Source organism: Oncorhynchus clarkii, chromosome 16, assembly GCF_045791955.1.
Source record: "Oncorhynchus clarkii lewisi isolate Uvic-CL-2024 chromosome 16, UVic_Ocla_1.0, whole genome shotgun sequence".
Lineage (NCBI taxonomy): Eukaryota > Metazoa > Chordata > Actinopteri > Salmoniformes > Salmonidae > Oncorhynchus > Oncorhynchus clarkii.
Window position 1 is genome coordinate 26776500 of NC_092162.1, and position 272508 is coordinate 27049007.

At 42.1% G+C, this 272508-nt stretch overlaps 6 protein-coding genes across 19 annotated transcripts; 1 reads left to right on the top strand and 5 right to left on the bottom strand.

Moving 5' to 3' along the window:
- Positions 1-15487: 15487 nt before the first annotated feature.
- On the bottom strand, positions 15488-25908 carry LOC139368283 (proline-rich transmembrane protein 2). Its single transcript, XM_071107014.1, has 5 exons — positions 25719-25908; positions 24549-24839; positions 23848-24152; positions 21016-21145; positions 15488-18909 (listed from the first exon to the last, which is right to left on the bottom strand). Exons 2-5 carry the CDS (start codon positions 24787-24789, stop codon positions 18893-18895), a joined length of 693 nt encoding a protein of 230 aa, XP_070963115.1. The 5' UTR covers positions 24790-24839; positions 25719-25908; the 3' UTR covers positions 15488-18892.
- A 21-nt stretch (positions 25909-25929) lies between these two features.
- Positions 25930-67405, bottom strand: LOC139368282 (kinesin family member 22). Its single transcript, XM_071107013.1, has 13 exons — positions 67031-67405; positions 66635-66830; positions 66308-66435; positions 65594-65748; positions 65039-65248; positions 56449-56845; positions 54069-54186; positions 48843-48942; positions 36768-36969; positions 35879-35970; positions 35404-35604; positions 29023-29082; positions 25930-26680 (listed from the first exon to the last, which is right to left on the bottom strand). Exons 2-13 carry the CDS (start codon positions 66826-66828, stop codon positions 26651-26653), a joined length of 1887 nt encoding a protein of 628 aa, XP_070963114.1. The 5' UTR covers positions 66829-66830; positions 67031-67405; the 3' UTR covers positions 25930-26650.
- A 25-nt stretch (positions 67406-67430) lies between these two features.
- Positions 67431-96787, top strand: LOC139368286 (PAXIP1 associated glutamate-rich protein 1). 5 transcript variants are annotated; one of them, XM_071107024.1, is made up of 5 exons: positions 67431-68744; positions 70222-70408; positions 89169-89499; positions 94340-94428; positions 96160-96787. In XM_071107024.1, the coding sequence occupies exons 1-5, from the start codon at positions 68742-68744 to the stop codon at positions 96405-96407; spliced, it is 858 nt and encodes a 285-aa protein (XP_070963125.1). In that variant the 5' UTR covers positions 67431-68741; the 3' UTR covers positions 96408-96787. The 5 variants fall into 5 exon arrangements, with proteins under 5 accessions (XP_070963125.1, XP_070963127.1, XP_070963124.1 ...); XM_071107026.1 differs by having other exon boundaries at positions 70227-70408; XM_071107023.1 differs by having other exon boundaries at positions 67431-67601.
- On the bottom strand, positions 96574-143259 carry LOC139368287 (TLC domain containing 3Bb). Of its 4 annotated transcripts, none has more exons than XM_071107027.1 (7): positions 142906-143259; positions 116733-116924; positions 113501-113584; positions 107670-107892; positions 107100-107195; positions 100888-100997; positions 96574-98394 (listed from the first exon to the last, which is right to left on the bottom strand). In XM_071107027.1, the coding sequence occupies exons 2-7, from the start codon at positions 116855-116857 to the stop codon at positions 98139-98141; spliced, it is 894 nt and encodes a 297-aa protein (XP_070963128.1). In that variant the 5' UTR covers positions 116858-116924; positions 142906-143259; the 3' UTR covers positions 96574-98138. The 4 variants fall into 4 exon arrangements, with proteins under 4 accessions (XP_070963128.1, XP_070963129.1, XP_070963131.1 ...); XM_071107028.1 differs by having other exon boundaries at positions 98080-98394; positions 143085-143141; XM_071107030.1 differs by lacking the exon at positions 142906-143259 and adding an exon at positions 142765-142856 and having other exon boundaries at positions 98080-98394.
- A 40025-nt stretch (positions 143260-183284) lies between these two features.
- LOC139368276 (MYC-associated zinc finger protein b (purine-binding transcription factor)) lies at positions 183285-194790 on the bottom strand. Of its 3 annotated transcripts, none has more exons than XM_071107004.1 (7): positions 193895-194790; positions 193439-193589; positions 192645-193042; positions 192087-192334; positions 188221-188284; positions 187731-187902; positions 183285-185708 (listed from the first exon to the last, which is right to left on the bottom strand). In XM_071107004.1, exons 1-7 carry the CDS (start codon positions 193925-193927, stop codon positions 185362-185364), a joined length of 1413 nt encoding a protein of 470 aa, XP_070963105.1. In that variant the 5' UTR covers positions 193928-194790; the 3' UTR covers positions 183285-185361. The 3 variants fall into 3 exon arrangements, with proteins under 3 accessions (XP_070963105.1, XP_070963104.1, XP_070963106.1); XM_071107003.1 differs by having other exon boundaries at positions 183296-185708; positions 188212-188284; positions 193895-194776; XM_071107005.1 differs by having other exon boundaries at positions 183296-185708; positions 188212-188284; positions 192936-193042; positions 193895-194772.
- A 4328-nt stretch (positions 194791-199118) lies between these two features.
- LOC139368284 (TAO kinase 2b) lies at positions 199119-252008 on the bottom strand. 5 transcript variants are annotated; one of them, XM_071107019.1, is made up of 21 exons: positions 251594-251994; positions 241670-241820; positions 238031-238171; positions 237341-237412; positions 237103-237204; positions 236626-236671; positions 236249-236345; positions 235617-235730; positions 232991-233082; positions 227602-227695; positions 227205-227286; positions 226556-226723; positions 224413-224619; positions 222439-222644; positions 220776-220953; positions 220188-220316; positions 215914-216117; positions 215126-215365; positions 207823-208035; positions 206038-206220; positions 199119-200024 (listed from the first exon to the last, which is right to left on the bottom strand). In XM_071107019.1, the coding sequence occupies exons 2-21, from the start codon at positions 241670-241672 to the stop codon at positions 199119-199121; spliced, it is 3477 nt and encodes a 1158-aa protein (XP_070963120.1). In that variant the 5' UTR covers positions 241673-241820; positions 251594-251994. The 5 variants fall into 5 exon arrangements, with proteins under 5 accessions (XP_070963120.1, XP_070963117.1, XP_070963116.1 ...); XM_071107016.1 differs by lacking the exons at positions 199119-200024; positions 206038-206220; positions 207823-208035 and having other exon boundaries at positions 211716-215365; positions 251937-252008; XM_071107015.1 differs by lacking the exons at positions 199119-200024; positions 206038-206220; positions 207823-208035 and having other exon boundaries at positions 211716-215365.
- Positions 252009-272508: the final 20500 nt, after the last annotated feature.

A 272508-nucleotide genomic window follows, 5' to 3' on the forward strand; every position in this document is an offset into this window, starting at 1 on the left:
TCTGTGCTGTTCCATATTTTCTCGAGTCACGTTGGGATGACTACCCTTGTAAAATAAATATGTACTTTGTTCAAATAAAGCATTGTGGAAAGGTTTTTCTGCTTTTTTGTTGTTTTTTGGACGGTCTAGGGCTGTGGCGGTCATGACATTTTGGCAGCCGGTAACTGTCATGCAATTGACCATTAATTGTAGAATAAAAAACATGAGCTGGTGCACACCCAGCAAAATGTGTTCGTGTGGAGGTGCTGACTAACGGCGAAGAAACTATCAAAATTAAGAGAGTCGCACACCCCACACATAAATTCCCAGTAATTTATTGGGTATTATGCCAAAACGTTGGTATATGGAGTGTGCAACTTTCTCTATTTTGATAGTTTATAATTGACCGTTAATTAACATAAACATGTTTAGCATCTCCAGGCTTCCACACATAGAATACAAGCCACTGATGCAGACCTTTGGAACATCTACATTTTAAATATGGCCTATATCATCACAATAAATCCATTATTTATTTTAGGCAGGTCTAAATAAACATAACATGAAGAAAATTCAGCCTATTTCAGAACAACAGAATAATACCATATTCCGAGTCATCCTTTTGTTTGGCCCTGATCTGGCTATGCCATATGGATGTGGGCTAAAATAGTCAATTTAGCAGATAGGATTTTGCTTATAATTCTCGTTGCATTATTTTTATTTTATAGTAAGAATAATACATTTTAACATTGCTGAGTAAAATAGAAAGGAGGTTTCTCCTAAACGATTTCCAAAGGAGTGCGGACATGTGGCTATTCTGTGTTGAGTGGTAAACAAAGGGATCATTTGAAACAGGTCCTCTTATATGCTTAATTTAGAGTTATTTATGCAAGTTGAGTTGTGATACAAACCTTAGGCTATACACTGAGCGTAGAAAACATTATGAACACCTGCTCTTTCCATGAAGTAGACTGACCAGGTGAAACTGTTGGTTAAGGGCTTGTAAGTAAGTATTTCACAGTAAGGTCTACACTTGTATTCGGTGCATGTGACAAATAAAGTTTGATTTGATTAGCTTTTATTTTGAAAGCTATGATCCCTTATTGATATCACTTGTTAAATCCACTTCAATCAGTGTAGATGAAGGGGAGGAGATAAGTTAAGGGAGGATTTTTAAGACTGCAGACAATTGAGACAGGGATTGTGTATGTGTGCCATTCAGAGGATGATTGGGCAAGACAAAAGATATGTACCTTTGAACAAGGTATGGTAGTAAGTGCCAGGTGCACCGGTTTGTTAGGAACTACAATGCTGCGCTCAACAGTTTCCCGTGTGTATGAAGAATGGTCCACCACCCAAAGGACATCCAGCCAACTTAACACAACTGTGGGAAGCATTGGAGTTAACATGGGCCAGCATCCCTGTGGAATGCTTTCAACACCTTGTAGAGTCCGTGCCCTGATGAATTGATGCTGTTCTGAGGGCAAAAGGGGTGGTTCAACTCGATATTAGGAAAGTGTTCTTAATGTTTCACGTACTCAGTGTATGTTTTGATTTCTAACACATTCTAAGGCTGGATGATGCGACTCTCGTGATGATTTGAAAAAAGTTGCATGAAAGGCAAAAGGCTCTGCTCTGTTTCTTGCGCAGGTGGGACACACTTCGTCAGTCTCTAATTATCAATTTGACAAGCACTTAATAATATTCTCACCCATTAGACTATTCTCAATTTAATCTGGTCTGTAATGCTTAGCTTAAAATGTAACAATAGTTGTCACAGAGTGATAAAAGGAGGGAGTGTGATGGAAGTTTCTCTGTGTGTATCAGATCGTATGTTTAGCACAATGCTGCTTTTCTTTAACCAACTGTGAGTGACTGATTGATTGTACATGTGATACATGTGTTTGAAGGTAAAATAGAGACATAAGTGTACAAGAATGTAAAGTATGATTTGCACATGTGAAATATGAGTTGCACCTGTATAATCAGTTTTGTAGTTGCAAACATGTAACTTCTTTTGAGAATCAGTGCAACAACACTTGCAAGCAGGTGATGTGACGCGTGAATAAATACCAACACCACTTGCAAACATGTAACATGATGTAACATGTAATCTTCTTCTTTGAATCAAAACTAAATTTGCCGATGTCAAATCTGTGCGCTCTGAGTTTTGTCACTAATTGTGCTTTTAAGAGCTGCTCTGCAGGAAAGCAGCAGAGACAACATTACAGCTCTGGTGGGCAGGGTTTTCTCTTCAGATCAATCAGGTGAGGTGTGGTCATTCTGGAACGTGCTTTCACGTTTCACAAGGTTCCGATCTGGAAGCAAGTTTGTTAAAATTACTAGCTAAATGATATTCACAGAATTTGAAAGCTATAGCAAAGGGATGGCGAGGAAGAATTAAAACGAGTATTTGGACGTTCCCTTTCAGTCCTTATATACTGCTACACAGACAAGTTATATACGCATGATTTACATGATTCATGATTCATTATTAGCGTTGGTTCCTGCATGTGACTGATTGACACCTCACAAGGCTTCTTCTCTCAAAGCTGAGACCTTTAAACTGAGATACTTGATGATGTACAGTACAATGATGTACTGCCACATTGCTTATCAGTGATAGTGTGGATTCCTCCCATGTACAATCAATCAGTCACTCACAGTTGGTTAAAGAAAAGCAGCATTGTGCTAAACATACGATCTGATACACACAGAGAAACTTCCATCACACTCCCTCCTTGTATCACTCTGTGACAACTATTGTTACATTTTAAGCTAAGCGTTAGTTGAAACGTTTCTATTACAAGTAAAACCCGACACTTTATCCTTTCAAACCCTTCATTCTGGGTTGTACAATCTAACTAGTAACTGATCCTTATTCTATAGCCCTTACACTTGTAAAACCATTGCAATAGAATGGTTTAACTCGAGACCTTAATTTCATAGTGTTACACACATGCTTTCTTACACAATCTCATTCATGTAAATTATATCATCATGAGCAGCACCTTCATTGAGTTCCTTGTAGTCCTCATTATCTTCATTATTCTCATTAGCAAATGGCATTTATTTTAGGCCAATCAAATGAACAGTCTCTCCTGCAGTTGCAGAAGTGAACATAGTTGCTGAGACCTGCGAGACAAAAGAAGAGCACAGAGCTTTACAACACAAAATCAATGTTATAACACACAAGGACAAATACTCCCAACGTTGCTCATTTTGCAAGGTTCACAGACTATGATTCAAACATAGCTGACAGTCAAGCTGTCACCTCCCACTCGGTATCTTCATTGCCAGAGTAGCTTCTAGCGGTTTCTGATAATGACATTTCAGCTGAAGCTTTTAACTCTCTCTACTTCCTTCGGGTAAGAGAGTGACAGTAAAACACTTGAAAAGAAAAAGAAAACACAAAATATAAAGTATTAGTAATGCATTAAGCTATGCATAATCATATATGGCAAGAAACGAAGTTTGATAACCTGACGATTCCCACTCTCCCTTCGCCTGACTCTTTACCTTTGGGATACTGTTCTGCTGGGATCCACAAAAATGAAGGCTCTTAAAAACCCCTACTCATGCTTTTACCCAGGCTTCCCTGTCAGGCTACAGGTGTGTGAGAGGTGTTCCCACGCCATATCACTCTCACTTTGCCCTCTATTTGCGTGCTATGTGCAGTCAGCTAGTATAATTAATGTTTTCCCCCTCCTGAGTCTAGGATGTACAATGAATCTCTGTGTCTAGGCAGGTGGTGTTATCGTCCCAGCCCAAGTCCAGAACCTTTATATTCCTCCACACATCTCCCGGTCTTCTTATCAGTCAGGAGAAACCTTCAGATTAGGAAGTGCACATTCTTGCAGCCTGCCACTAGTTTCAGAGACAGGACCCCTTTGTACTACACAAATACATTTGCACATAAATCATTCCATTTAACCCATAACACATTAATTACTACTTCTAGACCAATTATATAGTTATAAACATCATATTATGTGCTCAAGTCAATTAGTCTGTTTCCAACAATCCCTCATGTGGAACAATGATCACTCAAATGTCCGTGCCACCTAGAAAACGTATGGACTTAAACAGGGAAGAGAGAGAATACATGTATACACAATAATTTCACACCATCCTTGATGAGAATGAGATTGGGACAAGAACCACAAAGCCCCTACTATCAATGTCCCAAATATGGTTAGCCAAAGCTACAATCTAGTGGGTTTTCTGATAACCTCCCTCTCAGAAGACACAAAAATATAAGGTTTCCCTGAGAGGAACCCTCCCTAAACTCACTGGATTCCACAAATATTTAAACTTGAGTGATAGTCCTTAGTGCTTCACGTTGAGTCTGTCATGCTCAATTTGGGTTGGATAATTTTTTAATAGTTCAAATTATGACTCTGAAAGGCAAGAAGGAGAGACAGAATGCTGCCCTTAAACTGTAAGGAGAGCACTAAGTAAGGGGAGGCTCCACTGCTCATCCTGCAGGTGGTTTCTGAAGACCTTCAACTTAGCACACACCGATAAAGGCAGAATGTACATTTACATACGGGAAACAAATATACAGTATGTACTGCTAACATTGACATACTGTATATACATCTTATATTTCCAGCATTAACTTTTCTCATCACGGCCCCCATTTGTCCCTGTCTTACACTTGTCACATGTGCCGAATACAACAGGTGGAATGCCGTAAAATGCTTACTTAACCAACAATGCAGTTCAAGAAATAGAGTTAAGAATGTACTAACTAAAGTAACTAAAGTAAAAAATAAAATAAAAGTAACAAGGCTATATACAGGGGGTACTGGTACCAAGTCAATGTGTGGGAGAACAGGTTGGTCGAGGTAATTTGTACATGTAGGTAGGGGTAAAGTGACTATGCATAGATAATAAATAGCGAGTAGCAGCAGTGTAAAAACAGGGGGGGGGGGGGGTGTCAATGTAAATAGTCCAGGTGGCAATTGTATTAATTGTTCAGCAGACTTATCATTTGGGGGTAGAAGCTGTTAAAGAGTGGTCTAAGACACAAGGAGATACTGGTTCGAGTCCGGGCTCTATCGCAGATGGCCGTGACCGGGAGACCCATGAGGCGGCACACAATTGGCACAGCGTACTCCGGGTTAGGGGAGGGTTTGGCCGACAGGGATGTTCTTGTCCCATCGCGCACTAGCAACTCCTGTGGTGCACGCTGACACAGTCGCCAGGTGTACAGTTTTTCCTCGAACACATTGGTGTGGCTGGCTTCCGGGTTAAGCATTGTGTCAAAGAAGCATTGCGGCTTGGCTGGGTTGTGTTTCAGATGATGCACAGCTCTCGATCTTCGTCTCTCCCAAGTCCGTACAGGAGTTGCAGCGATGGGACAAGACTGTAAAAACGACCAATTGGATACCACGAAATTGGGGGAAAAAAGTGATATAAATAACGGAACCTTTTGGACCTAGATTTGGCGCTCTGGTACCACTTGCCAGGCGGTAGCAGAGAGAACAGTCTATGACTTAGGTGACTGGAATCTTTGACAATTTTTTGGGCCTTCCTCTTACATGCCTATATATAGGTCCTGGATGGCAGGAAGCTTAGCCCCAGTGATGTACCGGGCCATACGCATTACCCTCTGTAGTGCCTTACGGTCGGAGGCCGAGCATTTGCCATACCATGTGGTGATGCAACCGGTCAGGATTCTCTCGATGATGCAGCTGTAGAACTTTTTGACGATCTGGGGATCCATGCCGTGGGGCGACACACAATTGGCCTAGCATCGTCCGGGTTAGGGAGGGTTTGGCCGGTAGGGATATCCTTGTCTCATTGCGCACTAGCGACTCCTGTGGCACGCTAACCAAGGTCGCCAGGTGCACAGTGTTTCCTCCGACACATTGGTGGGGCTGGCTTCCGGGTTGGATGCACGCTGTGTTAAGAAGCAGTGCGGCTTTGTTGGGTTGTGTTGCGGAGGACGCAATTCCCGATTCTCTCCTGAGCCTGTACAGGAGTTGTAGCAATGAGACAAGATGATAATTACTAACAATTGGATACCACGAAATTGGGGAGGAAAGGGGGCATTTTTTAAAATATTAAAATAAATAAATACAAAAAAAACTGTTTTTGCATTGTCAATGTGTGTAGTAGATTGATGAGAAAAACAACAATTTAATACATTTTAGAAGAAAAGAAGGCTGTAACGTAATAAAATGTGGAAAAGGTCAAGGGGTGTGAATACTTTCCGAACACACTGTAGGTTATCATGATTAAAATGGTGTAGAACTTCAATAGATTGAGATATTTAGCGAAATAGACAGACATGTCCCTTTCACAGTTCTACTCCTCTGATGGCATGGCAGACAGGCGGCACCCTCCTGAAAATGAACTGCTCAGCCCAGCAAAGGATCTTTTGAGAGCTACCAGATAAGAAATACATTTAAAAAATGAATTTTGTGTGTCCAGTGTCTGTGTTTATATGTTAAGGGGGTGTTACTTTGGCAGATAATGTTAACCATCTAAAAAAAAAAGTGTATTTTTAATGAATTTACTAAATGTATGGTGTTTTTGGTTTATGCGTAGTCTTAGTGTTATTGTTATGCTATAAATGGTTATTTTATGGTTATAAGTGATAAAATGAACAAGCAAATATTTTATATTTAGCAATTCTGAGTAATTATTACTTCAGTAAGGATATACTCTTTATTCAGTGACCTGAGGTATAGAACCCCAAATGTACTGCAATTGGTAAATAAATTCAATAGGTGGCAGCATAAGACCACGAATGTCAGAAGATTCATTTTCTGCCTGGATACACAACTCCCCCCATAGGAATAGTCAAGTTTTTATTTCACATGCACAAGTACAATGAAATGCCTTTCTTGCAAACTCAAAACCCAACAATGCAATACTCAATAACAATGTAATACTAGAAAAAAAACTACAATAAATATGAAGAACACAAATAAGTAAGAATACTATATACAGGGTTAGTTCCAATACCATATTTACAATGTGCAGGAATGCGGGAGTGATGGAGGTAGATATGTATAGGGGTAATGTGACTAGGCATCAGGATATAAGATAAACAGAGTATCAGCAGCTTGTATGTATGTGAATGGGTGGGTGTGTGTGTGTGTGTGTGTGTGTGTGTGTGTGTGTGTAGAGTCAGTATAAATGTATGTGCATATATGTGAGTGAGCAGATGATGGAGTGTGTGTGTCTGTGTGTGAGTGCAGGGCCCTGTGAGTGTGCATACTGACAAAAATAAGGTCAATGAGGATACAAGATTAAAATTCAGATAGTCCGTGTAGTTATTTATCAGTCTTATTGCTTGAGGATAGATGTTCAAGAGCCTGTTGGTGCCAGATTTGATGCACCAGTACCGCTTGCCATGCGGAAGCAGACAGAATAGTCTATGGCTTGGGTGGTTCGAGTCTAACTATTTTCTGTGCCTTCCTAACACACCTCCCAATATATAGATGTCCTGGATGACAGGGAGCAATGCCCCAGTGATGTACTGGGCTGTCCCCACCACCCTCTGTAGCGCCATGCGATCGAGGGCGGTGCTATTGCCATACCAGGCAGTGATGCAGACAGTCAAAACGCTTTCAATGGTACAGCTGTAGAACCTTTCGAGGATTTGAGTGCCCATGCCTAACTTTTTCAACCCCCTGAGGGAGAAGAGGCGTTCCCGCGCCTCCTTCATGGCTATGCTCATGTGTTTGGACCATTTAAAAAGTCTACTGATTTGGACAAAGAGGAATTTGAAGCTCTCGACCTGCTCCACTGTGGCCCCGTGAATGGACTGTATTCCCTGCCACATACGGCGATCGTCGGATGTAGCAGGGTAGTGGTAGTATGATTCGACCTTATTGCTACATTGTCCTTTTGCTTGTTTGATGACTCTGCGGAGGTCATAGCGGGACTTCTTGTACTTATTCCTGTCCTCAGCCGTATCCTCAGGGTTGTCTATGATAGGTCTGTGTGAGGTAGCCCTGTCCTTTAGTTTAAAGCAAACCTCTGTATTAATCCAGGGCTTTTGATTGGGGAAGCAGCGAAACCTCACCGTGGGGATAACGATAACTCCCGTGTGTGCTTTTTTTTGTCCCTTTTCGCACTGCTAACGCAAGACGAAGGACTGAAAAAGTATTTGAACAGTAGTGGAAATTCATAGAATTAACAGTGGGAGTTAATATAATGATGATTTATGTTTATTATTACCTGTTTTCATGCTCAAGACTAGAAATTATACTTGATTAATATTTCAATACGATTATCAATAATCCTAAAGATTAATTCAGTCACCTCTAGCCAATCAGATGCATGCATTTGAGGTGCCCCGGGTCAATCAGCTATTGGCAACACACTAGCTGACAGCCCCCCTTTGCCAACATACCCCGGCAAGTACTCTCTTGAGATTATTTCTTTAAATACAAAACTGTTTATGGATTAAGCAAGTTTTCAGAATGTAATGTATTGTTAATCTGTGACCTCCCGTGTAAACGTCATTTCTAATAACATTTAAAAAGTTTGAACAGGTTTGATGCAAAAGCGAGCTACAGTGCCTTGCGAAAGTATTCGGCCCCCTTGAACTTTGCGACCTTTTTCCACATTTCAGGCTTCAAACATAAAGATATAAAACTGTATTTTTTTGTGAAGAATCAACAACAAGTGGTGCACAATCATGAAGTGGAACGACATTTATTGGATATTTCAAACTTTTTTAACAAATCAAAAACTGAAAAATTGGGCGTGCAAAATTATTCAGCCCCTTTACTTTCAGTGCAGCAAACTCTCTCCAGAAGTTCAGTGAGGATCTCTGAATGATCCAATGTTGACCTAAATGACTAATGATGATAAATACAATCCACCTGTGTGTAATCAAGTCTCCGTATAAATGCACCTGCACTGTGATAGTCTCAGAGGTCCGTTAAAAGCGCAGAGAGCATCATGAAGAACAAGGAACACACCAGGCAGGTCCGAGATACTGTTGTGAAGAGGTTTAAAGCCGGATTTGGATATAAAAAGATTTCCCAAGCTTTAAACATCCCAAGGAGCACTGTGCAAGCGATAATATTGAAATGGAAGGAGTATCAGATCACTGCAAATCTACAAAGACCTGGCCTTCCCTCTAAACTTTCAGCTCATACAAGGAGAAGACTGATCAGAGATGCAGCCAAAAGGCCCATGATCACTCTGGATGAACTGCAGAGATCTACAGCTGAAGTGGGAGACTCTGTCCATAGGACAACAATCAGTCGTATATTGCACAAATCTGGCCTTTATGGAAGAGTGGCAAGAAGAAAGCCATTTCTTAAAGATATCCATAAAAAGTGTTGTTTAAAGTTTGCCACAAGCCACCTAGGAGACACACCAAACATGTGGAAGAAGGTGCTCTGGTCAGATGAAACCAAAATTGAACTTTTTGGCAACAATGCAAAACGTTATGTTTGGCGTAAAAGCAACACAGCTGAACACACCATCCCCACTGTCAAACATGGTGGTGGCAGCATCATGGTTTGGGCCTGCTTTTCTTCAGCAGGGACAGGGAAGATGGTTAAAATTGATGGGAAGATGGATGGAGCCAAATACAGGACCATTCTGGAAGAAAACCTGATGGAGTCTGCAAAAGACCTGAGACTGGGACGGAGATGTGTCTTCCAACAAGACAATGATCCAAAACATAAAGCAAAATCTACAATGGAATGGTTCAAAAATAAACATATCCAGGTGTTAGAATGGCCAAGTCAAAGTCCAGACCTGAATCCAATCGAGAATCTGTGGAAAGAACTGAAAACTGCTGTTCACAAATGCTCTCCATCCAACCTCAATGAGCTCGAGCTGTTTTGCAAGGAGGAATGGGAAAAAATTTCAGTCTCTCGATGTGCAAAACTGATAGAGACATACCCCAAGCGACTTACAGCTGTAATCGCAGCAAAAGGTGGCGCTACAAAGTATTAACTTAAGGGGGCTGAATAATTTTGCACGCCCAATTTTTCAGTTTTTGATTTGTTAAAAAAGTTTGAAATATCCAATAAATGTCATTCCACTTCATGATTGTGTCCCACTTGTTGTTGATTCTTCACAAAAAAATACAGTTTTATATCTTTATGTTTGAAGCCTGAAATGTGGCAAAAGGTCGCAAAGTTCAAGGGGGCCGAATACTTTCGCAAGGCACTGTAGGTAATGGCAGCAGGCACTCTTGTCCTTTCTATTCCAAGGCTTTACTCACACTGTCATATGAGATATTAAGATGCCTCAACTTCAACAAGATCCATACTAGGGTTGAGGTTAGCTCATCTGACTAGTAATTATTCAGGAGGGATTCAATAGGTCTAAACGCTATAGTTTTTTGGGGTTTTGCTCTCCCTAAAGCAACACAGGCCTAATACGGTGCATATGTACAGTTGAAGTCAAAGGTTACATACACCTTAGCCAAATACATTTCAACTCAGTTTTTCACAATTCCTGACATTTAGTCCTAGTAAAAATTCCCTGCCTTAGGTCAGTTAGGATCACCACTTTGTTTTAAGAATGTGAAATGTCAGAATAATAGTAGAGAAAATGATTTATGTATTTCAGCTTTTATTTCATTCATCAAACATTTTGGGTATCCTTCCAGAAGCTTCCCACAATAAGTTGAGTGAATTTGGACCTTTTTCTAGCAAATCAAATCAAAGTTTATTTGTCACGTGCGCCGAATACAACAGGTGTAGGAGACCTTACAGTGAAATGCTTACTAGGCTCTAACCAGTGCAAAAAAAGGTGTTAGGTGAACAATAGGTAAGTAAAGAAATAAAACAACAGTAAAAAGACAGGCTATATACAGTAGCGAGGCTATAAAAGTAGCGAGGCTACATAGACACCGGTTAGTCAGGCTGATTGAGGTAGTATGTACATGTAGTTATGGTTCAAGTGACTATGCATATATGAACAAAGAGTAGCAGTAGTGTAAAAGAGGGGTTGGCGGGTGGTGGGTGGCGGGACACAATGCAGATAGCCCGGTTAGCCAACGTGCGGGAGCACTGGTTAGTCGGCCCAATTGAGGTAGTATGTACATGAATGTATAGTTAAAGAGACTATGCATATATAATAAACAGAGAGTAGTAGCAGTGTAAAAAGAGGGTTTGGGGGGGGGGCACAATGCAAGTAGTCCGGGTAGCCATTTGATTACCTGTTCAGAAGTCTTATGGCTTGGGGGTAAAAACTGTTGAGAAGCCTTTTAGTCCTAGACTTGCCACTTCGGTACCGCTTGCGGTAGTAGAGAGAGCAGTCTATGACTGGGGTGGCTGGGGTCTTTGACAATTTTTTGGGACTTCCTCTGACACCGCCTAGTGTAGAGGTCCTGGATGGCAGAGGTCGAGCAATTGCCGTACCAGGCTGTAACGCAACCAGTCAGGATGCTCTCGATGTTACAGCTGTAGAACCTTTTGAGGATCTCAGGACCAATGCCAAATCTTTTTCGTTTCCTGAGGGGGAATAGGGTTTGTCACAGCTGTCTTGGTGTGTTTGGACCATTCTAGTTTGTTGTTGATGTGGACACCGAGGAACTTGAAGCTCTCAACCTGCTCAACTACAGCCCTGTCGATGAGAATGGGGGCATGCTCGGTACTCCTTCTCCTGTAGTCCACAATCATCTCCTTAGCCTTGGCTACGTTGAGGGATAGGTTGTTATTGTGGCAATACATCCTCGTTAAGGCCAAGAGGAGACAGTGTGTTCAGCCTGTAGATTCAGAAAGATTCCCTTTGAAGAAGTTTCCTCTCAATGTCCTCTCCCCTGTGTGACATCTTGACCATTTATATTCCAATGTATCACAGAGAGCTAATAGGATGTCCAGCTTCTACAAAATGAGAAGCGACCAGATTTGTTGTCTCACCTGTCCGTATATTGCTGCGGTGCTCACTGATCTGTGTCTTAAGGCTTCTATGGGTTTTACCCATGTAAGACAGACCACAAGGACATTTCAACATGTAAATAATATTGGTGGGAATGCAGGTAATCAGTTCCTTGATCTTAAATCTTTGTCCTGTGTGTGTGTGTGTGTGTGTGTGGGGGGGGGGGGGGGGGTGTAAATGATTTGCATTTGTAGGTAAAGCTGCGTTGAGCACATTGGCCACATTTGTAATTACCCTCCTGGAAGTATTTTCAAAACCATACATTGGGGATATTTAAAAATGGGTTTCAATTGTGGGTCAGAATCAATAATGTACCAGTGTTTCCTGATAATGTCCTTAAATGTCTTCCCCAATGGTGAGTATTGGGTAAAGCATGATGGGACATGTTCTGCTTATTCTTTTAGGCTTTCCAACTGTGTTAGTCCTTCAAAACGATGATTGGCATGTTTTACCCAATTGTCTTTGTACCCCCTTTCCTTAAATCTTTGTGTGAGGTCCGCGGTCTGTTTCTGATAAGAAGCATCAGAGCTGCATATTCTTCTGATACGACTGAATGGACTTATAGGGAGACTTTTAAAAAGTGGACGTGGATGAAAGCTGTCACCTCTAAGTAGGGTATTTCTGTCTGTAGGTTTCCTATAGAGATCTTTAGAGGGAGGGTTCGTCCTTAATAACCATCACATCAAGAAAACTGATTTGTGATAAGTCATAGTTAATGATGAAGTGAATGTGTTCATTCAGAGTTTAGATAAGCATGGAATTCCAAAAGTTGTTCCTGGGTGCCTGTATAGATCATGAAAATGTCATCCAAATATCTCCGAATTAGGAGAAGAAAGGGATTAAGGCCTGGATTCATCACCACCTATTTCCGAATATTTCTCATCCATTTTCACCTAATGATGCTGACACATTGTTGTTTGAAGCTTTACTTTCATATCAACGAGTGGTCAGTAGTTTTGGTCAGGAGTTGTGTTCAGTAGATATGTGGTCAGTACTTGTCAGTATTTGTGGTCAGTAGTTGCAGTCATTACTTGTGGTCAGTAGTTGTTTGGTTGTGGTCAGTAGTGGTAGCCAGGGGTTATGGTCTGTTGGTGTGTAGTTGTGCTCAATAGTTGTGTGGTCAGTAGTGTGGTTGGGGTCAGTAGTTTTGGTCAGCAGTTGTCCGCTTGTGGTCAGTAGTTCCGGTCAGTTGTTGCATGGTTGTGGTCAGCAGTTATGGTCAGGAGTTTTTTGCAGTAATGTGGTTATGGGAAGTAATTGTAGTCAGCAGTTGTGGTCAGTAGTTGTATGGTTCAGTAGTTGTGGTCAGAAGTAATGTGGTTGTGGTCAGTAGGTTAGGTCATTAATTGTGGCCGCATTCCAACAGACGATGGGAGACAAACTCACCGTTCAGCAGGACAATTAACTAAAACACAATTTCAAATATACAGTGCATTCAGAAAGTATTCAGACCTGTTGACGGTTTCCACCTATTATTATGTTATAGCCTTATTCTAGAATGGATTAAATTAGATTTTCCCTCATCAATCTACACACACAACACTTCATAATGACTGGTTTTTAGAAATGTTTGCAAATGTATTACAAATTTAAAAAAATGAAATATGACATTTACATAAGTATTCCGACCCTTTACTCAGTGCTTTGTTGAAGCACCTTTGGCAGCGATTACAGCCTCGAGTCTTCTTGGGTATGACGCTACAAGCTTGGCACACCTGTAATTGGGCAGTTTCTCTTATTGTTCTCTGCAGATCCTCTCAAGCTCTGTTAGGTTGGATGGGGAGCGTCGCTGCACAGCTATTTTCTGGTCTCGCTAGAGATGTTTGATCGGATTCAAATCCGGGCTCTGGCTGGGCCACTCAAGGACATTCAGAGACTTGTCCCGAAGCCAAGACAACGCAAGAATGGCTATGTGCTTAGGGTCGTTGTCCTGTTGGAAGGTGAGCGGTCGCCCTAGTCTGAGGTCCTGAGCGCTCTGGACCAGGTTTTCATCAAGGATCTCTCTGTACTTTGCGCCATTCTTCTTTCCCTCGATCCTGACTCGTCTCCCAGTCTCTCCCGCTGAAAAATATCCCCACAGCATGATGCGGTCACCACCATGCTTCATCACAGGGATGGTGCCAGGTTTCCTCCAGATGTGATGCTTGGCATTCAGGCCAGAGTTCAATCTTGGTTTCAACAGACCAGAGAATCTTGTTTTTCATGGTCAGAGTCCTTTAGATGCCTTTTGTCAAACTCCAAGTGGGCTGTCATGTGCTTTTTACTGAAGAGTGGCTTCCGCCGGGCCACTCTACCATAAAGGCCTGATTGGTGGAGTGCTGCAGAGATGGTTGTCCTTCTGGAAAGTTCTCCCATTTCCTCAGAGGAATTATGGAGTTCTGTCAGTGACCATTGGGTTCTTGGTCACCTCACTGACAAAGGCCCTTCTCCCCCGATTGTGCAGTTTGGCCGGGCGGCCAGCTCGGTGGTTCCAAACTTCTTTCATTTAAGAATGATGGAGGCCACTGTGTTCTTGGAGACCTTCAAGGATGCAGACATTTTTGGAGCCCTTCCACAAAATCTGTGCCTCGACACAATCCTGTCTCGGAGCTCTACAGACAATTCCTTCGACCTCATGGCCTGGTTTTTGCTCTGACAGCTGTGGCACAAGTGTGTGCCTTTCTAAATCATGTCCATTCACTTGAATTTACCACAGGTGGACTGTCAAGGATGATCAATGGAAACAGGATGCATCTGAGCTCAATTTCACATCTCATAGCAAAGGGTTTGAATACTTAAGTAAATAAGTTGTTCATTTTTAATACATTTGCAAAAATGTCTAAAACCTGTTTTCGCTTTTTTATTATGGGGTACCGTGTGTAGATTGATTAAATAAAAACTTTTCCTCATCAATTTTAGAATACGACTAACAAAATGTGGAAAAAGTCCAGGTGTCTGAATACTTCCATTTTGTTCAGTGTTTTCATCTTCAGTGATGAGTTGAGGATTAAAGTTGTTGTTGCACTAATGCTCCTGCAAGCAAATGGCAGCTGTGCACTGCACTGTCCCTTCCCTGGCTCCTACACTCTAAATGGACTTTAAGACCAGTCTTTCTCCCGCTGAGGTACAGAGCATGCAGTTGTTAAGACTGACCGAATCTGGATATATAGGTCTGAATCCATCCATTGATTGTAGTCAATAAGGACAAAAGAAGAGCATTTAGATGAAAATGCATTCAAAGCTTTAACCCATACGAGTCAGCATTCCCAAGGTGAGCAATACTCAGAAATGTTGCTGGAATACATATGACGTCCATAATAAATTACACAGATTCAACCTCAATATCCACACATCAATGTCAAAACAAGATAAAAATGATCGATCTCACTAACTTTTACCAAGACAGGTTTTGATTCTTGGTGCTAATCGTCAAAGATATTCTACCTGCTCATTAGAACCATCAGTGGTTTTTGCCTGTAGGCCCCCCCAAATGTCTTGCTCTTCCTTCTCCCCCTCTTCACTCAAATGCCTGACAACACTAAGCACTCTTCATCCCCAAAGCTGACATACTCTAACTGTGTGACATGCATGCACTCCCACACAACAGTTTTCCCTCTTTCATTTCAAGTCATGCTGTGATAGACTAACAGACCAATTTTCATGCAATGTGTCTTTATTAAGAATGTGCCTTGGAAGGATACAAGTATCTCTAGTGCCAGGTTTTCTTATCCATGTGATTTTGGTTGTACTTCTGTAAAATTGTCATACATCAATGAAAATCAACAACATGCCAATATCCACATAGATTATAGTATCCAATGGTAATACAAAGACTAATAAAGACTAACAAAGACTAGCAGACTACCTCTCCTGTCCACATTACAAGAGCTATAATTTTAACTCATAACTATGAAGACGCCACAATATATACGTTACCTTATCTGCAGAATAATATCAACTCTTGATTACAATTAATTTTAACATCTAAACACTAACAGAGGGGAAAAATGCCTAATATATTAAATCATACAGAAAATTTGCATTAGGGTAGGAATTGCTGTTGATGGACTTTGAGGTCAAGGCATAGTAGTATCTAAATTAAAGGTAGACTCAGAGGCATGACAGATGCATTAAGTAAACAGCGTAGTGGGTCAATTTCTGCAACAACTAAGAGCGTTGAAGTGTGAGGCTCAACTTCTCTTCCGTGCACATGTGCATATACTGTGTGTGACCGTGTGAGTGCCTTGCATCTCGCTCATCAATATTTGCGATGCTGCTCATGGCAATGTCATTTCATCTACCTTTAACTTAAAGTTCCAATTTTAAATAATTACCCATCAAAAGTGTTGGGCAACAGAAGTTGTGGGAATGAAAGGTAGATACTAACCATAAATTTTGCTTGGATTCTAGGGTAGATACATTGTAAAAAACATTATTATAATTTTTTTTATCCATCAATTTATTCACTTAATTGCGGCTTTGATGATTGAAAATTGAGTCAACATTTTAAATGCGGGGTAAAACATTTTATTTTAGCCACCGCTAAGCAAAACACTATAAGAGTAACAGGGGCATAATTTGCATGTTTGAATTTTGTGGACAAATCACTTCAAGGAACTTCAAACACGTTACCATCCACAGTTATGAGAGTAAAGTCATACTGTGTATCGATATAAAAATCACTTCAGCTGTGACGGAAACATGACGTGTCGGTCCAATTTGATGAATACCGACAGAATTCTTTTCGTTCGACGTGGTGGGATCTTTTTGTGTCGGTAAAATTAAATATGCAGTGTTAACACTAGGCGCAAATATTGATATAATAACCATCATATCAAAGTAAACTTGGAGTCACGTGATGATATGGTGTGTGGTGCTCCCACTACAACTCGGGGAAACCATGCAGTTTATTAGGCTATAGATTAAATAAATTATGATGAACTTCACAGGGTGGTGAACGTTCACGGTGATGAGACTCGGTGATGACACTCCTTCCCAATAAATAGAGGGTCTTATTCAGACGACATGATGATCGATGCTTGACTGCCGTTAGAAAAATAAAATATTATTGCTCTTAACCGTAATAATCTCATGTAGACTTGTCTATTTGTACTGTATCTGAGATCTGTTGGCTAGAGCGCACGTACCAGAACCAGAGTAGGCACATTAGCTATTAAAAGCAACAGTTTGTGACAAAACTTTTGGTCGAGTTAAAAAAATGCAATGGAAACACATTGAATTAAGATTTAAAAATCAAATTGCGTGCACTACATCGTCACGCACTGGTTTGTATCCGCAGCAATTCAGTTTGGTGGAAACACACCACTGGTGGAAAAATATTCACATTTTCTGTATGCAGATTATGAAAAATCTGTCACCAAATGGATGGAAACCTGGCTACTGACTTCATTTGAGGTGATTTGGCCACACCATTTTTACCATCAACAATTCCCCCTTTTGCTTCCATTGTTTTCTAGTTAGCTGTGGCGATTTAAACAAATCTGAACCCTGCACATAAATGCCTGGATCAATCGACAACACAATTAAGTGAATAAACCAATGAAAATGTCAAGTGAACTGAACCTTCCCTTTAAAGTCCACCACTAGATACTCAGCATGGGGATCAGATACCCACTTGATTAAATCGGAAAGATTACAGATTATATTCTCTGGGTCCCCATACACTCGATACCCAGGGCTCTTACCGTATTTCCAGTATCACCAAAGTGAAGACTGGCAATTCAATTTATTGTGACCAGCCATAACAGTGCAGTGACTATGTAATTTGGTATATGCATATGGACACACACACCACGGCCATCTATCATGGATAGCTCTTTACTTCAAAAGCATAAGATGATGAAACTTGTGGTTTAAAATCTAAAACATTATCAAAAAAGTACAAGAAGTAAAGTTTCACCGATTCACGGTGGCAGAACTTTTAACAATTCATGGATGCTGTAAATAACCTGCTATGATTTGTTTTGAGGTTTTTCCACTTCTCTGGTCAGCAATGCTCTCATTCATTAACAGTCTAAAGGCCCATCCTCAGTGTGGAAAATGGATATAAAGTCACTGAATTACATATCATTTTGTGTTCCTGCCACCCATTTTGTATCCATTTCACATTATTTCCAGGTCCTAAGCCAAACACATATATATTGCGGTCACCAAAAGCTTTAAAGCACAATGACAACTTTATTTTTTTGGCACAATTGTGTCCTTTACTTTGACTTTGCTTCGTGCCCAAGAAATGTTGATCCATTCCATCTTCTCAGCAGTTGTGTGTTGGTGAGCGTCGTTCCCGCCTGCCCTCGCACTTAAATTACAAAATGGCTAACAGTAGCCTGAAAGACAGGAAGGATATGCACTGACTGAAACTAGAATCTAAGCCTATTCAGAAATGAAAGGGGTATTCTTCCTCTGAAATTAATTTATTCTTTGAGTTTCTATTGCACGGCAAATCCCTCAAGCACCTTCATGTACCGATGGGATTTTATGCCAAGCTGAATTTCTGATGTGTCCTTTCGTCAGGGGAATGAAGGATGGACTAAGCAGACATTTTGTTGTCCTCCAATGATTGTAGGTAATCAAGCTCTGAAACAATCCTCCCAGTTTCTCTCACATGGATCACACCTCCTTTAAACAATCTATTCTGTTGTTGTTGTTGTCAACCTTTCTCACCACATCTCATTTTTTGGTCGGTCTCTCTGATCATGGCCAGTGGTTGAGGTAATGGCACCTTGTCAAGGACAGTGTTCAGTGTTGGGCAGAATACAAAGTAAGGGATTATTCCGATCGTCTGTTTCTCCACTGCAAGATCCATCATTGGAGAAGCCCAGAGCAGTTCGGAGCGGAAGCATCTTGCATATCGTTTTTTCATTCACAAAGGATTACGTAATATCAATTATAGAAAGGTATGTAATATCAGGTGTATAATATTCATAGCATGTCCAGTTAATGACTACACTGTAAGAGACGGTAAAAAGGAACAGTCAGCTAGATGGGTCCTGTTTCCGGATATCCAACTGTTAGATCCTGTTTCACGGCAAGACGATACTCAGGATTTCACATTTACTAAAAAAAGAAGAAAAAAAAGAAAAAAGAAGGAACACATCAGCAGTTAGTAAAGCAATTTTTCATTCTGCCAGCTCAATATGGAAGTAGAAGCAAACAGAGCTACAGAGAACAGTTACATAACGTGTCAAAAAGGGCCGGTCCAGTTGTGTGTACAACATGATGGTTTTAGCTCCAGTCGCTGCTCAGTGAGTTAATTAGGACATCTCTTTGGCTTAAGACCCGATGGGATGGAAATTTTTCACATTCGAAAACAGCCAAAGTGCTGTTGTTAAGCATTTGATTGAACTTAAGTGAACTAAACAATCCCACATGGGTAATTTATTTTGAGTGATTGACCCAGCTTATGGCTGTGTGAGTATTTTTTGGAGTGAGCCAGTGGACACACACAAAAGTCCTGGGCCCAGTTTCCCAAACGCATCTTAAGGCTAAGTATATTGTTAAAACCTTTGCAGGAGCAAAATCTCTGAGCTGTTTCCCAAAACCATCATTATCAAAGTTGCACTTACATTTTAGTTAATTAGCAGACGCTCTTATCCACAGCGATTTACAGGAGCAATTAGGATCAAGGGCCTTGCTCAAAGGCACATACAGATTTTTCACCTAGTCGGCTTGGGATTCCAAGCAGCGACCTTTCGGTTACTGGACCAACACTCTTAAGCGCTAGGCGCATCACTTGAAAACGCTTGTTATTTAACCGACTGCCTCAGACTGTTAAGTGAGTCGTTAGATGCTCTTTTGCATCACTTTATTCACAGAAGTTCTCCACTAAACATAGAACCAAGCTTTTTATTTGGTCTCTCAGTGACCACTGATAACTTCAAAACAAAGTTGACTACAAATACAAGGTTGCCAATGTCTTTGTAATTGTTACAAGCAAAGGATAAAGATATGTTTCAAATGAAAACCGAGATGACTGCATTAAAAAATAAATACAGTATAGGCTTCATAGGTCTATAAATGACATTTTTTGTTGAAATCAATTTCATGTTCAGTCACCTGAGTTCTATTTAGCTAAATGTAGGCTACACTGTCATTTTTGCCTGTAACGTGTACGCAATGATGTGCCAAATCTGTGATTTTGTGCATTATAGGTTCGGCTAAGAATTAGAATAAGCCACCTCAATATTTGCAACCTTATAGGTGATAACATCTCTCTAGGAGCTGATCCATCATAAATATGGTGAAATAATTCTAAATGTTAAGGTAAAATTCAAATGGAAAAAGCTGATGGGAGAGCAGTGCTGACTTTTCTTTTTTTTTTAGATAAGTAAAAACAACGACACACTTAGCGTGGAGTTTTGGGAAGCATGTTACATCTTCGGAAGTTGTCGGAAACAATGTGTCGTTAACACCCGTAAGCCTAAGTTCCATTGCTATAGGGAAACTGGGCCCTGTTTGATTCCTCTAAAACGCAGCCTTCCTTGCTCCCTGTAGTTCAGGGCTGTCAAACTCATTCCATGGAGGGCAGTGTCTGCTCATTTTTGTTATTACCTTTTCATTTGCCTCCAATGAAGACCTAGACAACCACATGAGGGGAGTTCCTAACTAATTAGTACAACGGAGGGGTGAAAATCCAAAAACACTTGGCCCTTCATGTAATGAGTTTGAGACCTGTGCTGTAAATGACCAATGATCTTTAAGTGATTGGATGATTAGATAAGTGAAATCAAAGTGATCACCCTAATGTTTTTGGGAAGGATATCAAACCCTCAGAAGTCCCATAGGCCCCTGAGCTTAAGTCCATGCATTAGCTCTGGGAGCTAACAAGTCTCAGGCATGGTTACTCATCACACAAGCGTAATTAACAGAACCCTTTTTGGTACACTTTCACTAATCCAAATCAGACATCAGGGAAGGAAGGAGGATTGCATTTCAAGTCCTCGAAGAGTGCCGGCCATGGGATTTGTTGGAAAGGCTTTGGGACTTCTGGTAGGATTCAGAAATTAAGAGAGTAGGGCCCGTATTCATAGTCTTGAGTAGGAGTGTTGATCTAGGATCAGTTTTGTTTTAAAGATCAAAGACAAAACTGATTCTCGATCAGCACTCCTACTCTAACTCTTTATAAATACAAGCAAACAGAGGTTGGCCAACTGTGATACTCACTCGCCAGGTTTACAATGCAGGCAATGATGATGACTGTCCCTCCTATCAGTGAAACTGTAGAGAGCATCCTGGCGAGACGACCCAATCGTCGAGCTCCATCCAGGTTGCCCTGCTCCAGACTGTTCTTGGACTAGGAAAGGAGGAAGGAAGCAGTTTGTTAGGTATGGACTGCTTAAAGGCCCAGTGCGTCAAAAATATGATTTTACCGTGTTTTATAAACACTACATGCCCAAAAGTATGTAGACACCTGCTCGTCAAACATCTCCTTCCATTATCAAGGGCATTAATATGGAGTTGAACTGACGTGTTGGAAAGGTGGCATCCTATGACGTTGCCACGTTGAAAGTCACTGAGCTCTTCACTAAGGCCATTCTACTGCCAATGTTTGTGTGCATGGCTGTGTGCTCGACTTTATACACCCATCAGCAACAGGTGTGGCTGAAATAGACAAATCCACTAATTTGAAGGGGTGTCCACATACTGTTGAATATACAGTGTATTCAGACCCCTCGACTTTTTCCACAGTTTTGTTACGTTACAGCCTTATTCTAAAATTATTAATTTGTTTTTTCCTTCATTAATTAATCATTAATGAATTAATCAACACAAAATACCCCATAATGACAAAGCAAAAACTGGTAAAAAAAAAAAAAATATCACATTTACATAAGTATTTCAGACCCTTTACTCAGTACCTTGTTGAAGTACCTTTGGCAGTGATAACAGCCTTGATTCTTCTTGGGTATGACGCTACAAGCTTGGCACACCTGTATTTGGGAAGTTTCTCCCATTCTTCTCTGCAGATCCTCTCAAGCTCTGTCGGTTTTTTTCAGGTCTCTCCAGAGTTGTTCAATCTGGTTCAAGTCCGGGCTCTGGCTGGGCCACTCAAGGACATTCAGAGACTTGTCCAGAAGCCATTCCTTCGTTGGCTTGGCTGTGGGCTTACGGTCATTGTCCTGTTGGAAGGTGAACCTTAGGACGGCAGACTGGGACAGAGAGCTCTGGAGGAGGTTTTCATCAAGGATCTCTCTGTACTTTGCTCCGTTCATCTTTCCCTCAATCCTGACTAGTTTCCAAGTCCATGCCTCTGAAAAACATCCACACCGCATGATGCTGCCACCACCATGCTTCGCCGTAGGGTGCCAGGTTTCCTCCGGATGTGACGCTTGGCATTCAGGCCAAAGAGTTCAATATTGGTGTCATCGGACCAGATAATCTGGTTTCTCATTGAGTCCTTTAGGTGCATTTTGGCTCCAAGTGGGCTGTCATGTGCCTGTTTTTTACTGAGGAGAGGCTTCCGTCTGGCAACTCTACCATAAAGGCACAATTGGTGGAGTCCTGCAGAGATGGTTGTCCTTCTGGAAGGTTCTCACATCTCCACAGAGGAACTCTGGAGCTCTGTCAGAGTGAGCATCGGGTTCTTGGTCACCTCCCTTAACATGGCCCTTCTCCACCGATTGCTCAGTTTGTCCTTGTGGCCAGCTCTAGGAAGAGTCTCGGTGGTTCAAAACATCTTCCATTTAAGAATGATGGAGGCCACTGTGTTCTTGGGGACCTTCAGTGCAGCAGACATGTTTTGGTACCCTTCCCCAGATGTGTGCCTTAACACAATCCTGTCTCGGAGCACTACAGACAGTTACTTCAACCTCACGGCTTGGTTTTGCGATGACATGCACTGTCAACTGTGGGACCTTATGTAGACAGGTGTGTGCCTTTCCAAAATATGTCAAATCAATTGAATTTACCACAGACTGCAATCATGTTGCAGAAACATCAAGGATGATCAATGGAAACAGGATGCACCCGAGGTCAACTTCAAGTCTCATAGCAAAGGGTCTGAATACTAATGTAAATAAGGTATGTTCTTTTATTTTTAAAACGTTCGCAAAAAAATGATAAAAACCTGTTTTCGCATGATGAGGATTTGTTATCCATTTTAGAACAAGGCTGTAATGTGACAAAATGTGGGGAAGGGGTCTGAATACTTTCCGAAGGCACTGTATAGTGTATATTTACACACTTTGAGGTTGGAATAATACTGTGAAATTGTGACAATTATGATAATGCCCTTTTAGTTTAAGAGCCGTTTGAAAAGACGACCTGAAATTTCATCCTGTTTTGGTGGGATGGAGTTTTGGCTTTCCAAGGTGACCATGCTGTTAATTAGTTAATAGACCAATAAGAACAATTATTTCAAACCTCTGCCAATAACAGCTATTTTTTCAGCTTTCACCTGCCCACTCAGACCACTCCCAGATAGTTCTAGTAAACAACTCACCTTTTGCTAAGAAGCTATTTTTGTTTCATTTGACCAGAAAGGTACTTAATTGTTACCCAGAAATGGTTTAATAGAGATAAAAACAGACTAACACTAACAGCACAAGGTATTCTGAAGCCAGACACAAAGCTGGTAGCTTGGTCCCAGTCTGTTTGTGCGCTCTTGCCAACTCCTATGGTTATGAACTGGCATGACAATGACCATAGAGGTTGGCTATACATCACAAACAGATCTGGGACCAGGCTACAAAGCTGGTGCTAACCGTCAATAACACCACAGCAGTCTAAGATGAATAGAAGTAGTTTCTGATACAAAGATACAGAACTTTCTGATGAATATGAAACCACAAGCATAAAGGCAAAGGTCTTCAAAGCTGTACTAAAAATAGTATTTAGCAAACATTGCAGATCATTTCACAATAAAATGTGACAGAAAGAGGAACACAGTTGTCTAGCAGTAGTCCTGCAGTTCAATCCCCAGTCTTGCCACTCCCTTACTGTGCTATATCCTTCTCTCCATCTACATTTCTAACCTGTCAAAAGAAAGAGGCTTACCATAACAGAGTAGACAAACCCCACAATGTTGATTGGCCAGACCGGGCAGAAGCAAGCCAGCACAGCCAGTATTAGGTAGTCTTTAGGCTTGGCTCTGTCAATGGGTGGGTTGGTGGCGATGCTGGAGTGGCGTGAGATGGAGGGCCGTGGGGAGAAGGCGGTGTAGCCGATGGAACCGGCACGACTCCCCTTCCGGGTCTTGTTGTTGTGGGGGTGGTGGGAGTAAGAAATGGACTGCTGCCTTCTGGGAGGTGAGGAGATGACTGAGGAGGTGGTGTCAGCAGGGGCTGGGTGAATACCATTACCTAGAGAGGGGGGGGATGTGGATGAAAAGCATCAGTAAATGATTGAACTAGTGTCCCCTGAGCACTAGTAGACCAGAATCGTATATTAAATGGATTTGACATGCCCCGAACTAACCGTCCAAGCAAGCGTATGCTGTACAACTGTCCTGGATTCCGTGGGCATACACTTAACTTAAATGAGTCCGAGCTTAGAAAGCTTGGGCTGTGTGGTCTAGTGGTTAGTGCTGCAAACCCTGGCACAAAATACCAGTCGGCATGGGGTCAAATCCAACCCAGTGCCCTTCTGACTTGCAACTCTGCTTACTTTCCTATCTACTCTCCACTATCCTATGCACCAATAAAATACGTAAGGAGCGGGACTGCGCCACTGCATAAAAATGTTTTATCATGTCTTACTGTTCTCCATTTTCTCATTGATCACAATGACCAGTTCCCCTGCCGTGGCTTGGCTCAGGCAGGGCCCAAAGCTGGTGGTGGTGCTATGGATCTCTTGTTCCTCCATCTCTGGTGGGGACGTGACAGTCACAGCGATGATGGGAGCTGGGCTTAACAATGATGCATCTTGGTCCAATAGGGACGGCTGTTCCTCGCCTGGCCAAATGACAGGGGCTGGGTTCATGTTTGTGTTCAGAGCCATGTTGATAACAAAGGAGTGTGCTTGTGGGCTTCTGCTTACCTTCGATACACCTGGGGGATAGACAAAGGGGTTGAACAATGACAAAACAAAACCTGCTTACCAACTATTATTTACACTCCGTTCAGAGCAATTTGCTATTATACTTATTGAATCTGTACTCACTGGCATATGAGCGCACATTATAATCTTAACCTCCTTTAGTATTCCGGGGGACTTAGGGTCTGATGAGAAATTCTGACCAGTTTTTTTTCTCCAATGCTCTGCTTATGTAATAGTAAATATAACAGGAAAGGCTAAGAGGCCAAACAGCTATTTTAAACACTGATCTGGACCTTTGCCGCTCAGGGGAGAATTAATTTTAAAAAATAAACAAATGTAAAAATGTATAATAAAATGTTGTCATCAATTAATTATTCAATACAAAGATATAAAAAAAGACAAAAGGTCTATGTGCAGGTGTACACAGAACTGCTAGTATTTATTGACGTGTTCATAACCACTTACTGAGCACAATGGGGCATATGATTACAGGCTATTTAGCACAGAACAATGGGACAAAAAAAAAAGGTAACATGGACAAAGCCACATGGAAGAGTGAAGACGTATAGAAGGAGAGTGAAAGGGGAGGGGGATTATACAGCAACAATTATGGGCTAGAGCATTGAATACAAATAACCTATTTGAAGGAATAGGAAAATTATAACAAGCAAACGTTTACCAAAAGGGCAATGACTGTGGCAACAACAAAAAAACGATGCACATGCAGCAACGTAGTCTTGCATTGAAAACATAAAAAAACGGGATACGACATAAGTACCCAGATTCTCAATTCAAAGCCGTTATCACGGCCTATTGGCATTCTACACAAACCATTTTATTGAGGATAATGGCATAAGCAAATTGACGACGGTAAAAAATTACAAACTCACCTTTTATCCAACGGATTCTTCAAAATACCCGAAAAGACCCGTGATTTTGCATGATAGTATTTTCATAAGCGAACCCAATTGCATTCCGCGATGTATTTATTATTCGTTACAGCCTTCAGTATGTTTGCATGCGCAACTCTGAAGAATGTTCCCCAAATACGCGCATCTCTTTTGTAATTTTCTGGAAGACGTGTACAGTACTGAATTACGTGATGTAGAGCCCTTTCGAAATGCTGCGCTTCGGGGGTGGGGAGGGTGCAGAGAATGTGGATCAGATAAGAGGGGGAAAGCGTGAAATGAATAAACCCAGCCTACGTGCAGTGGGAGGGATGGATTGATAGCGCAGCACCCAACAGAAACGCATCCTTTGTCGAGTGCCTAATTTCCCAATGCCACATTTACGCGATAAAATTATTGCCAACAGTTTACTTATTAAACGCATTCCCACATTAAGGTATGTGCAATAATTAGGGTTATCAAAATAGAGATACCCTTCCACGTGTTCTGCTATTGTCATATTTCACCAATGGTAATATTATTTTGAACAGTGTTGTTGGCTATACATTTGTACAAACAAGCCACATCCTTGAACAACAACACATACCATTAATACCATTAAGACATTTATTGAACGGCAATATTGCGCCATCGGCTGGAATAGCGCAAATACTACAAAAACATCTCGAAATAAAACAAGGACAGATATCGCATTTTCGTGAAATATAATAAAAAGTCATACTAGTACACGCTTGCAGACCACCACTTATAAGAGGTGTATATACACACAGACATATGACGTCATACAGTTCTAAATGCAGAGTCAGAGAGTGGTAAATAATCAGAGAACATTCTTCAAAAACATAGAAAAATTAAAATAAAAAAGGCTAAATATTGGAAGGACAGGAAGAGTAGACAAAGACCCGATAGCAGAATCACGTCCCCATCATGCTGAGAATGTTGGCCTGTGAATGAAAAGAGAAAACAGTCACGCACCATAAAAGTCTTGTTTAAAGCTTTATTCTTTAAAATGGACCAAGAGGATACCCGAAGCCTAATGGCCAAACGATAGTTAGCGCCTGGGTTGAATTCATTACTGTAATTGTACACTGTAGCAAAACGCTTAGCTGTAGAAAACGTAAACAAGCATTCAGGTAGTCCCTCCCGTTTTGCCACTTTGTTTCGGTTTTATTCCAAGTGAATACAACCATGGAAATATCTTACACCTGAGTCATTCACGTCTGCTACAACAGTGTTTTAAGGTGTTCCACAAATACTCCAGAGAACATTGGGTTTTCAATGCATCCGGTTATCAATACAATTCGTGGCTTAAAAATCCATCAAAAGGATATCCCGGCTAACAAACGCTCCCACAACTTTAGAGAACGTTCCCTTGAGTCTCAATAGGTCATTACCTAATGTTTTCAAAGGAACGTTCCAGTGCTGTGCAAAGACCATTCCCTAAATATCAAAACAGAACCTACCCAGAACATGGTTACCATGTTCTCAGAATATTCAGTATTAATGGTCTAGACATGTTTCAAGAATATTCCATTGTACAGTTTGAGGGTTAGGAGAATATTTCATCAACATCACACCAAACAAACAGAACATGTTCTCTGAATATACGATATTAGTGCTCTGGACACGTTTCATTGGAAAATAATTTTTAGTTCCCAGTTTGTTCTGGGGACCTACCTAAAGACCTTTATAGGCCATCACCGAATGGTCCCAAAGAAATGTTATCCCCCTCCAAAAAGGACTTGTTTCTTTACACACCACACCTTGTTACTGCTGCCAAGCTCATTAGGGCCCTGATTGGTGAACCACAGATCCATTTACAGCTCTTTGTCTGTTGGCAAGGTTATGGACACCCAAACAGTGCTTTTAACAAAATGTTTTCAACTTACACACTTGACATACATGATTCCATTCTGCACGTTCATTTAAACAGTAATTATTATTCAACATGTCCTCACCTGAGATTTGAACTCACAACCTCTTGGTTCACAGCATTCCGATCTTCCTGCTATGCCACTATGTCTGTGTCTAGTTGTTTAATGTTGGTGGTGCATATTCCTCAGTTTTAATGTTACTCCTTAATCACTATGATAAATACAATCGTTTTTATTGAGTGTACTTTCAGAGATGAGATTTACTTTGAATTGCAAAGTGTACCAATACAGGTGAAATCAGTTACTGACAGACACGATGGCATAGCAGAAAAATACTGATTTTAGAAATTACTAATGTTACGTTCCCCACTACTACAACAACAAAAAATACAGTAATTTAAAATACTGTAGAATTTCATGAATTCCTATAGAGAACTGCTCCTACTGGGGAGAGCCAATCTGTCAGACTGTTGGCTTCAATGCCTCGCAAAGGCCAATACATAGCATCAGCAACCCAGGGTTTATAGACATCATTGTGTTGAAAGCACTGTGTGTGTGTGTGGGCGTCCCTAACCTTGCCAACAGACAGAGCTGTAAATGGATCACTGGTTTACCAATCAGGGCCTTGATGGGCTCGGCAACAGTACAAAAAAGGGGTAATATGTAATGAAACAATTTTTCTATTGGAACCATCAGGCGACATCCTAAAAACTTCTTTAGGGACGTCCCTGGAAGAATCCGCAAACTAGACAAAACCCTCCATGGTGCAATGACAGACTGCCCTATGTTTTAAACGTCCTAGGACACAGGAATGTTACTGTAACGTTGCAATAAAATGTGTCTAGAAAATGTCTCTCTCCTTTTAGGAGAAAATGACAACCATTTTCTGTTTATGTTTGGTATGATGATGTTGGAATACTCTAACCCTCACCAAAACATGCCGAATAGGTTCTCAGAAGGTTTTTGCTAATATAGATTGAATGTTCCCTTAACGGAAACCTGAATACTCAAACATTTAGGGTAACATTACAAAACGGTCTCCGCCCCTAGAATTGTTAGCCGAGATAGCAGTGAAGCTCGGCAAAGAGATCCTTGATGAAAATCTGCTCCACAGCACTCAGGACCTCAGACTGGGGTTCACAATACAGTTCTCACCATTTCTCTTATTTACTGAAGAGTGACTGGAGCATAAACCATGTTCATACCCTGACACTATCAGTAAGACTTCCTGTTCAAGTGTTGGGGCATGTTTTTTTAAAGCGTTACATTTTCTTGCCAACATCTATACAATTTAGCAATGTTACATTTTCAAACGGAATGATTGTGCTGGTGTTTTTTCAGATTACGATACCACAATGAAAGAGTATTGAGATACCCAGATAAATTCTATGGAATCTGCTTGTCAGTCATACCTTAATGAAGGAGGAGAGTCTTTTGGCTGTGATTCCCTCGATATTGGTTAGATCCTCCAGCTGGAATAAAGAGTGATATTGGCATTAGAATCAGAATGAATGAAACTCAACTTAAAATTGTATTTACAGAGCATTTGGAAACCATGTAGACCCCTTGACTTTCTCCAAATTTTGTTACGTTACTGCCTTATTCTAATATTTTCCTCAATCTACACACAATACCCCATTATGAAGCAAAAACAGGTTTTCAAAATGTTAGCAAAGTTAATAAAAATGAATAACAGAAATGTTATTTACATAAAAATAAAACCCTTAGCTATAACACTCGAAATTGAGCTCAGGTGCACCCGATTTCCATTGATAATCCTTGAGACGATTCTACAACTTGGAGTCCACCTGTGATAAATTAAATTGATTGGACATGATTTGGAAAGGCACACACCTGTCTATATAAGGCCCCACAGCTGACAGTGCATGTCTGAGCAAAAACCAAGCACGAGGTCAAATGAATTGTCCGTAGAGCTCCGAGAGAGGATTGTGTCGAGGCACAGATCTGGGGAAAGGTACCAAAAAATGTCTGCAGCATTGAAGGTCCAAGAACACAGTGGCCTCCATTCTTAAAAATGGGAGAAGTTTGAAACCACCAAGAATCTTCCTAGAGCTGGCCGCTTGGCCAAACTGAGCAATCAGGGGGAGAAGGGCTTTGGTCAGTGAGGTTACCAAGAACCCAATGCTCACTGACAGAGCTCCAGAGTTCCTCTGTGGAGATGGGAGAGCCTTACAGAAGGACAACCATCTCTGCAGCACGCCACCAAATCAGGCCTTTATGGTAAACTGGCCAGACGGAAGCAACTCCTCAGTAAGAGGCACATGAGTTTGCCAAAAGGCACCTAAAGGACTCTGCCCACGAGAAACAAGATTCTCTGGTCTGATGAAACCAAGATTGAACTCTTTGGCCTGAAAGCCAAGAGTCACGTCTGAAGGAAACCTGGCACCATCCCAACGGTGAAACATGGTGGCAGCATCATGCTGTGGGGATGTTTTTCAGCAGCAGGGACTGGGAGAGTAGTCAGGATCGAGGGAAAGAAGAATGGATCAAAGTACAATGAGATTCTTGATGAAAATCTGCTCCACAGTGCTCAGGACCTCAGACTGGGGCGAAGGTTTACCCTCCAACAGGACATTGACCCTAAGCACACAGCCAAGACAACGCAGGAGTGGCTTCGGGACAAGTCTCTGAATGTCCTTGAGTGGCCCAGCCAGAGCCCGGACTTGAACCCATTCTAACATCTCTGGAGAGACCTGAAAATGGCTGTGTTGCGACGCTCCCCATCCAACTTGACAGAGCTTGAGAGAATCTGCAGAGAATGGGAGAAACTCCTCAAATACAGGTGAGCCAAGCTTGTAGCATCATACCCAATAACACTCAAGGATGTAAATCGCTGCCAACGGTGCTTCAACAAAAGCACAGAGTAAAGGGTCTGAATACTTATGTAAATGTGATAGTTACAGATTTTTCATAAATTTGCACACAAATCCCCAAAGCATTTTTTTTTTACTACGTCATTATGGGTTATTGTGCGTAGATTGATGAGAGAAAAAACACAATTGAATACAGTTTTGAACAAGGCTGTAGCGTAACAAAATGCGGAAAAGTCAAGGGGTCTGAATACTCTCCGAATGCACTATGCTTGTGTATTTACAGCTCTGGAAAAATTAAGAGACCACTGCAAAATTATCAGTTTCTCTTGTTGTACAATTTATAGGTATGTGTTTCGATAAAACGAAAAAGGTTTATTTTATTCTATAAACTATTTACAAAATTTCTCCCAAATTCCAAATATTGTCATTTAGAGCATTTATTTAAAAAGATGCAGTGTTGTCAAACCTCGAATAATGCAAAGAAAATAAGTTAATATTAATTTTTAAACACAATACTTATGTTTTAACTTAGGAAGAGTTCAGAAATCAATATATTTGGTGGAATAACCCTGATTTTCAATCACAGCTTTCATGCGTCTTGGCATGCTCTCCACCAGTCTAACATTGATGTTGGGTGACTATGCCACATCTGGCGCAAAAACTCAAGCAGCTCGGCTTTGTTTGATCGCTTGTGACCATCAATCTTCCTCTTGATCACATTCCAGAGGTTTTCAATGGGGTTCAGGTCTGGGGATTGGGCTGGCCATGACAGGGTCTTGATCTGGTTGTCCTCCATCCACACCTTGATTGACCTGGCTGTGTGGCATGGAGTATTGTCCTGCTGGAAAAAACAATCCTTTGAGTTGTCAAAGCAGAAGGAAGCAAGTTTTCTTCCAGGACAACCTTGTTTGTGGCTTGATTCATGAGTCCTTCACAATATAAAAATCTGACAGATTCCAGCATTACTGATGCACCCCCAGATCACCACCGACTCTCCACCAAATTTCACAGTGGGTGCGAGAGAACCATCAAGCGCTATGGTGAAACTGACTCATGAGGAGCGCCACAGGAAAGGAAGACCCAGAATTACCTCTGCTGCAAGAGTATAAGATCAGAGTTACCAACCTCAAATTGCAACCCAAATAAATGCTTCATGGTTAAAGTAACAGACATATCTCAACATCAACTGTTCAAAGGAGACTGTGTGAATGAGGCCTTCATGGTTGAATTGCTGCAAGGAAACCAATAAGAAGAGACTTGCTTGGGCCAAGAAACACAAGCAATGGACATTAGACCGGTGGAAATCTGTCCTTTTGGTCTGAGTCCAAATTTGACATGTTTGGTTCCTCACGCTGTGTCTTTGACGCAGAGTAGGTGAACGGATCTTTGCATGTGTGGTTACCACCGTGAAGCATGAAGGAAGATGACGGTGTGGGGGAGCTTTGCTGGTGACATAAGGCACCCTTAACCAGCATGGCTAGCACAGCATTCTGCAGCAATACGCCATCCCATCTGGTTTGCGCTTCATTGGACTATCATTTGATTTTCAACAGGACAATGACCCAAAACACACCTCCAGGCTGTGTAAAGGTTATTTGACCAAGAAGGAGAGTAATGGAGTGATGCATCAGATGACCTGGCTCCACAATCACCCGACCTAAACCCATTTGAGATGGTTTGGGATGAGTGAAGGGAAAGCAGCCAACAAGTGCTCAGCATATACGGGAACTCCTTCAAGCCTGTTGGAAAAGCATTCCAGGTGAAGCTGGTTGAGAGAATGCCAAGTGTGCGCAAAGCTGTCATGAAGGTAAAGGGTGGCTACTTTGAAGGATCCAAAAATATATTTAGATTTGTTTAACAGCTTTTTGGTTACTACATAATGCTGTGTTTTATTATTATTTATTTTTTCACCTTTATTTAACTAGGTAGGCCAGTTGAGAACAAGTTCTCATTTACAACTGCGACCTGACCAAGATTGAGCAAAGCAATGCGACAAACAACAGTTACACATGGGATGAACACAATAAAAAAGTATATATACAGTGTGTGCAAATGTAAGATTACGGAGGTAAGGCAAATAAATAGGCCATACTGGCGAAATAATTACAATTTAGCAATTAAAACACTGGAGTGATTGATGTGCAGAAGATGAATGTGCAAGTAGAGACATGGGTGCAAAAAAATAAATAACAGTATGGGTGAGGTAGTTGGATGGGCTATGTACAGGTGCAATAATCGGTAAGCTGCTCTGACAGCTGATGCTTAAAGTTAGTGAGGGAGATATGAGTCTCCAGCTTCTGTGATTTTTGCAATTCGTTCCAGTCATTGCCAGCAGGGACTGGAAGGAAAGGCGGCCAAAGGAGGAGTTGGCTTTGGGGGTGACCAGTGAAATATACCTGCTGGAGCGAATGCTACGGGTGGGTGCTGCTATGGTGACCAGTGAGCTGAGATAAGGAGGGGCTTTACCTAGCAAAGACTTAGATGACCTGGAGCCAGTGGGTTTGGAGACAAATATGAAGAGAGGGCCAGCCACCGAGAGCAAACAGGTCGCAGTGGTGGGTAGTATATGGGGCTTGGTGACAAAATGGATGGCAGTGTGATAGACTGCATCCAATTTGTTGAGTAGAGTGTTGGAGGCTATTTTGTAAATGACATCGCCGAAGTCAAGGATCGGTAGGATAGTCAGTTTTACGAGGGTATGTTTGGCAGCATGCGTAAAGGATGTTTTGTTACGAAATAGGAAGCCGATTCTAGATTTAATTTTGGATTGGAGATGCTTGGAAGGAGAGTTAACAGTCTAACCAGATCCCTAGATATTTGTACTTGTCCACGTAAGTCAGAACCACCCAGAGTAGTGATGCTAGACGGGCGGGAGGGTGCGGGCAGTGATCGGTTGAAGAGCATGCATTTCGTTTTACTTGCATTTAAGAGCAGTTGGAGGCCACGGAAGGAGTGTTATGGCATTGAAGCTCATCTGGAGTTTGTTAGCACAATGTCCAAAGAAGGGCCAGAAGTATACAGAATGGTGTCGTCTGCGTAGAGGTGGATCAGAGAATCACCAGCAGCAAGAGAGACATCATTGATGTATACAGAGAAAAGAGTCGGCCCGAGAATTGAACCCTGTGGCACCCCCATAAAGACTGCCAGAGGTCTAGACAACAGGCCCTCCGATTTGACACACTGAACTCTGTCAGAGAAGTAGTTGGTGAACCAGGCGATGCAGTAATTTGAGAAACCAAGGCTGCTGAGTCTGCCGATAAGAATGTGGTGATTGACAGAGTCGAAAGCCTTGGCCAGGTCGATGAATACGGCTGCACAGTACTATCTTTTATCGATGGTGGTTATGATATCGTTTAGGATCTTGAGCGTGACTGAGGTGCACCCATGACCGGCTCGGAAACCAGATTGCATAGCGGAGAAGGTACGGCTGGATTCAAAATGGTCGGTGATTTGTTTGTTTACTTGGCTTTCGAAGACTTTAGAAAAGGCAGGGTAGGATAGATATAGGTCTACAACAGTTCGGGTCTAGTGTGTCTCCCCTTTGAAGAGGGGGATGGCCGCGGCAGCTTTACAATCTTTAGGGATTTCGGATGATACGAAAGAGATTAAACAGGCTAGTAATAGGAGTTGCAACAATTGCGGCGGATCATTTTAGAAAGAGAGGGTCCAGATATTCTAGCCCAGCTGATTTGTAGGGGTCCAGATTTTGCAGCTCTTTCAGAACATCAGCTATCTGGATTTGGGTGAAGGAGAAATGGGGGAGGCTTGGGCAAGTTGCTGTGGGGGTGCAGAGCTGTTGACCGGGGTAGGGGTAGACTGGTAGAAAGCATGGCCAGCCATAGAAAAATGCTTAATGAAATTCTCCATTATCAAGTGTAACTTCACCTCATGTGCGCAGCACACAGAGACTCACCAGTAGATATAAAACACAATAGACTCACCAGCTACCGCTTTCTCCCGTTGTGCTATTTACAATCAAACACGTGACTCGCACAACTATTCTGGGGAACTATGTATGGTATGCTTCATAATGTAAAATTATGTGACAGATGAAATAAAATAATCTGCTTTATCGCCTAAGGGATTGCACAAGTTGACTGCAGGTATTAACTTAAAAGGATCTACAAATATTCAAATTTATTGAAAAACTTAAAATAAATAGTTTGACGGTATTGAAAAACTATCCCGTAGTTTTTTCCAAATACCCCGGTACACGGTATACTGCCCAAGCCTAGTGACAGTAACCAAAGGATAATCAAAAACCTGTGTGTACACCCAAAAGATGATACAATGCTTATCTAGGGGCAACACAACATTGTAAATCAGGTAAAACAAACAGCTTGTGACGGCAAGTAAGCTCGACATTCACAAAACTCCTTTGGTTGCCGTCTGTCATTTTATGTTTTATTACACTTATACCTATATAAAACCTAGGACTCACATACCATGCAATGCCCCTTGTAACTAACTATTGTCTAGCCTGGTTCCTCTCTAGGTTTCTTCCTAGGTTTTGGCCTTTCTAGGAAGTTTTTCCTAGCCACCGTGCTTCTACACCTGCATTGTTTGCTGTTTGGGGTTTTAGGCTGGGTTTCTGTATAGCACTTTGAGATATCAGCTGATGTACGAAGGGCTATATAAATACATTTGATTTGATTTGATCTGTTTATGTTGTGTTTGAACCGTCTGTGATGCTGTGCTGCCACTGGTATTTGATGTTCTTACTTTTTACAGTGTAACCGGGTGGCATGAAAGGACGGCGCTTCAAATAAAATGCCTCGTTATCATTCTGATGAAGGCTTAGATGACAAGATGGCTGAAACATTGGTCTCAAAGTATTTGTTTTACTTCAAGAGCGAAAGCTCCGTCCGTTTCCCCCCACTATCAACATTACATTTTTTTTTTTTTAAAGAAATGGGCTAGCTGTAAACGCTGAAACTTAATATGGGCCCAAACACAGACCTGGGTGAAGGAGCCTTGAATCTCCCTCCAGCCCAGAATGAGCTTGGCCTTCTTGTCCCCAATCTGCTGCAGGCCCTTCAGGTCTTTGAGGGACCCGGAGTTGAGCACCTGCAGGATCTTGTGTCGGGACTGGTCCAGCACTGACTTGTCCAAATGAGACTCCCAGCCGGTGTCCTTCACATTCTCTTTTCCCTCTTGGACCTGAGAGCGAGAGAAGGTGGACGGCAGAAACAGACATACATCAGAATTGTCTTATTTTTGCCTGCTTACTACAGTGCACACCAACACGGGACAAAGGGTTCAGAACAACTGTTTAATATTGCATGTTATGTGGATTTGTTCCAATAGCCACACTATAATTACCACTTAGCATCAATCAATGTATTGGGTGTGCATGCTAAGTGGTAGGTTAGTGGGGTTATTGTAATGAAGCCAGTTTCATTTGACATCGTCAAACAACAATGCCGTTGCTGACCTCACTCTGCTCCAGATTCTTCTGTTTCTTCATGAGGCAGACAGTTGGCCTTTTGACCACCGGACACTGCTGGAGAGGTTGTAGCTGGGACACTTAGGGAAAAAGAGATGTCACACACACACACACAACATAGATTCCTTTCAATACTACATACAGGAAAAGCATAGACCCTGGCTATTTACAGAGCAGCAAATTAGACCAAGGTGCTGAAGTCGCTACAGATTGTATTAGTCATCATTATTTGACTGGTTTGGGCAGATTAATAGGCAGACTGCATGGTCATATCAAGTTCCAGATCTAATCAATAGCCTTACTGTTTTACAAGACATTGCGCAAAACAATGTCAAATGTTGACAATTAAAGGGATAGTTCAGATTTTTTTAGGATTGGGTGAAATGTGTCTTGAGTTGTCGACATACCAGTAGTGACGGCATCCACAAAAATGATCTCTACAAAACTTTGTTTGAGGTTACTTTGAGGCGATGTTATAGCATGAAATGCAGACAGCGCATTTTGAAAACCAGGTTTTTTTTTTTAATGGGGATGCTAACCATTAGCCAGTGATGCCAGGAGTAAATAATGCATTATGGTATATTATCACTATGGGCATAAAAAGATTAAGGTAAAATTAATTTAAGCCAATCATAAACATAATATATAAAACATACCTTTAAAATTGGCAGGGTCATGTTCATTAGGCACTAAACAGAAGAAAACTGACTAAAATAGGGAGGGACTACCTGAAATTAATGAGATGCTATTTCTCAGGATCCGTTGAGAAACATTTGTAGCTGTTTTCCATTGCGTGCCCTTATGAACACAACCCAGATGTGTTAGAGAGGTTCCTGGGGTAAACGCTCTGGATTAGTGGGTGGGTGGGCTCACTGACCTTGTAGGGGCGACACAACAGCCTGCTGTTTTTTGGGTTTGGCTGCCGCGGACTGTTTTCTGTGTAGTGGGGGTAGATACATCCTGAAGAGGGGCGAGTCTCCCGATGACCCATTGTCCGAGCTGTTGCGAGTGGCACCATTTCCTGTCACTTTGAGCACTTTGGCTTTGCTCTCAAACTCCCTTTGCTTCTCTTTCAACTCCTGCACAGACAGCAATTCATCAGTGAAGAGTTTTGTAGCCATATAATTACAAATGAGAACTAATAGAACCTCTATGATTGTGGGACAATGCACATTAAATCAACATTTCTGTAAATGTGCCAGATTTAGTCCAGCCAGCTAATCTTCCTATTTACTCTTTAAAGGTGATTCATTATTTAGAATTAGGGATGAGCATTTGAAATTATTTCACCATTTGAATATCATGACACTTTTGGACGTCGCTTTTGACCATTCCTTTGGATTCCTCATGTCTAACTATTGTTAAAAAAAAGTTTGGACCAAAAAGGATAGGTTTGGTACTAATATTTATTGAATATTATAAGAATTTGAAGCATTTGAGGTAGATATGTACATGAAGGCAGGGTAGTGACTAGACATCAGGATAGATAATACTAAGAGTAAAATAAAGAACAGAGTAGCAGCAGCATATGATGCATGTAAAAGTGTGAGTGTTTGTGTTGTCGGTATGTGGGTTTTGTGTCAATGTAGTGTGTGTATATAGTGTCACCCCCCCTCCCAAAATTTGCCTCTGGCAGGCGTTTCAGGTCACTCACGACCGAAATCTCCTGCCACCTGAAAAAAAAAAAGTTTCTTCTCGGGGCTGTGGCCTTCACCAACGGGCCCAGAGAGACGAATGGAGTATGCTGCACACCGCATCAAGCCATCTATGAACTGTACACAAAATAACTGGACTATACTGCATTGGCACTCTGTTAATCTCTCTGCATTTAGATACAGTGCCTTCAGAAAGTAGTCACACCCCTTGACTTTTTACAAATGTTGTTGTGTTACAGCCTGAATCCTTAAATGGATTATACTGAGATTGTCACTAGCCTACACACAAGACATCATAATGTCAAAGTGGAGTTATGTTTTTGGAATTTTTACAAATTGATTCAACATTTAAAGCTGAAATGTCTAAGTATTCAACCCCTTTGTTATGGCAAGCCTAAATAAGTTCAGGAGTAAACGTCTGATTAACAAGTCACAAAAATTTGCATGGACACAGTGTGTGCAATATATAATGTTTAATTAAGATGATTTTTCAACGTCTGTACCCCACACATACAATTATCTGTAAGGTCCCTCAGTCGAGCAGTGAATTGAACCAAAGACAAGGGAGGTTTTCCAATGCCTCGCAAAGAGCGGCACATTTTTGGTAGATGGGTAAAAAAAAAAAAAACAGACACTGAATATCTCTTTGAGCATGGTGAAGTTATTTAATCGCACTTTGGATGATGTATCAATACACCCAGTCAGTTGCCGGAGAGGACGGAAACAGCTAAGGAATTTCCCCATGAGGCCAATGGGGAGTAAATCAGTTACAGAGTTTAATGGCTGTGATAGGAGAAAGCTGAGGATGGATCAACATCATTGTTGTTTGTCCACAATACTAACCTAAAAGACAGAGTGAAAATGAAGACTGTACAGAATAAAAATATTCCAAAACAATATTGTGCAAAGCTCTTAGAGACTTATCCAGAAAGACTTACAACTGTAATCACTTCCAAGGGTAATTTTAACATGTATTGACTAAGGGGTGTGAATACTTATGTAAATTAGATTTCTGCATTTCATTTTCCCTTTAATGTAGGCAAACTCATGATAAGCTGTAGACCACACGATCTACAAAGAGATTTCCCATTTATATCATTCGTAGCCGTCTATTTACCACCACAAACCGATGCTGGCACGAAGACCGCACTCAAAGAGCTGTAGAAGGCCATAAACAAGAAAATTCTCACCAAGAAGCGGCGCTCCTAGTGGCCGGGGACTTTAATGCAGGCAAAGCCATTTTACTGTGTGCAACCAAATTCTAGACCACCTTTACTCCACACAGAGATGCATAAACAACGCCCTCTCGCCCTCCATTTGGCAAATCTGACCATAATTAATACAGCAGCAAGTACCAGTGACTCGCTCAATATGGAAGTGGTCAGATGATACGGATGCTACAGGACTGTTTTGCAAGCACAATATGTTCTGGGATTCATCCAATGGCATTGAGTATAACACCTCAGTCACCGGCTTTATCAATAAGTGCATTGACGACGTCATTCCCACAGTGACCGTACGTATATTTCCTAACCAGAAACCATGGATTACAGGTTGAGCTTAAGGCAAGAGCTGCCCCTTTCAAGGAGCGGGACAGTTATCTGGCCAATTATAAGAAATACCACTATACCCTCAGTTGAACCATCAAACAGGCAACGCGTCAATACAGGACCAAGATTGAATCCTACTACACCGGCTCTGACGCTCGTCGGATGTGGCAGGGTTTGACAATTATTATGAACTACAAAGGGAAACCCAGCCGCAAGCCTACCAGGTGAACTAAAATGCTTGTATTGCTTGCTTCGAGGCAAGCAACCCGTAAGAAAGCAGGAGAGCACCAGCTGTTCCGCACGACTGTGTGATCACACTCTCCATAGCAAATGTGATCATGACCTTTAAATAGGTCAATGTCTATACTTAGTCGTTTTTCTGAACATGTTTTCAAACCTTCCATAAATCACTAATGCCGGCCCCCATTGATAAAGGGCCGCAGTGGGGTGCTCACATAGCAGTCATAGAGGTCTGGATGCCCCCTAAGTGCATTTAAAACCGTTTTGAAAATCTGGGCCTGGTAACCCAAAAATAATACCAGGTGCCCGGAAAACATAGTGCAATTTCTGAGATGTCTATACTTAGTCGTTTTTCTGTTTTTTTTCCTTCAAACCTTCCATAAATCACTCAGGCCGGCCCCCATTGTTAAAGGGCCGTAGTAGGGTGCTCCCATAGCGGGCATGGAGATCTGGAACCCCGTTAAATGCATTTAAAACCGTTTTGAAAATCTGGACCTGGTAACCCCAAAATAATACCAGGTGCCCGGAAAACATTTCTGAGATGTGTGGACTTAGTAGATGAGGTGCTTAGTGCTGCAGAGTTGAGGCGGTTTGTCCAGCTAAGTGCTCAAGCTATTCCTTCGGTTCTCAGCAGACTGGAGGTCCGAGCAACCTGCCATGACAGACGGAGGTTTGCGGCTCTCATCACCAGCAGGTTGGCCGTATTTAATGGCACTAGACGAGCCCCAGTGACGATGTTTAGTGAGAGGGATTTTCTGGAAGTAACCCAGGAAAGTGGGGTTTTTCAGCTCTGTGTTTCAAGTCACAAAACTAATTATAGCTTCGGGGAGTGCAGGATTGTGATGTCGGAGGAGGAATACACTTGGCTTAAACGATTCCATAAGATCAGGCCTCATCTGAGTGGAATCTGCTCAGACACAAAAGCATTCTTTTTCACCTCCTGCGGCAAAACATACATGAATATGGGTCAGGATGTGTGCAACATATTTGCCGATTTTGTATATTGGAAGTAAAGTGACTTTAGGTACAATTCGACAAAGTGTTGCAACAATGAACCTCAATCAAGAATTGGTTACAGACCATGGATCCGTTGCCAGCCATATGTGCCATTTCCTTGAAACACAGTCAACATTCACACAGCCGCAAGGCCAGAAGGATTACCAGGACGTGTACTCAAACACCAACATGTTTCAAACAGACCACCATAGTCCCTGTGCCCTACGTCAGTAGCCATGAAGTGCTTTGAAAGGCTGGTCATGGCTCACGCCAACACCATCATGCCTGAAACCCTAGACCCACTCCAATACGCATACCGCCTCAACAGATCCATAGATGACAATCTCAATCGCTCCCCACGTGGACAAAAGGAACACCTATTTGAGAATGCTGTTCATTGACTACAGCTCAGCGTTCAACACCATAGTGCCCACAAATCACTAAGCAAAGGACCCTGGGACTAAACACCTCCCTCTGCAACTGGATCCTGGACTTCCTGACAGGCCGCCCCCAGGTGGTAAGGGTAGGCAACAACACATCTGCCACGCTGATTTTCAAAACTGGCTCCTTGACAGCTTATACCCCTAAGCCAATAGACTGCTGAACAACTAATCAAATGGCCACTGACTATTTACATTACCCCTCCCCCCTGTGCTTTTACACTGCCACTGTGTATTATCTATGCATAATCACTTTACCCCCATCTACATGTACAAATTACCTCGACTAACCTGTACCCCCACACATTGACATGGTACCCCCTGTATATAGCCTCATTATTGTTATGTACCCCCTGTATATAGCCTCATTATTGTTATGTACATGTGTTACTTTTTATATTAGTTTATTTAGTAAATATTTAATTAACTTTATTTCTTTAACTGCATTGTTGGTTAAGGGCTTGTAAGTAAGCATTTCACGGTACGGATGTATTCGGCGCATGTGACAAATATCATTTGATTTGATCTAGACATGACCCCATCACCGACCGAAGTTGCAGCTCTGGCAACCATTGTACCCTTTCCAAATAGCCAAATAGCTTATTTTTGAATTACTTGTAATCTTGACACTTTTTATTAGTTTCAATAGGCCTCAGGTGTTGTTGGATGGTTGCTTTGACAGTCGCCGAGGCTTGATTTGTCTTTTAAACCTCTCTGCGCACGGAACCCGCTAGCGGGCTGAAATTCCACAACATATGGTGATTGCTACATAAATAAGCATATTAAATATTCATGAAAATACAAGTGTCTCACATGTATGGAAGGCCTAGAATCTTGCTAATCCAACTGCGTTGTCAGATTTAAAAAAGGATTTACTGCGAAAGAATACGATTTGATTATCTGAGCATAGAGCCCCATAAAAAAAATGTTTTTAACCAGCACAGGCGTAACATAATCACAAACTGCATTCACATAAATCGTTTACCTTTGACGATCTTCGTCTGTTTGCAATTCCAATGCTCATTGTTACACAATGAATTATCTTTTGTTTGATAAAATCAATTTTATAGCCTAACACGAAACATTTTGTGAACCGCTTGTGTTGTGAATTCCGTCTCATTCCATTTGACGACACATTCCAGGTAAATAACCCACACAGAACGTGACTTTTCCAGTCATGTTTGGTTTCACTGCAATCAACTGGTTTGTTTGTAACACAATCAAACCTGATGGGCCATTTCGCGGGACGTATTGACTGAAAGAAACCGATTTGAAGACAACAAGTCATGACATCATTGTGCACCAATGATTTGCTCGCTGTTTCGTTGATTGACTGTCTTTTAACCCAATGACCGTCTTGAAATCTAGCTGGGTAGATAGCCAATGAGCTGAGCTAAACGGCAAGAGCTAAACGGCAATGCCATGTTTGTGTTGCAAGATCAACCCATGTAGTAAGCTCCAGCATAAAGTGAGTCATTCTCTATTGACGTTTCATACCGGAAGGAGAAACCCATATTACGCACTGCATTGTTTGGTGAACGCGCAGATTCAGCTGTTTATATATCAATCATTATGGCGACTAAGTCAGGGAAAGCTAAATCTAAGTCTAGATATACAGATGTACACACAATTTTAGAATAAATTGATTGGGAAGGTGAGAGATTGTTGTAGGACGCTTCATTTAGCGATTGTGGAGGAATATTTTTTGAACGGGAGAGGACATCGTTTTGGACTGGTAAGTTCTTATCATGCTAATGCCTTAGTTTGAAATTAATAATATAAAATATTTTGTGATTTTTTTTAATTTTAGAAGCAATATATAAACATGTAATGTCATGAAATGTGAGATGCGTGTGTCTGCCGCCCCACCCCAACCCACATGAAATAGCCTATTTGAGGCTGTTGAGGAGAGGGCAGGACCACATCAATGGCCAAAGTGAAATGGAGACAGTAGATACAGCTGGTCTGTTGTAATATAATAAAGACAGTAGATCTATCTGGTCTGTCATAATATAATAGAGACAGTAGATCTAGCTGAAATGTCATAATATAAAAGAAACAGTAGATCTAGCAGGTAATAATAATATATTCAACCTTCAACTCTCTCTATATATCTGTTTATTATACCTGTTGATACAGGGCTCATATGTGAAACTATTCTAACAGAACATTCTTTCACAGTGACACCGACTCCGAATGGGAGTCTTATCCGGTGTCCTGTGTGAATTTAAGTATGCTCTCTCTAATTCTCTCTTTCTCCCTCTCGGAGGACCTGAGCCCTAGGACCATGCGTCAGGACTACCTGGCATGATGACTCCTTGCTGTCCCCAGTCCACCTGGCCTTGCCGCTGTTCCAGTTTCAACTGTTCTGCCTGCGACTATGGAACCCTAAACTGTTCATTTTTACTCTTGAGGTGCTGTCCTGTTGCACCCTCTACAACCACTGTGATCTCCACCCGGCACAGCCAGAAGAGGACTGGCCACCCCTCATAGCCTGGTTCCTCGCTAGGTTTTTGCCTTTCTAGAGAGTTTTTCCTAGCCACTGTGCTTCTATACCTGCATTGCTTGCTGTTTAGGGTTTTAGGCTGGGGCTATATAAATAGATGTGATAGAGGACTGAGGGTCTTCCAAATATTGAAAGTGTGTAAATAGTTACCCATGGGGGGGGGGGGGGGGGGTTAGAATACCATTTTGGTATTTTGTATATAGTTATTTGTTTCAAAATACCTTCACCAATTTGGCCACTTGGGTACATTTGGACTACTTGTGTGGGACACCTGGGTGACTTCATGATAAATGTCATGTAGCACACTCATTTTGGAAGTTATCATTCTGGAACTTTGCACAAGTACTGTTGCCCTCATCATCCTATCTGAATGTTTGTTTTATCTTGTTCATTTTAAAGATGATACAAGAAGAAAAAACATATGTTTTTTTTCATTGTTTTATCTAAACCAGATCTATTGTGTTATATTCTCCTACATTCAATTCACATGTACACAAACTTCAGAGTGTTTTCTTTCAAATGGTACCAAGAATATGCATATCCTTGGTTCTGTGCCTGAGCTACAAGCTGTTAGATTTGGGTATGTCTTCAGGTGGAAATTGCAAAAAGTAGGGGGGAGCTGTAAGATTAACATTGAAAACACTTTCAGATGCAGCAGGTTTAGCTACTTATCTAGCTATCATTGCTAACGTTAGCGCCAAAGATACAGGCTGAGAGATCAGGATTCCTTAATAATTTTCCTTTAAATTTCAATCAATGTTGTGTTCTTCTAATAGGCATGCATGCTGTTTGTACTGTTGTTTAAGACAGTGGCAAAGATGAAACTTGGCTGTTATTGTTGCAAACACTATCATTTTGGATGTAGCGTGCTAACTAGATACAGTAACACTTATTGTTAGCCTAGCTAGTTACAATCAAGAATTATTTGAAGTTAGATGCCATTGCATTTGATGACAACATGAATATAAATATAGCATGAATTCATGCAAGCATTATAATATATTTACAACCCAAAATAATTGTGAAATGCCCTCATAACTTATGACATAAGCAACATATTTCGACTAAACTTCACATGGGCTTGCTAGCCAGTTAGCTAAGCAAAAGCCGCTTTCAAGTGCTAGTCAGAAGTAGGAAACTCAGAAATGTCCGACTTGCTAATTGGTTAAACTCAACACGTTTATAACTACAACCAAATACCAAGTTGAGTTTCCTAGTTCCGACTAGCAACATGCCTGCAGCCTAACTAGGCAGAGCATTGAATCACGGGAGACTAAAAACACCTTACGGACATATTCAATCAATCCCTATCCCAGTCTGCTGTCCCCACATGCTTCAAGATTGCTTCTGTTCCCAAGAAAGCTATGGTGGCTAAGGTAACTGAACTAAATGACTATCGCTCCGTAGCACTCACGTCCGTCATCATGAAGTGCTTTGCGAGACTAGTCAAGGATCATATCAACTCCACCCTACCCGTCACCCTAGACCAACGTCAATTTGCTTACCACCCCAATAGGTCCAGAGACAATGCAATCGCCATCACACTGCCCTATCCCATCTGGACAAGAGAAATACCTATGTAAGAATGCTGTTCATTGACCACAGCTCAACATGCAACACCAAAGTACCCTCCAAACTCATCATTAAGCTTGAGACCCCGGGTCTCGGCCCTGCCCTGTGCAACTGGGTCCTGGACTTCCTGACGGGCCACAAGGTGGTGAGGGTAGGAAACAACACCACCTCCACTCCGCTGATCCTTAAAACTGGGGCACCACAAGGGTGCGTTCTCACTCCCGTCCTGTACTCCCTGTTCACCCACGACTGTGTGGCCATGCAAGCCTCAAACTCAATCGTCACCTTTGCAGACGACACCACAGTGGTAGGCTTGATTACCAACAACGAGACAGCCTACAGGGAGGAGGTGAGGGCCCTCGGAGTGTGGTGTCAGGAAAATAACCTCTCACTCAACTTCAACAAAACAAAGGAGATGATCGTGGACTTCAGGAAACAGCAGAGGGAGCACCCCCCTCAGCGGGACAGTAGTGGAGAAGGTGGAAAGTTTTAAGTTCCTCGGTGTACATATCACCAACAAACTGAAATGGTCCACGCACAGACAGTGTGATGAAGGTGCAACAGCGCCTCTTCAACCTCAGGAGGTTGAAAAAAAAATGTGGCTTGTCAGCAAAAACCCTTACTAACTGCCTGGTATGGCAACTGCACCGCCCATCTCCAGAAGCTTTATTCTAAAATAACCACTAACAACAAAGCAAAAACACTGAAATTTTAGCAAATGCACACACACTACCGTTCTAATGTTCGTCACTTAGAAATGTCCTTGTGTTTGAAAGAAAAGCATAAAATAACATCAAATTGATCAAAAATATAGTGTAGACAGTATTAATGTTGGAAATAACTATTGCAGCTGTTTTTTTAATTGAATATCTACTTAGGCATACAGAGGCCCATTATCAGCAACCATCACTCCTGTGTTCCAATGGCACGTTGTGTTAGCTAATCCAAGTTTATCATTTTAAAAGTCTAATTGATCCTTAGAAAACCCTTTTGCAATTATGTTAGCACAGCTGAAAACTGTTGTCCTGATTAAAGAAGCAATAAAAAAACTGGCCTTCTTTAGGCTAGTTGAGTATCTGTGGAATCAGCATTTGTGGGTTTGATTACAGGCTTACATGGCCAGAAACAAAGACCTTTCTGCTGCAACTAGTCAGTCTATTCTTGTTCTGAGAAATTAAGGCTATTCCATGTGAGAAATTGCCAAGAAACTGAAGATCTCATACAACGCTGTGTACCGATAATACGCCTATGTAGATATTCCCCAGCCGTTTCCAGCTACAATAGTCATTTAAAATGCCTCCACTGTTTTTCTGATCAATTTTATGTTATTTTAATGGACAAACAAATGTGATTTTCTTTCAAAAACAAGGACATTTCTAAGTGACCCCAAACTTTGGATTGGTAGTGTATATAAATACAACTGATATCACATATAATTTAGTATTCAGACCCTTTACTCAGTACTTTGTTGAAGCACCTTTGGCAGTGATTACAGCCTTGATTCTTCTTGGGTATGACGCTACAAGCTGGGCACACCTGTAATTGGGGAGTATCTCCCATTCTTCTCTGCAGATCCTCTCAGCTCTGTCAGGTGGATGGGGAGCATCGATGCACAGCTATTTTCAGGTCTCTGCAGAGATGTTCGATCTGGTTCAAGTCCGGGCTCTGGCTGGGCCACTCAAGGACATTCAGAGACTTGTCCAGAAGCCACTCCTACGTTGGCTTGGCTGTGGGCTCACGGTCATTGTCCTGTTGGAAGGTGAATCTTTGCCCCAGTCTGAGGGCCTGAGTGCTCTGGAGCAGGTTTTCATCAAGGATCTCTGCTCCGTTCATCTTTCCCTCGATCCTGACTCGTCTCCCAGTCCGTGCCATTGAAAAACATCCATACAGCACGATGCTGACACCACCACTATGCTTCACCGTAGGGGTGGTGCCATGTTTACTCCAGATGTGACGCTTGGCATTCAGGCCAAAGAGTTCAATCTTGGTTTCATCAGACCAGAGAATCTTATTTCCCATAGTCAAGAGTCCTTTACGTGCCTTTTGTCAAACTCCAAGCGGGCTGTCATGTGCCTCTTACTGAGAAGGGCCTTCAGTCTGGCCACTCTACCATAAAGGACTGACTACCTCCTTCTGGAAGGTTCTCCAATCTCAACAGAGGAACTCCGGAGCTCTGTCAGTGACCATCGGATTCTTGATCACCTCCCAGACCAAGGCCATCCTACCCCGATTGCTCAGTTTGGCCAGTGGTCTGCTCTAGGAAGAGTCTTGGTGGTTCAAAACTTCAGCCATTTAAGAACGATGGAGGCCACTGTTCTTCGGGACCTTCAATGCTGCAGAAATGTTGCGGTACCTTTCCCCAGATCTGTGCCTTGACACAATCCTGTTTCGGAGCTCTACGGACAATTCCTTCGACCTCGTGGCTTGGTTTTTGCTCTGACATGCACTGTCAACTGTGGGGACGATATATAGACAGGTGGGTGTCTTTCCAAATCATGTCCAATCAATTCAAATTTACCACAGGTTGACTCCAAGCAAGTAGAAACATCAAGGATGATCAATGGAAACCGGATGTACCAGGGCTCAATTTCGAGTCTCATAGCAAAGGATCTGAATACTTAAGGTATTTTATTTATTTATAAATTAGCAAAAACCTGTTTTCGCTTTGTCATTATGGGGTATTGTGTATAGATTGATTAAATATTTTTCCTCAATTTTAGAATAAGGCTGAAACGTAACAAAATGTGGGAAAAGTCAAGGGTTCCGAATGCACTGTATACCAACAGCATAATAACTGGTTTTAAAGTGGTGGAATTGTCCTTTAATGATAAGGTGTGCAAGGTAGTTGGTTTTTCCACAAGCCTTTTTCAAATGGCAAATTAATGAAACCGTAAACACATTGGTTAGCTAGCACACTGAATAACTAAATTCTACTGTGCAATTGACCTGTTAATTGTTTACTCCTCTGTGTAACTTGTTCTCAACTAGCCTACCTGGTTAAATAAAGGTGAAATAAAAAAATAAAATGTTTCCAGCTATTATGTGTCTAAACTTAAAAACACTTCCTCGAGTTGAACTGATTTTCAGCTGATGTTTTTTGTTCAAGAAGAAAAAAGTAGACTAATGATTCTGATAAATACGCTCTTGGCCTTATTCCAAAACTGCAGCATGCACCTAGGAACACATACAATGGGGTCCGAAATTATTGACACACTTGAGAAAGAGCAAAAATAATTCAAATACATAGCTATAGTATGCTCCAAAAATTTGGGAAATATTATTTTATACTAAAACGATTGCTCAGAAAAAGAGATTGTTTAACAATAACCTTTTTTTCCACTAAAAAAGGCAGGTGTCAATTTGACACCCCTTTTTTCAATACCTCACTTTGTGAGGATAATGGCACAGAGCCTTAAAAAAATAAAAATGTATTTAGAGAACATATTGGGAAGGATCTCCTTACAGAAGAATCCTTCCACATCCTTGATATCCTTCGTCTGCGCTTATGGACGACCCTCTTCAATTCAACCACAGCTTTTCAATGGATTTCAAGTTCGGAGACATGTTGATTTTTGAGGCCAATTAATTAATTAATTGTGTGGATTTTGATGTGTGCTTGGGGTTATTCAGGCAGCTACAAAGCAGATTCCATCTGCCCCACTGTTCAGTTTACCTGCACCGGGCCATCAGCAACTTAAAGTCAACCCCTGCATGGTATGTCCTTGTATGTAACAATGTCACACAGATAATTTAACACGGACAAAGCTTTTTCATTGTTAAAATAGGCATACACCCCCCCCCCCAAAGTGAACACTCACACAAGTGACCTAATACTAACGTCCATCCAGATATTAAAATAACCGCACCCATCGCTAGCAAGAATGCAAATATTCAGTATCTCATGACAGATCTGTCTTATTAACTAGGAAATCAGCTTGTACACTATTCTGAGTGTGCGTGTACACTCTGTGATTAAGGGTGCATGCTTTTTACCTGGATCTCTCTGTGCATGTTGAGTCTTTCCTTTGCTGGGGTGCCCATCAACAGCTTCTCCAGAGCCATCAGCCGGTTCAATACAGACGGGTCTGTGGGGCTGAGAAAGAGACGAGAGAGAGAGAGCGAGAGATAAGCAGGGGAAAGGGACAAAGAGAAATGTGACTACGCTCAGATAGGAGGGAGCTTCCAAAGTTGCTCAGCAAGGAGACAAAAAAAAAAAAAAAAAAGAGACAGAGCCCATGCCTAGTAGTAGAATGAACTGTTATGAGTACAGTAATACACAAAAGGCATAGAAAAGACAGATTTGTCTCTTTCTATAAGGGTCGCCAACAGGCACAGCAGTCAGTGGTGTTTGTTACAGGGAGAGAATTCCTTTCAGCACTAGCTACCAAATCCTGACCTACTGCACTGAGGCCAAAACCTGTTAAGATGCAGTCAGAGAGACGATATAGATAGATTTACAGTCATGTAGAAAGTACACCACCTGGAAAGTTTTTATTTTTTTATTATTATTGATTATTTTTTATTTATTTTTATTTTATTTATTTATTTTACATATTTTGACACATGGATAGTTGAGCTAAATTCCAACCACATTCATTGATAAAAAGTGACCCAATTTAACAAAACAAAAAAGTTAAAATAAACCAAAATGCAATTTTTTTTAAAGTTAGTACACCATCACATAAAATGGCTAAAATATGAAATCAGGTGCATCAAAATGTGGAAATGATTAGAAAATCAGATTAAGTTTAGAGGGTCCAGTCTTCCATAAAGACCAGAAACGTGGTCTGGTTTGGTCTCACCACACACCCATATGGTTAACATCATGCCAATCCGAGGCCCTCAGAATAAAGATTATTAATGCCCATGAGTTTAGGAGGGGCGAAAAATCAATTTCCAAGCAGTTCAAAGTACATCATTCCACTGTCTGATCATCTACAACCGGAGAAAACTCCAGACCACTGGCAATCTACCTAGGACAGGTCGTCCCGCCAAATTCTGCCCAAGAGCTGACCGAAAGATGATCATAGAAGTCTCTAAGAACTCCAGGGTAACATCAAGGGATCTAGAAACCTCTCTTGCCACTAATCAACGTCAAAGCAAATGAGTCAACTGTCAGAAAGAGACTGCACAAACTTGGCCTACAAGGGAGGCCAGGAAGAAGTCTCTGCTCTCAAAAAATAATATCAAGAAATGACTGACATTTGCCAGACAACACCTAGGTTAAGAGCAAAACTACTGGAACAATGTACTCTGGACAGATGAGTCAAAAGGTGGAGTTGTTTGGCCTCAATGCCAGATGACATGTTTGGCGAGAAAACGAAACGTGGCCTTTTGAAGAGAAGAACATCATACTAACCGTAAACCATGGAGGCGGTGGCATTACGGTTTGGGGATGCTTTGCTGCCTCAGTGATTGCAAGTTAGCTAGGCCCTGAGTCAACCATGAATCCCATATTGTACAATTGAGGAGAAATGTGAGGCCATCTGTCAAAAAGCTGAAGCCTGAAGCTGAACCAAAACATGGCTCATGCAACAACAGGACAATGATCCAAAACACACAAACAAAGCTACAACAGAATGGCTCAAAAAGAAGAAATGGTGGGTTAAAGCCCAGATTTCAATCCCGCCAATGCTGTTGGGAGGAGGGGGGGCTTTAAGTGGGCCGTGCATGCAAAAAAGCCCACAAACATGACACATTTGAAGCAGTACTGTAGAGAAGAGCAGGCAAAGATTCCTCCCAGTCGATGTGAGAGACTAATAGACAGTTACAAGAAACAGCTACATTAAGTTATTTCATCCAACGGGGCTACACCAGCTATCGAAGCTAGGGGTGTACTTATTTTGTCCACATTTCTGTAGATTGCAATATTTTATTCATGACCAAAGTAAATCTTTCAGTGTACATTTGTTAAATTAGGTTACCTTTATCTGTCAATAGTGTTGAAGTGAAGATTACATATCCATCTGTCCAAATATGTACCAAAAAAAAGACAACTTTCCAAGGGGGTACTTACTCACAGTCACTACCATGAGAGATTAGTTAGTCAGGTGGAAAAGTATGCACACTAACAATTCAATATTAAACTGATTATGGCAGTAGGTAGATTATGCAATAGTCCTGTAAAAACCGTACTGTGCTCATCTTAAAACAACGTAAGGTCAAATCGACGTAAGCATACGGCGATGAAAATACCTGGTTTTCTAAGATTTCTTTCGAATTATTAGGACATGTAAACATCTTAAAATCGGCATTCCAGCAGTGTATTTGATCTGCGCATGTGTGCTAGCACCAGCCGAGCGAATCTCTTTAGCGCGAGGGAAGTGTGTTCAGAAAACAACTGAATGTATGCGTCTTGAGTAATTTGTACATACAAATTATAAGTTAAGAATTCAAAATCAAATATGCTTCCCAAAAATAACATGTTTGCTATGGTAGAACATTTATTTTAATTGACCATTTTCTGTATTTATCAGACTGCCTGATTTCAGATGTGTCCATGTAAACAGGTAAACATCTTACAAAGCATGCAAATGTTTTAAATTGAACAAATCTGACTATGCACATAATCATTCATCTTGCAAAGCATGCAAATGTTTTAAATTGAACAACTATGGCAAATCTGACTATGCACATAATCATTCATCTTGCAAAGCATGCAAATGTTTTAAATTGAACAACTATGGCAAATCTGACTATGCACATAATCATATTATGAAATCCAATTGTTTTAGTAGCTACTATCTTGTCTCATCGCTACAACGGGCTCAGGAGAGACGAAGGTTGAAAGTCAAGCGTCCCCCGAAACACAACCCAACCAAGCCGCACTGCTTCTTAACATAGCGCGCATCAAACGCGCTATGTTAAAGACCGCGCACCTGGCAACCTTGTTTAGCGTGCCCTGCGCCCAGCCCACCACAGGAGTCGCTGGTGCGATGCCAAGCCCCCCCCCTAACCCGGACGACGCTAGGCCAATTGTGCGTCACCCCACGGACCTCCCGGTCGCGGCCGGTTACGACAGAGCCTGGGCGCGAACCCAGGGTCTCTGGTGGAACAGCTGGCGCTGCAGTACAGCTGTACTTTTAAAACCATTTAACCTTTATTTAACTAGGCAAGTCAGTTAACCTGTTGGATCTCTGGGGGCGCTATTTCATTTTTGGATAAAAAACGTTCCCGTTTTAAGCGCGATATTTTGTCACGAAAAGATGCTCGACTATGCATATTCTTGACCGTTTTGGAAAGAAAACACTCTGAAGTTTCAGAATCTGCAAAGATTTTGTCTGTAAGTGCCCCAGAACTCATTCTACAGGCGAAACCAAGATGATGCATCACCCAGGAATTAGCAGAATTTCTGAAGCTCTGTTTTCCATTGTCTCCTTATATGGCTGTGATTGCGCAAGGAATGAGCCTACACTTTCTGTCGTTCGCCCAAGGTCTTAGCAGCATTGTGACGTATTTGTAGGCATATCATTGGAAGATTGACCATAAGAGACTACATTTTCCAAGTGTCCGCCTGGTGTCCTGCGTCGAATTCGGTGCGCAATTGCCAGCTGCTTCCACTTTACCATTTGATTCAGGGGAGAAAGCATGTGTCCAAGAACGATGTATCAATGAAGAGATATGTGAAAAACACCTTGATGATTGATTCTAAACAGCGTTTGCCATGTTTTCAGTCGATATTATGGAGTTAATTTGGAAAAAAGTTCGCGTTTTGAGGACTGAATTTTCGGTTTTTTTTTGGTAGCCAAATGTGATGTATAAAACGGAGCTATTTCTAATACACAAAGAATCTTTTTGGAAAAACTGAGCATCTGCTATCCAACTGAGAGTATCCTCATTGAAAACATCAGAAGTTCTTCAAAGGTAAATGATTTTATTTGAAGGCTTTTATGTTTTTGTTGAAATGTTGCGTGCTGGATGCTAACGCTAATGCTAACGCTAAATCCTTTGTTTGCTAGCTACTGTTACACAAATTATTGTTTTCCTATGGTTGAGAAGCATATTTTGAAAATCTGAGATGACAGTTTTGTTTACAAAAGGCTAAGCTTGCGAGATGGCATATTTATTTCATTTCATTTGCGATTTTCATGAATAGTTAACGTTGCGTTATGGTAATGAGCTTGAGTCTGTATTCCTGATACCGGATCCGGTATGGGGAGTTCCAAGAGGTTAAGAACAAATTCTTATTTTCAATGACGGCCTAGGAACAGTGGGTTAACTGCCTGTTCAGGGGCAGAACGACAGATGTCAGTTTGGGGATTTGAACTTGCAACCTTCCGGTTACTAGTCCAACACTCTAACCACTAGGCTACCCTGCCGCCCCAACTTGAAGCATGGAGGTGGGGGTGTGATGGTGCTTTGCTGGTGACACGGTCTGTGATTCATTTTAAATTCAAGGCACACTTAACCAGCATGGCTACCAAAACATTCTGCAGCAATACACCATCCCAACTAGTTTGCACTTAGCGTGACTATCATTTGTTTGTCAACAGTACAATGACCCAACACACCTCCAGGCTGTGTAAGGGCTATTTGACCAAGGAGAGTGGAGTGCTGCATCAGATGACCTGGCCTCCACAATCACCTGACCTCAACCCAAATGAGATGTTTTGGGATGAGTTGGACCGCAGAGTAAAGACAAAGCAGCCAACAAGTGCTCAGCATATGTGGGAACTCAAGTCAAGACTGTTGGAAAAGCATTCCTCATTAAGCTGGTTGAGATAATACCAAGAGTGTGCAAAGCTGTCATCAAGGCAAATGGTGGCTACTTTAAACAAATCTGAAATATATTTTGATTTAACACTTTTTTTGTTATTCTACAATGTAGAAAATAGTAAAAATAAAGAAAAACCCTGGAATGAGTAGATGTGTCAACTTTTGACTGGTACTGTATGTATGTATAACACATTGATTAAACACTGGAATTACTTAAAGGCAAAGGAACATAACGATTACATATTAGGTATGGTGAACTGGGTCAGGTGTGTAAATTAAGGATGCAGTGATGTGGACATTGAGCCAATATTGATCATTCCTTGGCCATAATGACTAACACTGACAACAACATGTTTTTCTGTAATTCTCGGCTAATACGGAAATGAAGACTAATTGATTGTGAAACCCTATTTGCACAGTTAAGGTTGGTGTAGTTTGTTGGTATAGTTAATTTTTTTATGTAGGGAAGATATAGATTGTGTTGAATAGGGAAGGGCCTCCAACCTGTGTAGCTGTGCTGGGGGTGTAGAATCCTCCTGGCCGGTCTTCTTCACGTCTTTTAGCTTCTTTTTCTGGGGCTCACCGGACCGCCCAGCCTCCTGCTCCTCCCTGGACCTCTTCACTGCAGCACAGAGGGGGAGGGGGATATCAATGATATTACATAGCAAAATTAATGTTGCAAAATCCTGGAGCCTCATAAATAACCACTACGTAAATTTGTCACCAAGACTGGGCATGCAAAAAAATTTAGTTAAATGTTTCCCGTTTTAAAAATCAGACCCGTTGTAAAAACTTGCGCGTTAACGAGATTATAACTCGCCCATAAATTATACTTTTATAGTGACGACAATGCCCTTATTTGCTGTATATTTTGGACCTACAGGAATTAGAGTCAGTATCTAAAGGAAATAGTGAACTTGGAACTTAGGAGCACGTAAAACGTCAGCCATCCCCTCCGGCGCCATTCTACCAATGTCTTTGGGAGGTGTTTCTGAAAGACCAACAATTGCAAATTGTTGTGGACTTGTAAACAGACCATTTGAACGCAATAATGGTTTGCAGTAACTTTTTATGGAACCTAAATATGCTGCACTGCCCGCAAATTCTGAAATAGTGTATAGACACTATCTGAGTATACTACAGTAGACCTACTTACAGTGACAGCCGACACTTCAATGCAAAATAAACTGTTCACCTGTTAAATTTTACGGTGTGTTATAAACCACACTGCCTGTCAGATGAATATAGAAAAAACTAGAAATAATAGCCTATCTAATAGGCCCAATTAAATGATATGTGGAAGGTTGTTGTATGGCTACTTCGGAAATATAAACTCAACCGTCTCAACATAACCAGAAATGGTGAGGAATTTATTCTGCAATGGTTGATATACATTGGCAAGAAAAAGTATGTGAACCCTTTGGAATTACCTGGCTTTCTGCATAAATTGGTCATAAAATGTTATCTGATCTTCATCTAAGTCCCAACAATAGACAAACACAAAAATCTAATAACAAACAATTATACCTTATGTTTTCATTGAACACACCGTGTAAACATTCACAGTGCAGGGTGGGAAAAGTATGTGAACCCTTGGATTTAATAACTGGTTGACCCTCCTTTGGCAGCAATAACCTCAACCAAACGTTTTCTGTAGTTGCGGATCAGACCTGCACAACGGTCACGAGGAATTTTGGACCATTCCTCTTTACAAAATTGTTTCCGTTCAGCAATATTCTTGGAATGTCTGGTGTGAACTGCTCGAGGTCATGTTACAGCATCTCAATCGGGTTGAGGTCAGGCCAACCCAGAAGGCGCATTTTCTTCTATGTTTTGGGTTGTTGTCCTGTTGTATCACCCAACTTCTGTTGAGCTTCAATTGGCGGACAGAAACATTTTGCAGAAGAATATAAGGCTGAACTTGGGAATTAATTTTTCAGTCGATGATAGCAAGCTGTCCAAGACCTGAGGCAGCAAACAGCCCAAACCATGATGCTCCCTCCACCATACTGTACAGTTGGGATGATTTTTTGATGAGTTCTGTGCTTTTTTTCTCCGCACATAGTGTTGTGTTCCTTCCAAACACTCAAATGTAGTTTTATCTGTCCTCAGAATATTTCGCCAGTAGCGCTTTTGTGAACTTCCGACGTGCAGCAATGTTTTTTTGTAGCTTCCTCCGTGGTGTTCTCCCATGAACACCAACTCTTGTTTAGTGTTTTACGTATCGTAGACTCGTCAGAGATGTTCGCATGTTTGAGATCTGTGTAAGTCTTTAGCTGATTCGTCTTAACCTCATTCAGCATTTTGCGCTGTGCTCTTGTAGCCATCTTTGCAGGACAGCCACTCCTAGGGAGAGAAGCAACCGTGCTGAACTTTGTCCATTTATAGACAATTTGTCTTACCGTGAACTGATGAACATCAAGGCTTTTAGAGATACTTTTGTAACCCTTTCCTGCTTTATGCAAGTCAACAAATCTTAATCTTGGGTCTTCTGAGATGTATTTTGTTAGAGGCATGGTTCACATCAGGCAATGCTTCTTGTGAATAGCAGACTCACATTGTGAGTTTTTTATATTGCATTATATTTTATAACCAACATCAACAACCTCATCTCATTGATTGGACTCCAGGTTAGCTGACTCCAATTAGCTTTTGGAGAAGTCAATAGCCTAGATATTCACCATTTGTTCCTAACCTACACTGTGAATGTTTAAATTATTTATTCAAAATAGGAAAAAAGGGGCGAGTCATTTTGGCACCACAAGGTTCTTGTCAAAACTAGAATCCATCAAAATATATAATTGTGCTGTGCAATATTACTTGCTGCCTGCAATGAACGGGCCCATAATATAAATACCTCTGAATTTCATCGGCCCTTTCTCACCTTGTACAGATGGCACGGTCACCGTCTCCCGTATGAAGGGCTTGTTGACGATCTGCTTGGACTTGGCGGCAAAGTTGAGTGCTGTGAAGGTTTCAAAGTAGTATGTGTACTCGGGTGCGATGTTGGTAATCATGACCGAGTGGGACGAGCCGCCCAGCGAGTCCTGCAGAAGCCTCGTCAGCTTGCTGTCACGGTAGGGCACACGCCCGCCGCCGCCCGCGTTGAGCGAGTCCACCACCTTGCTGAGGGTGAAGAGGGAGAGGTTGATGGCACCGCTCTCCTTTAGGCGGATGCCCTCGTTGCCCGTACGCCGGTTGTCCTCCGAGCCAGCCAGGTCCACGAGGTAGAGCTTGCCTGTCTGCTGCCGGTGCGGGGGGTTGCGCTGTGTACGCACCACCTGGAGAGAGGCAGAAGAAATTATTAACTTGTATTTATTCAGGGAAGCTCAATTGAGACCAGATGTCTCATTTTCAATTGTGCCCTGAGGACATAAAATAAAATATAAAACTACAAGATACAATACGAAGTACACTAGATCAATCACAGCAATCAAACAAGTTATCAAAAGTCAATCAAAACAATTGCACACCTCATGAACTCATTTGTCAGAGTTTTAAACTGAGCAAATCCAAACATAATGCATTTTGTAAGCGATTCCAAAAATGTGGAGTGTTAAAACTAAAAGTGGATTTACCTAGTTCGGTAGAGACCCAAGGAACCTCAAGAGTTACCAAACCTGTTCACAGGGTTGCTTATGTCATGTTTTTATACTTTAAGAACTAAGTAAGGTAAGTGGGAAGCTTGTATAGTTTGGCAAACTAAAAAGGTAGTAATGAAGTGATCTACGGGTCTTTAATGACAACAAGCCAACTATCTGGCAACAGCTCTGGAGGACATTCCTGCAGTCAGCATGCCAATGGCACACTCCCTCAAACTTGAGACATCTGTGGCATGACAAAACTGCACATTTTAGAGTGGCCTATTATGGTCTCCAGCACAAGGTGCACCTGTGTAATGATCATAATGTTTAATCAGCCTCTTGATATGCCACACCCATCAGGTGGATGGGCCATCTTGGCAAAGGAGAAATTCTCACTAACAGGGATGTAAGGAAACTCGTGCACAACATTTGAAATAAGCTTTTTGTGCACATGGAACATTTCTCGGATCTGTTATTTCAGTGCCTTTAAGACCAACACTTTACATGTTGAGTTTATTATTTTGTTCAGTGTAGTTACTCCTTAACACTAACCTAATTGACAAAGTGAAAAGAAAGAACCCTGTACAGAATAAAAAATATTCCAAAACATGCAATAAGGCACTAAAGTAAAACTTCAAATAATGTGTCAAAGAAATGAAGTTCATGTCCTGAATATGAAGAGTTATGTTTGGGGCAAATCCAACACATCACTAAGTACCGCTCCTCATATGGGTATGCTTGTCATCAGCAAGGACTAGGGAGGTTTTTTTTAGGATAGAAAGAAACTGAATATAGCTAAGCACAGCCAATATCCTAGAGGAAAACCTGGTTCAGTCTGCTTTCCAACAGACATTTGGAAACAAACTCACCTTTCAGCAGGACAATATCCTAAAACACAAGGCCAAATACGCACTGGAATGGCTTACCAAGACGACATTGAATGTTCCTGGGTAGCATAGTTACAGTTTTGACATAAAATTGACAAGACTTGAAAATTGCTGTCTAGCAATGATCACCAACCAACTTGACAGAGCTTGAAAAACGTTTAAAATAAAATTATTGTATAATCCAGGTGTGCAAAGTGCTTAGAGGGTTACCTAGAAAGACTCACAGCTGTAATCGCTACCAAATGTGATTCTAACACTCAGGGGTTTGAAAACTTATATAATCAAGATAGTGTTTTCTTTTTCATACATAAAAAAAAAAAAAAAAGAAACAATGTTAAAATGTTACATTTTTCTTCCATTTTGACATGAGTATTTTGTGTAGATCATGGAAAAAAAAGCTAATTAAATCCCACTTTGTAATAAAATGCGGAATAAGTCAAGGGGTGTGAATACTTTCTGAAGGCACTAAGTTTTAAACCAACTTTTTGTAAGGTAACAAAGTCAGATCACAGCTCTAACATAGCCTGGTCAACAGTTTGGGCAATGGCAATAGCATAGATAAGTGTCATCAATATTATAAACAGATAGACAAATATTATTCATATAAATAGTGAAGAGAACACGTCGCAATACCAATCCCAGCGTTACACCTTTTGTAATATACCTGAAACTAGACTTCGGTTTACACCATCAGAAATCACATAATGTGTCTTATCTGACAGACAGGCTTCAGTTTGAGAACTGATCTAGGGCTATTTCAGTCAGCCTTTGAATGAGAATGTAATGGTCAAGAGTGTCAAATACCTTGGAAATGTCTATAAATAAGGCAGCACAATGGTTTTCATGATCTAAGCAATTTAACACATCTAGAACAAGCGTAGCAGCTGAAACGGTACCATGACCAGGTCTAAAACCAGACTGGTGCACATTTAGAATAGGACGAGAAAAAAAAAAAAAAAAAAAAACATTAGCTGAGAGTTGGGCAGGGATTCTAAAACTTTGGAAAGCCAAGATAAATACGGTTCATTTATCTAAGTCAGAAGGATCACCTCCTTTGTGTAGGGGAGGACATGTTCAGCTTTCCAGATCGTAGGAACAACACCAGAAACAACTCTCAAGTTAAAGATATAGGTTAACGATTCTGCAATAAGTGGGGCAGAGAGGTGCATGGCACATATATGATGTACTAAAATGGTTGAAATAAAAATAGTGAATGTGTATGTGTATAAAATAGTGAATGTGTATATTTATTTAGTCACTTTCGAGGTGAATAAAGGACTCCCTCTACTGGAATTAGAAGAATTTCCAGAAACTATTCTTTGAAATAGATGGCCTATCATTTTTCTTAGTTTTATTTTATACGACGCATGCTTATCTGCTACCTGACCCCGACACCAAACATTGGGTTAGGGACGGGTAGGGCCTGTTTCTGCATCAATAGGTATCGCTAACATTTTGAAGCTGAGCCATTTGCTTGATTTGCTGCGCAGTACAGTGATATCTGACTAAGATCATAACATGGTGTCAGAAGTGCTTCAACCTCGTCAAATACAACACAGGAGAGATTATTTCTCAGAAAATATGGTTCCTTGAGTTTTGTCAGAGTTTAGAGTGACGAAAGGTGCCAACTGCTCTCGAATGTCTCATCATTGAGCAGAGCAGCCCAAGCAGAGCTATGGATACTCACAGAAACAGAGCCGCCATGAGCAGAGTGTGACTGACAGAGAGGAACAGCTAATGGATTTACCAACAAAGTTATTTCGTATTTCGGGCAGGGCCTTAAATTTGGCAGAAGCAATTGGGCCTGGGTAGGTAGGTCCTGAACATTGCGGGCATGGGTAGGGCTTAAAATGAATGTCCATGCAGGGCTCTGATTTGCAACAATGTTAGAGAAGTGAAACAATTTTAGGGCCTGATCCGAGTCAGAGATCGATGGCAATGCCCCAGTCACACAACCCCAGATCAGACATGAAATTATGCTCATTAAAATCCCTAAAATGTCTTTGTAATAATGCATGGATGGTATTTAGGTTGCTTAACATCTCTTATGCAGGTAATGGGACACTGGTCACTGAGCTCATTAGCAAAAATTATATGGATGTAAGGACTCACCAACACGCATCGATCCCCGATTCTTCAGCCAGAAAATCTATTTAAACATCACCATTAACATATTCACTCATTTTGCTTATATTACTTTCCATCCTCCTAAAATAAGCTACAGTTGACAACAATTGCGTTCTCTCATTCAGTGTCAAATTAAGCATGCAACTGTGTTGACAGTCATTGATCTACAAGTAATTTTACATAGCGAACAACCCCAGGGAATATCAGTAGCCTGCCTAATCAGACCGCGCACTGCGCCCAACGCGAAGTAGGCAGCCTGTTCCTGATCTTGCACGTCTGTGGCACCTTTAACATTCAAATGCTAAAATGGTTTCCGTGACATCAGGCTTTATTAGTTGAGTGACAACCTACAGTACCAGTCAAAAGTTTGGACTCATTCAAGGGTTTTTCTATATTTTTTTACTATTTTCTACACTGTAGAATAATAGTGAAGACATCAAAATTATGAAATAACACAGATGGAATCATGTAGTAAACAAAAAGTGTTAAACAGATCAAAATATATTATATATATATATATATATATATATATTTGAGATTCTTCAAAGTAGCTACCCTTTGCAAACATTTTTTTTTTAAGTTTTACTTTGTCATTATGAGGTATTGTGTTTAGGTTTATGAGGGAAAAAAACAATGTAATGAAATTTAGAATAAGGCTGTAACGAAATGTGAAGAAAGTCAAGCGGTCTGAATACTTTCCGAATGCACTGTATCTCGATTATTTTTTCTTCTTCCCCGAAATAAAAAAGACAATTAAAATAGGTGTTTTCTTCGTTAAAATGAAGAAATAAATAATGCCACTTGTCTTTCTGTATCAATTAAGCCTATATGTGCAAAATAAACAAATGAACACCATTACTTGCCAGGCTGTCATTGAACATAAGATTTTTTAAATATGAAAACATGCCTCATGTATCCCTGAAAATGTGCAAAATAAAACATATACTACATTTCTGTCAAACAAAAGAATATTCTACTTTGCTCCTATAGGTTTCTGGAGAGGAACTCAAGCCTGTCGACCGACTCTGGCTTGAGGCATGCCCTATGGCATGTTACAATGTTTCCACCTGTGCTGAAGACCCTATCTGAAGGGGCACTTGTAGCAGGAATGCATAGGTACTTCTTTTTGCAAGATCGCTCAGTCTTGGGAAGTTGGCCTTATGAAGCTTCCACCACTCAAGCGAGTCCGTGTCTGGGTCTGTGTCAGAGGACATCAATTAGCTTGACAGCTCAGTTTTGATGGTGTCATCCTCTGACTGGGAGGCAGACATTATGGTCTTCTTGAAGATGCAAGTATTTTCTTGCTCTTCTTAGCCACAGGTTCAGCTTCTAGGCGCACATGCAGAGCTGTGGCAGGCTGAGGTGTGCTCTTCTCAGCTAGCAGAGACTGGAGCTCCAAAACAGCTCTTTGTTTGATGCCCTCAACCTTGTCGTCTGCTATGTATTTTCTCCTGGACCGGGGATCCGGTTCTGCTTCTACACCTGCATTGCTTGCTGTTTGGGGTTTTAGGCTCGGTTTCTGTACAGCACTTTGACATCAGCTGATGCAAGAAGGGCTTTATAACTACATTTGATTGATTGAATGAAGACATATCCAGGTGGTCATCTGTGGCAGGGTCATCGTACTTGTCATTTAGATACTCCAGTGTGGTGCTCTTGGTTTGCTTTGCGAGACTGTTCTCACCCTCCTCTGGCTGCAGGTGGTGTTGAACAGATGCAGCACAGGTTTACCAGACAGCACATCAGTGAATTCTTGTAGTGGGCTTATGGCTTTGTTCACTGACTCCAAAACGTTGATATACTGCCAGCTGGGCACCAGGTGCCTGCTTTTCTTCTCGGAGCCCATGACCCGTGCTATGGCCTTCTCCTGCTCCAGGACTCGTTCAATCATCTTCTGTCTTGAACCCCACCTGGTTAGGACTCTGAGTTGCTAGATTGAGCACAGCCTGTACCAAAACCATATCTCTGCTATTTTTGACGCTGATGACAACCTTTTTGCATACCCCGATGGCACGGTCAATCCGAGGGTCTTTCAAACCATTCTCTGTATATTTTTTTTTTAAGAAACAAAAATAATATTTAGAATGGCAACATTTTTAGTAATGTAACAAATACAGCATTCCCACCCATCGTGATGTAACAGGTTTTGATAGGCCTTATTTCTATTTGACAAAAAACATATTGGCAAAAACTTTTCACCCTGTATAGTACTACTACTACATTGTTTGGGAATGTTTGACCATTGTAGCTGTTTGCACAGGCCTATGTGTTCACATATTTAATTGTTTTGATTGAAAAGATATCAAATCAATTACATTTAGTCCATATTGTTGTTATTTTTTAAACATGCCTGTGGTTAATTTTCTATTGGATTGGTAGAATTACAACAAGCTACAAAGGTAAATTATTATTATAATTAAAAATAATAATAATTCTACAGCTGGTCTGAAGATTCATTTTTTGAATGCATTTTCATTATCCAATGTCACACTTAACGATAGCGAGGGGGAGCCTGTGTTCAAAGCACTGCAGACGGGTCCACTTGTTCAAGCGCAATGCTTTTATCATGCACACCGTTTGTCTTCGCTCAGCTTCCATGCCAGTGTGTCTTCGAGACCCGGGGCTATTATTTCACCCGTATGGTCATCGGGGAAGTATGATGTCTAGAGGCACACATTTAGCAATGTCCATTCTTCATCTATATACTGGACTGTCAAGCTTAGATATGGCTCCAACGTTCTGCTCGACCATAGAGCGGCTGTGGTGGAAAAGTATGACACATTACACCACTGCGAAAGAGTCACAGAGAAGCTGGCTAAAGTAGTACTTTAAATCATTTTTACTTAAGTACTATGTACTTTACTATTTATATTTTCTGACAACTTTTACTTCACTACATTCCTAAAGAAAACAAATGTACTTTTTTTTCTTCCCCCTGACAATCAAAAGCAGGGCAGGAAAATGGTCACATTCACACACTTATCAAGAAAGCATTCTGGACATCTCTACTTACTAAACACACGTGCTTCATTTGTAAATTACTTTTACTCAAGTATGATAAATTGAGTACTTTATCCCCACCACTGCTCTTTCGCAGGTAGCAATGTATAACCGTGGCAATGCTTCTTCCGCAAAATACTTGCGGCTTGGTAGCTGATATTTGGGGTCAATTGTGTTTAGCAGCTTTTTGAAGCCAGCCTTTTCCACTGTATAGATGGGGATCATATATTTTGCTATGTGATAAATCTCCTTCCACCTCAAACTCTTGTTATATGGAATGACATTTGAAAATTCTGTGGCTATGGTATATTGTCTTTTACCAGACGTTTTGGGAGTGGGACAACTGGAAGCATCAGCATTGTGTAGTTGCACATATTCCTCCCATTCCACTGAGTGGTTCTGTCTCAGGTGCTGGAAGAGGTTATTTGTGCTGCCACATCAGGTGGCAATTGTCTTGAGACACACTTTGCACAGGACATTGATTTGCTGAACATCGGACCTCAAACCCAAACCACTTCCATATGACAGAACAAACATTGCTACCCTTGGGAATGATTTCATTCTCACGAGAGGCTGAGCTGGCTACCTCATTGTCCATTTTGATAGAACGTCTGCCGCTACACTTCATGGGCATGGTTACAACTTGGGAAAGGTTGTCCAGGATTGTTGTTTGTGTGCTGTGACGCCGTTGGTTCATGGTTCGGTTCACTATGGGCTGACAGACGGCGAGATGCTGCATTTGCCAGCGTTATAATGTAACCCCTTGTAAAAACAACAAAACCTATATTCTTGTGATAGTCATTTGGCATATCGCACAAAAACAAATTTGAATTAATCAAATTAAATCGATATATCGCCCAGCCCTAGTTTCATGTGACAGAGGAAAATATTAGTTTGAAATTAAGTCAGAAAGAGAGGAGATGCATCAACTAGCATGGGTTATTAATATGAGCTATATGAATTATAAACATACGTTTCAAAATGCTGAGCACCTCCGCTCAGATTCAAAGTGGTTGACGTGTTGAGAGCAAAAGGTACTCTCCTTCACCCTCCGGTTTTGTGACCATTTGATCTGAACGAACTGTGTCTCGAGTATACCGACAGAATCAAGCCTTTAGACATTCATGTTAATTATCTTTCATTATATTTGTCAAATTTATGTAATTCTTAAAGTTTGACTACATTTTCTGGCGCCTTCATGTCAGCATCGGTTTGTACATGAGACTGTAGCCAATATGCACGTAGACTACATGGAAAAACAGATTTGAATATTATTCCAATGTTTGTCTCTCTGATCCAATTCTGATTGGAGTAATTGTTTGATTGGTGATCAATTTTTTTTTGTTACTTGTTCTGGACAAGATGAGACAGGCGTTAAGGCTGAGCCGTGATGCACTCTTGAAAATTGCGTTTTATTGGAATAAAATTAAGCTACCGGAGGCAACTCTCATCTGGCTATAGGCTACCTGCTGAACAGGGCCAACAATAGATTTTATTTTGATTCTTCAGGTTCACCGTCAGCAATAGTTTTGCTTTAGGCTAAACAATCAGTGTATATTGTCATCTTGAAAAATAGAGGGTGAAATTGATCATTTCAATTTTGAAAACAATACATTTCGTGCTCCATCTATGGCTCTGCTACAGAGATATCTAAATCTGTGTTCAGACTGCTAAATATGAGTTGCCTTATTCACTAGCCACACGGACGGTGCTATTAAAGACAGAGGTCTTTACCTCTCCGAGATTGTCCCAACAGGCATAGCAGCAGGAACCAGAGGGATGCTTTATGTAAATCTATCCATGTCATGTTATGCATCTAATACTAAGTCATTCATGGGAAATATATAAACCTATGGGAGTCAGAGTGTGTAGAAACCTTGATGAGTAGAATGGCGTGGCTGCGGCTGGAGCGCTGGTTGAGCTTGGTGGAGGCCGTGGTGCGGTTGAGGCTGGCAGGGATGAAATGAGAGTGGAAGTTGGAGAAGGAGGAGAGGGGCGTGTGGGTCAGGCCCGGGATGAAGATGTTCCTGTCCTTGTTCTCTCGGATGGGCAGATCCTGAGCACTGGGGGACAACAGGTCCAGCACCTGGAACAGGGAAGGAGGCAGGGACCGACCATGAGATGTAAAAACACTGCCAAAAAAAGTCTCAATACAATAAAACCAAATCATTGATTCAACATTCGTTTCACTTTCTATTCTTTGTGTCCACCTCATTCTCAAAAATGCATTGGAGGAGAGGATCTAAGGTCCCTCCCCTCTGACTTTCTCCCCTGATTTGTTTTGAGGAGGCGAGGAATGAAAAATTGATTAAGGACATATTTGCAAACACATGAAAGCACTCACAATGCATCACAATAAATACCAGCAACAATTATAACCAAACAAAACAGCTAAGCATATTTCATAAAACATCAGACCACCCAGTCCTACCTTCTCGTTGTATATTTCCAGGTAGGACATGCCGATGCTGTAGTCCCAGCCTTCGTGCTCCCTCTCCTTGGCTTTCACCAGGTTGAAGACACCTCGGACCGCCCGTGGGATCACCCCTGGCTGTTCTTGACTGCCCAGCATAGTGTGGGTCTTCCCTGGGTGAGGAGATAGAGGAGCAGGCGGTTGGTGCTGGCTGGTGGATAATGGAGTTTTCTAGCATGCTTCCAGATATAAAAAACTGCTGCTAACCACTCTTGTTGAGCCATTTACTGATAATGCAAATTAGGGCAGTGGGTTTCAAGCCGTGATCCGCGGGCAGTACAGAATGCATTAATTATTTAAAATATATTTTCCCAATTTGTAATAAGATGCCTTTAATATGTTATGTTCACTGCTAAAACGGACCCGAAATTTGACCCGTTTTTTTTTTGCAACTTATGACTGATTTGGTGGTCCCTGTAAAGGCTGGGAACCGTTGCATTAGGGTATACTCAAAGCTGCACATACGCACAGCGCTGATAAGCAGCTCTAGAAACATCAATGATATAAATAAGATGGAAGAGCAAAAGAATGCAGTGGAAGGACGTATAGGGCCAATCTTATGAGCGTGAAAGTACTGATGCTTAACCTGAACTCAGTCCGTGGCAGTAACTCATTGACAATACCTTGTATCGCCCTCAAAGGAATACATAAAAGGAGAGCCCTTTGACATACCAGCTCCTGTTGGGCCGTAGGCAAAGACGCTGGCGTTCTGTCCTTTCAGTAGGTGGGGCAGAATGGGCTTCACTGAGGAGAGGAACACCTCCTGTTGAGTTGTCTCCTCACCGTGGAAGACATCAAACCTGAAACCCACCACAGAATTTTAAGGGACACAGTCTGTTGCCTGTGGTATTATGTGCCACACACTAAAGGAAGCAAGTGATCTGGTCACCAAACACACCGTCTTCTATGTTCAACCACATTTGTTTTAATCAAGTATTAAAATAAAACTGGCATGTGATGACTAAAGGTTGATATTGTATCAGGCAAAAAGCCACTGACTGGTATTGCAGAGTCTCTGTGGCGTTCCTCCAGTTGATTATCTCCAGGGTCTTCGTATCCAGTCTTCTTACGCAGGCCCCCTCACCCTTCTGGTCCTGCATGTGCATGTAAGGCCGTAGGCGCACCGCAACCCGAACCCTGGCTGTCTGTTTGGTTCCTCTCGCAACGTCCTCAGCCACGCGCTGGGCCGCCATGTCTATGAAACAAGAAATTACCTTTACTTAGCTAGAAACTGACAATGAGAGTCCAATAAACACGGGTTAGCCAGCTAATGTTAGCTAGCAAACAAGCTCGAAACACATAGGGTGGCAGGCAGACCGCTGGATCTTTGTTGTTAGATGTCGTTAGCCAGTTCAGTTGTCGAGAATCTAAAGCGAATAAAACACTCAACCTTACCGAAAGTTTTCTCCTGTTCACTATAAAATGTGGTTTGTATAAAAAAAAGTTCAAGATGTTTGCTAAAGTAAATGATGCCAGAATTTGTTGATAAAAAAAAGAAAGACTTAAACGATCGTAAAATGGCCTTTCGCCCAATATTTTCAAACGATAAAGCACAGGGGCCGTAACCAAACTGAGCCAATCGGCACTCTTGGTCGTATGACCTATGACGTACACTTCCTCCACCACTTCCTCATTCCAAAAATTAAATTGTCAAAATCACGCAAATGTTGAAATTTACAAGTAAGCAATATAATATAAATTTGTTCGATTTGAATATTGTTACACGAAATCATGAAGCTTGGAAATTGATAATTATTTCTGGGTGCATATGGGTTCCCTACGCCCCGCCCCCGCTGTCTGTGTCTCGTTTCTCCAGAAAATGGCGCTGTGTTTACGTCTGTGTGTCTCCCATCTGCTTAGTTTTGAATGTTTAGACTTTTGATGCATTTATCAATTACTAACTGGTAGGATAATTTGCGTTGTCTACCCGATCTATCTGCGAAAACAACCTGACAATTGGATTAAGGTAGCAAACGCAATATCTTGCAATAGTTTCTTACAGTGACAATTGCAATGCATGTTTCTGCTCACTAACATATAGTTAGTTAGCTGACTAAACTCCACTCCATGGTGAAGGAAGTTCATGATGAACTCCACCAAAGGAGTGAAGCAGAGACCAGGCTTTGTGGAATTCAGCTCCGACCACACCGATTCGCCCAAGGTCAATGCTTTAAACGTGTTTAATTCTGAAACGCTTAATTTACATATATTTGTCCACAGTGTAGTTGCATGGTTTTGTTTGTTTGCTGAGATTCAAACTTTATCAATTTGCTCATTACTGTTGATCTAAGATGGCAACTCATCGCATGTGCCAGTTGAATCTCAACAAGGAAACCAGCCTGTGGTTGTATTTGATTAACGTTTATTGAAAAAGTATGGATTTCAGCAAACAAAAAAAGGCAGGCAACTACAGAGGACACACAAGTACAAGGTACATGTTTCGTAATTCAATTATTTTGAAGTATTGACCTTAGGCAAATCGATTGTAGTCGGACTTGAATTCCACAAATCCTGGTCTCTGCTCCACTCCTTTGGTGGAGTTCATCAGAAACGTCTTCACCATGGAGTGGAGTTTAGTCAGCTAGCATATAGCTAGCTGACTTTAATAACATGTAATGTGTAGCTAGGCTAAAAGTAGGCAAAAAACATATTTTCACGATTTCACTATCATCCAAATCTATCAATAATATCATGTTTTTTGGCTTATTCAGTCGTTTTTACCTGATTTAAGTAGAATTCTGTCCAAATGAATAATCAATATGTTGAAATACATTGATATGTTGAAGACCAAGACATAAAAAAAATACTCTCTATACACATGTCAGATGTGTGTTCAGCTTACTTGTATTTTGCTAAATTAGTACATTTAAAACTGCCCATTCACTAATATTTGCCAAGCGGTCACTCCAGACTGAAATTGATGAGCTTGTTTTACTGTAACTAATAGTGCACACGCAAATTAATCAACCACATCGATATTGTATTGAAATCAATGGAACTTGGAAAATACCCGTGGCAACATGTCCCGTTTAAACTCTTCTAAGAGACAAACCTCAAACTTCGGTATTCTACATATACGAGTCCATAAGTATTCAACCTCTTTGTTATGGTAAGCCTAAATACGTTCAGGAGTAAAAATGTGCTCAACAAATCATAATAAGTTGCATGGACTCACTCTGTGTGCAATAGTGTTTAACATGATTTTTTTAATGGGTACCTCATGTCAGTACCCTACACATACAAGTATCTGTAAGGTCCCTCAGTTGAGCAGTGAATTTTAAAAACAGATTCGACCACCATTAATTACACTTTGGATTGGTTTATCAAAACACCCAGTCATTAAAGATACAGGCGTCCTTCCTAACTTAGTTGCAAAAGAGGAAGGAAACCACTCAGGGATTTCACCATGAGGCCAACGGTGACTTTAAATTGTAATGACTGGGTGTTTGGATACACCAATCCAAAGTGTAATTAAGAACTTCACCATGCTCAAAGGGATATTCAGCTTTTTTTATTTACATTTTTTTTATTTTACAGAGTTTAATTAATGACTGTGATAGGAGAACTGAGAATGGATCAACAGCATTGTAGTTACTTCACAATATTAACCTAAATTATATTGTGAAAAGAAGGAAGCTTGTATAGAATAAAAATATTCCAAAACATGCATCCTGTTTGAGACAAGTAATCGTAGCAAGTAATACTATGTGGCAAAGCAATTAACTTTTTTGTCCTGAATACAAAGTGTTATGTTTGGGGCATATACAACACATTACTGAGTACTGCTCTCCATATTTTCATGCACGGTGGTGGCTGCATCATGTTATGGGTATGCTTGTAATCATTATGGGTGTTCAGGATTTTTTTTTAAATGTAAAAAATGTAATGGAGCTAAGCACGGGAGAAAACCTGGTTCAGTCTGCTTTCCACCAGACAGTGGGAGATTCAAAACATTTTTTTTAGCAGAACAATAACCTTAAACACAAGGCCAAATCTAAGCTGGAGTTTCTTACCAATAAGACAGTGAATGTTCCTGAGTGGCCGAGTTACAGTTTTTACTTAAATCTACGGCAACCTGAAAATGGTTGTCTAGCAATGATCAACAATCAATTTGACAGAGCTTGAAGAATTTTGGGCAAAAAATAATGGGCAAATGTTGCACAATCCAGGTGTGGAGACTTACCCAGAAAGACTCACTGCTGTAATCGCTGTCAAAGATGCCTTTTTTGTTGTTGAAATAAGTCAAGGGGTATGAATACCTTCTGAAGGCACTGTATATTTAGTCTTGTCCGCATCAAGGATTAGTTTTAAACCAACATTTTGTAAGGTAACATGTATTACCTTAGCCATGGAGACAGTTTTAAAAGAGTTCATCAACAGAATATAACAGGCTAAATGTTCAGCGTCCATGTAATAGCCAGGCTTTTTTTCTGACCCGAAATTTCTCCATAAGCTGTGTTGAAAGACACATTCTCAACATAGATCATGTTTTTTTATATGCATGTCTTCTGTACTAGGAGTGGGTTTGTAGTAAACATTACTGTTACTGGTGCTAACATGTAACTCAACGCAAACTCTCTCTCTAGCATAGTAGCAACAACAAGATGATGCAGGCTGCAGAGGCTACAACAGACTCCTCACTGAGAGAGGGAATAGAGGTGCTCGGAGTGGGGGACACTGAGAAAACCACTGGTAGGGAAGAGGAAGATGACAAAGACGGGACAGATGTGGCAGCTGCAAAAGCAGAGGAGACCAAATCAGAGGATGCAAAAGGTAGGCCCCTCTGTGGTAATGCTAACTACACTTACAACTTTATGGGAAGAAAGAAGCCTCTACCTAGCTAGCTGCTTTAAGTCCTAAGTGTCCTCAATGGGCTCTATTTTCAGCTAGCGTTAAGCCAGCGCAATTGTGAAACGCACGCTTGTTTGCAATTTCGACCTGTTAAAGCCTGCGTTCTTCTATATTCAAACCCTAGCACCAAGATTGGTAATTTACCTGTCTTATATGAGCTCGCTTGTGCTGTGGTGGGAGGGGTGTCAATAGCTGAGGTGTGTTCTTAAAAAGGTGCGCCAAAGTTTTCAGTATGTGCTGGTGTGGCTATTTAAGACTAACCGAAAGCTGGTCTTAGCAGTAACAAGGTTTGTGAGGACAGGATTTTGACAACGAAAGTCCAGCCTATCCAGCCGTGGTGCACAGTGCCCATATGCACATGGAACAAGAGAGGTGTGCTTTTTGTGGCCGTAAACCTCGTATTTAGAAACATATATATATTTTTTTATAGCCTCCTCAGTGAAGGCAGTTTTTTTTGTCATGCCCAATGCATTCCCCAGGTAGTCAAGACTATCAATAAAAGGTTTGGCTCGTGAGACCGCTTTGAAATAAATCTTAATCACCAAGGCTTTATTAAAAGATGAATTGTGGTAGCAGCAAAACAGTGAGCGGACATCCCCTTTTTATCTACTTAGGCTATTACATTATTTTATCCAGCTCCTTTTATTATTTTGGATGTGCATAAAAACCCTTCGGTAGGCTATATGCCCATCATGGAACGAGAGTTGAGATAATCCGGTGACACTCGTATTTAGAAACATTTAAGTTATTTTCCTGTAACAATTGCTTGTGTCTGGTGTTTTTCTTATCCTGGCCATGCATTAGCCAAGTAGTCTATCCATAAGAGGTTTTTAAATGGTCTACATGTGAGGCTTTTGCCAACATGCTTTTGCATTATTCACAATTCACATAGACCTACCTTCAATGCTTACTCCATTTAGCTTGAATACCTCCCCATATTTCCAAAGAGCGCCTCTTGTCCAGCTACCAAAGACGCGGTCCTCCAAACGTAGGCTGTTAACATTTTTCAGTCCATTAACGCCATATGAATGGCAGGCCTAGGATATATCTTGCTTATTGAGAATGTGCCTCACACATAGAATTCCATCTAGTGTTTTTTTTATTTGAGAAGTGCGATGCGTGAAGGCCTACACTCGTTAAAGCCAGTTACAATGTTGACTGTCAACACTCCAAACATATTGCGCAAACGCCAGATTTTTTGTTGTTGTAAACTGTCGCTTATGTTATTTAATCCCTTACACTCGTGGGAATTGGCCTATATAGATAAGGCTAAATTGAGATCTTTCTTTCAGAAGAAATATGGAAATGCATAACCATGGTAGCAAATAAAAGGGAACAGTTTGGAGATTATGTGACAGTTATTAGACTAAAGGTGAGGACACAACAGTTCACCTGACAGAAGACTGAATCCGAACATTACACTACATTTACTGTACTTTTCACCTCATTTTGTTGATAACAAAATCTGAAAATACTCTATATACATTCAGTAGCATAACGAGCAAATTTGGAGTAGGTGCAACAAGGTTTTGAGTGTGTACAGTTTAGTAATTTGAATGCACTTTTATGAATCAAAGAAGTGTCTTCAACTATAAGGCCCTTTTTTTCAGCTCTCCTAGCTGTGCGGTTGAGGAAGTATTAGAAAGCACACTTGTAGACGTTTTGTTTGGAACACAACCCTGCATCTCCGCCTTTACACAATGTACTGTTGTTGTTTACGCAATCCAAAAGCGGTCCATTATCTGGGTCAGGTGGGTATAATTTGAAAGCTTGTTCTATTAACAACATGACTAGCTAAATTATAAAATACGATATTACAGTGTTAGGCTTTCATTAGGTAATTCAGAGAAGCAAATTGTAGTTTTGGTGAGAGTAGAATGGAGTCATGAGTGCATTCAGATGCATATTCCACGGCAAATTGTCTTCACAATACAACAAATATAACCTAATTCTGTTCAGGACAACCCAGGATATAGCGCCATGACATCTTTGTACATCAAGCATAGTGATCATAAACGTTGACACTGTATATTACATTCGTATTATGATTATGGAAATGTGAAGTGCACATTTGGACTCACGGATGTTTGGCTTGCATGTATGACATCAAAGCCGTATGTGTTATAATCCTCAACGTCTCATCCTTCAAAATACACAGAGTCCTCGTAATTTACAGCATTTCCCTCACTCAGACAACAAAAACATTTGTTAAAGTTGCCCAGTTAGCAGGAGGGAGGGGGAAACCTCTTGTCTCGCGCAGTGCTTAAGTTCAGAGCAGCTGTCAGTAAAAACCAATACAGAGCTGTGAAGCGGAGAACCTGTACAGCCACTGCGTTCCAATTTAGGCGCTTATGAGTGTCTATATCTGCCATTTTCAACCCGTGTATACTGGTATGAATGTAAAGGGCTACTAATCTGTAGTGTCAATCCACAATGAACTAGGACGAGAATATTCCATGCCCTCAGCCGAATTGAGGACCGTCAATAACCTACAGAACGTATTGACGCAAAGACCGTCAATAACCTAAAGAACTTCAGACAAACGCATGCATGGTCAAGCCCTCGTCACAACTACAACTTGTTTATTTACCAAAACCCAGCATTTTGCGCCACTGCCCGCAATTGCGCTCATAATAATTGCTTGTGAAAATAGCAAAAATATTTCTCTCACCCCTGGACCCCACTCCCGAGTGGCGCAGCGGTCTAAGGCACTGCATTTCAGTGTTAGAGGTGTCACTAAAGACCCTGGTTCGACCCAAGGCTGTATCACAACCGGCCGTGATCGGGAGTCCCGTAGGGCGGCGCACAATTGGCCCAGTGTCGTCCAGATTAAGGGAGGGTTTGGCCGGGGTTTGAGGATTTGAGGATTTTCTTAAATGGCCACAGATGCTAAAATCTAAGATCATTAACCCTTTGAAAATAATTTACACAAGTGACATGATTAATAATTTTGCTCACAATGTAATTTCCCCTCATTTAAATTGAGTAACACCTATGACACTTTGTATTTAGAGACACCAAATTATCAATGGAATCCTCAAATTTGACATACAGCCTAGCGTTGTCCGGGTTTGGCCGGGGTAGGCTGTCATTGTAAATAAGAATTTGTTCCTAAGTAACTGACTTGCCCAGTTAAATGAAGGTTACACACACTGACCAAAAAGTTATTTTGTTCGCATTTACGTATGTCCCCATTACCAGTAAAACATAATGAAAACCTATTTCTTTCACTTACTTGCTGTGCTATTTCATTGTTCAGTCGTTTCATTCTCAACCAGGATTTATATGGAACACCGTTTGGGTCTTTGCGTGTCAAATACGTTTGTTGACCAATCAGGACCTGAATATGACTGCATGACGTCACATAATTTAACTCGTTCATTATATTTTTACGTAGTTATTACACTATCACTCTTATATCATATGTCACAAAGATTCATCAATATGTATGCTATGATGCTGGTAAAGGTGTCTCGCGCAGCTACAGTGCTAGTCATTTAAAAAAAAAAAAAAAGCTATCTAGCTCATGGATGCAAACAATGTTCTTCCCCAAAAAGATAGCAAAACGACAATCTGTTTCAGTAACTATATAGCTAGGTGTCATCAATCTCGCTAGCCAGATGAAGCTAGCTGGCTGCTTTATAACGTTAGCTTTGGACAACAAGGTTAAGTAGCTCGCTAGCTATTTATTTTCATGAACTGTTCAATTTCAATAGGTGAACAACAAGTGGCAACCTAGCTAATACTTACTCAGAAGGATTCCTAAATCATTGCTAAGAATAAATGAAAATGACTGCAGTTTCTACTGGTCATTGTTTTCAAGCTGGTTGTATTGGTGCTAGCTAGGTATCAAACTAAAGCTAGCTACCCCAGAAGTTGCGGTCGAACAAATTATGCTTTATTACCAACGCGGTTTTGTAAACACATCGTTCGTGGCCGGTGTTTGCTGACTTTTTTTTGCACAGCTTTGAGTGCTACTATCTTTTTTACACGCAAAGACCCAAACGGTGTTCAATACTATGTATGTCGTGAAGCTAATAGCAGTGATGCTATTACTGTTTAACTCCGGTATGGCAACATCTGAAATATAGCGCACTTGGTAGTGTGTACCGGTGCTCGACCAGTCGGCGAAAGCCAACATCACCCACGACAGAGAACGGTTGATTGTCAAGGGCAATGAATTCCATTATCTTGGCTTTAATGGATTTCGCCTTTGAGTTGTCTCGCTGAAAATGTGTTACTCTTTCAAATGACTGCTTGACTGCTCAATCCACACAGCAGACATTGTGGGCTAGTTTAGGAATGCTGTGTTACGCAAAATTGTACATGGATTCATTACATCATGTACCTTCGTTATATAGGTATGCACGTCAGCTTTGACATCAGTTTTGCACATCGTGCGTTAAACTAGGCATCGGCCGATACCGATATATTCACCGATATATCATGCATCCCTACTATGTATAGCTTCATAAGACTAAAATGACCAACCACCCAGCTTTGGAGTAGTTGAAAGTCTGTTTTTGAGAGGACCTGGCTACTGTGGGAGACTTCAAGTAATTGTGCTAAGCTAACTATGTGCTAACATCTCCAGACTACACGCTGAGACAGAAATGAGTTCATCTGACTGAGAAAAACAACCTAAATCTCGCAGTATCCCTTTAACCCATATCAGTGTCTGGAATAATATTCACCATTATTTCTGCCATGAGTCACTTATAAGTCATTATTTTTAACACACTATTTTGACAATACCTGCGCAAATGCTCATTTGCAATCGATGATGAAAAACGTGCTCACCAATTACTGCGGTCACGTTTTCAAGATCTGATCTGTCTTTTTTCTCCCCATCTTATCCCCTTACAGCTTTTGCCACCCAGAATTGTTCAAATGAAAAAAGTTCAACGTGTCAAATAATTATCCGAAGTGATGATGACACAGCCCGATATTTAAATTTGAGTTAGGTCTGAAGATGACTCTGGCTTAGCTGTACAATGCTACAAATATTACATACATATAACAATTGTCCCATAGGATTAGAATTAGTAGAACGGACATTCCCATCCAAAACACTGTTGGTTTGTGTGAACAGCAAGTAGACCCTTTTTCACAGACGATCTATGTCTGGCCCGTTACACCCGTTACAGTGCAAATCAAATCAAATCAAATGTATTTATATAGCACTTCGTACATCAGCTGATATCTCAAAGTGCTGTACAGAAACCCAGCCTAAAACCCCAAACAGCAAGCAATGCAGGTGTAGAAGCACGGTGGCTAGGAAAAACTCCCTAGAAAGGCCAAAACCTAGAGAGGAACCAGGCTATGTGGGGTGGCCAGTCCTCTTCTGGCTGTGCCGGGTGGAGATTATAACAGAACATGGCCAAGATGTTCAAATGTTCATAAATGACCAGCATGGTCGAATAATAATAAGGCAGAACAGTTGAAACTGGAGCAGCAGCACAGTCAGGTGGACTGGGGACAGCAAGGAGTCATCATGTCAGGTATTCCTGGGTGTACCAGATATTATTCATACCCAAGAAGACTCGAAGGCTATAATTGCTGCCAAAGGTGCTTCAACAAAGTTCTGAGTAAAGGGTCTGAATACTTATGGAAATGTGATGTTTTAGTTTATTATTTCATGAAGCTCACGACAAACAGTTCTTGTGCTGCCGTTGCTTCCAGAGGCATATTGGAATTCGGTAGTGAGTTGCAAACGAGGACAGACGATTTTACTCACTTCAGCACTCGGCGGTCCCGTTCTGTGAGCTTGTGTGTCCTACCACTTCGTGGCTGAGCTGTTGTTGCTCCAAGATGTTTCCACTTCACAATAACAGCACCTAAAGGTGACCGGGGCAGCGCTAGCGCTTACTTTTTTTGCCTTTCACACTGTTGTATGTGCCTAACAATGTTTGTACCATGTTTGTGCTGCTACCATGTTGTTGTGTTGCTGCCATGTTGTGTTCTCTTAGGTCTCTCTTTATCCAGTGTTGTGGTGTCTCTCTTGTCGTGATGTTTTTTTTCTAATCCCCGTCTCAGCAGGAGGCCTTTTGCCTCTTGGTATGCTGTAAATAAGAATTTGTTTTTAATTGGCTTGCCTAGTTAAATAAAGTTGAAATAAAAATATTAGCACCCAGGCCAGGAGCTAGTACTTGATGCACAGCCTTTGGCCAAGATAACTACTGACAAATGCTTCTTGTAGCCGTCAATGAGATTGCTGCACTTTTCTACTGGCAATTTGTCCCACTCTTCAGCTGTGTTTGAGGGGTGCTTAATCTCTCTGGTACAAGTGGGATGCTAGCATCCCACCTCAACAACAGCTAGTGAAATTGCAGGGCGCCAAATTCAAAACAACAGATATCCCATAATTAAAATTCCTCAAACATTCAAGTATTATCCACCATTTTAAAGATAAACTTCTTGTAAATCCAACCACAGTGTCCGATTTCAAAAAGGCTTTACTGCGAAAGCACACCATGCGATTATGTTAGGTCAGCACCTAATCACAGAAAACCATATAGCCATTTTTCCAGCCAAAGAGAGGTGTCACAAAAAGCAAAAATAGAGATCAAATGAATAACTAACCTTTGATGATCTTCATCAGATGGCACTCATAGGACTTCATGTTACACAATACATGTATGTTTTGTTCAATAAAGTTCATATTTATATCCAAAAATTTCAGTTTAAAGTGGCGCGTTATGGTCTGAAATGCATTGTCTCAAACAAACACACGGTGAAAGTGCAGAGAGCCACATCAAATTACAGAAATACTCATAAACATTGATAAACGATAAACGAAGTGTTAAACATTCAAATAAAGATAAACTTCTCCTTAATGCAACCGCTGTGTCAGATTTCAAAAAGGCTTTACGGAGAAAATACACTTTGCGATTATGTTAGGTCTGCACCTAGCCACAGAAACCCATACAGCCATTTTCCAGCCAAGGAGAGTATCACAAAAGTCAGAAATAGCATTAAAAATAATCACTTACCTTTGATGATCTTCATCTGGTGGCACTCCCAGGTCTCCATGTTAGACAATAAATGTTTGTTTTGTTCGATAATGTCCCTCTTTATGACCAAATACCTCCTTTTTGTTTGCGTGTTTTGTCCAGTAATCCGAATGCTTAAGGCGTGTGCACTAAGTCCAGACGAAAAGTCCAAAAAAGTACAATAAAAAAGTTAGTAGAAACATGCCAAACGATGTTTAAAATCACTCCTCTGGTTGTTTTTGAAATCAATAATATTTCAACCGGACAAAAGCTTCGTCAATAGGAAAGGCGCTTTCCCGATCAGGCACTTTCCCGATCAGGCGCATGGCTGATGATTGAAAGTGCTGTATCTCCCTCATTTTTCATAGTTAAAGCCTGAAACAATGCCTAAAGACTGGCCACATGTAGAAGAAGCCATAGAGATTGTGAACTGGGTCCTAAGTCTTTGTATGGTGGATAGGCTTTCAATAGAAAAACAGTCTTTCAAAATAATAGTACTTCCTGGTTGGATTTTCCCCGGGTTTTCGCCTGACATATCAGTTCTGTTATACTCACAGACATTATTTTAACAGTTTTGGAAACTTTAGAGTGTTTTCTATCCAAATCTACTACTATGTGCATATCCTATCTTCTGGGCCTGAGTAGCAGGCAGTTTAATTTGGGCACGCTTTTCATCCAAATTCCGAATGCTGCCCCCTACCCTAGTGATGTTAAGCAATAATGCCCGAGGAGGTGTGGTATTTGGCCAAAATACCACGGCTAAGGGCTGTTTTTAGGCACGATACAACAAAGTGTCTGGACACAGCCCTTAGCCGTGGTATATTAGCCATATATCACAAACCCCAGAGGTGCCTTACTGCTATTATAAACTGGTTACCAACTTAATTAGAGCAGTAAAAATAAATGTTGTGGTATACGGTCTGATATACCATGGCTGTCAGCCAATCAGGATTCAGGGCTCGAACCACCCAGTTTATAATTTAGTTTACAGTCTAGACCAACTGCTACCATAGGTTTTCTAATGGATTCAGATCTGTGCTCATTGGCAGCCAGTCCAGCATTCTTTCCTTAACCCTTCCCAGATGCTTTTTGATGTGTGTTTGGGGTTGTACTGATGAAAGACCCACAACCTTCGACAGAGACCAAGGTTTTGGACACTGGACTCCAAAACACTTTGCATATTCAAGGCCCTCCGCACCAGAGGTCGCAAAGAAACCCCACTGCATTATCGAACCTCCGCCATGTTTGATTCTTCGAATGCTTAATTAGGTCGTCAGAAAATCTAGCGCTGATCTGCATTGAACTAATTTAGTTTAATCTGCCCACAGAACAATATAGCAGGATTTAGGCATGTTTAGGTGGGTTTTCTTGTCATTCTTTCAGATGTTTACCTACAACCAAGCTCAGGTGATGGCTTAAATTTATTGTAGCCTAGGTCTAATACACTGAACAAAAATATTAATGCAACATGCAACAATTTCAAAGATTTTACTGAGATACAGTTCATATTTTTTTGTTTTTATTTAACTAGGCAATTCAGTTAAGAACAAATTCGTATTTACAATGACGGCCTACCAAATGGCCTCCTGCGGGGATGGGGGCTGGGATTAAACATTTAAAATAAAATAACAAAATACCAAAGACGACAACATAGTGTGGCAGCAACACATGCCAACACAGCATGGTAGCAACACCGCAGCACAAAACATTATTGGGCATTATTGGGCACAGACAACAGCACAAAGCGCAAGATGGTAGAGACAACAATACAACACGCAAACTGTCAAATCAAATTTTATTGGTCACATACACATGGTTAGCAGATGTTAATGCGAGTGTAGTGAAATGCGTGTGCTTCTAGTTCAGACAGTGCAGTAATATCTAACAAATTCACAACGACTACCTTATACACACAATGTAAGGGGATGGAGTAAGAATATGTACATGGATGCACAATGGCATAGGCAAGGTGCAATAGATAGTATAAAATAGTATCTACATATGAGATGAGTAATTTAGGATATGTAAACTAGAGGTCGACCGATTTAATCAGGGCCGATTTTCAAGTTTTCATAACAATCGGAAATCGGTCATTTTGGACGCGATTTTGCTGATTTTTATATATCTTTTTTTACACCTTTATTTAACTAGGCAAGTCAGTTAAGAACACATTCTTATTTTCATTGACGGCCTAGGAACGGTGGGTTAACTGCCTTGTTCAGGGGCAGAACTACAGATTTGTACCTTGTCAGCTCAGGGATTCAATCTTGCAACCTTACGGTTAACTAGTCCAACGCTCTAACCACCTGCCTCACGAGGAGCCCGCCTGTTTTGCGAATGCAGTAAGAAGCCAAGGTAAGTTGCTAGCTAGCATTAAACTTAATCAATCATAATCACTAGTTATAACTACACATGGTTGATGATATTACTAGTTTATCTAGCGTGTCCTGCGTTGCATATAATCGATGCAGTGCGCATTCGCGAAAAAGGACTGTCGTTGCTCTAACGTGTACCTAACCATAAACACCAATGCCTTTCTTAAAATCAATACACAGAAGTATATATTTTTCAACCTGCATATTTAGCTAAAATAAATCCAGGTTAGTAGGCAATATTAACCAGGTGAAATTGTGTCACTTCTCTTGCGTTCATTGCACGCAGAGTCAGGGTATATGCAACAGTTTGGGCCACCTGGCTCATTGCGAACTAATTTGCCAGAATTTTACGTAATTATGACATAACATTGAAGGTTGTGCAATGTAACAGGATATTTCGACTGATGGATGCCACCATTTAGATAACATACGGAACGGTTCCGTATTTCACTGAAGGAATAAACGTCTTATTTTCGAGATAATAGTTTCCGGATTTGACCATATTAATGACCTAAGGCTCGTATTTTTGTGTGTTATTATTTTATAATTAAGTCTATGATTTGATAGAGCAGTCTGACTGAGCGATGGCAGGCATCAGCAGGCTCATAAGCATTCATTCAAACAGCACTTTCGTGCGTTTTGCCAGCAGCGCTGCTGTTTATGACTTCAAGCCCATCAACTCCCGAGATTAGGCTGGTGTAACGATGTGATGTGAAATGGCTAGCTAGTTAGCGGCGTGCGCGGTAATAGCGTTTCAAACGTTACTCGCTCTGAGACTTGGAGTAGTTGTTCCCCTTGCTCTGCATGGGTAACGCTGCTTCGAGGGTGGCTGTTGTCGTTGTGTTCCTGGTTTGAGCCCAGATAGGAGAGAGGAGTAGTACGGAAGCTATACTGTTACACTGGCAATACTAAAGTGCCTATAAGAACATCCAAAGGTATATGAAAATCAAATGGTATAGAGAGAAATAGTCCTATAATAACTACAACCTAAAACTTCTTACCTGGGAATATTGAAGACTCATGTTAAAAGGAGCCACCAGCTTTCATATGTTCTCATGTTCTGAGCAAGGAACTTAAACGTTAGCTTTCTTACATGGCACATATTGCACTCATAGAGAATTCTCTTGGGAGATAATGCGGTCAGCATTTGATTGTAAGGAATTCTAGGTCAGGTGAACAAAAGGATTTGAGTTCCTGTATGTTATGATTATACCATGAGTCGATAATCATGAGGTATACACCCCCGCCCTTCTTCTTACCAGAGACATGTTTGTTTCTGTCGGTGCGACATTTGAAGAAACCTGGTGGCTCTACCGAGTGAGCCATGTTTCTGTGAAACAGAGAATGTTACCTTCTCTGAAGTCTCTCTGGAAAGCAACTCGTGCCCTAATTTTGTCCACCTTGTTGTCTAGAGACTGGACATTGGCGAATAATATGCTCAGAAGCGTTGGATGGTGTGCTCGCTTTCTAAGTCTGACCAGGAGGTCACTCCGTCTACCTACTCTGCGATGAAGTTGTTTTGGTTCGACCTCTGGGATTAGATCTAAATCGAATCAAAGTTTGTCACGTGCACCGAATACAACATGTGTAGTAGACCTTACAGTGAAATGCTTACTAACAGATTCTAACCAATAGTGCAAAAAAGGTATTAGGTGAACAATACGGTGGTAAAGAACACACCCTTTCCACTTCGGGAAAGTTCTATTACTGCTCGTAATGTTGGTAAGTTGACGTTGTTCTTACATCCAATAGTTCTTCCCGGCTGTATGTAATAACACTTCAGATTTTCTGGGCTAACAATGTAAGAAATAATAAATGAAAGAACAAATTACTGCATTGTTTCCTAAGGACGTGAAGCGAGGCGACCATCTCTGTTGGCGCCATCTTAATGTCATGTCAGTAAGAGAGTCCATGAGTCAGTCTTTGAATGAAGAGATTGAGATACAACTATCCAGTTTGAGTGTTTGTTGCAGCTAGCGACTGGAACCAGCGACCCAGGGATTTGTGTGCTTTGGGGACCTTTAACAGAATGTGACTGGCAGAGCAGGTGTTAAATGTGGAGGACGAGGGCTGCAGTAAGAGGGTTTTATAAATAAGCATCAACCAATGGGTCTTGCGACAGTTATACAGAGATGACTAGTTTACAGAGGAGTGCAGTGATGTGTCCTATAAGGAGCATTGGTAGCAAATCTGATGGCCGAATGGTAATGAATATCTAGCCGCTCGAGAGCACCATTACCTGCTGATCTATAAATTACGTCTCCGTAATCTAGCAGGGGTAGGATGGTCATCTGAATCAGGGTTAGTTTGGCTGCTGGGGTGACAGAGGAGCGATTACGATAGAGGAAACCAAGTCTAGATTTAACTTTAAATCAAATCAAATTTTATTTGTCACATACACATGGTTAGCAGATGTTAATGCGAGTGTAGCGAAATGCTTGTGCTTCTAGTTCCGACAATGCAGTAATAACCAACAAGTAAACTAACTAACAATTCCAAAACTACTGTCTTATACACAGTGTAAGGGGATAAAGAATATGTACATAAAGATATATGGATGAGTGATGGTACAGAGCAGCATAGGCAAGATACAGTAGATGGTATCGAGTACAGTATATACATATGAGATGAGTATGTAAACAAAGTGGCATAGTTAAAGTGGCTAGTGATACATGTATTACATAAGGATGCAGTAGATGATATAGAGTACAGTATATACGTATACATATGAGATGAATAATGTAGGGTATGTAAACATTATATTAGGTAGCATTGTTTAAAGTGGCTAGTGATATATTTTACATCATTTCCCATCAATTCCCATTATTAAAGTGGCTGGAGTTGAGTCAGTGTGTTGGCAGCAGCCATTCAATGTTAGTGATGGCTGTTTAACAGTCTGATGGCCTTGAGATAGAAGCTGTTTTTCAGTCTCTCGGTCCCAGCTTTGATGCACCTGTACTGACCTCGCCTTCTGGATGATAGCGGGGTGAACAGGCAGTGGCTCGGGTGGTTGTTGTCCTTGATGATCTTTATGGCCTTCCTGTAACATCGGGTGGTGTAGGTGTCCTGGAGGGCAGGTAGTTTGCCCCCGGTGATGCGTTGTGCAGACCTCACTACCCTCTCTCCGCCTTACGGTTGTGGGCGGAGCAGTTGCCGTACCAGGCGGTGATACAGCCCGCCAGGATGCTCTCGATTGTGCATCTGTAGAAGTTTGTGAGTGCTTTTGGTGACAAGCCAAATTTCTTCAGCCTCCTGAGGTTGAAGAGGCGCTGCTGCGCCTTCTTCACGATGCTGTCTGTGTGAGTGGACCAATTCAGTTTGTCTGTGATGTGTATGCCGAGAAACTTAAAACTTACTACCCTCTCCACTACTGTTCCATCGATGTGGATAGGGGGGTGTTCCCTCTGCTGTTTCCTGAAGTCCACAATCATCTCCTTAGTTTTGTTGACGTTGAGTGTGAGGTTATTTTCCTGACACCACACTCCGAGGGCCCTCACCTCCTCCCTGTAGGCCGTCTCGTCGTTGTTGGTAATCAAGCCTACCACTGTTGTGTCGTCCGCAAACTTGATGATTGAGTTGGAGGCGTGCGTGGCCACGCAGTCGTGGGTGAACAGGGAGTACAGGAGAGGGCTCAGAACGCACCCTTGTGGGGCCCCAGTGTTGAGGATCAGCGGGGTGGAGATGTTGTTGCCTACCCTCACCACCTGGGGGCGGCCCGTCAGGAAGTCCAGTACCCAGTTGAACAGGGCGGGGTCGAGACCCAGGGTCTCGAGCTTGATGACGAGCTTGGAGGGTACTATGGTGTTGAATGCCGAGCTGTAGTCGATGAACAGCATTCTCACATACAGTGCCTTGCGAAAGTATTCAGCCCCCTTGAACTTTGCGACCTTTTGCCACATTTCAGGCTTCAAACATAAAGATATAAAACTGTATTTTTTTGTGAAGAATCAACAACAAGTGGGACACAATCATGAAGTGGAACGACATTTATTGGATATTTCAAACTTTTTTAACAAATCAAAAACTGAAAAATTGGGCGTGCAAAATTATTCAGCCCCTTTACTTTCAGTGCAGCAAACTCTCTCCAGAAGTTCAGTGAGGATCTCTGAATGATCCAATGTTGACCTAAATGACTAATGATGATAAATACAATCCACCTGTGTGTAATCAAGTCTCCGTCGTTTAGCTCAGTTACCTTAGCTTTCTTGGGAACAGGAACAATGGTGGCCCTCTTGAAGCATGTGGGAACAGAAGACTGGGATAGGGATTGATTGAATATGTCCGTAAACACACCGGCCAGCTGGTCTGCGCATGCTCTGAGGGCGCGGCTGGGGATGCCGTCTGGGCCTGCAGCCTTGCGAGGGTTAACACGTTTAAATGTTTTACTCACCTCGGCTGCAGTGAAGGAGAGTCCGCATGTTTTCGTTGCAGGCCGTGTCAGTGGCACTGTATTGTCCTCAAAGCGGGCAAAAAAGTTATTTAGTCTGCCTGGGAGCAAGACATCCTGGTCCGTGACTGGGCTGGTTTTCTTCTTGTAGTCCGTGATTGACTGTAGACCCTGCCACATACCTCTTGTGTCTGAGCCGTTGAATTGAGATTCTACTTTGTCTCTATACTGACGCTTAGCTTGTTTGATAGCCTTGCGGAGGGAATAGCTGCACTGTTTGTATTCGGCCATATTACCAGTCACCTTGCCCTGATTAAAAGCAGTGGTTCGCGCTTTCAGTTTCACGCGAATGCTGCCATCAATCCACGGTTTCTGGTTAGGGAATGTTTTAATCGTTGCTATGGGAACGACATCTTCAACGCACATTCTAATGAACTCGCACACCGAATCAGCGTATTCGTCAATGTTGTTATCTGACGCAATACGAAACATATCCCAGTCCACGTGATGGAAGCAGTCTTGGAGTGTGGAATCAGCTTGGTCGGACCAGCGTTGGACAGACCTCAGCGTGGGAGCTTCTTGTTTTAGTTTCTGTCTGTAGGCAGGGATCAGCAAAATGGAGTCATGGTCAGCTTTTCCGAAAGGAGGGCGGGGCAGGGCCTTATATGCGTCGCGGAAGTTAGAATAACAATGATCCAAGGTTTTTCCAGCCCTGGTTGCGCAATCGATATGCTGATACAATTTAGGGAGTCTTGTTTAGCCTGCAGCTTTGATATGTGCTGAGAGAAGGACAGTGTAGCCATACTTTCAAGTTCTAATCACACCTGTGGGGAGAGAGGCATTGTTCTTACCAAACCACAACCTTGCTCTGAACATCTCCAAAACAAAGGTCAAGGGCAGAGAAAGCTTGTTGGACACAAAGCTTTGTTGTAGAGCGTTTAACACAACATCCGGGGAGGGGCCAGCTTAGTATAAGACTGTATCATCTGCATATAAATGGATGAGAGAGCTTCCTACTGCCTGAGCTATGTTGGTAATGTAAATTGAGAAGAGCGTGGGGCTTAGGATCGAGCCTTGGGATACCACCTTGGTGACAGGCAGTGGCTGATGTTCTGACTTTATACACGGCACTCTGAGGTAGTTAGCAAACCAGACCCAAGATCCCAATACTCCTTAAATGGCCCACAAAAATAGAATGGTCTACCGTATCAAAAGCTTTGGTCAAGTCAATAAAAATAGTAGCACAACTTTGCTTAGAATTATGGGCAATGCTGACCTCATTGAGGACCTTTAAGGTTGCAGTGATACATACATAACCTGAGCGGAAACCAGATTGCATACCAGAGAGAATAATATAGACATCAAGAAAGCCAGTCAGTTGATTATTGACAAGTTTTTCCAACACTTTTGATAAACAGGGCAAAACAGAAATGGGCCTATAACAGTTAGGATCAGCTTGATCTCCCCCTTTAAATAAAGGACGCACCATGGCTGCCATCCAAGCAATGGGAACTTCCCCAGAGAGGAGAGACAGGTTAAAAAGGGCAGAGATAGGTTTTTCGATTATAGGGGCAGCAACCTTAAAGAACAAAGGGTCTAAACCATCTGACCAATGTTTTTTTGGGGTCAAGTTTAAGGAACTCCTTTAGCATCTCGGACTCAGTGACCGCCTGCAGGGAGAAACTTTGTAGTAGGGCAGGGGGAAAAGAGAGAGAAGCATCAGGGCTAGTCGCATTAGAAGGGGTGGGAGATGAGGAAATGTTGGACGGGCAAGGAGGCATGGCTGAGTCAAATAGGAATCATGATTAAAAAGCACAGCCATGTGCTTCTTGTCAGTAACAACCACATCAACTTTAAGGGACATGGGCAGCTGTGAGGAGGAGGGTTTATTCTCCAGATCTTTAACTGTTTTCCAGAACGTGTTGTGGTTTGACCCACAGAGAGAGAACTGCTCCTTAAAGTAACTAACTTTGGCCTTCCAGATAGCCTGAGTGCACTTATTTCTCATTTGCCTGAACGAGAGCCAGTCAGCCTGAGTATGCGTGTGCCGAGCCTTTCGCCAAATGAAATTCTTGATGTGAAGTAACTCTGCAAGATCACGATCGAACCAGGGGGTGAACCTGTTTTTAATTCTCATTTTTATTATGGGGGCGGTTAACAATATCACTGAAAATATATTTTTTAAAGAAGGTCCAAGTGTCTTCGACAGAGGGAATCAAACTGATTCTATACCAATTTACAGAGGCCAGGTTATGAAGGAAGGCTGGCTCATTAAAAGTTATTTAGCAAGCGTCTATGACACATCGTTTCACTGAGCAGCCATTACGAACACAGGCTGTAAAACAATGATCACTAAGTCCATTACAGAAAACACCAGACTGATACCTATCAGGATTATTTAACATTGATAACATTGAGGAGAGTAGCCTTTTCTGGGTGTTTGGAGTCATGCTTTGTTTGGAGTCATGCTCGCCCCAACAGTGCACGTGTGCTGGAGGCGAGCGAAAGCTCGGGAGAGAGGGGGGAATGTGGTAGGGGTACCTGTGCAGACCGTAAACAGATCGCCAGGTGGAATCCAAACAGCAGTGCAGCAGGCAACGGGAGTCGGTGTCACACCCACTTGGGATGGTCTTTTAACAGCAGGAAGAAGCTTCAAGGCTTCTGGATTTGGGTGGGGTAACCTGCCATTTGTTGGGCTCAAAGGCTTCCACCTCTCACTTCACACCTCAGTACTAATTGAAGTTGTATCTGGTCTGTCTCAGTTCCAGGTTGGATGGTGTTCTTGGTAGTGTTAATCCTTCCAGGTAATTTTGTCCAAAATTAGGTTGTAGGTTTCGAGTTTTGATCTAGAGTGAAGGTTATGCTGTGGAGAGTAGCATCCTGTATATGTCTTTGCCGAAAAATTCAAGTTTATCTTACTCGAAATCTATCTTTTTGCAAAAAACGTCTTGAAAAATGTTAGCTCACATGCATGCAGCTGTCTCTCTCTCTTTTCCGTAAGGCAATCAGTCAATTGAAATGAATTAATTCGGTTCTAAATCTATGAATTTCACATGACTGGGAATCCAGATATGCATCTTTTGATCACAGATACCAGATCAGAAAACCAGTCAGTATATGGTGTGACCACCATTTGCCTCATGCAGCGCAACACATCTCCTTCGCAAAAAGTTGATCAGGCTGTTGATTGTGGCCTGTTGAATGTTATCCCACTCTTCAATGGCTTGGCGAAGTTGATGGATATTGGCGGGAACTGGAACATGCTGTCGTACACGTAGATCCAGAGCATCCCAAACATGCGCAAATGGTTGACATGCCTGGTGATTATGCAGGCCATGGAAGAACTGGGACATTTTCCGCTGCTAGGAATTGTGTACAGATTCTTGCGACATGGGGCCGTGCATTATCATGCTGCAACATGAGGTGATGGCGACAGATGAATGGCACAACAGTGGGCCTCAGGATTTCGTCACGGTATCTCTGTGCATTCAAATTGTCATTGATAAAATGCAATTGGGTTCGTTGTTCGTAGCTTATGCCTGCCCATACCATAACCCCACCACCTCCATGGGGTTCACCTACACGTCTGCCATCTGCCTGGTACAGTTGAAACCGTGATTAATATGTGAGGAGCACACTTCTTCAGTGTGCCAGTGGCCATCAAAAGGTGAGCATTTGCCCATTGAAGTCGGTTACGACACTGAACTGCTGTCAGGTCAAGAGCCTGGTGAGGACGACGAGCGTGCAGATGAGCTTCCCTGAGACGGTCTCTGACAGTCTGTGCAGAAATTCTTTGGTTGTGCAAACCCACAGATCATCAGCTGTCCGAGTGGCTGGTCTCAGACGATTCCCCAGGTGAAGAAGCTGGATTTGGAGGTCCTGGACTGGCGTGGTTACACGTGGTCTGCGGTTGTGAGGCCGGTTTGACGTACAACCAAATTCTCTAAAACAACGGCTTACGGTAGAGAAATTAACATAACATTCTCTGGCAACAGCTCTGGTGGACATTCCTGCAGCCATCATACCAGTTGCATACTCTCTCAACCTGAGACATCGCTTGCATTGTGTTGTGTGAGAAAACTGCACATTATAGAATTACCCTTTGTCCCCCGCACAAGGTGCACCTGTGTAATGATCATGCCGTTAAATCAGCTTATTGATATGCCACACCTGTCAGGTGGATGGATTGTCTTGGTAAAGGATAAGTACTCACTAACAGGGATGTTGAGGCTCCCGAGTGGCGCAGCGGTCTAAGGCACTGCATCTCAATGCTAGAGGTGTCACTACAGACTCGATTCCAGGCTATATCACAACCGGCCTTGATTGGGAGTCCCATAGGGCAGCGTACAATTGGCCCAGCATCGTCCGGGTTAGAGTTTGGCTGGGGTAGGCCGTCATTGTAAATAAGAATTTGTTCTTAACTGACTTGCTTAGTGAAATAAAAGGTTACATAGAATTACAGAGAAGCTTTTTGTGGGTACGGAACATTTTGGGGATCTTTTTACATGTTGCGTTTTCTATTTAGGGCCTATGCAACCATACAAATTATGGATTAATAGTAATTAACTTCTAATTTACACATCTGTCTTTACTGTTCCCTTGCCAAATTCACGCATCGCCACTGGCCTCTCGCCCACCCCACCGAATACCCGATTCGAAAAATAACTAAGTGGGAAAGGTGTCATAAACAATGTGCTCGTATTTAGTTTTTCCGTCAACATTTTTGGGATAGAAAAAGGGCCTTAGATTTATAGTTATTTCATTTATACTTGGGATATTGTTTTGTAACAGGAAAGGTAAAAATAATAGCTGGAGGGCGTCCTTGGATGAGTTTTTCATGGTTGCAAATACCACCGCAATTCAATAATGACACACTAACTTACTAACACACATGCATGCTTCTGTCCGATTCATCTGTTTTTTTCCAGATGGAGACAAAAGTGGAGATGCGATGGAAGGAGAGGGGCAGAAGGGGGAGATGGAAGCAGACAGCAAGCTGGAGGGAGGCGATCGAAAGCAGGTGGAGCGAGAGTGGGAAATCACCTATAGCGATGATGAAATCGAGGACCCCAAAAACTGGATGCCCCCTCCCGACGAAATCAAAAGACTGTATGAGCTCCTTTCAAAAGGGGAGAAGTTGGAACTGAACTTTGTGCCCCTTCCTCGAAGACCACCTACACCTGAGAGGACCCCCTCGCCCGAGAGGGATGATGAGGACGAGGCGACAAAAGAGAGGGAGAGGGAGGATAGAGAGCGCAAGTGAGTTGTGTATTAATTTATATCTAAGGTTGGTTATGTTTCCTTCTAGCTCTGGTCCAGGAGGACTACGGTAAGCAGAGTTGTGTTCATTGTGGTACGCAATGGAAAACCAAAATTATAGTTTCTTATTGAACAAGTCTAGGGGCTCTATTTTCAAACACACTTTTAGTTTGCAATTGCGTCATGTAAAAACTGGCGCACTGGCATTTTATTAAAATATCACGAGCAGCAAAACAGTCAACGGTAAGCAGTTTTTCATGGTTCCCCTTTTTTATTTATATTGGACATTATTTTTGTCCAGCTTCTGTGAAGTTTGACTTATTGTTTTTCGTTGACAATTTTGTAAAAAAAAAATGCATCTTCCACTTTCTTTTGTTGAATCTCGGGAATTACGATCAATGTCCAAAGTTCTGAATCCGCTTGTAAGTTATTTGCCTGTTTGTTTTTTAAACTTTCACGTTGAAAAGTCACTACTGGCCAATTCAATGGCGATGGTAGGCTATTGCTACAATGCCTTCAGAAAGTATTCACACCTTTTTAACTTTTTACAACATTTTTTTTTATTTTTTTGAATTTTTACCCCTTTTTCTCCCCAATTTCGTGGTATCCAATTGTTGTAGTAGCTACTATCTTGTCTCATTGCTACAACTCCCGTACGGGCTCGGGAGAGACAAAGGCTGAATTTCATGCGTCCTCCGATACACAACCCAACCAGCCGTACTGCTTCTTAACACAGCGCGCATCCAACCCGGAAGCCAGCCGCACCAATGTGTCGGAGGCTACACCGTGCACCTGGCAACCTTGGTTAGTGCGCACTGCGCCCGGCCCGCCACAGGAGTCGCTGGTGCTCGATGAGACAAGGAGATCTTGTCAAAACAATTTGAAATAGGATAAAATGTATTACCCCATGATGTCAAAGTTGAATTATGTTCTTCCAAAATGTTCCCAATTAATTACAAATGATAAGCTGAATTGTCTTGAGTCAATAAGTATTCAAACCCTTTTATGGCAAGCCTAAATAAGTTCAGGCGTAAAAACGTGCAAGTCACATAATTAGGTTTTTACATGATTTTTGAATGACTACCCTAGTCGAGCAGTGAATTTCAAAAACAGATTCAACCAAAGCAGACAGTAAGTATCCCTTTGAGCATGGTGAAGTTATTAATTACACTTTGGATGCTGTATCAATACACCCAGTCACTACAAAGATACAGATATCCTTCCTAACTTAGTGGCCGGAGAGTAAAGAAAGGGATTTCACCATGAGGCCAATGGTGACTTTAAAACAGGAGTTTAATGGCTGTGATGGGAAAAACTGAGGATGGATCAACAACAGGTTCAGTTACTCCACAATAGTAACCTTATTGACAGAGTGAAAACAAGGAAACCTGCACAAAACACACATTCCACAACATGCAACCTATTTGCAACAAGGCACTAAAGTAATACTACAATTTTTTTGTAAAACAAACATTCTGTCCTGAAGTGTTATGTTTGGGGAAAATCCAATACAACACATTTCTGAGTACCACTCCATATTTTCAAGCATAGCTGCAATATGTTATGGGTATGCTTGTAATATTTTTTTAGGATAAAAAAGAAAAGGAATGGATCTGAGCACAGGCAAAATTCTAGCGGAAAACCTGGTTCATTCTGCTTTCCACCAGACACTGGAAGATTAGTTCACCTTTCACTTACCAATAAGACAGTGAATGTTTGAGTGGCCGAGTTACAATTCTGACTTAAATCTATGGCAAGACCTGAAAATGGTTGTCTAGCAATAATCAACAACCAATGTGACAGAGCTGGGAGAATTTTGAAAAGATGAATGGCACAATCCAGGTGTGGAACGCTCTTACAGACTTACCCAGAAAGACTCCCAGCTGTAATCACTGCCAAAGATGCTTCTACAAAGTATTGACTCTAGAGTGTGAATACTTATGTAACTACATTTCTAAAAACAGGGTATTGTGTATAGATGGGTGCACCTTTATTTATTTAATACATTTTGAATTCAGGCTGTAACAACAAAATGTGGAATAAGTCAAGGGGTATGAATACTTTCTGAAGGCACTGAGTGTATTTCCATATTTAAGCCATGCGATTACTTAGAACGGGTGGGTGCCACAAAATCTCAACTCATCATGAGGGGCCACAGTGGCTTGCAGGTCTGCGTACCCACATCCACAGGCGTTCTCAGAGATTTGCTGGTTACAGTCACTTTGAAAACAAGAGTCAGTCCGTCTTTTGTTGGCCCTTAAGAAAGGCTGCACCAATAGAATGCAATTGTGTGGGCCCAATACGTTTTTTGGGGGAAAAAAATAGTGAAACTATTACTGTATATCATTTTCTGAAAATACAATGCAAAAATATTACATAACTCTTAATCTACAATTTATGTTCATAACGCTGGGCAACATGGGCCTGGGAGACTCACATGGATATTGGTATCCACAGTACTCCACCAATTATAAACCTTTCAACTCAATACTTCTTGTTTTCCCCATAAACATTTTTTTTGTACATAAATGCACTTAGAATTGTAGAATTGAAGAAAATTTGCTTAAAACCTCTCTAGGGTACGTGGGACGGTAGCAACACACCTGACCAACATCCAGTGAAATTGCAGAGCGCCGATTATAAAAATTCAGAAAACATACAAGTGTTATACATAGGTTTAAAGATTAACTTCTTGTGAATCCAACCACGGTGTCAGATTTCAAAAAGTCTTTACGGCGAATGCATACCATGCGATTATTTGAGAACATCACCCAGCAGACAATTCATTACAAACAGTAATCAGCCAAGTAGAAGAGTTGCACAAGTCAGAAATAGAGATCAAATTAATCACTTACCTTTGATGATCTTCATATGGTTGCACTCAGGAGACATTAATTTACTCAATAAATGTTTGTTTTGTTCGATAAATCTCTCTTTATATCCAAAAACCTCAGTTTTGTTCGCACATTTTCTTCAGTAATCCACAGGCTCAAACGCAGTCACAACAGGCAGACAAAAAAAATCCAAATTGTATCCGTAAAGTTCATAGAAACATGTCAAACGATGCTTATATTGAATCCGCTGGTTGTTTTTAGCCTAAATAATCGATAATATTTCAACCGGACAATAACGTCGTCAATATAAAAGATAAACAAGAAAGGTGCACTCTCAGGATTGCGCATGAGAAAGCTCTGTGACACTTTAGGGTCCAGTCAGACTGGTCTTACTCCCTCATTTTTTAGACTACAAGCCTGAAACAATTTCTAAAGACTGTTGACATCTAGTGGAAGGCATAGGAACTGCAATTTGAGTCCTAAGTCAATGGATACTGTAATGGCATTGAATAGAAAACTACAAAAAATTTAAATTCTACTTCCTGGATGGATTTTTCTCAGGTTTTTGACTGCCAAATCAGTTCTGTTATACTAACCGTTTTGGAAACTTTAGAGTGTTTTCTATCCATATATGCATATCCTAGCTTCTGGGCCTGAGTAGCAGGCAGTTTACTTTGGGCCCGCTTTTTATCCGGAGGTGAAAATAGTGCCCCCTACCCTAGAGAAGTTTTAAACTGCAAAAATGGCTCTTCGATGCCAAGAGGCGGGCCTTTAAAATGTGTCTTCCCAGGGCCCTTGACTTGGTCCGGCCTTGCATTGCCGAGGTCATAGAAAAACTCCTTGAAGGCTATTTTTCATCTCACCCCAGTTGTGTTCTGATTTATGAGGGGGTCCCTGATGAATGTGCTATCACTAAAAGGCTCTCTGGCTGGTCCCAAAAAGTTTGGTTTGTGCAGTTAGAGTAAACTCTTAACCAAATGCATTATACCAGTGGCCAGAGCAAGATTTGGTTGGGTGGCACCCCCACCTCACGGGCAAAACATTTTACTGGGTCCGTCATGACGGCAAAGATTTATTTTTTAAAAATCAAATCAAAAAAACTATTTTAAAAGTACATTTATTGCAAGTCTGCACATTTTTCAACAGGGCGTAGAGAAAACTTTGCCATGGGGCCTAGAGAATTTTACCATTTTAAAGCAAATTTCCTGGCATTTTACACATTTTACCAGGACTTATGCCATGTTAATATGCTATCTGAGTGAGTGACTGTGTATTCACACTCAACACTCAACAGTAAGTTGAGACCCCGACTGAGTTGACTGGTCAGGGGCCCCGTTTTGGAAATTGAGGGCCGCCAGTTGCCATCCCTGACTCAGAACAATGCGGAGTGTAAACATGTTCAACATATTTAGGAAATATGGGATAGGCCTACATTATATTTTGTTTCTGTAGGCCAGCGTTTTTTCTGGAGACCCTGAGGGGGTGCACGTTTTGGTTTTTGCCCTAGTATTACACAGTTGATTATTTGAATTGGCTGTGTAGTGCTAGGGCAAAAACCACAACGTGCACCCCTTGGGGTCCCCAGGACCAAGTTTGGAAACACTGCTGTAGGGCATTTTAAGAAAATAGGCTATAAATGGACTAACATTCGAATTGGATTTGCTGACAATGCAATACATAAAATACACAACTTGAAGCAACCACACATTTAGCCATGAAGCAAGTTCTGATTGGCCAGTGAGAGGGTCAAGCCTGACAAACCTACAACTTGTTTATTTGTCAAAGCCTAGCCATTTCACACCATAGCCAGCTGCTGTGCCCATAATTCAGGTTGTGAAAATTGCAAAAATATTTGACACACCCCCAAAAAAACTATAGTGCTACCACCAGTGCTAAGATTCACCATTGGGTTAGGTTTGTTGAAATAGAGGCCTAGGGACTCCACCTGTTTTTTATAAAGATAAACTATGGCAGTATGGATGACTAGTATTTTCTTTCTTTGTCAGGGCCCCATCTCCCACAGAGTTTGATTTTGATGAAGAACAGATACAACAAACTCCAAAAAATGCTTTCATCAACCGACGCAGGACACCAGGTATGACTCGCTGCTCATGACTTTCACTTACCTCATTCTTTGTTTTGGAAGATACCTTTCATTCCACAGTATCTCTCATGCAACTTAGGGTCTATAAGCACTTGCCTATTGCCTAATATCGAGTCATATTCACAGTGATTTGATGAGATTCAATTAGACTGAACCGGAGTGCAGCTAAAACTGGTGCTGGGGCATAATTATCAAGAAGGTGGCATGATGCATTGTTCATAAAAATATGTACACTACTTGTCGTACATCTCATTCAAAAATCATGGGCATTAATATGGATGTTAGGCTTGTGTGCAGCTGCTCAGCCATGGAAACCCATTTCATGAAGCTCGAACAGTTCTTGTGCTGATGTTGCTTTCAGAGGCCGTTTGGAACTCGGAAGTGAGTGTTGCAACCGAGGACAGATGATTTTACGCCCTTCAGCGGTCCCATTCTGTGAGCTTGTGTGGCCTACCACTTTGCGGCTGAGCCGTTGTTACTCCTAGACGTTTACAGTTCACAATAACGGCACTTAGTTGACCAGGGTAGAAATTTGACGAACTGACTTGTTGGCATCCTATGACGGTGCCACGTTGAAAGTCACTGAGCTCGTCAGTTAAGGCCATACTACTGCCAATGTTTACCTAAGGAGATTGTATGGCTATGTGCTCGATTTTATACACCTGTCAGTAACGGGTGTGGCCGAAAATAGCCGAATCCACTCATTTTGAAGGGGTCTCCACATACACTATATATACAAAAGTATCTTGCATAAAATGTATGCACTAATTTTCAAACTAGTGTTCTTCAAAACACAGAATACTAACGCTGTTCTCCACATGCTGGACATTTGACTTTGTTGAGCCAATTTCGCCGTCTGCTTCAGTGGGGTACCCGGCTCATGCCCGGAGGGCAGCCTGGTTATTAGTGCTTTTTTAAGTCGGTTAGATTATGAAAGAATTATCACAGGTTTACGATTATTTACATTAAATGGACTATGCATTATGTGGGTTGAATCCTGTAACATAGAATAAATTAATAAAAGTCCCATGATAGTAGTGACTGCCCATTACTGCCACTTGTTAACCATCATTTGTTCACATTTAAATCTGTTTTAGTGTATTACATTTGTTTTATTTCATTCCAAGTCATCTCATCTCGATAGAGGTTCTGCCTGTGCCCTAACAAAATCACAATTTTGTAGTTCTTAAAATTAAATAAGGCGTACTTTTGACTGCTGAATACCACATATCAATCACTTAGATCATGTATTTTCTGGTAGATACCTCAAAGCAAAAGCTGCTCTTTATCACCTCACGATTGCGCATTCTTCGCTCTTCTGTAGCAGGTGTGAAAGAAACACAGATCAGACAAGTTGATGCGCAACGGAGTAGTTAAGGACCACATTTTATGAGTTAAACTATTTAGAATATTGGCCTGTTGGAAATTACAACATTGCACAGTTCAAGCTGGATCTGATTCATCTCTAGAGAAACTTGTGTGACATGAAATTCAAATAATTGACCCGATGTAGGTCAGTTACTTGTTTAATTTGTTTTTTTAATTACCACATTTTTAGTTACTCGCTCAGCACTACTGGTTAGCAAACAAATACGATCACTTTTTCAACCCGGGAGTAACTCCACCCACCAGGTGAACTAAAACAAATACCCTCAATGGTTAACTGCTGTCAACCACTACCCTCATTCTGGGGTTTATTCATGCATTGTCCTCTTTTCGCAGGGTCCTCGGCTCGGTCCTCTGTCAAACGGGAGGCTAGGTTGGACAAGGTACTGTCAGACATGAAACGCCACCGCAAAATTGAGGAACACATTCTCCGGACTGGACGAGACCTCTTCAAGAGCGAGAAGAGCAGCCGGGCTGGGCCCGAGGAGGCACTCTCTCCCAACAGTCAAAAAGAGCGAGAAAAGGAGAGGGAGAGAGACAGCGACCCCAGCAAAATCTTCTCGCCAAGACAAAGGCGATACTGAGACAGGGGGAAAAACTGCAGGCCAAGAGCTTCGACGCCTGATTTTTTTTTAATGCCATTACCGATTTTGTATGCTTGTGCGTTTTGTATCCTTGTAATAAACATTACTCTTTTTTTGTTTTTATATATATAAATCAGTGTCTTGATATAACACCCAGACAAGTTCAGAACAGAGGAGTATATTTTAGCTATGAGTTAACAATATAGCCTTCACATAAGGCTCAGAAGTTTATACGGTACATTAATACGTATGCATAAATATGCATTCAATTCAAAACCACAAATAAATAAAATAAGCATATACAATAAATCAGTTGAAATGCATTTTTCCCCCAATGGTAAGAACCACTAACCAATAAACATATAGAACAAATGTATAGTTTATCGCCGTCTAGACGTTATTGTCCCATCTTTCTTGCATCCAAGGTTACTGGACTGTTTGTTTTCCTAGTATAGTTATGTTTTCTGAGTGAATAGGGCTCCTGAAACCAGTGGCTCAATTAAATTTGCTCAGTACAAATAAGAAACTGAAGAAGTGGAAACAGACTCCTAAAGCAGTTTCAAGAGCTTTAGAAAGGTCAACCTATACTAAATGCTACCAAGACAGTGTATTGATTATATTCTGGTCGATTTATGCAATTCACTAATTACAGCAGTGATAATAAAACACGTTTTTGATTTCTTATTAAATATTCTTGGGCAAAATACTTGTGTAACGTCAGCCAATGAATGACAATATGTGGAATAAATAGGGCTGTTTTTTTGTTGTTGCACTGGCACTAACTCATTTACCTAATATGCTTCAATACCACTCAGTCAAAAGTTAAGGACCCACGTAGGGCATAGAAACCCAAAGGCCCACAAAATTGGCCATTTATTTTGTTCCTCAAAATTACATTCTCTACACTGAATAAAATAACACTGTTGCAAGGCGGCAGAGTTTAACTGCCAACAGGCGAAATGATTCATGCATTTGCTACCTGAACTACTGGAGATCAAAATGGATCAAAAATAAAAACACAGAATGGGAGATCAGAAACAGAACTACAATCCAAATCAACGTGAAGGTAAGAACACTTGTCACATTTTCAATCCAAGGAAAAAAATAAATATTCCACATAAAAATAAATAAAATGTAGTACACACACAAACAATTGAGATAAGGCAGCATAATAGTCTTATGAGGTTACCTCCCTTCCACCCTGGTCACATTTGTTAAGAGTACAAAGGATACAGATAAATACTAACAAGTCAAAATACTGCTTGGCGAGGTCGTTTCTTGTTACTAAGCCGAATTAGGCCTTTCTATCTAAAGCAATGTACTAAACATACCAGTATAATACATTCCTAACTCCTGTGCTAACTTACCTCCTAGGCAGACAGGATTTCATTTGATCTACACGAGGACACTCTCCACCTCTCACTTGCTAAACTTCTTTCAGGCTAATCTCTCTCCATTCTCAACGTGCATCAGGGGGAACAATAGCTTCTGATGCCTATGTTGTGTGCTGTTCAAATGTGCAAACGCTCCCTTCAATTCCTTTATTCGCACAAGCAGAATATCAGTATTGAGTATAGATTCTGGCAACAAAGACAGTACCATTTGAAGCATTTCTTTTTTTACTCTTGCAAAACTCATTGTTCAAAGTCTCACTACCTTTCTTTCCCTTTCAACTTCACCCACCGGTACATTATCCCCACCTTCCTTACCTCTCACCCTCCCGCCCACTTCTCAATGAGAGTCTGACTTTTGTTCTGTGGCATGAGTGCTGTACCCATTGGCGGGCTGGGACGGCGCCTGTCCGTCCAAGTCATCCTTGGCAGTGACCGGGGGCCTGCGGGAGCGGGAAGAGCCAGTGAAGAGTCGCAGGGCCCCTCGGCAAATGAGGGAGAACCAGTAGACCTGGGGGGCCATGAGCATAGCTGCGCCCAGGTTAACTTGCCAGGGCACGTTGAAAGGAACCATGTGGAGGGGAATGGACGCGTACCTGGATGGGGAGAATTATAAAGAGAATGGGCACATGGGGGATTTAGAGTGGCCACATACAGTTGAAGTCGGAAGTTCACATACACTGATGGTGGAGTCATTAAAACTCGTTTTTCAACCACTCCACAAATGTCTTGTTAACAAACTAAAGTTTTGGTAAGTCGGTTAGGACATCTACTTTGTGCATGACACAAGTCATTTTTCCAAGAATTGTTTACAGACAGATTAATTCACTGTATCACAATTCCAGTGGGTCATCATCTAGAAAATGATGTCATGGCTTTAGAAGCTTCTGATAGGCTAATTTACATCATTTGAGTCAATTGGAGGTGTACCTGTGGATGTATTTCAAGGCCTACCTTCAAACTCAGTCCCTCTTTGATTGACATCATGGGAAAATCAAAAGAAATCAGCCAAGACCTCAGAAAAAAAATGGTTGTAGTTCAGAAGTTTACATACACTCAATTAGTATTTGGTAGCATTGCCTTAAAAATGTTTAACTTGGGTCAAACGTTTCAGGTAGCCTTCCACAAGCTCCCACAATAAATTGGGTGAATTTTGGCCCATTCCTCCTGACAGAGCTGGTGTAACTGAGTCAGGTTTGTAGGCCTCCTTGCTCGCACACTCTTTTTCAGTTCTTCCCACAATTTTTCTATGGGATTGAGGTCAGGGCTTTGTGATGGCCACTCCAATACCTTGACTTTGTTGTCCTTAAGCCATTTGCCACAACTTTGAAAGTATGCTAGGGCTCATTGTCCATTTGGAAGACCCATTGTTGCTGCAATATATCCACATAATTTTCCGCCCTCATGATGCCATCTATTTTGTGAAGTGCACCAGTCCCTCCTGCAGCAAAGCACCCTCACAACATGATGCTGCCACCCCAATGCTTCACGTTTGGGATGGTGTTCTTCAGCTTGCAAGCCTCCCCCTTTTTCCTCCAAACATAACCATGATCATTATGGCCAAACAGTTCTATTTTTGTTTCATCAGACCAGAGGACATTTCTCCAAAAAGTACGATCTTTGTCCCCATGTGCAGTTGCAAACCCTAATCTGGCTTCTTTTATGGCGGTTTTGGAGCAGTGGCTTCTTCCTTGCTGAGCGGCCTTACAGCTTATGTCGATATAGGGCTCATTTTACTGTGGGGATATAGATACTTTTGTACCCATTTACTCCAGCATCTTCAAAGGTTCTTTAATGTTGGTCTGGGATTGATTTGCACTTTTCGCACCAAAGTACGTTCAGAACGTGTCTCCTTCCTGAGCGGTATGACGGCTGCGTGGTCCCATGGTGTTTATACCTTCAGGCGTTTGGAAATTGCTCCCAAGGATGAACCAGACTTGGAGGTCTACAATTTATTTTCTGAGGTCTTGGCTGATTTCTTTTCATTTTCCCATGATGTCAAGCAAAGAGGGACTGAGTTTGAAAGTAGGCCTGGAAATACATCCACAGTTACACCTCTAATTGACTCAAATGATGTCAATTAGCCTATCAGAAGCTTCTAAAGCCATTACCTATTTTTCTGAAATTTTCCAAGCTGTTTAAAGGCAAAGTCAACTTAATGTATGTAAACTTCTGACCCACTGGAATTGTGATACAGTGAATTATATAAGTGACATAATCTGTCTGTAAACAATTGTTGGAAAAATGACTTGTGTCATGCACAAAGAAGATGTCCTAACCGACTTGCCAAAACTGTAGTTTGTTAACAAGAAATTTGTGGAGTGGTTGAAAAACGAGTTTTAATGACTCCAACCTAACTGTATGTAAACCTCCGACTTATGTAAACTGTAGAACTAACAAAAGGGGGGCGGAGGCATTAAAGGGATTGTTCACCCATATTTCATAATTCTATATTTATCAGTTTACCTTAAATGGCTCAATTTGACATAAGTTAGTTGCCTGACGACTCATCCTGAATTTAATTTTCCTGCTATATCAAATCGCTCTATACATCAGTCTGAACCAATTCTAGATGTCTTTTGTGCTGAGGCCAAAATTACATGATTCATGTAGGCCGTCTCTGGCCCAACCCATCGGTATCTGGGACCAATTAGAACGGTTTGAATGTGTCTGCATTCGAGAAGTCATTGGGGAGACCCACAAAGAAACATTAGTGGGCGTGGCGTTTGGCCAGAGTGATATGGATGGGTAGCCAGGCTATTAAATGAGATCCACACATGCTATGCTCCCATTGATGTCAATAAATGATTAATGCAAAAGCCAGAGTTCTTTGCGCTTATCTCAACTCTGAATCTGGCCTTAAATGTACATGGAGTCCAAATGAGAAAATGTTGAAAGTATTATGAAATGTAGATGAACTATCCCTTGACAGCCACCCATTACAATGATGCTCTCTTCACAAGCCCCCGAACCCTGATACAAGAGTTAAGAAAAATAAGAGATGTGACCAAATCCCCATGCACATCAGTCCTTTAAGCTCAGCTTGAAAGCAGAGCGTGATAGAGAGTAAGGGACAGACAGAGACATACCTGCCATACGCGTAGTAGAGGAAAGGGAAGAGGAGGACTCGACAGGTGAAAAAAGTGACCAGCATAGTAGCCCCATTCACTTTGTGCAGGAGAGTGTGTTGCTGTTTGTACTGAGAGGAAAAAGAGGGAGAGAGAGAAAGAGGAGAGAAAAAAGGAGAAAGCGCAAGCAGTACAGATTGGTGAAAGCCGAAAAATAGTTAATAGGCCTATTGCTCTACTTTGCAAGGACACCAAAAAGTGGAAAATGGAGGACAAAGTATACTTGTCCTGCTTCAAGCCAAAGGCGGGCTTGTATAGAATACAGTGCCTTAAGGTGTGGGAGAAAAACATGTCATTATACACAGTATATTCTGCAAAAACATCTGTTTCCACCAGCTTGCTAGACTTCTTCTCTGCGCCAGCAAGCTAAGCATTTGATCGACAGCTAGAGCAACTTTTACAAGACAACAACATTGAGAAGGTTATGATAACAGTTCAACATTTGAGAACCTCAACATTTTAATTGCACATCTAGAAGTATAATTTGTATCTATCAAATGTATAACACCACACCAAACTGTACTGTGTAGTTTACTTTAAATGATTCCCTTTGCACAGAGGTTATAAGAAGCATCTGGCACCAACTCTACACAACACACTGTAGGGAAGGAAGGGGAGGGCAGGGGTGGTGTGTGATGTAAAGGGAGGAGGGGGTTGGACAGGCAAATATTGTATCCGCGGTTAAATCCAGTAGAATACAGGGGGCTATATTCAAAGGCTAACAGGTGAACCTCCGCCCCAGTGAGGTCCTGAGTGTTCTGGAGCATTTTTTTGTCAAGGATCTCTGTACTTTGCTCCGTTCATCTTTCCCTTGATCCTGACTAGTCTCCCAGTCCCTGCCGCTGAAAAACATCCCCACAGCATGATGCTGCCACCACCATGCTTCACCGTAGGGATGGTGCCAGGTTTCCTCCAGACGTGACGCTTGGCATTCAGGCCAAAGAGTTCAATCTTGGTTTCATCAGACCAGAGAATCTTGTTTCTCATGGCAAACTCCAAGTGGCCTGTCATGTGCATTTAACTGAGGAGTGGCTTCCGTCTGGCTAATCTACCATAAAGGCCTGATTGGTGGAGTGCTGCAGAGATGGTTGTCCTTCTGTAAGGTTCTCCCATCTCCACAGAGGAACTCTGGAGCTCTGTCAGAGTGAGCATCGGGTTCTTGGTCACCTCCCTGACCAAGGCTCTTCTCCCCCGATTGCTCAGTTTGGCCGGGCGGCCAGCTCTAGTAAGAGTTGTGGTTCCAAACTTCTTCCATTTAAGAATGATGGAGGCCACTGTGTTCTTGCGGACCTTCAATGCTGCAGAAATGTTTTGGTACCCTTCCCAAAGTCTGTGCCTCGACACAATCATGTCTCGGAGCTTCACTAGAATACAGTATATACAGGTCATGGCCAAAAGTTTTGAGAATGACACAAATATTAATTTTCACAAAGTCTGCTGCCTCAGTTTATATGATGGCAATTTGTATATACTCATGAATGTTATGAAGAGGGATCAGATGAATTGCAATTAATTGCAAAGTCCCTCTTTGCCATGCAAATGAACTGAATCCCCAAAAAACATTTCCACAACATTTCAGCACCGCCACAAAAGGACCAGCTGATATCATGTCAGTGATTCTCTCGTTAACACAGGTGTGAGTGTTGACGAGGACAAGGCTGGAGATCACTCCGTCATGCTGATTGAGTTTGAATAACAGACTGGAAGCTTCAAAAGGAGGGTGGTGCTTGGAATCACTGTTCTTCCTCTGTCAACCATGGTTACCTGTACGGAAACACATGCCGTCATCATTGCTTTGCACAAAAAGGGCTTCACAGGCAAGGATATTGCTGCCAGTAAGATTGCACCTAAATCAACCATTTATCGGATCATCAAGAACTTCTAGGAGAGTGGTTCAATTATTGTGAAGAAGGCTTCAGGTCGCCCAAGAAAGTCCAGCAAGCGCCAGGACCGTCTCCTAAAATTGATTCAGCTGCGGGATCGGGGCACCACCAGTACAGAGCTGGCTCAGGAATGGCAGAAGGCAGGTGTGCATCTGCACGCACAGTGAGGCGAAGACTTTTGGAGGATGGCCTGGTGTCAAGAAGGGCAGCAAAGAAGCCACTTCTCTCCAGGAAAAACATCAGGGACAGACTGATATTCTGCAAAAAGTACAGGGATTGGACTGCTGAGGACTGGGGTAAAGTCATTTTCTCTGATATATCCCCTTTCCGATTGTTTGGGGCATCCGGAAAAAAGCTTGTCCGGAGAAGACAAGGTGAGCGCTACCATCAGTCCTGTGTCATGCCAACAATAAAGCATCCTGAGACCATTCATGTGTGGGGTTGCTTCTCAGCCAAGGGAGTGGGCTCACTCACAATTTTGCCTAAGAACACAGCCATGAATAAAGAATGGTACCAACACAACCTCTGAGAGAAACTTCTCCCAAACATCCAGGAACAGTTTGGTGACGAACAATGCCTTTTCCAGCATGATGGAGAACCTTGCCATAAGGCAAAAGTGATAACTAAGTAGCTCTGGGAACAAAACATCGATATTTTGGGTCCATGGTCAGGAAACTCCCCAGACCTTAATCCCATTGAGAACTTGTGGTCAATCCTCAAGAGGCGGGTGGACAAACAAAAAAAACTAAATTCTGACAAACTCCAAGCATGGGCTGCCATCAGTCAGCATGTGGCCCAGAAGTTAATTGACAGCATGCCAGGTTGGACTGCAGAGGTCTTGAAAAAGAAGGGTCAACACTGCAAATATTGACTCTTTGCATCAACTTCATGTAATTGTCAGTAAAAGCCTTTGACACTTATGAAATGCTTGTAATTATACTTCAGTATTCCATAGGAACATCTAACAAAAATAACTAAAGACATTGAAGCAGTAAACTTTGTGAAAATAAATATTTGTCATTCTCCAAACTTTTGTCCACGACTGTACGTATGAAAGGTAAAACAGTATGTAAACATTATTAAAATGACGAGTGCTCCATGTCTATGTACATAGGGCAGCAGCCTCTAAGGTTCAGGGCAGGGTACTGGGTGGAGGCCGGCTAGTGATAGCTATTTAACAGTCTGATGGCCTTAAGATATAAGCTGTTTTTCAGTCTCTCGGTCCCAGCTTTGAAGCAGCTGTAATGACCTCTGCTTCTGAATGAGAGGGGTGAACAGGCCGTGGCTTGGGTGGCTGAGGTCCTTCATGATCTTCTTGGCCTTCCTGTGACACCGGGTGCTGTAGATGTCCTGGAGGGCAGGCAGTGTGCCCCTGGTGATGCGTTGGGCAGACCGTACCACCCTTTGGAAAGCCCTGCGGTTGCGGACGGTGCAGAAATCCTTCAGCCTCCTCAGTGTGGGCGGACCCTATCAGAATGTCAGTGATATGTACGGCGAGGATCTGTCGATGTGGATGGGGGCGTGCACCCTCTGCTGTCTCCTGAAGTCAACAACCAGTTCCTTTGTTTTGTTGAGGGAGAGGTTATTTTCCTGGCACCACTCCGCCAGGGCCGTCACCTCCATCCTGTAAGCTGCCTCATTGTTGATGGTAATCAGGCCTACCACTGTTGTGTCGTCTGCAAACTCAATGATTCAGTTGGAGGCGTGCGTGTGCACCCTTGTGTGGCCCCTGTGTTGAGGATCAGTGTAGTGGAGGTGTTGTTGCCTACTGGGAAGGCCCGTCAGGAAGCCCCCAAGGCTCAAGCTTAATGATGAGCTTGGAGGGTACTATGGTGTTGAAGGCTGAGCTGTAGTGAATGAACAGCATTCTTATTTAGGTATTCTTCTTGTCAAGATGGGATAAGGCAGTGTGCAGTGCAATGGCATCATCCGTGGATCTATTGGGGGAGTATGCAAATTGCCGTGGGTCTAGGTTGTCGGGTAATGTGGAGCTGATAAGATCCTTAACTAGCTTCTCAAAGCACTTCATGATGGCAGAAGTGAGTGCTACGGGGCGATTGTCATTTAGTTCAGTTACCTTCACTTTCTTGGGTACAGGAACAATGGTGGACATCTTGAAGCAAGTGGGGACAGCAGACTGGGATAAGAAGAGATTGAATATATCCGTAAACACTCCAGCCAGCTGGTCTGCGCATGCTCAGCCGGCAGCCTTGCGAGGGTTAACAGGCTTAAATATCTTATTCATGTCGGCCATGGAGAACGAGAGCTCACAGTCCTCGGGAGCGGCCCGCGCCAGTGGCACTGTATTATCCTCAAAGCGGGCAAAGAAAGTGTTTAGCTTGTCCGGGAGCAAGACGTCGGTGTCCGTGACGTGGTTGGTTTTCCCTTTGTTAACCATGATTGTTGGAAATCCCTGGAATTGTGACTCCATTTTGTCTCTGTGCTGTCATGTTGACTGTTTGATTGATTTACAGAGGGCATAACAGGACTGTTTGTATTCAACCATATTCCCAGTCACCTTGACGTGGTTAAATGCAGTGATTCACACTTTCAGGTTTGCGCAAAGGCTGCAAACTATCCATAGTTTTTGGTTTTAATATTCACGTTGGGAACAACATCCCCTATACACTTCCTGATGTACTCAGTCACCATGTCAACCCGGAACATATCGCAGTCTGCGTCACCTAAACAATCTTGAAGCATGGATTCCAATTGGGCAGACCAGCATTGAATAGACACTAGGTCTATTCACTTCCTGTTTGAGTTTCTGCCTATAGTTAGGGAAGAGCAGAATGGAGTTGTGATCTGATTTGCCGAATTGGGGCGGAAGGGAGAGTAACAATGGTTGAGAGTTTTTGAAGCGCGAGTATTGCAGGCTATGTGTTAAGAGAACTTCGGTAGGTTTTTACTCAGATTTGCTTTGTTAAAGTCCCCAGCTACAATAAATGCAGCCTCAGGATATGCGGTTTCCAGTTTGCACAAGTCCAGTGTAGTTCCTTGAGAGCCGCCGTTGTATCGGCTTGAGGGGGAATTTAAACAGCTGAGACAATGACCGAAAATAATTATCTCAGGATGTAATGCGGTCGGCATTTAATTGTGAGGTATTCAGTATTCTAAGTCAGGTGAACAAAACTACTTGAGTTCCTGTACGTTACCACAATCATACCATGAGTAGTTAATCATGAAACATACACCTCCACCTTTCTTCTTCCCGGAGAGCTGGCTGTATGGGTGGGGACAGTATATCAGGTGAGATATGATTCCGTGAAACAAAGTATGTTACAGTCCCTGATGTATCTCTGGAAGGAGATCCTTGCCCTGAGCTTGTCTACTTTATTGTCTTGGGACAACATTAGTGAGCAATACACTCAGAAGCGGTGGATGGAGTGCACACCTACTGAGTTGGACTAAAAGTTCACTCCGAATACCTCTTCTCTGACGGCGGTGTCTTGGAGCAGCCACTGGGATAAGTTCATCCTTGGGGGGGGTACGAAAAAAGGATCCAGTTCAGGAAAGTCGTATTTCTCTTCGAAATGCTGGTGAGTTATTGCCGCTCTGATATCCAAAAGTAATTTCTGTATGTAATAACACAAAAAACATTCTGGGCTAATAATGTGAGAAATAACAAAAAATAAATAAAACTGCAAAGTTGCTTACGAGTTAGAAACAGTGCGGCCATGTCTATCGGCGCCATCTTTACACTTTAGCGTAAATTAGACCAACCTATGCCTGCACCTCCAAAAATTCATCTACTAGCACTTCACTCAATGCGCACAGCTCCCTTGTCAGGCAGTGTCACTGCACGAGGTGGGATATAGGATTCATATATATTTGTGCAATTAGCAGCTATGAAACAAAACAGCAGAAATACTTTTAAAACTGCTACTGCGGCATTTTTCTGCTATAAAACGCAACTCGCACGTGCTCATACTTTTGACTATTTTATCAAGCCTTAAAAATACTTATTTAACCTATCTCCCTTTCATTTACACCGATTGAAGTGGATTTAACAAGTGACATCAATAAAGGATCATAGCTTTCACCTGGATTCACCTGGTCAGCTTATGTCATGAAAAGAGCAGGTGTTAATTTGTTGTATACTCAGTGTATACTGCTGTAATTAAGGTGATCATATTACAGATGTGCTGTTATACACCACACACACACACACGTGATGAGCCACATGCCAGGAACCAACAGTCCAATTAAAAGTCTGAGAAATTGAAACACGGGTGGGACACCTAGAGATGTGTGCAATTCAAAAACACAATAATTCAAAAACTGAAGTACCTGGATGAGGATTTTTCCCAAACAGACCCACGGAGTGCTGACTTCTGCCAAGAACATGACGCCTTGGAAGTAATCCCCCTTGCCCTGTCGCCAGAACTGGGGGAAAGAGGAAGAAGACAGTTCATTGAAAGTCATGTTTTATCATCATGAATAAGCCTTCAACAAACCTTTTCACCAGTGTAAAGTAAGCCTTGTCCATAGGGCAGGAGCCTTTATCCTGTTTTTGTAGCATGATGCAGCTTGATGTACAAGTACACCCCCAAGACAGGAGGCTAGTCCGTCACAGGGCCTTACCCCCAATACATCTGTATTCCTAATGCTCAGTACCAAGCAGAGGCATCAAGACGGTTTTTGGAGTCTTTGGTTGGACTCGACTGTGGATCAAACAGCCAACTTCCCAATATCCGGACGGACACTCAAACCACACGGCCACAAAGATTTGCCTGTGTACCCTACCAAATACCAGCAAATATCTTTAATAATGACACACACAAGATACTTCCAATAAACACTCACTCGCTCACACGTCATTCTCCCAGCATTTGAATGTAGTCATTGGGCGACAGTTACCACAGAGACGGGGAAACACACGGTGACCATGACGACGTGGTGGAGTACCATGAGGAATTCGCGCCGCAGGTAGCTGGTCAGGGCCGCACCCAGGGGTTTGGCGCCGCTGTCCCCTTCATGACCCTTGATGCGCAGCTTGTACCAGTAGCACATGAACATGGCGTAGATGTCGTACACAAAGTAGGGCACGGCAAAGAGGATGTAGGCGCTGGTGAGCCAATGCCTGATACAAAGAAGAAGAAAATGAGGTAGAAAAAGGGGGTTACGGTAAGGTAACTTAGTTGAACAGTGGGCATTCAATAAGCAAGGCTACAATATTTGGATTTGATGCATTCGTCTTTTGAAAAGGTTTTACAAAAAGGAATATAGTTTGGGGATGGAGACTAGGGAGTGGTGGTATGGTTTACAGCAAGGGTTTTCTGGGTGGGGAAGGACCAATGGGAGGGTTTCCGTGTGGGTCCTGCTTTTTGTTACATATCCATGGGCTCAATAACACTAAAGACAACAATTATATCATTAACATTCCTTTCAGAAAAATAATGGCAACACTAGCCATTCTCTCCTGGAATGTGAAAGGCCTAAGTTGTCCTATCAAACATTCCATCTTTCTCAATATCCTAGCAAGAAACGATATTGATATAACAATGCTCCAAGAAACACACCTGCTCCAAAAGTGCGCACAGAGAATTTTGTACATTTGTACAAACTGGCTTATTTTTCTTCAGCCCCAAACAAAACAAAAGGTGTAATCAATGATACAAAATAAACTCAAAATCACCATATTGGGTAAAGGCAAAGACCAGGAAGGCAGAATCACTTAAATATCCATAATGGAAAGAAATTTGCATTTTTTAATGTGTATACTCCAAATTCATATGATCCTACGTTTTTTGATTCTCTAAATAGCATATTGTTAGGATTAACTGAATTCCAACGGGTTAACGGGACAGACATGAATGCAATTTTGGATGTGGGACAAAATCTACAGCGTCTTCAGAAGGAATTCACATCCCTTGACTATCCATTTTTTGTTGGATTTAATTGCCATTTTTTTAACGATCTAAACAAAATACTCTGTCAATGTAAAAAATTATCTAAATGGAAAATAAAACACTAATATATCTTGATTAGATAAGTATTCAACATGTTACAATCACCTTTGGCAGCGATTACAGCTGTGAGTCTTTTTGGGTAAGTCTAAGAGCTTTGCACACCTGCTTTGTACCGTATTTGCCCATTATTCTTTTAAAACATTATTTAAGCTCTGTCAAGTTGGTTGTTGATCATTGCTAGGCAGCCATTTTCAAGACTTGCCATAGATTTTCAAGGCAATTTAAGTCAAAACAGTAACTAGGCATCTCAGGAACATTGTCGTCTTGGTAAGAAAATGCACTATATATATTTGGCCTTGTGTTTTAGGTTATTGACCTACTAAAATATTAATTCGTCTCCCAGTGTTTGTTGGAAAGCAGACAACCAGGTTCCTCAAGGATTTTGCATATTCTGTTTCTTTTTATCATAAAAAAAACTCCCTAGTCCTTGTCGAGGAAAAACATACCCATAACATGATGCAGCCACCACCATGCTTGATAATATGAAGAGTGGTACGTTGTGTTTGCCCCAAACATAACGCTTTGTATTCAGGACAAAAAGTTCCTTTCTTATCACATTTTTTGCAGTATTACTTTACAGGATGCATGTTTAGGAATATTTGTCTTCTGTACAGGCTTCATTCTTTTCACTCAGTCATGTATGTTAGTACTGTGGAGTAACTATAATTTACAAAAATATCAAAAACGCATCATGCAACAATTTTAATGACTTTACTCAGTTAAAGTTCATATGAGGAATGAATTTTAATGAATTAATTAGGTCCTAATCTATGGATTTCACATGACTGGGACTACAGATATGCATCTGTTGGTCACAGACACCTTAAAAGAAATGGGCCTGAAATTGCCATCGATAAAATGCAATTGTGTTCGTTGTTCGTCTTCCAACACCATAACCCCACCGCCACCATGGGGCACTCTGTTCACAACATTGACATCAGCAAACTGCTCGCCCACATAACGCAATACACGTGGTCTTCGGTTGTGAGGCCGGTTGGACGTACTGCCACATTTTTAAAAATGATGTTGGAGGTGGCTTATGGTAGAGAAATGAACATTCAATTCTCTGGCAACAGCTCTGGTGGACATTCCTACAGCCAGCATGCCAATTTCATACTCTCTCAAAACTTGAGACATCTGTGGCATTGTGTTGTGTGACAAAACTGTACATTTTAGAGTGGCATTTTATTGTCCCATGCACAAGATGTACCTGTGTAATGATCATGCTGTTTAATCAGCTTCTTGATATGCCACACTTGTCCTGTGGCATATCTTAACAAAGGAGAAATGCTCACTAACAGGGATGTAAACAAATGTGTGCACATTTGAGAGAAATAAGCTTTTTGTGCATATGGAACATTTCTGGGATATTTAATTTCAGCTCATTTATCATGGGACCAACACTTTACATGCTGCGTTCATATTTTTGTTCAGTGTACAATGTTGTTCATCTATCCTCAGTGATCTCTTATCACAGCCATTAAACTTAAATGAAAAAAATATTTATAATAATAAAAATTAATTAATTAAAAATAAAATCGCCATTGGCCTCATGGTGAAATCCCTGAGTGGTTTCGTTCCTCTTCGGCAACTCAGGAAGGGCGCCCATATCTTTGTATTGACAGTGTATTGATACACCATCCAAAGTGTAATTAATAACTGCAACCATGCTCAAAGAGATATTCAATGTCTGCTTTTAATTTTTACCCATCTACCAATAGGTGTCCTTCTTTGCAAACCATTGGAAAACCTCCCTGGTCTTAGTGGTTGAATCTGTGCTTGAAATTCACTGCACGACTGAGGGACCTTACAGATAATTGTATGTGTGGGGTACAGAGATGGGGTAGTTATTTTAAAAATCATGTTAAACACTATTATTGCACAAAAAGGTGAGTCCATGCAACTTATATACATTTGTACTACTGAACTTATTTAGGCTTGCCATAACAAAAGTGTTGAATACCTACTGAGTAAAGACATTTAAGCTTTTCATTTAATTAATTATTTTGTAAACATTTCTAAAAACATAATTCCACTTTGACATTTGTATTGTGTGTAGATTAGTGACACAAAATCTCAATTGAATCAATTTTAAACAAAAGGCTGTAAAAAAAAAGTTAAAAGGTGTGAATACTTTCTAAAGGCACTGTAATAAGACCAACTAGTAGCCACATGCAGCCAATGCTCTCCAACATATACTCTGATTACAGCCAGCCTCATTGATGCCTGGCGAGCACATAGTCCAAAAGCAAACGAGTAGACTTTCTACTCAAACAGGCATAAAACATTCTCCCGAATCGACTTCATACTTATCTGCAACTCTATTTTCTAAAATTAAGAAAGACATTCAACATATGAGCTTGTCTGATCACCATGCCTACTACTACCAATTTCACATTTCAGAATATCCTAAAAGAGCCACAAGATGGCGTTTCAATGTTTCATTACTACAAAATCCTACATTCTGTGATCAATTTGAAATTGAACTAAATTAATTCATAATGCTCAATAAAAAGTCTGTCAATGAACCCCGGATTCTATGGGATGACACCAAGTTTTTATTTTATTTTTTATAACGCAACTTCATTTGCATCGGAGTTGAATAAATCACAATTAAATAAGATATCAGAATTGGAAATGTTGATAACTGCGTTGGAGCGTTCTCAACAAACACTTTTTTCAGACCAGGTATCTATTACTCTTTCCAAAGTCAAGACAGAACTTAATTTATTGATAAGACAGAGAGCAGCATTTGCCATCCACTTAGTTAGGTTCAACCATTACTTCCATGGTAATCGTCCCAGTCGTTTACTGGCCAACAAGCTTCGCAGTAATGATCAATTAGCTAAAATAGCAACTATTGAATCTGAAATTGGGGAATTACTATCAGAACCCAAATGAATCAAAGATTCTCCCAGCTTTATAAAGAACTGTACACATCTAATTGTAAATACACACCAAGCCAGACTAAGTCCTTTCTAAAAGAATTAAGAACTCTTCTCTCAACAGAAAAAGCTGCATTGCTAGGAACCCAAAATCGCTGTCAATGAACTCAAAAGGGCATTGCATAGCATGAAAAAAAGGCAAATCACCTGGATGGGATTCCCCCTGAGTTCTATTTACATTTTTAATTTTTATCGGTAAGGATGCTACTCTGTGTTCTCACTATCACTCCTTGGCACGTTTTATCTCGATGCAGAAAATGCTTTTGATAGACTAGAATAGTCATATCTCTGGTCGGTCTTGAACAGCAGGATCTGGGTTACCGAAATTTCCTGCCCAAACCCACTCTCTTTTCCCAGGATAAATAACTGCGAGAAACCGGTAAATTATAAAAAAATATTTATATGAACAGCATGACGTGAAATGGAACTTCAGTTACATGTAATATCTAAATCTGTCTTATCTAAGGGCCACAGCCTACTCTCTGCAAGATCAATCATCAATGCTCAGGTTGGGAACAGACAGCGCATTTCAGTATAGAGTGCAGTTCACAATGCATGTAGGCCTTTCATCTCATCATGGTAACTTTTTTATTGTGAAAGGTGAGACTACATTTGCTGCAGCATAGCCTATGTATTAGTAATATAAGGACTGAATGCATGTTTCATTTACACAAAAGGGCACAACAAAGCCTATTCCCCCTCAGGAGACTGAAAAGATTTGGCATAGGTCATCAAAAAGTTCTACATCTGCAACACTGCCTGGTATGGTCTTGGTCCAAAAGGCTTCTTAACAGCTTCTACCTCCAAGCAATAAGACTCCTGAACAGCTAATCAAATGGCTACCCAGACTATTTGTATTGCACCCCCCTCTTTTACGCTGCTGCTACTCTGTTTATTATCTATGCATAGTCACTTTAACTCTGCCTGTATGTACATATTACCTCGACTAACCGGTGCCCCCCCCCGTACATTGACTCTGGACCGGTACCCCCTGTATAGCCTCACTATTGTTATTTTACTGCTGCTCTTTAATTACTTGTTACTTTTATTTTTTACTTATCTATTTTTTACTTAACACTTAGTTTTCTTAAACCTGCATTGTTGGTTAAAAGGGCTTGTAAGTAAGGCTTTCACTGTAAGGTCTACCTACACCTGTTGTATTCGGCACATGTAACAAATAAAATTTGATTTGATTTCCATCTGGCTTTCAGGGGTCACCTTACTTTTTCATTGTAAAGAGGATTTTTTTTAAATTCCCCAATATTTATCACACAACATTTTAGGACTACATACAGCAGCTTTTTAAAGGAGTCTGCTTTGTGTCTTCTTTTTTGCCATGACAAATCAAGTATCGGGACAACCCTTCTCCCAAGGCACAAAAAAACACTGACAAATTATGATTCTGAAGTTAACAATTCACTTAAAATATTTATAGTATGGCCTGATGTAAAATATCGCTCAAGGCTGAATGAGCCTAAAAAGTTTTTTATTTTCTCTTCACTCTATGCTGTAGTTAACTGTTTTTTTTGGGGGGGGGGGGGGGGGTTATGAGTCAGATATCTTCTGTCTCTTTCTGGGGCGTGTTCATTAGGACAAGAAACTGAAAATGTTTTACAACGGAAAACAAAAATAAGAATTTCTTATTGAACAACTGTGTCTGTTTTCTTCCATTTTAGTGCCTCAAACATGCCCCTGGTCTGTTTTACAAATTTTACTGACTGAGCCTTACTGTAACAACATTTGTCAGAAGGACGAGGTGAATTTCTACACTTACTGATCCTCAATGATGTCATCACAGGAAGAGGCAATGATGTAACCAGCAGAGGAGGCCATGATCGCCTGAACAGAGGACACCAACCTGAGAAAGGCCCGCAGGAGAAATTAAACATTAACATAGTTTATAACATCAGACTACAATTGCTAAATGTCTGGTAAAACATAAAATATTGTGAAATCCAATTTTTACTAAAATGTCATCCTTCGTCATTATCAGAATTAACCAAAAGTCATCATAAAACAGAATTAGTGTTGATTTATTTTGAGTGGTAACCAATGGCTCCATCTCAATTAGTCTTTCAGCGATTCCTCACATCCTATCTCCTCGCTTCCTTCTCAAATGTATATTGAAAAAGAAAGTCCAAGGTCAATCCCCTCAGACCTTCTTCTCCAATGCGTTTTGAGAAGGCAAAGAGAGAGAACGGAAATAATTGAGGAAAGATGAACTGAGGAAGAGCATGCATATACAGTTGAAGTCAGAAGTTTACATACACTTATGTTGGCGTCATTAAAACTAGTTTTTCAACCACTCCACAAATTTCTTGTTAACAAACTATAGTTTGGCAAGTCGGTTAGGACATCTTCTTTGTGCATGACATTTTTCCAACAATTATTTACAGACAGATTATTTCACTTATAATTCACTGTATCACAATTCCAGTGGGTCAGAAGTTTACATACACTAAGTTGACTGTGCCTTTAAACTGATTGGGAAATTTCAGAAAAATATGTAATGGCTTTAGAATCTTCTGATAGGCTAATTGACATAATTTGTGTCAATTGGAGGTTTACCTGTGGATGTATTTCCAGGCCTACCTTCAAACTCAGTGCCTCTGCTTGAAATCATGGCAAAAACAACAAAAAAATCAGCCAAGAAATTGTAGACCCCACCCCACAAGTCTGGTTCATCCTTGGGAGCAATTTCCAAACACCTGAAGGAAACACGTTCATCTGTACAAACAATAGTACGCAAGTATAAACACCATTGGACCACACAGCAGTCATACCGCTCAGGAAGGAGACGCGTTCTGAATCCTAGAGATGAACGTACTTTGGTGCGAAAATTGCAAATCAGTCCCACACAACAGCAAAGGACCTTGTGATGATGCTGGACGAAACAGGTACAAAAGTATCTATATCCACAGTAAAACGAGTCATATATCGACCTAACCTGAAAGGTTGCTCAGCAAGGAAGAAGCCACTGCTCCTAAACCGCCATAAAAAAAGCCAGACTACGGTTTGCAACTGCATATGGGGACAAAGACCGTACTGTTTGGAGAAATGTCCTCTGGTCTGATGAAACAAAAAAAGAACTGTTTGCCCATAATGACCATCGTTATGTTTGGAGGAAAAAGGGGGAGGCTTGCAAGTCGAAGAACACCATCTCAAACGTGAAGCACGGGGGTGGCAGCATCATGTTGTGGGGTGCTTTGCTGCAGGAGGGACTGGTGCACTTCACAAAATAGATGGCATCACGAGGGCGGAAAATTATGTGGATATATTGAAGCAACATCTCAAGACATCAGTTAAAGCTTGGTCGCAAATGGGTCTTCCAAATGGACAATGACCCCAAACATACTTCCAAAGTTGTGGCAAATGGCTGAAGAACAACAAAGTCAAGGTATTATCACAAAGCCCTGACCTCAATCCCATAGACAATTTGTGGGCAGAACTGAAAAAGCGTGTGCGAGCAAGGAGGCCTACAAACCTGACTCAGTTACACCAGCTCTGTCAGGAAGAATGGGCCAAAATTCACCCAACTTATTGTGGGAAGCTTGTGGAAGGCTACCCAAGTTAAACAATTTAAAGGCAATGCTACCAAATACTAATTGAGTGTATGTAAACTTCTGACTCATTGGGAATGTGATGAAAGAAATAAAAGCTTAGATAAATCATTCTCTCTACTATTATTCTTATGTTTCACACTCTTAAAATAAAGTGGTGATCCTAACTGACCTAAGACAGGGAATTTTTAGTAGGATTAAATGTCAGGAATTGTGAAAAACTGAGTGTAAATGTATTTGGCTAAGGTGTATGTAAACGTCCGACTCAACTGTACATAGTACCAGTCAAAGGTTTGGACACACGTACTCATTCAAGGAGTAATTCTTTATTTTTACTATTTTCTATGGAATCATGTAGTAACCAAAAAAGTGTTGAACAAATCAAAATGTATTTCATATTTGAGATTCTTCAAAAGGAAGCACCCTTTGCCTTGATAACAGCTTTGCACACGCTTGGCATTCTCTCAACCAGCTTCATGAGGTAATCACCTGGAATGCATTTCAATTAGCAGGTGTGCCTTGTTAAAAGTTCATTTGTGGAATTTCTTTCCTTGTTAATGCGTTCGAGCCAATCAGTTGTGTTGTGACAAGGTAGGGGTGGTATACAAAAGATAGCCCTATTTGGTAAAAGACAAAGTCCATATTATGGCAAGAACAGCTCAAATAAGCAAACAGAAATGACAGTCCATCATTACTTAAAGACACGAAGGTCAGTCAATGCAAAAAATTAATAACTTTCAAGTTTCTTCAAATGCAGTCGCAAAAAACATCAAGCACTATGATGAAACTGGCTCTCATGAGGACCACCACAGGAAAGGAAGACCCAGAATTACCTCTGCGGCAGAGGATAAATTCATTAGCGTTAACTGCCCCTCAGATTGCAGACCAAATAAATGCTTCACAGAGTTCAAGTAACAGACACATCTCAACATCAACTGTTCAGAGGAGACTGGTCGAATTGCTGCAACAAAACCACTACTAAAGGAAACCAATAAGAAGAAGAGACTTGCTTTGGCCAAGCAATGGACATTAGAACGATGGAAATCTGTCCTCTGGTCTGTTGAGTCCAAATTAGATTTTTTGTTCCAACCGCCGTGTCTTTGTGAGACGCAGAGTAGGTGAATCGAGGATCTCCGCATGTGTGGTTCCCACTGTGAAGCATGGAGGAGGAGGTGTGATGGTGTGGTGGTGCTTTGCTGGTGACACTGTTGGTTATTTTTTAGAATTCAAGGCACACTTAACCAGCTACTTCGAAGAATTTTAAATATATTTTGATTTGGTTAACCGTTTTTGTTACTTAAATGATTCCATGTGTTATTTCATGGTTTTGATGTCTTCACTATTATTCTACAATGTAGAAAATAGTACAAATAAAGAAAAACCCTTGAATGAGTAGGTGTGTCTAAACTTTTAACTGGTACTGTATATGATCCCCACATCTCTCACCTGGCTGACACTATGACCGCATCCCCTTCGCTCCACCTCAGTGCAGGGATGTGCTTGAGGCATTGCTTGGAGAGCACAAACAAGCCTGGGAAGAAGACAGACCCGGCAGCCAGGATGGTCAACATGGTCCAACGTGTTTGTCTTGTTGGCAAAGTTCAGCAGGTAGTCTGGTCTTTGAGATCTTTCTTCCCTCTGAAATTGGAAGCACAGAGATAAACAATTTCAAAACAAGCAGGCAACTATAGCACTAATAAAAGTTGTTTCCTTTCTTTTATCATGTGTCGCCAAAGGGACACAGCATATTAAGTGGGAAAGGGGCATTGGGACAAAAATAGCACCAGCACAGAGTGGAGAAGAGGGCATTTGTTAAATTTACAAAGGTGCAGAGAGGGTTAGTGCGTGTGGATGATTGTGGTGATGCTGAGGGCTTGGTGTGGTGGCTGGTGAGTGATTTTCATAGATGAGGAAGCCCATTGTGCTAACATGACAGGGTGGACATCTAAGGTCATTATGAACCTCATCACTACTAGGGCTGTGGCAGTCACGAAAATTTGTCAGCCAGTGATTGTCAAGCCTGTAACTGGTCGGTCTCACGGTAATTGACCGTTAATTAACATAAAACAAATTTAGCATCTCCTGGCCTACAAGCCATTTGGAAAAGTCTAATAAATCCATGTAATATAGCCTACACCTTCACAATAAATCCATTATTTTAGACAGGTCTAAAGATGCATGATATGAAGAAAATGTCTACTTCAGAAGAAAAGGATAGCATACTCTGAGTTGTCCTTATGTTAGGACCTGATGTGGCTAAGCCACATGGCTGTGGGCTACGCTAGTTAATTTAGCAGACAAGATTTGCTTATAATTCCGTGCCATTATTTTATAGTATGAAGAATACAATTGAACAAAGCTGAATAAAATATAAATATTTTCTTCAAACGATGAGGGAGTGCGCACATGCGGCTATTCTGTGTTGAGTGGTTTATAAAGAAATAGATACTCCTATATGCTTAATTTAGAGTTATTAACTTTAGTTGTGATACAAATGTTGGGCTATATGTTTTGATTTTTAATACATTGTAAGGTTGCATGATGCGACTGATGATTTTTAAAAAGTCACTTGAAAGGCATGAGTTCTGCTTTGTTTTTTTACGCAGTCTGTACACACTCCAATAGTCTCTCATTCACAATTTGACAAGCCCTTTATAATGCCTCGAATTTCACGGCAGCATCCTCTTTGTGGCAGTAATGCAACCGAAAGAAATCTTTGCCTTTTGTGGCCCGGAGTGCTGCGTTGTCCCCTTCTCCCTGAGTGTGCTGCGCAATCAGATGGCACTCAGTCACGCGATCGGGTCTTTATCACAGGCTACAAGTGAAGACGGACACATCAGGGAAGCAACTGCACGCGTCCTTATCCAATTCCCAAGGTGCATAATGAAGATATTGGAAGAACTGTCCATATTTACATTGTCAGCCAACAAGATGAGCAGGCCTAACGAACAGCAAAAGCACTAGCCTATGTCAATCTACTATCCCCCATTGTACAAAAGTCGACCTACTCTAATCTGTGGGAGAAATAAATATTCCAAACATAGTCTGGGACAGTTGTGGGATGCGATAGATCCCAAATGAATATAACCACCAGCATCTAAAAAAACAGTTGTATGCAATGTTGCTGACGCAACAGATCAGAATGTTTACTTTAAAATGTTGATAAACTATTAGAATATTTCTTCACATTATAAGCACAGCAATATGCACATGGTAGTAGGCTATAAGCACAAATGTTCCATTCGCGGGAATACACCATTATCAAAAGTGACCGCAAATGTGATTATGCATGTAATGCTTTTATTATAAAAGGTCCCCTTTTTATGTTGAAAAGGATCTTCCCCAAATGTGCTTAATTTTAACAAGTTATTTGGCCACTTTATTTGTGACACAAACCTTATTAAAACGTAGGCCTATGAGCTAGGCTACATGAAGTGTGCGACTACCATTCAAAAAAGTTGCAAAAAAATACATTGTTTCTTATGCTGGGCATCATTCACAAGTGACAATATATAATTCACAAGTGATAGGCTAATATTGTCACCAATCATACTATTCTTGACTTAATCTCATCTTTACATATACAAAATAATATATGTGTGACATTTGTTTTGATTTAGAATGGACCATTATCACGCATCTGTATCGAAACAGGGGCAGCGGAAAAAAATACATGTGCACTTAAATAGCGAATGGAGGACGCTTTTCCCCGTGGTTTATTTTTATGCAAGCCAGGTAGGCTATACTCCTGTTGTAAATATAATCAATGTGCTTAATATTAGGAAAGTTGAGAAATAAAAATAGTAGGCCTAGCCTATAGAAAGCTGATGGGATCCTCGTCTTTTTATTAGTGGCCATCACTCTGTTCTCACGCAATTGCATAGCCTAAAGAAATGTTGTGCAACATGAGCTCATGAAGTGTTTGATTTGATTTTTGAATACATTTGCATTTTTGTCAGAGTGATTAGAGGGACAATAGAGTGCTGAGTACCAGGCAGTTAGCAAGTTTGGTAGGCTACTAAGTGACCATCAGCAGCATCAGAGCTTGTAGAAGCCTAATTAGAGTGACTAAACGGTCATGTGGAATTTGACTGCCTTCATGACTCGTGACCGCCGGTGTGGCAGTAATACGGTCACCGAATGGTTGGTTACTTAAGACATAAACGAAAGGAGGTTGGGTAGTTGGGGAGGACGGATAGGCGTATAGGTAACGTCTAACAACCCAAAGTTTGCGTTTTCGAATCATGTCAGGGACAACTTAAGCATTTTAACTAATTAGCAACTTTGCAACTACTTGCAGTGGCTGCTCTTTCACTGTAAATGTATATCATTAATATGTTATTGACATGTAAATCTGTCATAAAAATCAGGAATTTCCTCAATAAACACAAATATGAGCGTTTCTGCATCTCATCGGTAGAAAAGGGCCATCTACATTTCCTGGTTGTAAGTAGGGATGCACGATATATCGGTGAACATATCGGAATCGGACGATATTAGCTAAAAAATGGCAACATCGGTATCGGCCCGATGTCTAGTTTAACGCTGATGTTAAAAACCGAAGTCAAAGCTACCGCACATACCTATATAATGTATATATACACATGATGTAATGACGCCAAGTAAAATTTTGCGCTACACGTGCAACACAGCATTCCTAACCTAGCCCACAATGTCTGCTGTGTGGATCGAGCAGTCAAGCAGTCATTTGATAGAGTAACAACATTTCAGCGAGACAACTCAAAGGCGAAATCCATTAAAGCCAAGAAAATGGAATTCATTGCCATTAATCAACCATTCTCTGTCGTGGGTGATGTTGACTATCGCCGACTGGTCGAGCACCGGTACACACCAAGTGCGCTATTTTTCAGATGTTGCCCTACCAGAGTTACACAGTAATAGCATCCCTGCTATTAGCTTCACAACATACATACTATGGAACGCCATTTGGGTCTTTGCGTGTCAGAAAAGATACAGTAGCACTGTCAAAGCTGTACAAAAAAGTCGGCAAACACCGGCCACAAACGATGCGTTTACAATGACGCGTTGGTAATAAAGAACAATTTGTTCGACCGCAACTTCTGGGGTAGCTAGCTGTAGCTTGGTACCTAGCTAGCACCAATACAACCAGCCTGAAAACAATGACCAATAGGAACTGCAGTCATTTTCATTATTCTTAGCAATGATTTAGGAATCCTTGTGAGTATTAGCTAGATTGCCACTTGTTCGCCTATTGAAATTCAACTTCAGTTCATGAAAATAAATAGCTAGCCAGATACTTAACCCTCTTGTCCAAAGCTAACGCCCTGCCCTATGGGACTCCCAATCACGGCCGGATGTGATACAGCCTGGATTCAAACCAGGGACTGTAGTGACGCTTGCACTGAGATGCAGTGCCTTAGACTGCAGCGTCCTAGTGTGTGTGTTTTAACTATTTAACTGTACTAGAATGTTTAAACGTCTGCTAAAATGTTTAATATCGGTATACTTTTGGGGGGCAAGGAAAATATTGGATATCGGTATGGCCAAAAATGTCATATCGGTGCATCACTAGTTGTAAGCAAAACCACAATATCCAGAATTCATAGCGATTTCAGTACACGGTACCGCCTCTGTCGAGGTGGATCGGTTTGAGAGTGGGTGTTAACAGGTAGCTAATGTTACTCACTGGACCAGCCACTCGTTCCTAAAACATAAGCTTGCGAAAAACTATAACTATATAATAACTATTTTGTGTCAACAACTGTAAAGTTTAGTCATTGTGTACCCGGATCTGCAAACTTCAAGCAAGCACAGGAGCTGAAGTAACATTTAATCGGTTACTTTAATAAGAAGACAAGCAGAGGTAACGTTGCTAACTTAGCTAGCGAACTAAATTAGTGTATCTAAACTAAAGAAAGTATAATGTAATGTAAATTAGCCAGCTGCTATCTGGCCATGTGATCTGTAACTTTGCAAAGTAACTTTATCTATGTTAAGTTAGCCAGCTAACAGTGAGATACTAAGGTAACTAAACTAACACAGAGGCTAATCCTCTGCATATCTACAGAGTCCAATCCCATCAACATGTGCAGCGGCATCAACATCAAGCTCAGCACCAGGAACTAGTTTAAGTCACATTTGCTAAATCTTTCCATAACTCTAATTTACACATCTCCATCTGGCTTTCAGGGGGTCACTTTTTTATTTATTGCAGCTGCAGAGTTTTAAAACAGCCTATCACTCAAATAGCGTTGCTTTAAATCCATCTTAAATCAATCCACTGGCAAGCACTGTCGCAGTCACTATCCATCAATTCCTTTCAAATTGCATCCAAAATAGATACTCCTGTTTAAGATTGATACAGTGGGGCAAAAAAGTATTTAGTCAGCCACCAATTGTGCAAGTTCTCCCACTTAAAAAGATGAGAGAGGCCTGTAATTTTCATCATAGGTACACTTCAACTATGACAATGTGATTTTCTGGATTTTTTTTATTTATTTTGTCTGTCATAGTTGAAGTGTACCTATGATGAAAATTACAGGCCTCTCTCATCTTTTTAAGTGGGAGAACTTGCACAATTGGTGGCTGACTAAATACTTTTTTGCCCCACTGTATATGTATAGATGTCCTAACCTACCTCTTCCAGGTAATACATTCAATTGGCCTTATATTTAGCTAATGAATAATGGGTTATGCATAATAAGCTTCTAACTTAAGCACCACCTGTGCTGCTCTTGCTTCCCTCCTTAAAAAACGCATCTTATCTCTTGGAGTCCCAGGAAAAGCTATACTAGAACAGTTTGCTGGATTTTGGGGCATTTCCTACAAGGCCAGCACCAAGGAGTCAAGCTGCCAGTTGAGGACTATTAACATAAGTATTGAGACCCTTTGCTATGAGATTTGAAATTGAGCTCAGGTGCATCCTGTTTCCATTGATCATCCTTGAAATGTTTCTACAACTTTATTGGAGTCCACCTGTGGTAAATTCAATTGGTTGAACATGATTTGGAAACGCACACACCTGTCTATATAAAGGTCCCACATTTGACAGTGCATGTCAGAACAAAAACCAAGCAATGAGGTCGAAGGAATTATCCATAGAGATCCAGGACAGGCATGTGTCGAGGCACAGATCTGGGGAAGGGTACCAAAAAATGTCTGCAGCATTAAAGGTCCCCAAGAACAGAGGCCATTCTTAAATGGAAACATTTCGGAAACACCAAGACTTGACCAGGTGGCCAGCACTAGGAACTGAGCAATGGGGGGAGAAAGGCCTTGGTCAGGGAGGTGACCAAGAACCCGATGGTCACTCTGACAGAGCTCCAGAGTTCCTCTGTGGAGATGGGAGAACATTCCAGAAGGACAACCATCTCTGCAACACTTCACCAAATCAGGCCTTTATGGTAGAGTGGCCAGACGGAAGCCACTCCTAAATAAAAAGGCACAGTACAGCCCACTTGGAGTTTGCCAAAAGGCACCTAAAGACTCTCAGACCATGAGAAAAAAGATTCTGGTCTGATGAAACCAAGATTGAACTCTTTGGCCTGAGGAAACCTGGTACCATTCCTACGGTGAAGCATAGTGGTGGCAGCAAATTGCGGGAAAGCCTTTTTGAAATCTGACATGTTGGCTGGATTCACAACAAATGTAGCTTCAATTTGTTATCTTGCATGTGTGATTTCATGAAAGTTTGATTTTTTATAGTAATTTATTTGAATTTGGCGCTCTGCATTTTCACTGGCTTTTGGCCAGGTGGGACGCTAGCGTCCCACATATCCCAGAGTTAACATCAAGAGCAATGGTGACATCATTGGGGACCTTTAAGGTTGCAGTGACACATCCATAACCTGAGCGGAAACCAGATTGCATAGCCGAGAGAATACTATTGACATCAAGAAAGCCAGTCAGATGATTATTGACAAGTTTTTCCAACACTTTTGATAAACGGGAAAAATAGAAATAGACCTATAACAGTTAGGATCAGCTTGATCTCCCCCTTAAATAAAGGACACACCATGGCTGCCTTCCAAGCAATGGGAACCTCCCCAGAAAGGAAAGAGAGGTTAAAAAGGTTGGAGACCAGGTTGCTGCCCCTATCATCGCCATGCCTAAGGAAGAAAGGGTCTAAACCATCTGACCCAGATGTTTTTTGGGGGTCAAGTTTAAGGAGCTCCTTTACCACCCTCAGACTCACTGACTGCCTGCAGGGAGAAACGTTGTAGTGGGCAGGGGAAAAAGAGGGAGAACCATCTGGGATAGTCCCATTAGAATGGGTGGGAGATGAGGAAATGTTGGACGGGCAAGGAGGCATGGCTGAGTCAAATAGGAATCCTGAATTAATGAAGTGGTGATTAAAGAGCACAGCCATGTGCTTCTTGTCAGTAACAACCACATCATCAACTTTAACATGGGCAGCTGTGAGGAGGGTTTATTCTCTAGGTCTTTAATCCATTTTCTAGAACTTCTTGGGGTTAGGCCCACAGAGAGAGAACTGCTCCTTTAAGTAACTAACTTTGGCCTTCCGGATAGCCTGAGTGCACTTATTTCTCATTTGCCTGAACCATTGCCAGTCAGCCTGAGTATGCGTGTGCGGAGCCATTCGTCAAATGCAACTCTTGAGGTGGAGTTACTCTGCAAAATCATGGTTGAACCAGGGGCTGAACCTGTTTTTAATTCTCATTTTCTTTATGGGGGTGTGTTTGTTAACAATACCACTGAAAATATCAAAAAAGAAGATCCAAGCTGAGGCCAGGTCATGAAGGAAGGCTTGCTCATTAAAGTTTTTTTAGCAAGCGTCTATGACAGGTCGTTTCACTGAGCAGCCATTACAAACACAGGCTGTAAAACAGTGATCAGTAAGGCCATTACAGAAAACACCAGACTGATACCTATCAGGATTATTTGTGAGGATAACATCGAAGAGAGAATCCTTTTCTGGGTGTTTGGAGTCATACCTTGTGGGATTTGTAATAATCTGAGAAAGATTTAGGGAGTCCCGTTGCTTTAATAGTTGGTCAGGCGGTTTAAGCATGTCCCAGTTTCGGTCACCAAGCAGGACAAATTCAGACTTAGTATAAAGGGCCAGGAGAGAGCTTAGGGCAGGTAGGGTACAGGCCGGTGCTGATTGAGGACGATAGTACCCAGCAACAGTCAACAAACAGCTATTTCAAAGTTTAATGCTTAAAACCAGCGAATCAAATTGTTTGGGGACAGACTTGGTGGAGACAACCAAGCACTGAAAGTGATCCTTGTTAAAGATTGCCACGCCCCTACCTTTGGAAGATCTGTCTTGCCAAAAAAGGTTAAAACCAGAAAGGTTAACATCAATATTCAAAACATTCTTTCCTAACCACGTCTCAGTAATGACCAACACATCTGGATTGGAGCTGTGAGCCCACACTTTCAATTAATCAATTTTAGGTAATAAGCTTCTAATTTTAATGTGCAGAAAACCTAGGCTTTACAAGAGCAGAAGTCAATGAAACAGATATCAGAGCACAAGTCAGAATAGGGGGTAGCAACAGTAGATGGGCCAAGGTGTACATGCACATTTCCAGATATAATCAACAGTAATACAAATCAGGGCACGGCAGAGAACAGGGAGAGCTCTGCAGTGCTGATTTATGACATTGAATGTGCATCAGATGGCAACAAGATCATATTGTACAGCAATTTCATCATGTAACATGAATACAAAGCCGGCGAGAGGTGGTTAGAATAGGATGGGAGGCCAAAAGTCTGTGTAACCAATAGAGTCAGAGTCCCGAGTGTGGGAACAAACAGTCTGTCCCACGGTTTGGTAAAGAAAGTTTGTAGTCAACAAAGTATGCAGGAGTCATGAGGCAAATAGCAAAATGCACAAGAAAGTGTGTGAGTGCTGGAGGAGAGCGAAAGCTCGGGAGAGAGGGGTGAGTGTGGTGGGGGTACCTGTACCAGACAGGGGGAGACAACCAGGGCAGACGGTGAACAGATCGCCAGGTGGAATCCAAGCAGCAGTGCAGCAGGCAACGGGAGTAGGTGTCACACCCACTTGGGAAAAACTTTTATTTCTGGAGGCAGATTTCTTGTAGAAAATGCCAGTGAATGCTCTTTGGACAGCAGGAGCATTGAATTTGTATCTGGTCTGTCCTTGCAAGCCTGGGAGCCTTAACTCAGCATTCAGTCGCCATAAATAAAGTATATCATTGTAATGTACTTTATTTTACATTTTTCTTCTTGGTTTTCAAAATAGCATCAGACCAAACACTACCCACTCAGTGCCAGGTTGGATGGTGTCCTCAGATCTCTACTGTTTGTTTGCTAGAGTACCCTCCGTATAGCTTAAAAAATAAAACCTTTAAAGCAGTAATCTCTCCAGTTAATTTTGGTCAAAATTAGGTTGTAGGTTTTGATCTGAAGGCCATGCTGTGGAGGGTAGCATCCTGCATATGTACTTGCAGAAAAAATCTAAGTTTATCTAACTCCAAATCTATCCTTTTGAAAAAACATGTTGAAAAATGTGAAAGCTCAAATGCAGCTGTCTCTCTCCCTGAGGGGGGCGTGTCAGGTTGCGGATCCATCGATACAAAGGACCTCGTCCTTAAGTGGGCAAGGGAACATGGCGATATCACTTTCCAAGGCCACAAGATCAAGTTCTACCAGGATTTCAGTTCTAGCCTGGCGAAGAAACGGGTCACATTCAACGATACCAAGTCCACTCTGTACAAGAAAGGAATCAGCTTTGGGCTGACTTATCCTGCCCGTCTCCATGTCACCTTTAACGACAAAGTCAATTTTTTCCAAAACTCATGAAGAAGCTGAGTTCTTCTACCGACAGTGCATACATTGAATCCCTGGATTGGGATGATTTCTCACCTGCCTGTATTATGTGAGTAACGTTTGTTCTAGTGACACTAGGCTACATTCATCTATGGCCATCTATTGATCCGTTTCTCGTGAAACAATTCTATGCTAAAGCTTGATGGTGCAGTAGGTATGTTTGACATACTATGCTGTCTCTGCTCTTTGTAAACTTTAATTTGATCTTGTTTAGTTTCTTAAATCAAAGACAATCGCTGTTAAAAGCGCATCATTTTGATTTCTTTCTTTTTACTAAGGCTTGAACTTGCTGCTCCACTTAAGGCAATCTATAGCCTACATTGCAGTTTGGCAGCCTTTAGGTCATTTCGGATACTAATGTTACTCGCTGGTTAGACACCGATCCTGTCTACCAATATGTGTATGTATGTATGTATGTATGTATGTATGTATGTGTGTATGTATGTATATATATATATATATATTTCATTGGGGGTCTGCTTTTTGTGATTTTTTGTATGGACATTCTATACTACTGTGGTTTACGTTGGCCTAATTGGTGTTGTTGGTCACTGATGGTTCTCAGTTACATTCACTTTATCTTGGACTCAACGACGACTCTTCTCTTCCAATTTTACTCGTTTAATTGTTGCACTAGCTGAAGAGTTTAGACCCATGGTTTGTTTGCTTAATTGTACATATCCAAAATGCTAGTTGTCTGTATACCATCATTTAATTGTTTCCCCCTAAGGACGTTTGTAACAATTTACCAATACAGGGGCTGACCCTTTTTCATAGTCTACTAGTTAATTTCAAATGGATCTCATTACTCAGACCTGTGGCAACACCCAGTGGACTACATTCATATTATAGCCAGTGAAATGCCACCGATTGCTGTTAACATCTTTCAATAACTGACGCTTAAGGTTATACTCTTTGTTTAAAGTGTGACCGAAACCCAAATTGTGTACTTGCCTACTGCCATATTAAATGTTTTAATTTCAAGGTTGTATGTAACTTCTTTCCTAGGTCGGTTTGACCTCACATCACGTTTAGGATAATCAACGAACGCTGAGTAAGAGAATTCCTGCTGCTCGTCTTGTTCATAATGACGAGATTAGGATTAGAATTATTTTCCTTTTTCTTTAAATGGTTTTATACCATCACTTGTATTTTATTTTTGTGTATGTTGGGGGTAGTGGGGCAAAGATTATTGTGCTCTGCTTCTCTAGAGGATTTTTTTTTTTCATGCTGCTCCTCTCTCAATCTCTCTTTTAAGGATTCATGTCTAGTTCAACAACAAGTCAGGATGGTATTTTGAGGCTTCCAGTTAGACTGGTGACATGGAACATTTGCGGTTGTGGGGGGAAAGTTAAGTGCTTCTGAGCACTGAAGAGCCTGAATAATGATATTGCATTTCTTCAAGAAACGCACCTACATATTAACGACCATACTAGATTGCATAAAGCATGGGTTGGACAGGTTTTTAATTCTAATTTGAACGGCAAAGCCAGGGTAATAGCAATAGTGATTTCACCCTCACAGATCATTTCAGATTCTGGAGGATGTTATACCACAGTTAGTGGCACCCTCTTCCAAACCCCTGTAGTACTTGCCAATGTTTACACCCCTAACTGGGATGACACTAGATTTATGACACCTCATTTAGCCTCTCTCCCTAATCTTGACACCCACCGCCTCATCTTCGGCAGTGACCTTAACTCTGTTACTGAACCAAGACTAGACCAGTCTAATCCCAGAACACTTACTCCTTTCGGGATGGCAAAAGCTCTTTCTACATTCATGACCCAAATGGGTTGTGTTGATCCATGGCGCTTCCTCCACCCGGTCTCAAAATACTTCTACTTTTCTCATGTTCATCAAGCCTACTCGTGAATAGACTACTTTTTTTTATAGTTAGAGCCCTTCTCCCCTCAGTTAAAATGACAGAATATTCTGTTCTAGTAATTTTGGACCATTCCCCCACATTCTGGATTTAGCTCTTACTTACGAACGCAAAAAAACTGTTGAATTGGAGATTTAACATGGCCCTATTGTCCAACAAAAAATTATGACTTTATTTCAACCAACATAGATGTATTCATTCAAACAAATAAAAATGACAACACCTCCCCCTCTCTTCTTTGGGAGACTTTCAAAATGGTATTATAGGGAAATAATTTCTTACAATGCTCATTATTTCAAACAAAGAAAACTGAAACGTCAAGAACTGGTGGACTCAATCCTGGCAATAGACCGCCAATATTCACCTTCTCCATCCCCTGAATTATACACAGAGGCTGAAACTTCAAACTCAACTTAATCTGCTTTCCACTGATAAAGCAGAGTTTCTGTTGCAATGAACAAAGGGGGCGAACTACGAATATGGTGACAAGGCCAGCCGCCTTTTGGCACACCAGCTTAAAACGCCAGTCAGCATCTCATCTCATAGGTATATGACTCTTCCCGTGATATTACAAGTGATCCCTCTAATATTACTTCAACTTGTGTCATTTTTCTAACCTCAACAAATCCGAACCCCCATCAGATAATACGGCTATGGACAACTTTTTAGATATCTTGGATATTCCATCCATTGATATGAACATGAATAAAGTTCTGGATAACCCTCTGCATCTAGATATCTAGATAGGGGTGGCAGGTAGCCTAGTGGTTAGAGCGTTGGCCTAGCAACTGAAAAGTTGCAAGATCAAATCCCTGAGCTGACAAGGTAAAAATCTGTCGTTCTGCCCCTGAACAAGGCAGATTGAAAATAAGGCCGTCATTGAAAATAAGAATTTCTTCTTAACTGACTTGCCTAATTAAATAAAGGAAAAATACAAATGAGATAAAAGGTTCTAAAGTCGATTTTTATTTAAAAAAACTCATATAAACTAGTCCCATTACTATTAGATATGTTCACCGACTCGTTTTCACAAGGCTCTCTCCCCTCTGATGCAAACTCAAGCCTCCATCTCACATATACTCAAGAAAGATAAAGATCTAGCAGAATGTGGTGGATATCGGCCCATTTCACTTTTGAATGCTGATGTTAAACTATTAGTTAAGGTTCTATCATGCCGGTTGGAGCCCTGCCTTCAGGATGTCATATCTGATGATCAAACAGGTTTTTAACATTATACTCTCTCCTTCTGTCTCTCAAGACCCCGAAATTGTTGTTTCTCTTTATGCATAGAAGGCTTTCAACCAGATGGAGTAGGATTATTTATATAAGATTTTGGCAAGATTTAGGTCCAATTTCATCTCATGAATGTGTCTGCTCTATTCTGCTCTTATGGCTAGCGTACGCACCAACTCTCAACATTCAAAATACTTCCCCCTCTCCAGAGGGACTAGTCAAGGGTGTCCTATGTCCCCGCTCCTTTTTGCACTTAGAACCACTTTCCTTGACCTTACAATTATCATCATCATTCACTGGAATCCACCGAGCTGGTGAAAAACAAAGTGTTGATGTATGCAGATGATCTACTATTATCACTAATCCTTTGAACTCTGTCAATAATATACTGCATATTTTAGACACATTTGGATCATTCTCAGGTTACAAATTGAACGTTCAGAGAAGTGAACGTTTTCCGATCAACCCCACTGCCAAGCAAATTCCCCATTGAGCCCTGCCTTTCCGTCTGTTTCCCTCTGGTTTTTCCTATTTAGGTGTGAATATAACAACATTTCTGGCTATCCTACATAAAAACGAACTTTGCAAATCTAGTCACGCAAGTTAAAGCGGCCTTCTAACGTTGGGATATTCTGCCTCTCTCCTTAGCTGGCAGAATCTAATCTGTTAAACTTTCTTTTTTTTTTTTACCTAGGATTCTATACCTTTTTCAATGTCTTCTGATCTTTCTGCCGAAATACTTTTTTACCAAGTTGGATAAGCTCAGTCATTTTATCTGCGCTGGCAAATCACCTAGGAGACATAAAGCAATACTTCAAAGAAGGAGACAAGATGGAGGATTGGTACTTCCAAATTCTGGTGTAATGCTCCAAGTACCAACTGGTGCTCATTAGAAGCACACTCCTGCCAATCATGCTCCCTTTCTGCTCTTACTTGTGCCCCACTGTCCTTGTGTCCTTCAAAGTATACTGGAAACCCCATTGTGCACTCTATGAAGATCTGGAGACAATTTTAGACTGTCTGCCCCTTCTCTTCCAAGCCCTGTTTGTAACAACCACCTATTTTTTTGCCTCCAAACTTGACCAGGCTTTTGTTTTGTGGTGAGAAAGAGGTTTGGTATGTTTCAAATATGTATTTTTAGATGGGAAGTTAGCAAGTTTGAATATCGTAGCTAAATGTAATCTGTCTAATTCTAATCTTTCCACTATTTTCAAGCCCATAACTTTGTTTGCTCTCATTTTCCCACCTTTCCTCAACTGCCTCCCAAGATGTTGCGAGAAGAGATTTTGTCCCTCTCGTGGATTCGGCAAGGTCTGATTTCGGGATTATATGACATTATGCTTTCCTCTGAACCCTCTCCAATAAACAAAATCAAGGCAGGTCAAGTTCACTACCCCAGTCTTACACAAGACTGGCGGGAGGAGGCCTTTCTTAGGGTTAACTCCACATCCTCATGTGCTCGGTTAAGTTTAAATTCAGTTCAAACTCTTGCACAGAATTCACTACACCAAAGAAAAACGTAGTAAATTCCTCCCAGACACAAATGAGACGTGATAGATGTCCATTCACTCTGGCAAACCACACCCATATGTTTTATTCATGTTCTAAGCTGTCTGAGTATTTATTCTCCTTTTTTAACACTCTCAAAAATTCTAGATATTGACCTACAGCCTTGTCCTTTTATAGCTATATTTGGAGTTCTATCTTGTAGCCTCATCTCACTAAAAGTAAAGCAGACGTTGTAGAGTTTGCTTCCCTCATAGCCCGCTGGCAGATCTTGCTTAATTGGAAATCCTCCAAACCTCCCACTGCATCATCCTGGTTGAAAGATTGAATATATTTTCTATACTTCAAAAAAATGTAATAAAACAGAGGTTGTACTGATAACTTTTTATTGAGATGGCAGCCTTTAATTTCCTTTTTTGAAAAGTTGCTTTCTATTGATCCGGATGAACAATTTTGGTCAACAGGGTATATGAGAGGGTGCGGGAGGGAAGGCATACTATGCTGTGATCTTTATTTATTTTTGTGTATGTATATGTGGGTATGTATATTTACATTATTATTATTTTCAATTGTATGTTTTAATTTATTTTAGCATGTATGCTGCTTTTGTTAAGGGGAGGGAGGTGTTTCAATAAGTATAAGGGGATAAAATTATGCATCTGTTCAATTTGTATTTCTTGATATGTCCAATAAAAATACATAAATCAAATAGATTTGAATTTTGATTATGTGCGCATATACTGTAGTTGTTTTAACGGAATAGCCTGCGTCTTTTCAGCTCAGATTTACCCACTAGGCTATGACATACGACGCAGCATAGGAATAGCCTATAGGCCTAGTGTTTTTGTTTTTTTAAATCCATATTTCTTTATGTATTCATTCGGATTCACAGTGCCGACTGTGAATCAGAATTAGTTAGGGAACATAGATAATTAAGATGTCTTATCTGCATAATATGTTTATATGATATGCTTGTTATTAGAATGTATCCCTTCAGACTCCAATGTTGGCAGTTGCACTTCCTCCTTCAGCTGGGCCTCAAGTCAACTGGGCCCAGAGAGGGGAGAAGTCAGGCTTGTCTTTCACATGTCTCTGGTGCTATGCAGAATATCAGAAGGAGAAGAGGACAGGAGGGAACATTGTCTTCATATGTGAATGGGTCTTTACCTATTGTAAACCACGTGAAGGGGTGGCGTGATTAATGGGGAACCAACTACTTGTCTCCACAATGTCTGTGCGCCAGTCACTCCCTCCTTTGGCCTTGGGGGAGATAAGATCTGAGAAAAAATGTGTGGGGTCGTGTCCGGAACCATTGTATGTCATCTCTGATGTTGCACCTATCCTGGGGTAGTGTATGACCTAGAGGCTCACTCCCCTCAGTGAGATTGTCCAGTCATGTGGTCAAGAAGGGGTTTTACTTGAGATGGAAGTATCTGGAGTTGACAATTGATTTATGCCATAGAATTAATTGGTGTTTCTGTGCTATGAAGTACCAGGAACGAGATCGGATCGTCTTAGGGGCCAGACTAAACTATAAGAACAGTCTTCATAGCAAATGGCTGGGGGATACTCCTTTCTCATATATCAAGTTTCACCTTGTGACCAATTCCATACATCTGTTGTTTGTCATAAAGAATAAAAGGGTGTATCTTTTTTATAAAATATATTTGTATTCTTTGTATGTCAGAGCTACTCGCCACAACACTTGGAAGTGTTGAGCCAACCAGCCTCATCATTAGAGAAGCAATTGCTCTATGCTTTCCTTATTAATACGTTTTGAATAAAGTGATATCCTGATTGGTGATTGACCTTGTCTCTTCTCATTATTGATTAGAATTTCCACCACAGGACGAAACACAGGTCCCGTAACGAATGGTTCAGGACAAATACATGTACTGTTACAGCCCTAGTAGACACTGTCCTTCGCTCCCACCTACCCTCACTGTCATTAACAGAACTGCGGGAAAACAATGCCCGACAGGCAGGGGCGAAAGACACTGTCTAGTACCGGTTGCCCCCGCTAGCACAGTAGGCAGGGGGCTGGGGCGCCATCGTGTGCTAGCTAACTAACTAGTTAGTGATACCTTGTGCTAGCACACAGTGTCACCCCGCCTCCCGCGTACTGGAGAAAACCATGCCCGACAGGCAATACCGAATGACACTGTTGACTGGTCGTCCCCGCCACCTGCTTGCGCAGCAGGCGTGAGGCTGACACTGTGTAGTAGTTAGCGACACCGTATGCTTGCTAGTTAGCTAAATCACAATGTAGCTCCCGCCTACTGTGTATCAGTCCTCATTAGGACTAGCTGTCCTGCTCTCGCCGTCGTTAACAGAACAGAGGGAAAACAGTGCCCGACAGGCGGGGTGAAGGACATGGTCTACCGGAGCACGGCTAGCTAGCTCTCATTGTCGCCCCGTCCCTTCTTCTGTGGGGTTTATCGGCAGCTGGCATCCAACGCTATTGTGCACTAGTGCCACCCACTAGTGCCACCTACTGTACTGTACCCAGCCAGTCCTAACTTGAAAATGGACCAATAGAAGTATAAAGAGGGGTTCCTGCAGATGCAGTTATGCCCCAAATTGGGGGCCGATATTGCACCTTTCTCGGTCAAACTCGTCGTCAACTTCTCAAAAGCGCAGATATGGAGCAAGAAATTGTACATTATTAAAGAAATTGTATATTATTAGCCCACCGGATCCATTATTTATTTTCTCTGGAAACGGAGGTCCACAACATAAGGACCGAGGTAAAGTTGGTTTTATATTCACACATTTGGACATTCAACAGACATTCGCCAAAAGCCATTTGCAAATGTAAAAATCAATAACTAATTAACCGTTTGTCACAGAAACATCAAACTAGGTATGATTTATTCTATAAATGTCTAGTATACTTTTACAACCCTTGCTTTGAGTAAATATTCCAGTTCTGATTTGATAGAAATACATGAAATGCCATTTAAAGCTATATAAATCAGTAACGTTTTCACTGATTATGACAGAAAAATCAAACTAGGTATGATTTATTCTATAAATGTCAAGCATACTTTTACAACCTGGTTTGAGTAAAAATTCCAGTTGACTTGATAGAAAAACATAATTTCTATAAAATGCCATTTAAAGCCATATAAATGAATAACGTTTTCACTGACTGACAATCATCAAACTAAGTATGATTTATTTTATGTCTAGTATACTTTTACAACGTTTGCTTTGAGTAGAAATTCCGGTCTTAATTTGATAGAAATACATAAAATCTCAAATATTGCATTTAATAATTATGTGATTGTAGCAGAAAAAAGGGAAACTATGCATTTATTTGCAATAACTTTAAAGAAATGTTAATTTCAAGTGCAATTTGTTCTATATGAAGTTGTACAATGTTTACAATCCTAAATTGTATGCCAAATCGCGTCAGAACATTCAACAACCTCTGACTCCACTTCGTCAGAATTCTGAAGGAGGAAATCAACAAGCTCAGCATCGTTCTGCTCAAAGCCCAGGTCACCTTCTCCATACTCATTGATCTCAGATCCCAACTTTGCTGCTCTCCTGTTCACCTCATATCCTCTACTGCAGGTTTGGTAGTGGATAGTGTCTCCACTGGATGGTTGAGTCTGGCCTCTCCAGGCACCACCAGCGCTGGTACCCCCTGCTCACTTTGAGATGGCTCCTCCAGAATTTCCCTCTCCTCTTTCCCTGTGTAGAATATGAACTGCCTGGTACTGCTCTGCTCCACATTCAATTGGGATTGACCTTGACTAACCTGGGGGTCATTCAAACCATTTGTTTTGCTAGCACAGCCTGGAATATGTTCCGAGATTCTTCCGATGGCATTGAGGAGTACACCACATCAGTCACTGGCTTCATCAATAAGTGCATCAAGGACGTCGTCCCCACAGTGACTGTATGTACATACCCCAACCGGAAGCCATGGATTACTGGCAACATTCGCAGTGAGCTAAAGGGAGGAGCTGCCTCTTTCAAGTATTGGGACTCTAACCCGGAAGCTTATAATATATCCCACTATGCCCTCTGACGAACCATCAAACAGGCAAAGCTTCAATACAGGACTAAGATCGAATCGTACAACACCAGTTCCGGATGTGGCAGGGCTTTTGAAAACTATTACAGACTACAAAAGGAAACACACAAGAGCTGCCCAGTGACACAAGCCTACCAGACGAGCTAAATAACTTCTATGCTCGCTTTGAGGCAAGTAACACTGAAACATGTATGAGAGCATCAACTGTTCTGGATGACTGTGTGATCACGCTCTCCGCAACCGATGTGAGTAAGACCATTAAAACAGGTCAACATTCACAAGGCCGCTGGGCCAGACGGATTACCAGGACGTGTACTCTGAGCATGCGCTGACCAACTGGCAAGTGTCTTCACTGACATTTTCAACCTCTCCATGTCTGAGTCTGTAATACCAACATGTTTCAAGCAGACCACCATAGTCCCTGTGCCCAAGATCACGGCGGTAACCTGCCTAAATGACTACCGACCCAAGGCACTCACATCTGTGGTCATGAAATGCTTTGAAAGGCTGGTCATGGCTCACAAACACCATTATCCCAGAAATCCTAGACTAGAGGTTTACCGATTAATCGGAATGGCCGATTAATTAGGCCCAATTTCAAGTGTTCATAACAATCGGAAAGCTGCCTTTTTGGACGATTTTATTATTATTATTATTTTTTTACACCTTTATTTAACTAGGCAAGTCAGTTAAGAACACATTCTTATTTTCAATGACGGCCTAGGAACAGTGGGTTAACTGCCTTGTTCAGGGGCAGAACAACAGATTTTTACCTTGTCAGCTCTGGGATTCAATCTTGCAACCTTACAGTTAACTAGTCCAACGATCTAACCACCTTTCATTGCAGGCTGCCTACCACCACCTTTCATCCACTGAGCGGTGGTAGGCAGCCTTTCATTGCACTCCACGAGGAGCCTGCCTGTTACGCAAATGCAGTAAGAAGCCAAGGTAAGTTGCTAGCTAGCATTAAACGTATCTTAAGAGCAATGCAACGCAGGGGGATGATTTAACAAAATCGCATTTGCGAAAAAAGCACAATCGTTGCACATCTGTACCTTACCATAAACACCAATGCCTTTCTTAAAATCAATACACAGAAGTATATATTTTTAAACCTGCATATTTAGCTAAAAGAAATCCAGGTTAGCAGGCAATATTAACCAGGTGAAATTGTGTCACTTCTCTTGCGTTCATTGCACGGAGAGTCAATGCAACAGTTTGGGCCGCCTAATCTGCCTGAATTTTACGTAATTATGACATAACATTGAAGGTTGTACAATGTAACAGGAATATTTAGACTTAGGGATGCCACCCGTTAGATAAAATACCGAACGGTTCCGTATCTCACTGAAAGAATAAACGTTTTGTTTTCGAAATGATAGTTTCCGGATTCGACCATATTAAAGACCAAAGGCTCGTATTTCTTATATTTTTTTTTTTTGAATTTTACCCCTTTTTCTCCCCAATTTCGTAGTATCCAATTGTTGTAGTAGCTACTATCTTGTCCCAGGACTCTGACTACAACTCGGGAGAGACGAAGGTTGAAAGTCATGCGTCCTCCGATACACAACCAACCAAGCCGCTGCTTCTTTAACACAGCGCACATCCAACCCGGAAGCCAGCCGCACCAATGCGCAGGAGGAAACACCGTGCACCTGGCCACCTTGGCTAGCGTACACTGCGCCCAGCCCGCCACAGGAGTCGCTGGTGCGCGATGAGACAAGGACACCCCTACCGACCAAGCCCTCCCTAACCCGGGCGACGCTAGGCCAATTGTGCGTCGCCCCACGGACCTCCCGGTCACGACAGAGCCTGGGCGCGAACCCAGGACTCTGATGGCACAGCTGGCGCTGCAGTACAGCGCCCTTAACCACTGCGCCACCCGGGAGGCCAAAGGCTCGTATTTCTGTGTGTTATGTTATATTTGATAGAGCAGTCTGACTGATCGGTGGTAGGCAGCAGCAGGCTCGTAATCATTCATTCAAACAGCACTTTCGTGCGTTTTGCCAGCAACTCTTCCTTGTGCTTCAAGCATTGCGCTGTTTATGACTTCAAGCCTATCAAGCCTAATAGCGTTTCAATCGTCACTCGCTCTGAGACCTGAAGTAGTTGTTCCCCTTGCTCTGCATGGGTAACGATGCTTCGAGGGTGGCTGTTGTCGATGTCTTCCTGGTTCGAGCCCAGGTAGGGGCGAGGAGAGGGACGGAAGCTACACAGGCAATACTAAAGTGCCTATAAGAACATCCAAAAGGTATATGAAATACAAAAGGTATAGAGAGAAATAGTCCTAAAAATACTATATTAACTACAACCTAAAACCTCTTACCTTGGAATATTGAAGTCTCATGTTAAAAGGAACCACCAACGTTCATATGTTCTCATGTTCTGAGCAAGGAACTTAAACGTTGGCACATATTGCACTTTTACTTTCTTCTCCAACACTTTGTTTTTGCATTATTTAAATCAAATTGAACATGGTAAATTATTTAATTGAGGCTAAATTGATTGTTATTTATGTATTAAGTTAAAATAAGTGTTCATTCAGTATTGTTATAATTGTCATTATTACAAATACTTTTTTTTTTTTTTAAGTAAAGTCAGCCGATTAATCGGTATCGGCTTTTTTGGTACACCAATAATCGGTATCAGTGTTGAAAAATCATAATCGGTCGACCTCTACCCTAGACCCACTCCAATTTGCATACCACACCAGCACTCCACACTGCCCTTTCCCACCTGGACAAAAGGAACACCTATGTGAGAATGCTATTCATTGACTACAGCTCAGCGTTCAACACCATAGTGCCCTCAAACCTCATCACTAAGCTAAGGACCCTGTTACTAAACAGCTCCCTCTGCAACTGGATCCTAGACTTCCTGATGGGCCACCCCCAGGTGTTAAAGGAGATGGAGATGATTGTGGACTACAGGAAAAAGGAGGACGAGCACGACCCCATTCTCATCAACGGGGCTGTAGTGGAGCAGGTTGAGAGCTTGAAGTTCCGTGGCATCCACATCAACATAGTCCAAGCACACCAAGACAGTCATGAAGAAGGCATGACAAAGTCTATTCCCCCTCAGGAGACTGAAAAGATTTGGCATGGGTCCTCAGATCCTCAAAATATTTTACAGCTGCACCATCAAGAGCATTCTGACAGGTTGCGTCAATGCCTGGTATGGCAACAGCTCGGCCTCCGACCGCAAGGCACTACAGAGGGTAGTGCGTACGGCCCAGTACATCACCGGGGCCAAGCTTCCTGCAATCCAGGACCAATATACCAGGTGGTGTCAGAGGAAAGCCCTAAAAATTGTCAAAGACTCCAGCCACCCTAGTCATAGACTGTTCTCTCTGCTACCGCACGGCAAGCGGTACAGGAGCGCAAAGTCTAGGTCCAAGAGGCTTCTAAACAGCTTCTACCCCCAAGCCATAAGACTCATGGACAGCTAATCAAATGGCTACCCAGACTATTTGCAACCTGCTGCTCTTTAATTATGTTCTTCTTATCTCTTACTTTTTTCTTAATTTAGATTTTTTAGGTATTTTCTTAAAACTGCATCGTTGGTTAAGGGCTTATAAGTAAACATTTCACTGTTGTATTCAGTGCATGTGACAAATTAAATTTTGTTTGCATTTTTTTGTGCAACGGTTCCAAATTTTAAGTAGTTTCAAGGCACAACAGTCATTTATTTATAAGTATCTAATTTAACAGCAAAGAGAAACCTTCCAATCATTTTCTATTTTGGCTTTGTTGAAGTCCTTCTTTGTCATCCCCATACAAGCCAATGGTACCATCTCCTGAGGTAATAAATTAAACTGTTCCAACGCTTACAGCCAAATGTTTAATACACCGGGAATTCCCAGAACACATTCTGGAAGGTCTATAGATAGTGGTCACTTTATTAGGTACAACCCCCTTTGCATCTGGAACAGCGGGAATTCAAAACTGTTGATGAAACTAGGAAAAGGAGATAGACTGTTCAAGTTTTTAAGTCCAGTTGGAGTTTATTAGTCAGTACAAGTTTTGGAACTTTTGAGTTACAAAAGACCATCACAGACGGTGTTGTCATTTTACACATTCTTAAGTTCAAACAAACATTAAAAAAATACCTGAATACATCTCTGCATGCTTCAGTGTCTAGCAAGCCAAGACCATGGGACTTGGTGTATGTAGAAGCAATTTATTTTTGTGAATAGGGTGGTGAACCTAATAAAGTGGCAACTAAGTGTAGATATCACAAACAACTCCTTTTGAGCAGTGTCTGTTATACGATGATCAATGGGTAGAATGGTAAATCTGATCCCCAAGGTCCTCATAAACTCACTTGGATATATAGAGTTGGAGGTAAAGAAATAAAATATGAAACTAGGACATTAAAACACTGGCAGAATTATTTCATCCACATAAAATGTATTTTAAAGTATAAATACCCTTCTAAGACCACCGTCTTTCTGGACATTTTAAAAAGGTTTGCAAATAGGTCTTTCTGCAAGGAATGTGAATTGAAAGGGATATGGTAATACCTACAGTTGACATCAGAAGTTTACATACACTTAGGTTGGAGTCATTAAAACTCGTTTTTCAACCACTACACAAATGTCTTGTTAAAAAACTATAGTTCTGGCAAGTGGGTTACGACATCTACTTTGAGCATGACACAAGTCATTTTTCCAACAATTGTTTACAGACAAATTATTTCACTGTATCACAATTCCAGTGGGTCAGACGTTTACATACACTAAGTTGACTGTGCCTTTAAACAGCGTGGAAAATTCCCGAAAGTGTTGTCATAGCTATAGAAGCTTCTGATAGGCTAACTGACATAATTTGAGTCAATTGGAGGTGTACCTGTGGATGTATTTCCAGGCCTACCTTCAAACTCAGTGCCTCTTTGCTTGACACCATGGGTAAATCAAAAGAAATCAGCCAAGACCTCAGAAAATAAATTGTAAACCTCCACAAGTCTGGATCATCCTTGGGCGCAATTTCCAAACGCCTGAAGGTATCACGTTCATCCGTACAAACAATAGTACGCAAGTATAAACACCATGGGACCACGCAGCCATCATACCGCTCAGGAAAGAGACGTGTTCTGTCTCCTAGAGATGAACGTACTTTGGTGCGAAAAGTGCAAAACAATCCCAGAACAGCAGCAAAGGACCTTGTGAAGATGCTGGAGGAAACAGGTACAAAATGTATCTATAGCCACAGTAAAACCAGTCCTATAATCGACATAAGCTGTAAGGCCGCTCAGCAAGGAAGAAGCCACTGCTCCAAAAACCACCATAAAAAAGCCAGACTACGGTTTGCAACTGCACATGGGGACAAAGATCTGACTTTTTGGAGAAATGTCCTCTGGTCTGATGAAACAAAAATAGAACCGTTTTCCCATAATGACCATTGTTATGGTTGTAGGAAAAAGGGGGAGGCTTGCAAGCTGAAGAACACCATCCCAAACGTGAAGCACAGGGGTGGCAGCATCATGTTGTGGGGGTGCTTTGCTGCAGGAGGGACTGGTGCACTTCACAATATAGATGGCTTCATGGGGGAGGAAAATTATGTGGATATATTGAAGCAACATGCCAAGACATTAATCAGGAAGTTAAAACTTGGTCGCAAATGGGTCTTCCAAATGGACAATGACCCCAAGCATACTTACCAAGTTGTGGCAAAATGGCTTAAGGACAACAAAGTCATGGTATTAGAGTGGCCATCACAAAGCCCTGACCTCAATCCCATAGAAAATGTGTGGGCAGAACTGAAAAAGCATGTGCAAGCAAGGAGGCCTACAAACCTGACTCAGTTACACCAGCTCTGTCAGGAGGAATGGGCCAAAATTCACCCTATTTATGTGGGAAGCTTGTGGAAGGCTACCCGAAACGCTTGACCCAAGTTAAACCATTTAAAGGCAATGCTACCAAATACTAATTGAGTGTATGTAAACTTCTGACCCACTGGGAATGTGATGAAAGAAATAAAAGCTGAAATACATAAATCATTCTCTCTACTATTATTCTGACATTTTACATTCTTAAAATGAAGTGGTAATCCTAACTGACCTAAAACAGGGAATTTGAAATGGGATTAAATGTCAGGAATTGTGAATAACTGAGTTTAAATGTATTTGGTTAAGGTGTATGTAAACCTCTGACTTCAACTGAATGTAGGTGATGTAGTTTCTCCACTGGTATAATGTGTGGTAGTTGCACACCTCCCTGCTGAATCATGTAGAGGTGATTTGGGCCAGTTGATTTTTTTTCCCATTATCTTTTGTGAAAAATAATTTTCATGTAGGCTTTGTGCTAGCAGTTTGAGAAAGAGAGCAAATAGCATAGGGACAGACTGGTTGAAGTCCTCATTTCTAAATGGTTAGGGCCAGTAGATTACAGAGGGGTTCACATACAGTTCAGAAGCAGTCATAATGTATACGTTTAGCCCAAAAACAAAGCATGTACTGTCCACTTCTTAAAATAGTGCTTTTTTTGTTATCCACCCTTTGGTATCTTGCAATACCATGCTAACTTATATTACACACACACACACACACACACACACACACACACACACACACACACACACACACACACACACACACACACACACACACACACACACACACACACAGTATATACGTACACTACTATTCTAAAGTTTGGGGTCACTTAGAAACATCCTTGTTTTTAAAATTAAAGCAATTTTTTGGTCCATTAAAATGTCATTGGAACAAAGGAATGATGGTTGCTGGAAATGGGCCTCGGTACGCCTACGTAGACATACCATTAAAAATCAGCCGTTTCCAGCTACAATAGTCATTTACAACATTAACAATGTCTACACTGTATTTCCAAACAATTTTATGTTATTTTAATGGACAAAAAAAATGCTGTTCTTTCAAAAACAAGGACATTTCTAAGTGAGCCCAAACTTTTGAAAGGTAGTGTGCTATGGTTCACTCTTAGTTTTCCTTATCTCCACTGTGGAAAGTCCATCTTGGTCCTCTTGATCCATCCACCTGTCTTCTTTGTTTGTCAGGCCTGACCCCTTCATCCCGTAGTTTTTTCCTGTAATCTAATTTAATATGACTGAAGATGCAGAATTTTATGCCAGCCCCCTTCTAAAAGGATATAACAGACTCGTTAGAACTTTTGACCACACGCCATCCATCAAATCAAACTGGAATTTTTACTCGAAACAAACGTTGTAAAAGTATGCTAGACATTTATAGAATAAACCATATCTAGTTTTATGTTTCTGTGACAATCAATGAATTAGTTATTAATTTTAAATGGCTTTTGATGAATGTCTGATGAATTTCCGAATGTGTGAATAGAAAACCAACTTTACCTCGTCGCAAATCATACGAATAGCTGAGACCATGTTGGGCAACGCTAGCTAGCTGGTTGGCTAAAGACGAGACTCGGTGCATTGTAAATACGCAATGCGCTATCTTTCCATATCGAAATAAATGCATATAAGACTAATTGTATGCTAGCTGACCAGTTATTTAGATAACTAGTAATATTTTGCTTATTGCACAAGTTTGAGCTTACAAAGAAATGTAATACTTCTAAAACATGACCAGCCTGCTGTAGCATCAGTGGACTTGTTCACACAGGCTAACGTTAGTTACAGCTACCTAGCTAATGAACAGTCATTGATTATTTTTTTTCAAGTGACATCTTTGGCAGTGACGTTCAATCACAAATGACAAAATCAGGCAGTGAGCTAACGTCTTACAGCCGGCTAGATAACGTATGCAAAGTTAACGTTATTTCAACGACTATATACACATTCTGTATAGAACACGTATAAAACCAAGGCTACAAATTGAATCGCAATAGTACAAAAAAAATAGCTAGCTAGAAAGCTAATATTTAGCAGCTAGCTAACATTGACCAGTTAGCAACATTACTAGCTAGCTAAGCCAAAACACCACGAACATTTGAAAACCAAGACAAGTAGTTAGCTAGCATGACATGGGTAGGTAGATAACGTTAATTCTTATAGTACCATTAGACCGCTCACGTTAGTTCACTCCTGTTCTGGCCTAGCCAAAAAGGCCCAGTAGCGGTAGCTAGCTAGCCACTAGGCTAACACAAACATGCTAGCTTGTTAAATCGAAATGAATGGAACGAAGTTAGGGAGATTTACATAGATATTTTGCAGTCGGGTCAGCGGCCTGTCGAAACTCGTGTCCTGGAAAAAGCGATTAGCGAAGTCCCGGGGGTGCCCGCTTGGATGATCCACATGTTCAAACTGTTAGTATTTGACCCCAAATATATTTTACAATAAAAGTGCTGTGCAAGGGCTTCCAAAATTCCGATAGTTACCCCTTCCAAAATATTTAGACCAGCCAGTGATTGTGCCCGGCGACGCTCTAGCACCTCAGCTGGACAACATGACGGTTTGCAACTGTAAAAAAAAAAAGTCTAATTGACTCCAGATGTTGAGTACTAGCACATGGCTTTAAGATAACACCAAACCGCCTCTCCTAGATTTGCAGATAGCCAAGTCTAGATAAATGTGGTCTGGCAGCAACAGTGCTCAGGGGCGGATTGGCCTTCTAGCAATTCTGGCAAATGCCAGATGGGCTGGACCTTTTTTGTTGACATACAAAATGTTTTTATATTTAATTTGTATTTATTTAACTAGGCAAGTTAGTTAAGAACAAATTCTTATTTACAATGACGGCCTACCCCGGCCAAACCCTAGCAACGCTGGGCCAATTGTGCGTTGCCCTATGGGACTACCAATCGTGGACAGTTATGATTAGAGGTCGACTGATTAATCGGAATGGCCGATTAATTAGGGCCGATTTCAAGTTTTCATAACAATCGGAAATCGGTATTTTTGGTCGCCGATTTCCGATTAAAAATTATTATTTTTAAAATTGTATGCCTTTTATTTAACTAGGCAAGTCAGTTAGGAACACATTCTTATTTTCAATGACTGCCTAGGATAGGAACTGTGGGTTAACTGCCTTGTTCAGGGGCAGAACGACAGATTTTCACCTTGTCAGCTCAGGGGTTCCAATCTTGCAACCGCACAGTTAACTAGTCCAACGCTCTAACCATTGCACTACACGAGTAGCCTGCCTGTTACGCGAATGTAGTTGAAGCCAAGGTAAATTGCTAGCTAGCATTAAACTTATCTTACAAAAACAATCAATCATAATCACTAGTTATAACTACTGATCCAGTTTAGCAGGCAATATTAACCAGGTGAAATTGTGTCATTTCTCTTGCGTTCATTGCACGCAGAGTCAGGGTATATGCAACAGTTTGGGCTGCCTGGCTCATTGTGAACTTATTTGCCAGAATTTTACGTAATTATGACATACATTGAAGGTTGTGCAATGTAACAAGAATATTTAGACTTAGGGCTGCCGAACGGTTCCGTATTTCACAGAAATAATAAACGTTTTGTTATCAAAATGATAGTTTCCGGATTCAATAATATTAATGACCAAAGGCTCGTATTTCTGTGTGTTATTATGTTATAATTAAGTCTGATTTGATAGAGCAGTCTGACTGAGCAGCAGCAGGCCCGTAATCATTCATTCAAACAGCACTTTTGTGCGTTTTGCCAGCAGCTCTTCGCAAGCACAGCGCTGTTTATGACTTCAAGCCTATCAGCCTAATGGCTGGTGTAACCAACGTGAAATTGCTAGCTAGTTAGCTGGGTGTGCGGTAATACTGTTTCGAACATCACTCGCTTTTAGATTTGGAGTAGTTATTCCCCTGGCGCTGCAAGGGCCGCGGCTTTTGTGGAGCGATGGGTAACGATGCTTTGAGTGTGGCTGTTGTCGATGTCTCCCTGGTTCGAGCCCAGGTAGGGGCGAGGAGAGGGACGGAAGCTATACTGTTACACTGGCAATACTATAGTGCCTATAAGAACATCCAATAGTCAAAGGTATATGAAATACAAATGGTATAGAGAGAAATAGTCCTATAAATACTATATAAACTACAACCTAAAACCTCTTACCTTGGAATATTGAAGTCTCATGTTAAAAGGAACCACCAACTTTCATATGTTCTCATGTTCTGAGCAAGGAACTTAAACGTTAGCTTTTTTACATGGCACATATTTTACATGGCACACATTTTTACATGGCACATATTACTTTCTTCTCCAACACTTTGTTTTTGCATTATTTAAACCATATTGAACATGTTTCATTATTTATTTGAGGCTAAATTTTTATTTTAGAATTTTGCGCAATTTCTGTTAAACTAATCTATAATGAGCCTTGGGCTGGTCAGTGGGCAATGGCCTGTTTTTTCTGATAGGCTGAGCTGAGGTCACACAAACATTCAAAGTCAAACGCTGCATCAGCAAAGAGACCTGCTCCGACCGTCATCAGTTAGACAGTCAAGATCATGGATCGTAAAAAATGGAAAGGGTGGATATAAACATAGAAAGAGCACATTCTACATTGTCACCTCACTCAAAACGTCCTATTTTTTGGGGCAGCTAAAACCATGATTTGGTAAAACAGTGAAGTGCATTATCATGATTCTTGTAATGAAAGTTTCTGTCCCTGTCCCTGCCCTTGCTGGAGCCTGCTGCTGTGATGAGCGAGCCACTCTCCTCTCCCCCATGTGCTCAACAGAAAAATGTGTTCTGATTGTATAACATTTCAAAATGCAATTGCGGACAATTCTGGAGTCCTATTTTGACAGTAAAATACAGCAACTATAATTAATTGTCAACCCACAATGTATGACAATCAGTGGATTAGGTTGCACATCAAAATATCTTGAATCTTTCATTCCTGCTTGGACGTGTTAGATGAAACAACTTATTTCTTGAATAGCTAGGTAGTCTATTTATCATACTTTCATGATTTGGGTCCGACCAAATCATGATGTGGGTGCAACCAAATCATGGGCTGGTGCTACCAACTATCAAAGTTAGTGGCACTAGTGACACCAGGGGGAAATGTTAGTCTAAAGCCCTGTAATAGTAAGAAGGCTCTACGCATGTGTTATTTTACACACTACTAGCTGCTACTCATATTCCCCCTCCTTTCACATTTATTTCTTAGCTCACCCTATTCTGAACCATGATGATGTAGCATATCTCTGCCTCATATTTCTGAACAGCTGAAATAAACAATTGACGGTGATTTGAACTTACATTTCAACATACTGTGCCGAGCCCTTGACTTTTTCCACATTTTGTTACGTTGAAGCCTTATTCTAAAATTGATTAAATTAATAAAAATCCTCAGCAATCTACACGCAATAGCCCATAATGACAAAGCGAAAACAGCTTTTTAGAATGTTTGCAATTTCTAAAAAAGAGAAATACCTTATTTCCAGAAGTATTCAGACCCTTTGCTACGAGAATGGAAATGTAGCTCAGGTGCATCCTGTTTCCATTGATCATCCTTGAGATGTTTCTACAACTTGATTGGAGTCCACCTGTGGTCAATCCAATTGATTGGACATGATTTGAAAAGGCGCACACCTGTCTATATAAGGTCCCACAGTTGACAGTGCATGTCTGAGCAAAAACCAAGCGATGAGGTCAAAGGAATTGTCCGCAGAGCTCAGAGACAGGATTGTGTTGAGTCACAGATCTGGGGAAGGGTACCAAAACATTTCTGCAGCATTGAAGGTCCCCAAGAACACACTAGCCTCCATCATTCTTAAATGGAATAAGTTTGGAACCACCAAGACCAAACTTAGCAATCGGGGGAGAAGCACCTTGGTCAGGGAGGTGACAAAGAACCCGATGGTCACTCTGACAGAGCTCCAGAGTTCCTCTGTGGAGATGGGAGAAACTTCCAGAATGACAACCATCTCTGAAGCACTCCACCAATCAGGCCTTCATGGTAGAGTGACCAGACGCAAACAACTCCTCAGTAAAAGGCACAAGACAGCCTGCATGGAGTTTGCCAAAATGCACATAAACACTCTCAGACCATGAGAAACAAGATTATCTGGTCTAATGAAACCAAGATTGAAATGCTCACTAACAGGGATGTAAGCAAACTTGCGCAAAAATGTGAAATAAATATTTTTTTTGTGCATATGTAACATTTCTAGGCTCTTATTTCAGCTCATGAAATATGGAACCAACCCAACATGTTGCGTTAATATTTTTGCTCGCTGTATTATAAAGGCTATACAACCTCCTCTCTCTGTTGTGACCGATATTGTACAGTAGTTGCACAAGCAGGACACAGTCCCTACACATTGCATTGGAGCAAAAATAATCCGCATTTTGTTTGATTATTAAATTCTTTTTTTTGCATTTTGTGTGATGATGTAAGCTAATCGTACCCACTTGCCAGAGTTTCTGAAAAAATAACTACTATTTTGAGTGCCTGTCCGCTTCCTGCTTAGACAATGATTGCGGTGATCATGAAAAAACAACATTAAATTGCAAGTCTGTGTCTTGCTTGTGTTTAATATACTGAAAAGATAGCTGCATGTAACTCCCCACTTGAGTTTTGCATCGGGGAAATTTTTTATTTGATTTTATTTAACCTTTAATTTAACTAGGCAAGTCAGTTAAGAACAAATTCTTATTCACTATGACGGCCTACCAAAAGGCAAAAGGCCTCCTGTCGGGGACAGGGGCTGGGATTTAAAAAAATAAAATAAACAAAAATATAGGACAAAACACACATCACGACAAGAGAGACAACACTACATAAAGATAAATCTAAGACAACATAGCAAGGCAACAACACATAACAACACAGCATGGTAGCAACACAACATAACAACAACATGGTAGCAACACAACATGGTAGCGGCACAAAATATGGTACACACATTATTGGGCACAGACAGCACAAAGGGCAAGAAAGTAGAGACAACAATACATCACGCAAAGCAGCCACAACTGTCAGTAAGAGTATCCATAATTTAGTCTTTGAATGAAGAGATTGAGATAACTGTCCAGTTCGAGTGTTTGTTGCAGCTCATTCCAGTCATTAGCTGCAGCGAACTGAAAAGATGAGCGACCTAGGGATGTGTGTTCTTTGGGGACCTTTAACAGAGTGTGACTGGTAGAACGGGTGTTGTATGTGGAGGATGAAGGCTGCAGTAGCTAACTCAGATAGGGGGGAGTGCGGCCTAAGAGGGTTTTAATAAATAAGCATCAACCAGTAGGTCTTGCGACGGGTATACAGAGATGACCAGTTAACAGAGGAGAATAGAGTGCAGTGATGTGTCCTATAAAGAGCATTGGTGGCAAATCTGATGGCCGAATGGTAAAGAACATCTTGCCACTCGAGAGCACCCTTACCTGCCGATCTATAAATGATTTCTCCATAATCTAGCATGGGTAGGATGGTCATCTGAATCAGTGATAGTTTGGCAGCAGGGGTGAAAAAGGAGTGATTACCATAGAGGAAACCAAGTCTAGATTTAATTTTAGTCTGAAAGCTTTGATATGTGCTGAGAGAAGGACAGTGCACCGTCTAGCCATACTCCCAAGTAATTGTATGAGGTGACGACCTTAAACTCTAAACCCTCAGAGGTAGTAATCACACCTGTGGGGAGAGAGGCATTCTTCTTACCAAACCACATAACCTTGTCCTGAACATCTCCAAAACAAAGGTCAAGGATAGAGAAAAGCTTGTTGGACACTAAGAAAGCTTTGTTGTAGAGCATTTAGCACAAAATCCGGGGAGGGGCCGGCTGAGTATAAGACTGTATCATATGCATATAAATAGATGATGGAGAGCTTCCAACTGCCTGAGCTATTTGATGTATTGATGTAAACTTAGAAAATGGTTGGGCCTAGGATTGAGCCTTGGGGTACTCCCTTGGTGACAGACAGTGGCTGAGACAGCAGATATTCTGACTTTATACACTGCACTCTTTGAGAGAGGTAGTTAGCAAACCAGGCCAAAGACGCCTCAGAGACACCAATACTCCTTCCCCGGCCACAAGAATGGAATGGTCTACCGTATCAAAACACAACATTGCTTAGAATCAAGGGCAATGCTGACCTCATTGAGAACTTTAAAAAAAAAATGTACCCCCTTTTTCTCCCCAATTGTTAGTAGCTACTATCATGTCTCACAGGTACTCACACGCATCAACGGACATTGTAACAATAATCAACAAGACCATGGAAACCAATGGGCACATATATACAAATACTAATCAGTTGGAATAGGGGATAGGTGTGAGTGTGTAATCGATGTGAAATGGTTAGCGGGGTGCGCGCTAATAGCGTTTCAATCGGTGACGTCACTAGCTCTGAGACCTTGAAGTAGTTGTTCCCCTTGCTCTGCAAGGGCTGTGGCTTTTGTGGAGCGATGATGCTTTGTGGGAGGCAGTTGTAGACGTGTGCAGAGGGTCCCTGGTTCGAGCAGAGGCAGGGGCGAGGAGAGGGACGGAACGTGAGGAATGTTCCGGAGGGATCCGTGACAACACCATGGCTGCCTTCCCATAATTGAACGCCCCTGTAATGGAATATTGAAGGACATTCATTCAAATCGAGTGCTTACTTTGTCTAAGCTCATAGAAACTGAAGCTTGTTGTGATCAGTTTTATGGTATTATACATCTTTCTCTGAGACCAGGTTGCTTGTTGCACTGTAACAACAAAGGAGAATTACAGGGAGAATTAGCTTGCGGTTAGAGGAACTATTAACAAAGGTTAAGATAATTGATGTAAAAGGTTAGGAGAACTAAAACGGCAAAGGTTAGGAGAATTTACGTAGCAGGTTAGGTGAAATGGGTTAAGTTTCGAAGAAGGGTTAGCTAAAATGCTACAGTTGTCCCTAATGCGACTCTAACAGGCAATCTTTCAATTGCTAGACAGTCGCAGTTTAAGCCCACTCATCCTCCGACCAACCTCCCTACTTTGATTTCTGTCTAAAGTAACCATTAGTAGGTATCATACATCTTGAAGGTGCTCAGAAATACGTATGTTTTGTATGGCTCTGAGGCCAGTTTGTTAGGGTAGGTGTATGTCAAGGGAATCCAGGTTTCCCAACAAAATGTACAAAAAATAAATAAAATAAAACATTTAAAATAATTAATCTTTCCTCTCTGTGTTTTTATAATTTTCCTTCAATTCGCAAGAGGCTGAATGTGTCCCACGGGAGAAAGCATCCCAGCGGGCGAAACAGCACACCTCTTTCTCTGTATGTGTAGGTTGCTGTCTGGTCAAACAGAGTATGACATTGTTGCCACCTGTAGCATTTAATGCAAGGGAAGCCAGCGAGCATTTGGCCTCCCTTGATAATTTTTTAAATTAAATAATAGACAATCAGCATTGAGCTAAACTGAGTGAGCTCAACTGTATATACTCTATACTAGAGACATGATAGATCAGAGGTAATACTATAGTATCTGAGGGATGATAGAGAATGGTTGCTACATCAGAAGTTAATGGTTATCTGTAGGAGTCAGATAGCTTTGGGAAAGTGTAGAGGAGATGGGTGGAGATCTTGGAACCTAACAATGTCATTGAGGGAGAGAGGGTAATGTATAAAGTTTACATTGGGTCAGGATATGTTATTGTTAGTCATCAGGGATCCTCTGGGAGGAGAAGAGACACCGTCTGGTATCAATAACCATGACAGCCTTGAGTTGGGGAGGAGTGAGCACTTTGGGGTAGAGGTCAGGTTAGATGAAGTGAGGAAGAACAGATATAACTAAGGTTATGTATAGCAACGGAGAAGCATTGGCTGTTCAGATGTGGAGGAGGGGACTCAGCCTACGAGAAAGGGTTAAATATCAGTGCTTGTATGAAATTTTGTTTGTCTGAATTACAGCTGTGTCGACCCTTTGGGAAGAATTAAACTTGGTTAAGCTTCTCTAGTGTCCGTGAATTATTTACTCTGAAAATAAGAACCTAACACTGTGAATGGTCCTGGCACACCAAAATAGCGTGTCAAGGGAAGCCAGTTTGGATTTTGCTTCACTCCTGTCACATCGCATCTAGAGAAATATGTCATTGACAGAAACAGCTTGAAATGTTGCATCTAGTTGTGTTGTTGTCCTCGGGTGGCTAGCTTTTCCTAAATTAGCCATGGATGGAGATAGGGATTTGGAGTTGTGGTTTTACTTCATTCTTAGTACTGACCAATGATTATAATGGTGAGACTGATCGGTGCATGTACTTTATGGCAAATTAAAATGTCCTATTACATGGCAAGATAAAAAACGACTAAAGGGTCATTCCTCATTTATTTGATTTGAATCTGGAAAAAATATATATATTATTGTCTAAAGGAATTAAGAATGAGAAACAGAATAATGATTTGATTTATTCAAATGTTGTGTTTTTTTATTATCGGTTCTGGTTCAACCCATGCACCGTACATTTTGGTCAATTAATAGTCGTGGCTTCCTGACCACACAGACAATTATAAATGGGTCATTCTTCACATTTTTGATCTGTATATGAAATCGAATAAACAGAAAAACATTATAAAAAATTACATACAAAATAGTTTCTCATTCCAATGATTTGATGATTGACAGTCACTGTAGTGGGTTATGTGTCGTCCAGATTGGCCTAGGTCAGTGAGACAGCCACTTTTACAACCTTAAGCACTTTGACCTGTAGCCTATTGTAACGGGATTCTTCTGTTGAAGGAGAGGCGGACCAAAACGCAGCGTGGTTATTGTGATACATCTTTAATAAAGATGAAAATAGAACAATATACAAAAAACAAGAAACCGTGAAAAACCCGAAAACAGCCCTATCTGGTGTAACAAACACAAAGACAGGAACAATCACCCACAAAACCCAACACAAAACAGGCTACCTAAATATGGCTCCCAATCAGAGACAATGACTAACACCTGCCTCTGATTGAGAACCATATCAGGCCCAAACACAGAAACAGACAAGCAAGACATCCAACATAGAATGCCCACTCAGATCACACCCTGACCAAACAAAACATAGAACATACAAAGCAAACTATGGTAGGGTGTGACACCTATACCATTGTGGATAGGCTCAATAACATGCAACTGATCACAACAAGCTTCAGTGCCTACGAGCTTAGACAAAGTAAGCACTCAATTTTACAGGAAAACATGAATGTCCTTCCTTCCATTATAAGGGCATTTAATTATGGGAAGTTAATTATGCGTGTGTTATGACCAATGATCATATACAGTGGTCATGACCCATGGAGATGTCATGGTCAAACCTGGCACCAGAGGGCACCAGAGACCGTCCTAGAAACATTAACGACACTCATGTATGTCCAATTTACTCATTATAATTTCCCTGCTAAAAGAGGTGGGTTTTCTGTTGTCCTTTGCAGAAGCTTGAATTGTTTAACGTGTGCGTTAATTTCCTGAGTGAGTTTTCGAAACTTAGTATTTGTTGTTTTTTCAAGTGTACTGTGATACTGCAGCTACCTTTTCTCAGTAAGGTATTATGTTAATCCTTAACCCTGGATTCCTTTTCTGGTCTCTTTTCTGCACCGGGGTCCAACCTTACCACGTCACAGGAAACAGTTTCTAGTTTTGCTTTTGTCAGGATCTGCCCATTTATGATGAGCCTATAAGCTTCATCAATAATTAGGTGTGATATATAAACTGAGTTCTGTCCACAGACCAATGAGCATATGATGTGTCCTTTGAAACTCTCCGATGTGCAAACATCAGTAAAGACCTGATGACGGGTCTCTCCTGGACTGCATCACATTCAGGGACAGTCCTGGAGGAAAGTACCTCACAGTTCCACAACCAAGTTAGCAATGCTATTAGGCTATGGTTTTGAATGTTTATAAAAAAATATGTAGCTACTATGTAGTTATAATGCAAGGGCGCAGAACGTCTCGCCGTCAGATAAATTACTTTCCAGTGATTTCACAAGTTGTTATTTTTGCAGTAGCCTAACCTTGATTGTCAGGGACATGTTTAGTACAAGTATAGGCTACTTTTACTGGACAATTAACCTATGATACCAAAAAAGCTACTATTGAACAGGCGAAAAGTGTAGCCTATGCATTTAGTGAAATTATTGATTGAGGACGGGGTTTATGCAGTATTCTATGGTTTCCGTCCCTATATCAGTGGTGTCTCTAAAATGGTAATGCATCCATAGGCCTACTGAAAATGATGCATCTGACCCGATGGAGGCTGGACTGAAAAACGACTTTGATTTAGGGCTCATGCCCACTGCAGACAGGTCACATAGGCCTATAGGATCTGTCATCGTTGGATGGGCTAAATAATGTAAAGCTATTGGGTGACTATCAGGGAAAGCTGTGTGCTTTGTGGGCAAAGCAAGCTTTTCTGTTTTGAAAGACTACAACTTGTCCTGACCCTAATAACGGAGCTGTGAGTCGGGATCCGGATGCAGGTGAAATGTTTAATAAAACAACAAAACCGGAAACGAAACAACTCCATGCGGATATATGCTGGTACACAAGAATAATACCAACTGGTGAGAAAACATAAGGGAGTGACATAAAAGGGGAGGAAATTATGAAGGTAATGTCCAGGTGTGAATCATAATGATTTACAGGTGTGCGTAATGACGAATCCCAGGACCGGTGGTTAGTATTCTGGCGAAGTTGTACTCCGGAGGGGAGGAGCAGGCGAAGATGTGACAGTACCCCCCCTCTGATGCGCGGCTTCAGCCGCAGAACGACACCGACCAGAGGGACAACCCCGAGGACGAGGAGTGGGTCAATCCGGGCGGTGAAGGGGGAAATCCCGGATGACGTTGGGATCCAGAATGTCCTCCACCGGAACCCAACATCGCTCCTCTAGGCCATACGCAGTCCACCAGATACTGTTGCCAACCCCCACGACGTCGGGAGTCCAGTGGGGATCTGACAGTTTACGCCGGACCCACCTCAATGTCCAGGGGGGGTGGAGATGTGTTGTGGGGGATAGTATCAGCTAGGGGGCCAGGAACCACCGGCTGAGAAGGGAGACATGAAAAGAGGGTGAGATACAATGGTGACTGGGTATTTGTAACCTGTACGTCACCTCGTTGACCCTCTGGTGAACCTTGAATGGCCCCACAAACCGGGGGCTCAATTTCTAGCAGGGCAGGCGGAGTGGGAGGTTCCTGGTAGAGAGCCAGATGCGGTCCCCAGGATGGAACACAGGGGTCTCACTGCGGTTGGGGTCTGCCTGTTCCTTCTGACGATGGACGGCACGCTGGAGTCTCACGTGCACACACCTCCTCTGCACGCCAGAACCACTCATCTACTGTAGGAGCCACGGGCTGGCCCGGGGTCCATGGGGCTAGGGCCAGCTGGAAACCGAAAACACACTGGAAGGGGGTCAACCCAGTGGAGTAGTGTTGCCAACTCACACCGCCAATCCTGACAGTGACTCCTCAGGAACCTCCCCAGCTCCTGGTTCATCCTCTCCACCTGCCCATTGGACTGAGGCTGATACCCGGAAGTGAGGCTGACCGTGCCCCCGAGCTTCTCCAACAAGGCCCTCCAAACTCGTGATGTGAATTGGGAGCCACGATCGGAAACAATGTCCTCTGGAAGGCCATAATGCCGGAAGACTTGCTGGAAGAGTGCCTCAGCGACCTGGAGATTAGTGGGAAGAGGGATTAATCGTCATGACTTGGAAAATCTATCCACTATCACCAGAATGGTGTTGAAACCATCAGAGGGGGAAGATCGGTTACAAAGTCAATGGATAGATGTGACCAAGGTCGCTGAGGCACAGGAAGCGGCAGGAACTTCACTGCTGGAGAATTCCGGGGGACTTGGTTTGAGCACGTACGGAACAGGAGTTTACATACCAAGTGACATCCTGCACCAAGGTGGGCCACCAGTACTTCTCAGCGATGGAGTGGATGGTGCGAGAAATACCTGGATGTCCAGCGACGACAGCTGTGTGTGCCCAGGACAGCAGCCGATCCCTTATTCCTGTGGGTACGTAGATGCGATCGGGAGGGCAATTCCGGGGTGCAGTCCCCCCCTCTAGAGCCTGGCGGATGTCCACATCTATTGCCCAAACCACTGGACCCACGACTCGGGAGGATGTGATTATGGGTGCCCTCTGGACAGGAACCTCTCCCGAATCGTAGATATGGAACAGAGCATCAGCCTTGATGTTCTTAGAACCTGGGCGATAGGTCAGCGTGAAGTCGAACCTGGTGAAGAAAAGTGCCCACCTGGCTTGGCGCGGATTCAGTCTCTTCGCTGTCCGTATGTACTCTAGGTTCCGATGGTCGGTGAGGATGAAGAATGGTTCCTTGCCGCCCTCCAGCCAGTGTCTCCACTCCTCTAATGCCATCTTCACCATCAGGAGCCCCCGATTGCCGACGTCATAATTCCTCTTTTCTTGGAGAAAAAGCCCAAGGATACAATTCTAATGGGTTACCCTGTCTTTGTGACAAAACACCCACTACACAGGTGATTGTCCAAGAGGCATTCAAGGACTGCTCGAACGTGGGTGATGTCACTTGCCATCCGAGCATGTTCCTGAACACCTCGTTGACAAATGCCTGGAACACTAACGGAGCATTGGCTATGCCAAAGAGCATAACCAAATACTCGTGGTGACCAGACATCATGCTGAACACCGTCTTCCACTCATCCCCTCCGGGATACGGATGAGATTGTATGGGCTCAGCAGGTCCACTTTGGTGAAGAACTGGGCCCCGTGGAGCTGCTCGATGGTAGACGGCACCAACGGGAGAGGGTACCGATACTTCTCGGTGATGCCATAGAGTCCTCGGTAATAGATACATGGGCGTAATCATCCTTCTTGGCCACGAAAAAGAAACCAGCCGACGCAGGGGATGTGGATGTGCGGATGAAACCCTGTTGGAGCGCCTCTTGAATGTAATCCTCCATGGCCTGGGTCTCAGCCACAGACAGAGGGTAGATGCGTCTGTGCAGAGGTGTAGCACTGGAAAACAGGTCGATGGCACAGTCCCAGGGGAGATGAGGAGGGAGAAAAGAGCAAGGATCTTGGAGAATACCTCCTTTAGGTCCTGTTATTCCTCTGGGATGTTGGGCAGAAGGGTAACCATAGGACTCTCAACTGACGTGGAACCACAGGGGACAGGGAAGCAGGTCTTCCGCAATTCAGGTGACCAGTCTGTGATTTTCATCCTCGACCATGAGATGATAGGGTTATGGCGTTGGAGCCAAGGGAGGCCGAGGATCATTTTGTGAACTGGTGCACTTGTGATGAAGAAGGAGATGCTCTCCTTGTGATTGGATTCCACGGTGTGGGTAAGTGGTTGAGTGATGTGTGTGATGGACCCAGATCCTAATGGCCGACAGTCGAGACCTTGAACCGGAAAAGGAGAGGAGAGTGGGTAGATGGTAATATTGAAGGAGGAGGCAAGGGTCTGATCCATAAAGTTCCCTGCGGCGCCAGAATCCACTAAAGCTGTAGACACAGTAAAGTGCGAAGCGCCGGCTTATTCCATCCACCGGAAGCTGCTACTGTCCGGAAAGTGAGCGCTGATCGACTGATTCCACTGCTGATCGAAAATGCATTTAAACAGAGCCACGAACCCCTTATAAGATTCAAGCTCCTCCTCTCCTCTCTCCCAGACGGCCGTAGCCCATTCCAATTCCAGCCCTGTCAGTAGAGAAATAACCGTGGCAACCTTAGACTTCTCAATGGTGGGGGCTCCCAACTGGTGTGAAAAATAGAGGGAGCACTGAAGGAGGAAGCCATGGCATTTGTTTGGTGTACCGGTATTTGTTTGGTGTACCGTCATATTTCTCCGGGAGGGATAGACGGGCATCGCTGACCTGAGCGGGTTGCTGAATGGGCTGTTGTGCTGGCTCGCTGGGTAGACTGGCTCTAGAGTATCCTCCGATGCTGGGCTGCAACGTCTCTCGGGGGTGTTCGAGACGCTGCAGACTGCAGAGAATCTCCTCCATGGCCATCCCCAGTTGAGCCATCTGGTCATGTTGTTGACGTAGAAGGTACCCTTGTTCGTCGACCGTCTGAGAGATATCTGACTTTCCTGCTGATTCCACAGTTTGAGTTGGTATTCTGGAGCTGTGAGTCGGGAAGCAGGTGAAACGTTTAATGAAACAACAAAACCAGGAATGAAACAATTCCATGTGGCTATAAGCCGGTACACAGGAATAATACAATACCAACTGATGACAAAACATAAGGGAGTGAAATATAAAGGGGGGAAATGACGAAGGTAATGAAGTCCAGGTGTGAATCATAATGAATAACAGGTGCGCGTAATGATGAGTGCCATGTGTGCGTAATGATGAATCTCGGGACCGGTAGTTAGTATTCTGGTGCTGTCGTACGCGTTCTCAGTTGTAAGAGCAGCAAGGACTTTTCACAAAACTGCATTCAGAAAACAACGGAATTGCGAGACCTAGCTATGTACTGTCCTACAAAATTGCTAAACATAGCAAGCCATTCGCTGAGGGTGAATTCATTAAAGAATGTTTAAAACCTGTTATGGATGATGCGAATTTTCGCAGCTTTTTGTAAAAAATCGTGCAACATTTCAAAGTCCTGCTACTCATGCCAGGAATATAGTATATGCATATGATAAGTATGTGTGTATAGAAAACACTCTGAAGTCTCTAAAACTGGTTAACTCGGGTCTGTGGCTATAACAGAACGTGTTTAGGAGTAAAAATCCCTGGTAAAACTGTTTACCAAAAACACAAAAAAAATATTTGTCCGCCATTCAATGTATTGTTTAAGGCGACCTAAAATAAATGAGGATCCCCTGTAAACGCCTACAGCTTCCACACGATGCCATTGCTGTCAATTTCTGACTCATTTATCCTTGGTTACAACACGAATAAGCCCCTCCTTTCTTGAGGCGCACCACAGTATGTTGTGAAACTGAAAAAATGGACGATGATTTCCAGACTTGCTGCTATCGAATACAGATCGCCCCGTGATCAATTTGATACATCATTAACGTTTATTAATACCTAAAGTTGGTTTAGAAAAGTCGTTTGAAGTGATTTGTAAAAGTTTATAGGCGACTTTTGTAATTTTAAAAAGTGACGTTGCGTCTTGTAAATGGGCTTTTTGCAGCATCAGACTGGCCTTCAGCAAATGACATTTTGGGTATACAATGACGGATTTAATCGGGAAAAATACCCAATTGTGATGTTTATGGGACATATAGGAGTGCCAACAAAGAAGCTCGTCCAAGGTAATGAATGTTATATATTTTATTTCTGCGTTTTGGGTAGCGCCGGCTACCTCAAAATCTGTTGTTTACGTGTCATGCTGGTATTTTGGGGGGGTGCATGCTATCAGATAATAGCTTCTCATGCTTTCGCCGAAAAGCATTTTACAAATCTGACTTGGTGGCTAGATTCACAACGAGTGTAGCTTTAATTCAGTACCTTGCATGTGTATTTTTATGAAAGTTTGAGATTTATCGAGTACTATACTCGAGTACTATAGGTGGCGCTCTGAAATTTCCGCTGAGCTGTTCCTGTGCAGGGACCACCTCCCTAAGAAGTTTTAATTGACTCTGCAATAATACTTTGCCCCAACAAGAAAGAGCTGAAAATGTTTCCCTGTCAAGATTAACTGTGACATGGCGTGTTCAGGACATTGCAGAGAATATGGAACAGCAAATCATCTATTTCTCCTTGGCCCTGGATGAGAGCAGTGATGCACGTGACACTGCGCAGTTATTGATACTCTTACAAGGCATAACCCCAGTCAACGAAGAGCACAACCACAGGAAAAGATTTATGGAGGAGGTTAATAAATGTGTGGCAAAGCTGGGACTGAGTTTTAAAAAGTTATCCAGTGTAAAAAGTTATCCACTGATGGGTGCCCAAACTTGATAAGAAATTCTTTTGGCATTTTGAAAAGGATACAAGATCAAGATGGCATCATGAGGGCGGAAAATTATGTGGACATATTGAAGCAACATCTCAAGACATCAGTCAGGAAGTTAAAGCTTGGTCGCAAATGGGTCTTCCAAATGGACAATGGACAAGCATACTTCCAAAGTTGTGGCAACGTGGCTTACGGACAACAAAGTCAAGGTATTGGAGTGGCCATCACAAAGCCCTGACCTCAATCCTATAGAAAATCTGTGGGCAGAACTGAAAAAGCATGTGCGAGCAAGGAGGCCTACAAACCTGACTCAGTTACACCAGCTCTGTCATGAGGAATGGGCCAAAATTCACCCAGCTTATTGTGGGAAGCTTGTGGAAGGCTACCCAAAATGTTTGAGCCAAGTTAAACAATTTAAAGGCAATGCTACCAAATAAGAATTGAGTGTATGTAAACTTCTGACCCACTTTGAATGTGATGAAAGAAATAAAAGCTGAATTAAATCATTCTCTCGACTATTATTCTGACATTTTACATTCTTAAAGTAAAGTGGTGATCCTAACTGACCTAAGACAGGGACTTACTAGGATTAAATGTCAGGAATTGTGAAGAACTGAGTTTAAATGTTTTTGGCTAAGGTGTGTGTGCCTTCCGACTTCAACTGTAGCTAGGTTCATTGTTTACCTAGCTAGCTAGCTATATGTATTAGGCTAAAGTATACTGTTAGTTAGCTAGCTAACGTTAGCTGGCTGGCTCCCTAGCTGAAGTTATTATTTGTATTCCAGAGCCGTTTGCTTTTCTAGTTAGAACCTAATGTTAGCTAGACAAGATTGAACCTGGTTAGTTAGCTCCCAGCACTGTGTCATTGTTGGCTCTGTGTTCATTGTTGTTTAACTAGCTAACATTAGCTGGCTGACTCGTTAGCTAACGTTACGTGACGTGTGTACAACACCCGTTAAATATGGCCGTTGTCAGTAAACGTCGCCAAAAATGCGTAATTAAATTGTTGCCAGCAGAGCTGGTCAGGCTGTTTTAATGTTATCCATAGGTTAACAAATCAGCGGCCAGGGTGCCAAGTGTGCGCTCCGAGAGTGAAACGAGATGGGTGGAGCTGAAGCTTAAGAGGGTGTGAAAGATGCTGAATGTGTGTAGACAAAGAAGAGCTTGTCACTACATACCAACACATTCAAAGTGCCATTTTCTCAAAAGTGAGTTTACAAGTTGATCAACTTTCAAAGCAGAATTACTTTCCCATTGTTCCTCAAACACAGTGTATGATGATATACCATCTCTACTTTTATCCAATGTAAAAAACACCATTTAAAATTTTGCTACATAAGACCAAATCCAGGTGGTGAGAAACAAATATTACGAGGTAATATTGTTAGGTTAGACTCAAAATAAAACAATGCCTTCCAATATGGAGAAAGTTTTCATGTTTGTTTTGTTTTAAACCTTGCAATAGGGGGAAAAGCAGAACGTTGTTTGAGAGTGATCGGCGTGTATTAGCAGGAGATTGAGAAGGTCTTCCTATTGGGAAGAAGGGAGTTCTAGTTGAAGGCAACAGATTTGGAGGCTAGTGAAAGTAACAAAGTGAATGGTAATTGGCTTTCAGATATCACTCCAATAATGCAATATTTTAGTAATTTGAAAACAGACAGACAGAGGGGTTGAGCAATGGGACTGATATTAAATTAGAGGCCGCTCACTCTTCAAGTTCTGTTCCACTGCTCTTGTGTTTAAGTCATCTGTTGTATGTGTAACCAATGTGAAATGGCTAGCTAGTTAGCGGTGGTGCGCGCTATTAGCATTTCAATTGGTGACGTCACTAGCTCTGAGACCTTGAAGTAGTTGTTCCCCTTGCTCTGCAAGGGCTGCAGCTTTTGTGGCCCGATGGGTAACGATGCCTCGTGGGTGTCAGTTGTTGATGTGTGCAGAGGGTCCCTGGTGCGAGCCACAGTGAACTCAAACAGGCTGTGACAGAGGTATGAATATTTGAATAAGACACGGTTTTGACAATTTATTTCTGACTGGGTAGCACCAGTGATTTAAGTAAGCAATGTCATCTAAAACAATCATTTGTTTCCATTGCGTGGAACTGTGTCCAGAATGAAGTAGACCCAAGTAAATGTTTTAAGTACTGAATATTGATCTGCTAATCCAGCACCAACTTTTTGAAGGTCCTAGCAGATTTGTTAAACTATATGTTTCATATCTTGACTAGTTTATGTCCCAAGGACAGTTTGTACAGAATTCTATTTCAATGTAACAGGTCAAACTGTATATGACTGATTGAATGTCCACTACCAAGTTATTTTTTATATGAATCAATGATTCTGTATCTCTCCCTTTGAAAGGCTTCCTAAGGCAAGTGCCTTATTATAGCAGTTAAAGGTAACTGGATCCAGCTGTCAAGGGAGCTCCCAAATTAGGTAAAGCCAGGCCATTTTGTTTGCTTTTATCCTACGATATTTACTACACATATGCCAGCACCCTGTGTTCGCTGTTTGTCTGTTGCCAGTTCGCCTTGTCTTGTCAGGTCTTACCAGCGTTCTTTCCCGCCTTCCTGTTTCTCTAGTTCTGTTTCCTAGTTTTTCCTGGTTCTGACCATTTTGCCTGCCCTGACCCCGAGCCTGCCTGCCGTCCTGTACCTGCTTGACTCTGACCTGATCACGAACCTCTGCCTGCCCTTGACCTTCCATTTGCCTGCCTCGTGTTTCTCATAAATCATCTGAGAACTGTACTATCCGCATCTGGGTCATATCCTGAGCTGTGATAGTACGAACTGGTCATGACTGACCCAGCAGACCTGAACCAGCTCTGCAACGCTGTCTCCTCCCAGGGAGCCACCATTGGAAGACACAAGGAGTTACTTCCAGACCTTGGCGGAACACCAGGACCGTGCCTTCAACACATTGATGGAGCAATTCTGCAGATTGTCTGTGAGGCAGCCCGCCAATACAGGAATCCCCAGATTGTCAATTACCCAGCTACTAGCTGCGTTTATCCCCAATTTACCCCAGCTTCCCAAGAACCCAGCTTAAATCCTCCTGGGAGCTATGCTAGAGATACCGGATCCTGCTGGGTGTTTCTCTCCCAGTGTTCTCTCATCTTTGAGCTGCAGCCCTCTTCATTTCCCTCGGATTGCTTGAGGATAGTGTATGTGATAATTCTGATGTCCGGGAGGGCTCTTGCCTGGGTTACGGCGTGTGGGAGCAACAATCCACCATTTGCCTCAGATTGGAGGAGTTAGTGACGGAGGTACAGAAAGTGTTTCGATTCTCCGTTGTCCAGGAGAGAGGCGGCTCGTAACCTGCTCTAACTACGTCAGGATTCCCATAGTGTGGCATACTATGCGATGGATTTTCGCAAGTTGGTGGCTGAGAGTTCCTGAAACCCGGAAGCCTTGTTCGACATGTTCCTTCACGGGTTGTCAGAGTTTACTAAAGACATGCTCACAGCCCGGGAGCTGCCCCTGGACCTCGTCTCCCTCATTGCCTTGACCATCTGGTTCGATGGGCGGCTACGGAAATGGAGGAGAGAGAAGCAGTCTGTTCCCTGTGGACGGTGCTCATCCTCAATTTTCACCTCTGAGGAATCGCCAAAGCCAACATTTCCGAGTGGATCCCATGTCGGCCAAGTTTCTAGGAAGTCACCGAGGGCTGTCGAGTCGTCTCTTCCGGAGCCCATGCAACTGGGCAGGGATAGATGGTCTCCTGCTGAGCGCTTATGCAGAGTTGTCTGTATTGTGAAGCTACGGGACATTTTTTTTTATCTACCTGCCCATTAAAGAACGAGTTTTCCATATTCCATTGCTCATACCCCTCTCCGTGCTACCGTGTTGTTGGGTGACCGGTCCAAATCTCTCTGGGTGCTCATAGACTCTGGGGCCAACAAGAGCTTTATGGATGCTACCCTGGTGTCAGAGCTGGGAATCCCCACACAACCCCTCCCCATTCCCATGAATGTCAGAGCGTTGGATGGGCGCTCTATTGGCAGAGTCACCCACACCACATGTTCCATTAACCTGAGAGTGTTGGGTAATCACAGTGAGTTTATGTAGTTCGTACCCCTCATGCACCTGTGGTTTTGGGGTTTTCCTGGCTCCAGAGGCACAATCCCCTGATCGACTGGGCTACTGGTTCTATTCTGGGTTGGAGCTCGTTTTGCATTGGGCATTTGCCTGAAGTCGGCGCTGCCTGCCCCTGGACGTCTTCCAGCGGGCTTGGGAAAAGCCAGACATCTCTGCCGTTCCCGTGTCATTACCACAATTGATGAGAATAGTTCATGCTAGAAATATAAGATGAATATGTCAATGTAAATTGTTACAGGAATTAAATTCCTATATGTTTTAATACCCATTTAAAATTAAACAATTTGTAAGACTCTTATTTGCTTGTAGGCCTTTTGTAGGGCAGGTCCTCACCAGACATCACCGGCACTAACATCACCTATGGGCACAAACCCACCATCTGGCAAAAAGACTGGCAAAAAGTGCTAATTCACTGACGAATCGCTGTTTTGTCTCACCAGGAGTGATGATCAGATTCGCGTCTATCGTTGAAGAAATTAGCATTACACCGAGGTCTGTATTCTGGAGCGGGATCCATTTGGAGGTGGAGGGTCCGTCATGGTCTGGGGCGGTGTGTCACAGCATCGTCGGACTGAGCTTGTTGTCATTGCAGGGAATCTCAAAGCTGTGCGTTAACAGTGAAGACATCCTCCTCCCTCATGTGGTACCCTTCCTGCAGGCTCAACCTGACCTGACCCTCCAGCATGACAATGCCACCAGCCATACTGCTCGTTCTGTGAGTGATTTCCTACAAGACAGGAATGTCAGTGTTCTGCCATGGCCAGCAAAGAGCCTGGATCGGAGGGTGAGGGATAGGGCCATTCCCCCCAGAAATGTCTGGGAACTTGCAGGTGCCTTGGTGGAAGAGTGGGTTAGGAGAGTGTGGTGTCAGGAAAACAACCTCACACTCAACGTCAACAAAACTAAGGAGATGATTGTGGACTTCAGGAAACAGCAGAGGGAACACCCCCCTATCCACATCGATGGAACAGTAGTGGAGAGGGTAGCAAGTTTTAAGTTCCTCGGCATACACATCACAGACAAACTGAATTGGTCCACTCACACAGACAGCATCGTGAAGAAGGCGCAGCAGCGCCTCTTCAACCTCAGGAGGCTGAAGAAATTCGGCTTGTCACCAAAAGCACTCACAAACTTCTACAGATGCACAATCGAGAGCATCCTGGCGGGCTGTATCACCGCCTGGTATGGCAACTGCACCGCCCTCAACCGTAAGGCTCTCCAGAGGGTAGTGAGGTCTGCACAACGCATCACTGGGGGCAAACTACCTGCCCTCCAGGACACCTACACCACCCGATGTCACAGGAAGGCCATAAAGATCATCAAGGACATCAACCACCCGAGCCACTGCCTGTTCACCCCGCTATCATCCAGAAGGCGAGGTCAGTACAGGTGCATCAAAGCTGGGACCGAGAGACTGAAAAACAGCTTTTATCTCAAGGCCATCAGACTGTTAAACAGCCACCACTAACACTGAGTGGCTGCTGCCAACACACTGACACTGACTCAACTCCAGCCACTTTAATAATGGGAATTGATGGGAAATGATGTAAATATATCACTAGCCACTTTAAACAATGCTACCTTATATAAATGTTACTTACCCTACATTATTCATCTCATATGCATACGTATATACTGTACTCTATATCATCGACGGTATCCTTATGTAATACATGTATCACTAGCCACTTTATACTATACTATGCCACTTTGTTTACATACTCATCTCATTTGTACATACTGTACCCGATACCATCTACTGTATCTTGCCTATGCTGCTCTGTACCATCACTCATTCATATATCCTTATGTACATATTCTTTATCCCCTTACACTGTGTACAAGACAGTAGTTTTGGAATTGTTAGTTAGATTACTTGTTATTACTGCATTGTCGGAACTAGAAGCACAAGCATTTCGCTACACTCGCATTAACATCTGCTAACCATGTGTATGTGACAAATAAAATTTGATTTGATTTGATTTGATTTTTAACATCTCACAGCAAGAACTGGAAAATCTGGTGCAGTCCATAAGGAGGATATTGACTGTTACTTTTGATTTTGACCCCCCCCCCCCTTTGTTCAGGGACACATTATTCCATTTCTGTTAGTCACATGTTTGTGGATCTTGTTCAGTTTATGTCTCAGTTGTTGAATCTTATTATGTTCATACAAATATTTACACATGTTAAGTTTGCTGAAAATAAACGCAGTTGACAGTGAGAAGACGTTTAGCTTGGGCTAACCTTGCCCCAATCTCGTTCGTATCAAGGCTGGTGTGAACTTAGAACTTGTTTTCTCTCTTCCCTGTGTAAGTCAATATACACGTGCTCAAATTCGGGAGATCTCTAGAGAAAATTGCCAATGCTAAAATAATTTCGTAAATTGGCTCTGCAAAACAGAGTGGCTCTTGACTATCTTTTGACAGGTCAAGGGTGCACTTGTGCAATCATTGGCAGTGAATGTTGTACTTTTTTCCCAGATCACTCTTCTAATATGACTGATCTCACACAATACATTGCCAATGTACAGAATGGCAGGCAGGCAGGCTCAGGGCAGGCATAAAGATCAAAACCAGTATAACTAGAAAACAGGGGCTGAAGAAAACAGGAATATGAAAAACACGCTGGTAGGCTGGACGAGACAAGACGAACTGGCAACAGACAAACAGAGAACACAGGTATAAATGCACAAGGGATAATGGGGAAGATGGGAAACACCTGGAGGGGGTGGAGACAAGCACAAAGACCGGTGAAACAGATCAGGGTGTGACAAGATCAGGGTGGACGCCTGCAACTTGGTTGGAATCAGTGTTTGGAAATTGAGGATCCTAAATTGACAAACTCGGCTGCAGCATGTTGTTTTTTCTTAGTTTGTCTAAATTGTGATATTTAACATGCTGTGTATGAGTGTGTATTTTTTTTAAAAATCACTCCCGTTAATAGAAGCATAACCTTTATTATGATGATAGTATTACCATACTAAGTAGATTGTATAACCTAGAATGAAGGGTTTGAAATGTGAATTTTTTTCTGTTACTTTAATACAAGTGTAGAATTTTTTGATATAGAAGCTAAAATCTAAATGCTTACATTAAAATGTAGTGATTATTCTCACACAAGTGATACGAGGACGGAATGTGATGGAACATTTTACGTTGGTACTTTTCTATTTATACATTTCTGTGTTCTGTTTGTGCTTTTCTAATAACCTTTTTCTGTGTTCATACAAGTGACTGATTGAACGAATCCTCACGATCAGTATCTGCAATTTGGCTGTACACCCAGATCCTTGTTTTGAGAACGAAAGATCTCAGCTTAGAGAGAATAAGCCTAGTGAGGTATTGGTCTAGCACATGCATGACCCAGTATTGGTCAGTCACATGAATGAAGCAGACCTTAAGGATGAAATAATTATTAATGAATAAGCTAAATCATTCAAATATAACTTGTCTGTATACAAGAGATCTAATGGGATTGCCCCGAGAGAGAGCTCCTGACAGACGTTCACCACAGTGCATCAAGTTTGTCGGAATCTCTCCAGTTAACTGATAATAAACAATGATTCATTTATGACTGACTTTGAGTGTCCCATGTGTAAGAATTTCCACAACACCACATCTGTGCTGGCAGTCTCCCCCTTGGTGTTATCCTGACTCAGGATAAGACCACAGGGAGGATTCAACCTTTGCCTTTGCAGGGAGAGGTCAGGCTGGTCCTCGCCTCATCATTACAGATGACTGCAAGGCAGAGAGGAGAGCATTAGGGAGGGCATTTCCAGGGGCCAAACTTCTCTTTTGTTCCTTCCACCTACTCCAGGCAGTGTGGAGGTGGCTGTGAAGTAATGAGAGTGGAATAAACCTGGGAGACAGGCAGACCCTCTTTGCAGTCGTCATTTACATCATGTATGCCAGGGAAAAGATGGTTGAAACCCTCTATCAGTAAGCAAAACAAAACCCAGTAGAAGCCAGGTTAGTGTAGTATAACACCATAATGAGGGGCAATCTATTAACTTATCCTTTATTCTCAGTAACTTTTTTGTGATAAAACCAGGACTTTGTCACGAATCCCACCAAAGAAGGTGCCTCTTCCTGTTCGGCTGGCGCCGTGTTTAGGTTGTGATTGTGGACTATTTAAACTCAGTAAGCCCGCCGGCTTTTGTGTGGGCTTGTTTATCTGTTCGTTTTGTGGATGTGATATTTTCTGTATTTCTCCGGACTGTTTGTGTCCTGTTTTTGGGCCTGTCATTGTATGCGCCTGGTGTTTTGGCGTGACCTACTTTTCTCCGAAATAAATACAGTCTTCCTTTACCCTCTGCTCTCTGCGCCTGACTCCGCACCCACTACTCCTAGAAGTCGTAACAGACTTGTTGATCAGTTTTAGTCCTTTCTAAATAAAATTTGCCTAGTTCTTGTTTGGGATATGTTGTTATTTGGGATACATTATATTTTGTCACCAACATGTGATAGTAAAATACATTGTTCAATTATATATTTTACTCTAATTACAGATACACGAAATTCCTGGCCTACTTCGATCGACTGGTGAAGTGTGTTTGGCACTCAGCTATCTGGAAGAGTGTCAACCCAGGGAATACATTTGTGGAAGCAGCAATGCAGGTCCTTAAGATTAAGGACAAAAGCGTTCAATCTCCCTGCCTTATTTGACCTGCTGACATCACACTTGGAGGCCTACTATGAGCCACGGGTGACTGACGTTTCCCATGACTGCTGGGAAACATTACAGCACTCATGTTTTCTGACCCAGGAGAGCAACGTCAACCCATCTGACATCGAGCAGGTAACATAGTGATAAATACAGGTTAGTAATATTACAAAAATCCATCGTGTTTTTTTGTTATTTGTTGTATTTTATAGCTTGCATTATAAGTTGTCTATCCTCTCTCTCCTAATGTCTGTCAGGTGGGGGTGAAGCAGTTCAGGGCACCACACCAGGCTAGACCTATACTGTGGACATGGACATTTTTTCAAATCTTCCTCTGTCCGCAAAACACCAATTTCAACGTCAACAGTGAAGAGGCGACTCCGGGATGTTGGCTAGGTGTTTTGCGGGTACTATATAATGAAGCTGCCAGTTGAGGACTTGTGAGGCGTCTGTTTCTCAAACTAGACACTCTAATGTACTTGTCCTCTTGCTCAGTTGTGCACTGGAGCCTCCCACATCTTTATATTCTGGTTAGAGCCAGTTTGCTCTGTTTTGTTAAGGGAGTAGTACACAGCTTGTACAAGATCTTCAGTTTCTTGGCAATTTCTCACATGGAATAGCCTTCATTTCTCAGAACAAGAATAGACTGACACGTTTCAGAAGAAAGTTCTATGTTTCTGGCCATTTTGAGCCTGTAATCGAAACCACAAATGCTGATGCTCCAGATACTCAACTAGTCTAAAGAAGGCCAATTTTATTGCTTCTTTAATCAGAACAACAGTTTTCAGCTGTGCTAACATAATTGCAAAGGGGTTTTCTAATGATCAATTAGCCTTTTAAAATGATCAACTAACACAACGTGCCATTGGAACACAGGAGTGATGGTTGCTGATAATGGGCCTCTGTACGCCTATGTAGATATTCCATTTTTTTTTATCAGCCGTTTCCAGCTACAATAGTCGTTTACAACATTAACAATGTCTACACTGTATTTCTGATCATTTTGATGTCATTTTAATGGACCAAAAAAAGTTGCTTTTCCTTAAAGAACAAGGACATTTCTAAGTGACCCCAAACGTTTGGACGGTAGTGTATATTATGTCTTTAACAGTTACAGTTCAGTAGACATAAAGACTTCAACAAGAGGACCTTGCAAACGATTTATTAAAAGATACAGTACATCGTATTAAAAGACATATCTAGATTCTAGACTAACAATCTTTTGTTCATGTCTAGACTAACAATGATGTTACTGCACTCATTTGACAGACATAACCACTGGCTTGGAGAGGAAAGATGCAACATTCAGTGCTCCTGACCACCCGCATCTCGCTGCCAAGCAACTCAGAAGGGGGTGAGGAAATAAGGTGAGATCTTCCATTTGCTATTTTCAAATAAAATGTTATTTGTCACGAATACAACAGGTGTGGAACTTACAGTGAAATGCTTACTTACAAGCCCTTAACCAACAATGCAGTTGTAAGAAAATACCTTAAAAAAGTAAGAAATGAAAGTAACAAATAATTAAAGAGCAGCAGTAAAATAACAATAGTTAGGCTATATGCATGGGGTACCGGTACAGAGTCAATGTGATGGGGCACCGGTTGGTCGAGGTCATATGTACATGTAGGTAGAGTTATTAAAGGCGCTCCGGTACTGCTTGCTGTGCAGGAGGCAGCAGAGAGAACAGTCTATGACTAGGGTGGCTGGAGTCTTTGACAATTTTTAGGGCCTTCCTCTGACACCGCCTGGTATAGAGGTCCTGGATGGCAGAAAACTTGGCCCCGGTGATGTACTGGGCTGTACGCACTACCCTCTGAAGTGCTTTGGGGTCGGAGGACATGCAGTTGCCATACCAGGCAGTGATGCAACCCATCAGGATGCTCTCGATGGTGCAGCTGTAGAACCTTTTGAGGATATGAGAACCCATGCCAAATCTTTTCAGTCTCCTGAGGGGGAAAAGGTTTTGTTGTGTCCTCTTCACGATGGTCTTGGTGTACTTGGACCATGTTAGTTTGTTGGGGATGTGGGCGACAAGGAACTTGAAGCTCTCAACCTGCTCCACTACAACCCGTTGATGAGAATGGGGGCGTGCTCAGTCCAAAATCCAGTTGCAGAGGGAGGTGTTTCCTCCCAGGGTCCTTAGCTTAGAGATGAGCTTCGAGGGCACTATGGTGTTTAACACTGAGCTGAGCTGTAGTCAATGAATAGCATTCTCTCTTGTCCAGGTGGGAAAGGGCAGTGTGGAGTGCAGTAGAGATTGCATCATCTATGGATCTGTTGGGGCGGTATGCAAATTGGAGTGGGTCTAGGGTTTCTGGGATAAGGCTACAGACGTGAGGGCTATGGGTCGGTAGTCATTTAGGCAGGTTACCTTAGTGTTCTTGGGCACAGGGACTATGGTGGTCTGCTTGAAACATGCTGATATTACAGACTCAGACAGGGAGAGGTTGAAATTGTCAGTGAAGACACTTGCCAGTTGTTCAGCTCATGCTCGGGGTACACATCCTAGTAATCCATCTAGCCCTGCGGCCTTGTGAATGTTGACCTGTTTAAAGGTCCTACTCACATCGGCTGTGGAGAGCGTGATCACACAGTCGTCCGGAGCAGCTGATGTAATAAAACCAACGATTTATAGAGTAGTCCTCCATCAGCCCTGTCTGCATCCTCAGCTGCATGTTGTCCAGTCTCTCCAGCCTGTCATTGACACCATGGGGACAGCTTCTATTGACTGCCTGGTGGACATATGACAATCCGCCAGTGTCCTTCAGACAGAGAATAAACCAGAGCTTCTCCATAAAGGCTCTCCATACCCGTGATATGAATTGGGGCCCACGGTTGGAGACGATGTCCTCTGGAAGGCCATAATGCTGGAAGACCTGCTGGAACAGTGCATCAGTGACCTGGAGAGCAGGAGGGAGACCAAAGAGAGGAATTAAACAGGATTTAGAAAATCTATCCACAACCACCAACATGGTGAAACCGTCAGAGGGGAGCTCAGTCAATGGGGGAGGGGGCTTGGTTTGAGCACATACGGAACAGGAGTTGACGTAGGTGGCTAACATCCTGTGCCAAGGTAGGCCACCAATACTTCTTGGAGATTGTGGAGTGCGGGAAATACCTGGATATCCAGCGACGACAGCTGTGTGCGCCCAGGTCAGCAGCCAATCCCTTATCCTCGTGGGAACATAGATGCGCTCATTGTGGACTCCCTCTCTAGAGTCTGGCGGATGTCCACATCTATATCTCAGACCACAGGGACTACGACTCGAGAGGAAGGGATTATAGGTGCATTCTGGACAGGACCCTCTCCCGAATGGTAGAGACGGGACATCGGCTTTGATGTTCTTAGAACCAGGGCGATAGGTCAGCGTGAAGTCAAATCTTGAAAAGAACAGGGCCCACCTTGCTTTGTGCTGATTCAGCCTCCTTGCTCTCCGTATGTACTCCAGGTTCCGATGGTCGGTGAGGATGACGAATGGGTCCTTGGCGCCCTCCAGCCAGTGTCTCCACTCCTCTAATGCCAACTCTCGATCATCAATGTTGTAATTCCTCTCTGCAGGGGACAGTTTCTTACAGATACACACACGGATACAATTTCTGTGGATTACCATGTCGTTGAGACAGAACTGCTCCCATGAGCAATGTGATCCTCCAAAAGGTAGCCGAGTATACCAGGATGTCGTCGATACACACAACCACCTGGCATCCGAGCATGTCCCGGAACACTTTGTTGATGAATGCCTGGAAAACTAAAGGAGGATTGGCTAAGCCAAATGGCATCACCAAGTACTCGTAGTGACCAGACATTGCGCTACAACGCTGTTTTCCATTCATCCCCCTCCCTGATGCGGATGAGTTTGTAAGCACTCCGCAGGTCCAACTTGGTAAAAAAAACGGGCCCTCGATCATTCATGGCCACGAAGAAGAAACCTGTCGACGCAGGAGAAGTGGAAGTGCGGGTGAAACCTTGTTGGAGCTCCTTATGGATGTACTCCTCCATGACCTGAGTTTCAGCCACCAACAGAGGGTTGATGCATCTGCGCGGGGGTGCAGAGCCTGCAAGCAGGTAGATGGCACAGTCCCAGGGGCAAAGAGGAAGGAGACAGGTGGCGGGTTTTAGAAAATACCTCCTGCACGTTCTGGTATATCGCCGGGATGTTGGGCTGAAGGGCAACTACAGGGCTCTCAACCGACGTGGAACCACAGGGGACGGGGAAGCAGGTACTCCAGCATTCGGGGGCCCAGTCTGATTTTCATCCTCGACCATGAGATGGTGGGGTAGTGGTGTTGAAGCAAAGGGAGACAGAGGATGATCTTGTGAGATGGTGTACTGGTGATGCAGGAGATGTTCTCCTGATGGATGGACTCCACTGTGAGGTTGAGTGGTTTGGTGATGTGTGTGATGGTCCCGGAACCTAATGGCCGATTATCGAGGGTTTGAACAGGGAAAAGAGAGGAGAGCGGGTATGAGGTGATGTTGAGAAAGGAGACAAGGGTCTGGTCAATTAAGTTCCCTGCTGCACCGGAATCCACTAATTCTGTACAAACAGTACATAAGGGATAGTCAACTAGTGCGATCGACACCAAAAAGGGTTTGGCAGAAAGTGATGAAGAGGGGATACTCACACCTGCCCCAGGAGGTGGAAGATTACGTGACCGTCCCTCTGCTCTCATGGATCCCAAGTTGGTACGTACCGACATCGCTGGAGCTGGTGCCCTCCTTGACCACAATAGAGACAGAGCCCCAGCTGTCTCTGTCTGCGTCGCTCAGCAGCGGGGAGGCATGTGACCCCTACCACCATGGGTTCAGGCTCTGATCAAAGTGTTCACTGAGGGAGGGAGAGAAGTGATGAGTGCCGACGCTCCCGAAGAAGGCTATCCAGAAAGATGGCCATCGCGATGAGTGCATCCAAGGAGGGGTTGTCGTCTTGACAGATCAGTTCCATCTGAACCTCCTCTCGCAGTCCCCTTATGAATAGCGTACAAAGGGCCGACTCATTCAATCTGCTGGATGCTGCTACTGTCGGGAAGCTGAGTGTGTACTCGGCAGCCATCTGGTCCTCCTGACGTAGTTGAAGTAGCCGATCACCCCCCTCTCTGCCCTCCAGTGGATGATGGAGATACCACTGAACCGAGCCATAAACCACTCATACGAATCCAGCTCCTCCTCTTGCAGACGGCCGTGGCCCATTCCAACACCCGTTCATTCAGCAGAGAAATAACCATGGCAACCTTGGACCTCTCAGTGGTAGGAGCTCCCATCTGGTGCGCAAAGTAGAGGGAGCACTGTAGTAGGACGCCATGGCATTTAGATGGGGTGCCGTCATATTTATCTGGGAGAGGGTCTCCCGAGTGGCACAGTGGTCTGTGGCAATGTATCGCAGTGCTAGCTGTGGCACTTTTTATTTATTTATTTCTATTTCACCTTTATTTAACCTCACTGGGATATGTGGGACGCTAGCAGTGAAAATGCAGAGCGCCAAATTCAAATAAATTACTATACAAAGCAAACTTTCATGAAATCACACATGCAAGATAGCAAATTAAAGCTACACTTGTTGTGAATCCAGCCAACATGTCAGATTTCAAAAAGGCTTTCCGGCGAAAGAAAACGATGCTATTATCTAAGGATAGCACCTCCGTAAACAAAAGAGAGAAAGCATATTTCAACCCTGCAGGTGCGACACAAAACGCAGAAATAAAAATATAATTCATGCCTTACCTTTGACGAGCTTCTTTTGTTGGCACTCCAATATGTCCCATAAACATCACAAATGGTCCTTTTGTTCAATTAATTCCGTCGATATATATCCAAAATGTCCATTTATTTGGCATGTTTGATCCAGAAAAACACCGGTTCCAACTTGAGCAACGTGACTACAAAATATCTCAAAAGATACCTGTAAACTTTGCCAAAACATTTCAAACTACTTTTGTAATACAACTTTAGGTATCTTTTAACTTAAATAATCGATCAAATTGAAGACTGGATGATCTGTGTTCAATACAGGAAGAAAACAAACTGAAGCATGTGTTACGCCCCTGAAAAAGGGGAGAAATAATCACGAGAGTGATACGATGTTGTTTTCTCAATTCAACTTTTAGTGCAATGAGAAAAGACCGGGATTTCCCCGGGAATATGGGTGGAGACCAGAGCAATCGATCTCAGGCTCATAGATTAAGAGCATTTAGTAGATCACAGATTAACACTTTTAGGCACCACAAAATAAAGTAATTGATATAACGTTTACACATTACTCTCACAATTCGTACCCTTTGTACGCTTGACGGATTTTAACTTTAACACAATTATATGAATGTTATCAATCTCTATCAACTAATACTGAATGCATGATCTTTTTAACCATATATGTTTTAAGATCCTCACATACTATGAACTTACTAATACTTTTTAATGTATAACAGGCTATGAATATTTCCTTTAACCTGTCACACTCTCCCCGACAAAATAAATGTTGTCCCAACATTACCAACATTGTCTTCTTCAACAGTCCGTATGCACTGGACCTAGAAAATCCTCTTCTGTAAGGTAGTACTTGAGGAGAGGTCAAGAGTTATTGTTCAAATATAACTAACAAGTTATATTCACAGTCCATATCTGTTGACCAGCTATATAACATCAGCAGTCTTTTCTCATACTATTGATCAACAGTCCATCAATTTTAATGTTCTATATGCATAGTCTGCAAATTGTCTATTTTGAAAGTCTGTGAAATCAGACAGTAGTCCATGGTCAAACATGTCAACTCTGTAGCCTCATGTTTGCTGAAGCCCATACATGTAAGGTGGCTGAAAGTAACATTGCTGTAGTGATGGCAGCCATGGAACCAGTCCTGGTGCAGAGTAGACAGGGAACAACTGTGGTTGTGGTTGTGGCTGGATACTGTAGCAGGAAGGAATACTAATCTGATCATAGGTGGGGTGTCTCTCTCTTTGTGTCAGCTGGTAGGCTGGTTCCTCAGGTTCAGCAGCATCAGTTAATGAAGGAAAGGCACTTGGTGGACGATCATCAGGCAAATTTTCAGCAGGCAAGTTCATCTCCTCAGCAGGCGGGTCTTTAACTGTTGTTGTCTCCTCCAGCCGCTTTTCAACAAGAGGCTGTGCTGATAGCGTATCAGGGACTGGCACTGCAACTGTCTGTTTCACTGTTGGGGGCCTGTGTTCCCACTCTCTCGCTGGTTCAGCATTCCTCTCCTCAGGTACTGTAGGAGATGTGGGAACCTGTAGCTGCTCATGATGAAGGTCATATTCATCCCCGCTGTCTTCATCAGAATCTAGAGGCTGTGATGCAGGCTGGTGTCTCCTCGTTTTCTGACTTTTGTCCACTTTGGTCATTTCTGGTTGTGTCTCAAAAGGTAAGTGGTCACAGGACATGAGCAGGTGTCTGTGCAGGACCCTGGAGCGTCCCCTACCCTTTTCTGGTCACAATTCATAAATCGGCAGGTCTGAACCCATTTGTCTCACCACTGTGTGAATTGTATCTTCCCAATAGTTACGGAGTTTGCCTGGTCCTCCTCATGGTGTCTGGTTTTAAATCAGAACTCGCTCGCCAGGCTGTAGCACTGAACTCCTAACTTTAGTGTCATAGTACTTCTTACTTCTTTCAGCGGCTTTCTGAGCATTTTCATTTGCAATGGCGTATGCTTCTTCCATCCCTCATTTCCAGTTCTCCACGTAGTCTCGCTGGTTACTGGAACCTGCCTCTGTGCACAATCCAAAGAGCATATCAACTGGAAGCCTGGGTGATCTCCCAAACAGAAGATAAAATGGTGAATAGCCAGTCACTTCGCAATGGGTGCAGTTATAGGCATAAACCAGTTTGTTCAGAGACTCCTTCCAATTTGCCTTTTGTGTCTCAGTTAGTGTCTTTAACATTTGCAACAATGTTCTGTTCATGCGTTCCACTTGACCGTTTCCCATCGGGTGATAGGGTGTTGTTCTGGACCCCGCCATGCCACTGAGTTTCTTTAACTGATGGAACAACTGATTTTCAAATTCTCCCCCTTGGTCATGGTGGATGCGGGACGGGAACCCAAACTTCAGGGCAAAGTCATTGAAGATGAGATTTGCAGCAGTTTTACCTGACTTTGATGTGGTGGCGTAGGCTTGAGTGAAACGTGTAAAATGAACAACAATCACGAGGATGTACTCATAACCCCCTTTGCATCTGTCGAGATGAAGGAAGTCTATACATACCAGTTCAAATGGCTGTGTTGTCACAATGTTTGTCAGAGGAGCTCTTGTTTCATGGGCTGGCTTTTTCTGCTTGACACAGTTACAAGTTTTAGTCGATGTCAGATTGCATATATGGCCAGAAGAAGCGGTCACATACTAGTGATACAGTGCGGTCAGTACCTTGGTGTCCCATGTTATTGTGCAACTCTTCCATCACTTTACCTTTGTACTGCTCTGGTAGAACTAACTGCTTGCGGGCTGTAGTGATTCTGTACAGAATGCCATCACTGTCTATTGTCAATTTGTCCCATTCTCTGAATAGGCATTTTGTCTTTGGACTGGATTTATTTTGCTCTTTAACTGGCGGCTTGGAACCAGACAGTTTGAAATTGAGCACAGGACAGATGACCGGATCAGATTCTTGTGCCTCTCTTATTCCATCTTTTGGGATCGAGCTGGTTGTTGCAGTGGTTGTCTCACCTTCAGCTGATACTGACATAGATGCAGCTGAAAGTGACCAAGGTACAACAGCTTCTTTCTGTATCTCAACTGCTTTTATCGTGGTGGCAATGGTGTCTGGTGGAAACTCCTCAGAAAATTCTCTCATCAGTGACTCTACATCCAGTGGCATCCTTGACAAAGCATCTGCATCACCGTTCTCTCTGCCTGGCCTGAACTTTATTGTAAAGTGGAAATCAGCCAAGTCTGCAACCCACCTGGAAGTGGTTGCGTTCAGTTTTGCAGTAGACAGAATGTAGGATTGTTATCGCTGTATACAGTGAAGGTCGGAGCATAGTACAAATAATCATGGAACTTATCAGTGATTGCCCATTTTAGAGATAGAAATTCTAGCTTGCTCGAGTGGTAGTGATAGTTATTCTCAGCTGCTGTTAAGGTTCGAGAGCCATAAGCGATGACCCTAAGCTTCTCATCTTGCGTTTGATAAAGAACTGCTCCCAAGCCTTGGTGTGACGCATCAGTGTGTACAACAAATGGCTGAGTGAAATCAGGGAAACCTAAAACTGGTGGGTGAAGCAAACACTCAATCAGCTGTTCAAGTGCCTGTTGATGCTGGTCAGGCCACAGGATTGGCTTGTGTGAGGGCACCACATGACTTACTTTCTTTGTTTTTGTTTTCCGTGGGTGGTCAGGTAATTTCTCTGAATCTGCTTTCAGGAGGTCATACAGGCAGCTGGCACTCCTAGAAAAGTATTTGATGTACTGTCTGTAGTAAGTGAGTAAACAAAGCATTTTTCTGAGCTGGCCCACAGTCTCTGGTCTGATTACTTTCAATGCTCTTACTGCTTCAAAATTGGCTGGGTCAACTCGGCTGCCCTCTGCAGACACTATTCTGCCCAAATAACGGACCTGGGGTTTAAAGAGATCACACTTACTTGGTTTGAGTTTAATGCCATACTCTCTGAGACGCTGCAAAACTTTTCGCACATCATTCACATGGCTGTCGAATGTTTTACTGAAAACTAGCGTGTCGTCCAGATAAGGAATGCAGATGTTATCCCGGAGTCCTTCCAAACACTCCTCCATACACCACTGAAAAGCTGCAGGAGCGTTCATGAGGCCGAATGGCATACGTATCCACTCATAGAGTCCCCACGGGGTCACAAATGCTGTCAGTGGTCTGCTTTCTTCAGAGATGAACCCCTGGTGATACGCTTTTCCCTGATCTAAGAGGGAGAACCAGGAATTACCACCTAAACTGTCCATGATGTCTTGGAATCGAGGGATGGGCTGGCGGTCGGGATGTGTCTTTCTGTTCAGATCTCTGTAATCTATACACAACCGCAGGGTCCCGTCCTTCTTACGAACGCACACGATAGGTGAAGAATATGAAGAGTTTGACTTCCTAACCCAGCCCTGGACTATGAGGTCATAAAGGTAACCCTTCATCTCCTGATACAGTGGCCTGGGCACTGACATGTACAGTATGTGCGCTTTACTGGTTCAGAGTCCTTTAGAGAAATAGTCATTTTCAATCGTTCAATGCAGCCAATGTCATTGTCTGATCTGGAGAAGGAGTGACACTCTTCTCTAAGCATTTGCCTAACAACCTCTCTCTGCTCTTCGGTTAGGTGAGTTAAACCTACTGGTGGATCCCACTGTTCAGTAGCAGTACATGAGGTTCGAACGCTGGTGTGATTCACTGTGGCTGGGGTGACAGTTTTTTCAAAGACTTGTGCAGGTAACACAGTCATAATGGTTTGTACTGTACCGATTATTGTGCGTCCTAGCAGGGCAATGTCGTGGTCAGTGGGGTTAGAGACATCAAGCAGGATAACTGGAAAAACACCTTTCCTGACTCTGACTATTGTGTCAAAGAACTCAAGGTCGTCTGGCCACTGCGGGTTCAGATCTGGCTGGAAAAGCATTGTCATGTCATATTTTAAAGGCTGGGAAGCTACACGGCACTCAATCTGAATGCTACTGTGTTTTGGTACAGCAACCTTCTCTTTCTTGGTTTTCACTGCGTATTCATCTGTCTGTTCTGCGCTAACAGCCTGTATAAAAGCTCTCACCTTGTTTCTTTTGAGGCTTGGGAAAGCTGTTTTTACTGAATCACCAGCAGCAAGAGCGACATCATTGAAATAAACAGAGAAAAGAGCCGGCCTGAGAATTGAACCCTGTGGCACCCCCATAGAGACTGCCAGACGTCCGGACAACAGGCCCTCCGATTTGACACACTGAACTCTATCTGAGAAGTAGTTGGTGAACCAGGCGACGCAGTCATTTGAGAAGCCAAGGCTATTGAGTCTGCCGATAAGAATGCGGTGATTGACAGAGTCGAAAGCCTTGGCCAGGTCGATGAATACGGCTGCACAGTATTGTCGTTTATCAATGGCAGTTATGATATCATTTAGGACCTTGAGCGTGGCTGAGGTGCACCCATGACCAGCTCGGAAAACCAGACTGCATAGTGGAGAAGGTACGGTGGGATTCAAAATGGTCGGTGATCTGTTTATTTACTTGGCTTTCGAAGATTTTAGAAAGGCAGGGCAGGATGGATATACAGTAGGTCTATAACAGTTTGGGTCTAAGGTGTCTCCCCCTTTGAAGAGGGGGATGACCGCAGCAGCTTTCCAATCTTTGGAGATCTCAGACGATACGAAAGAGAGGTTGAACAGGCTAGGAATAGGGGTTGCAACAATTTTGGCGGATCATTTTAGAAAGAGAGGGTCCAGATTGTCTAGCCCAGCTGATTTGTAGGGATCCAGATTTTGCAGCTTTTTCAGAACATCAGCTGTTTGGATTTTGGTGAAGGAGAAGAGGGGGTCAAGTTGCTGCAGGGGGTGCTGAGGTGTTGGCTAAGGTAGGGTAGCCAGGTGGAAAGCATGAACAGCCATGGAAAAATGCTTATTGAAACTATCGATTATCGTAGATTTATCGGTGGTGAAAATGTTTCGTATCCTCAGTGCAGTGGGTAGCTAGGAGGAGGTGCTCTTATTCTCCATGGACTTTACAGTGTCCCAAAACTTTTTGGAATTAGTGCTACAGGAAGCAAATTTCAGTTTGAAAAAGCTATCACGAGGGCTATTCTATGCTAATGCTGAACCCCACAGGATGTTTTTGTGCTGGTCAAGAGCAGTCAAGTCTGGGGTGAACCAAGGGCTATTTCTGTTCTTAGTTCTACATTTTTTGAATGGGGCATGCTTATTTAAGATGGAGAGGAAAGCACTTTTGAAGAGAACCAGGCATCCTCTACTGACGGAATGAGGTCAATATCCTTCCAGGATACCCGGATCAGGTCGGTTAGAAGGACCTGCTCCCTGAAGTATTTTAGGGAGCGTTTGACAGTGATGAGGGGTTGTCGTTTGATCACGGACCCATTACACAACCAGGCAATGAGGCAGTGATTGCTGAGATCCTGGTTGAAGACAGCAGAGGTGTATTTAGAGGGCAAGGAACATGTATAACCACGTCAACCCATGACATCCACATCCGGCTTCTTCACCTGCGGGATCGTCTGAGACCATCCATCCAGACAGCTGATGAAACTGTCAGAAACCGTCTCAGGGAATTTCATCTGCATGCTCGTCGTCCTCACCAGGGTCTAGACCTGACTGCAGTTTGGTGTTGTAACCGACCTCAGTGGGCCAATGCTCACCTTCGATGGCCAATGTCACGCTGGAGAACTGTGCTCTTCACGGATGAATCCTGGTATCGACTGTACCAGACAGATAGCGTGTATGGTGTCGTGTGGGCGAGCAGTTTGCCGACATCAACGTTGTGAACAGAGTGCCCCATGGTGGCAGTGGGGTTATGATATGGGAAGGCATAAGCTTCGGACCATGAACACAATTGCGTTTTATCAATGGGAATTTGAGTGCACAGAGAGACCGTGGTGAGATCCTGAAGCCCACTGTCGTGCCATTCATCGGCCGCCATCTCCTCATGTTTCAGCATAATACTGCATGGCCCCATGTCGCAAGGATCTGTACACAATTCCTGCAAGCTGAAAATGTCCCAGTTTTTCCCTGACCTGCATACTCACCAAACATGTCACCCTTTGAGCATGTTTGCGATGCTCTGGATCGATGTGTACGACAGCATGTATCAGTTCCCGCCAATATCCAGAAACTTCACCCAGCCATTGAAGAGGAGTGGGACAACATTTCACAAGCCACAACTAAGAGCCTGATCAACTCTATGCAAATGAGATGTGTTGTGCTGCATGAGGCAAATGGTGGTCACACCAGATACTGACTGGTTTTCTGATCCACGCCGCAACTTTTTTTTCAAAGTGTATCTGTGACCAACAGATGAGTATTTGTATTCCCAGTCATGTGAAATTCGTAGATTAGGACCTAATGAGTTTATTTCAATTTACTGATTTCCTTATATGAACTGTAATCCAGTAAAATCTTTTGAAATTGTTGCATGTTTTTTTAAATTGTATTTTTGTTCAGTGTATTTTGGGCTGTAACTGTATGACAATACCCTGAAATAAAAGGTGACATTCTGTACTGTCGCCTCATATGATACAAATCCAAAATGCTTGAATATAGTGTCAAATGTAAAATGTTAGGTTCACTGTCCAAATACATATGGCGAGGGCTGTATAACATTTCCAGTATTGATAATCAATCACATTATAAAAGAGTTTGGGGGCCCAGAGCCATGGTCCCGAGGGAACCTTTGGAATGTAAACATTATTTACATGCAGTATCAGTCAAAAGTTTGGAAACACCTACTCATTCAAGGGTTTTTCTTTATTTTTACTATTTTCTACATTGTAGAATAATAGTGAAGACATCAAAACTATGAAAAAACACATTCGGAATGTTGTAGTAACCAAAAAGTGTTTAAAAAAATCTAAGTATATATTACATGTTAGATTCTTCAAAGTAGCCACCCTTTGCCTTGATGAAAGCTTTGCATTCCCTCAAATAGCTTCACCTGGAATGCTTTTCCAACATTCTTGAAGGAGTTCCCACATATACTGAGCACTTGTTGGCTGCTTTTCCTTCACTCTGTGGTCCAGCTCATCCCAAACCATCTCAATTGGGTTGAGGTCAGGTGATTGTGGAGGGCAGGTCATCTGATGCAGCACTCCATCCGCTCTCCTTCTTGGTAAAATAGACCTTACACAGTGTGTTTTGAGTCAATGTCCTGTTGAAAAACAAATGATAGTCCCACTAAGCGCAAAGGAGGTGGGATGGCGTATCACTGCAGAATGCTGTGGTAGCCATGCTGGTTAAGTATGCCGTGAATTCTAAATAAATCACTGACAGTGTCACCAGCAAAGCACCCCCACAACATCACACCTCCTCCTCCATGCTTCAAGGTGGGAATTACACACGTGGAAATCATCTGTTCACCTACTCTACGTCTCACAAAGACACAGCGGTTGGAACAAAAAAAAAAACAAATTTGGACTCATCAGACCCAAGAACAAATTTCCACCAGTCTAATGTCCATTGCTCATGTTTCTTGGCCCAAGCAAGTCTCTTCTTATTATTGATGTCCTTTAGTAGTGGTTTCTTTGCAGCAATTTCGAACCATGAAGGTCTGATTCAAGCAGTCTCCTCTGAACTGTGATGTTGAGATGTGTCTGTTATTTTAACTCTGTGAAGCATTTATTTGGGCTACAATTTCAGAGGCTGGTAGCACTAATGAACTTATCCTTTGCAGTAGAGGTAATTCTGAGTGTTCCTTCCCTGTGGCGGTCTTCGTGAGAGCCAGGTTCATCATAGCGCTTGATGGTTTTTGTGACTGCGCTTGAAGAAACGTTCAAAGTTCTTAACCCTTACGGAGTTACTGACCTTCATGTCTTAAAAGCAATGATGGACTGTCGTTTCTCTTTGCTTATTTGAGCTGTTCTCGTCATAATATGGACGTTGTCTTTTACCAAATAGGGCTACCGTCTGTATACCACCCCTACCTTGTCACAACACAACTGATTAGCTCAAACGCAATAAGAAGGAAAGAAATTCCACAAATTAACGTTTAACAAGGCACACCTGTTAACCGAAATGCATTCCTGGTGACTTCCTTGTGAAGCTGTTTGAGAGAATGCCAAGAGTGTGCAAAGCTGTCATCAATGCAAAGGGTGACTACTTTGAAGAACCTAAAATATAAAATACATTTTGATTTAACACTTTTTTGGTTACTACAACATTCCATGTGTTATTTCATAGTTTTGATGTCTTCACTATTATTCGACAATGTAGAAAATGGTAAAAATAAAGAAAAACCCTTTTGACTGGTACTGCATAGGGTGGTTCCTGGGGTTGCCTATGAATTGTCTTGTATTGTATGTATGTATGTATTGTATGGTTAGCATATTCACTTTGGTCACCAATAATTGGTGTTTGACAGTCCAGCAGGTCTGTCGACTGATAACTGCCCCGGGAACAATTTCAGTTGCCCTCCAGGTGCAGTAGAACATTTTGAGAATGGAGAGATATACCTCCATTCTGCAAAATAAATCAAGATGGTCTGGAGATGGGATGAAATATCTCACAGGGAGCAATGCATGGCAGGCAATCAGCATGCTTTATTTTTTAGAATAGTAGTTATGTCAGAGAGATTGGAAAACTAGTGTAATGTGTTTCGTTACGGAATGGTTTTTCGGCAACTTTAATGCCCTAACTCCACAGCTGAGAAATTGGCTCAAGAAAGGTCCTCATGCTTTAGTAGAACGACAGAACAGTTAATTCTGACCATATAAATATAAAACACAATGGGGGCATTGTAAACTGTGTATAACGTTACACATTGGAAGAGTATCAACAAGTATTACTTTGTAAAAAAATATATATATAATATTTGGAATAAAATACAATATGAAGACACTTTGCAAGCTAGTTTGCAGGCTGCATCCAAAACATTCCCCACAAAAATACAGGAAGACCTCCTCAGAAGAGAATGTGGAAGAAACCATTGTTTACACCCGTTTATATCGGTCAGAAAATACACATGCTAATATTGGTTTAGAAAGGACCAGATCTGCACAGTAGTAAGATCACATGCGCTTTCATTTCCAGGAAAATAGAGATATACTATTGTAGGGACTGTATATTTCATCATGATTATTATTAGTATCGGTGCAGAGGGATTATTCAGTGTGCAGCAACACACGCACAGGAGCCAGAGCCAAATACGATTACACAACAGGGGTCAAGGTTACATGCTCATCTCACGCTTAACATATTTTAAGTCAAAGATACCAACACACACACACACACACACACACACACACACAGTGTTACCAGCTGCATGCCACTACCCACCATTTTCACTGCACCGTATCAACACAAAATCCAAACACTTCTCTGTCAAGCATGTAACACACACAAATAATGGACACACCCTCACCTCATATTTCAATCACAGTTTACTGCTTTTACTTTTAATAGTCAAAAATGACAAAATAATAACATGATCTCTATACTTCATCTACAAAATAATAACGTAATATTCATGATCACGGTAAGCATCAACTGTTTTTTGCTCTAACTGTTCAGACATGCATACTGTTGAGAAATATAAAAATATAATAAATACATCCCATTAGTATTCTTAATGAATCCATGACTAAGATTTAAAATAGTTCAGAATAAAATAATTAAAATAGCAGTTGAGTACAATAAGGCATTACGATGTATCACAAGAGCTGTACAGGTTCCTAGAATAGAGGTATTTTTTTGTTGTTGCTTAACGCGGGAAACCTAAAATAACTTTTAATAAAACACTACTTTTCTCAACAGGAAGAACAAGTCTCCAAATTAAATAATTAGAAGCATTTTTTTTTTTTTAATATAACATACCAACACTAAACTGATTAAATGAAGTACTTCACAACAAAACCGGGATTTGTTGAAAGCATACCAGGGGTGGGCCATCGAATGCTAGTAGTATAAAGTTCCTGGATATTCATATCTCGACATGACCTTTAAAGCCCTTCCATGAAATCACTCTTAACCACTGAAAATGTCAAACAATCAAAGATATCTGAGGAAAGGTGATCTTTCTCCTCAGATTCATGGAGAGCGCTAAGTTATAATACGAGTTGTACTCAAATGCTGTGTGCTATACATGGTGGTGTTAATGAATTAGTTTTAATATAGTGGACTCGTGCTAGGAACAAAACAAAGAACACTATGGCAATAACAGTTACAAAGAAATAAAATGGCAGACATGGGTACAATTCTTTTGACTGAATCAATCGATACTTTCTTAAAATATTTGTTTTCAACCATCTTTAGCGTAAGGGGGACTGATGCTAACGTTCTTGTAGGTAGTATTAGCTAGCTTCACTTGAATGCAAATTGTGTTTTTAGGTGTCAGTGAAATATGTCATGAATGTGGCTGTACAGTAGCAGTAATAAGAATAACCATTATGTATTAAATGTGGTTGTGCCCAAAGAGGAAGACGCAGAGCAAATGCATCTTTACGAAACCTGTCTGAACCTTCAGCGGATTAAACGTCCACATTTTTAAGGTGCTTGACACTCCTGAACGCAACTTTGCCAATTGTTTTTCTCTCTCTCCACTGTACCTGAAACACATCGATGCAGTACACCCCTCTGCTGTTCATTAACACCAACACAGTACCCACTAGGCACAGACATCAATTCAACGTCTATTCCACATTGGTTCATTGAAATGACATGGAAACAACGTTGATTCAACCAGTGTCTGCCCAGTGGGTATGGGCTAACCTCCAGATCCAGCGTTGGCCCTATTTAAAACAGACTACATCCATATGCTCACAGCATTACACAATTAAAACGTCACATCTACTCCTCTTCATTTCTGGAGGATAGCAGCCTCTGACTTATGTGCAATTCACCCCCTGAACCTCTCATTCTCTTTCAGAATAGACTCTTCTACATACCCCCTTGTTATATCATGTTCCTATTACATCACTCCCCAACTTACTACAAGGCTATCTTATGAATGTTTGGAGAAGAGAGCGACAAAATAAACAAAAGGAGAGGTGGTTGGTGTGACTGACATTGAGTTACAGTACATGGTGCATTACTAGCAGAGGGGAGTAGTTGCTGGGACTGTGGGAGGGCAAGGGGGAGAGAAAGGAGGGAGGGAGAGGGATAGAGCAGACAAGTCCACAGTGTCATGGGAGTACTGAAAGAGAAAGAGTTCAGCCACGTTGGGGACACGTCTGTATTTGTCGTTATCTAGCATCATCGAATCAGTGTACAGGACATACAATGTCCCCCTCCTCCTCGCTCTACAATATTCTTGCATACTTTCTCTCCCCTAAGCCAGACCCCTCTTTCCATTCCCCCCCCCCCCCCCCCCCCCCCCCCCTCTTCCTCTAGCTATGGGACTCAGAGGGGCCAAAGTTTACAACTGAGGCTCTCCCCTAAGCAAGCCTCCTAACCTTATTACTACGGGTCTTAGGGACTCAAGTGGCTGAAGTTCAACTGCGGCTCTGCTAACTGTGGGACTGAGGTTGTATGCTGGAGCAGTCCGACACCAGCAGGTCCACCACTGCGTTGCTGTTGACGTAGACAGTTGGGGCAGACACCATGTTGCTGAGGGACACGGAGGAGCTGGACGCCCCGCTAGCAGGAACAGTGCCGGAGGAACCCCCTTGGCCCCCAGTACTGTGGGTGCCCATGTGGCCCTGCAGCTGGGTGGGGGTCTTGCAATGCACCCCGCACAGCTGGCACACAAGAACACCACTTGAGCCCGTGCCGCCGAAGCCGCCAGCGCTCTCCTTCCACTCCTGGCCGTGGTGCTTCTGGGCGTGTACGCGCAGGTAGGTCAGAGTGGTGAAGCCTGGAGGAGACGGAGAGAGTTAGCAGTTAACGTCATTTTAAGCCTTTACAAGTAACGCTTTATAGAGTACGGTAGGCAGGCGAGACTGAAAACGTTCTAGATAATAATAAAATTATTAAGTGTGTGTTCCAGGACTTGACAAAAGTTTATTAAACATTTAATAAAACCATTTATAAACATTGAATGTTTATTAACATCTTATAAACCACTTAAACTCTAAAATGTTTATTTATACACTACTGGTCAAAAGTTTTAGAACACCTACACATTCAAGGGTTTTTATTTTTACTATTTTCTACATTGTAGAATAATAGTGAAGACATCAAAACCACATATGGAATGTTGTAGTAACCAAAAAAAAGTGTTAAGATTCTTCAAAGTAGCCACCCTTTGCCTTGATGACAGCTTTGCACACTCTTGGCATTCTCTCAACCACCTTCAAGTGGAATGCTTTTCCGACAGGTTTGAAGGAGTTCCCACATATGCTGAGCACTTGTTGGCTGCTTTTCCTTCACTCTGCGGTCGGACTCATCCCAAACCATCTCAATTTGGTTGAGGTCGGGGGATTATGGAGGCCAGGTCATCTAATGCAGCACTCCATCACTCTCCTTCTTGGTAAAATAGCCCTTACACAGCCTGGAGGTGTGTTTTGAGTCATTGTCCTGTTGAAAAACAAATGATAGTCCCACTAAGCCCAAACCAGATGGGATAGTGTATCACTGCAGAATACTGTTGCAGCCATGTTGGTTAAGTGTGCCTTGAATTAAAAAAAATAATCACAGACAGTGTCACCAGCAAAGCACCCCCACACCATCACACCTCCTCCATGTTTAACGGTGGGAACCACACATGCGAAGATCATCCGTTCACCTACTCTGCGTCTCACAAAGACACAGCGGTTGCAACCAAAAATCTCCAATTTGGACTCCAGACCAAAGGACAAATCTCCATCGGTCTAATGTCCATTGCTTGTCTTTCTTGGCCAAAGCAAGCCTCTTCTTATTATTGGTGCATTTTAGTAGTCGTTCCTTTGCAGCAAATCGACCATGAAGGCCTGATTCACACAGTCTCCTCTGAAGAGTTGATGTTGAGATGTGTCTGTGACTTGAACTCTGTGAAGCATTTATTTGGGCTGCAATCAGAGGTGCAGTTAACTCTAATGAACTTACCCTCTGCAGCAGAGGTAACACTGGGTCTTCCTTTCCAAAAATTAACTTTTAACAAGGCACACCTGTTAATTGAAATGCATTCCAGGTGACTACCTCATGAAGCTGGTTGAGAGAATGCCAAGAGTGTGCAAAGCTGTCATCAAGGCAAAGGTTGGCTACTTTGAAGAAACTCAAATATAAAACATATTTTGATTCATTCATCACTTTTTTGGGAAGTACATGATTCCTTCCAAGTGTTATTTTATAGTTTTGATGTATTCACTATAGTTTTGATGTCTTCACTAGTATTCTACAAGGTAGAAAATTGTAAAAATAAAGATTGAATAAGTAGGTGTCCAAACTTTTGACTGGTATTTTATTTTTTGACTGGTATTTTTTTGGTACTTTTACCCCGTTTTCGTGATATCCAATTGGTAGTTACAGTCTTGTCCCATCACTGCAACTCCCCTACGGACTCGGGAGAGGCGAAGGTCGAGAGCCATGCATCCTCCAAAACATGACTCTGTCAAGCCACACTGCTTCTTGACACACCGCTCACTTAACCCAGAAGCCAGTCGCACCAATGTGTAGGAGGAAACACAGTCCAGCTGGCGACTGAAGTCAGCCTGCAGGTGCCCAGTCCACAACAAGGAGTCGCTAGAGTGCAATGGGACAATCTCGGCCTGCCAAACCCTCCCCTAACCCAGATGACGCTGCGTCAATTGTGCACCGCCTCATGGGTCTCTCGGTCACAGCAGGCTGAGAGCCTGGTATCGAATCGCTGCGCTACTCGGGAGGCCGTGAAACGTTTACTAACATCTTATAAACTATTTGTGAACCTTTTCATCAAACAATACAAGTTGTTGACACTCACTGCGGTTACAGATATGGCAGGAATGGTGCTGCGATTGGTTGTGCACCCTCATGTGATCGGTGATGTAGGCAGCCGACAGGAGCTTGCCGCAGATGTGGCACGGTACCTTTTCCTCGTGGCGGATCATATGAGCACGTAGCCGGTCCCTCGTGGCGAAGCTGGACTCGCACGTCTAAACACATCGAGAGTGATGAGGAATGACTGGTTATCAATAAAGACACAGAAGGCAGCAGTTTAAAAGCAAAACAATCTCCCATTGTATTTAATTCAGGGTTGGAGTCAATTCATTCAATTCAGGAAGTAAACTCAAATTGGAATTTCGGGTTACTTCCTGAATTGAAATGGAATTGATCCCAATCCCGAGTTTATTACAATGGATCGTTATGGTACGAAGGATTTAAGGTATAGAGAAGCAAATTGATGGCTAAGAATGACTGTATTGAGATTTGAGAGGTGTAAAAGGATAAAAAGTAGCACAAACATCAAGTACCGGACACTTGAAGGGTCGTTCAGATGAGTGAACTTGTCTGACATGACTATTGAGATGATCAGGCCTAAAAGAAGTGAGAGATAGAAAGGGGTAAGACAACAACACCTTGTTATAGACTTTCTCCAGCAGAAACTGTGAATCTGTGAAAGGGACATTACATTCAACATTCAAACTTCGTCAGATGTTTTTAGACCGCAAGAAGTCTTCTTTTGAGATAAGTTCAAGTCCCAGGCCACAAACCATTATGAATGAAAAAGATAAGCACCATGTAATTCCCACATTTTTGGTGCTTACATTTTCCATTCACAGACAACCAATGGCATGGATGTGGACTTATCTCGACTACTTTTGAGGTGTGAAAACATGTGACAGACTTGATCGCGGAATGTAACGTCCCTTTAAAGCAGCAATCAGCAGTAGAAACAATAAAGTGTTTCCCCCAACCCTGTTTTGGTAAAATGATGAGGGATGGGGCTGGACAAATGTAACCACTTTCAAATTCATAGACAGAGCTATGGATGCAAGGACCATCCTTGGTATCAAAATTACATTTTTAACCATGTTTTGAGGCTATTTTGTGTTTGTTTACATTGGATGCCACAAAAAGTAATTCAGTCACAAGAGCATTAGTGAAGTCAGGCACTGATGTTGGGCAATTAGGCCTGGGTCGCAGTCAGCATTCCAATTAATCCCAAAGGTGTTCGATGGAGTTGAGGTCAGGGCTCTGTGCAGGCCAGTTTAGTTCTTCCACACCAATCTCGACAAACCATTTCTGTTTGGACCTGGCTTTATGCACGGGGGCATTGTCATGCTGAAACAGGAAAGGGCCTTCCCCTAAGCACAGAATCGTCTAGAATGTCATTGTATACTGTAGAGTTGAGTTCCCTTCACTGGAACTAAGGGGCCAATCCCGAACCATGAAAAACAACCCCAAACCATTATTCCTCTTGCACCAAACTTTACAGGTGGCACTACGCATTCGGACAGGTCGCTATCTCTTGGCATTCGCCAAACCCAGATTCGTCCGTCGGACAGCCAGATGGGTCCCGAGCGGCGCAGCGGTCTAAGGCACTGCATCTCAGTGCAATAGGTGTCACTACAGTCCCTGGTTCGATTGCAGGCTTGGCATTGCGTATGGTGATCCTAGGCTTGTGTGCGCCTGCTCGGCCATGGAAACACATTTCATGAAGATCCAGACAAAAAGTTATTGTGCCGACGTTGCTTCCAGAGGCAGTTTGGAACTCGGTAGTGAGTGTTACACGGAACCCAAACCGGCTGCGCACGTGCGCCATCGTGCATAAATGTATTTTGTCCCCCCACACCAAACGCGATCACGACACTCAGGTTAAAATATCAAAACAAGCTCTGAACCAATTACATTCATTTGGGGACAGGTTGAAAAGCATTAAACATGTATGGCAATTTAGCTAGCTAGCTTGCTGTTGCTAGTTAATTTGTTCTGGGATATAAACATTGAGTTGTGCATTTCAGGTAAAATAACAAGGTCCTCTACTCCAACAATTAATCCACACATAAAACGATCAACCGAATCGTTTCTAGTCATCTCTCCTCCTCCTGGGCTTTTTCTTCTCTTGACTTTATATTGTAATTGGCAACTTGCATAAATCAGGTGCATTACCGCCACTGACCTCGCTCGTCTTTCAGTCACCCACGTGGGTATAACCAATGAGGAGATGGCATGTGGGTACCAATGAGGAGATGGGAGAGGCAGGACTTGCAGCGCGATCTGCGTCACAAATAGAACGACTTCTATTTTAGCCCTTGGCAATGCAGACGCTCTTTGGCGCGCGCGAGCAGTGTGGATGCAATAATTGAATAATATAGATTTCAAAATGTATTTTGCAACGCTCACGCACACGATGCGAGCGGTGTAGTCAGCCTGTTACAGATGATTTTTATGTGCTTCAGCACCTGGCGGTCCCGTTCTGTGAGCTTGTGTTGCCTACAATTTTGATGCTGAGCCGTTGTTGCTCATAGATGTTCCTGCTTCACAATAACAGCACTTACAGTTGACAAGGGCAGCTTTAGCAGAGCATAAATTTGACCAACTGACTTGTTGGAAAGGTGGAATCCAAGGACGGTGCCAAGTTGAAAGTCACCAAGATCTACAGTAAAGCCATTCTACTGTGAATGTTTGTCTTTGGAGATTGCTCGATGTTATACAACTCTCAGCCATGGGTGTGGCTGAAATAGCCCAAACCACAAATTTGAAGGTGTCCACATTTGTATATATAGTGCATTCCGATTGTATTCAGACCCCTTGACTTTCCATTTTATGTTACACACTTATTCTAAAATGGATTAAATCATTTTTTTCCTTCATCAATCTACACACAATATCGCATAATGACAAAAACAGGTTTTTCTGAAATGTATGCAATGTATTTAAAAAACTAAACGAAAATATTACATTTACATAAGTCAGTCCCTTTAATCTGTACTTTGTTGAAACACCTTTGCCAGCGATTATAGCCTCGAGTCTTCTTGGGTATGACGCTGCAAACTTGGAACACCTGTATTTTGGGAGTTTTTCCCCATTCTCCTCTGCCAATCCTCTCATGCTCTGTCAGGTTGGAGTGGGAGTGTCGCTGCACAGCTATTTTCAGAGATGTTTGATCGTGTCTGTGCTCTGGTTGGGCCCCTCAAGGAAATTCAGAAACTTGTCCCGAAGCCACTCCTGCGTTTATCATGGCTGTGTGCTTAGAGTCACTGTCCAGTTGGAAGGTGAACCTTTGCCCCAGTCTGAGGTCCTGAGTGCTCTGGAGCAAGTTTTCATCAAGGAGCTCTCTGTATTTTGCTCTGTTCATCTTTCCCTCGATCCTGACTAGTCTCCATGTCCCTGAAAAACATATCCACAGCACAATGCTGCCACCTCCATGACTAACTGTAGGGATGGTGCCAGGTTTCCTTCAGATGTGACGCTTGGCATTCAGGCCAAAGAGTTCAATCTTGTTTTCTTTAGACCAAAGAATATTGTTTCTCATGGTCTGAGTCCTTTAGGTGTCGTTTGGCAAACTCCAAGCAGGCTGTGATGTGCCTTTTACTGAGAACTGGCTTCCATTTGGCCACTCTACCATAAAGGCCTGATTGGTGGAGTGCTGCAGAGATGGTTGTCCTTCTGGAAGGTTCTCCCACCTCCACAGAGGAACTTTGGAGCTCTGCCAGAGTGACAAATGGTTTCTTGGTTACCTCCCTTCCCAAGGCCCTTCTCCCCCGATTGCTCAAGGGTAGAAGACGGCCAGCTCTAAGGAAGAGTCCTGGTGATTCCAAACTTCTTCCATTTAAGAATGGAGGCCACTGTGTTCTTGAAGACCTTCACTGCTTCGGACAATTCCTTCGACCTCATGGCTTGGTTTTTGCTCTGACATGCACTGTCAACTGTGGGACCTTACATAGTCTGTGTGCCTTTCCAAATAATGTCCAATCAATTGAATTTACCACAAATGGACTCCAATTAAGTTGTAGAAACCTCAAGTATAGCTCAATTTCGAGTCTCATAGCAAAAGGGTCTGAATAGTTAGGTAAATAAGCTCTCTTTTTATTTGTAATATGTTTAAAAAAAACTGTTGTCATTATGGGGTATTGTGTTGATGGAGAAAATAATTTAATCAATTTTAGAATAAGGCTGTAAAGTACAAAATGCACTGTATAGTGTATCATATATTTGATTGCCCCTTTAAGCACAGTGTATCACTGAGGCACAAAGCAGAAGAAAACGGCCCTAAATGCAGGGAAAGGTACTATCTTAAGAAAATAATTATGTTGCCTGCCCTAATTAACATGACCCTGCTCTCTGGCTCAATGACCACTACACTGCTTTCTGGCCTATAGTATGCCACTCTCACCTGGAGAAAGCCTTGGCACAGTGAGGGCACACATATGGTTTCTCCACACCGCCTTGGTGAGAGCGCACATGGTGGCTCATGCGGTCCTTCCTCTTGAACCGCTGCTGGCAGATGGGGCAGGAGAAGGGTTTCTCATCCGAGTGGGAGAGACGGTGTCGGTTTAAGTGGTACACATCTCGGAAAGCCTTCCCGCACGTCTCACAGGCGTGGTTCTTCCGCACGGGGTTCGGGTTGGGGTTCGATGGCCGCTGGGGTGGGGATGATTAGAAAGAGATGCGCTTACAGTACAAACAGTTTTTTATTTATTGGAGTAGTCGATAATTACACATGCATCTGTGTAGATCATTGACATATCATATTGTCCATTCTTTGGGTCTTTCCGAACCACTCAGACACACACGGATCGCGACACCTAGATAATTTCTCTGGGCCATTTGCATAACATGCCGAATTCCCTTTATTCCCACAATCTCCATAAAGACCATGCAAGAGGAACCTAAATTATACTTTTCTTTTTCACGGACGACAACAACAACCTCCAGAAGCGCCATGACCCACCTGTACTGTCGCCCCCGCCACCATGACGACAGCAGCAGGAGGAGCATGGGGGTTAACTCTAGCCACTACGCTCGCCATGGCAACCCCTTCGCCATCCTGACTACCCAGAGCTGGCAGCTGGGACGCCAGCATGCTGGGAGGGGGGAGAGGGGGAGGAACGGAGAGGTGAAGCAGGGAGAGGGGGACCGTATGCCTCTCCGCCCTCTCTCCCGACACCGCCTGCGCCGGCCCTGCGCCACCGCCAACCTCCTTTGCCCCCTCCTCCTGCTCCCCTGCTCGCCTCATGCGTACCCCTGTGTGGACCGACTGGTGTCGCCGCAGGTTGTAGTTGTTCTTGAACTGCTTGCTGCATATGGCACAGATGTGTGGCACACGGGCAGGCCGGGAAGTTGTCTTCACTGTAGGACAAAAGAGCGGAAGAAGGGAGGGAATGAGAAATGAGAAAAGAACAAATGAGAAAAGAACAAATTCTTATTTACAATGGCAGCCTACCCCGGCCAAACCCTCCCCTAACCCGGAGGACGCTGGGCGAATTGTGCACTTCCCTATAGGACTCCCAATCACGGCCGGTTGTGATACAGCCCCGGATCGGACCTGAGTCTGTAGTGTCGCCTCTAGCACTGCAATGCAGTGCCTTAGACTGCTGCGCTACTCAGGAGCCCTTAAGTAATGTATCATATTATAACAGACATCTTGTTTAGCAATCTACATTACATCCTTTTCAACTTAATTGCCGATAACTGCTGAAAAATCAATAGTATTTATATGTATTTCACACCCCATGATTCTCTCACCAGGTAAGGGTTCTTCATTGAGGGCAGCAGTGTCCACCGTGGAAGGAGGCTGGGCTATGTTCTCTGTGGGAGGGGTCTGAGGAGAGGCAGTATGGACTGGTAAGAGTTCTGATTGGAGGGTCCCCTCCACTTGGTTTTGGTTGGGAGTAGTCTGGAGAAATAAACACTGATCTATTAGCATAAAGTCACTGCATTGTATACCACCAACAACATTTTGCTGTGCCAGGAGTACCCATTCATGTGCATTTTACCAGTAAGGCTATTGTCTCATAAGTCTTCTCAAGTACCCTCAGGGGTCCTAGTAACCCTGATTGGGAACCACTGGTCTAGACGAGATGCTACTTTGCATCACATAAATGTGTAGGCCCCGGAGCAGCGGGGCACAAATTCTTCAAAAGCCAATCTTCAGAAAAGCGCACACAAACACAACAAGAAAGAAGGTCCATTAAGACTTACCTGGAAGAGAAAATTGCTCCAAGCAGCATCCATTTTGAACCAAAGTGACGAAGAGTATAAAGTCAGTTAAGTAATCCTGATTGCGATTCGACAGTGAATCGTTGGCATATTCTTTAATCACCCTATTGGCTATTGAGGCGCGAAGATCTAAGTAAACAGTATTCAAATGCAGCAAGAAGAGTATGCTATCGATCATCCGAAAGGGACGTGCAACTATAACAAAAAATGTACTAATAGAAGGATTCAAGCTATTCGTATTCACGCAGGCGTTACGATTAGGCTGACTATGCTGTCTGCCTGAGTGGAATTGCCTGGTCCAATAGTGGCCTATTTCTCTTTGACTGTGGTTTCTAACTTCAATTTAGAAAAGCACAATTATATCAAAAAAAAAAACATATATTTTGGCATTGATGACTTTCAAACCAAATATGTGTGCACAAAAATCTGTTATTTATATAGCCGTAGTCATACATAATAGCTAGATTTTAAAATTAAATGAATGCATTTTACGCACAATGCATATTATTGTCTGCGTTATAATAAACGCATTTGAAAGAGTAGCAGTTCATGCTTTTGAATTTATTAATAAATTTGTCCGATTTCCCCCAATAGGCCAATCGGGTGTTTGACGAAGCCTCGTTGTTGGAGTCAAGCCCTGACCCTGGCAAAGAGCGCTCGCTCCGGGCCGCAGCCTATCGCTCCACCTCGGCTGTTCAAATGCGAGGATGTCATCTTTCTTTTTTTATCGCTCGCTCTCCCTCCTCCCTCCCTGTCTCTTTCTTCCTTTTTCTTTTTAAATTCCTCTTTCTTCTCCCCCTCCTCTCCTTTTCTCGCACGACTATGTCCCAGTTGCTCTTAAAGGGATCGGATTTCTCTTCGGACACCCCCTTTCATTTCCGTCTCCCTCATGGAGCACATGCTTTCGGCCCCTCCTACTCGGGATTTCGTCCGACAGACATTTCACTACAGTATTTCTCAGACCATCACAAATAGATGTCTGCTGTTTCTATACAGAGCTCCTCCGCAGCGCACGCGTACTAGGAAAACAGTGAGAAAAACCTTCCATACAAGTGCCTCTTAAAGGGCGGGACGCACGGACGCAATTGTGGGGATGGCAGTGTCAGATATAAAACACGCACAGCTACAGGACAACAACATAGGCTATACTAGACACGACAATTATCGGATATGAAAACGTTCTGATAGGCTATCTTGTTCTTGGTTTGTATAGGCTAGATAAACATGCAGGATGCAATGATGACAAACATAAACCTTCAATCAATTTGGGAATATGCTCAAGCCTAAGCAAATTAATGCACATTGTAATATATATATATATATATATATATATATATACACAAATAAAAAAGATAGGAACACCAATGTTTATTATCATTCATTTTTTATTTTGTATTACTTTGCTTTTACCCTCTTGTTCAACACATTTTAAAGAACCCTATTCTTTTCCCTCAAGCTTGGAATCCCCTGATTGGAATGTTCAACTATGTTTACATATTAACTGAAAATGTCCCCTTTGCAAACCATAAAGTACAAGTCCACACGGAACAGTCCATATCATCATCTAACCAGCTATGTCTGTGACAAAGGAATTGGGATCTCTTCTTCCTGATGTCCATCATGATTTCCTAGACCTTAAGAAATTAAGATAACACCTTTTACTGCACCCCCCCCCCCCCCCCCCCAAATACCTATGAATTAGCATGTTATGTTACCAACCATCCATCCACATATCAAAACCCACCAGTCTCTTATTTATATAAAGGAGTTTTCTGCATGCACTGAGATTTCAACCAAGCATGAAGTATTAGGCTACAGGGGGACTTGTCAGAGCTGGTGTTTTTGAGATTGAATAAATAAATCACCCTGTTTGTACAAAGGAACAGCATCTCAGAATCCCTAGTTATAAACAGAGTCTTAGCTAACTGAATGAGGCAAACCCCTTTAATTAAGTAAGGGGAAGTTAAGTATTTGAGTAATATGGCCTTGGTGAGTGTAGGCTTAACTACACAACAAATGGTTGACAACCCTTAACCTTAAAACTTACTTCAACTTGCAGCACAAGCTCACTGACAAGTGGCTCGCACCTTGCAATGATGGTTTGCACTGTGAGATTATCATCTAAATTGTGCACCATTCTTTATCTTTGAACTCCATTTTGTTCTTCATGCTAGAATATGTGTGGGCTCAGTAGAATAAATCGTGAAATCTCTAGAAAATTCAACCAACGTTTTCATTTCAAAATCCAACAAACGAACAGAAACATTCCAGAAGAGGTTAATAATGTTCATGTCAACCAATGTTGCTTCTTTTGGATGTGTCACCTTCCTTTTCATTGGGGTCAGACCTTTTATAAAGGTTACACAAGTGTCTTTAAAATGCAATAATGTTTGTTTGTCTAAAAAAGTGGCAATATAACTAGACTGTATACCACTCAACCAACACATGTACACACATGAATAATCAACAATTATTAATAAAACATTATTAATAATCATTAATACCTGTTACACACACCATACCTGACAATCCAATGTATATCTATTTTTTACACATTTTCAACCATAGCCCATAGTCAAAAGTGGCATTTTTCTTGCAAGATAAAAACACATTTTTGTACAAGATTACAACAACTATATATGGATTAGTAATGGTAATATTGACCTATAGAAAATGCTTTCTTAGTCTAAATCCTGGGTTCAATACTCATTGAATATATCAAAATTACTATGATCATTGTCGTTATTACTCCATAAAACGGATACATTTTTGTTTTGAAAATAAAATAAACAAGAATAGCCATTTCTCAAGCAAGAATTTTGCTAGGACTGTCTGAGTGGGGAAGGGGAAACTTAAAACTAGCAGTTTATGTCAAAGAGGTTTGGAACGCTCATTCTTATTGGTCTATTAACTGTCTGGTGATGTCACCAAAACAAAAGCTGAAATTTCAGGCGGCCTTTTTTAAACATGTCGTACACTACAAGGGCATTATCATAATTCTCACAATATTATTCAAACCACAGTGTGGAAATATATATACACTGGAAAAAGTGAACGTTAAGCAAGCCTAAAAATCTTACATTGAGTGATGTTTTTTTTCTTGTTTTTTTCTTACTAAGCTAAATTATCTAACATAATTGGCAAATAATTGTGCTTATTTTCACCTTTAAAAAAAGTCTTAATACAAGTAATTTAACTTATTTCAAGGTTTTTTCAAGAAGGTCAAATTATCACTCAATAGAAGATATTTAGGATTGCTTAGATTTCCCTTTTTGCGGTGTAAAACACAGGAAAATTAAGTATGACTGCACTGGTCTTTAAATACCAGTGAAACTTGGACAACTAATACTGTACATCTCAAATGTGATTTTGGTCATGTTTACAAATGTTTTGTACATTTATGTAATGCATTGGAGCGACTCCCATGGACACCTGTGTCATTTTTAAAGATAATAAATGCACTACATCACCAAAAGTATATGGACACCTGCTTATTGAACATCTCCTTCCAAAATCATGGGCATTAATATAGAGTTGGTCCCCCCTTTGCTGCTATAACAGCTTCCACTCGTCTGGGAAGGATTTCCACTAGATGTTGGAACATTGCTGCTGGGACTTGCTTACATTCAGCCACAAGAGCATTAGTGATGTTGGGCAATTAGGCCTGGTTCTCAGTCGGCATTCCAATTCATCCCAAAGGTGTTTGATGGGGTTGAGGTTAGGGCTCTGTGCAGGCCAGTCATGTTCTAAACACACTGATCTCGACAAACCATTTCTGTATGGATCTCGCTTTGTGCATGGGGCCATTGTCACGCTGAAACGAGAAAGGGCCTTCCCCAAACTGTTGCCACAAAGTTGGAGGCACAGAATAGTCTAGAATGTCATTGTATGCTGTAGCGTTAAGATATCCGTTCACTGGCCCCAGACCATTATTCCTCCTCCACCAAACTGTACAGTTGGCATTATGCATTGGGACAGGTAGCATTCTCCTGGTATCCGCCCTGCCAGATGGTGAAGAGTGATTCATCACTCCATAGAACGCGTTTCCACTGCTCCAGAGTCCAATGGCGGCGAGCTTTACACCACTCCCGCCGCCGCTTGGCATTGTGATCTTAAGCTTGTGTGAGGCTGTTCGGCCATGGAAACCCATTTCATGAATCTCCTGACGAACAGTTCTTGTGCTGAAGTTGTTTCCAGAGGCAGTTTGGAACTTGGTAGTGAGTGTTGCAACCGAGGACAGACGATTTTTACACACTACGTGCTTCAGCACTCAGCGGTCCCGTTCTGTGAGCTTGTATGGCCTACCACTTCACGGCTGAGCTGTTCTTGCTCCTAGATGTTTCCACTTCACAATAACAGCACTTACAGTTAACCGGGGGAGCTCTAGCAGGACAGAAATTTGACAAACTGACTTGTTGGAAATAGCCAAATTCACTAATTTGAAGGGTTGTCCACATACTTTTGTATATATAGTGTATGTCATGGATGACGGAAAAGTTTTTGAGGTCATTTTGTTGTCCATACAAATGTCTCTCTCCATTCCAGGTGCTTTCATTATTTTTAATGAAACCAGGTCTGTTTGTTGCCTTTATAAACATTCTGTGTATTCATATTAATTTACATCAGCCGTAATTCTTGCGTGGTCATCACACCATCCCTTTAAGACTTCTTAAAGGCCTTGGTGACGTCCCGAGCCACTTGTTTTAAACACATCTACAAAATAAACCAAAACACTATCAACAAATAAGTTATAAACCAATAAAATGTGTTTCGAACAATAGCTACCTTTCTGAATGCAGACTAAAACCAGCATTTTTTATTGTTCCCCATGTCTTCCCTTTCTGAAGCCATACAGCATAAGTGTTTGCTAGATTATCAGGACACCACACACGACATACATACATTCACTTTTAGGTCTGTTGTCTTTATCTCTTCCCTTTCCATGCACTTTCCCACCTATTCTCTCGCTTCCTCCATTCCATTATAGAACATCATAGAAGAAGACATGGCTACCTTGAAGAGCAACCCTCAAACTGATACCTACCCTTCCCCTGCCTCACCTCAGAAAAAAAGTCAGACACCCTCTCCGCATCCTTTTCCCTCACCCACTTCAATGGTAAGACAGGTAGCTACATTCCCCCATCCCCGTCTACTCCCTACCTCCTGCTCTCTCTCGGGTGAACACCCTCCATCGCCTCCCCCCTCTTTAGGAGTAGGAGAGGTGGGAGCCGTTGGAGATGTGCGAGGTGACCGAGGTGCTGCGGCTCAGCACCCCGTCGCCTCCACCCGCCCCGCCAGGTCCCCCTCCGGATGCCGTCCTCCTCAGTGGCTGGGGGCTGTTCCTCAGGGCCATGAGGCTGGGACCGCCCCTGACGGCCAGCCCCCCGCCATACACCCCTCCCTGCAAGGAGGACGAGGAGGGCCCCGAGATGGAGGGGGGCGCGGGGGGCGGCGGCGGCAGCAGGGCCAGGGACTGAGAGGAGGAGCGAGAGGGCAGGTTGTGGGAGAAGTGATGGGGGTGCTGCGGGTGGGCCAGGTCGCCGCTGCCTCGGACACCGGCCCACTCCCTGTCCCTCTCCTTCTCCCGCTCCCTCTCTCTATCCCTCTCCCGCTCCCGGTAGAGCTGGGGTGTGCTTTGGTGGTGGTAGTGCTGTGGCAGGTGATGGCGGTGGTGGTGTTGTTGGGAGGAGGAGGAAGAAGAAGAGGCTGATGAACGAGATGAAGGATGCACCTCCCTCCCGTCCCTCCCCAGACCCAACCCCAGAGCCATGCCGTGAGAAGAAGAAGACTCCCCTTTGCTCCCCCCTCCAACACCCCCACCCCCTCCACTGCTACTACTGTTGTGGCTGCGGCGCGAGTGCGGCTGGGGCTGGGCGTTCTGGGGGTGCATGCCATGGCTCCAGTGGCCCCCGCCGGAGCGGAACACTGGTGGGGCGTTGGTGTAGCCCTGCTTGGGGTAGGCCTCGCTGGGGATGCCCGTAAGGGCCATGTTGCTGAAACCCTGACGGAGGCTCTCCGAGTCAAAGGACTCGATCTCACAGGCCTGCCGCTCCAGGAGGGTGCGGATGCGCTCAGAGCGCTCATTCTGAAGAGAAAGCATCTCCTCCTCAATCTGTGGGTAATATGGGGAACAAGGGAACAGAAGTGTTGAATGTGAGAAAACACCCATAAACACACACACAGACAAACGTTTGTTTTACTATCCTTAAGGGGACCAAACAATTGATTCTCATTCAAAATCCTATTTTCCCTAACCCCTAAACCTAACCTTAATCCGAAACCCCTAACCCTAGCTCCTAAACCTAATTGTAACCCTAAACCTAAAATAGGACCGGCGAAATGACCCCAGTAGTCCGAATTTTCCTTTTTTTACCAACCAAAAACACACACACACGCAAACTCACAAACAAACAACACACAGATGTTTTGGATGGTTGTCAAAAAAATTCCAGGTTACAGTGCATTTGGAAAGTTCAGACCTCAGCCTTATTCTAAACTCGATTAAATAGTTTTTTCCCTCATCTACACACAATACCACACATATAATGACAAAGTGAAAACAGATTTGAATTTTTTTGCAAATAAAAACAGAAATACCTTATTTACAGAAGTATTCAGACCCATTGCTGCATCCCGTTTCCATTGATCATCCTTGAGATGTTTCTACAACTTAATTACCACCTGTGGTAAATTCAATTGATTGGACATGATTTGGAAAGTCACACACCTGTCTATGTAAGGTCCCACAGTTGACAGTGCATGTCAGAGAAAAAAACAGGCCACGAGGTTGAAGGAATTTTTTTCAGGAGCAGGGACTGGGAGACCAGTCGGTACCGAGGGAAACATGAAAGGAGCAAAGTACAGAGAGATCCTTGATGAAATCCTTCTCCAGAGCACTCAGGACCTCATACTGGGGCGAAGGTTCATCTCCCAACAGGACAACGACCCTAAGCACACAGCCAAGACAATGCAGGAGTGGCTTCAGGACAAGTCTCCGAATGACCTTCAGAGGCCCAGCCAGCCAGAGCCCGGAGTTGAACATCTCTAGAGAGACCTGAATATAGCTGTGCAGCGACGCTACCAATCCAACCTGACAGAGCTTGAGAGGCTCTGCAGAGAAGAATGGGAGAAACTCCTCAAATACAGGTGTGCCAAGCTTGAAGCATCATACCCAAGAAGAAATGAGGCAGTAATCACTGCCAAAGGTGCTTCAACAAAGTATTGAGTAAAGGATCTGAATAGTTATGTAAATGTGATATTTCCATATATATATATATATATATTTATTTTGTGTGTGTGTGTGGGGGGGGGGTCAAAAATGTCTAAACCTGTTTTTGTTTTGTCATTATGGGGTATTGTGTGTACATTGATGAGGGATTTTTTTTCTTCATCTATTTTAGAATAAGACTGAATACTTTCAGAATGCACTGTATACAATAGGCCATGATTGATTTTGGCACAATAGGCCTGGAATATTACCTCTTTCAATGAGCTTTACGTTTTGATAGGGTTATTTTACCTAAAATATTTTTGTCCTACTTACAAAAAATGTAATTAAAAATACACATCCCTGCAAGAGTGGCCCGAAGGGTGTTTAGCATCCCCAGTGGCTCTGCAAGTGCTGAGAGGATATTCTCCGCTGCTGGCCTGCCATCCAGGCACCATCGCATGAACCTGAAGCCATAGACTCTGGCCAAACTCATGTTTCTAAAATGAATTCAAAGGCACTGTAGATGGAGCCTAAAAAAAGGCAGTCTACATTTAAATTTGTATTTCATTTAAGTCACAGGCTATATATGCAATTTATAGACTATAATGATTTAATACAGCAAAATGTTGTACCTCTTAAATGTAAAGTTCTCATATTTGAGGACCCTATTTGATTCTCTTTATTCAATTAAGTCTGTTATGAGAAAGGTAGACCCTGTCTGCAAAAACAGGGTGTCTGCGGAAAGCTGAGTATATTGGCTATTGAACAGTGCCTTCAAATCTTTGGTGTGCCTTACTACCTAAATTACTATATGGGCATACAAATTTATAAGGGCAGACCGAGCTGATGACCTCATTTCAAGATGGCTGCTACCTACATTCCGGTTAGTGTTGTGAAGTATAATCAAAATAAACACTGAATACGTTGATATACACCGAAAGCCGGGACTCCACAGATCATGAGGATATCTTATTTGTCTGATCACCAGTCCCGAGAGTCAAAATGTTTATTTTGAACAACGTATTCACCTAACATCTTACAAGGTAAGCCTCAATTTGGTCTCTGTTTGAGCTATAGCTACATGGAGGGTATCAAATTAAACCTTAGGTTGGTAGGAACAAATTCAATGTTCTCTGATGATATATGACTTAATGGTAACATCTAATGTCCACCGAGTGACTATGTATTTTGAACATAAAGAAATATGAGGTTGCCTGTAGGCTACTATGGCACCTCAACAGTCTTGTAGCCAATGATACGTTTTCCAGGGATATGCAGTTGACCTGGGTGGGACAAAGCAAGAGGCACATCCAGTGTGCCAAAAAAGTGCAATTACCACATTTGGACACTTTGGAGAGGTTGAAAGGACACTTGAATGTACCCTGGATACCCCATAACACCACCACAATGTTTGAGTGAGGTTGATTTGGTCGATATTGTGTTTTTATACTGAACAAATAGCATTTAGGAATTGAAAATATGTAATAGCACTGGAATTATCTAATTTAGAGACATATGCCACTTGACAGGTTTAGGGACACTTGGAATCGTCACGTGACCACACCTGACACCACTTACTAAAACATCTGCCCATTTCTAGTTGTTAGGTCTAAGAATCTATTTTTTTTCTGATATTGTTCACATGTTGTGGAAGCCAGCTCAAGTCATCAATAATTCACTTGTAGCTTGTCAATGAAAGATGACTTAAAAAAAAAATTACAAATTAAAAATGATTTTGTGTATGCTTGATCCTGTGTATTCTGAACTATGTAACTCCTATCTTCCTTCTGATCATTTCCTCATAATCTCCCAGATGTCTTCTTTCCAAAAATACCAAGTTTTGTATGTCAATCATGTAATTACACATGGATAGCAGTTACTTTTGGGTATGTCTATTTAGGAGGAAATCTACATTTTGCCATTACATTAATATGCTGAGCGCTTAAATTATGTCAAATCACGTTATAAGTACAGTAGTTTTGATTGGACTGATCATGTCAACATCTTACTTTCAAAATCTTTGCTAGTAGTCATCATAAATCAAGTCGACAATCTACTGGCAAATCCTTTTTAATCCTTGTCATATGAAGAGAAATAATGGAGAAATTATAGATAAAATGTATCGGTACTCATCGGCCATTCGACATAACCATTACACAATGAGTTGGAAATCGCAAATTCAACAAGGAGTGGTTTGGAAGGAATCAGTGATAGTGGCTAACTGCAAGCATTGCAAAGCAATCACGAGCCTGCTATTCAGTGGAGTGGCTGTGTGACCTCAAATCTTGGATTAAGGGGCTCTATACCAAGTTTAAAATGATAAACATTCAACATTGGCCATGCTGTCAATGAAGCATGACTTGTGCTGCACTCAAAACAACTTAACTCGGAACTGTGAAAACTTGACTTCAGTAAGTTCAAGACAACTTGGAAGTCAGGAATAAACGAGCTCCGACTGGGAAAATAAGTTTGAATAGTCATCCAACTCAGAATTATAAATCCGGCCACGTTCTAGAGTTACAACCTGAAGATCAATGACATCATCAGAATTCAACCTCCCCCCCTCCCCCCCCCAAGTTCCCAGTTGTTTTGAAAGCACCATAAATCCAGAGAATGCCCGACTTTGATGAAAAAATGTGCCCACAAAGGACCGCCGCGCCACCTTCATGTTCAAGTGAGCACAGCACAACAATTTGAGTCCAAAAATGTATTGTATGCTGTTGCATAAATTACAGTTGAAGTCGGAAGTTTACATACACTTAGGTTGGAGTCATTAAAACTTGTTTTTCCACAACTCCACAAATTTCTTGTTAACAAACTATAGTTTTGGCAAGTTGGTTAGGACATCTACTTTGTGCATGACACAAGTACATTCTTCCAACAATTGTTTACAGACAGATTATTTCACTTACAATTATTCACTGTATCACAATTCCAGTGGGTCAGAAGTTTACATACACTAAGTTGACTTCGCCTTTGAACAGATTGGGAAATTCCAGAAAATGATGTCATGGCTTTAGAAGCTTCTGATAGGCTAATTGACATCATTTGAGTCAATTGGAGGTGTACCTCTGGATGTACTTCAAGGCCTACCTTCAAACTCAGTGCCTCTTTGCTTAAGATGGGAAAATCAAAAGAAATCAGCCAAGACCTCAGAAAAAAATTGTAGACCTCCACAGGTCTGGTTCATCCTCGGGAGCAATTTTCAAACGCCTGAAGGTACCACGTTCATCTGTAGAAACAATAGTACGCAAGTATAAACACCATGGGACCACGCAGCCATCATACCGCTCAGGAAGGAGACATGTTCTGTCTCCCAGAGGTGAACGTACTTTGGTGCGAAAAGTGCAAATCAATCCCAGAACAGCAGCAACGGACCTTATGAAGATACTGAAAGAAACAGGTACAAAAGTATCTATATCCACAGTAAAACAAGTCCAATATCGACATAACCTGAAAGGCCGCTCAGCAAGGAAGAAGCCACTGCTCCAAAACTGCCACAAAAAGCCAGATTACGGTTTGCAACTGCACATGGGGACAAAGATAGTACTTTTTGGAGAAATGTCCTCTGGTCTGATGAAACAAAAATATAACCGTTTGGCCATAATGACCATCGCTATGTTTGGAGGAAAAAGGGGGATGCTTGCAAGCCGAAGAACACTATCCAAACCATGAAGCACGGGGATGGCAGCATCATGTTGTGGGGGTGCTTTGCTGCAGGAGGGCCTGGTGCACTACACAAAATAGATGGCACCATGAGGCAGGAAAATTGTGTGGAAGCAACATCAAGACATCAGTCAGGAAGTTAAAGCTTGTTCGCAAATGGGTTTTCCAAATGGACATTGACCCCAAGCATACTTCCAAAGTTGTGGCAAAATGGCTTAAGGACAACGAAGTCAAGGTATTGGAGTGGCCATCACAAAGCCCTGACCACAATCCTACAAAACATGTGGGCAGAACTGAAAAAGCGTGTGCGAGCAAGGAGGTCTAAAAACCTGGCTCAGTCACAACAGCTCTGACGGGAGGAATGGGCCAAAATTCCCAAAACATTTGAGTTAACATTTCACTTAAGTTAAATAATTTAAAAGGCAACGCTACCAAATACTAATTGAGTGTATGTAAACTTCTGGAAATGTGATGAAAGAAATATGTTGTGTAGTAAGACATTAGTAGCCCATGTGCCTCACCCTAATAATTTGGTATATTCACCCCTCTTAATTTCACCAACTGTTCTGACTTGGTGGTGCACATGAAGCCTATCACCTGTTTTAGAGAAATGTAATCATCGAATATCGTAAGCGCTTTCATTGTCTGCTTATATGCCCCCTTTATTTATCCTATGGTTCTGACTTGGTGTACAGGGAGAACACTAAGAACGGACCATGTTTTGAATTCTGTCGCTGTACATTTCAAAAGTGCTAAACAAATAGTTATATGGATGACGTCCGTCCTTGCTCGCTCATTAATGTCTTAATCGAAATTAGAAACCACATTTGTTTTAAGCAAGTCAGCAATATCAGCTATGTTTTTTTAAAAAGGCAGTAACTGAGGCTGAATGAACTGTTTCGCTGCCAGACAAGGCTCTGCTGATAGCCAGGTCTAGCAGTGCATTGTTAAGTGTTGTGGCTTTGCTGGCATGCATCCCACTTATTTTTTTTCTGCATCATCAAGATTTACATGCTAAAATCACCACTGTACCTATCCAGACCACACATACATTCTAGGGTTAGGGGATAGGGCTAAGGGGAGGAATAGGGAGTGATTTGGGACAAGCTGTAGCTCTCCACCCCTTGCTCCAGGGTGATGTTTCCCCTTGGTACAGATCTAGGATCAGTTTCCATCCCCCAACTCTTATAAGTTGTATTATAAACTGACCCCAGATCAGAGTTCAGGGGCAACTTCCCCCTACACCTACCCTCTGCTCCAGCAGTGCCCGGCGGATGGACACTCTCTGCTCCAGGTCCTTGGCCTCACGCTCATGCTGCGAGTCGGTGTGGATCTTGATCTTGCTCTGGTAGGCATTGAGCAGCTCCAACTCTTGCTGCAGCTGGATCCGCAGCACCTGATACTCCGCCTCCTGCGTCTCATCCAATCGGAGCTGGAGTCAGAGTGGCAAATAAGGTGGGGCATCAGCATAAAAATAGGTAGAGGAAGTGGAAAAGGGAGTTCCACCCATACTTAGGCATAGGGAGACAGAGGGTCAGATCAGGGGACGTGGCATATAGGAAGGGGATGTCTATCTTAGTGTGAAGGAGGTGTGTTAATTAATAAATGGAAATGTTTTGGGTAGATATTGACGAGGTAGGGGTTTGCTCCGAGTGAATGTGGTTGAGTGTGTGATGGTTGAGCACCCTCCACCTTCTTTCCATGAGTGTGAGATGGGGAAATAAGTGTGGTATTGTGTGACATGAATAGGGTGTCGTAGTTTGTTTTTCACACATGCTGTGGTATTGATGATAGTAATACAGTAGAGACTGTATAGAGCTGGGTATAGCTTGTAACAATGTGAATAGGCATTTGGCTAGTAGCCCACAAGTGGAGGAGTGTGGTGAGGTTAGGGACAGGGGTGTGTGTGGCTATTGTAAGGTGTTACATGAGGCTTTGACATATCGCAGATCTGTGCCGGTGGATGTGAGTCGGTGGTATTCGGAGACACAAGAGATGTTATGTCGCTTTCTGTGTGCCAGCAGATGTGGTGTCGTGTAGGGATAGAGAAAGGGGGTTTGGCTTGCTTGAATGTCTTGGACGTGTGTTGGTGCTACGTGAGGACCTAACAGATGCATGTAACTGGGCTCTGTTCAGGAGGGCGCAACGCTGGGTAACGTTACAGATAGAAATGCCATTATTAGAGCTGACAGGATTAATTTTTCTTCGTGTCAGAGAGGAGTATATGTTCTCCATCATATATTTATATCTGAATATTCCACAATGTTATGCCCTGCTGAATGCGGCCATGCTGTTCTAGTAGGTATGGGGTGTAACCAAAGATGGTTGATAAACGTCTTACTCAGGCAGTTCACCATTGGGGAAGAAATGGTGAAGGTTCCGGTCTGTGTAAGTAGGCGTTCCCTCTCTCGTGAGAGGTCTGTATCTGCAGGCGTTCCCACGTGAGTTTGTGGTTCCTCCATAAATGCTGACACGCTCACGTGAGAGAGGAAACGGCCACTTAAACTGAATTTTTTTTCAATTGGAAACTGCCCAATAACAGCTGGCTCTGGTCTACTTATTGTCCCCTCCCCACTCGCCCCAAAATAAATTGCCAGTGAGATCTAACATCTCAGGTGTAATGGTGTAATGATGCAGATATAAATAGAATAGCGCTGACACAATTCCCTTATTCTGACAAATTTCTGTTCTATATGATACATTTCTATCTGAACGCTCCATCCTCTGAACAGGCCCATGTTGTGCCATGCAAGGGAAGCCAGACCCAGGGCAGGGGGTATGGCATGTTTTTTTAGTAGCGGTATTGTTCGTCAACTATGGAGAGAAAGGGTGTAGCTTTTTAGCCAAGTGCCGAGAGGGTATCATAACTGTAACAAAGCGAGGACAAAGAAAGTGGGGTGACGGTGTCAAATCTGGGGACAGCCAGGAGTGCAGGCAGCTGGCTCGCATGCCCAGGCAGGGGTGGGTACGGTGCTACGGTGGGTTGGAGGTGGTGCGGTACAAAGAGTGTACAGCATCTCCTTGCCTTACTCACAGCCTGTGTGGACAGCATGTCATTGATGGAGTGGTCGTACTGCTCAGCCAGGATGGCCAGCTTACGCGTCTGCTCATCCTTCAGGCGCTTGAGCACCGCCTTGTGGTCCGACTTGGGCGTGTTCTCCAGCAAGTGGTTGCGCAGGGCCTTGTACTGGCGCGTCTGGATCTTGCACGTGTCCTGGAACTGACGCTTGATCTGGAGTTCTTTGGACTGGATGAGAGAGAGTGTGGCATGATGTACTACATTACCCAGAATGTTTTGTTTATAACATATCAGGTTTTATCTTGGGCTCTTTCTCAATTTGTCTTTCTGATTCCTCGCATCCTATTTCCTTGCCTCCTTCTCAAATGTATTGTACTTCCAAGCTCCCCTTCCCTCTGACCTACTACTCCAATGGGTTGAGGAGGCAAGAACAGAGGATGAGGAATCTATGAAAGACTAATTGAGAAAGATAATTTGTAAAGATACTAAGAGTATAATGGTGTCCTGGTTGTCTCCTTACCAAAAGAGCGAGAGACAACCGTTTCAGCTGATGTGCTTGAATGTGTTCTTTTGAATATGTGAAGATCCAATATGTGTATAGGCTATATAGGGCTGTGGAGTGTACATTTTGATTTGTTACAGAGGTATTAGTGACCTCAAAATCACTTGCTTTTCTGTGGTAGTTAAACAAAAATAAGTACATCTATTGAATGGCTGCCTACTATATACCATGTCCCAACCCGAAGTGGTGGAACTCCTCCTCTGATTTAAACCCTATGTATGCATTAGTGGAGGCAGAATTGGGAAATACTCCTTGTAATGTCTGACTGGGAATGATTGGAACAGTAGAAAACATCTGCAAATTGAAGTTGTAAGGTCATAAATGGTTATTATCCACAATAGGATGTGCACTCTTTATAAAAAAAAAAAAAAAAAAAAAAAAAAAAAAAAAAATGTGGTGTGAGGTGTGGTGTGTGAAAACAAATTCATTATCCTTTTCACTACCAATTCAGTATGTGTTCTGTTCACTTATTGTGAGGAAGAAAGTAATGTATAAGACACCATGAGCCAGCCTTTGGATGAAAGCGGGTCTTCCAATGAATATTTCACGTTACACTTACCTGCAATACACGAAGCAATGTGGCAAAAACTCCACCCATGCAATCAGAAGACAAGACAAAGCTATTACCATATTGCTTACATCTATCCAATCCTCAGATCTAAGAGTGCCTAGGCTGTAAAGGCTAGGGTCGATTTGGAATTCAGATATACTGGGTGCGTCCCAATAATATCTCCTTTCTCCTGAAGTGTACACTCGTTCACTACTACTCATAAATCGAAACACATTGGGTTGCAGGGGGGCATGGTATGTAGAGCATTTCCACCATATTTCTTATACTAGTAATTTACTTTCAAGTCCTTGAAGGGAAATGAACAAGTGCACACTTGGAATAGAGGAGAGATAATTGGGACGTAGCCATGGCGTTAGAGCTGGGTAATATGGACAAAAGTTCATATCGCAATAAAGTGCCGGAATTGATGTGATAACGATAAATAAAACCATACGTTTATAACATTGTGCACCACAGTAAAAAATAAATAAAAAGATCCTTTCAACTACTAGTTTGATGGTTGTAGCAATCAATTGTCCCATTAACAATCACCCATACCAGCAAACGTATTTAATTTTAAATCACATCTCTAATATAGGTTACTTATCATAATGAACGATATCTGCAAAATGCCTGCGATAAGTGATCGGTATGGTTGGTGTCGTTCATTTTCAGTTTATCGTCCCAGCTCTACAAAGTGTTACATGTCAAAACTAAATTTGACTTATTTTATTCATGTTGGAGGTAGATGTAGGGACAGGGAGAACAGAGGATGACAAGAACATTAGTTATGAGATTAAATGAGTGAGTTTGAATGTAAATCCAGAATACTTCACTCATTTTCTCCATGTTTGGTTAAAGACTGATGAACTGAATTAATGAATAAAGATATGGAAATTATGGTAAATTATAACAAGGAAATAATGCAAAACAAAGATGTAAATCATAAAAATGAACAAGACAAAATGATTAACAAAAAAATAATTTATTTCTGTTTGGAGAAAAAAAAACGAAAATATGCCAAAATGCTGCATATACTTACACATACATACCACTCATGCACTCACAATAAGGCTGAAATGCAAACAAAATGGCTGCTGAACACATTTACATTTTTGTCATCTAGCAGATGTTCTTATCCAGAGCAATTTACAGGAGAAATTAGGGTTAAGTGCCTTGCTCAAGGGCAGAGATTTTCACCTAGTCGGCTCAGGGATTTGAACCAGCGTCCTTTCGGTTACTGGCCCAACGCACAGAATGCAGTACTAACCTTAGAAATACTGCATATATTAAATATTCATATAAAACTCTGAAAATTCAAACATAGAACAGTAAACATAGAAAAATAAGACAAATATACTGACGCAGAAATAATTTGAAATCATAAATTACATTCACAAAATAACAAGGTGAAAAACTGAAAAGATATGCCTCTTTTTAGAGCCAGAATACAATGTAATATATCACCCTTAAAAGGGGAATTAGGGATTCATCAACTCTCCCTCCAATGCAAGCCATCCAGAAAGCAATGCCCTAGTTCTCTTTGTGTTAGAATACAGTGCAGGAGAGAGGGAGTGCTCCTCCTGCCGAATCACTCAATAATACCCTTCCACATCAATGGCTCACCTGTAAAATGCAGGGGACTATTTTCTGGGTGAGCTGCATTTAAAGTAGTATTCCTGCACTTTAAAGTACATTTCCCCTGACCTCCCAAGTAGATAGATATATTTTTATTAAGAATATTTTCTTTGATAAAATGTTTTACTGAAATGTTTATCCTTCTAAATTAGCCCTCCATCTACCCTGGCTCTTCAATAGCCAACTGCCCATTTAAACAACCAGTTGCAACTCAATGGACGGGTGACCAAGCAATCATTCAACCTAGTTAAGTATAATACTTATTTATTTCTATCCATCTATCTATCTATACACAAATGATGTAGACACCCCTTCAAATGATTGGAATTGGCTATTTCAGCCTGACCCGTTGCTGACAGGTGAATAAAATCGAGCACATAACCATGCAATCTCCATAGACAAGTGGAAACGTCTAAGAGCAACAACAACACAGCCACAAAGTGGTAGGCCACACAAGCTCACAGAATGGGATCGCCAAGTGCTGAAATCGTCTTTCCTCAGTTGCAACATTCACTACCAAGTTCCAAACTGCCTCTGGAAGCAACGTCAGCACAATAACTGTACATCGGAAGATTCATGAAATGGCTTTCCATGGCTGAGCAGCCGCACAAACGCTTAAGATAACCATGTGCAATGCCAAGCATAGGCTGGAGTGGTGTTATGCTCACTGACATTGGACTCTGGAGCAGTGGAAACGCATTCTCTGGAGTGATGAATCGCGCTTCACCGTCTGGCGGTCCGACAGACAGATCTGGGTTTGGCGGATGCCAGGAGAACGCTACCAGCACCAATGCATAGTGACAACTGTAAAGTTTGGTGGAGGAGGAATAATGACATTGGGCTGTTTTTCATAGCTCTTGCCCTTAGTTTCAGTGAAGGGAAATGTTATTGCTACATGTCTTGTTGGAAAGGTGGCATCCTATGACAGTTCCACGTTGAAAGTCACTGAGCTCTCAGTAAGGCCATTCTTCTGCCAATGTTTGGCTATGGAGCTTGCATGGCTTTGTGTTCGATTTTATACACCTGTCAGCAACAGTTGTGGCTGAACTAATTTGAAGGTGTGGCTACATATACATATAATATATACACATATATATATACACACATATATATATATATATATATATAAAAAGTATTTTATTGGATACATAACATCATTCAATATAATTTGCGTGACAAGCTCACTAGTACTCAGTGGAGGGAGGGGCCAGTCAATTTCCAGCCCTTTTTGGGATAAATACTTTCGCATCGTTTTAGACTAGTTAAAACGCTTTAAAACGTTCAAATTGGTTAATCTCTTCGTTGAGTATTGCATTGTTCCCTCAATCTTTGGACTTGTATTTTAAAGCCATTAAGACTTATTTGAACCAATATCCAAATTAAACAATAAAATGATATTAAACATATGGTCATACTAAAATGAACAAAAACTATAACACTTTTTTTTTTGCATATATGGAGGTAGCCTAACCTCAGTGGCTGTATAACAGAAGTCATTCAAACAATTACAGCTGAACAGACAAGCGCTGTATCTTCATTTAGGAGAATGATAAAAACAACGTTTACATGGCAAATCATTCGGTATATAAGATTGCCAATAGCACAATAATGAATCTACTTATCTAGAAGATGAAATGTAATAACTAATAACCATCTCACCAGCTTCCACTGCTCTCTACATGTTCACATTTGGGGTCTTACTATCAATCAAATGTATTTATAAAGCCCTTCTTACATCAGCTGATGTTAAAGTGCTGTGCAGAAAGCCAACCTAAAACCCCAAACAAGCAAGCAATGCAGGTGTAGAAGCACGGTGGCTAGGTAAAACTCCCTAGAAAGGCCAGAACCTAGGAAGAAACCTAGAGAGGAACCAGGCTATGAGGGGTGGCCAAGTCCTCTTCTGGCTGTGCCGACTCTTCTCAATGAGCAATACTAATTAAAGATCTAATATAGCTCACTAAATTGACAGCCAATGCCTACCCAGCCAAATACAATATGCAATATCCCAAAATATTGGCTAACTTGAAATTGAGTATAAAATGCCATATTGTATCCTATATTCGGATGACTGGATTTTTAGAACAAAAACGTGGAAATTATTTTACAGTTTACCGCATTTATGTCAAGTTTCACGTATCAAACACTATGCGTTTAACATAATTGTACAGTTTAGCTTGTACATAACATTAATGTATTAAAGTTCACTTTGTGGATTGAAGCAATCTTGATCTGGAAGTTTCTGTGTGGTTAATTATTTATTGCACTATATTAATGACCTAGTAGTGTTTTTTGGGGGCGGTTAAATGAAATGACCAGGATGTTTGCCTACTTCTACTTTCACAGTAATTTAGTATTATAACGGGTGAAATGCTTGATTTGTGGACAATCCACAACCAATAATATCTATCAATAGTGGCCATTGATAACCATTATCCACTGACAAGAAATTCAATGTGCGTGAACAGTGCACTAAAAAGATCTCTGAAATCGCAAGAACTTCAATAAAAACACAATAGATTGCACAAACATGGTCTTAGAAATAACCATAAACATATTGTCTTACGAATTAAGAACAAAATAAAGAAAACACTTAAACTTTTACAAAAAGCACAATAGTGAGTGACAAACAATGAAACTTCAATGGGGTATAAGACAGTGACATGACAGGAGTTGCTGGATTCTTTTGGCAATACAGTACATTAAATGGCCAATTACATTCAGCCAATGCAACACAGTGTTAGGTATACCTATGATGCACACAACCTATCTTTGGGAGGGTTGAAACAAAGGAAACAAACACACGATGGTCAGACGGTGATAGATGGAACACACACACCCTATCCAACTCCCTCTCTCTCTTACTATCTCCATGGTCGCACTTTACCCCTCACACTCCGCCCAGATGACGTTCGTCTCAACCCGCATTCCCACCTCCCCTCATCTCTGAACATACATTCTCTCTCCTCCCTTCTTTGCCGCTCCCTCTCTCTCTTCCTCCTCTCCCTCTGTTTCTGCTCTCTGACCTCCCTGGGCAGTAGCCTGGGCAGCCTGCTAGGTTTCTCCTCTCTCAGCAGACCGAATGTACGAAGTCTGCTCAAGCACTCGGGAGGCAGCTCTTTAAGGACCCTGCTAGCTAGCCTTAGCACGACCGAGTTGGCCAGGTCGGCAAGGACCCCTAGGGGGCGTCTGATAAAGCGCCTGACCCAGAGGAGGCACGTGGCAAGGGGCGAGCCAACGTGGCACCTGCCCGCCAGGCGCACTAAGGGCAGGCTCTTTAGGGGAACAGGGATTTTGGACTGGCGCCCACCCCAGTTGCGCCCGGCCTTGGGGAACATGTCATAGAGGCTGCGCTCCGCCAGGCCCCCAAGGAGAGACTGGCAGATGTTGAAGAGTGGGCGGGGAAGGCGAAAGAGGAACCTCATCCACAAACGGTTGAGTTTCCGGGGGGCGTTTTGTAGGAAGACGCGCGCCGGTCGCACCACCAGCACCACCACAAGATAGAGGGAGAGGAAGAGGGAAGGCGAGCTGAGGAAGGAGGCAGAGATCAGGGCTATGGGGACATAATAGAGACCCAGGCTCAGCGAGAGGCCCAGGCTGAAAAGACCACATGCCCACAGAGTGAGGGACAGGTAGGTGGAGAGAGAGAGGGAGCAGCAGGAGCGGAGGAAGAGGTAGGAGAAGAAGAGGGCGAGGAGGGCGAGCTCACCCGAGAGGAGGAGGGAGGCCAGCGAGGGGAGAGGGGGAGAGCGACGAAGGGAGAGGAGGAAGACTGAGAGTATGAGGAAGGTGAGGTTGGAGGGCTGGGCGGCGGCCGAGAGGGAGAGGAGGAGGCAGATGGCATGAGAGAAGAGGGAGGGAAAGGAAGAGGGGACAGGGGGCGGAGAAAGGGGTGGGGCAGAGAGGTGAGGAGGCTCGAGTTCCTCAAGGGTGTCGGGGAAGTAGAATTCTGAGAGTTCGTCCCCCTTGCGCTGAACGCGGACATGCCTCCGTTCCAGGGATGGGGAGGAGATGAGCTCAGACGGACAGCCGTCTGCCACGCCCCTATCCTCCTCCTCATCGTCGTCGTCATCGTCGAGAACATATCTCGCTTCGTCTTCCTCATCCCCATCTTCCTCCCCCCACTGCACTCCCTCCACCTGCCTTTGCTCTCCTCCTCCCTCCCCTGTTTTACACTCAAGTTCTTGACCTTCGTTATCTTCGCTTTTCTCGCTCTTCTCCTCCTCTACTTCAACCTTTGTTTCTACAATGGAGCAAACCTCATTCCCATGTCCCACGTCCTTCTCTTCTCCCTTCTCTCCATCTCCACTTTCGTCTCTCACCACCATTTCTTTCCCTCCTTCAAAACCTTTCCTAACCTTTCCTTTGTTACCCTCCATTTCCTCTTTGGTTTCACATTCTTCCACCTCTTCCTTCTCCCCTTCCTCTACCAGCACCACCTCTTCCACTCCCTCAGCCCCAGCCTGGGCTCCCCTTAGCCCCCCTGTCTCCTGGTACTCCTCCCCCTTGTTCTCCTCCTCTGGAGGTGGCTGGTTCTGGGTTTGGGTACCGGGGGTCTCGCTCTCACTCACTTTGAGGCTCTTGGGCTGCTGGCGGACCTCCACGGCGTGCTTCTGCCTCAGCTCCTGCTCGCGTCGCTTGTTGTACTCCATCTGATTGGTGAGCTCCGTCTGGTGCTGTGTGCGGATCAGGTCAGCCCGCGTGCGCTGCACCGAGCCCAGCTGCCGGAACTCCATCTCCTGGGTGGACTCGTGGTGGCGCAGAAGCATTGCGCACTCCAGGTCCTTCAGCGTCTGCTTCTTGTTCAGGTCCTAGATGGAGAAGGAAGAAACAAAGGAGAGCGCAACAGATGAGGGTAGGGAAAGACGTTTGGATAAATGGAGAGAATCTGGAATCCGACCAGATAACAACCCAAATATGATGTCCTTTTTGCATGTTGGGGTATTAGGCATTAGTGCTGTACTATATAACATCTCAGAGGTAGCTTTATATCGGGGTTAAAGGGGGAAAAATCCCATGGCTGAAACTTAAGTCGATCTCATATCGATTGTCTGGGGCCCAAATGAACCTCGGTTTCATGTAAAAAAATAATTTTAGTTATGAGAGTCCTGCTTTTAGGGAAGGAGGATAATTTTGTACATGTATTAAACAGCGCGTTAGACCAATTTCAGACCTTTAACATTGAAAAAAAAAATCTATAAAATGTTTAAAAATCAGTCGCAGTGACAGAACTTTAACCCCTGCATTATATCATGAGAAGAGTTGTGGTCCGAGACCAGAGCCTAATGGAACTGAAACACCTCTATTGCTTGGTCAAGTGAAAAATGTCTTCTTTATGGGTACTGTTGATGTACTATACCTCTCGGAGTAGGTCCTGCTCCAGATTGTGGCGCGCCAGCAGCATCTTCCTCTTGTACTGGCGACACTGCAGCTCGTAGTACTGCCTCTGGCGGCGCAGGAGCCCCGCCTCATCTTCCGCCTGCAGCTGCTGGAGACACTCCTTCTGATGCACCAGCCACTCCTGCTTCTCACGCTTGGGGGTCAACTGGTTCTCGTTCAGTTCCTGTGAAATACAGCACGAGAAAGGGTCAGAGCGTGACACCCGCCACTTGATAGGTCAATATATTAGCTCGTGATTAAGGTATAGTGGTGGCATGCGGATTGGCAGGGGTTAATAGGGATTGGGGTTGCCATGGCGCCGTGTTCCTAGGAAACTATGCAGTTTTGTTTTTTTACGTGTTATTTCTTACATTAGTACCCCAGGTCATCTTAGGTTTCATTACATACAGTCGAGAAGAACTACTGAATATAAGATCAGCGTCAACTCACCATCAGTACAACCAAGAATATGATTTTCGCGAAGCGGATTCTGTGTTCTGCCTATCAAACAGGACAACGGAATGGATCCCAGCCGGCGACCCAAAAAAACGACTCCGTAAAAGAGGGAAACGAGGCGGTCTTCTGGTCAGACTCCGGAGACGGGCACATCGTGCACCACTCCCTAGCATTCTTCTCGCCAATGTCCAGTCTCTTGACAACAAGGTTGATGAAATCCGAGCAAGGGTAGCATTCCAGAGGGACATCAGAGACTAACGTTCTTTGCTTCACGGAAACATGGCTTACTGGAGAGACGCTATCGGAGGCGTTGCAGCCAGCGGGTTTCTCCATGCATCGCGCCGACAGAAACAAACATATTTCTAGTAAGAAGAGGGGCGGGGGCGTATGCCTTATGGCTAACGAGACGTGGTGTGATCACAGAACCATACAGGAACTCAAATCCTTCTGTTCACCTGATTTAGAATTCCTCACAATCAAATGTCGACCCCATTATCTACCAAGAGAATTCTCTTCGATTATAATCACAGCCGTATATATATATTCCCCCCCAAGCAGACACATCAATGGCTCTGAACAAACTTTATTTGACTCTTTGCAAACTGGAATCCATACATCCTGAGGCTGCATTCATTGTAGCTGGGGATTTTAACAAGGCTAGTCTGAAAACAAGACTCCCTAAATTGTATCAGCATATCGATTGCGCAACCAGGGCTGGAAAAACCTTGGATCATTGTTATTCTAACTTCCAATATAAGGCCCTGCCCCGCCCTCCTTTTGGAAAAGCTGACCATGACTCCATTTTGCTGATCCCTGCCTACAGACAGAAACTAAAACAAGAAGCTCCCACGCTGAGGTCTGTCCAACGCTGGTCCGACCAAGCTGATTCCACACTCCAAGACTGCTTCCATCACGTGGACTGGGATATGTTTCGTATTGGGTCAGATAACAACATTGACGAATACGCTGATTCGGTGTGCGAGTTCATTAGAACGTGCGTTGAAGATGTCGTTCCCATAGCAACGATTAAAACATTCCCTAACCAGAAACCGTGGATTGATGGCAGCATTCGCGTGAAACTGAAAGCGCGAACCACTGCTTTTAATCAGGGCAAGGTGACTGGTAACATGACCGAATACAAACAGTGCAGCTATTCCCTCCGCAAGGCTATCAAACAAGCTAAGCGTCAGTATAGAGACAAAGTAGAATCTCAATTCAACGGCTCAGACACAAGAGGTATGTGGCAGGGTCTACAGTCAATCACGGACTACAAGAAGAAAACCAGCCCAGTCACGGACCAGGATGTCTTGCTCCCAGGCAGACTAAATAACTTTTTTGCCCGCTTTGAGGACAATACAGTGCCACTGACACGGCCGGCAACGAAAACATGCGGACTCTCCTTCACTGCAGCCGAGGTGAGTAAAACATTTAAACGTGTTAACCCTCGCAAGGCTGCAGGCCCAGACGGCATCCCCAGCCGCGCCCTCAGAGCATGCGCAGACCAGCTGGCCGGTGTGTTTACGGACATATTCAATCAATCCCTATCCCAGTCTGTTGTTCCCACATGCTTCAAGAGGGCCACCATTGTTCCTGTTCCCAAGAAAGCTAAGGCAACTGAGCTAAACGACTACCGCCCCGTAGCACTCACTTCCGTCATCATGAAGTGCTTTGAGAGACTAGTCAAGGACCATATCACCTCCACCCTACCTGACACCCTAGACCCACTCCAATTTGCTTACCGCCCAAATAGGTCCACAGACGATGCAATCTCAACCACACTGCCCTAACCCATCTGGACGAGAGGAATACCTATGTGAGAATGCTGTTCATCGACTACAGCTCAGCATTTAACACCATAGTACCCTCCAAACTCGTCATTTTTTTTTTGGTAGCCAAATGTGATGTATAAAACGGAGCTATTTCTAATACACAAAGAATCTTTTTGGAAAAACTGAGCATCTGCTATCCAACTGAGAGTATCCTCATTGAAAACATCAGAAGTTCTTCAAAGGTAAATGATTTTATTTGAATGCTTTTATGTTTTTGTTGAAATGTTGCGTGCTGGATGCTAACGCTAATGCTAACGCTAAATCCTTTGTTTGCTAGCTACTGTTACACAAATTATTGTTTTCCTATGGTTGAGAAGCATATTTTGAAAATCTGAGATGACAGTTTTGTTTACAAAAGGCTAAGCTTGCGAGATGGCATATTTATTTCATTTAATTTGCGATTTTCATGAATAGTTAACGTTGCGTTATGGTAATGAGCTTGAGGCTGTAGTCACGATACCGGATCCGGGTTTGGGAGATCAGAGAGGTTAAACAGCCACCACTAACATTGAGTGGCTGCTGCCAACTCCAGCCACTTTAATAATGGGAATTGATGTCAAATATATCACTAGCCACTTTAAACAATGCTACTTAATATGTTTACATACCCTACATTATTCATCTCATATGTCTACGTATATACTGTACTCTATATCATCTACTGCATCTTTATGTAATACATGTATCACTAGCCACTTTAACTATGCCACTTTGCTTACATACTCATCTCATATGTATATACTGTACTCGATACCATCTACTGCATCTTGCCTATGCCGTTCTGTACCATCACTCATTCACATATCTTTATGTACATATTCTTTATCCCTTTACACTTGTGTGTATAAGGTAGTAGTTTTGGAATTGTTAGTTAGATTACTCGTTGGTTATTACTGCATTGTCGGAACTAGAAGCACAAGCATTTCGCTACACTCGCATTAACATCTGCTAACCATGTGTATGTGACAAATACAAATTTGATTTGATTTATATATGGGCGAGAGCACGAATGATGTTTACAAATAGTCAAACTTTGTTTCACGCCGCATTCAAACAAATCGCTGAAGGGTGTAGATTCAATATGTGGTGAATTTGTTATTGGCAGTAAAAAGACGAAAGAACTCTTATGCCAAACATCACCACATTAGTAAACTGTGGTTAAGCAGGGTGACAAGGCATATGTGACCTGATTCAGGAAACTAGGTGTATGTAACGACTTCACAGGAGAGCGGTTTGAACTTAATTTTAATTTAAAAAAAAAATCAAAATACCGGACATGTGAACTTCCGTGTACCTTAATATCAAACTTGTATGCCATCTGTTAATACGAATACAATTGTTAAATTACGAGCCTAGTTGCTTTAGCCACAGAAAACGTGAGTAGAAAATAGTAAAAAGAAAAACCCTTGAATGAGTAGGCATCCAAACTTGACTGGTACTGTATAAATATATTTTTTTTAATTAAAAAAAAGGGAAAAAAGTCATCACAATACTGACATGTGCAATATCCATATTTCATGCAATATTTTTAAACATTCTCAGCAGTGTGTAATGTCTGTTTTTAAAGTAAAAAATTAATTTAAAAAAGTTGTTTCCTCTTGCAGCTGCTTCCCACACACTCCAAGCCATTCTCGCTGTTAGATTCACTATAAGTTCGCATGCTGTTCTGTTAGATCAAATGCAGTCAACCGATTGTTCCAAACAAGAATGATGCCGCTTTCCACTTTGCTTCTTAATAGAAGTAATTCCATTTCTACGATTCCAACAGCTAACCCAAGTGTTTTGATTTATATTACATGTCAAATTGCAATCACAATATTTGGTCAAGAAAATGGCCATTAGATTTGTTTGCCAATATCGTGCAGCCCTAGTAGATGGATTATTGGTTGGTGAGTAATTGCAGTACGGTTAGTTTGTAATTGCAGTATGGTTAGTGTGTAGTTACGGTATGGTTGCAGTGTGGTTGTACCTCTTTGAGCTGCTCCTTGCGTGCGCGGTACTGCCGTTTCTGGGATTCCAGCAGGCTGGTCAGTTCCTTCTTCTGCTGGGCCAGGATGTGCTGCTGGAACTTCTTCTCCTCAGCCAGGGCTGCCTTGGTCTGAAAACCAACCACACATGGCCATAAGCAAACTAAGAATAAACCCCCCCCTAAATTCTAGAGCTTATATACGGCTTGACTATCTACTTTGGCCTACAAATGTACATTGAGATCCTGGGATAGCCGCCCCGTCGCCGTAGTCAATACCCTTTCCTCTTTTCTTTCAACGTTTCCTTCCATCTCATTCCACTCCTGTCCACCCCCCCATCTGTACCTCTTTCTTCAACCCGGTGCTTCTTGCTAAGGTTGTCCCCCCCTTCCCAATCTCACACTCCTCCTTCCCTTCCTATCCCTCCCCCTCTCACCTTTCTCCAGGATGGCTTGGTGCTACTTGCTCAGTTTGTCCCCATACCCTCACTCCTCCCACCATCCCTCTTTCTCCAGGATTGCCTTGTGCTTTTTTGCTGAGGTTGTCCCCATCTACCTCGCTCCTGATCCATACCTCCCTCCTTCCCTTACCTCCTTCTCCAGGATAGCCTGGTGCTTCTTGCTCAGCTTGTCCCCCTCCCCTCCAAAGCTGTTTCTCTGGTTCTCCAACTCCTTGTCCAGCCTCAGCTGATGCTCATCCATCTCCGCCTTCAGCTTGTTTTCGAGGCCCATCAGCTGCTTCTGGTGCTGCCGCCGCATGCGCTTGTACCTGGGACGGGGTAAAGGAGGATTTGACACGAGAAAAGTATGTCAAAAACTAGTACAGCCAAATGGAATGGGCAATTACGTAAGCAGCCCGATTCAGATATTTTGACAACCAGTACAGCCAACTGCGCCGGTCGGTTTTACATAGTTCCATGAACTGCTTTCTAACCACGGATGAGTATTTAGAACATTTATTACCAGTGGGCTAAGCTGGTTGAAATGGCATCATCAAAACCAGTTTACAACCCATATGTTGTCATTTGGATGTAATGATTATTACAAATAATTTCAACCAGTTATGGCTGATCGACAGACATTTTGTGCGTCACAGCGTGGCTAGAGCTAGTTAGTGGTTGCATGATACACCCAAACTTCTGTATTTCTTCAATACCACATGAAACAGTTCTGTTATTTTCAGTTATTCTACCAAATGTGTCTTACATTTGGAAATAAACTAAATGTATTGAACTTTGAATGTATTCATTTGCCCAAGTTTATCATAAGACATGAACAGAAGTGATTCTTATTCCCTGCAACTTTCTGATGAGGTAACGGCTCAGAAACGCACCTTTTCATGTGTGTGCGGTGTGCGTATGTCTACCACTTTGTGTAGCCCTAGCAATGCAAATGTTAACCGTCTTCGGGTAGATGATAAGGCTTCCCCAAAAACCTTGAACCAAACGCTAACAACAAAGTAGCCTATGCCTTCCTGGCAGAATCAAGATTATCTGCATCAATCCAGCAGCCATTTGTTTTGCAAACTACATCACGTGCACTACATAAAACATTGCTAACCAAACAAGAGTGTTAAGTGCATGCCACTTGAATTAAAGGGTAACTACATAAAAAAAATCTAACTTACGATTATTCCCAGACCTCAAAAGTGGTCCCCGACGTGGTCTAAGCATTGTTGTGGACTTCACTTCCAATGTTGTTGTTTTTCTATTTTTAAAGTGTGATTTTGGGTTAAACTAGAAAATAAATATAAAACAGGGAGGGCAAAAAAAATAAAAAATAATCACAATCCTGCTCTCTGCTTAATTTTTGGTCCTGTGGGATGATTCTGGTATCGAGTATTGTGATACTAAACCTGGTATCAGTATTGAAGTCAACATTCTGGTATCATTAGAATACTAGTAGTGAGTACCTCTGAAAAATACTATATTAGTACACTCCCCTACATATGTATTTGGACAATGACTCTATTCTCCAGCATTTTCTATTTGAGATCAAACGTTTCATATGAGGCGACAGTACAGAATGTTTATTTGAGAGTATAATCGGGAGGCCGGTACCATATTACTTGTACACAACCGAATCCAGCGTGTGACAGTGGATGAATTTGCAGGTTGTTTGGCTCAATATTAACTGAAAAGGTGAATGATGACTGGAATAAATCAATTAACTTGACTTCCATGGACTAGCCAATCCGTTTCCTTCTAATTCCAGATGGGCTCTTTCTTTGGCCGTTCCATAAAAGCTCTCCTACCCAGACATCTGCTCCCTCAGCGCCGACCCCTGCTCATGCTCCTGGATCTGCCGGGTCACCAGTGATGCTGTCCGGATCGTGGCAAAGTGATCTCGGCTGCGGTGTCCCTTCCGCCTGCCACCTTCTCGTCCCTCACCCCGTGACGGGGGCTGCTGCTGTGCGTCCAGTTCGGGCTGGTAGGGGTCGTCGTAGATGTTGTCATGGCTCTGATGTAGAGAGAGAGACAAATCTTTTCTGTGTAAATCATGTGTTGCATTGTGGAATCAATCTAGGGTTAGGGGAAGAGTAGGTCATTAGCCACTAGTGAGCCATTTATGTGGTAAACTAAACTGAGGTAAAACCATAATTTACAGTTTTTAGAAGAATCAGCGCAACAGAAACACCCCAAAAAACAGTTCACCTTTGGTATTTTACAATCATCATATCTAGCTAAATACACTGAACAGTAATATAAAACGCAACATGCAACAATTTCAAAGATTTTACTGAGTTACAAGGTATAAGAGATATACGGTATAAGGAAATCAGTCAATTGAAATAAATTCCTTGGGCCCTAATATATTTTTTACTTCTATTTAACTAGGCAAGTCAGTTAAGAACTAATTTTTATTTTCAATGACGGCCTAGGAACAGTGCCTTGTTCAGGGGCAGAACGACAGATTTTTTACCTTGTCAGCTCAGGGATTCGATCTTGCAACCTTTTGGTTACAAGTCCAACGCTCTAACCACTAGGCTGGCTGCTGCCCCGGATTTCACATGACTGGGAATACAGATATGCATCTGGTAGGGGTGTGGATCAGAAAACCAGTCAGTATCTGGTGTGACCGCCATCGGACTCATGCAGACTTTTTCCAAGGGAGTTTGGCCTTTTCGCGGCACGCTACAAGCTACACGCTACAAGGCTCAGATTATCCAAAAGGGTTCCAACAAGTATTCTACTGTTCTCCTCTGTAGATGTCCGGTGTCTTGTCACGTAGTCCTGAACAGAACTACAGAGTTTATTTTCCTTCCATTCGCTCTCGAAGATGCTTCTTTGAAGATCGAAACAGCTGGCTAGCCTATGGTTCCCAGTGGGGTGATGAGAGTAGCATAATACGATGGTTTGAGCAGAGTAGTAGAATAGTCCCACAGCATCATTAGCAAACTGCTCGCCCACACGACGCCATCTGCCCGATACAATTTAAACCAGGATTCATCTGTAAAGAGCACACTTTTCCAGCGTGTCAATGGCCATCAAAGGTGAGCATTTGCCCACTGAAGTTGGTTACGACACCAAAATGCAGTCAGGTCACCGGGGTGGTGAGGAAAACGAGCACGCAGATGAGCTTCCCCGAGACGGTTTCTAACAGTTTGTGCAAAAAATTATTCAATTTAGCTAACCCAGTTTCATTAGCTGTCCGGGTGGCTGGTCTCAGACATTCCCGCAAGTGAAGAAGCCGGATGTGGAGGTCCTGGGCTGGCATTGTTACACGGTCTGCAGTTGTGAGACCGGTTGGGTGTACTGCCAAATTCTCTATAATTAACATCGGAGGCGGCTTATGGTAGAGAAAAACATTTCTCTAGCAACAGCTCTCGTGAACATTCCTGCAGTCAGCATGGCAATTGCATCTCTGGTGTTGTGTGACAAAACTGCACATTTTAGAGTGGCCTTTGATTGTCTCCAGCACAAGGTGCACCTGAGTAATGAATTTGAGTGAAACACTTGTCCGTATGTACATTTTCTGGGATCTTTTATTTCATGTCATGAAATATGGTACCAACACTTAAATGTTGCGTTGATATTTTTGTTCAGTGTAGTAATTGTTTACCCACCTCATACAGCACAGTGTTTACATACTGACAAAATTGTGAAATAGGACTTGGGTGCCGCTTTGGGCAAATTGGGGGGGGGGTCTTATGCCCCCCGCCCCAGAAAAAAAATAGTCTAAAAGAAACACTGCTGTGACTAATGTCTAAAGGTAAGTCCCAACTGACCAGGGGCTTGTGCAGGACTGAGCTGTTGGAGGTGACTGTTTGCTCGCCCTCCTGCATCATGGCCATCTCGCCGCTGTCGTCCGAACCGTCCGCCAGGCTGTTGACCGAACTGCTCTGGGAGCTTGCGCTGATGGACATGGAAGGCAGCGAATGGGAGCTCTCCATGCTGTTGACCGTACCTGTCCGCAGCATGTACTGCTCCACGTCCTGGAGACAGAGGGATGGCGGTTAGGAGAAGTGGTGATAACATATGCACGATCACGCACACACAAATAAGGTGTTACCAATACTTACAAACACCTAAATAAACACCTACGCATTTTCTCAGATGCAGTTCAAACGGACCTCAAACTCTCATCTACAAATTTCAATCATAAGGCATTCATTGGATTCCTGTGTTTCCTATGCAAGGCCCTGGGGGAAGACAATTAGATCCCGAAAGGTCATCAAAAAGAAAGGAGGACCAAAGAACTCTTCATATAATTAATTAAAATGCCTTTATTTGTATGGCATGTTGAACGGAAACAAAGATTTTAAACTCCTGATGGGGTCAAAGTTATTTGTATTGGAGGAAGAGGATGAGGTCATACAATGAGTCAAGGCACACAATTTTGGACTACACTTTGGTGACGTATGCTATTAAAAAGACAGGATGGATGCTAATGCTAGCTGTATTCCTGAACAGAGTGGTGGTGCACAGCTCAATCCTCTTCCTCTAAATTAACCTTTACGTGATCAGTGTCCCTATACTGGGACGGTGGATGCTAACATGCACTAAAGCGACTAGAATGTAATTGTAAGTAACTGCAAACTTTCCAGGACATAGACATGTCTTACAAGGGCAGAAAGCTTAACATTCTTGTTAATCTAACTGCACTGTCCAATTAACAGTAACTATTAGTGAAAAAAATACCATGCTATTGTTTGAGTGCACAAAAAAAAAACTATCACGGCAACTGGTTTGATATATTCACCTCTGAAAGTAAATAATGTACTTACATTCAGTAATCTTGCTCTGATTTGTCATCCTGAGGGTCCCATAGATAGAATGTAGTATAGTTTCATTTGAAAAAAATCTATTTTTATATTCAAATGTAGGAACTGGGTTCTACAGTTTGATCCCCTGCTGTCTCTGGTCCACACCCACCCCGCCATCTAGCTGTGTGAAAGTTAGAGTATAAGCTCATGATCCATTATGTATGACATTCCTGGGAGTGTGTAATCTCACAAAAATTATATGGTAATACAAAATGTATGCTTTCTTTAGTTATGTACTTGAAAATGTATCAATTGACCAATTCAGGACATTTGGGCAAACTTGATAAAAACTACTGGGCAGTAGTGCAATGCTTCACTTGATCAAATCTGAAACTGCATACAATGCTGTCATCTAGTGGCCAAAATCTAAATTGCAACTAAACTGCAATATATTATATCCTTTCTCTTGCATTTGTTATCATCTTTTACCAGATATAATGTGTAATATTCTACATTAATTTCACATTTCCACAAACTCCAAAGTGTTTCCTTTCAAATGGTTTCAAGAATATGCACATCCTTGCTTCAGGTCCTGAGGTACAGGCAGTTAGAATTGGGATGTCATTTTAGGTGAAAATTGAAAAAAGGGTCCAAAACTAGAGGTTTTAAGACCAGTGCGTTCTGTAGTCTGTCTTCCCCCTCAATCAACACATCCTACTTTTTTCTTTTGGTTCTGGTCCTACATCCTCAGCTAACTGTTACTATTCTCCTCTCTCCCTACTGCCTCCTCATTTTCTCCCTCTACGTAACATCTCCATGTCCTCCATGTCCTCCCCGCTTTCTTTCGACCCCCACTATCTTCTCTCTTTTGTTCATCCCTCTACTGCCTCTCCAAGTTCACTTTCTCCCCCACCCCTCATTATCTCCTTTTTATGCCATTTCTCTCATCCCCTTCACCTGCCTACCTCCTTACCTGCTCTCCTCCCTCCTTACCTCCCATTCTCCTCCCAACCTGCCATTTCTCTCCTACTCCCTTCTTTCCACCCCCTCCCACCCTCGTCTCCATGCTTACCACCTACTCCGAAACCCCTTCCACATCACCCCCCCCTTACCACCACCTCCCTCATCACCCCCCCCCCCCCCCCCCCTCCCTCACTCCTCATACCTCCTCCTCCTCCCCTCCCTCGGGCTGGGGCCCGTTGAGGGCCTCGTGGAAAAGGATCTTCTTCATTTTGCGGTACTGCAGGTTGTCCAGCTCCCGCACCGCGTCTTTGGTGCGAGCTATCAGGTCCATCACCGCCGTGTGAGGACGCTCTCTGCATAGGAAATGGTGCTGAGGGAGAGGAAGGGAGAATGGCTTCTAAGGTTAATCCAGCAGGCAAAACTGGTCAAACTGATGTCGGAATTACATAAAGTCTAGTTGTAATGACGTCATGTCAATCAATGCCATCTTTGTTGGTTTAAAGCATCAACCTAGCTGGGAAAACTGGTTGCAATGAGACCGTTGAAACCTGATTACAACATTCAACCAATTCTGGTTGTAAGGACGTCATTTCTACCTGATGGTGCCACTTGGAGCTGTTGGAAAGTTAAGGTTTACTTTAAACTGGAGCCATTGAAGAGACGCTCCTTTACCATCATGAGAATAAGGAATCACAGCACCTCTTTAGGCCACCTCTGATATTATTCATGGGTAAAGAGTTCATGGCCATTCCTTGGTTTCTACATGTTTGTGTAGTGCCTTCTTTTGATTCTTAAACTTTGAATAACTATTTAAAAAAAAGAGGAAACGTAGACCAAGAGATAGCGTTTACCTTCAGCAGCACGTCCGAGGTAGGTCTGTCCTGGTGGATCTTCTGCAGACACGAGTCCACAAAGTTATGGAAATAATCAGACCTGAAAAGGACGAGACCAAACAACGAGAAACTAGTCACAGTCGCACTATAAAACTGTACTCATCCATCTACACCAGGAGTGTCAAACTCATTTTGCCAGCAGGCCATACTTTTGACACCCCTGATCTACACCAATGGCTCATATTGTTCTCAGAAAGTAGCCTGGTCCCAGATCTGTTTGTGGTAAGTCCTAAGGTCATTGTCATAGAAGGCTATACAGCACAACCATATCTGGGACCAGGCTACTCAGAAAGTATATTGACACTAAAAACAAAGAGAGCACAAGAACCACCTCCGTGCTCAGTCAGTGGCTCACCAGTGATTTGACTGCAGAACGGGACTCTCGTTCTGGGCAATGTGGTATAAGGCACTCATAGCATTCATATTGAACAGAGGCGGCTTCCTCTCCGCTGCATAGAGAGACAGAGACAAAGTTCAGGAGACATACAGCATCAAACACACTCAAGGCCAGATTTGGAACAAAATACAGGTGTGAACCATCCAGAGGCGTGCGGGCCAAGGTGAGTCAGAGGGGCGGGGCCACTCTGGGAATCCACGCCGACATCACAGGATTCCCCCTGAACAAACCCCTTATTACTGTAGCATGTGAAGGGACAGTGGCAAATACACACAAGAAATAGAGAAGAACAATGAAGAAATAAAGAAAAATATAGAATGAAGATAAAAGGACAGAGGACATTTTTTATTATTACCTTTATTTAACTAGGCAAGTCAGTTAAGAACAAATTCTTATTTTCAATGATGGCCTAGGAACAGTGGGTTAACTGCCTGTTCAGGGGCAGAACGACAGATTTGTACCTTGTCAGCATGGGGATTTGAACTTGCAACCTTTCGGTTACTAGTCCAAAACTCTGACCATTAGGCTACCCTGCCTCCCCATTGAGAGACAAAGGTAAAGAACGGCTTAAAAGAGGAAGAACTTGAGTGATTTCTGTAGCCACGAAAGAGACTATTTAGTTTGGTAATAATCTAAATGATCTTTGGTTTGTAAGTGAAGTGCTCTGAACCAGGCTTGGATTTTGTTGAACCGGCTGAGTGCCATTCTGTGAACATTAAATATACAATTTAGATTTTTGCAACTCTTCCTCCGTTTACACCACTCCTCGCTACCACATAGATCAGAACCCCTCTAAACTGATCAGTGGTGGAAACCGCGGGCACTAGAAGTGGTGACAGAGTTACTTTGGTATATTAAGAATGGATGTTGCATTGTTAAAACAGTTGGCTTCGTGCGCAATTGCGCAAAAGGCATAGACCTCTTGAGAACTGAAATGGCCAGTTTGGCTCAGGCAGGGAAGAACAGTAAGCCTGGAGTGGGGACCCAAATACCTAGGCGACAAGAACAGGACGACAATGAGGTCTATCTGCTTTCATTCGAGAGGTCAGCAGTAAGAGGACGGGTCCCGCAGCGGTGGGCAGGGATGCTGTCTCCCTCTCAGTCTGGGCGTGCGCAGGCTGCATATTTCGACCTGGGTCCTGCAGAAGCAGAGGACTACAATAAATTAAAGGCTGAAATCTTCTCGCTACTGTCCGAATCCACTAGCACAGACCAAGCGTTTCCACGCGTGGACCTTCGATAGCAATGCATCAGAGAGAGCCCAAATGCACCAACTAATACGGCTGACCGAGGTTGACTTGAACCAAAAACAAAAAAGGATCCGGGGCAGTCAACAAAAAACTGGTGATGGACAGCTCCCACCAGAGTGGTATGGCAAGGCAACCCCCAGACAGCAGATCAGCTGGTTCAGCTAATAGAGACTTGCCAAGCCACCACGGAGCTAGTGCGCACGTCTGGAGCAGAGATGGTCCGCTCCGGTACCAATGCCCAGTCTGAAGAGGCCGCCGGAAAGGCCCCAGAGCAGACCTGAACCAGAGGCGAGAGAGCCCCGTGGAACATTCCCTGAACCAGCACCAAGGAAGTATCCAACTAAGGTCAGTGAGAGAGTGTTTCCGATGTAGGGAGCTCAGCTATACTTCAATCAAATTGATTTGAAGCATTTAAAAAATATATATATATTTTTTTACATCAGCCCATGTCACAAAGTGCTGTACAGAAACCCAGCCTAAAACCACAAACAGCAAGCCATGCAGATGTAGAAGCAAGAGCACGGTGGCAAGGAAAGACTCCCTAGAAAGGCAGGAACCATGGCAGTGTCCCCTTAATGATGAATCCATGCCTCCGGTAAAAAGGGAGTGCATCCATGTAATCTATACCCACAGTGTTGGACCGCAGAGGGAGCCCCAGCCTGTGGAAATCCAAGGACAGGACGCAGAAGGGGTGCTTGACTCAGGTAGTAGGATTACCCTTGTTCCGTCACACTTAGTACAGGAGGGGGATGTGTGTCAGGAACAGAGGTCAGTCTCATGTATCTATGGGGACCCAGTGGCACATACCCAGAGACTAAACAGAACCACCCCAAGCCTGCACCAGAGCACAAAAAAAATGCTCACCCCCCCCCATCATTGAAATGCCCTCAGAGTGGATAGCTATGGATCTGGTTGGTCATATTCCCAAATCAGTCCAGGGGAACGAATATATACAGGTGGTAATCGATTATGCCACACTCTACCCCAAACCCATTCCCATGCGCAATTTATCCACTAGAAGGATTTGCTAAAGAGTTTCAAATGTTTTCCGAGTCAGCCTACTCTCCTCTATTTTGACCAACCAGGGGACCCTGTTCATGTACCGCATAACGAAAGGTTTGTGTGCCTTGTACCAGGTGAAACAGATACGCACGAGTGTATATCATCCTCAGATGGTTTATGCAAACGCTTAAATAAAAAACAGTTAGGTCAATGTTAAAAAAACAACATTGAAACGGGACGGGAGGAACTGGGACATGTTATTAACTCACTTTCTGTTTGCTCTTAGGGAGGTGCACCAGTCGTCAACGGGCTTCTCCCCATTCAAACTTATATGGGAGGCCGTGCCGGGGGATCCTGGACCTCAACAAGGAGGCATGGGAAGCCCAGCTGAGTCCCCACAGAACTGACTGAACATGCCACCTTAGTGCGAGAATGGATGGCCGCAGTGTGGCCAACAGTGAAGGAACACATGGAGTGGGAGCAGCAAGCACAACTGACAGCCTACAACAGGACTTTCCAGCCCCAAAGTTAATGTAGGAGATACGGTACTCCTTTTAATTCCGAAAGCTGAACATTGCTTTCAAACCTATGGAGAGGTCCATATGAAGTATCGGTAAAATTATCACCTGTAAATGACTGTTTGGCAGACAGGTAGGAGAAAACCTGAACAGCTACACCACCCTTATGAAGGAGTACCACGAGAGAAATGGAAAATGTTATGTTCTTCTCCCTTCCTGCAGCCCAACAAGATCAACCCCCGACAGAGGTGCAGGTGGGGAAGTAGCTGACGCACAAGCAAGAGCAGGACCTACAGGCCCTAGTGAACCGACGCTGGGAGATATTCTCAGCCCTCCCAGGGAATACAGATCTCATCCTGCATCATAAATACACAGAGCCAGGTAAGAGTGAATTTAGGGCCCTACAGAATACCTGCTGCGCAACAGAAAATTGTCAGTGGGGGTAAGATATGCTGGGTTGGGAAGTCGAGGTGTCTCACAAAAAAAAAATAGAACTGTAGGGTAACCATATGGTTGCAGCCCTTTAACTTCTCTATCATCTATAGATCTAGGGTCCATCACAAAAACAGACACGCTATCCTTCCACGACGCCCTAGTCGCGGCTGGTGCTCAACCTGCTGTGTTGATTCTGAGGACGGGAGTGTTTCAACCATCCAGAGGCGTGGGGGCCAAGGATATTCAGAAGGGCGGGGCCACCATGGGAATCCCCAACATCACACCCCTTATTACCGGCGCAGGTGAAGGGACGGGGGAAATTACGCATCAGAAAAATAGGAGGAGAACAATGGAGACCCGCGGGGGAGAAAGAACAAAGAAGAATATAGAAAAGGATAAAAGGACAAGAGGACATTGAGAGTGACAAGTTTAGCCACGAGAGACTCATTTGGTGATTATCGAAATTATCTTTAGTTTGTAAGTGAAGTGCTATGAACCGGGCATGGATTTTATTTCCCCTTTCATGAACCGGCCTTGTGACATTCTGTGAACATTAAATAAACTACATGACCAAAAGTATGTGGACACCTGCTCATCGAACATCTCATTCTAAAAATCATGGGCATTAATATGAAGTTAGTCCCCTCTTCGCTGCTATAACAGCCTCCACTCTTCTAGGAAGGCTTCCACTAGATGTAAGAACATTGCGTCGGGGACTTGCTTCCATTCAGCCATGACAGCATTAGTGAGGTCGGGCACTGATGTTGGGCAATCAGGACCTGGCTCGCAGTCGGCGTTCAAATTCATCCCATAGGCGTTTGATGGGGTTGAGGTCAGGGCTCTGTGCAGGCCAGTCAAGTTCTTCCATACCCATCTCAACAAACCATTTCTGTATGGACCCCGCCTTTTGCACGAAGGCATTGTCATGCTGAAACAGGACAGGGCCTGCCCCAAACTTTTGCCACAAAGCTGGAAGCACAGAATTGTCTAGAATGTCATTGTATGCTGTAGTGTTAAGATTTCCCTTCATTGGAACTAAGGGGCCAATCCCGAGCCATTAATAACAGCCCCAGACCATCATTCCTCCTCAACCACACTTTACAGTTGGCACTATGCATTGGGGCAGGTAGCGTTCTCCTGGCATCCGCCAAACCTAGATTCTTCCGTCCGACTGCCAGATGGTGAAGCATGATTCGTCACACCAGAGAACGCGTTTCCACTGCTCCAGAGTCCAATGGCGGTGATCTATACACCACTCCAGCCGACGCTTGACATTGCACATTGTGATCTTAGGCTTGTGTGTGGCTGCTCGGCCATGGAATCCCATTTCATGGGGCTCCAGACGAACAGTTCTTGTGCTGACGTTGCTTCCAGAGGCCGATTGGAACTCAGTAGTGAGTGTAGTAACCGAGGATAGATGATTTTTACGCGCTACATCACTCGCTGGTCGCCTTCTGTGAGCTTGTGGGGCCTACCACTAGGCAGCTGAGCCGTTGTTTCTCCTTGACGTTTCCACTTCAGAACAACAACACTTACAGTTTACCAGTGCCAGCTGTAGCAGGGCACAAATTTGACGAACTGACTTGTCGGAAAGGTGTCATCCTATGACGGGTCCATGTTGAAAGTCACTGAGCTAGTCGGCCATTCTTCTGGAAATGTTTATTTATGGAGATTGCATGGCTGTGTGCTTGTTTGACAAATAGCCTAATCTACTAATTTGAAGGGGTGTCCACATATTTACACTATATATATATATATATATATATATATATATATACACAAAAGTAATGTAGATTTTTGAAACATAAAAAACCAACTCTTCCTCTGTTTACCCCACACCTTGCTATCGCATAAATCGTAACTCCTCTGGACCGACCACACAGGAAACACAGTTAAAACAACTATGAGACTGTATTTTACAAAAAGAAATCAAGTGTTTTGTTTGTGCTTGCCCAAATTGCAGGCTCAGTTTGTCACTTCAGGGACTAGGCAATTTGTTCCATTGTGCCAGGCAAGCTCAATGAAGCACAAAGTATTGGCAAGAAAACTAATAGTACGCAAAAACATATCAGAATAGGTATACAGTACATACACCTTAAAAGCTTGTGAACATGTGTATTACATGGCCTGTGCTTAGCTTACCCAGCTCAATGGCGGTAATGCCCAGTGACCACACATCCACTTTGCCGTCGTACTGGCCCTCGTCCATGGCCAGGATCACCTCAGGAGCCATCCTGTACGGAGGTAAAACACATCGAAGCCAGTGTGAGACACCACTATTTCTGTATACCAAATGGCAACTTATTCCCAACAATGGGAACTGGTAGAAAGTAGTGCAATATACAGGAAAGAATTCAATGTGTACACATCCTATACCAGGTGTTCCCAATTCCCCCCACCCTTCCAGCATTGAAGAACATACTACACCCCCCTGTTCGCCACATCTATTTTTATGGGCACAAGCACTGTTCATGACAAACTGTTCACACCTCTCGTTGGTGGAGAGAACATTTTGTTGTTTTAAAGCTTATTTCCTGCAATTCTACAGATTTAATGTCTAATGTGTGTTCATGTGATATGAGTGACTCAAACATTACAACTAAATCTATGGGCTATAAAAACAAGCTGACATGGGCTAGTTGATCTGGACATTTTTGACAAGTAATAAATAGCTCCCTAAGGTATGTAAAAACTGACATGACAAGCAGAAAACTGATGCAGAATTAAATTTCGAAATTACACCTAGTGCATTCTACTACTATAACTTTCAAAAGTAAGTTGAAAGCCGGACTGAGTTCCTTTAAATAAATGTAGTACACACACACAGTACCAGTCAAAAGTTGACAACTACTCATTCAAGGGTTTCTTTGTTTTTACTATTTTCTACATTGTAGATTAATAGTGAAGACATCAAAACTATGAAATAACACACATGGAATCATGTAGTAACCAAAAATGAACAAATCAAAATATATTTTATATTTCAGATTCTTCAAAGCAGCCACCCTTTGCCCTGATGACAGCTTTGCACATTCTCTCAACCAGCTTCGTGAGGTAGTCACATTTCAATTAACAGGTGTGCCTTGTTAAAGTTAATTTGCTTCCTTAATGCGTTTGAGCCAATCTGTTGTGACAAGGTAGGGGTGGTATACAGAAGAAAGCCCTATTTGGTAAAAGTCCATATTACAGCAAGAACAGCTCAAACAAGCAAAGAGAAACAACTGTCCATCCTTACTTTAAGACATGAAGGTCAGTCAATGTGGAAAACTTCAAGTACTTTAAAATGTTTCTTCAAGTGCAGTTGCAAAAACCATCAAGCGCTATGATGAAACTGGCTTTCATGAGGACCGCCACAGGAAAGGAAGACTAACTTACCCTCTGCAGCAGAGGTAACTCTGAGAGTTACCAGCCTCAGAAATTGCAGCTCAAATAAACGCTTCAGAGTTCTAGTAACAGACATCTCAACATCAACTGTTCAGAGGAGAGACGGTATGAAATCAGGCCTTCATGGTCAAATTGATCAAAAGCAACCACTACAAAAGGACACCAATAAGAAGAGACTTGCTTGGGCCAAGAAACACGAGTAATGGACATTAGACCGGTGAAAATCTGTCCTTTGGTCTGATGAGTCCAAATGTTCGATTTTTGGTTCTAACCGCCGTATCTTTGTGAGAGGTAGAGTAGGTGAACGGGTGATCGCCGCCTGTGGTCCCCACCGTGAAGCATGGAGGAGGTGTGATGGTGCTTTGCTGGTGACACTGTCAGTGATTTATTTAGAACTCAAGGCACACTTAACCAGCATGGCTTCCACAGCATTCTACAGTGATACACCATCCCAACAGCTCTGGCACACACACTTATCCCACCAGACATGCCACCAGGGGTCTTTTCACAGTCCCCGAATCCAGAACAAATTCAAGAAAGCGTACAGTATTATATAAAGCCCTTATTGCATGGAAGTTACTTTCATCTCATATTGCTCAAATAAAACAGCAAACCTGGTTTCAAAAAACAAAACACGTCTCCCCTATTTGACCTAGATAGTTTGTGTGTATGTATTGATATGTAGGCTACGTGTGTCTTTTAAAAACATCTATGTGGTTCTGTCCTTGAGCTGTTCTTGTCTATTGGATGTTCTGTATTATGCCATTCTGTATTATGTTTCATGTTTTGTGTTGACCCGAGGAAGAGTAGCTGCTGCTTTTGCAACAGCTAATGAGGATCCTAATAAAATACCTAATCTGGTTTGCGCTTAGTGGGACTATTATTTGTTTTTCAACAGAGCAATGACCCAACACACCTCCAGGCTGTGTAAGGGCTATTTGACCAAGAAAGAGAGTGATGGAGTGCTGCATCAGATGACCTGGCCTCCACAATCACACAACTTCAACTCAATTCAGATGGTTTGGCACGAGTTGGAACGCAGAGTGAAGGAAAAGCAGCCAACAAGTGTAAAGCATATGTGGGAACTCCTTCAAGACTGTTGGAAAAGCATTACAGGTGAAGCTGGTTGAGAGAATGCCAAGAGTGTGTAAAGCTGTCATCAATAGGGCACCGGTCGGCCCACCCTGCCGACCGGCGCTCTATTCCCTATATAGTGCACTACTTCTGACCAGGGCCTCTGTTGTAGTGGCAGTATATAGGGAGCCATCTGGGACACATCCTTGGTATTTTGTCCTACTAGTGGATCATATCGCCATTGTCATCAATACATTTGGCAATCTTACAATAATGACCATAGAAACAACAGAGGAGACCAGTGTCTCACCAGTAGGGCGTGCCCACGAACGAGTTGGCCGGGGCAATGATGGAGGCTGAGCCAAAATCACCCAGTTTCACCTGGCCAGGCTCGGTCAGCAAGATGTTACCAGCCTTCACGTCCCTGGAGAGAAAGAGTGGGGGGAGACACCATTATTATTCATTGAGTATTCTGTTTCTTATTATTAATTGACATCATCATTGACTCAATAATATTAAGTCAGTAAATAAATAAATATATATATATATATATATATATATATATATATATATATATATATTATATTTATTTACAAAGTCAATATTATAGGTTCTCTTTCGCAATGTATGTGGTAATACTTTCTATGCCAATAAAGCCTTTTTAATTGGAAGGAGAGGAGAAAGAGAAGTGGGGTAAAGAGAGAAAAAAAGACAGGAAAGGAAGAAGCGAGGGAAAGAGAGCAAGAGAAATAGAATGAGAGAGAGACATGCAGACAGAGACCAAGACAGAAAGGGATAGATACGAAAAAAAAAGAGGGTTAAAACATCCATGACACACCTCCCATTCAACAATGAGAGCTTATGTTTGGATTACATTTCTTTCATTCTCTCTTTTTTCCCCTTCCCGTCCCATCGTGTGGGGGAGGAGAGAGGTTCTCTCACCTGTGAATCATGTTGTGAGAATGAAGATACACCAGGCCCTGCAATGCACCGTGGGTGATGGCTGCTATCTCCTGTTCCTGGAGGGGCTTCTTGTGGACTACGCACACAGAGGCAGACAAAATGAACAGTTAAACACTCATTCTTTGACGGCTTGGTCGTGTTCATTAGGGCACACAACAAAAACCTTTCGCAACAGAACGAAAATAAGCGTCTCTTATTTGACCACAAATCCAGGTTGTCCCTCCCCGTTTCAGTTCGTTTTCTACCATTACGTGCCTAATGAACACAACCCTGATTTACTTCCACCACCCCAGTGTACATCACATGAAGTACTTGTTTGAACGTGAACTTAAACCATCTAGTTGTTTTCTACTCACCTTCCAGTAGGTCAGAGGCTGAACCCAAACAATACTCCATTACCAGCTAAGAGAATGAAGGCGAGAGAGAGGAGGTTAACATATGGAGCAAGAAGGGGGGGGGGGGGGACAGACGTGATGGAGCTGGTCAAAATGTATTCCCACTTCAATGTTTGCATATTTGTAAGGTGGATGAAATATGATGGAAGCTCCTCCACTACACTGCTTATACCTATCCAGACCCTTCAGATCTGCCAACACTGAAGGGTTAGGGCCAAGGGGAAGGGATAGGGAGTGAATAGGGGCTGACTGAAAACATCAATAACCAATGAGTGAAAGTTAATTTGTCAGTGACCCTTAGTTCATGTGTCAATACCAAATGGCACCCTATTCCCTATATAGTGCACTACTTTTGACCAGAGCCCTATGGGCCCCAAAAGTAGTACACTGTAGAGGGAATAGGGTACCATGTTTGAGTTAAAGAAGTGCTTCACTTACCCATGCTGTGTGCTCTCTCAGGTAGCAACCTCTGTACTCCACAGTGTTGGGGTGGTGCAGTTTCTGGAGAAACTTCACTTCTTTGATGATATCCTGCCATTTCTTCATAAGAGAGAAAGAGGGAGCTTTAAAACATTAAAAACTTGGCCTACACCATTGCAACAGATGGCAAATGTAGTGAACACTTTTTTTTTTAATAACAAGGTACATTTTACCATTACTCAATCTGTGTTCCTACCTCATTGGACTGCTTGCCACCGTAGGACATTTTCTTAATGGCCACCACTTCATTGGTGCGGATGTCATGTGCCTAATGTAAGGAATAGGGGGTAAGGAAGGGTTAAAATAAATACATTTCTAATCACGCTAACAGTGGCCACACACATATCGTCAAGTGCAGGCACAGACAAATTGATAAACTACAGCTTCACCTCTTTCACACTCCTTTCTCCCTCCATCCTTCACTAGTCACTAACACCATCTATTTAAAAAGGACCTTTCATCCTTCAACCAATCTCTTACCCTGTGCTACCTTTTTACCCATAACTACCCACCTCCTACCTTTCATCCTTCACTTGTCTTTACCTAGCCTAGTGGCTGCCTCCCTGTCATTTCACCCTTCATCTCATCAACACCCTTTCAATACCCAATCCATTTCTCTTCCCAGTTCTCATGCATCCATCACTGAAGTTATGCCCGAATTCCCCTACTACAAGTTTTTACTGTGTACCAAATACTGTACTGGGTATTATTTAGGAGTGTTTAGTGAAAATATATGCAGTACCAAGTGACAAATATTTCTATACTACAGCTCATCCATTCTAAGAAATCATCTCCCAAAAAGGGACACAAAATAAACAGTAAACTAGTGAGTGAGATGCATCCATTTGCCCACTTAAGCCAAGTCCACAGATGTCCCCTTTCTTACAAAGTAGACCGCTCCGAAGCTGCCGTGGCCGATCTCCCGCAAGTCGGTGAACAGCTTCTCAGGGTCATCTCTGTAGAAGAGCTCAGCTACCTCTGGGTCCTTCAGGCTCCCGGCCCGCACACTGGACGGCATGGCCAGCGCCTGAACGAACACACACACACCAGTATGAGGCTTTGAGCTTAAGTTTGTCTGCATTGAAATGTAGCCACATGTCAGGATTGCGATGAATTCCATTTCAATTCCAAAAGAGAAATTAAAATGTTCCTCAAATCCTTTGAATATCGGACGTGCATAAAGATGGCGGCCTCCACGCCTACCACAAATGACTTGTTTGCCAAGTTCTCTGTTTTGTACCTTGCTTTCTGTGACTTCGGTATCTGCATTGGCACAGTCTCTCTGCTACCGCATGGCAAGCAGTAGCGGAGCGCCAAGTCTAGGTCCAAATGGCTCCTTAACAGCTTCTACCACCAGCAATAAGTTTTTACACTGCTGCTACTCGTTGTTTATTATCAATGCATAGTCACTTCACCCGTACCTGCATGTACAAATTACCTCGACTAACCTGTAACCACACCCATTGACTCTGTATCCCCTGTATATAACATTGTTATTGTTATGTACTTTGCTACTTTAGTTTATTTAGCAAATATAGTTGATCAGGCTGTTCATTGTGATCTGTGGAATGTTGTCCCACTCATCTGCAATGGCTGTGCGAAGTTGACGGATATTGCCTGGAACAAGTTGTCGTACACGTGTCCTTTGCCAAAATAATCCATCCACCTGACAGGTGTGGCATATAAAGAAGCTGATTAAACAGCATGATCATTACACAGGTGCACCTTGTGCTGGGAATAATAAAAAGGCCACTCTAAAATGTGAAGTTGTGTCACAACACAATGCCACAGGTGTCTCAAGTTGAGGGAGTGTGCAATTGGCATGGTGCCTGCAGGAATGTCCACCAGAGCTGTTGACAGAATTTAATGTTAATTTTTCCTACATAAGCCACCTCCAACTTCACTTCAGAGAATTCGGCAGTATGTCCAAACCACCTCAAAACCGCATAATGATGTATTTCTTCGTGTGGGTGAGCAGTTTGCTGATGTCAACTTTGTGAACAAGAGTACCCCATGGTGGCGGTGGGGTTATGGTACGGGCAGGCATAAGTTACGGACAATGAACATAATTGTATTTTATCAATGACAATACCAATGCACAGAGATACCGTGATGAGATCCTGAGGACCGTTTAAGTGCCATTCATCCACCGCCAGCACCTCATGTTTCAGCATCTCCTTCGGATGTCGCAAGGATCTGTACACAATTCCTGGAAGCAGAAAACATCCCAGTTCTTCCATGGCCTGCATACTCACCAGACATGTCAACCATTGAGCATGTTTGGGATACTCATGATCGACAGTGTGCTCCAGTTCTTGCCAACATCCAGCAACTTCGCACAGCCATTGAAGAGTGGAACAACATTCCACCGACAGCAATCAACAGCCTGATCAACTCTATGCAAAGGAGATGTGTTGCACCAGATACTGAGTGGTTTTCTGATCCCACGCCCCTACCTTTCTTTTTTTAAGTATCTGTGACAGATTCATATCTGTATTCCCAGTTACGTAAAATCCATACATTTGGGCCTAATTCATTTATGTAAATTGACCGATTTCCTTATATAAACTCTAACAGTAAAATTGTAGAAATTGTTGCATGTTGCGCTGATTTTTGTTTGGTAATTTATTTTTTACCCCTTTTTCCTCCCCAATTTCGTGAATTCCAAATTGGTAGTTACAGTCTTGTCCCGTCGCTGCAACACCCGTACGGACACGAAGCAAAGGTCGAGAGATGTGCGTCCTCCGAAACACAAACCGTCAAGCTGCACTGCTTCTTGACACAATGCTTGCTTTACCCAGTAAGCCAGCCGCACCAATGCGATGCAGTGCCTTAGACCGCTGCACCACTCAGGAGGCCCCTTGTTAAGGGTAATGTTGTGGAGCAAAAAAATAGTTTTGGGGTAGAATGTTTTCTTAAAGTTAAGGATTCAATTTAGTTTAAAAAGTTTAAACGTTCATAACCCTAATCTTAGGCACAACAAATTCATAAGATATACCAATTGGATGACGTAGTACACAAATAAAGGAGACCAGTTTTAGCACCACATCTACTGGCTGAAATTATACAAAAGTTCTGGAGAATCAGTAAAAAAAAAAATATATATATATATATCTTTTTTTTCCCCTCTGAGTCATTTAGCAGACACTCCTATCCAAAGTGACTTACAGGATCAATTAGGGTTATGTGCCCAGCTCAAGGGCATTTTTCACCTTGTTTCAGGGATTCGAACCAGTGACCTTTTGGTTACTGGCCCAATGCTCTTAACCAATAGGCTTCCTGCCGCCCCAATCTTAATCTTCAGGCAACCAAAAAAAGACCAGACTTGCTCGTTGGGCGAGTGCCTTTCAGACCTTTGTCAATCCCTGTGGAACCAATAGATGGGTTGGCTTGACAACATCAAATTATCCACTCGCATCAATGTGGCAAGAAACTGTGCTTTGTTATGAGTCTGAACAGTCAGATTGCAACAATGACAAGAAGCTGTGCTTTGTTATGAGTCTGAACAGTCAGATTGCAACAATGACAAGAAGCTGCGATGTGGGGAATCATAGGTGTTTTGTTTCAGCTAGTCTTGTTCTGAGATGTTTTGACAGCTTTCATGTCGATTCTAATATGGTTAAAATTGGCAAGATAACCAACAATTCAACAACCTATTTGTTTTCAATAAACATTTGGACTAAATATAGTTTACATCGTCAACCATCTAACTTTGGCTGTTATGCCCCACGTGTCGGTTGTTGCTAAACAACCAAACCGTCTATGGAATAGTCCTGTGATGGAAAATGTTATAATGGTGCATTTGTGTTCTATGTTTGTGTTTTTCTAATAACCGTTGTCTGTGTTCATGCAAGTGCCTGACTGAACAAACCCTCACTATCAGTATTTTCAATTTGGCAGTACACCCAGACCCTTGTTTTGAGATCTCAGTTTCAAGGTGTCAGCTTAAAGAAGCCTCGTAAGGTATTGGTCTGTCACACGCATGACCCAGTATTGGTTGGTCACATGAATGAAGCAAATGTTAACGATTAATGAATAAGCTAAATCATGCAAATATGACTTGTCTGCAGTATATAAGAGAAAACAAATGGGACTGCCCCGTTAGTGCTTCTGACAGACGTTCACTATGGTGCATTAAGTTTGTTGGAACCTCTCCAGCGCACTGGCAAACAATGATTCATTTAAGATTGACTTCGAGTTTCCCTGTGTAAGAATTTCCACAACAGTCCCAAAAGTGAAAAAAACTAACCAACCCATGTGTCACTCCAGGCAGACAGGCCCAATCAAATAAAATGCTCAGAGTATTTGAAAGAAGAAAACAAATAGGATAATAGACCAATGTGAAATTGAACCCAGATGAGCTACAGTCCATTTCTTCAATTCAACCACAACAGGTATAGGATGAAGGAAATACAAAATATTAACTTGCGTGCTACAATGAATAATAATACTACACACATCTAAATCATTTCAGGAGCATGTGTTTTGGTGAAATGCATTTTGGTTAATACAGTGTTTCCCCTACCATTATGAAGGATGGGGTTGCCCCTTCCTAGCTCTGTTGCCCAACGCCAAAATCCTTCAATTGTTTTCAATCGAAAATGTTCATGTTGGTGTTGGCAATGGCATCCCAGTTGCTAATTTGGGTGCATACCTGCACCCCACCAAAGACAAATCTGTGGGCAAACATGAATACAAGAGAGGAATTTGATATTAGAAACACCTGCATGTCATGAGGACACAATTTGATGTTGGAGATTATAAACAAGAAACATTTTAGACACAAGACCACACAGTGCCTTAAGGAACTATTAACACCCATTGACTTTATCCAAATTGTGTTGTGTTAGAGCCAGAATAAACATATTAAATTGAGATTGTGTCACTGGACTATACACAATACCCCACAATGTCAAAGTGGAATTCAGATTTGTTTTAAAATTGTATTAAAAATAAAAGCTAAAATGTCTTCAGTCATTAAATATTCAAAACGTTGGTTATGGCTAGGCTAAATAAATTCAGGAGTAAACGCTTGCTTATTAACAAGTCGCATAATACTGCAAAATAAACTGGCAAAGCAATTAACTTTAAGTCCGAAATACAAAGTGTAATGTTCTGGGCAAATCCAATACATTACTGAGTACCACTGTCCACATTTTCAAGCATTGTGGTGGCTGCATCATGTTGTGGGTATGCTTGTAATCGTTACGAAATGGGGAGTTCAGGATAAAACATTTTTAAAAATGGTATGGCGCTAAGCACAGGCAAAATCCTAGAGGAAAACTGAGTTCAGTCTGCTTTCCACCAGACACTGGGAGATGAATTCCCCCTTCAGCAGGACAATAATCTTACAACACAAGCCCAAATATACACTGGAGTTGCTTACCAAGAGGACAGTAACTGTTCCCGAGTTGCAAAATTACAGTTTTGACTTGAAAATCAATGGCAAGGCCTGAAAATTGCTATCTAGTGTTGTCTTTACGGTATTTACTTTAAAATTAGAACCTAACACTAACAATGACATACTTCAAGCTCTGTCATATTGGTTGTATTTTGAAAATCATAAAAATGGCAAATGTTGCACAATTCAGGTGTGGAAAGCACAGAGACTTATCCGGAAAAACTCACAGCTGTAATTGCTGCCAAAGGTGAATCTAACATGTGGGTTGAATACTGATCTAATCTAGATCCTTTTTTTTTTTTGTATCTTTTTTTTAAATTTTTTTTTTTTACAAATGTTAGACATTTTCTCTACTTTGACATTAGATTATTTTTTGTGTATCATTGTTAAAAAAAAGACAATTAAATCAATTTTAATCCCAGTCAAAGGGTGTGAACTTTCTGATGGCACTGTAACTAGATGGCTAGAAGGTCTGCATGCATTGAACTTAAGCATTTTCACAATTCATCGAACACACAGCAGTTGCAGATCTCTTTTAGTCGTTGTTTTTCAATTACTATTTATCTGTCTCATAAACCTCCCTTTATCAAAACCCTGTCTTTGAAAGATAACTTGTAAAAAAAAACGTGTAAAAACAACTAACTTTACAGATCTTCATTGTAAAGGGTTTAATTTATCTAGCGTGTCCTGCGTTGCATATAATCGATGCGGTGCGTATCGTTGCTCCAATGTGTACCTAACCATGAACATCAATGCATTTCTTAAAATCAATACACAGAAATATATATTTTTAAACCTGCGTATTTAGCTAAAAGAGATCCAGGTTAGCAGGAAATATTAACCAGGTGAAATTGTGTCACTTCTCTTGCGTTCATTGCACGCAGAGTCAGTGTATATGCAACAGTTTGGGCCGCCTAATTTGCTTGAATTTTACATAATTATGACATAACATTGAAGGTTGTGCAATGTAACAGCAATATTGAGACTAATGGATGCCACCCCTTAGATGAAATACGGAATGGTTCCGTATTTCACTGAAAAAAATAAACGTCTTGTTTTCGAAATGATAGTTTCCGGATTTGGCCATATTAATGACTTAAGGCTCGTATTTGTGTGTGTTATTATGTTATAACTAAGTCTATGATTTGATAGAGCAGTCTGACTGAGCGGTGGTAGGCAGCAGCAGGCTCGTAAGCATTCATCCAAACAGCACTTTCGTGCGTTTTGCCAGCAGCTCTTTGTTGTACGTCAAGCATTGCACTGTTTATGACTTCAAGCCTATCAACTCCCGAGATGAGGCTGGTGTAACCAATGTGAAATGGCTAGCTAGTTAGCGGGGTGCGCGCTAATAGCGTTTCAAAAGTCACTCGCTCTGAGACTAGTTGTGGTTTTTCCATTGCTCTGCATTGGTAACGCTGCTTCGAGGGTGGCTGCTGTCGTGTTCCTGGTTCGAGCCCAGGGAGGAGCGAGGAGAGGGACGGAAGCTATACTGTTACACTGGCAATACTAAAGTGCCTATAAGAACATCTAATAGTTTGTTTTTGCATTATTTAAACCATATTGAACATGTTTCATTATTTATTTCAGACTAAATGTATTTTATTGACGCATTATATTATGTTAAAATAAGTGTTCATTCAGTATTGTTGTAATTGTCATAATTACAAATAAATAAAAATATATTGAAATAAATTGATACAAAAATATATATATTTTTTAAAGGGCCGATAAAATCGGTATCGGCGTTGAAAAATCATGATCAGTCAACCTCTACTTTCAACTGACTGAAAACACCAAAAGAAGATGCCCAGGGTCCCTGCTCATCTGTGTGAACGTGCTTTAGATATGCTGCAAGGAGGAATGAGGACTGCAGATGTGGCCAGGGCAATAAATTGCAATGTCCGTACTGTGAGACGCCTAAGACAGCGCTACAGGGTGACAGGACGGACAGCTGATCGTCCTCGCAGTGGCAAACCACGTGTAAAACCTGCAAAGTATCGGTACATCCGAACATCACACCTGCAGGACAGGTACAGGATGGCAACAACTGCCCGAGTTACACCAGGAACGCACTATCCCTCCATCAGTGCTCAGACTGTCCGCAATAGGCTGAGAGAGGCTGGACTGAGGGCGTGTAGGTCTGTTGTAAGGCAGGTCCTCACCAGACTTCACCGTCGCCTATGGGCACAAACCAACTGTCGCTGGACCAGACAGAACTGGCAAAAAAAATGCTCCTCACTGACGAGTCACGGTTTTGTCTCACCAGGGGAGATGGTCAGGTTGGCGTTTATCGTCGAAGGAATGAGTGTTACACCGAGGCATGTACTCTGGAGCGGGATTGATTTGGAGGTGGAGGGTCCATCATGGTCTGGGTCGGTGGGTCACAGCATCATCGGACAGAGCTTGTCGTCATTGCAGACAATTGCAACGCTGTGCGTTACAGGGAAGACATCCTCCACCCTCATGTGGTACCCTTCCTGCAGGCTCATCCTGACATGACCCTCAAGCATGACAGTGCCACCATCCATACTGCTCGTTCTGGGCGCTATTTCCTGCAAGACAGGAATGTCAGTGTTCTGCCATTGCCAGCGAAGAAACTGGATCTCAATCTCCTCAATCCCATTGAGCACGTCTGGGACCTGTTGGATTGGAGGGTGAGGGCTAGGGCCATTCCCCCCAGAAATGTCCAGGAAGTTGCAGGTGCCTTGGTGGAATCTCACAGCAAGAACTGGCAAATCTGGTGCAGTCCATGAGGTGACGCACTGTAGTACTTATTATCTGGTGTGGTCCCCAGCAGCATTGACACTCACTTTTGACCCCCCCTTTGTTTAGGTACACATTATTCCATTTCTGTTAGTCACATGTCTGTGGAACTTGTTCAGTTTATGACTCAGTTGTTGAATCTTATGTTCAAACAAATATTTACACGCGTTAACTTCTTGGTGACAGGGGGCAGTATTTTCACATCCGGATGGAATGCATGCCCAAATTCAACTGCCTGCTACTCATCCCCAGAAGATATGCATATTATTAGTAGAGTTGGATAGAAAACACTGAAGTTCCTAAAACTGTTTGAATCATGTCTGTGAGTATAACAGAACTTATGTAGCAGTTGAAAACCAGAGGAAAAACCATTCAGATTTTTATTTTGAGGTCACTCTTTTCAATGAGTTTTCATTGGGAATTCAGATTTCTAAAGGGACCTTCTTGCAGTTCCTACCGTTTCCACTGGATGTCAACAGTCTTTAGAAATTGGTTGAGGTTTTTCCTTTGTGTAATGAAGTAGCACTGTTCAAAACGAGGGTCACTTCAAGTGTACTGTTAGAGGCCAGACCAGAAAGGTAGCGTCAGTTTGTTTTCCTCCTGTATTGAACACAGATCATCCAGTCTTCTATTTTATCGATTATTTACTTTTAAAAAATACTTGAAGTTGTATTACAAAAGTAGTTTGAAAATGTTTTGGCAAAGTTTACAGGTAACTTGAGATTTTTTGTAGTCACATTGATCCATAAAAACACCGGTTCCCACTTGCGCAAACTCGCCAAATAAATGGAAATTTTGGATATATATCGACGGAATTAATTGAACAAAAGGACCATGTGTGATGTTTATGGGACATATTGGAGTGCCAACAAAAGAAGCTCGTCAAAGGTAAGGCATGATTTATATTTTTATTTCTGCGTTTTGTGTCGAGCCTGCAGGGTTGAAATATGTTCTCTCTTTGTTTACGGAGGTGCTACCCTCAGATAATAGCATCGTTTGCTTTTGCCGAAAAGCCTTTGAAATCTGACATGTTGGCTGGATTCACAACACGTGTAGCTTTAAATTAGGTATCTTACATGTGTGATTTCATGAAAGTTTGATTTTTATAGTAATTAATTTGAATTTGACGCTCTTCATTATAACTGGCTTTTGGCCAGGTGGGACGCTAGCGTCTCACATATCCCAGAGAGGTTAAGTTCGCAGAAAATAAACACAGTTGACAGTGGGAGGACATTTATTTTTGTCAGTGCTCTTGTCTCTTACAGTGCTTCAGCAACAAACAAAAATCCTGTGGCCATGAATTGAAGGCAGTCCAACAATACGGAAGTCTCTAGGTTCCCTATAAAAAGGAGAAGTCTAGCTGGCCAGCTAACAAGATTCAGTGCTTTCAGAAAGTATTCATACCCATTGACTCATTCCACCATTGTTCTGTAAATAAAAATTGACAAATTAATGTTTTTAATTTAACTAGGCAAGTCAGTTAACACAATAGTATTTACAATGATGGCCTAGGAACAGTGGGCTAACTGCCTTGTTCAGGTGCAGAACGACAGATTCTTACCTTGTCAGCTTGGGAATTCGATCTAGCAACCTTTCGGTTACTGGCCCAATGCTCTAACCACTAGGCTACCTGCCGCCACATCTACAGACAATACCCCATAATGAGTGAAAACATGCTTTAATTCGTTTTTCCACATTCCTTTAAAATCAAATACAGAAATATATAATTTACATAAGTACTCACACCCCTGAGTCAATTCATATTAAAGTCACCTTTGGCAGCGAGTCTTTCTGGGCAAGTCTCTAAGAGCTTTCCACACCCCGCTTGTGCATCATTTACCCATTTATTATTTTCTAAATTCTTAAAGATCTGTCAAGTTGGTTGTTGAGCATTGCTAGACAGACTCTCCATAGATTGTCAAGCCAATTTAAAGTCAAAACTGTAACTAGACCACTTGAGAACATTCAATGTCGTCTCGGTAAGCAACTTCAATGTTTGGCCTCGTCTTTTAGGTTATTGTCCTGCTGAAAGGAGAACTTGTCTCAGTTGTCTTTATTTGCCTGTGTTTGGCTCAAATCCACTTCTTTTCATCTTAAACACTAGTTCTTGCCAATAACAAGCATACCCATAACATGATGCATCCACCACCATGCTTGTAAATATATAGAGTGGTACTCAGTGATGTATTGTTGGATTTGCCCCAAACATAACACATTGTATTCAGCACAAAAATGTAAATTGCTTTGCCACATTTTTTAAAGTTTTACTTTAGCGCCTTGTTGCAAACAGGATGCATGTTTTGGAATATTTGTATTCTGTTTTGACTTCCTTATCGCTCTCTCGTTAAAGGTTAGTATTGTGGAGTAGCTAAAACATTGTTGCTCCACAATCAGTTCTTTCACAGCCATTAAACTAATTGTTTTGACGTCACCATTGGCCTCATGGTGAAATCCCTGAGCGGTTTCCTTCCCCTGTTAACTAAGTTAGGAAGGACACCTGTATCGTTGTAGTGACTGGGTGTATTGATACTCCATCAAAAGTGTAATTAACGTCAACATGCTCAAAGGGATATTCATTTTTTTTTTATGTTGTTACCCAGCTACCAATAGGTGCTCTTCTTGGAAAATTGGAAAACCTTCCTGGTCTTTGTGGTTGAATCTGTGTTTAAAATTCACTGCTCAACTGAGGGACCTTACAGATAATTCTGTGTGTCATCTTTGTACCTGAGGTAGTCATTCAAAAAATATGATCAATACTAGTCCTGCACACAGAGTCCATGCAACTTAGGCCAATTTGTATTCCTGACCTTATTTAGGCTTTCTATAAAAAGGTGTTGAATAGTTGACTCAAGACATTTCAGCTTTTTATCTTTAATTAATTTGTAAAAATAAAATCCACTGACATGAGCTAGTGTGTAGGCTAGTGACATCTAAATTGTATCCATTTTAAGTTCAAGCTATAACAACAAAATGTGGAAAAAGTTGAGGGGAGTGAATACTTTGAAGGCACTGTAGCTAGCCTAATTACATTTAAAGACCATAGGTAGCTACAGTTCAAATTTGGCTATCATACACAATGGAGAAAGCTGGCCCCATTGAAAGAGTGGGTGGAATGGGTCTAACGTTACCCGTTAATAAGCGATTTCACTTCTGCATTGGTGGTGTGCATCATAATCTCTATGCTTGTAACCAACACTAGCTAGTAAGCTAACCTGCCACAGCTAGCTAGTGTTCGCTAGCTAATACATATTGTTGGTATTTACAGCTGAGGGATTGCATTGTACTTGGCAGGTAAATTAGGCTCTCAGGCCAACTAATTTTAGCTAGCTAGCGACAGAGAAATGCAATACAATCCCGATCGCAAACCCTTGCTACTAGCAATCCGACCCAATCACATGTAAATATATGCTAGCTAAATTAGATGGCTCTGGCTTGATAACTGCTGCCAAACAGATCACTCAACAGTAGCCTGAGGACAGCAAGCTTATTCAACAGTGAGCTAGCTAGCTGGGAGTGCAGTGTAGTTAGTCTGAATCTTTAATATAAAACTATGCTCGTCAATACCTCCTAAACGGAACATACCTGTACAATCTATGGCAATTGCTTTGCTTTTTATTTGGTCCATTTAATACATTTGAATTTACTTAACATAAAAAAACATCCGTAACTTCAATATTTTCAACCCAATGTGTTTGCATGAACACATCTGTTATGGGATCAGGGACCGTGGCGGTCTAAACTACGGACACTACTTTTGCGACTTTTGACAACTGAATTTTTGCTTCACGGTGGGAACACATGCAGAGATCATCCGTTCACCTAATCTGCGTCTCACAAAGACACAGCGGTTGGAACCAAAAATCTCAAATTTGGACTCAGACCAAAATTTTCTCCGGTCTAATGTCTATTGATCGTGTTCCTTGAGCCCAAGCAAGTCCCTTCATATTGGTGTCCGTTAGTGGTTTCTTAACAGCAACTCGACCATGAAGGCCTGATTCACACTGACTCCTCTGAACAGTTGAGAGGAGGTGTAGGATAAGGGTACGGCTAACGGCTATAAGAACTGGCCGTCTAGTGCGTTGGGAACAGAGAATAAAAGGAGCAGATTTCTGGGCGTGGTAGAAAAGATTTATGGCATAATGTACAGACAAGGGTATGGTAGGATGTGAATACCGCGGAGGTAAACTTAGGCTTTGAGTGACAGTGAGGTTGCATCTCTGGAGGCACCAGTTAAGACAGGTGAGGTCTCTGCATGTGTGTGGGACAAAAGAGCTATGTAAGGCATTTGAAGCAGGACAGAGGGCTCTACAGTGAAATAAAACAATAAGAACTAGCTGAGACAGCAGTAGACAAGGCATATTGACATTACAGAGGCATAAAACAAATCAGAGGTGTTGATCAGGAGAGCTAAGACAACGGGTATATGGCGATGAATGGGCAGAGCGGGTCAGTTAGGTACAAACAGGACCGGAGTTCGAGGCTGGGGCCGACAGGTAAACAAAATGAGGTACCGTGTTATTGAAACAGTCCAGGGGGCATCAGCTGTGTAGCCGAGTGATCATAGGGTCCAATGAGCAGCAATTGGTGAGTCAGGGAGCCGTTCGGTAGTCACTACGACGCTAGGCGTAGTAGAAAGCTAGCGGGCCAGGGCTTGCAGATGGGTCTTCGACGACGTCACAACAGAAAATCCTGTTGAGACCACATCAGACGATTACGTCGACAGACCGCTTGTGATGGATCGGCGGGCACCATGTCGACAATAAAGGGTCCAGGCCAATTGGCAAAAGAGGTATTGTAGCCCTAGAAATAGCTGGTATTCGGGCCTAGCTCGAGGCTAGCTCAAGGCTAACTGGTGCTTGCTTCGGGACAGGGTCGTTAGCTAACAATAGCCACTCGGTTGCAGCTAGCTAGCTGCGATGAGCCGGTGTAATGAACCAGAGCAGCAGGAATCCGGTGATGTGGTAGAGAGAAGCAGTCCAATATTCTCTGGGTTGATACCGTGATCGGCAGACTGGCAGGTATTGTCTGAGCTAAAGCTGGCTGGTGTCCTTGCTAAAAAGGTGAAGACCGCTAGCCATGGCTAACAAAGACTAATAGCTAGTTAGCTGGCTAGCTCCTGATGGAAGTTCCAGTTATAAGGAATATAAATATCAGATCTGTACGACATTGGGTGAGGCGGGTTGCAGGAAAGTATATTTAGTTCGTAGATAAAAAATGAGATTAAAATATATACGAACTGTCTATTTACACGGGATAAGACAAAGACAAACACACGTCCGACTGTTATGCCATCTTTGGTCAAAATGTGTGGTTTTAAGAATGAAATAGCAATTGTCAGGGGAGAAGCAAGATATTTGTGAGTCACAAAGCTGGTAGGGTTTCAAACCTGGCAATCAATCACTATGGGTGGGATTTTCAGGGAAGGGATGTCTAAGTCACAGGATTGGTAGGTTTCAGACCTGTCAATTAATTATTGGGGGTGGGATTTTCAAGGGAGTAGATTAGTCATTAAAACACTTTTTTTTTAAATAATTTGTGGCAAAATCTTAGAGCAATTGTTGTGTTTTGTTTATAAATATGGATCCCCCTGTTAGGAGTGTAGAATTGCAGGAACATGATTTTTAAAATGCACCTCTAATCCCCCCCAAGCTTTCAGACAAAGTTAGGCACCCATAAGCACAATATCCGCAGGTGTGTATCCCATGTTAGCAGGCAATGGAGTACTGTCAAAATCAAAACCCAACCCTCAAGTCATGATGAACTCACTTACAAAACTAAGTTTTGGACGAGACAGACTTTATGAACAGAATTATCTTATTTACACTTTGTAGTCAATTTTGACACCATTACAAATGTTTGACCCATATCAATGCCACATATCTGATAGAAAATGGCCTAAGTTGTTTATTGCCTTCAGTCGCACTTTAAGGCGTTGCCGTTTTAATACGGTCCCTTAACACTCAGTGGAGGAGAGCAACATTTTAACTACATTTCGCCTCCCCAAAGAAATACGACACCGAATTGAAAAAACAAGGGGTGTAATTTGTTCGCTATCGTCAGCTGAATCAGAGTGCCATTTGTATCAATGCACGTTCCGTGTAAATTGTATTGACGAGCAAAGTCAGAATCTTTAATATAAAAGTATACCGCAGAATAGCAGGGTACTTGCATCGCCGAAACGGCTGTTGCTGGCATTGCTAGCTAATGTTTGCTACAGTGCCAATGAACGACAGTATTTGAGACGTTACAAGCGAGCTAACCTTAGCCTTATATGACATGTCTTACCGTGGCTTTTGGGGTCCACCGTAGCTAGCTGGAGAGCTAGCTAGCTGGCCCGGGATGGGAAATATTGGTCGCTCTTCTAACGTTAACGTTACCTCTTCTGCTCTATTCAACACGAGCGAGCCACATTGTTTTCATTGATATTCCATTCTTCGCGAACGATTTAGCTAGCATTAGCTATGGCAGTCAATCAAAATGCTAACGACCTGGTCTTCTCACCAGCAATCAGAAGATTACGACTGGGAAACAGTTAATCAATTTAAAGCTGACCCCGGTATTTGCTCCACTCTCGACCATATTTTATCATTACATACATGCTATTCATGAATTGTTTTCCTTTTTTTACCCTTTCTGTCTCATTCGTTTTTTGGTTCACAACTTCATGATGGCGGAGTGGGGCGGGAGCCGACCGGAAACCGGAAAAGAAAGATAATAATTTATTAAAGGACTTCTTCTACGATACATATGGGCTAATGCCACGTTCATATGCTAGTCAGAACTAGGAAACTCGGAAATATCCGACAAGCTAAGTGGTGAAGCCAGCATATGTTTATCCACAACCTATTAGCAATTCGGAAATGTCCGAGTTTCCTAGTTCCGAATGGACATGAACGCGGCATAATTACCTGATTTGGACATCATTTTTTTATTTTATTTTACCTTTATTTAACCAGGTAGGCCAGTTGAGAACAAGTTCTCATTTACAACTGCGACCTGGCCAATATAAATCAAAGCAGTGCGACAAAAACAATAACGCAGTGTTACACATGGGATAAAGAAATGTACAGTCAATGGCACAATAGAAAAAGTCTATGTACAGTGTGTGCAAATGTAGTACGATTAGGGAGGTACGACAAGAAATAGGCCATAGAGGTTAAATAATTACAATTTAGCATTAACACTGGAGTGATAGATGTGCAGATGATGATGTGCAATGATGCATGCCACTGTAGCTCAGGGGTATTCTACATAAAGAGGTCACAAGAAGACAGTTGGTGGTACCTGTATACATTTTACATGTAATTTATCTAATAGATAATTGTTGAGCATGTATCCAGATGTCTGTATTCTATTAAAATACTGCCAAAATCATTGGGAATGGTGAGAGTTATTGCATGTAAACAAGCACACATCAATTGACACAGAGATGGTCTATAATGTATAGGCTTTGGTAGAGACTAGAGGATGTGCTTGTCTATCTCTATCCAGTGGCCATGAGCAAGGACTACATTGGAGTACCAGAACATTGGCCTACTAGAGGTCATGCGAATCCATTTATTTTAGGGGGAAGCTGTCCCTAGTCGCTGATCTTGGGTCAGTTTAACATTTTCCTCACTAATTGATAATGTTAGGATTGGGAGAAGAGACACTGATCCTAGATTTCGGTAGGGGAAACCATCCCTGAGCCTATACAGGCATATCTGCAGGATGTTAGAGGACTAAACTGACTGTGACAAATCACCTTTTATTATGTGTCTAATATGCATGGTAAACTCAATCATTTTTTTGCAATGAGGTCAACAAAAACATTATCTTGCCAGATTCACACGTTAGAGCCAAACTAAGCCAAGCCGAGCCATTGAGCTGTACTGGGCTGGCTTGGTTACGCATCCACTATAATTTCTGAAACCCTTCTGAAAAGGAAAATGTGATACAAAATAAATATAAGGCTAAGTCTGGCCCTGCTTGAAAATAAAACAATTGTCCATTGTAATAATCTAATTCATGATCTAGCCCATTTTATTCAGACTATTTATCTGAGGAATAACAGAAGTTGCATTTTTGTAATCAACTAAAAAACACTTGACAGATTATTGCTACTTAGGCCAAATTAGGGAAAGGGAAAGGGGGATACCTAGTCAGTTGCACAACTGAATGCATTCAACCGAAATGTGTAAATTATAAAGAATATGAAATAAATCTGACGTCCAACTACAACAACACACTCACATAAGTGCTAAAAACCAAGGCAAACTCTCCAATTATAGTCCAGCAAAGATTTACTTCAACAAAGGGTAACAAGACAACAGTAATGTGGTGGCCGCTCTAACAATAAAAATACATTTCTTAAAAAATGGAAGACAGTTAGCTTGAGTACCAGTCTCTTTAGCTAATCCACTCCCTGTACTCCATGTCATGTGCCAAAGACTGGTACACAAACCAGAAGGCACTCGGGAGAAGGCAAGATCAGGTGGGACCACTCTAGCCAATGAGAGGGCAGATACGTGTGTGAACAACAGGCACAAAGTGTTTCCAGGATGTCATGTGTACTACTTATCAGTACACTCATAACAACCTAAGCAATACAAAACTTATATTTGGTCAAATAAGCCACATGTAGCAAATAAGAAAATACATTTTTTTGTTAACGAAATTGCTGTAGAATTTTGGGCCCAGTTATCCCTTCCGATGCGCCTCTTCCTCTCTGGCGCGAGTCACAAATTTCAGTTAATTACTATAGCTCACGCCTTGGGCCAATCAGTGTAATTTTGTAAATGCCGGATCTCATACATTTAGTGTACAAAACATTAAGAACACCTTCCTGATATTGAGTTGCACTCCTGGTTGGGCTGATGAGACAGTGGATTGCACAGTCAGATGGAACAGAGTAAATAGGGATTTTATCGTCATCAATTTAGCCGGTGGTAACTTGTGGAATAGACACCGGCTGGAATGCGGATTTAACCCATCAGCATTCAGGATTAGACCCAAGCGTTGTATAACATGTTTTGTACATTCAGTGACAAACGTAAGAACAGACTGACAGAGACCGATCCACAGTTCCCTCCCTGTTTTCATTGTTAGGGACAATTATATTTGATGTTATGAATGAATTATTACCTAATATTTATTACCTCATCATTACAAATCAGTAAAGGGTGGTGTAATGCATTTTTACTCTTGTCATTGCATAATTCCCAGCTGAAAGGGGCAGTAGGGGATTCAAACAACAACAAAGCAGGCACACTTTTTTTGGTAAACAGCTTAGGGATGGTGCTGAAGAAATTTTACCACTCTCAAAATCATAGGCAGGGCTATAGATGCAAGGACTGAACATCCATTAGATCAAAAGGATGGTTTTATCCTGCTTTGAAGCGATACACACACACACACACACACACACACAAACAAACATACACACACATGCACACACACACACGGATTCCGAGCTGGTCATGGGTGCACCTCAGCCACGATCAAGGTACTAAATGATATCATAACTGCCATTGATAAAAGATAGTACTGTGCAGCCGTATTCATCGACCTGGCCAAGGCTTTTGCCTCTGTCAATCACTGTATTCTTATCGGCAGACTCAATAGCCTTGGTTTCTCAAATGACTGCCTCGCCTGATTCACCAACTACTTCTCAGACAGAGTTCAGTGTGTCAAATCGGAGGGCCTGTTGTCCGGACCTCTGGCAGTCTCTATGGGGGTACCACAGGGTTCAATTCTCAGGCCAACTCTTTTCTCTGTAAATACAGTGCCTTGCGAAAGTATTCGGCCCCCTTGAACTTTGCGACCTTTTGCCACATTTCAGGCTTCAAACATAAAGATATAAAACTGTATTTTTTTGTGAAGAATCAACAACAAGTGGGACACAATCATGAAGTGGAACGACATTTATTGGATATTTCAAACTTTTTTAACAAATCAAAAACTGAAAAATTGGGCGTGCAAAATTATTCAGCCCCCTTAAGTTAATACTTTGTAGCGCCACCTTTTGCTGCGATTACAGCTGTAAGTCGCTTGGGGTATGTCTCTATCAGTTTTGCACATCGAGAGACTGACATTTTTTCCCATTCCTCCTTGCAAAACAGCTCGAGCTCAGTGAGGTTGGATGGAGAGCATTTGTGAACAGCAGTTTTCAGTTCTTTCCACAGATTCTCGATTGGATTCAGGTCTGGACTTTGACTTGGCCATTCTAACACCTGGATATGTTTATTTTTGAACCATTCCATTGTAGATTTTGCTTTATGTTTTGGATCATTGTCTTGTTGGAAGACAAGTCTCCGTCCCAGTCTCAGGTCTTTTGCAGACTCCATCAGGTTTTCTTCCAGAATGGTCCTGTATTTGGCTCCATCCATCTTCCCATCAATTTTAACCATCTTCCCTGTCCCTGCTGAACAAAAGCAGGCCCAAACCATGATGCTGCCACCACCATGTTTGACAGTGGGGATGGTGTGTTCAGGGTGATGAGCTGTGTTGCTTTTACGCCAAACATAACGTTTTGCATTGTTGCCAAAAAGTTCAATTTTGGTTTCATCTGACCAGAGCACCTTCTTCCACATGTTTGATGTGTCTCCCAGGTGGCTTGTGGCAAACTTTAAACAACATTTTTTTATGGATATCTTTAAGAAATGGCTTTCTTCTTGCCACTCTTCCATAAAGGCCAGATTTGTGCAATATACGACTGATTGTTGTCCTATGGACAGAGTCTCCCATCTCAGCTGTAGATCTCTGCAGTTCATCCAGAGTGATCATGGGCCTCTTGGCTGCATCTCTGATCAGTCTTCTCCTTGTATGAGCTGAAAGTTTAGAGGGACGGCCAGGTCTTGGTAAATTTGCAGTGGTCTGATACTCCTTCCATTTCAATATTATCGCTTGCACAGTGCTCCTTGGGATGTTTAAAGCTTAGGAAATCTTTTTGTATCCAAATCCGGCTTTAAACTTCTTCACAACAGTATCTCGGACCTGCCTGGTGTGTTCCTTGTTCTTCATGATGCTCTCTGAGCTTTTAACGGACCTCTGAGACTATCACAGTGCAGGTGCATTGATACGGAGACTTGATTACACACAGGTGGATTGTATTTATCATCATTAGTCATTTAGGTCAACATTGGATCATTCAGAGATCCTCACTGAACTTCTGGAGAGAGTTTGCTGCACTGAAAGTAAAGGGGCTGAATAATTTTGCACGCCCAATTTTTCAGTTTTTGATTTGTTAAAAAAGTTTGAAATATCCAATAAATGTCGTTCCACTTCATGATTGTGTCCCACTTGTTGTTGATTCTTCACAAAATAATACAGTTTTATATCTTTATGTTTGAAGCCTGAAATGTGGCAAAAGGTCGCAAAGTTCAAGGGGGCCGAATACTTTCGCAAGGCACTGTATCAACAATGTCGCTATTGCTTGTGGGTGATTCCCTGATCCACCTCTACGCAGACGACACCATTCTGTATACATCTGGCCCTTCTTTGAGCACTGTGTTAACTAACCTCCAAACGAGCTTCAATGCCATTCAACACCCTTTCCGTGGCCTCCAACTGTTCTTAAACACTAGTAAAACCAAATGCATGCTTTTCAACCATTCGCTGCCCGCACCCGCCCGACTAGCATCACTACTCTGGATGGTTCTGACCTAGAATACGTGGACAACTACAAATACCTAGGTTTCTGGCTAGACTGTAAACTCTCCTTCCAGACTCATATCAAACATCTCCAATCCAAAATCAAATTTAGAATCGGCTTTCCATTTTGCAACAAAGCCTCCTTCACTCACGCCGCCAAACTTACCCTCGTAAAACTGACTATACTACCGATCCTCGACTTCGGCGATGTCATCTACAAAATAGTTTCCAAAACTCTACTCAGCAAATTGGATGTAGTCTATCACAGTGCAATCCGTTTTGTTACCAAAGCGCCTTATACCACCCACCACTGCGACCTGTATGCTATAGTCGGCTGGCCTTCGTTACATATTTGTCGGCAGACCCACTGGCACTCCGCCTTATCTCAGCTCACTGGTCACGATAACAACACCCACCCGTAGCATGCGCTCCAGCAGGTATATCTCACTGGTCATCCCCAAAGCCATCACCTCCTTTGGCCGCCTTTCCTTCCAGTTCTCTGTTGCCAGTGACTGGAATGATTTGCAAAAATCACTGAAGCTGGAGACTTACATTTCCCTCACTAACATCAGCTATCTGAGCAGCTAACTGATCGCTGCAGCTGTACATAGTCCATCTGTAAATAGTCCACCCAATCTACCTACTGTAATTTACTTTTCTGCTCTTTTGCACACCAGTATCACTACTTGCACACCATCATCTGCTCATCTATCACTCCAGTGTTAATCTGCTAAATTGTAATTGCTTTACTACTATGGCCTATTTATTGCCTTACCTCCTCATGTCATTTGCACACACTGTATATAGACTTCATTTTTTTCTATTGTGTTATTGACTGTATGCTTGTTTATTCCATGTGTAACTCTGTGTTGTTGTTTCTGTCACACTGCTTTGCTTGATCTTGGCCAGGTCGCAGTTCTCAACTTGCTAACCTGGTTAAATAAAGGTGAAATAAAAATATAAAAAAAACACACACATATACATTCACGCCAAATACGCATACCTATTGCAGCCACCAGACTCTTATAATATATTTTAAATACTGCACAATTTAAACACTTGCCCCCAATCCCCCCTTCCCCAAAACACATGTAAATATACTTAGGCTAAAATGTTTCTTCTATTCTGAGCCATTTATTTGTGTTTGTATTCTTATCTTAAATTATTTCTAATTGTTGTTGCATTGTCAAGAAGGAACCTGCAAGTAAGCATTTCATTGGACGGTGTATACCATGTGTATCTTGTACATATTACTAATAAAACTTGAAACTTGAAACTATACATTGTTAGTTTACAATTACTTTGTTTTCAAACATTGGAGTACAACAAGCTTATATTTTGGGTTCAGATGGGGTACGACAGTTAATCTAAGCTCATGGGGCATTTATAAATTATATTATTCAAGAACCAATGGGTACAGTACATAAAATAAGTGTTCAGACCCTTTACTCAGTACTTTGTTTAAGCACCTTTGGCAGAGATTACCGCGTAGAGTTTTCTTGGGTATGACGCTACAAGCTTGGCACACCTGTATTTGGGGAGTTTCTCCCATTCCTCTGCAGATCCTCTCAAGCTCTGTCAGGTTGGATGGGGAGCGTCGCTGCACAGCTATTTTCAAGTCACTCCAGAGATGTTCCATCGGGTTTAAGTCCAGGCTCTGTCTGGGCTACTCAATGACATTCAGATACTTGTCCCAAAGCCACTCCTGCGTTGTCTTGGCTGTGTGTTTAGTGTCTTTGTCCTTCTGGAAGGTGAACCTTCTCCCCAGTCTGAGGTCCTAGGCGCTCTGGTGTAGGTTTTCATCAAGGATCTCTCTCTGTACTTTTCTCCGTTCATCTTTGCCTCGATCCTGACAGGTCTCCCAGTCCCTGCTTCTGAAAAACATAACCGCAGCATGATGCTGCCACCAACGTGCTTCACCGTAGGGATTGTGCCAGGTTTCCTCCAGATGTGACGCTTGGCATTCAGGCCAAAGAGTTCAATGTTGGTTTCATCTGACCAGAGAATCTAGTTTCTCATGGTCTGAAAGTCTTTATGTGCCTTTTGGCAAACTCCAAAATATATTACTGAGGAGTGGCTTCCGTTTGGCCACTCTACCATGAAGGCCTGATTGGTGGAGTGCTGCAGAGATGGTTGTACTTCTTCAAAGTTCTCCACAGAAGTTAAAACTAGACTTTATTTCCTCTATCGTAATTTCACCCCAGCTGCCAAACTAACCCTAATTCAGATGACCATTTACCAATGCTAGATTACGGAGACATCATTTGTAGATCAGCAGGTAAAGGTGCTCTCGAGCGGCAAGATGTTCTTTACCATTCGGCCATCAGATTTGCCACCAATGCTCCTTACAGGACACATCACTGCACTCCTCTGTAAACTGGTCATCTCTGTATACCCATCGCAAGACCCACTGGTTGATGCTTATTTATTAAAATTCCCCCATCTGAGATATCTACTGCAGCCCTCATCCTCCACATACAACATCCATTCTGCAAGTCACTTTCTGTTAAAGGTCCCGAAAGCACACAGATCCCTGGGTCTTTCCACTTTTCAGTTCACTGCAGCTAGTGACTGGAACGAGCCGCAACAAATACTCAAACTGAACAGTTTTATCTCAATCTCTTCATTGAAAGACTCAATCATGGACACGCTTTCTGTGATGTATTGTTGTCTCTACCTTCTTGGCCTTTGTGCTGTTGTCTGTGCCCAATAATGTTTGTACCATGTTTTGTGCTGCTACCATGTTGTGTTGCTGCCATGTTGTTGTTATGTTGTGCTGCTAACATGCTGTGTTGTTATGTGTTTCTGCCGTGCTATGTTGTCGTCTTAGGTCTGTCTTTACGTAGTGTTGTGTTTTCTCTCTTGTCGTGATGTGTGTTTTGTCATATATTTATATTGTATTTTTATTTATTTTTTAATCCCAGGCCCCCGTCCCGCAGGAGGTCTTTTTGCCTTTTGGTAGGCCGTCATTGTAAATAAAAATGTGTTCTTAACTGACTTTCCTAGTTAAATAAACGTTAAATAAAATAAATAAATACAAATAGGAAATCTGGAGCTCTGTCCGAGTGACCATTGGGTTCTTGATCACCTCCCTGACCTGGGCCCTTCTCCCGATTGCTTAGTTTGGTTGGGCGGCCAGCTCGAGGAAGAGTATTGGTGATTCCAAACTTCTTCCATTTAAGAATGATGGAGGCCAGTGTATTCTTGGGGACCTTGAATGCTGCAGAAATGTTTTGGTACACTTCCCAAGGCCTGTGCCTAGACACAATCCTGTCTCGGAGCTCTACGGACAATTCCTTCAACCTCATGGCTTGGTTTTTGCTCTGACATGCATTGTCAACTGTGGGACCTTATTGTCACGCCCTGATCTGTTTCACCTGTCCTTGTGATTGTCTCCACCCCCACAGGTGTCGCTTATTTTCCCTGTGTTTCCTGTCTCTCTGTGCCAGTTCGTCTTGTATGTCAACCAGCGTGTTTTTCCTGTGCTCCTGCTTTTCTATTCTCTTTTACTAGTCCTCCCGGTTCTGACCTTTGCCTGTTTTTCTGGACTCCATTCCCGCCTGCCTGACCATTCTGCCTGCCCTTACCTCGAGCCTGCCTGCTGTTCTGTACCTCTGGAACTCTGGACTGGTTTGACCTTTTTCCTGTCCACAACCATTATCCTGCCTACCCCTTTTGGATTGTTAATTAACGTCTTGGACTCTAACCATCTGCCTCCTGTGTCTGCATCTGGGTCTCAACTTGTGCCCTTATACTTATAGAGACAAGCGTGTGCCTTTCCAAATCATGTCCAATCAATTGAATTTACCACAGTTGGACTCCAATCCAGTTGTAGAAACACCTCAAAGATGATCAATGGAAACAGAATGCACCTGAGCTCCATTTTTCGGGTCTGAAAACATATGTAAATAAGGTATTTCTGTTTTAAATGTGTAATACATTTACAAAACATGTAATACATTTACAAAACATGTTTTCACTTTGTCATTAACGGGTATTGTGTGTAGATTGCTGAGGATTCTTTTTTATTTTATCAATTTTAGAATAAGGTTGTAACGTAACAAATTGTAGAAAAATAATTCCCGAAGGCCCTGTATATATTTTTCATTTATTTATTTAATTTTAAGGGGAAACATCAGCTTTAGTAGTGCAGATATATTGCCGATTCTATCATTGTAATTGTCTGCAACATTTCCCATCCCTAATATATTTTTTGGTTTATACTGGAATGCTTTTCCAACAGTCTTGAAGGAATTCCCATATATGCTGAGCACTTGTTGGCTGCTTTTCCTTCACTCTGCGGTCCAACTCATCCCAAACCATCTCAATTGGGTTGAGGTCAGGTGATTGTGGAGGCCAGGTCATCTGATGCAGCACTCCATCACTCTCCTTCTGGTCAAATAGCCCTTACACAGCCTGGAGGTGTGTTTGGTCATTGTCCTGCCGAAAAACAAATGATAGTCCCACTAAGCGCAAAACCAGATGGGACGGCATATCGCTGCAGAATGCTGTGGTAGCCATGCTGGTTAAGTGTGCCTTGAATTCTAAATAAATCACAGACAGTGTCACCAGCAAAACACCCCCACAAGATCAAACCTCTTCCTCCATGCTTCACGGTGGGAACCACACATGCGGAGATCATCCATTCACCTACTCTGTGTCTCACAAATACACGATGGTGGGAACCAAAAATTTCTAATTTGGACTCATCAGACAAAAGGACAGATTTCTACTGTTCTAATGTCCATTGCTTGCGTGTCTTTACCTAAGCAAGTCTCTTCTTGTTATTGGTGCCCTTTAGTAGTGGTTTCTTTGCAGCAATTCGACCATAAAGGCCTGATTCACACAGTCTCCTCTGAACAGCTGATGCTGACATGTGTGAAGCATATATTTGGACTGTAATTTCTGAGGCTGGTAACTCTAATGAACTTATCCTCTGTAGCAGAGGTAACTCTGGTTCTTCCTTCCCTGTGGCGGTCCTCATGAGAACCAGTTTCATCATAATGCTTGATGTTTTTTGCACTTGAACATTTTTCAAAGTTCTTGAAGTTTTCTGTATTGACTGACCTTCATGTCTTAAAGTAATGATGGACTGTTCTTGCCATAATATGGACTTGGTCTTTTACCAAATAGGGCTGTCTTCTGTATACCACCCTTACCTTGTCAAAACACAACTGATTGGCTTAAACGCATTAAGAAGGTAAGAAATTCCACAAATTAACATTTTAACAAGGCACATCTGTTAATTGAAATGCATTCCAGGTGACTACCTCATGAAGCTGGTTGAGAGAATGCCAAGACTGTGCAAAGCTGACATCAAGGCAAAGGGTACTACATTGAAGAAACCCAAATGTAAAATATATTTTGATTTGTTTAACACTTTTTTGGTTACTTCATGATTCCATATGTGTTATTTCATCGTTTTGATGTCTTCACTATTGTTCTACAATGTAGAAAATATTAAAAATAAAGAAAAACACGAACTAGTAGGTGTGTCCAAACTTTTGAATGGTACTGTATATACACATATACCGCACATACACAAATATACATACAGTGCATTCGGAAAAAAATCAGATGCCTTCCCTTTTTCCACATTTTGTTATGTTACAGCCTTATTCTAAAATTCTCTCCTTATTCTAAATTTTCCCCTCTTCAACTTACTGTGAAGCATGGTGTTGGCAGCATCATGCTGTGGGGATGTTTTTCAGCGGGAGGGACTGGGAGACTAGTCAGGATCGAGGGAAAGATGAATGGAGCAAAGTACAGAGTGATCCTTGATGAAAACCTGCTCCAGAGTGCTCAGGACCTCAGACTGGGTCAAAGGTTCACCTTCCAACAGGACAATGACCCTAGCACACATCCTAGACAATGCAGGAGTGCCTTCGGGACAAGTCTCTGAATGTCCTTGAGTGAACCTGATCGAACATCTCTGGAGAGATCTGAAAATCATCCAACCTGACAGAGGTTGAGAGGAACTGCAGAGAATAAGTACTGGTGTGCCAAGCTTGTAGAGTCATACCCAAGAAGACTCAAGGCTGTAATCGCTGCCAAAGGTGCTTCAACAAAGCACTGAGTAAAGGGTCTGAATACTTATGAAAATGTGAGATTTTAGATTTTTAAATTTGATACATTTGCAAAAATGTCTAAAAATCGTTTTTTGCTTTTTCCCAATGGGGTATTGTGTGTAGATTGAAGAGGAGAAACATTTTATTTAATCCATTTTAGAATAAGGCTGTAACGTAACAAAATGTTTAAAAAGTCAAGGGGTCTGAATACTTTCCGAATGCACTGTACATATTTATACAAGTATGTTGTGACACCATTAATGTGATGACTGTTATTTTATCCAATTAACTATGTTTAATTTTTACGTGATTAAATTAGTCATGAACTAACTCATTAGCAATCTTGGTGGAACCACAGGAAAAGTTATTTAACGAGTTACTATCTCCCGACGTAAACTCTAAAGATATAAATAGCTCTTACTTCAAAAACAGTCAATTATTAATTATCATTAGCTCAAATCAGTCTCATTCTGAACGTTGTAATATTCTATAAATCTGCATGAACCCTAGTCTACACGATGACTCAGTGATACACAAATTGTCTTAATTATTTATTTACTAACTAACTAAATAATCACACAGAAATACATAAACACACACAATATAGGATGAATTGATTTACTAACATAATGCAATGAAAAGTCCCTAGCGGACTAACCTGATATGACGGCTTGTTACACAATGAAAGGGGTGGGGAAAGAAAGAGCGGGAGAAGGAGCGACAAAATAATTCAACTATCGTACATACAGTTGAATAATACGCTCACCGTAGATATGGATATTTAGCACCCTAACAACCGCTCATTCGGATTTAGAAATGAAACATATATTTACACTTACAGTTGAAGTCGGAAGTTTACATACACTTAGGTTGGAGTCAATAAAACTCGTTTTTCAACCACTCCACAAATTTCTTGTTAACAAACTATAGTTTTGGCAAGTCGGTTAGGACATCTACTTTGTGCATGACACAAGTTATTTTTTTATCAATTGTTTACAGACAGATTATTTCACTTATAATTCACTGTATCACAATTCCAGTGGGTCAGAAGTTTACATACACTAAGATGACTATGCCTCTAAACAGCTTGGAAAATTCCAGAAAATTATGTCATTGCTTTAGAAGCTTCTGATAGGCTAATTGACATCATTTGAGTCAATTGGAGGTGTACCTAGGCCTACCTTCAAACTCAGTGCCTCTTTGCTTGACATCATGGGAAAATCAAAAGAAATCTGCCAAGACATCAGAGAAAAAAGTATAGACCTCCAAAAGTCTGGTTCCTCCTTGGGAGCAATTTCCAAACACCTGAGGGTACCACGTTCATCTGTACAAACAATAGTATGCAAGTATAAACACCATGGGACCGTCATACCGCTCTGTCTCCTAGAGATGAACATACTTTGATGTGAAAAGTGCAAATCAATCCCAGAACAACAGCAAAGGACCTGGCAAAATGGCTTAAGGACAACAAAGTCAAGGTATTGGAGTGACCATCACAAAGCCCTGACCTCAATCCTACAGAAACTTTGTTGGCAGAACTGAAAAAGCGTGCGCAAGAAAGGAGGCCTAGAATCCTGACTCAGTTACACCAGCTCTGTCAGGAGGAATGGGTCACAATTCACCCAACTTATTGTGGGAAGCTTGTAGAATGCTACCCAAAACATTTGACCCAAGTTAAACAATTTAAAGGCATTGTTACCAAATACTAATTGAGTGTATGTAAACTTCTGACCCACTGGGAATGTGATGAAAGAAATAAAAGCTGAAATAAATCATTCTCTCTACTATTATTCTGACATTTTACATTCTTAAAATAAAGTGGTGATCTTAACTCAATTAAGACATGGAATTTTTACTAGGATTAAATGTCAGGAATTGTGGAAAAACTGAGTTTAAATTTAGTTGGCTAAGGTGTATGTAAACTTCAGACTTCAACTGTAGATGTCTTTGTCTGTCATCTCTCTGTTGAAACCACTCGATCCGTCTGTGACGAATAGTTTGACAGAAAGTCTCTGGTTCGCAGTCGGCCGCAACCGGGAGGCCCATGGGGCGGTGCACAATTGGCCTAGCGTTGTCTGGGTTAGGGAGGGTTTGGCAGGCAGGGATATCCTTGTTTCATTGCGCACTAGCGACTCCTGTGGCGGGCTGGGCGCAGTGCACGCTGACCAGGTCGCTAGGTGTACGGTGTTTCCTCTGACACATTGGTGTGGCTGGCTTCCGGGTTGGATGCGCGCTGTGTTAAGAAGCAGTGCGGCTTGGTTGGGTTGTGTTTCGGAGGATGCATGGCTCTCGACCTTTGCCTCCCCGAGTCCGTACGGGAGTTGCAGCAATGAGACAAGACAGTAACTACTAACAATTGAATACCACGAAATTGGGGAGTAAAAGGGGGTAAAAGTTGTTGTTTTTTTTATTAAAAAAAGAACGTCTCTGGTTGTGTAATTCTCTGAGTTTCCACCAGAGGTCACAATGTCCTCATTTGTAATAGGCTTCTTTGTCTCTGAGTGTTCGTTAGACTGGGTACACCAGAGGAATACACGCTGTGGTCTTGGTCAAGTTTACTAGACTAAAGTACTTAAACAGCTGCAGATTGAATGTTCCGAGGTAGTCTTTATCTTCTTCACTCAAACGTTTGAGTCTTACCATTTTCTGGTCTGGTAGTTTTAAACCATTTCAAAGTGTAGCGCTTTCTGGTCTAGTAGAGTCCAGCCATTCGTGACGTCCGGCTCATCACCGACCGCCTGCTTGGTCTAATGTACATTTTGTTAGAAGTCCTTTTATGCACTCTGGAAAAAGGGGCGTTCCATCCTGTAGGCATAATGTCTGTGCTCACGTGGGTGCGGTTTCTGACTGGGTAAAACTTTATATGACAACAATTTTCTAATTTAGAAGGCTGAAATCACATTGCCAAATTTTTACAAATAGTTTCATATTTAATCATATAAGTTTTACAAAATATTTATGTAAATCTGATAACTGGGACATATATCTTGTTATACCATCTCTAATGACATTACAAAACAACAACTGATTTGATATGATTATTGTTTGGAGCCCCACTAACCATTTCCCCCATTATTTATCTTAAAAATATTGTTTCAGTGTCCAATCTTTTGGTGTTAAAGTACTACAAAGTCTCTCTCTGTTGTAACAAACACTCAGACATTCCATTCTCAATACTGGAAAGGCAAGAGAGAGAAAGTTTATGACCTGTCGTTAAGTCATACAACCAGCCCATCTCCCCCTCTTTCCTCCCTGGTGGGAGAGAGAGGGGGAGCTCTCTTTGATCCTCACCCAGGAGGGCAAGTCATGACATAAATATCAATATTTTTACATTTACCTTCCTTTATTATTTTCCCCTAATCCTACCGCCCATCTCCTAACATGAGTAAACTAATGGACAACACTTAGGCTTCTACTTCCAATTTATACATGTACATTTGACAGACACAATGTATTTTACAATAGTTATCTTTTGTTTGTTTTTAATCCCATCCTTCAGCTATCATCAACCCCTCCCATTTATCTCTGAAGCCCATCCAGTTAGATTTATTTTTTGCCATATATTTTTAACTGTGCTGTGTCACAAAAGTTTTGAACCTATATACATTTTACGGACACGGTATATTTTACATTAGTTATCTTGTTGTTTTTAATGCCACTCTTCAGCTCCACTCAACCACTCCCATCTCTTAACACCATACATTTTTTATTTCTATTTGCCATATATATTTCAACAGTGATGTGATGTTTCACAAAAGTTCAACCTTTCTATTCTATTCTATTGTAAATTAAAGATAAACATTTTTGCTAAAAGTATTATTATATTATTTATCGATTGACTATGACATTTCAAATCACCCAGTAGTGCTATCAGCCGAGTTAGCTCCAGGTCAATGTTGCACTCTTCAATCGTTTCTGGACCTTTATTCAAAAACAAGCTACACAGTACCAAAACAAATAATCTGATGATTCTGTCTCTTCGCAGCAAAATCTGCAGAGCTGGGATGGTTGTATCCCCCATATATATATATAATGTATATATATATATATATATATATATATAAAACACTCTATTGATTGCAAGAATTTTGTGTCATAATTTAAGCAGAAAAATATAAGTTTTGAATCTACCGAAGTTTTGCGTATCAGTTCATAAACCATGTGCCATGGAATCGGTACATCAAAAATCGGGACATCTTTGCCCAACTATTTTGCAATATATATGGCACAGCTGTCAATTTTTTGGTCCTAAAATGAAACTGGTATACTTTTTTATTCATCACAATCTTCTTTAACCAATTTTGGTCTTTAATGCAGGGCCAACAGTCAAGTTCCTTTTTCCCACTTCCACTTGCCTCTTCCATTTTTGTGGTAAAGCTGCAATTAGTTGGTTTTATTCTGGGTAGAGCAGACATGTTAATATATTTTTGTTAGCTGCATGTGTGATATAACTCCAACAGTCCTATTTATGATAGAATTTACAAAGATTATAACTTTTTTTATCAATTAGTATATTTGAGTTTAACCACAATATTTGTTGTATTGTTAGTTCAGTCTTTTCTGGTGGATTAAACTGAAATTGCAAACAACTTTCTATGGCGTGTTTTAAAAATAGGGATATTTTGTAGATTATTTAATTTTAAAATAACTGAAAGTGAAAGGTTGTAATCTGTATAAAGGGGAAAATGCTATTCTTGAACATGGGGTGAGACATTGTTACTAATCTGCTAGAGAAACAGTTTGGATTAAATATAATTTTTGATTGACTGACACTTTTATTTAGAGGTGTAATGCTTTAATGTTTAATCATTTCTGCCCTCCATATATATATATATATTCATTATATAAACAGGCCCGTTTAATTTTGCCTGGCTTGCCAATCCAAATTAAATTAAATATTTTTTGCTCATATAATTTAAAAAACAGGTCGCAAGGTGTAGGCAAGACCATAAGCAGATAGGTAAACTGGGACATGACTAAAGAGTTCATCAGGGTGATTTTTCCACAAAAAGACAGGAATTTTCCTTTCCATGGCAGCAAAATCGTATCTATTTTTGCCAACTTTCTATTAAAATGGACCGGATCTTTGTATTTACCACTTGCCACCTGCTTCAGTAATAATGAAATCAGACCTTCTTGTTGAGTATCTGATAATCTACCGTTTTTGTGGGTGTGGTTGAAACATGCTAATATTTGTCCTCTGAATATATCAAAAAAGGTTTGGTATACCTCCACTGGTATGGCATCTAACCCAGAGTTTTCCAGACTTAAATGCTTTAATTGCATCAAGAAGTTCTTCCTCTGTAATTTGGCCTTCACATGAGTCTTGCTGTACAGCTGTTCATTGTACATTATTAATAGAAAAATAATCCATACAGTTATTTTTGGTTCGTGGAGATGGAGGAGACTGAAATGAAAACATGTGCTTAAAGAACTTTGCTTCCTCTTTCAAAATATTGTTTGGTGAATCATGGGTGACTCTATCATTGGTCACAAAATTCAAAAATTATTTGGTGCATTTTCCCCCATGTTTCATTCAGTTCTCTTTATTTTTTACAATATATACTACACTTGAACCTTCTTGAATAAGTTCCTCAATTTCTTTTTGTTTTTCCTCTAACTTGTTATGTTCCACTATGGTACAGTTTTTATTGCTATCTATCTGTACTATTAGTCCTTCAAATTTGCTTTGTTAATATGGACTCTTTTGACCTAAATTGCTTTTGTTTTAGAGATGAGTACTGAACTGCATGGCCTCGAAAGGCACATTTAAAAGTGTCTCATACAATAAGGGGATCTGCTGTACCTATGTTATGTCGGTAAAAGTTCTTTACAAATTCTTAGGCTTTGATTACATTTCCAATATCCTCTCCCACGTGGAAATTCTGTAAGAGTAATATAAATGCCAATTAGTTGATGGTCCAACCGCATTCTGTCCCCATCAACACATTTTTTTTTTTTTTTACTTTTGGTGCCAGCGAGAATGACATAAGAAAGTAATCAAGACATTAATATAAATTAATAAATGTGGTACTCATAAACTGTTCCATAAACAATGGCTGGTAATTTATATTAGTCATCTCTTTTGATAAGTGACAGAGATTATAGGACGATCATCAGTCACACCGAGATAACATGAAAAGCATTAGTTGCGTATTAGATAAGTATTCAATACTCTATCGTGCTTCATTGTCACTCATGCACACACACGTTCACAGTCTATCCTTTGCTCTCATAATCCACTCAACGTAATCTCTGTTGTGCAATATTAAAGTCAAAACACCACAACACAATGTAAATACAAGGGAAAAAATGCTTACACCATTCAACATTGTGTCATCAATTCTGTTTCTCTGTTTCTTTTCTTGTGGACCATCTGACTTCATTATTTTCAAATCTGAAACCATGATCTCCAGATCTAAGCAGCATGTTGGTATAGAAAACCCTACTATGTCAATCTGCTGCAGCCTGCGATTATTAATATTACACAATGAATTATGTATACGTTATGAAGGTGTAATATTTAAATTACATGAATTCAATTCAACTCAATTTAATGCAATTCAATTCAACTTTATTAATCACACCGGGGGAAATTAAAAAATTCAAGTCTGTTTAAATATCAAACCGACACAAAACCCGCAACATAAAAAAATACAGTATACACTAGACGTCACATTGCCCAATACAATACATCACCCCATACCATAAAAATACAAAAAACAGAGATACACAATACAATAAGCTTACAGATTTAAATGTGTAATGCAAATGTTCTGAAGTTCTGTTGATGTGACAATGTTTTCATGCTTTTACATGTTTTAAGGACTCTGTATTTAAGAGTTATTACAGATGTGGGGGCAGCAGGTAGCCTAGTGGTTAGAGTGTGTGCCAGTAACCGAACGGTTGCTAGATCAAATCCCAGAGCTGACAAGGTAAAAATCTGTTGTTCTGCCCCTGAACAAGGCAGTTAACCCACTGTTCCTAGGTTGTCAGTGTAAATAAGAATTTGTTCTTAACTGACTTGCCTAGTTAAATAAAAATGTGTAAACTGTATGAATTCATTATTATGATCAGCTTTTAATTGCCAAACATAAGAAAATCATCACAACATTTACATTTCTAAAACCTTCAGACTGAAGATAACATGTTTTTGATTGCTAAGTCTAAAAACACCCAAACAAACAATGACATCACTAAAATCTAGATGATCCATTTTCTTATTTATATTCCCAGACTCCTCCAAAATGTTTGATCTTTATCTGTACTTTGGTTCTTCATCCTTTGCAATTGGAATTTGACCATATTTTAGATTATACTGTCACACCATGCCACCCTGTCCCCACTAGTCTCTCTAGACAGACAACAACACACAGAACAGAAAATAAACACCCACAACTCAAAAGTGAAACCAGGCTACCTAAGTTTGATTCTCAATCAGGGACAACGATTGACAGCTGCCTCTGATTGAGAACCATACCAGGCCGAACACAGAAAATCCCAAATTATAGAAAAATCAACATAGCCAACCCACCCAACTCACGCCCTGAACATACTAAAACAAAGACATAACAAAGGAACTAAGGTCAGAACGTGACATTAAAACAAATGCCATTGATTCTTGAAGAATAGAACTTACACATGCCTCATGAGCTTAGTTCAACTGTCTTTCCACAACTGAACCCCAAATACTGTATATAAGCCTGTTTTACTCCATTGTTTGTAAACAATGTAATTGTAAACAAACACTGTATGGCTTAAAAATATGGTGAAAACTATCCATTTCAGTTCTTGCAGCCATAGCTCTGTTTGTTCATTTGAGATTGGTTAAATTTCTCCAGCCCCATCCATTAGCCATTTACCCCTACTTTGTTGTTGTTTGAATCGCAAATCAAACTCTGACAGCTGCCCAGCCTGACTTGAAATCCATCTACCCCTCTCAAAACCTTCCATTTATTTAACCTTCATATCTTTCCCTCTGTCCATCTACACATGCTTACAAATATCTGTGCATTAGAATATAGAATTAGTGGTCTAATATAGATGTGTGTACTAAGAAGCTGAAAATAAAACTGGGCTTTTTAATTTAACCAGGAATGTCCTTTAAGAACAAATTCTTATTTACAATGACGGCCTACCCCGGCCAAACCCTAACACCGGGTCAATTGTGAGACTCCCTATGGGACTCCCAATCACGGCCGGTTGTGATACAGCCTGGAATCAAACCAGGGTCTGTAGTGACACCTCTAGCACTGAGATGCAGTGCCTTAGACCGCTGAGCCACTCGGGAGCCCAAAACATTTCTCGGCTTCTTGTATAGAAGAAGTACAGTAGGTTGTGCCTCTCGCTTAAGAGTAGAAAGCAAATCATTCAGTCGACATTCCTTCCGGTCCTAGACTGTGGCGACATCATCAACATGAATGCAGCTGCCACATCGTTAAAACCATTAGATGCAATTTACCACAGCGCAGTCTGTTCATTTATTCTTGAAATTCCTTCTGTCACTACAGGTTTAGGTAAAATGGCTTTAAGTTTCCTCTCACCTCACTTATGGAACAATGTTCAGAATACCCTACAGTTGAGCACATTGGTGCCTTTCGGGCAATTCAGATTGTTGGTAGAGGAATATGGTTTTTTTTTTTATAATTGTGGTTTTTGTATTTGCTTGGTCTTGTCATTCAGGGCTCCCTTGGAAAATAAACCTTGGTCTCATAGGGACTCCCCTGCCTAAAAAAAAAGTTCAATTAAATCAAATCAAAACATGCCGTACTCTTTACCCTTTTTCTTCCTTCCTCTCTACCCCACATCCCCCATTCCCTTCTCTCCCCCCATTCCCTCTCTCACCTAACTCAGCCTTACGTAACCTCGGCCGCTGCCCCAGCTGCGCAATAACCAAAATTATAATGAAATCTGTATAAGTTCCTGTCGGGCTAAAGCCGTGGATTAAATCTCTTATGCAAACAGATTTTCGATGATTTTACATAACAGCTCGAGACAGGCAGAGGGGAAAGGGTCAGGACTGTGGACACAGTCACACACACACATACACAGTCAGGACCCTGGCCCACTGATATGCTATTATGCTCTTCAAGTTACAATGTTTTGTAACTTGTATTCTATGGAGAAAATAGTTTACTCCTTTTGTTACATATGTATGTTAACAACATCCGTTGAGCTTATCACACTATACAGTATATTTTTTATTTCACCTTTATTTAACCAGGAAGGCTAGTTGAGAACAAGTTCTCATTTACAACTGCGACCTGGCCAAGATAAAGCTAAGCAGTGTGACACAAACAACAACACAGAGTTACACATGGAATAAACAAGCATACAGTCAATAACACAATAGAAAAAAAAGAAAGTCTATATACAGGGTGTGCAAATGGCATGAGGAGGTAAGGCAATAAATAGGCCATAGTAGCGAAGTAATTACAGTTTAGCAGATTAACACTGGAGTGATAGATGAGCAGATGATGATGTGCAAGTAGTGATACTGGT

Bases quoted from the DNA above. Each gene is read 5' to 3' on its own strand.
- LOC139368287 (XM_071107027.1), bottom strand. From the start codon at position 116,857: ATGTTGACCATCCTGGCTGCCGGGTCTGTCTTCTTCCCAGGCTTGTTT. The intron at 100,998-107,099 runs GTACTTCAGTTT...TTTTCCTCTCAG, and splicing joins TGGGAAAAATCCTCATCCAG to TACAAACAGCAACACACTCT. The intron at 98,395-100,887 runs GTATGTCTCTGT...CTCCCCATCCAG, and splicing joins CTCTACTACGCGTATGGCAG to GTACGCGTCCATTCCCCTCC.
- LOC139368284 (XM_071107016.1), bottom strand. The intron at 237,413-238,030 runs GTAAGAAAGGGG...TCCTTACATTAG, and splicing joins GCTTCGGAGCGGTCTACTTT to GCACATGACATCCGCACCAA. The intron at 227,287-227,601 runs GTGAGCCACTGA...CGTCCTTTTCAG, and splicing joins GTTCTGCAGTCAAATCACTG to GTCTGATTATTTCCATAACT.
- LOC139368276 (XM_071107003.1), bottom strand. From the start codon at position 193,927: ATGGATGCTGCTTGGAGCAATTTTCTCTTCCAG. The intron at 192,335-192,644 runs GTGGGTCATGGC...TCCCCACCCCAG, and splicing joins TGGCGGGGGCGACAGTACAG to CGGCCATCGAACCCCAACCC. The intron at 187,903-188,211 runs GTTTGTGCTACT...CGATGTGTTTAG, and splicing joins TCAAGTGTCCGGTACTTGAT to ACGTGCGAGTCCAGCTTCGC.
- LOC139368286 (XM_071107026.1), top strand. From the start codon at position 68,656: ATGTCCCGTTTAAACTCTTCTAAGAGACAAACCTCAAACTTCGGTATT. The intron at 89,500-94,339 runs GTGAGTTGTGTA...TTTCTTTGTCAG, and splicing joins AGGGAGGATAGAGAGCGCAA to GGCCCCATCTCCCACAGAGT. The intron at 94,429-96,159 runs GTATGACTCGCT...CTCTTTTCGCAG, and splicing joins CAACCGACGCAGGACACCAG to GGTCCTCGGCTCGGTCCTCT.
- LOC139368282 (XM_071107013.1), bottom strand. From the start codon at position 66,828: ATGGCGGCCCAGCGCGTGGCTGAGGACGTTGCGAGAGGAACCAAACAG. The intron at 48,943-54,068 runs GTTGGAGGCCCT...TCTCTTTCTCAG, and splicing joins CCCCCAGCACAGCTACACAG to CCCCACAGACCCGTCTGTAT. The intron at 36,970-48,842 runs GTAAAAAGCATG...CTGTCTGTGCAG, and splicing joins ACATGCACAGAGAGATCCAG to GAGTTGAAAGAGAAGCAAAG.
- LOC139368283 (XM_071107014.1), bottom strand. From the start codon at position 24,789: ATGGCTCTGAACACAAACATGAACCCAGCCCCTGTCATTTGGCCAGGC. The intron at 24,153-24,548 runs GTAAGACATGAT...CCCCCTCTCTAG, and splicing joins CAATGAGAAAATGGAGAACA to GTAATGGTATTCACCCAGCC. The intron at 21,146-23,847 runs GTAAGCCTCTTT...CTCCTTTCCTAG, and splicing joins GGTTTGTCTACTCTGTTATG to TCCAAGAACAGTCTGGAGCA.